Source organism: Sorex araneus, chromosome 1 (assembly GCF_027595985.1).
Source record: "Sorex araneus isolate mSorAra2 chromosome 1, mSorAra2.pri, whole genome shotgun sequence".
Taxonomy (NCBI): domain Eukaryota; kingdom Metazoa; phylum Chordata; class Mammalia; order Eulipotyphla; family Soricidae; genus Sorex; species Sorex araneus.
Window position 1 is genome coordinate 98,272,280 of NC_073302.1, and position 288,358 is coordinate 98,560,637.

At 38.9% G+C, this 288,358-nt stretch overlaps 3 protein-coding genes and 1 pseudogene across 4 annotated transcripts; 1 reads left to right on the forward strand and 3 right to left on the reverse strand.

The window, feature by feature from the left end:
- Nucleotides 1-35,606: 35,606 nt before the first annotated feature.
- NOX4 (NADPH oxidase 4) lies at nucleotides 35,607-238,983 on the reverse strand. Of its 2 annotated transcripts, none has more exons than XM_055143267.1 (18): nucleotides 238,927-238,983; nucleotides 238,152-238,247; nucleotides 213,630-213,740; nucleotides 211,253-211,337; nucleotides 201,166-201,263; nucleotides 198,788-198,815; nucleotides 187,804-187,876; nucleotides 183,243-183,323; nucleotides 170,188-170,401; nucleotides 167,932-168,096; nucleotides 167,759-167,821; nucleotides 128,720-128,780; nucleotides 94,794-94,875; nucleotides 66,713-66,832; nucleotides 63,788-63,896; nucleotides 45,674-45,742; nucleotides 42,638-42,738; nucleotides 35,607-36,041 (listed from the first exon to the last, which is right to left on the reverse strand). In XM_055143267.1, the coding sequence occupies exons 1-18, from the start codon at nucleotides 238,981-238,983 to the stop codon at nucleotides 35,921-35,923; spliced, it is 1,734 nt and encodes a 577-aa protein (XP_054999242.1). In that variant the 3' UTR covers nucleotides 35,607-35,920. The 2 variants fall into 2 exon arrangements, with proteins under 2 accessions (XP_054999242.1, XP_054999248.1); XM_055143273.1 differs by lacking the exon at nucleotides 238,927-238,983 and adding an exon at nucleotides 238,749-238,823.
- A 15,404-nt stretch (nucleotides 238,984-254,387) lies between these two features.
- On the reverse strand, nucleotides 254,388-254,834 carry LOC129402021 (endogenous retrovirus group K member 7 Pro protein-like). The gene has a single exon (XM_055126164.1). The coding sequence runs from the start codon at nucleotides 254,832-254,834 to the stop codon at nucleotides 254,388-254,390; it is 447 nt and encodes a 148-aa protein (XP_054982139.1).
- A 302-nt stretch (nucleotides 254,835-255,136) lies between these two features.
- Nucleotides 255,137-256,345, reverse strand: LOC129402022 (igE-binding protein-like). The gene has a single exon (XM_055126173.1). It carries the CDS (start codon nucleotides 256,343-256,345, stop codon nucleotides 255,137-255,139), a length of 1,209 nt encoding a protein of 402 aa, XP_054982148.1.
- An 8,595-nt stretch (nucleotides 256,346-264,940) lies between these two features.
- On the forward strand, nucleotides 264,941-265,139 carry LOC129401183 (small nucleolar RNA U3; annotated as a pseudogene).
- The last annotated feature ends 23,219 nt before the right edge of the window (nucleotides 265,140-288,358 follow it).

Here is a 288,358-nt window from a genome sequence, read left to right on the forward strand (position 1 = left end):
AGTCTTTGGATTCATTTACTGTTGGTCCTCCAGACATTGAAGGTGTGCATTTAGTTTGTTTATTTTATCCTTTTCTTCTTTCTTCATGTAGACCTGTATTCTTAATGATTCCACACCCCCAATAATTGCTTTTGTTGCACCCATAGACTTTGGTAACTTGTTTCTTCATTATCATTAGTCATAATGAACCTTTATAATTCTTCCTCTTTAATACATTTGTCATAAAGCAGGAATTTTTCAGTCTCCAGCTCTCACAGTTTCTCCACATCTTTCTTTATGGTTAATATTAACCTTTGTGGTTAAGTTCTATCTTGTGGTCTTATAGAATCCTTGGTATGATTCTTACATTTGTGAACTTATGTAAATTAAACTTAAGTCCTAAAATGTAAACTATCCTGAAGAATGTTCAAGGTGCATTAGAGAAGAATGTGTATTCAGCTCTTTTAGGATGGAAAAATCCATTAGTCCCAGATCTTCTAGTTTCTCACTTAGAAATCTTGTGTCTTTACTGATATCCTATCCAGTGGTGACAGTTGGGTGCTGAAGTCTCCTACTATTATGGAAACTACTATCATGTTTCCACCCATGTGTTTCTCTAGGTTTGTGAGCAAAAGGCTTAAAAGCTTTGCTGACCCAACATTTGGTGCAAATATATTGATTAGAGTTAGCTTTTCTTGGTCGATTTTCCCCTTGAGTCAGTAGTAATGTCTATCTCTGTCTCCTATACTTTCTTTAGATTGAATGCAGTTTGGTCTGTTATAAATATGACTGTCAAGCTTTTTAATTCTCCCATTGACTGGTATAATTGTTTTCCATCCTTTCACTGTGAACCTGTATCTACCTGTGATTTTTAGATATGTTTCCTGTAAGCAGCAAATGGATATATTTTGTTTCCCAATCCATCCTGCATTTCTATGCACTTTGATGGCAGAATTTAGTTCTTGACATCCAGGGATATTATGGATACATAGGTCTGTGTTGCCATTTTACAGTACAGAGTTGTGGCTTCTAAAATTGGTAATTTGGTTTATATAAGTAGCCTTTCAGTAGTTCATACAGGGTAGGTATGTTTATCACAAATGTCAGCTCTTCTCTGTCTGACAATGTTTTTAATCTTATCTAAATAAGAACATTTTGGATAGTAGACTCTAGGTTGATAGTTTCATTCAGCAAATTAGTATGTCACTTTTTATTCTACTGTACCATTTCTTTTTGTTTGTTTGTTTGTTTTGTTTTTGGGTCACACCCGACGATGCACAGGGGTTACTCCTGGCTCTGCACTCAGGAAGTACTCCTGGCCATGCTCAGGAGACCATATGGGATGCTGGGAATCAAACCCTGGTCAGTGCAAGGCAAACGCCCTACCCACTGTGCTATTGCTCCAGCCCCCTCTACTGTACCATTTCTTATGGGAGATCTGTTTTAGTTATGTAGTTACGCATGATAGTGCAGAGTTTGTGAAATAGGAATGCACCTCCCCAGCTTATACCCTCAATACAAGATATACATGAAATAATAGTGAGTGTGTGCAATTTTGGGTTTGAGGTTAGATTGAAGCCATAGGAAGCCAGCACCTGGTGAGGGCCAGGGTCCAACAACCTACAGGTTCATTTTTGTCTTATTTCCAATGTCGCATTATGTCACATTTTGTTACATAGAAACAGCTGCCAATCCTCTTGTTCCTCTTACTGTGTTTATTTTGTTAAAAGAATATTTTTAGTATCCAACCTTTCTAGCTAGCCAAATGTATAATTTTCCATCTGCAGGAATAAATATATGATGGGTACAAGTCATTTCAACCAGTGCCTCTGGTAAGCTGACAACTGGTATTGAAGTTTTTAAATAGCCTTTTCATTGTTCATAGGGACTTTTGATTTATAGAAACAGTTTTCTTTGTAATTTTTTCAAGGGCTTCACTGGGGCCTCCTATTGTGAGCCTGTGCTATTTTGGAGGGAATGTCATAGAACAGACTTCCACTCACTCTTTGATTAGACTCCTGAAAGATGCTGAAATGGAAGTAAAAATAATTATTTTACTTTATCAAACTTTGTATGCTTATTATCAAAAGCTTTTTTTCCAGTTTGAGAAACTAATGGCTATAAAATTGTATGTGGGAAGCACTAAAGAATTGAAACATTTAAATCATTTGGCTTTTAGACCTATATAGAAAAGAATACATTTTCTTTAAAATAAAAATCAGCCTCCTCGACCCGCCCTTCCGGACCCAGCCTGCTCTGTGGCCCTGAGCACCCTGGGCTTCCCTCCCCGCGGGACTGACGGCTGAGTGGCCGGCACACCACCCCCAGCCCCTTGACCACTGTCGAGTTGTGGGAAAGGGGCGTGGCCTAATAGTCAGGGGCGTGGTCTAAGCAAAGTGGGCGTGGCCTCTTTACTGGCCAGCCAATGCTAACATGGCGGCAGATAGTTTCCTCAAAATCATATCCAAGACTAACATCCTAGCTATTCGCAAGCAGTAGGACAATAAAACACAAGACTTCACATAAAGATTGAAGGAATATCTCAGTGGGAGACCAGGTTCTACAAGTGGGAAATAAAAAGGCAACCACTATTGACTGAGCCTATACACAATCCTTTTTCGAAACAAGAGGAAACAGGGATACTCATCTTCAAGGTCCCTCTTTCATACCACCACAACAACATGAATAAACACCGCAAATCCCCATTGCAAGCAGAGGATGATCAAAGGAGTCCAGAAACCTCAACTGGCGTTTCCTACAAACTAGACCTCTCTGATAAAGAATTCAGAGTTGAAATCCTCAACATGTTCAATGAACTCAATGCAAAGATGGACAACTTCAAGGAGGACCTGGCAGAAACAATACAACAGACAGCCGACAAAATACGGGAAGAAATGAGAGCAGAAATAAACCTTCAAAAAGAAATGAAGGATTCCATACATGAAATCAAAAACTCTCTGGCTGCCCTCAACAATAGGATAGCTACAGCCGAAGACAGAATCAGTATGCTTGAAGATGAGCTGCAAGAAGCCTACAGGCAACAACAAACCATGGCAAGAGACCTCAAAATAGGTCTAGCCAGAATCACAGTCCTAGGGGATGATTTCAAGAGGAACAACAATAGAATCATTGGACTACCAGAACCACAGTGAACCAACCCTAACGAAAAAGACAGTCAAACAAATCATTGCGGAAAACTTCCAGAGCTGGACAATGCGGGCATCCAGATTCAAGGTGCCCGAAGGGTGTCAGCTAAAAGAGATCTTAACAGAAAAACCCCAAGACATATCATAGTTACAATGATGGACGTCATCCAGAGAGACACAATACTGCAAGCAGCAAGGTCCAAGAAGGAAATTGCATACAAAGGAGCACCCCTTAGATTCACAGCAGATCTATCAGAGGAAACCCTCCAAGCCCAAAGGCAATGGGATATAGTGAAAAAACTCAATGAAATCAATGCTTCACCAAGAATACTTTATCCGGACAAACTCTCCTTCAAACTTGAAGGAATCATACACGACTTTGGGGATAAACAACAGCTCAGGAACTTCAATAGACTCAAAACCAAACCTAAAAGAAGCAGTAAAGGGGCTATTGTAAGACAAGCACAACCCCTACAAGCACAACAAACCCTTACACAAAGATGGCACAAAATCCCATAACAATAATCTCCCTTAATGTCAATGGTCTAAATTCACCAATTAAGAGACACAGACTGGCAAAATGGATTCAAAGACTGAACCCAACACTCTGCTGCCTGCAAGAAACACATCTGAATAGCCAGTACAAACACAGACTCAAAGTCAAAGGATGGAAAACAATCCTGCAAGCAAACAACTCTCTCAAGAAAGCTGGGGTGGCTTTACTAGTATCAGACAACATAGAATTCAGGTTGAAAAAGATTAGAAGGGATAGTGAAGGCCACTTTTTATTAATCACCAGATATGTACAGCAGGAAGAAATCACACTCCTAAATATCTACGCACCCAATGAGGGACCAGCTAAATACCTACAACAGCTGCTAAGAGATCTTAAGGAGGACATTGTGAGCAACATAATAGTAGTTGGAGATTTCTAGACAGCACTGTTTCCTCTGGACAGATCAAGAAGATTAAAACTCACCAAGGAAATACTGGCTTGAAGGAAGAAATAGAAGGGAGAGGACTAATAGATCTATACAGGGCTTTATATCCCCCAAATTCTTTTCAAGTGCACATGGAACATTTTCCAGAATAGACCATGCGCTGGGCCACACAACATACCTCAACAGAATCAACAAGATAGACATTTTACCACCTATCTTTTCAGACCATGATGCACTGAAGATAAAAGTTAATCATGGACAGATGCAGAAAACCAAATCAAACACCTGGAAATTAAATAGCTGGATATTGAACAATGAGTGGGTCAGGAAGGAAATGAAGGAAGAATTCAAATGAGAATGAAGACACGAGCTACCAGAACCTGTGGGACGCAGCTAAAGCCATATTAAGGGGAAAATTTATAGCTCTGCAAGCATATCTCAGGAAGGAAGAAAGGGCCCACATAAATAACTTGACTTCACAGCTCAAGACCTTAGAAAAGGACTAACAAAAGAAACCCAAACCAGGCAGAAGGAAAGAGATAATAAAACTTAGAGCAGAAATTAACGACATGGAAACCCAAAAGACAATTCAAAAGATCAATGAAACCAAGAGCTGGTTCTTCAAGAAAATAAACAAGATGGGGCTGGAGAGATAGCACAGTGGGTAGGGCATTTGCCTTGCACTCGGTCGACCTGGGTTCAAATCCCAGCATCCCATATGGTCCCCTGAGCACGGCCAGGGGTAATTCCTGAGTGCAGAGCCAGGAGTAATCCCTGTGCATCGCCAGGTGTGACCCAAAAAGCCAAAAAAATAAATAAATAAAAAATAAAATAAAATAAAAATAAAGTAATCACAGCAACATACTGTAATAAAAATTATTTAAAAATAAAAATAAATAAATAAGATTGATAAACCACTAGCCAGACTCACAAAGAAAGAAAGAGAGAGAGAGAGAGAACCCTTTAAGCCGAATCAGAAATGAAAACGGGGACATCACAACAGAAACCAATAGAATTCAAAAGATTATCAGAGACTACTTTGAAAATCTGTATGCCACAAAACAAGAGAACCTAGAAGAAATGGATAAATTCCTCGACTCCTATAATCTCCCAAGGCTGAACCAAGAAGACCTGGAGTACCTGAAATAGTCCAATTAACATCAAGGAAATTGAAATGGTAATCAAAAGTCTTCCCAAAAACAAAAGCCCATGTCCAGACGGATTCACTAGCGAGTTCTTCCAAACATTTAAAGAGGACCTTTTGCCAGTCCTTCTCAAACTTTTCCAGGAAATTGAAGAAACAGAAACCTTCCCAAACAGTTTCTATGAGGCTCTTATCTCCCTAATACCAAATGTAAACAAAGACACCACAAAAAAAGAAAACTACAGGCCAATATCCCTGACAAACACAGATGCGAAGATTCTCAACAAAATATTAGCAAATAGAATTCAACAACTCATCCAAAAGATCATACACCACGACCAAGTGGGATTCATCCCGGGGATGCAAGGGTGGTTTAACACCAAAAATCAATCAACATAAACCATCATATCAACAAAAGAAAAAATAAAGATCATATAATCATATCAATAGATGCAGAGAAAGCATTTGACAAGATCCAGCATCCATTTATGATGAAAACACTCACCAAAATGGGTATAGAAGGGACCTTCCTCAATATAGTCAAAGCCATTTATCACAAGCCTATGGCAAGCATTGTCCTCAATGGGGAAAAACTAACAGCCTTCCCTCTGAGAACAGGGACGAGACAAGGATGCCCACTCTCTCCACTTCTGTTCAATATAGTTCTGGAAGTACTTGCAATAGCGATTAGGCAAGAAAAAGATATTAAGGGCATTCAGGTAGGAAAGGAAGAAATCAAGCTCTCACTATTCACAGATGATATGATACTATACCTAGAGAACCCTAAAACCTCTACCAAGAAACAATAGACTCATATAGTAAAGTTGCAGGCTATAGAATCAATACCCAACAGTCCATGGCTTTCGTATATGAAAATAAGAGAGAGAAAAAAGTGACATGGGAAAAGCAATCCCGTTCACAATTAAGCCTCAAAAAATCAAGTACCTCGGAATCATCTTAACAAAGGAGGTAAAGGACTTGTATAATGAAAACTACAAAATGCTACTTCAGGAAATAAAAGAGGACACGAGGAAATGAAAAGACATCCACTGCTCATGGATTGGAAGAATTAATATTGTCAAAATGGCAATTCTCCCCAAAGCATTGTACAAATTCAATGTGATCCCTATAGGGATACCCTTGACATTCTTCAAAGAAATGGAGCAAGAACTCATGAAATTCATATGGAACAATAAGCCCCCACGAATAGCTAAAGAAATTCTTAGGAAAAAGTAAATAGGAGGAATCAACTTCCCCAACTTCCAACTCTACTACAAAGCGGTAGTCATTAAAACAGCATGGTACTGGAACAAAGGCAGACCTGCAGACCAATGGAACAGGGTTGAATACTATGAAACACACCCCCAAATATATGATCATCTAATCTTTGATAAGGGAGCAAGAAATGTTAATTGGAACAAGGAAAGCATGTTTAACAAATTGTGGTGGCAAAACTGGATGGCTACATGCAAAAAAATGGGCTTAGACCTCCATCTATCACCATGTACAAAAATCAGATCAAGATGGATTAAAGACCTCAACATCAGACCAGAATCCCTAAGGTACATTGAAGACAAGGTCGGCAAAACCCTCCACGACATTGAAGCCAAAGTTATCTTCAAAGCTGACACGCCACTGGCCAAGCAAGTGAAAACAAAGATAAATAAATGGGACTATCTCAAACTAAGAAGCTTCTGCACCTCAAAAGAAACAGTGACCAAAACACAAAGACAATCTACAGAATGGGAAAGGATATTTACACAGTACCCATCCGATTAAGGGTTGATAACAAGGATATACAATGCACTGGTTGAACTCCACAAGAAGAAAACTGCCAACCCAATCAAAAAATGGGGTGATGAAATGAACAGAAACTTTCCCAAAGAAGAAATCCGAATGGCTCAGAGGCACATTAGAAAATGTTCAACATCACTAATCATCAGGGAGATGTAGATCAAAACAACCATGAGATATCCTCTCACACCACAGAGACTGGCCCAGATCCCCAAAAACAAAAGCAACCGGTGTTGGCGTGGATGTGGGGAGAAAGGGACTCTCCTTCACTGCTGGTGGGAATGCCGACTGTTTCAGCCCTTTTGGAAAACAATATGGACATTCTCAAAAAGTTAGAAATTGAGCTCCCTTTTGACCCAGCAATACCACTCCTGGGAATATATCCCGGAGAGGCAAAAAGGTATAGTAGAGATGACAATCTGCATTTCTATGTTCATTGCCGCTCTGTTTACAATAGCTACAATATGGAAAAAACCAGAGTGCCCGAAATCAGATGATTGGCTAAAGAAACTCTGGTATATCTACACAATGGAATACTACATAGCTGTCAGAAAACATGAAGTCATGAAATTTGCATATATGTGGATCAACATGGAAAGTATCATGCTGCGTGAAATGAGTCAGAAAGTAAGAGACAGACATAGAAAGATTGCACTCATATGTGCAATATAAAGTAGCTGAGAGGTACAAGCTTACAATGTTGCGATTTCTGGCAGATATTTCTCTGGACTTAGTTACTAGAATACTAAAATACAGAAATCCAAAACTGTGCGGCTGCTAGTGCGGCCTCCTGACCTCATATCTCTTCATTCTGAGCAATGGAAAACAAATTACCAAATGCTTTCTTTTCAGCAGGGCGACTTTAGGGGGGAGAAACTACAAATCAATAATAGTGAATTTTTTGTTGAAATATTGAATGTAATCAAAGTAAAGTGAAATTTACCAGTTACACATGTGGTGTGGGGTGCTGGGGAGGTGGGGGGAAGTGGGGAGGTATACCGTGATTCTTGGTGGTGGAATATTTTGCACTGGTGAAAGGATGGGTGTTCGAGCATTGTATAACTGAGACTTAAACCTGAAAGCTTTGTAACTTTCCACATGGTGATTCAATAAAAAAATAAAATAAAAAAATAATAAAAAAGAAAAAAATGCACTGAGCCTTTGCCCAGCACAGTCCAGAGTCCTGACAGCCCCTTGAGATGGCCATCAAGCCTCACCTGAAGTCCTCTTTTTCTTCTTGACAGAGTTGATCCCTGCTACTTGATTTCTTAGGAAGCCAGAGACTCAGGTTAGAGTGAGGATTTGCTCTTTGCAGGAAAGGAAAGTCAGTCCTAGGCCTTACTCAGCGTCACTGGGTTCTTGTCTTGCCTCACAGAAAAGAATTTTAGGAGTAGACGAGCAGGGAAGTAAAAGAGATTTTATTTGGAGGCTTTTAGAAAGGGGAAGAAGGGAAGGAAAATGAGGGACAGAGAATAACATGTTCAAGAGACAAACTGGTTTCTCCAAAGGAGGAGAGAGCTCCTACACACATCCCAGCATTAGATATAAAATCATGTAGAGGATGTTGGGAGGACCCACTCAGGTTGGAAGATGCGAACTAAAAGTAGACTACAGACCGAATATGAAGGCCACTCAATACCTCTATTGCAAACTGCAGCACCCAAAAGGAGAGAGAGAAAAGGAATGCCCTGCCGCGGAGGCAGGGTGGAGTGGTGGGGGATGGGGTGGGGGTGGTAAGAGGGATACTGGGATCATTGGTGGAGGAGAATGGGCACTGGTGGAGGGATGGGTAAATGATCACTGTATGAGTGAAATGCAAACACAAAAGTTCATACGTTTGTAACTGTACATCACAGTGATTCTCTAATAAAATTTTTTAAAAAATAAAATAAAAATCATGAAAAACCTAGTTTTTGTTTGACTAATTCTACTAGTATTTTTCTTAATAGTAATATATTTTTTCTTATAACTCAATGTTCATCAACGTGTATTTTATGTTCCTGATGATAGTTACTTCTGCCTTACTTTGAAATCAAGTTTCATTACTTATCATTGGCTTACAATTTTATATGATTTCAGGAGAATGTTTCACTCCTCTATTGTCCATCAGCTTTGCTGCTCTTGACATGAGAGTGTCTCTGGCACCTCAGTTTCCAAATGACCTCCTCTCTCTGCTCCTGCTATCTGGCCTCTCTCTATTCTGGAAACTATCATCATTTGCAGCAAAGATAAAGAGTTGTTTTTTATTGTGTTTTCTCAGTCCATTTGCTTTACTTAAATCATCCACATGTGAGTAAACCATCTAATAATTATATTTCACCTCATCACTTGTTTCTCTCAGTGTAATCATCTCAAGATTCATCCTTTCTCTGAAGGGGCATGGCTTTGAGAGTGGAAGGTACTCCCAGCTGGAGCATTCCTGCTACACATGTGAAAGAACGGTGTGTCTGAGTGAACTTCCAAAGTTTGTTGTTGATTTTTATTTTAACTTCTCCACATCAATATACTTATGTGTCTAAAAAGTGGACCAAGAGTCATGTTTCTAAAAATACTGGCTTTTGTATCTTCCTAGCTTGGAAGTCTAAACTTAGAAGTTATAGGATTTAAGTCTATAACTGTGGACTAATAATTTGAAGGACTCATGCCTGCTGCCTGTCCTGTGCGGTAAGAGAGGGGAGGCAGTAGTAGTTGCTAAAATCCAAGTCACTGTTCAGTTTTCTTCCGTGAATGGGGCTGAGTCAAGTTCTGGAAAGTTTCCCATTTAATTTTCCATGTTTCTGACATTTGTGGGTGACAGAAGCCACAATTTCAATCTGAAAGGGCCTAAGCACTGACTTTTAAGAAGAGATCTGGGATAATGCACTAACAATGACAACAAAATAGAATAGGTATAGTACTCATGGGTTTATCTTTTTATAGGCAATGTAGAATTATATTAATTGAGCAGCTCCAAACATATATGCCTCTCAAAAACGCAGGCTGGTGGTGAGAGGAAAATGGGGGAAGTTGATAAGCGGTGATCGGATTGATGTTGAAATACTATATGTCTGAAACTCTGAATAACTTTGTGAATCATGGTGCCTTAATAGCAAATTTAAATGAGAAAAAATAAAATTAGACAAACATTTAGTTTGCGTGTACATTAACTGGAGTTCTCCTTGTGGAAAATTCTTCTAGTAATTTATTTTTGTGTGCTTTTTTCATAAATTGCTATTTTTCAGGAACTGGTCGCTGTCATTTGATTTTTCAAATGTATTAGCATAAAGTTGTCAATAAATGTCACGTAAAAACTGTGTAGCTCTTGATTTCTTTATCTAGCCATCTGATTTTTAAATTGATTTCAAGTCTTGTGTATTATGATTAACTATTAACATAAGTATGCAAAAACTTTTGAATTGGTGTTTGTATATTCATCAGATAAATAATGAGGAGTGGTAATTTTTATAAAATTGTACCTTCATTTTAAATTTTTAATGAATATTCATACTGTTTTAAGTAGACGTTACGCCAATCTATATTCCCAATACACAGTACTCAAGCTTTCCTTTTCGTTACACCCTCCCAAATACCTGTTTTTATAATACAGTATGCCATATGTCTCGTCACACTGTTTGCCAGAATAATTGTAGAGAAGACATGTGTTTTAAAACATCAGGGTGGAGAGGAATAAAGAAAAACTAAAATTTTTTCCTTTGTCCAATATCTTTGAAAATTTTGTCAGTGATTATGTCAGCTATTTATTGATGCTACAAAAAGTGACCATAAGGAGGCTTAAATAATATAAATTTATTATCTGAAGTTCAATAGACCAGAAGTCTAACATGCATTCCATTGGAGCTAAAATCATTGTGGTAGTGAATTTGCATTATTCTAGGGGTTCCAGAAAAATTTTATTTCTTTGCTTTTACCAGATTCTAGAAGCTCACTGTATTTCTTGATTCCTTTTTCAATTTCAAAGCAAATCATGTTATATAACAATGATTATTCTTTTTTTTTTTAATTTTATTTATTTTTAATTAGAGAATCACCGTGAGGGTACAGTTACAGATTTATACACTTTTGTGCTTATACTTCCCTCATACAAAGTTCGGGAACCCATCCCTTCACCAGTGCCCATTCTCCACCACCGTAAACCCAGCGTCCCTCCCACCCTCCCCAATCCCATCTCCCCCCCACCCCACCCTGCCACTGTGGCAGGGCATTCCCTTCTGTTCTCTCTCTCTAATTAGCTGTTGTGGTTTGCAATAAAGGTGTTGAGTGGCCGCTGTGCTCAGTCTCTAGCCCTCATTCAGCCCGCAACTCCCTTCCCCCACATGGCCTTCGACTACAATGTAGTTGGTGATCGCTTCTCTGAGTTGACCTTTCCCCGGAACGTGAGGCCAGCCTCGAAGCCATGGAGTCAACCTCCTGGTACTTATTTCTACAGTTCTTGGGTGATAGTCTCCCACTCTGTTATTCTATATACCATAGATGAGTGCAATCTTTCTATGTCTGTCTCTCTCTTCCTGACTCATTTCACTCAGCATGAAACTTTTCATGCCCATCCACTTAACTACAAAATACTTGACCTCCTTTTTTCTAACAGCTGCATAGTATTCCATTGTATAGATGTACCAAAGTTTCCTCAACCAGTCATCCGTTCTGGGGCATTCGGGTTTTTTCCAGATTCTGGCTATTGTAAACAGTGCTGCGATAAACATACATGTGCAGATGTTGTTTCGATTGTACTTTTTTGCCTCTCTGGGATATATTCCCAGCAGTGGTATTGCTGGGTCAAATGGGAATTCAATATCTAATTTTTTGAGAATCGTCCAAATTGTTTTCCAGAAGGGCTGAACCAGTCGGCATTCCCACCAGCAGTGAAGGGTCCCTTTCTCCCCACATCCTCTCCAACAGCGGTTGCTTTTGTTCTTTTGGATGTGTGCTAGTCTCTGTGGTGTGAGGTGGTATCTCATGGTTGTTTTGATCTGCATCTCTCTGATGATTAGTGATGCAGAGCACTTTTTCATGTGCCTTTTGGCCATTCGTATTTCTTCCTTGGTAAAGTTTCTGTTCATTTCTTCGCCCCATTTTTTGATGGGGTTGGATGTTTTCTTCTTGTAGAGTTCAACCAGTGCTTTATATACCATTGATATCAACCCCTTATCTGATGGGTATTGTGTAAATATCCTTTCCCATTCTGTGGATAGTCTTTGGATTCTGGTCAATGTATCTCTTGCGGTGCAGAAGCTTTTTAGTTTAATGTAGTCCCATTTGTTGATCTCTGTTTTTACTAGATTGCTTAGTTCCGTGTCACCTTTGAAGATACCTTTATCTTCAATATCGTGGAGGGTTTCGCCGACCTTGTCTTCAATGTACCTTATGGTTTGTGGTCTAATGTTGAGGTCTTTAATCCATTTTGATCTGACTTTTGTGCATGGTGTCAGGTCAAGGTCTAAACCCATTTTTTTGCATGTGGTTGTCCAGTTGTGCCAGCACCATTTGTTAAAGAGGCTTTCCTTGCTCCACTTCACATCTCTTGCTCCCTTATCAAAGATTAGATGGTCATACATTTGGGGTTGTGTGTAGGGATATTCCACCCTGTTCCATTGGTCTACGGCTCTGCCTTTGTTCCAGTACCATGCTGTTTTAATTGTTACTGCTTTGTAGTAAAGTTTGAGGTTGGGGATGGTGATGCCTCCCATCATCTTTTTCCCAAGAATTGTTTTAGCTATCCTTGGACGTTTGTTATTCCATATGAATTTTAGGATTGCTTGATCCATTTCTTTGAAGAGTGTCATGGGTATATTTATAGGGATCGCATTGAATCTGTATAATGCTTTAGGGAGTATTGCCATTTTGACAACATTGATTCTCCCTATCCACGAGCAGGGTATATGTTTCCATTTCCTCATGTCCTCTTTGATTTCATGGAGTAGCGTTATGTAGTTTTCTTTGTAAAGGTCTTTTACTTCCTTGGTTAAGCTGATTCCGAGGTACTTGATTTTCTGGGGCACGATTGTGAATGGGATTGCTTTTTTCATGTCCCTTTCCTCTGCCTCATTGTTTGCATATATGAAGGCCATGGATTTTTGGGTATTGATTTTGTAGCCTGCAACTTTACTGTATAAGTCTATTGTTTCTAAGAGTTTCTTAGTAGAGGTTTTAGGCTTCTCTAGATATAGTATCATGTCGTCTGCAAATAGTGAGAGTTTGATTTCTTCCCTTCCTATCTGGATGCCCTTAATCTCTTTTTCTTGTCTAATAGCTATCGCAAGTACTTCCAGTACTATATTGAAGAGGAGTGGTGAGAGTGGGCATCCTTGTCTTGTGCCTGATCTCAGAGGAAAGGCCCTTAGTTTTTCCCCGTTGAGGATAATGCTTGCCGTAGGCTTGTGATAAATGGCTTCGACTATCTTGAGGAAAGTTCCTCCAAACCCCATTTTGGCGAGGGTTTTCATCATGAAAGGATGTTGGATCTTGTCAAATGCTTTCTCTGCATCTATTGATATGATCATATGGTTTTTATCTTTACTTTTGTTGATATGCTGGATTATGTTGATTGATTTCCGAATGTTAAACCATCCTTGCATCCCTGGGATGAATCCCACTTGGTCGTGGTGTATAATCTTTTTGATGAGTTGTTGGATCCTATTTGCCAGTATTTTGTTGAGGATCTTCGCATCGGTGTTCATCAGGGATATTGGTCTGTAATTTTCTTTCTTAGTGATGTCTTTGTTTGCTTTTGGTATTAGGGAGATGTGTGCTTCATAGAAACTGTTTGGGAGATTTCCTGTTTTTTCAATTTCCTGGAAAAGTTTGAGGAAAACAGGCAGCAGGTCTTCTTTAAATGTTTGGAAGAATTCGCCAGTGAAGCCATCTGGGCCTGGGCTTTTGTTTTTGGGGAGGTTTTTGATCACAGCTTCAATTTCCTTAACATTGATGGGTCTATTCAGGTATTCCAAGTCTTCTTTGTTCAGTCTTGGGAGATTGTAAGAATCGAGGAATCCATCCATTTCTTTTAGGTTCTCCTGTTTTGTGGCATATAGACTTTCGAAGTAGTCTCTAATGATCTTTTGAATCTCACTGGTTTCTGTTATGATGTCCCCCTTTTCATTTCTGATTCGATTTATTAGGGTTCTTTCTCTTTCTTTCTTTGTAAGTCTTGCTAGCGGTTTATCAAAATGATTATTCTTTGTAGTCCAATTTCTCTGACTTCAACAAGAACTGTTATTTGCTTTTAAATATTTATTGGAGTATTTTGGGACTATTTAGCAATTCTGGAGGCTATAACTCAAAGTTATTATATTTAATTATATTTGCAAATTACTTCTTCCATGTAAGGAAACAGAGTAATTCAGAGATCCTAAAGAGTTGAACAAGACATTGTTGAGGGAGGAGAAAAGTCATTAGTTTTTAGGTTATCCAACACTGACCTAGAAACTATTACATTACTTCACCCCAATTTTTTTATAGAATCACTGTGAGATAGTCACAAATTTGTTCATGATTAGGTTTCAGTCCCAACATCCAACTTTCCTCAGAGTGCATTTCCTACCCCTAATGCCCCCTATTTTCCTCCTTCCATCCCCAAAGCCCCCAGCCTGCCCCTATGACAGACAATTTTCTTCTTTACCTCTTCTTTTAGGCATTGTAGTTTGCAATACAGGTACTTAAAGTTTATCACACATATTACTTAACCTACGCCTAGCACCCAAATAGCTATCATTGTCATAGTGGTACCTTCTCTGTCTAACTGCACCAATCCTCAACTTGTGGCAAGATTCCAACTATGAAACATTTGGCCCTTGTTTCTACCATCTTTGACTATTAGTCTTTAACTATGGTTTTTATATCCTGAACATCCATTTCCATTTCTTCTCTGAAGAAGTTTCTGTTCATCTTTTCTACCCTTTTTTGGGGGGAGGGGGATGGGATTGGAAGGGTTTTCTGGTCAAATTCTACCAGTTTCTTATATATTCTTGATATTAAGTCCTTATTAGATGATTCTTGGGAAAAACAATTTTTTTTCCCAATTTGTAGGCTGTCTTTATATTCTGATCATTGTTCCCTGAATATTGCTTACATTTTCCTCTGTGTGCCTTAAGGAATCAGATTTGATATCAAGGTCTTTAAACCTCTAAGATTTTACTTTGAGTATAGTGTTGGATGGGCTGGAGCGATAGTCCAGCAGGTAGGGTGTTTGCCTTGCACGTGGCTGACCAGGGTTCGATTCCTCCGTCCCTCTTGGAGAGCCTGGCAAGCTACCACGAGTATCTCGCCCGCATGGAAGAGTCTGGCAAGCTACCTGTGGCATATTTGATATGCCAAAAACAGTAACAACAAGTCTCCCAATGGAGATGCTACTGGTGCCCGCTCCAGCAAATCGATGAACAAAGGGACAACAGTGCTACAGTGCATGGTGTTGGATATTTTTTACTGCATGTAGCTTAACAGTTTTCCCAACATTACTTGGTTAAGAGTTTTCCTGTGCTAGTTCAGTTTTTTCCTCTTTAATCAAAGATTCACTGTGTCACTGTCATCCCATTATTCATTGATTTGCTCAAGCAGGCCCCAGTAATGTCTTCGTTCACCCCTGTTGCATGCTAGTGTAGCCCGATGGTGTATTAGGGGATCTTTCAGGATCAGGGGAATGAGGACTGTCCTTGTTACTGTTTTTGGCATATCAAGTACGCCATGAGTAGCTCGCCAGGCTCTGCCGTGTAATCAAAGATTAACTTATCATATATCTATTGGCTTTGTCTCAGGATATTCAACTCTAGTCTTCTCATCTGGGGGTCTGTCTTTATTTAAATATCATGCTATTTTAATTACTACCACTTTGTAATACAGTTTGAAAGCGATGCCTCCTATAGTCTTTTCTCTCAAGGACGGCTTTAGCTATTTGGGCGGGCTCACTGTTTCATGAGCATACTGTAGGTATTAGGGTATGCTCATGGGTATCCTGCTAGGGACTGCATGAAATATGTATAGTGCTATATATGTTTAATGTATAGTATATCAAGAACTATATGTGTAGTTCTTGAAGTATTGTTTTGTAGTTTTCTTTGTATAGTCCTATCACCTCTTTACTTAAGTTGACTCTGAGGTATTTGACTTTCTGAGGCACAATTGTGAACATAATTGTATTTTTAATATTTCTTATTTTTCATTACTTGCATATTGCAAAGTCATGGACTTTTGTATATAATTTTTCTATTTTCTGTTATGTTTACATTAACTTTTGCTAGTTTTTGCATCCCCCTTTTATTAAGAAGTATTTTAAATTTGTGATCTCTACTTCTTTGTCTCTTCCCCAGAATCCTCTCACTAGTGGGCTTTCCTCCCATCTTTCCCACAGTGAACGGTGATGCGAGACAGAGAAAGGAAGGGTGCCTCTTTGCAGAGACCATTCGGGTGCTTGCCTGGCCAGTGGAGAACTTAGCCATAGTGGTTCAGTGTTGTGACTTACAAACGGCATCTATGCCAGTGCCACCCTTGACTGTAAGTCCTCCGTGGAATCGCAGGCAGCCCACTTGAGCTCTGTGACTTAGAAGGACTTTAAGAGTGCAAGGTCATGGAGCCACAAATTCACACCCGATAGGAGGACCTATTGCGGTGCTCATGCACACACACATTCACACAGAGGTTATCACATTCCTCCCTCAGCCCCCCTAGAGATTTCTAAGGGATCGCACCTCCACAGGTTACCTCCTTCCTTGTGGATTTCTTCACTGCATGTCCCTCGTGGTCACCATCTGATGTCGGTAGGCCCCATGGATGAATTACGTGAAGCAGGGAGGAGAAAAACGGTCCTGATCCACCTTTGCCACTCAGGACCCAGGGTTACTGGGTTCTTGTCTTGCCTTGCAGAAAGGAATTTCAGGAGTAGACAAGCTGTGAAGTAAATAGATTTTATTTGGAGAATTTTTAAGGTGTGTGTGTGTGTGTGGGGAGAGACAGAGAGACAGAGAGAGAGAGAGTAACACACTCAAGAGAGAACACGAGCTTCTCCAAGGGCAGAGAGAGCCCCTACACAAATCCTAGCATTAGATACAAAAGCATGAAAGTACACATCTCAAGAGGAGAGATACGGGTGACACATGTGCTCAGGAACCACATGTGATGTGCTCGGCTGTAAAAAACTAAGGCTCGACGAGGGGCATGTGCACTCGCAGGCTCTCCGGGCGGCTGTCTCACCGCCCATGTTCGGTGCTCTGGAGCTGTTGTTTATGGGCTGGATCAGGACAGCCATTGGCCAAGGACAGGCAAAGGAAGAACGAGGACCGAGCTAGTTACTGATTAGTTACCGTTTATTCAATCTTCCATCTTTCTCATCTCCCGCACTCTCAGCTCCGTCCTCTCTCTGGATCTGCTGCAGCCTCTCTCTGGCTTCTCTAGTCTCTCCTCCTACTTGTCTCTCCCACCTTGCCCTCTAGGCTATACCCAGCCAGGTAGCGAAATCAACATACAAAAGCCCTTCCTGAGGGCAGGGCATTCCAAAGCCCTTCCTGACTCTTAAGTTTTTTTTTCCTTTCCTTAGTCCAAACACTTATTAACATCTTAATACTAGTTATTTTTGTATGGACATAGCAAGAGATACATTGAGGCTTGCAAGGCAGCTCTCCTGGCAACATCTTGCCACAGGCTCAGACTACAACGCTCAGGCCAGATTAATCATTCCTAACCCTAGCAGGGTCCGAATCTAGTTATCACTGTTTGGATCATGACAGCATTTGTCCATGATCAAGCTCTTAACTTATAGTTAAGCATTAGGCACTTTGGCCAGGCCCATCTCAATGCCAGGGTAGCACATAACTCACCTCTTGCCCTGGGTCCATCTCGTCCCTCGTTGGGACCCTGCTTTTGGGGGTGCTAGGAAGTAAGGGCAGCTGAGGCTTAGGTCGAGAGAAAGATGCCCAGGAGGAAAATATCATGTAGAGTCAAATGACTCCCAGGTTACAAAAGCATGGCATTTGCTAAGTCTTCCTGTGTCCATACAAAAAAGGACATGGCTCTGAATAAACTATGCAAAGGACTCAAGGAGAAGAGAAAAACAATATTTATAAGACAATAGAACACTAAGAAAGAAGCTACAAATAAGCAAAGAGGAATGGGAGCACTGTAACAGGAGTAACCCAATAAACCTAAGTACCTGAGGCTATGTTATCCTACACTCGGCCATGTGGGCGCAAACAGACAAGTGGGGAACTAAGGCAGATCAACTTCCAGGCTGAAATCCTTTGCCCACTCAGTCTCCATCTAATCAGAGGATGGCTAGAAGTCAATTGAAAGGCTAATGAAGCAGCCTCAGGTTTTGCTCTAGGCAAAGTGAGGCAGAAAGAAAAAGTGTACCTGGGATACTGGTGGTGGGCAATGTGCACTGGTGGAGGGATGGGTGTTTGATCATTGTGAGATTGTAACCCAAACATGAAAGCTTGTAACTATCTCACGGTGATTCAATAAAATTTTTAAAAAATTAAAAAAAAAGAAAAAAATTAATAGGAAAGTAAGAGGAAGAGAGCAAGCCAGCAAGAGGCAAAGGAATATGTGGCAAGCTAAGAAAGGCAGAACCTTTCTCTTTTCCCTTCAATAGCAAGCAAGGTTTCGCTATTGAGCAAGGTTTCTCGGAAACCCACGGCACTCAGTTCTGGCTCCACACGCAAGCGATGGTCTTGGTGGATGTCTGGGAAGGCCCCAGGGACGCCTGGAGTAGCTCAAAAATCCCTGAAGGAGACATCCTCCCTTGTGATTTTCTGATAGGCCGGCATGCAGTTGTGGTCATGTTCGAGCCAGAAACCTCTAGAACAACAGCAGTTCAGGCAGAAGGGGGCAAAGCTCCTTGGGAGAAATTACTGGAAGAAGAGCTTGCCAAGGTACTACTATCCTTTTTCATACGTTAGTGCTGGCACTCAGGAAATATGAGAAATTCGATATTGGTACCAAACATTCTCCTTTGGGTTACTTACTGAAACATTGGAAGAGACTCCAGCTAGATAGTTTAAATAAGGAACATCTTGTTAACCTCTGTAACACCATGTGGCCTGAGTATAAGCTAGAGCACAGGGAAAGACAGCCAGTGAATGGCAGTTTGCACCAAAGAAATAGGATTATCAAAGCAGAGGAGGCAGGAAAATGCAAGATCATATGATTATCTGTCTGATTTCAGAAACAAAGAAGTGTGTCACTGAGGCAGCCTTTCCCATGCCTGATAAGAAGGTACTAGCTCCCTGCTTCAGAACTAGTCTTGACCTTAAAATGGTAACATCTGACCACCCTAGGTTTCAACAACTTTGCCATGGTTTGTTTTGCCGGCTCATGTCAACAGAAGGGCTTTCTTGACCCATTTTCAACAAGCTGGAAACTGGCTGGTCAGGCTGGAAATGGGTCCGAGGTTTCCAATCGGCGGACAGAGCAGAGTTTGCCCTGGAGACTGCTCCTTCCTTTCTCAGTCTATCAGTTTTCTTCCTGCCATTTTTGAAGGGTCAGATCGATCGATCGACCAACTGCAGACGTGTGACATGTACATGTGGTGTTTTCAGTCAATTCATTGTCTGTCTGCCTGTCTGCCTGTCTGCACTCGAGTGTTAGAGCCAGGTTGACAAAGATTTCTCATCAGAATATTAAGCCTACAGAGAAATTTAAATTCTCAATCTAAATTTCTTATTAGAAGAATATTCATGGTTATTAACAGTTGAAATTCTTTTGAACTAAAGAATCTGTACTATCTAGGAAGAGCTGCGGAACTAGAGTCTGAAACTAAAGTGAAATAAAGTTCAGAGAATGCAAGGCTTTATCCTACAAGCCTCAGCCAATTTTAATGAAAAAATTAGGCCAGTTGACAAACAACAGAGGTACAGAAGCCATTAAGATACAGTTTTCTCATGTTTTCATAAACATTGGCAGTTTGTGTGTTTTTTTCTATGCTAATATCAAAGTTTGGTAAAAAACCAAAGGGATTTTTCTGTGTTTGTATTCTTGTGGAATTGTTAAAATATCTGGTGGTAGAAAGCTCATGATTTTAAATAGCTAAGGTACAAGAATGATTGGGTTGGAGCGATAGCACAGAGGGTAAGACATTTGCCTTGTACGCGCCGGGTTTGATTCCTCTGTCCCTCTCAGAGAGCCTGGCAAGCCACTGTAAGTAACTTGCCCTCGTGGCAGAGCCTGATAAGCTACCTGTGGCGTATTCCATATGCCAAAAACAGAAACAACAAGTCTCACAATAAAGACATTACTGGTGCCCACTAGAGCAAATCGATGAACAGTGATACAGTGTTACTTAGGGATGACAGTGACACAGTGACTTCTTTGTCTCTTACTTATTACTTAACCCACTCCAAACTCTCTTCCCTATTTATATTTCTAATGAAACTTCTATCACAAGGGTCATGGATATCTGCCACATAATTTTAAGTCTAATATTAATCATCAGATCTTTTTGTTGACTATTTTCAGGATTCTAGAGTTTCTTTAGCTGTCAAGGCAAATATCTGGTTTTCACACGTCATCTCATCATTTTACCCTTTCCCATTTTATTTAGAGTCAGTGAACCCTTGGAAACTTGATAGGCTATAACAGATTTAACTATGTAATAGCAAAAATAATTTTTTGTTAAGGCATGAATTCTGCTTACAAGCATTTAGATAGACTGTATCAACAGGAGGGAGGATAGAGAATGGAAAAATGAACAAGACTTTCAACCTCTACCTTTTGCCCAACTTTGTGAAAGGACAACGAGACTAGAAAATCATTTCAATGTCTCTCTTTATCCTACCAGTTTTCTCATTTCTCTGCAGGCCAGATAGGCCTGTCCTTATCTAGACTTGCTATATGACTTACCTCACTTGAACAGGCAAAAGTATATCCTATTAATGGGCAAGAGCTCACTGGTCACAGGCATACTTGGCAATTTTAGTGCCCAATTTGCTTCCCCATATTGGACTGCTGTTTTTTGTGGCAACCAATTACCACCTCCTTTGATTATTTCCATAGGAAAAGAAGTGGGGATATCCCTTGTTATGTCACTAGAGTCAAACAAGCAATATTAGATGGGTGGGTATCCCAAGGAATACCCACCCATCTAAGTTGAGAAACTGTTGTTGTCTAAAGGAAGCAGTATGGGGAGAATCAACCAATATCAAGCACCTCTTTCATGGTCTCTCTTCATGACTTGTCTTCCCAGATACTTGAAATTCAGATTAGAAAAGTAGTCCAACTATTACTATTTGCAGATGACATGGTTTCACACATAGAAAATTCTTAAGAACCTAAAAAAGATTTTATTTATTTATTTGTGTATGTTGTTGTTGTTGTTGTTGTTGTTGGGCTTTTTTTCTCACACCCAATGATGTTCAGGGCTGACTCCTGGCTCTGCACTCAGGAATTACTACTCCTGGCAGTTCTTGGGGAATCACATGGGATGCCCGAATCAAACCAAGGTTGGCCACATAGGTGCAAGGCAAAAGCCCTACCATCTGTACTATCAGTTCAACCCCTATAGAAGATTTTAAAAGCAATAATCTTGTACGGTAAAGTGGCAGGCTGTTGTACGACAATTCCAAGCATTTTAAATTTAACAATAGTTTGTCCTTGCTCCTCCTGCAGGGAGCTTAGGTTTATTGAGTTACTTCTACCCTAGTGCTACTGAGGCGCACCCATGTTGATAAGCACTCCCAATCCTCTGTGTTTATCTTTAACCTCTCCTTTGTGCTCTTCTTCCCCTATCTGTTAATCACAAATATCTCCAAATCAGACCCTACAACCTGTAGACCATATTTTCTGAGGGCTCTGGATTTCTTTTTATGTAAGTGAAATACTGCTTTTCCTTTATATCCTTTGCATAGTTTATTTTAGAGCAATGTTCTTTTTGCATAGGAACAGGAAGACAGTTAATGCTATGCTTTTGTAACTTGGGAGATTATTGACTCTGAATAATATTTACTCCCAGACATCTATCATGTTTTCTTGAATTAAGCCTCAGTTGCCCTTAGTTCACTACTGAAAGAAATAGAAGACTATTGAAGGAAATTGAAACACATCCCTTTCTTGGATCTGATAATTTAGTGTTGTGAAATAACATTATCCAAACCACTCTATAGATTCAATGCAGTTCCTATAAAAATATCCATGACAATTTTTAGACATATAGACCAAGTGCTATTAAAATTTATATAGAGTTAAAGCCAGATAGATTGTTAGTGGGCAAGGGTACTTCTCTTACACTCAGCTAACACAAATCATGGGTAAGATTCCCCTATTCCACATATGGTCCCTCAACAACCTCCAGCAATAATTCCAAAGCCATTAATAAGACATAAACATAGACTTGTGTGGGTCAAATATAAAAATAAGAAATTTATATAGAGTACTAAAACATGCTAAATAGCAAAAAGTCAAGGAAAAAAGTTGGGAGGCTTGTTTTTCCTCAACTTTAACTATGAAGATGTAGTCAAGACCATGTGGTACTGTGTAAAGAACTACCCCCACATGTGAGGGATGTGGATTTGAGGGCCCTCCAGGAGGCTCTCTCTCACCACCCACGTTTGGTACTCTCGAGCCGCTGTATATGGACAGGATTGGGTTGGCTGTAGGCAATGTGCAGGTGAAGGAAGAATGAGGACCAGGCTGGTTGCTGATTAGTTACTGTTTATTCAATTTCTCGTCTCTCTCTCTCTCACCTCACACACTCTTCTTTTCAGGCTCCTCATTCCTCAATACCTGCTCTCCAGATGCTGCCCTTTGAATTCAGACTCTCTGGATTCAGACTCTCACTGCTTCTCTTGGATTCTGACCTGACCCCCACTGCTTCTCTTGGATTCTGCCTCCACCAACTTCTCTCTCTCCACCCCTATTTATATCTTTCCACCTTGCCCTCTGGGCTCAAGCTCCACCTGATCTGGAAGCAAAAACAACATAAGGAAGCCCTTCCTGACGACTCACAGGCAAATACCACTTAAGGTGTTTTTCTCCTTTAGTTATTTTTGTATGGACACAGTAAGAGATAGATTGAAACTTGTAGGGCAGCTCTCCTGAGAACATCTTGCCATAGACTCAGACTACAAAGCTCAGGCCAGATTAATCATTCCTAACCCTAGCAGGGTCCGAATCTAGTTTTTACTTTTTGGATCATGACAGCATCTGTCCATGACCAAGCTGGTATAGTTAAGCATTAGGCACTTTGGCCAGGCCCATCTGGATGCCAGGGTAGCAAATAGTTCACTGCTTGCCCTGGGTCCATCCAGTCCCTCGTCAGGACCCTGCTTTTGGGGTGCTAGGAAGTAAGGGCAGCTGAGACTTAGGTCGAGAGAACAGATGCCCAGGAGAAAAACTATCATTTAGAGTCAAATGACTCCCACATAACAAAAGCATAGCATTTACAGCATTTACTACTGTCTTCCTGTGCCCATACAAAAAGGACATTGCTCTGAATATACTATACAAAGAACTTAAGGAAAAGAGAAAAACAATATTTACAAGTCAACTGAGTACAAAGAAAGCAGAGGAAAGGGAGCAGCATAATGGGAGTAACCCAATAAACCAAAACTACCTGCGGCTACGTTATCCTACAGTACTGAAATTAGGACTGACTCAGACCAATGGAATAGAATTGAGATCCCAGACACAGATTTTTTCAGGATTAGGTACAGGTAATTTTCAACAAAGGAATAAAAAAAATGACATAAATGAGGGAAAGACAATAGAGATGTTGGAAACTGGTTAGTCACCTGTAAAAAATAAACTCAGACCTCTACCACACACAATTCAGAACAATCAGTTCAAAATGGATTAAATACTTTGATAATGGACTTGAATACATGTATTGAACTGAAGAAAACACAGGCAGAACCCTTCATGACACTAAATCTGGAGGCATCTTCACTGTCACTGTCATCCATTGCTCATCAATTTGCTCGAGCGGACACCAGTAACTCCTCCATTGTGAGACTTGTTTGTTACTGTTTTTGGCATGTTGAAAACACCACAGGTAGCTTGCCAGGCTCTGCTGTGTGGGGAAGATACACTCGGTAGCTTGCCGGGCATCTAAGCAGCATCTTAAGCAGCTCAATGCCATTGGCCAAGAAAACAGAAACAAAGATACACAAATGGCACTGCATTAAATTAAGAAGCTTCTGCACTGGAAAAGTAGTCATGATTATATTGAGAAGACATAGGACATCTCCACAGTGGTGGAGAAAATATTTTCCACCACTCATCTGATGAAGGGTTACAACTTAGGATATATATACCCCCTCTAAATCTTAACAACAAAAACTAAACTGCTGAGAAATATAGTTCTTGTAAGAGAGCAAGATAGTACTACATGCCTCAGAGATACCCCCAGACTGCGTCTCAGGCTGTCTCACCCAGAGCAAGCCAGAGGTGGCAGGTGAGTTCCCCTCCCCACACCAATAGAGCCTCAGCAAACAAAAACCTCCAGAACTCAATTGCTGCCATGCTCACACCCAAATGTATTAGGGCTTACTCCTGGCTCTCTGCAAGGAATCACTCCTGGTGGTGCTCAGATGACCATATGTGGTGTTGGGGATCAAACCTGGACCAGCTACATGGAGGGTATGCACGCTGCTCACTGTATTATCTAGCCCTGAACAGTTTCGTATAAGATATTCAGACGACCAATAGATGTGAAAACATGTGCACATCTTATATGAAAAACTTACTGTGATGGAAATGAAAGGTCAGTGAAATAAAATTTCTCCAATCTCTAAGTCAACAGGTCTGTCTGTCTGTGTCTCTCTCTTTCCATTCCCTTTCCCTACTCATTCCCTTGATAATTTTTGAGGTTTTAATTTCTCTTCTCCCAGTTCAGGGCATTTGGGGGACCATTATATTGTGAGAGTGAAGGGTACTTCTCAGTTCATCTCATTATCTTAGTCATTTTAAGTTCACTAGACAGAAATGCATCTAGACAAAGTAGATAATAAAACTTTTGTTCCACTCTGGATAAATCTGTTTTTCTCTCTTTTTTGCTTTCCCCTCACATCTCTCTAAGTAAGTTTTATTCATGTAACGCTATCTGGATTCACTTCAAAAAATAAAAGATATGACTAGGGGTGGGAGTTGGGGATAAAAATGAAGCCCTCAGCTAAGTAACTCCCTCTCTGATTTCACACTCCTGGAAAGAGGGCATCCTGTCTCTGCCTCTTCACGTATAACCAAACATACTGCAGAGTAACAGGGTTCTTACCCTTGGCTAGAGAACCTAGGCAAGCCACAGGGACAGGGAGAAACAGGCGACAGCCTTAAGCGTGTCCCAAGGACTATGGGGCACGGGCAACAGGCCCGATAAAGAGCGGGGTGGACTCCGACAGATGGCATACTCCAGGACAAAGTGAAATTTGTAACCAGCTGAGGGAAGAATGTAGAGCAGTAAGGGATCTAAAAGCACCTTCCTAAAACTACTGAATAAATACAACTTCAGAAATATCTGGAGCTTTGCATGCAAATCTGTCATATGTTACATAAGGATCCACTCAGGAATAAATCTATTTCTTCAGTAACAGTACCAAGGCTTGGTTAATCTCACTGATGAAGTAAAGTGCTGATATTTTTGGTCAAAATACTACTTCTCTTCTCTGAATAAATGGCAGGAAACTTATGGGGAGGGGTTGTGGGAGGATTCCATAGCACCTGAAAATGTGTCAGGAAATTTCACAGGGGTCCAGTTTCTCATTAGGTAATTCAGTTTCCCTAAGAGATAGATAAGGGAACTTGTTCTCCTCTTCCTTCTTCACAATTCTCTTTCTTCCAGGAGCCCTGAAGTGGTCCTGGTCTAGTGCTTCTCTACCTATGCAACATCAATGAAAAGTGCAGGGCACTTCTTTGCCTTTATTATTTTTTAAATTTTATTGAATCACCATGAGATAGTTACAAGCTTTCATGTTTGGGTTACAATCACAGAATGATCAAACACCCATCCCTCCACCAGTGCACATTCCCCACCACCAATATCCCCATTACATGCCCCCTTTCCCACCCTCCCCCTGCCTCCATGGCAGACAATATTCCCCATACTCTCTCTCTACTTTTGGGCATTATGGCTTGCAATACATACACTGAAAGATCATCATGTTTGGTCCGTTATCTACTTTCGGCACACATCTCACATACCGACTGATTACTCCAGCCATCATTTTCTTAGTGATCCCTTCTCTATTCCATCTGCCTTCTCCCCTCCGCTCATGAAGCAGTCTTCTATGGGGCAATCCTCCTGGCCCTTGTATCCACTGTCCTTGGGTATCAGCCTCATGTGATGTTATTCTATACTCCACAAATGAATGCAGTCCTTCTATGTCTGTCCCTCTCTTTCTGACTCATTTCATTTAGCATGAAACTCTCCATGTCGATCCATTTATAAGCAAATTTCATGACTTCATCTCTCCTAACAGCTGCATAGTATTCCATTGTGTAGATGTACCAAAGTTTCTTTAACCCGTCATCTGTTCTAGGGCACTTAGGTTGTTTCAGATTTGGGCTATTGTGAACAGTGCTGCAATGAACATATAGGTACAGATGTCATTTCTACTGTGCTTTTTTGCATCCTCGGGATATATTCCCAGAAGTGGTATTGCGGGGTCATATGGAAGCTCAATTTCTAGTTTTTGAAGGACTGTCCATATTGTTTTCCAGAAAGGCTGGACCAGTCAGCATTCCCACCAACAGTGAAAGAACATCCCTTTTTCCCCAAATCCATGCCAGCACTGGTTGCTTTCATTCTTTTGAATGTGTGCCAGTCTCTGTGGTGTGAGATGATATCTCATTGTTGTTTTGATTTGCATCTCCCTGATGACTAGCAATGTGGAGCATTTTTTCATGTGCCTTTTGGCCATTTGTATTTCCTTTTTGAGGACACTTCTGTTCATTTCTTCTCCCCATTTTCTGATAGGGTTGGAGTTTTTTTCTTGTACATCCTGGATATTAATTCCTTATCAGATGTGTATTGGATAAATATTCTTTCCCATTCTGTGGGGCTCTTTCTGTATTTTGGTCACTGTTTCTTTAGAAGTGCAGAAGCTTCTAAGTTTGATGTCGTTCCGTTTATATATGTTTGCTTCCACTTGCATGGTCAGTGCTGTTTCATCCTTAAAGATGCTTTTAGCTTCAATGTCATGGAGAGTTCTGTCCACATTTTCCGCTATGTATCTTATAGATTCATGTCTGATATTGAGGTCTTTAATCCACTTTGGTCTGACTTTTGTCCCTGGCATTAGACAGAGGTCAGAGTTCATTTTTTGCAGGTAGCTATCCAGTTTTCTCAGCACCTCTTGTTGAAGAAGCTTTCTTTGTTCCACTTCATATTTTTTGTTCCTTTGTCAAAGATTAAGTGGCCATATATTTGGGGATGTGTGACAGGATATTCAACTCTGTTCCATTGGTCTGCAGGTCTGTTTTAATCCCAATACCATGCTGTTTTAATCAGTAGTTTGAATTTGGGGAAGGTGATGCCACCCATCTTCTCTTTTACAGGGCACTTCTTTGCCTTTGGCAAAGCATAATGGCTCCTAATCCCACCTGTGAGTTGCTTCTAAGTGCTTTGTGCCTAATACCTACTGAGGAAACTCTGTGGTGTGAGGAGTGAGAGCAGTGTCACTCTCATCCGTGGGAGACTATCTGGGAGAGAAGTCTCTTCTGGTTTGCTTATGCTCAGCTGCATTCTCCCCAACACACAGTATTGACCATATTTGCTAACAATATCTGGGACAGAGAGCAATGCCACAGATATTGTGATCCCAATTAGAGGGTCCTACCACAGCACAGGACCAGTGCTAGTGGTTCACCAGTCCCACCCCATCCACCATTCCCAAGGTGAGTATGCTATTATCAAATTCCAGCCCTGATGATCAGGGCCCCCTGATGAACCCTGTGTGCCTTCACATGTCCTCAAGGTCATCAGGTCCCCAGAACCCTGAATAATCTTCAGAGTTCCTTTCAGACAGATTTAGAAAATTCCTCTAAGATTAAGATTGGATTTGAGAAGCCACCCTAACTTGGACGGATGTACGACCTTTCAAACAAGGTACTGTAGCAAAGAGAGAAAGTGTTGTGTATTGAGTCAGGTCCAGCTGACAGTTTATTTAGACTGTGAACCAGACAGCTCCCTTTTCTTAGCCTACAAGGTGCCACAGAAATAGGTGGGATTGGAAAACAATCCACTAATGTCCTCTTGAGAGGATCACAGCTGTAAAAAAATGCAATTAATTATAACAAAACTAAGGAAGCCCAGGTGATGATACAAAAAGGAACAGCTCTGTTCCTAGGGAAATTGACAAAGCTTCCAAGAAAGATGTACTCAATACTTGGAAAGTGTGAAGAAAAGTGATTCCAGCTCATTCTTTTTTTTCCCAAAAGTTGCCTCTGGTATTTGAAGGGAACTTCAAATGTTGGAGAGGAGGCCAATGATTCTGAGATCAAACCTGGTAGAGTCTGAAAAGAAAGTTACTTATTTTATTTACCTTTTTGGAGAGATAGCACAGCGGGTAGGTCATTTGCCTTGCATGTGGCCAACCTGGGTTCGATTCATCTATCCCTCTCGAAGAGCCCGGAAAGCTACCAAGAGCATCCCTTGCAGAGCCTGGCAAGCTACCCAAGGTGCATTTGATATGCCAAAAACAGAAACAAGTCTCACAATGGAGACATTACTGGTGCCCACTCAAGCAAATTGGTGAACAACGGGATGACAGTGCTATAGTACAGTGTAGTTTTTTAATTGAACCGTTGTGAGATACGCAGTTACAAAGCTGTTTATGATCAGGTTTCAGTCATACAATGATCCAACATTCATCTCTCCATCAGTATCCATTTCCCACCACCAATGACCCCCATTTCCTTACCACCACTCTCCTCCCCAGCCATCTCTATGGCAGGCACTTTCCTTCTTTCTCTCTCTCTTTCCTTTTGGGCATTACGGTTTACAATACAGGAACTGAGAACTTATCATGTTTGTCCTTTTGCCTACTTTCAGCAAGCAGTTCTTATACAGACTGATCATTTCCAACTATACTATTTTTGTCATAGTGGTCAAAAAAGAAGGAATTTTAAAATATGCTCAGGGAAGAAAAGATCAGAAGAGAGAAATTGAATATACAACCAAAAAAATAAAATGAACAAACAAACAAAACCAGGCTAATGGAGAGGAATATTGATGTCTTTGTCAACAAAAAGGCAAGAATTCTGACTGTGCGGCCTCTTTCCCTAGGTTCTTGGGGAACAGAAGGGAAGGTCAAACATCCTGAAAAATCTGGAAGACAGTAAGGAGGAAGGGCAAGTGTGAAGAGAGGAGCATCCATCCTTGCTAATACAAAGAGGCAGGTAGAGTTGGAGCGACAGTACAGTGGGGAGGGCTCTTGCTCTGTATTCTGCCAACTGAGGTATGATCTCTGGCATCCTATATCGTTCCTCTAAGCACTCCTGAGCCCAGAGCCAGGAGTAACCACTGAGCACTGTCAGGTGTGGACACACCTCCGGAAAGAGAAGAGGAAGGGAGACTTATACCCACTTCATGGCCATGAATTACTAAAACTCATGGTTTTAGTAATGATACTCAGAGGTCACAGGCCCGCAAACATTGTCTCATATCCTGTAGTCCTAGCAGTGCTAGAAGGTAAGGAGGCAAATGCCCTGTGGGATATAGGTGTTGTCTTTTCTGAACAGTCCCTGGTATTCCTGATACTTTGTTATCCCAGATCTCCAGTCTTCTCCATCCTAAAACTTAAAAGAAATTTCTCTGAGACTATTTCACTATGAATCTTATTTTTTCCTTTCAATAACAAGATACAGATGTCCAAGTAATGCAACAACCCCCTTGAACTACACAACTCCACTGGTATGAGGTTAGTCCCAATAGTTTGTGTAATGCCCTCAGGAAAGATCCTCTGGATCCAATGCTCACCCAGAAGCACAGCATTGTGGGGCCAGAGTGATAGTACTGTACCAACCCAGGTTTGATCCCTGGCACTTCTGAGTACCTCCAGGAATAACCCCTGAGCAGAGAGGCAGGATTGAGCCCTGAGCATCACCTTATGTGCCTCAAATGAGAAGAAAGAAAAACTCATAGTCCAGAGCCCCGTGATCTTCTTTGGCATGAGAAATGTTCAAGCTGATTTGGACTAAGCAGTTCTTTGGGGGTTGGGGGCATCTGAGTATCCTCAAGAAAGGATCAAATTTCTATAATCCATGTCAGTACCCAAGACTCACTATTAGTGCAAGAAAAATATGCTTGGTCCCCCTAAGAAAGGCCCTTTTTGGAAGTTTCCCCATTTGCCAAACTTGACAGCAACTCAGGTAATTTTGAGGTATGACCAAAGTACTTTCAAATATAGATTGCTTCCTTTGGTAAAATTGCCAAGTCCTTTCAACAAGAAATGAACCCAGAGGGAATTCTATTGGAGTAGAACTCCCACTGCACAAAAGCCTTCTGCCATCTGGAAACATCCACAGACTGTGGCTCTTGCCCTGATTTAGTCAAGTCTGTCTGAATCTATGCAGCAGAGATGGGGGTGGATTTTGTGGTGCTGGGGCAGTGTGTGGGCCTCTTGGTGACACTGAGTAAGGGCTGGAGATGGCCGAGATGCCTCCAGGTGTTAGTTGCCACTTCTCTGCTGGTATCCAAAGCTTCTGTAATCACCTCATTGTAGTCCACTCACCCCGTCAAGTCTGAGCAGTTCTTAACCATCAAGAGAGATGGCAATTGAATTATCTGATAGCTGGTCCTACTCTCGGACTCCTCTGACGTCTCCCTGGTGGCCTGCCAGTCCATTAATCCTACTGCTGTTCTCCCAGATCTCTGCTGTCAGATTTCTAACCCACGCAGTAAAATCTATCAATGTTCTCCACCCACGAAGAACTGTTAAGTCAGCCTCTCCCTGAGGCCACTCACTCGGTCTATTTCTAAAAGCTGTTTTGTGGACAGTAGCTTCTATGCTGGCCATTGTCAGTGGCAGCAGGGAGACCGGGAGTGTCAGGAGACTACTGCAGCTTTATACAGAACATGGGGCTTATTAGGGGACCCAGTGGTGAACATGGCCACGTGCTCTGGACCATCATGACTCACACTGTCCAGCATAAAATTTCAAGTTCGCAAAAAGCAGAAGAGTGAAACAGAATGAATCTCTTCATGAGAAAATTCTGGTCTGCATGATTCTGATGGGTGCAGGGATCACACCCAGCTTCTTATGGCGCTGGAACACAGGTCATTGAGACAGCAGTTCACCACGACTTTCACATGCCACTTATAATAACATAAGTCACACTTATGAGTTACTCTATGAGTTACTCTATCACTCTTTTCTGATGCTTTATTTTGTGTAATTCAAATATTATGCAAGGAATAGATGATATATGTTGATAAAATCCTCTAATCAGCAGTGAAATATGGGCAATATTGACAGTATACTCCATGTTCAGGTAAAATTCAAATCTTAATCAAATAAAAATTCAAACATTTTCACTTCATACTAAACATATATTTTATTATTTTTTGTGCATAAAAATATAATTTTACATATAAAGATATATAAATATTTCATTATTCAAACAGGCACAATAATGAGATGTGAGAAAAATAGCAAAAAAAATGTCAATAATAAAACTAAAATCCAAACCCAGATTTAATTTAGAAGTTAAGATTCTTTAATTCTGCTTAGAAAATTTTAATCTTAGTTATGCTGAAATTGAAATTTTAAAAATATGGAGAATTCTTGCCTCACCAGAAGGGATCAGTGTAATTGATTATAATGTAATTAAAGGTGTTATTCCTATAATTATTATGAAAAGCTAGTGCTTTTCATGAATACAGGCTACAAGTCCTCTGCCCTCTAGGCTGGGATCCTATGACGCCACCTCTGGAGGCGGGTGATCAAGTGCCGAGCCTCCAGGGGAGTAGGTGGCATCACCCCACTCTTACAGAGGAGGGCTGCAGTCACTCATTCCCACATTTTTAAGTGATTTCTATTTCTATAAACATTTAATTGAAATCAAGTTGTAATGAAAAGAGAACAGAATAAATTCATTTAAATGTTATTTGGTGAGCAAATAACAGCCACTTTAAAATGAGAAAGTAGTTAAACCTGGTGAAAACCCAGGCACGTTGTTAAATAAGCAAACTAACTCAGTAGCTGGTACTTTTCCAAGCCGGATAGTCTCTGGGGGTCAGAACAAGCTATGCAACACACCTAATCACAGAAAGCAGAGTGCAACTCAGTCATACTGTAACATATATGAAAAAGGCATTTTACATTCCTTGAAGTCTTGGCTCGGGAAGGAAACCTAGAAATCTAAAAAATTTAATTGCCTTCTACTGAGAAAACATGTTGACTGACATATATATGTGAACCACAAGAAAAGTTCCAATTTTATGTTCTGTGATTTTTTCCCCACTAACATCAGTTATATATTTCTCTCAAAAACGGGATACAAGTACATGTGCTGCTAACAGTTAACAAATAAATTGCTACAGTAGAGTAGAAAAATGGCTGTTGGTTCCTGTGTGTGCATTTGAGAATATTTCATCACCTAGGTAGAAGACTACCAGCCTATGACTATGCCAAAATGCTTATGTGTGATGCATGGACATAAATCCATGCATGATAGTTTCCCCTTTTTATTGCTATTTGTATTAGAACATTCATGCCACTAGTTCTCAGCTTAACATTGATTGAGGTCAACAAGCACCTTTTCTGTCTGATTCATAGAGATGTCAGGTAAAATTCCGGTCAAATGTGAAACTTCCATTGAAATTTTAATAGCAATAACAGTGTAAAAAGATTTCCTACAGAAACTAACACAGTCTTTATGTTATTGAAAATAATAGTTTTGCCACACCTTATACACCTTAAGTTATGAAATGAATAATGTTCTAAAGTGTTAAATGAGTCTTCTTCCTTGCCCCCCATCTTTTTCTTCTAGTTTTCTGGAAAAAAAGGGCAATTTTTGCCCTTACCAATTCTTAAATCGTGGCTTCATGCTCTGCATTAAGATTATCAGTAACTTTTACAATGTAAAGTTAAATAAAGATGTGCATTTTCAAATTCTATTTTAGAGTACATATAAAATGTCTTCTATTTTAGAGAACATTAAAATATACATCATATAATATATATGAAATATAAAAATATGTCTATACATTCAGTTAAAATATTATTGGTCTCTCTTCAGAAGCAAAATTGTGTTTCAGCTAAATTTAAATGTTTCATATAAACATTTTTCATTTTCTTTTAATGAATTTTTCTTAGCCAAGTACTGGACTTCTGTACTTTTTCTTTAGCCAGCTAGCTTTTCTCATGCTATTCTTTTGAAAACGTTACAGACCAGAACAAGAAGCAGAAAAAATATATATGGAAAGTGACAGCATTCTCATTGTTCTGTGGTGATTGAAGCGATAGACAATCTTACTATGCTTGCTTTCGTGTATTTGTAGCTTTATTCATTTGAGAAAATCAGTCTCTTCTGAACAACAAAACTGCTTGTTAGAATGCTCAATATGCAGTTTTCTAAACTGAGGTCTGTATTTATGGAGATGTGCGCCATTCAAAATTATATGCAAAATTTTGTATAACTGTCATTAATTTATCCTTAAAGATAAATGAAAATATCAAGCTAGTCCAAATAAGAAATATCAATCTCAAGTGAGAAGCTATGTGTCCTGCTTATTCACACACCAGCTGGCAACGCTACTCACTCCGGGCTGAGATTCTTCAGGCCTTGCATGTCAGTGCATACTCAGAGAAATCATGAGTTTTAAACTTTCATGATCTGTGAAGAAACTGTCCCACGTGCTCTAAAGCTTAAAAGCTTATAGACATTTCAAGGGTACTATTCAAATTTTAAAACACATTGCTACTGAAACTACTGTTTTAAGACCTGTTTGACAAGAATTCACGATCTCAAAGAATTTTTCAAAAGTAAACCAAGCTCTGACACACACGTGACAAAGCCCTTCTAACATATGAAACATTGCCTCTTTTATATGTGATGTTTGAATGCCAACTGAAATTTAAAATGGGGAAGACTGTTTATCTAGAACAGAACTACTTGTAAAGATTATCCTTTTGAAAATAATTACACTTGTTTTACTGAACAAAATATGTCATATAACCATATAATCAGGATCAGGAGAGTCAGTATTGCACATCAAGCCAGAGAAATGAAACTGTATCTTTGTATGAGTCCTTTCTAAGATGTGTGTTCTGAAATTCCTTTTTAATTTAGAAAGGTATCCCAAGGTGTGCTGGTTATTAAATATGCCTTCAGAGCTAAATCTGCAGGAATATTGCACAGTTCCCATGTATTCTTGTGACTCACTTTTTTCTTTCCACAAAAGGAAAAAAATCCAGGGGCAAGAGGAAATATATACATGTGTAATGTGCTTATGAACATTTGATGTTAGATAGTTTCACATGCTTGCATGCTCTTGGAGAATCAGAACAAAAAATGACTGTAGGGGCTGGAGCAATAGTACAGCAGGTAGGGCAACCCGGGTTCAATTCCCAGCATCCCATATGGTCCTCTGAGCATCGCCAGGGGTGATTCCTGAATGCAGAGCTAGGAGTAACCCCTGTGCATTGCCAGGTGTGGCCCAAAAAAGCAAAAAAAAAAGATATCACTACATAATGTTAAATTTTAATAAAGGTAGGATAAGTTATGCTACTGATTACAGCAATATGAAATATTTAATGATTGATAGGCATCTATAAAACAAAAACCATAAAGTGTAAGAATGTCTGAACTCATAAAGTAGTGAAATGAATTTTCCCTCTGGGTTAAGAATATAATGACCACGGAACAGAATCTGTTAGAAGCGCAAGCACAGATTCAGCAGTGATTTTCCACTCAATATTCTCTATTGGAACTACAAATATCAAGAGTGCAACAATATATTCTTGAATACAAAATTAATTTTGAATAATCAGTGAATGATTTACTCTCGTGGTGATAGCAAAATACATGTTTCCAACTGAAAATGTGACTGTATTTCCAATCCCTCCAGCACGAGCCAATCAACACATGATAGACAGGAGAGATCAGGTATCTCTGACCCTGACAGATACAATGTCTTTGGTCTAAATATGTAAATGAAACAAAATACCAAGAAGCTAAAATTGGAAACTACTATGCCATTGGTAAAAATGTATAAGTAAACAAACATGTAAAAGTCTATTGACTATAAATTTCTTTATAAATCATAATAACATTTTGCTCTATATTATGCAATAATAGGTTAAAATCATGTGTGAACAGGTTAAATTAAATCATTGTGTCTAATGCATGCCAAAGGAGGGCAAATTTTCCTAGACAGATAGAAAAGAATAAAAATATAAAAATAGATACTATATAACATTTGCAAAATAATATCCATTAAGCTTAAGACCTATAGATGTCAAATAAAGGTGCCTGCATCAGTAGTGAGGAAGATTAGATATTGACACAAACTACCCGTATCAATTCAGAGTCCTGTGCTCTACTTTCCAACATTTAATACATTAGCTTGGAATTTATCCAAATCAAGCCTACTCTATCGGCATGTAGAAAATGCAATTTGGAGTTTCAATTTTTAATTTTGATCAGCCTTCCATTTGTGCAGCCAAAAACAATTTCAAGAGGAAGAAGGCTCACATTCCCACAGGGGCAAGGGTGCTCTCACTTCTTTCTTGCATCTGAAATAAAAATCAACAATGTGCATCTATAGTTCTCTCTCAATCTGAACATTGGAATCATCATATGAAATATTCTTCAGGGTTCTTTGGCTTTCAGATTAAAGATGCAATGGGACCTGTCCTGTGACACATTCTCAGTTTAAATAATCATATTTCAGAAAAGTTTGCTATTCTTTGGCATGACACAGCTGTTAGATTTGGCTGAGCTTTAAGTCTTAGCAATTGCACTCATTTCCTCTGTAGAGTTATGGTTCATCTCAACTGTGTTCAGCTGAAAGATTCTTTATTGTATTCAAATTTTGTCCCATATGAGTTGCTACGGTTACTCAGTTTATGAAGAATCTTGGAAATGGAACTGGGTCCACAGCAAAAAACACCAATTGTTTTCCTAAGAAAAGAGAGAAAGAAAATGGATATTTAGGTAGATAATTATCTAGCATTTTAACAAGGTATACCAAATGTACATGTAAAAGTATTAAAGAAGTAAATTTCTTGCAACCTTACATATTAAAATATTTCCAATTATTTAATATAAAACTATCAGAAAAGCTTTGGTATACCCCATACTTCTATACCATAATTCAAATGATGTAAGTAGAAGCTCATATATACTCTCTATAGAACAGCAGTTAGCTGGAGTCTTTCTACCACATGCGGTGGTGTGTTTATTAACCTAATCAACAGCAGCTACTGATCTCGGGCATCTCTCTGGATCAGGCTAACTCTTCTCTACTAGAAGTTTCACACACAGTTTTTCTTAATATTTCATTGACTTACATGTCAGCAATTAATGAGAAGAGAAACAGAAGCTTTTACCAAAATTGAAGAACAATTTTGACTAACTTAACTCTATGTGGAAATTCAGAGTCCAAACCTGAATGCATTTTCTTTTTTAATAAATCACTAAACACCTGCAACAAATGCTAAGAAGGTTTTATTATTTCCTCACATAAAATTTTGATAAATTTTACATATCCTGAACAAATAGGCTAAATGAATCTTGGATAATGACTAATATTTCACATTATATCACTCCTGACACACACCAAAGTTTGCTGGTTTTCATCAATTATTCCTAGAAAGTAATGATTTGCAATTTACATCATAAGTACACTCTGCTCTTATAAGTGACAATAATTGGTGCTGAAAATGGAATAATCAGTCCACCAAGTGGGCACCAAAGTTTTATGACAAATACTAGAAAATGATTTTATATAAGCCTTTGTAAGCCTTTAACATTTAAACAGAATTTAATTTTAATAGAATAGTAAATTTTGACAGAGTATAAAGGTTAAGAAGATTCAGAGAGAGAGGAGAGAGTGTAAAGAGTACATGTCTTGCATTAAATTGCCAACCCAGTTTGATTTTTGGCACCACATAAACACTGGGTGAGACACTCGAAGACCATGGGTCTCAGCAGTACTACATCCAAAATTGAGCACGGAGGTGCTGGCCTTGTTGGCCCACATCATGGAGAATAGCCCTTTCACCTCTAGACACCCTGACCCCCTGCACCACTCCAGGAGGGATGGAGATCAGGAGGACTAAAGAATAAATAAATGAAACAGAACTACAAAATGGAACTTTCATTTGCACCCATTCATAGTTATGTGGGACTTTCTGCATTAAAAATCTATGGGAAAATATATGCAAACCAGTATTTTGAGATACTGGATAGTAAGCAGCACAGATCTTTGTGTGACCCCTGAGAGGAGTCGGAAGAAGGTACCACAGCGGGTACGGGCAATCAGCCGATTCCTGAAAGGTGGCCTGGGCTGCTGAGAGAAGCAAATGTTTATGAGGGTTAGCAGTCTTATGGGGCTGAAGCAAAAAAGAATGGAGCTCATGAGAATTAAAGTTCTTGGAATTTGTGGTGCAAACAATGCAGAAGAAGGGGAATACAAAGAGGTGTGCAGGTTGTAGACGAAGATCTTCAAGCTGGTGGCAGAGTAAGATCTAGTTACATGTGAGAGCAAACCACACACACTTGGACAAATAACTATGAAGATTAACAATCCCAGCATTTAAGACAAGTTGTAAATAGTTCATATTCCCAAAAGTCAAAATGAGAAAAGACACAGCAGCCTAACTAAACAATGGGGACAAGATTTGAATAACGTTTGTTCTTCAGAAGGGTCTGGGGAGACGGCACTTGGGGAGGGGCTTGTTCTGCATGCTACGCCAGGTTTCTCTCGAGCAGCACACGGAGTGCTCATCCAGGAGTGAGTCCAGGGGCAGAGTCAGGCGCAAACCCAGAGCACCTCTGGGGTGGCCCAGGAGCACACACACACACATACATGCATACACACATACACTATTTTTTCCATAGAAGAAATACAGACGGATATCAGGTGTTCAGCATCAGAATCATCAAAAAGCATATTTAAACTTAGTAATATTAATCACTGATAACCAGGATAGCACACCACATCAAATAGGATTTAAAGTAAAAGGCCACCAATCTCGATTAGAAAATATTAACACAAAAGGCTTAAGCTGTCTTAACACATGCTAGTAATCTCTTATATAAGGACTTAATGGCTCCAGGGTGAGATACAACAATCTTCACACACTTTCATCTAAGGAAATATTTTTTGATCATTTGTACCAAATATGGTAGTTCCTAAAAATTAAATTAAACATAGGACTAAGGGTTGGAAAAAGGGCGCAGAGGTAAGGCACTGGGTTCAATTTCCAGCACCACATATGGTTCTCTGAGTACCACTGGACTGATCCTTGAACACGAAGCCAGGAGCAAACCCAGAGCACTGCTCAATGTTGCCCCAAAACAACAACAAAATAGGACTAGCCTAAGATCCAGAAAGCCTATTGGTTACAATCAGTCAGAGATGACATCATTACCTTGTTCGTCATACTAATTATAGTAGGCAAGCCAAAGAAGTAATGTAAGCTATCATCAACAAATAATGAATTAACAAAGATAATATGTGAGATATTACATAGTTACATGTGGACTTATAGAACCATGACTTACCACAATGCTGATATATATATAATAATGTGGAGTATCACTCTCCAGTTACAATAAGGACTTTATCCTGCTCTCAACAACATCAATGACACGAGGGCATTACTCTGAATGAAGATACAGAGTATCTTCATTACAGATAAACACTTTATGATCTAACTTGTGGAAACAAAAAATTACAAAATCATGGGAAGAGGCACAGACAGGCAGTTTGAAAGGGACTTAGTGCATGGCTGGTGACAAGTTCAAACTCTCTGTTAAAATATTAGTGAGTTCAGAGAATGTAATAGGCAGTGTTATAGTACATGGCAAATATAATTAACAAGACTGTATATTTTAAAACTGTTAACAGATCTTAAATATGCTTACAACATACACATGATATATGTTATGTGTTAACTAACTTTATTGGGATGATCATTCTGTGATATATATACATACATACACACATACACACATATATATATATTGCCATTGTATCATATACCTTAAATGTGTACAATATGTTATCAGTTGTATCTCAGAGATGAAAAATATTTTTATTCTAGGCTTTATAAATGAATTAAATAATAATAAAATGAATCATTAAATACTAAACACTGCAACAAAGAGCTACAAAAGAACTATAGTATGTACTAAACCAAAAATTATAATCTGAAAATGCAGATAAAATAAGAATCATAATTAAAGAATTCAACATTATTCTCCAGTTTTTACTAGAACATGTAATAGAAACTCCATAATATGTTGAATTCTATCAGTTGAAACTGACATGAAAATTGCTTTTAACTTTTTGCAAAGTCTCCAAATCATTTTCCAAAAATGCTTAACCAAATACTACCATAACTCAGCATTTCTTCCTCATTTTTTTTACTTTTTGTCACATTTCCACCAACACTTATTTTTTCTGAACTTTTTGGGATGAGTGTTGTGACATAATACCTTATTGCCATTTTGAACTGCATTTAAACAATTGCAAATAAGTGAAGAGAAAAATCAGTGAAGATAATATTTTTATATATATATATTTGATTTATTTACTTTTGAGGAAATGTCTATCATTACATTTGAGGAAGTGTCTGTCTTTGATAAAATGTATCATCTCTCATCATCATAGGCTTGTTTGTTGTCTTGTGAGCATGGGAACACTTTATATATTCTGAATATATATACCCTGAAAATATATACCCTTGCTGCAGTCTGATGTATTGTCTTTCCCCAGCCAGTGTGGTATTTCTTCATTTGTATCTCTCTCTCTTTTTTTTTTTTTTTTGCTTTTTGGGTCACACCCAGTGATGCACAGGGGTTACTCCTAACTCATGCATTCAGGAATTACTCCTGGTGGTGCTTGGGTGACCATATGGGATGCTGGGAATCGAACCCAGGTCTGCTGCGTGCAAGGCAAACGTCCTACCAGCTGTGCTATCTTTCCAGCCCCCATTTGTATCTCTTTACTTTCACAGTGAATAAAGGTTTTTGCTTGATGTAGTACCTTTTATTTATGTCTGCTCTTGTTTTGTTTGCCAAAACTGAAAAAAACCCTAAAAACTCCTCTGGTTAAAATCTGGCAGCATCTTTCCTATGTTATTATCAGTATAATTTGTAGAAAGATTTAATACAAAGTCTTGATTCTCTTTTAAATTAACATTTCTGTTCAACATGAGAAATGGTGTAGTTTTATTGTTCTGCATATGGGTCTCCAGTTAACCCAGCACCTCAGGGAGAAGAGGCTCTCCTTGGTTCATCTCATGCACTAGCCCTATTTGTCATGCACTGACCGCACATACATGTATGGGTTTACCTCTGAACTCTTAGTTATTCTTTATTGATCTAAGGATTTATCTTGGGTTCAATACCATGTATTTTTCATTCTTAGAACTTTGCAACAAATTATAAAGTCTGGGAATACAATGTATTCCATCTTTTTAAAATAAGGATGGCTTTGACTATTCTGAGAGTTTCTGAAATATTTTAGAAGTACTTTGAAATATTATATTCATACCATCAAAGTTTACAGTACAGGTTTTATTAAAATTAGAGGGAAATAAATCATTTCACTTATTTATATATACTTTCTGTCAATAATGTATTTTGGCAGTCGGACATCATTATTTTCTTATTTTTCATTAGATGGATATGCTTCAGTTTCTCAACTGTTGATGATTTCTTAAAGCTTATTCTTAAAATAATTTTTAAAAATAATTATTTTAAAATCAACCACACATAATTATTTTTCATTTTACATTTTTACAATTTTATCTGTTTTTCAGTTGTTAATCAGTATACATCTAAGACATATTTGTGTAACTTCAGAAATTCCTCATTGTTACTTTTACTACCTTAATTAGAGCCTCCTCATTTTTGAGGTGATGGATGATGAGTTAGGGAGACACTGGTGGTGCTCATGATATAGTCTTGGCTCTTATCACTCCCTCTCATACAAAGGGAACCTTATATATGGTGCTGCAAATTGAACTGGAATGGCTGCATACAAGGCAGATGACTTGAACTATTCCTGTATTATCCCTCTGGCCCCATCATACTAATTTTTACGCTGCATAATTAATCTTTTCAGTCCATGTGCAATACTAATATGTAGAAGGTTATCACATTTCAATAATCTTCCTGAGATTTACTTATAAAATTTGATTTAGATGCCAGAAGTTGGGAACTAATTCCATAAATATTCAATAATACATGAAAATTTCCCCATTATGCCATATACTCATTTTTCCAGAAAGATTTGCAAGGGTGGAATAATACTTAATGATAATTTATGCACTCCTGGTACATTATTTCTTCTTGACCATGTCCTAGAAGATCTGAGTGACCTTACTAAAGGCCGCAGGAGCAAATGTGAGAAACCAGATCTGGAGCTCTGAATTTGTACTGTGTTTAAAGCACCACGAGAAAGTGAAATACAAAAATGATATCAAACATTTTTCACCCTGATCCCAGAGTAGGGGATTCAAAGGGCACATAAAGGTAGAGCTAGCATTTCCCGTTATATAATATGTACATTCAGTTAATTTAAAATATTAGTTGATTAGTTGTAAAATAATTTCCTGACAGATTATTAAATATTGGATAACTTACAAAGTAATATTTAGAATATATCTAAATTTTTGCTAACAAGTTACTTATATTTTAATATACAAATAACAACCTCCCAGCATGTATAGTAAGCATGGTATTTCTCCAATAAGAATATAATAAATAAGATTCCCAGTCTTTCTACTTAGAATAATGCTCTTCTGGAAATCATATTTAACTTTAAAAGAAAATGAACAATGTATATAATATAATTTAGAAAAATACAAACATAAAAAATCCCTCTAAATCATGAACAGAACATTATGGTTCTTGAGAACTAATCAAAGAAATTAATGATTCTTATTAATACTTTTCTAATTGAACTTCTCTTTTCAGATTTGCTTCCAAACTGAGCAAAAACAAAAGAAAAACTAAAAAATGTTCAACACTAAGCCATGAGAATTGATCAAAGTTATTCAGTGGTCAGTTAAATATCATTAAAAAAGAATAAGTTTGTGGGGCAAAACGAAATCCAAATGTGGCAATATTATCACAACTAAAATAAGATGAATGACTGCAGCAAAAGATGTAACATTATTTGTAGAGCTCATTCCTTTGCACACATAATTTCAATTTCCTCTCAATTATCACATAGTATACATTGTGAATCTAAATACCAATGAAAATATAAGTCTATAAAAATTTAAATGCAGGTAGAACATATAAATGCAGGTAGGATTATCTTGTTCATCTTTTATGCATCATTTGTAGGCCAAATTTTGTTTCAACTACAGAGAAGTAGAAATTACACCTTTGTTGCTTCCTCCTGTGACAGTGACGTGCTTCTGATTTTATAATTTGAAAAAACATTTTAAATTATTTTAAAGATTTATTAAATGACTGAGGAATACTTTATTTTGATCAATATCCACATGCCAAATTTTTAGAGGCAAAGTACTTACCCTCTATTACATTTTGCTACTTCATCAAATAGAAGTTTCCATTGAGGACGTCCGATAAAAAGTCTTGAATTCAGTGCTTGATATTTATCTCCAATTATCTTCTTTTAAAAAGAAAATACTACATTTTATATGACAGCAAGTTAGGCAAACAAGATTTTTTATCTGACATAATTTCTGCCTGCAGAGAGTCTCTGCCCGCAGAGTCTCTTGCCCACATGCCTGGCTGTCTTCCCCAGGGCCCCTCGGAGGGGATGGGCTCAGGCTTCCCACCCCGCCCTGAGCAGAGCTCCTGGCGGCCAAAGACCACCGGAACCTAGCCACAGCCATGCTCAAGGCCCCTCTCCACACGTTCGGAAAAGCCTGATGCATAAAGGTACTGGCAGAGGAACCCAGGTGTGTTTAATCCCATCAACGGCCAACATCCAGAGACTTAAAAGCAAGCTTCCAGAAGCTTGAGGCTGCTTTGCAGCCGTGCAATATCTTATAACCTATCTTTCCCTCTGGGAGAAACTAGCAAGCTACTGAGAGCTTCCTGCACACATGGGACAGCCTCGCAAGCTTCCCATGGTGTATCCATATGCCAAAGCCAGTAACCAGCTTAATCTCATTCCGCTGACCCTGAAAGAGCCTCCAATGTGGCACCGCTGGGAAGACCGAGAAGAGAGAGGCTTCTAAAATCTCAGGGATAGGACGAATGGAGAGGTTACTAAGACCACTCAAGCAACTCGATGATCAATGGGATTTCGTGATTGTGATTTCTGCCCGGACCTAATTCCTTACCAAAAAGCTAAAAAATACACATGTGAAGTGGTAACCTATAGTGTACAGTCACTTAGAAGCATTATTTCCTTCTTTCCTTCTAAAATCCATCTTCTTGAATGGAATTCTAGTCATAAACAAATGACAGGCACTCTAATTTTTAGTCAGTTGCTTAATTCATTTACTTGTGAAGCAAGACTGCTTTTTTAAAAAACTTATTTAGCAAGGATGTGAGGGGAGATAAAGAAAGAAGTATGTGTTCCAGAGAGAAGGCTCGCTTCTCTAGAGTGGAAATGAGCAAGCAAGGACACTGCAGAAGCCAGCCAGATATGTGTTCAAGAGAGATCATGGGCTTAAAGCACAATCCAAGTTGCTTTACTTTATAACAAACGAATAGTAAGACAAGGAATGCACTCTAAGTGGCAAACCGAAAAGCAGGTGCATTATCACGATCACGATCACGAAATCCTGTTAATCACCGATTTCTTGGGTGGGCTCAGTAACATCTCATTTCGTCCTTCCCCTGAGATCTTAGTAGTCTATCTCGACTCGGCCCTCCCTATGATGTTGCACTGGGGGCTCTTTCAGAGTTAGGGGAATGAGATCCAGCTTGTCACTGGATTTAGCATATGAATACACCATGGGAAGCTTGCAAGGCTGTCCCATGTGGGCAGGAAACTCTCAGAAGATTGCCAGTTTCTCCCAGAGGGAGAAGTAGACTACAAGATATTGCAAAGTCACCTTGAAGCAGCCGCGTGCTTCTGGGAGCTTGCTTTTAAGTCTCTGGATGTTGGCCGTTGATGGGATTACACACACCTGGGTTCCTTTGCTGGTAACTTCATGCATCAGGCCTGCCCGAACGTGTAGAGAGGGGCCTCCAGCATGGATGTAGCTAGGTTCCGGTGGTCTTCGGTTGCCGGGAGCTCTGCTCGGGGTGGGGAGGGAAGCTGGAGCCCATCCCCTCCGAGGGGCCCCGGGGAAGACAGCTAGGCGTGTGGGCAAGAGATCGCATTATACAAATATAATTTAGTTTTTGAAATGTAATTTATTTTTTATTCTTTATTGAAGAATAGACTTTGTTTTTATTTGGAGAAATGACTTGCAGTGCTCAGGGGTCACTCCTGACTGAGCATTGGTGGGTGTGAGCCTCTGGGAGTACTTAAGGGAATGGATTTGTAGCCAAGGATCAAATGTGGTTTGGCCTCATGCAGCATGAGCACCTTACTCACTGGACTACCTTCTCCAACCCCTTCGTTAATTTTTTTTACCATATTTGCTCATTATATTAGTAAAATACTACAAAGTTTTATTATAAATCCAAGGAGATGAACCTACTTCAGACAACCTAAGGGAGAAGAGCCCAAAATGTGCATTTGGGCAACAAATAGTTTGTTATGCGTTGGTGTTTGAGATTACTCTATTTGAATCATAATACAGAGTCAGAATGAAAAAATTCTTTTTACTCAGGCAGGGGAAAATGTCTGAAATCCCAAGCATAAAAAATTACAATGAATTGTAATCAATGTCCTTTGCCTCAATTACAATGAAGACTTATGATATTGACTTATATCATGGAAACAGTATGAGATACATGTAAAATAGGTAGAAGTCTGAGTGAAATTGGGTTTAATTACTTCTTAGGAAGCTAAAAGTTACTCTTCTTTGTAGCCGAAGTATTGTAGGACATATATAGTAGAAAATACTACAATAAAATATATGAGAGCATTCATGCCCAGATTTAGATATTTTTTCCAGTTTTCAAATGCTATTTGGAAGTATCAGTTTTCATCTGTGATATGAAGATAACAATAACCAGTAGTTATAGCTAACATTTGAATCTGTTGAATTACATGAACTCATGCAGGTGAAATGCTTTGCATACAATCTAGAAAATTGTGGAAAAATGCATTTTAGTTTGTTTAGAATGAAAATAAACATAATTCTATATGATCTTTCCTTAATCAACAATTATAAGACTGTTGCTTGATTGTGTGTTGATAACACACATATAGAAGTAAAGAGCTTGAGGCAATCAATAGCCAAGAAGAGCAAGAGATGAACTGAGAAAGGTCTGCTCCAGTCCCCTATGAGAACAAACAAAAAGCATACCTTCCTGGCTTCAGAAACAAGCCAGGAGCTTTCTGAATACTCTCTGTATGACTTTTCTGCAACAAACTTTCCTTCAAGCCACCAGAGGAACTAACAGTGGCTTAGCCCTCACTGTAGACCTTCTATTATCAAGTGGCATATTACTTCACAGTGACATCTAACACATACCTGAAGTCCATCTGTTCGACTGAGATACAGCTGGATGTTCATAAAATCAGGTCTGTTCTCTTCCCAAAACTGAGGGCATGAAAATTAATAGATTTATTATTTTTTCCTGTATATGCAGTTTGAAATTTTCTAAGATATGTGAATCTAGAATTTTTAAGGTGTATCTTATATTATCAGAATCAACTCACAAGCATATATATAAAATCAACTCACAAGTTTACATATATGCTTGTGTATATAATACACAGACACAGACACATATATGTATATATGTAATATATGTCTATCAGAAGCATGTTAGACTTTGATATTAATAACCTACCAATAAAATTAGATATGATATTGGTAGAGGTATTAGAGGGAACAACTCTAAATGCAAAACTCTAACATTCTAAAAACTACACAAATATTACCTTCCTTTTCCCATATTTTAATCTCTGAATACCTAAAAGTTTACTCATAATTTTTAAAATATTTAGACGTAATTTTTAAATTTAATTTGGTTCCACAATCCGTTTAGCCACACCCATATACTATGTTGAAAATTTTAAAACATTTATTCTTCTATGTATTAATTTTTTTATTAAATCACTGTAAAATACAGTTACAGACTTACAAACCTTCATGATTACATTTTAGTCATACAATGATCGAGCACCCATCCCTCCACTAGTGCCTGTTCTCCACCACCAATGTTCCCAGTATCCCTCTTGCCACCTCCACCCCTTCCCACCCTCTGCCTCTGTGGAAGACACATTCTCTCTTACTCTCTCTCTCCTTTTGGATGTTATAGTTTGCAATACAGGTATTAAGAGGCCATCATGTTTGGTCCTTTATCTACTTTCAGCACACATCTCTCATCCCCAGTGAGTCCTCCAACCATCATTTACTTAGTGGTCCCTTCTCTTTCCCGGCTGCCTTTTCCCCCAGCATGTGAGTCCAGCTTCCAAGTCATGGTGGCCCTAATCTCTACTGTCCTTAGGTGTTAGTCTCCTATTATGTTACTTTATATTCCACAAATGAGTACAAGTCATTCTATGTCTGTCCCTCTCCCTCTCTCTCTCTCTTTTTTTTTTTTCTTTATTGGGTCACACTCGGCAATGCACAGGGGTCATTCTTGGCTCATGCACTCAGGAATTACCCCTGGCAGTGCTCCAGAGACCATATGGGATGCGGAGAATTGAATCTGGGTCGGTCTCCAGCAAGGCAAACGCCCTGCCTGCTGTGCTATCACTCTAGTCCCATATCTGTCCCTCTCTTTCTAACTAATTTCACTTAGCACTATACTTTCCAAGGACATATATTTTTTAAGCTAAATATTAACAGTGAATTTAATATGTATGCTTTTAATCACATACACACAGTCACAAAAAAATGGCCACACAAAAATACATAAAAAGATATTTGTTCCTATTCTTGCCCTCCCCCTATTTGTCAATGATTTTCATGTATTAAAAAATGTCCAAAGCAGGAAATTGAACTGTCAACTATCCAAATGAAGGACAGAGTTAAAATTAGATGAATTAAGACAGTATCACAAATAGAATAATCATATCTAGAAAATATGCTTTCCATTTTTATTTCTCTTGCCTTTCACTTGGAATGGAGTGATAGCACAGCAGGTAGGGCATTTGTCTTGCATGCGTCCAACTGTGGTTCGATTCCTCCTTCCCTCTCAGAGAGCCCGGCAAGCTGAGAGTATCCCGCCTGCACGGCAGAGCCTGGCAAGCTACCCATGGCATATTTGTAATGCCAAAAGCAGTAAAAACAAGTCTCACAATGGAATGTTACTGGTGCCTGCTTGAGCAAATCGATGAGCAAGGAAACAATAGTGTGACAGTGCTACAGTGTCTTTTACTTTATCTTTTCCACAAGTAAAATAACAGGATAAGAGACATGGACTGTACAAACCTCTAATAAAATAACAGTACGATTTTAAGAAAGTCTTTGGTGTAATGGATAATTGGATATGTGACAGCTAAATCTCATATGATGTTTTATTACCATTTACAATTCTGCATGGAAATCTTTAGTTCCCATTTATAATTCTGAATGAGTAAGATTAGTGAGGACAGAGTGCTCTACTCAAGGTCTCATGAAAGTAAGAGGTAGAATGTTCCATTCTGAAATACTCCAAATGCCTATGTTCCCTTGTATATGTATTTGAAATGCTGCTGCTGCACCATACCCAGCATCAACGTTCCAGTCTACTGTTTTGTTTTGCTTCACAATTGTTTTAATGTTTACGATTTTGATGTACACAGTTATCTCACCCAGCCAAGGAACCTGCACCCTCTAGCACGGCCCACACTACTTGCAGTTCATACCATCATCCCCCCTCACTGACTTCCAGATTTCTTTGTATTTTTAGTTTTGTAATCCAGGTCTATGGGTTTGGTACCATTTGAGATGATATATTTGCTTGTTTTATTTATCTACATGCCATAGATAACTGATATTATCTGGTTGCTCATCTTCCATTTCTGACTTATTTAACTTAACATGATTACTTTCCAGGTTCACCTATGCTAAGATGAACTGCTTGCTTCGACTTCTCTTATGAATGCATGGTATTCCATAGTAATCCAAAAACCCTTTATCCATTTAACTGCTGTGGAAAATTTTCCATATCCTGGTTATTGTGCTAAACTGTAATGAGCATGGATGTGCTTATATAATTTTGAATTAATTATTCTTCCTTCCTTTTTTTTTTCTTTTTGGGTCACACCGGTTATGCACAGGGGTTACTCCTGGCTCTGCACTCGGGAATTACCCCTGGCAGTGCTCAGGGGACCCTATGGGATGCTGGGAATCGAACCCGGGTCGGCTGCGTGCAAGGCAAATGCCCTACTCGCTGTGCTATTGCTCCAGCCCCCTTCCTTATCTTTTCTTAAATCACCATGCCTGACAGTCTGGCCTATCGAGTTACACCTCGATTCTACTTCATAATTACTTGAGAAAGACTGATGTCCTGACAAAAGGGTGGGGAATCCTGGATAGCTTTACCTATTCTGAGCATTCTAGAATTATGTGAATGAGCTCACAGTTGGAGCTATATTGGAAAATATATCTTGGTTTGTTTAAAATATTTTTTGTTGGCTTTGGGGCCACAAGAGCTTTGCTCAGGGGTTACTCCTGGCTCTATATTTAGAATTCATCTTGGTGGTGCTCAGGTGACAATATGGGATTCCTGACAATCTAATTGATTGGTCTCATGCAAGACAAGTGTATCCAGCCCCTAAGAGAGCTATTTCACCTAAAAAGTAAGAATATTTTCTATGCATTAAAGCCTTTCAGTAATAGTACTGCAAAAGGAAAATGAGAGACAGAGACAAAAATGTGTCAGGGCTGGAGTGATAGCACAACAGGTAGGGCATTGGTCTTGCACAAGGCTGACCCTGGTTCAATTCCCAGCATGCCATATGCTCCCCCGAGCACTGCCAGGAGTAATACTCCTGAGTGCATGAGCCAGGAATAACCCCTGTGCATTGCCAGGTATCACACACACACACACACACACACACACACACACACACACACACGTCTGCCAAAGAGGCAGGCTATGGAGGGAAACTGGGGACATTGGTGGCAGGAAATGTGCACTGGTGAAGATTTGGGTGTTGGAACACTGTATGACTGAAACTCAATCAAGAACAAGTTTGTAACTATATATATCACAGTTATTCAATAACAAAAAAAGTTTTTGTATCTTCTTAATTAATGTTACACTCAGAGACACAATTGTGGGAGCAGTTTTGATCCTGTTTATGTGAAAGAGTCAAGCAAATATGTCCAGGTGCTACAGAAGATAACCCTTACCAACTGTTTACACTCATTGCTAGTCTGATATTTCTAAAAACCCCTAAAGATATAATACATTACCACAACCACATGCAAAAGAATGGGCTTAGACCTTGACCTGACACCATGCACAAAAATCAGATCAAAATGGATTAAAGACCTCAACATCACACCATAATCCTTAAGGTACATTGAAAACAAGGTCGGCAAAACCCTTCATGATATTAAAGCTAAAGGTATCTTCAAAAATGACACGGAATGAAGCAATCAAGTAGAAACAGAGATAAACAAATGGGACTATATTAAACTAAGAAGCTTCTGCACCGAAAAAGACACAGTGACCCGAATACAAAGGCAATCTACAGAATGGGAAAGGTTATTCACCCAATACCCATCTGATAAGGGATTAATATCAAGGGTATATAAAGCACTGGTTGAACTCTACAAGACGAAAACATTCAACCCCATCAGAAAATGGGCGGAAGAAATAAACAGAAACTTTTCCAAGGAAGAGATACAAATGGCTAAAAGGTACATGAAAAAATGCTCTGCATCATTAATCATCAGAGAGATGCAGATCAAAACAACCATGAGATACCACCTCGCACCACAGAGAATGGCACACATCCAAAAGAACAAAAGCAACCACTGTTGGAGAGGATGTGAGGAGAAAGGGACCCTTCTACACTGCTGGTGGGAATGCTGACTGGTACAGCCCCTTTGGAAAACAATGTGGATGACTCTCAAAAAATTAGAAATTGAGCTTACATTTGATCCAGCAATACCACTTCTGGGAATATATCCTGGAGAAACAAAAAAGTATAGTCGAAATGACATCTGCACTTATATGTTCATGTGGCACATTTTATAATAGCCAGAATCTGGAAAAAACCTGAATGCCCTAGAATAGAGGGCAGGTTAAAGAAACTTTGGTACATCTATACAATGAAATACTATGCAGCTGTTCGAAAAGATAAAGTCATGAACTTTGCATATAAGTGGATCAACATGGAAAGTATCATGCTAAGTGAAATGAGCCAGAAAGAGAGGGACAGACATAGAAAGATTGCACTCATCTATGGAATATAAAACAACAGAGTAGGAGACTAATACCCAAGAATAGTAGTATATAATACCAAAAGGTTGGCTCCATAGCTTGGAAGCCGGCCTCACATGCTGGGGGAAAGTCATCCCACATAGAGAAGGGAACACCAAGTAAAATCTGACTGGAGATCCCTCGAGGGAAGGGAGATGCATGCTGAAAGTAGACTAGGGACTGAACAGGATGGCCACTCAATACCTCTATTGCAAACCACAACACCCAAAAGGAGAGAGAGAACAAATAGGAATGCTCTGCCACAGAGGCGGGGTGGGCTGGGGGGTGGGAGGGATACTGGGTTCATTGGTGGTGGAGAATGGACACTGGTGGAGGGATGGGCTCTCAAACATTGCATGAGTGAAAAACAAGCACAAAAATGTATGAATCTGTAACGGTACCCTCACTGTGACTCACTAATTAAAAAATAAATAAATTTAAAAAAAGATATAATACATTAACTAAAAATTTTTAAAGTAACAGAAAACATAAATCATAAGATTTTACTACTTTGAAGTTTTGGTCACTCTTTTCATCTGTCCTTTCTATCTGTCCTTTGCTAATATTTGCCATCTAAGGCATAACATGCTTCTTTCCACGTCTTAGAGCCAAGAACAAGCTTTGCATTTAAAGAATATTGAGATATTTTCAAAATAAGTAGAGGATATAAGTAGAACAATATTCCATGGTCATGAATTAGACAAAGTCTATTGCAAAAATGTCCATAATAACTAAAGTAGTTTGTATATTCACCTGCAATCCCTTTCAAAATCAACTGGCATTCTTCAAGAAAAAATTTAGTTTTCTTGGGAAAAAAGAAAGAAAATTTTAATTATATGAGTAATGAAAAATGGAGCCATCACACTTCTTCACTTCAATGCTATGCTATAACACAGCAGTGATTGACGCAGTGTGGTGCTAGAACAGACTTAAAGTCCAATGGAATAAAAATAGAATGTAAGGCCAGGAGTAAACTTACACATATGTAGACATTAACAACAAGGAAGTCTAGACTATATAGTGGAGAAATAAAGGCCTCCTCAAAAAATCATACTGATATAACTTCAGTCACACAAAAACTTAATAAAATTAAATTCTAAAGTAGCTAACTATTTGGTAGAACACACACAAAAAATTGTGGCAGTTCTGTATATAACAAACTAGAACAGAAAGAAATACGAAAGACAACCCTTTCAAATTAGTGTTCCAAATACCTAAGGACCAGTTTGACAAAGTATGTGAAAACTATAGATCACTGCTAAGGGATTTAGAAGATACCACACAATGGAAAAAAAAAATCCCCATTCATGAACGGGAAGAACCAATGCTGGAATAAAGCACTGTTTTAATGCAATTCTCATCAACATTCCGATAACATTCTTCAAGGACTTGGAAAAAACTCTAATAAAATTTATATGGACAATAAAACTCCCTGAAGAGCCAAAAGAGTTTTAATGAATAAGAGGGGGTGGGACCTTCTGTTTGCAGCTCAGACATCCCAAGTGGTGACATCACTGAGACGCATCTGGAATTGGACACAGTAACTCTGCCTCCAGCTAGCTCCAGCAGCCACCACATGTGAACCACCCCACAGCTCCTGAAGGGTACAGCAACCTAAGATGCTATACTCAACAAGTAATGTGTGGATTACAATTATTTTTCATGCCATTTGGTGAAAACAGGGAGAGAAGAAAGAGACTGCCTACACCTAATCCCCTCGCACCTTCCAGGGAATCAAACTACAACAACTCACCCCCAGCACAGTGAGAAACACTAGAAAACCAATGGTGAAAACACATATGAGTGCACCAGGTCCAATGAGATGAAACAATATCACCGAAGACATTAAAGAGCAGCAGTAAATCCTCAATATTTTTAGCAACACCATGATGCTCAGTGAGTTCGAAGAAATTACAGCACAGGTTACCAGCAAAGCACATGAGTGTACAGAGTTAAAATAGAAAAAGAACTCCATAACAATAAAACCAGCTCTACTGCAATCAGAAATGAAAGAATTAAAGAATGTCTTAGGTGATATTAAAAAATCTCAGTAGAAGCTCTGAAATCAGAATAACAGAAGCTGAGCAAAAGATCAAGGAGCTTCAAGATGAGGAGCAACCCGGTAGGGATAGCAAAAGGTGGAAATAGTCTGAAAAGAATGGAGCAGAATGCTAGAGAACTATGAGAGGAATTCAAGAGGAAGAATGTAGGAATTATTGGAGTCCCTGAAGAACAGGAAGGCAAGTTTGGTGAAGAAACAATAGTTCAAATTAATCATAAATAAGAATTTGTCATGGTTAAGGATTATAGGCACTGAGATCCAGGAGCACATAAGGGTCTCAGTTAAAATAGACTTACAGGGGTATGGTGCCGCCAGCAGGTCAATCTGTACATCAGGTGAGTGCATCAGCAGCCTGATGGTGCCTTCCAGGTTCCTGATACCACAAAATTGCCGCTGTGCCTATGGCCAGACCCCAAGAACTTGGGACCAAGTTTACTAATAAATTAAATGGCCAAAAGTTAGGTAGGTGGGAGCCACACTCGCAAACCACCTCTGGCTCATTTATTAGCCTTGTTTCAGAGACCCATAGATAAATCTCTAAAGAGATTAAAGCCATAGCTAATCTCGGATCCGCACATGGCTGAAAAGACCTGGGTAAATTGGAGGGGCGCAGACTGGCCTGTGCCTGCCCAAGCAGAGCCCCAGCAGCCACTTGTTTCCACAATCCAAAATCACGACCATATCCCCGGCCCAACTCCACCATCTCAGAAGGGATGTTACCAAGATATAATCTGCTGAAAATTCTGGTATGTGGGTTCTGTGACTGAAATCCCCAGGCTTTCATGGAGTTAGGGTGGATTACCTCCCCCCACTTCCCAATATACATGGAAGCACTGGCAGTCACCGCCATGAACCAATTCCAGTGTCACCCAGTCAGCTCTACTGCCGGCCGTGCTTCAGAGACTCCTAAATAACTCTAAAAAGAGATCAAAAGCCACAGAAAAGCTCAGACCTGTGCATGGCTGAACATAACAGGGTAAATTGGAGGGGGGAAGGTTGGCCTGTTTCTGCCCAAACAGAGCCCCCAGTAGTCACTTGCTTCCATAAACCAAAATTGCAACTACACTCCCAGCCTGACTCCACCGTCTCCGGATGGACCTCACCAAGATATAATCTGCTGAAAATTTTGTAATGTGGATCTTAGTGCACCGACAGGCCTGGCCTAGAGACACAGCAGCAAGTCCCGTAAGATAACACAGTGCCGGAGATCTCTCTTGGCCCCATACTGAACCAATTTCACCCGGACATCCCAGATGGAGCAGGTGCAGTCTCCCCACCTACACCAGATAGAATCCCAGTGACCAAGAGCTTCCATAAGCAAGGCCCAGGTATGCCGGTTCTATGACTGAATCTCCAGACCGCATAGCAGAAGAGGACCTGGGCTGTCCCTCCCTAGGTCCCTACCCTCCCGGCAGACTGGCTGTCAAACCCACAATGTGCCTCCAGGTGCTATCTTAGCTCACCAACAGCCCTGGCCCAGAAACTCCCAATTGAATCCCAAAATGAATTATTGCCATACAGAGATGTCTCTGGAACCCAATAATTTATAATCTAGAAATTTACATTTATAATTGCAGCCTTGTGAGCTCTCAGGATACTCAAAATGAGCAATGGAAAATAAATTATCTAGCGTCTGCCCCTGGCAGGTAGGCTTGAATGGTGGTAGGAAATTTTGAGCAAAACATAATGCCCAAAATGAGAGAGAGAGAGTATTGTAGAAATTGTCTGCCACAGAGGCAGGATGAGGACTGTGATGTGGGTGGTGGAAAAGGTGCACTGGTGAAGGGATGGGTGTTTCATTATTGTATGGCTGAATCTCAAACATGAAAGCTTTGTAACTCTATCTCATGGTGACACAATTAAAAAAAAAGTAATGTGGAGTTCATGCCCAATTCAATCAGCTTAACCAATGACTGAACAAAAAGCAGTACTCCTACGTTATTTAAAAAAATAAAAATAAAAATAAAAAAAAAGACGTAACTAGGAAAACTCCAAGGCACTTTAAACTGAAAATGAGAAAATTCACAGATAGAGACAGAATAATGAAAGCAGCAAACCTAAAAGGAACTTACATAGAAAGAAAATCTCATAGATATACAACAGATCAAACAAAAGTCAAGACAGAAGAGTACAGAGGGATATAATACAAAAACTCAATTGAATTAATACCTCACCAAGAATATTTTGTCCAGCTATATTATATTTAAAATTTGAAGGAGCTATTCAGAGTTAAATGGAAAGGTAATTTAGGGAATTCATGGCCTTGAAACCAATTTTGCAAGAAGCATGAAAAGAGTTTTAAAGAAAAGACAAACTCTCAGCATGTGGCACTGAGTATTATGCTCACAAAGGTGCATACACTTGCCTTCTACTAGATTAAGAAAGGTATTTTTAAATCTAGCTTGCTAAGGGCTTTCAAATATTTTTAATCATGAATGCTTTTTATTTGTATTGGTTAGAATCACTTTGCAATCATCACACATTGACTTTTATTGATTCATTTTCTGATAATTCTATTTGTCATTCCTTTAAATTTTGTTGAAGCAAGCAATATAAAACAAATATGCTGTATTTCTTCCAAATGGGCAGGCTGGAGGATGGGAGGAAATCTGGGGACATTGGTGGGTGGAGGGGAATACCGGTGGTATGACTGGAATTTTGTATGCCTAAACCAGCTCCATCACGAACAGCTTCGTGAAGCATTGTATCTTAGTAAAAATAAAAGAAAAAAAAATGTGACTGGTGCAGAAAAGTAAAGTACTTTTAAAAATTGTAGTCTCATTAATTTTTCTCATTTGTTTTATTTCTTTTGTTTTGGCCTCTGTGGTCAGCTCATTGATGAAATCATATTGTCTTTCTTTTTAATGATTAAGAGCTTCTTAAAAAGATAAAATACTTGATTCGTGGAAGCGACGTACATTTATATTAAAAAGGGGGTGCAAGGTATTGAGTTTCAATTAGATTTAGAATCTATTTAGATTTGTTCCAAACAATTTAGAATTGTTATAAAAAACTGTAAGATTCAGGACCAGAAAGATAATACAGTGGTTTGCAAGTTTGCTTTTCCTGTGGCTGACATGAGTTTGATCCCAGCAGTCTGGAGAAACCCAAGAGCCTGCCAGGACTGATCTCTGGGTACAGACCAGATGTTGCTCAGAACGAAACAAGACAGCATCCACGATAACCAAACTTCATGGTCTGGTAACAAAAAAGACTCACAGACCAATGTGTTTTGGAAAGTAACTGAGAACTGAGATTAACTTCAGATTTATGGATGATAATCTATGGAAAAAATGTCAAATATATGAATCGGAGAAAATAAGTTCTCCCCAATAAGTGGTACTAGGAAAACTGGATCACTATATGAAAAATAATGAAACTACAACCATATCTCATACATTCAAAAAAGTTAATTCAAAGATGATTAAGGGCCAGCATAGTCCATAAAATATAGTAAAGAAAAAAGAGGCCCAACTCTCCAGGAAACGAGCCTCAGAGGTTTCTTCAATGAGCTGAACACAGAGGCAACCATAAGAATAACAGAACAAAACAAATAAATAAAAAAAACAGACTATATTAAATAATAAAGGCTCTCATGGCAAAAGAATATCAAGCTAAAATAAACAGACACCTTACTGAATGAGAGAATATTTGCACATAATACATCAGAAGAAGGGTTTTGATTTTGGTTGTGGACCACATTCAGAGGCATCAGGGCTTACTCCTGGTTCTGTCTCAGGGATCGCTCCTGGCAGGGCTGGAGAGACTATAGAGAATGCTTGAATTGAAGCAGGGTCATCCACATAGAAGGCAAGCACCTTACCTGCTGTACTAGCACACTGGCCCCTAATTTCAATATTTATAAAGCACTCACAAGGTGCTCAGAACCACTCAACAAAAAAACCAATAACTCCACGGGAGAGACTTCCCCAAAGAAGACTTACTAGGCATATAAAAAGGTATTTGTCTTCTCAATATCAAGGAAATGCAAATCAATAAGGCAAAGAAAGAACCTCATACCAGTTAAAATAGAATATAACTGAAAGTCTGGAAATAACTAGTGTTGTGGGGGATGAGGTTAGAAAGGAACTCTTATTCTCTGCTAACGGGGAATGTAGGCTCTACGAAAAGCAACGTGGAGATTTTTTTTAACAAATTCCTATACAATCCCGTGATATTACTTCTTGTCATTTATCCCCCCTGCCCCCACAAACACAAAGCCATTAATTTGAAAGGCTTTATGTACCTCTGTACACTGTAGCATTTAGTGCAATAGACAAATATGAAAAGAACCCAAATGTGTGACCAGTGATGAATGGATCAGAAAGTTCTGGTGTATCGCCAGGAATGATCCCTGAGCACAGAGCCAGGAGTAAGCCCCAAGTAACACTGAGAGTGCCCCCTCTAAAAACAAGAAATATTCTGGGATATGTACAAACTAGCAGTTATAAGAAAGAATATCATCAATTTCTACTATGTTGACAAAAATAGTATTATGCAGATTAAAAATCAGAAAGAATGACAGTGAGGGAGCAACTAATAGCCACAGGTGTTGAGGCGCCTGTTGGTGCAGAAGATCGAGCTTATGAGGAAAGGGTGGAGAGGGTGGGCAGAGGGGCCATGGGTTTATCAGTGGCTAAGTAGGCACTCTGGTGGTGGGATACAGTGTTGGAATAATCTATGTATAAATACATAACTAACAGCATTGTAAACCACAGTGCCTCAATCGTAATGTGATAAAATTAAATCAATTAAAATTGATCAAGGCCTTTGATATAATACTGCCAACTTTAAATGCCCAGAGGAAACTCACAGAAGGCCAACTCAGACCTTAGGGACACTCAGAGACAGCTCTGCAGCAAGCGGAACGAAAGCAACACTGGGCTCCTGGAGGTGTAGCAGTTACACATGTTGAAATGTGGTTAAAAAAACCAAAAACCTAGAACCGAAACAAAGGTACGGGGAGGGCGGGCGCTGTGGCCGGCCCTCAGCGGGGGCTGCGGACCTGGCCCCCGGCGCAACGGCCCCCTGCGCCCTGTGGCCCTTCCTGACCCCCCTGTCATTGAATGATTGAGACCCCGTCTTCGGACTGACGGGAAGCGTCCAGGACAAGGCCACCGCAATCCCGCGAGGACGCGCCCGTGTCCATAGGCCGCCTGGCCCGGCCACCGCCCCTGTCCGGCAGAGCCGCCGCCTGGCGGCTGTCGCTGGCCCCGCCACCTCTGCGGGCCCCGAAGCTGCCCCCAGCCCCTCCTCCAAATGGCTGCTGTGGTCAGGGCTCTGTCACTCATCCTCACCACTCAGCCCTGGGTCCCCAAGGGTGGGAAACAGTGGCCGACTGAGTAACTGACCAGTATTTTAAACTCAGGAGTCGCTAATCAGTTCCCACGTGGCACATTTCACAAGGTGCTTCCCTTTCTCTGCTGCTTATTTTTAATAAACGCTGATAACTTTTCCCTCACATGCACCCCGCCAGAAAAACAAACAAAACCCCCAAAAGGTATCTTATTTGTTGGAACCAGTTTTCACATCATGCATCTAACAAGGGCTGATATGCAAAATATACAAAACCCAATAATAATAAAGAATAATAAAGATTTTTGGTTTTGTATATTTACAATACAATCCAATTCAAAATATGCGAAATACTTGAATAGACACTTCTCCAAAGAAGACATGCAGCTGGCCTACAAGCATAAAAAATAGTGTTCAACATTAGCTTATTAAGGAAATGGGAAACAGCTGTTTGTGACAACGTGAAGATAAAGGAACTCCAGTACACTATTAATTGTTGGTAAAAATATAAATTTATATAGATGCGTGGAAAATAGTATATATAGATTCTTAAAATAATTAGCAATAAGTGGCTGCTTGACCATAGTACCCTATCAAGAGGTCCCAATTAAAAAAAAAATAGTTCACAAGAGACGGAAATATGATATGATCTAGTAAGTGTCATGTCTAGGCATTTTTCCAAAGGAAATTAGGCACTATTTCCAAAGTATATTTGAATCTCCATATTCATATCATCTGTACTAAAGCAGTCAATATTTAGATCAAACTAAATGTGCAACAACAGATAACTGGATTTTATATACTCCGTGAAATACTCAAGACACTGAAAAATATGAAGTCTTTCCCTTCAGAGCAATATCATTGGGAACTTGATGAAATCGTGTTAGGTGAAAAAGGAAGTAAAAGCCCAAATGCTTTCACTCGTGTGACAGAATAATCAAAGCAAACAAAATACAAGACACAAAAAAATTCTTTGAATATAAAAATTATGAGGACCAGCACGCCAGTCCAGCTGGTAGGTAGAGCACTGGCTTTGCATGTAGCCTACCTGCCCTCAATCCCTGACACCACAGATAGGCTCCCAAGCCCAACAGAGGTGATCTCCAAGAACAGAACCAAGAGTAAGCGCTGAACACAGCCTGGGGTACTTCCCCCCAAAAAGAATAAAGAATATGAAAACCATGGTGGTTTCCAGAGAGAAGGAGGTTTAATAATATATAAAGACAGTTTTGAAGCAAAATGCTATGACAAAGAAATATAGGAGGGTAATGCTATACTAAAATTTTAGAGATAGTAAAAACAGAAGTAAATTAATTTTTTAAAAAAATTGTAAAGTCTCTTGACATAAGTTCAAGAATGTCACTGTCACTGTCACTGTCATCCCGTTGTTCATCAATTTGTTCGAGTGGGCACGGTAACGTCTCTCAATGTGAGACTTATTGTTACTGTTTCTGGCATATCCAATATGCTATGGGTAGCTTGCCAGGCTCTGCCGTGCGGGCTCGATACTCTCGGTAGCTTCCAGGGCTCTCCCGAGAGGGGCGTCGGAATCGAACACGGGTTGGCTGCGTGAAAGGCTAACACCCTACCATTGTGCTATCACTCCAGCCCAAGTTCAAGAATGAAGTTTTGAAATATTATTAACATTGACAAGAGTGGAATTACAAACTTCAGAAGTAATGCAAATTGTCTATAATTTTGATAGTTTCAATATCACTAGGATTCAGCGAAAACCATACTGTAATTCAACTGTTCTATAGACTGGTAATATCTTAATATCTTAAACTATTGGTTAGGTACTGTTTTATTAGAATAAATTCATATCCCTTGATAAAATGTAATTTGTTACTGTTTCCTTTGAAGAAATTTTGTCAGGTTACATTCATTCAAATTCATTCACAACTCCCTTATAAGCTCTAACTCAGTACAATCTGAAGAATCAACCTGGAAAAAAAATACAAATTTCAGGAAGTGAATTTGTTCTGTTTGAAAAATTTTCCTGTCTTATTCTCAAAGGCACTAACTCCCTTCTTATTTTCCTATAATCACTCTAGTCAACTCTTTGTTGGCTCTTCCTCATCTGCTCTTGTAGAAACTAAAGGATAGTGTATAGTGAAATTTTCACACAAAATATCAAAACAATCTATGGTCAGATCACTCAGACCACTGGGCTCAGATCTTTCAAAGGCTTCATTTTTACTGAGAGTGAGGAGGGGGGGAGCACCCAATGTTTTGAAGACCTGTTTTTACTCCGACTGATACTCAATCAACAGGGGAAGATGACTGGAATAAGGACCAAAGGAAAGTGTTGGCCCTACAAGTTCTGGGGACAATGAGGGCAACCTTGGAGGTCTCAGGATTACCAGGCACTTAATGATGCTCAGCGGACCATCTGGCACAGGGGAGCAGTAGACAACTGTCTGACTGATTTTCCCTGACTCCTATGCTAACTCCCCAACCTTCAAAAGTTTGTGTCTTTTTTGAGGGGGCAGGTAGGAGGGTCTAGGAAAATATATACTGTAAAACTTGTCCCTTTGTTAAAAAGTTGTGTTGTTCATGGTTAGGTTTCAGTCATGCAATGCTCCAACATGTCCCTCCCCAGTGACATTTACCATGACCAACATCCCCAGTGTCCCTCCCACCACCCTCACTCTCACTCCCTGCTCAGCCTGCCTCAATGTCTCTCTTTGGGGCACTGTGGTTTGTAATATAGGCACTGAAAGGGAATCCTCCTTCCAGCAGAGTTCCTGCCCAAGAGTGATCATTTCCAACTATCTTTATCATCATGGTCCTTCCTCTGTCCTAACTGCCCTCAGGAGTGAGACAGACACAGAATGATTGCACTCACTTGTGGAATATTAAAAAACAAAACATAGTATGAGATTAACACTGGAGGAGAGCAGAAAGAAGAACTAGGAGGACTGGTCTATGGTGGAAGCTTGTTTTAAGTGTGTGGGAAGGGAGGGGTGGGGTGGGGAGGCAGCTAGAAAGGTTGCCATCTATGCATGCAAAGTGGTTTTAAGCACATTCACATGTTGTGAAGTACAACCACCGTCTAGATCCAGAATATTTTCATCCTCATGAATAGTTTCTGCCTACAAATTAATAACTTTCCATTCACCACCTGCCACTCTCTGGTAGTGACCATCCAATGTCGTGCCTTTATGAAGTCGTCTCCACATTTCTATTTCTCTGTGTCTACCTCAAAGTCATATATTCAAAATATAGTTGTTTAGTTGCCTAATTTTCCACTGAGAGTGGCAATCACATGATACAAGAAAGCTGGCTTTATTATTTCTCCCATTTACCTATAGCTCTACTTCATTTAAATATAAGTTAGTATTTTCCTTTGATGCCTAGCCTTATTCACACAGAATATTATTTTAAAGCTTTGTCCGTATTAAAAATATGCCAGAATTTTGTAAAGGACTGGTATTTAATAATACTTCACAATGTTTATATCTATTGTATTACCTACTCATTTATCTATCAATATTTATTATGCTTCTATATTTTGGCTACTGGAAAGAGTACTTTTATGAACATTGACGTACATATTAAGTTCCTATTTATAATTATTTTGTGTATACCACTAACACTGAAATATTATTGCATAAAGTTTAAAGATCATATATAATTATCCTTTCTTCATCCACCATCAAGCACACATACTCATATGTGGATAGCCTTGTATTCCACTTCTTTTCCACAAACAGACAGATTGCATATTTTTTCTAATATAACAAGCACATTAACACACCAGTTCTTGCCAGTAAAGTTGGGTCTTTTTGTCTGTTTCCACCCAATGATATTTAACTAGTTTACTTGTTTCCTCCAGACTGGAGCTATAGCACGGCGGGTAGGACATTTGCTTTGCATGTGGCCGACCCAGGTTCGATTCCTCTGTCCTTCTTGGAAAGCCCAGCAAGCTACCGAGAGTATCGCACCCGCACGGCAGAGCCTGGCAAGCTACCCATGGTGTTTTCAATATGCTAAAAACAGTAAGGACAAGTCTCACAATAGAGACATTACTGGTGCCCCCTCGAGCAAATCGGTGAACAATGGGAGGACAATGCAAGGAGGAGCTACCTTGCTACTTATTCCCACCACTCAGTTTTCAAGCATGTCTTGTTCCTAAACAATACGAATCACACTGTTTACTCTCTGTTGCTCTCCTCATGTTCCTTTGCTTCTTGGTCCTAGTAAGAGTCACTCATCTTATTTGCTTATCACCTATTTTACCCACTTAGAATGTAAATCGGGGCTGGAGCGATAGCACAGTGGTAGAGTGTTCGCCTTTCACAAGGCTGACCCGTGTTTGATTCCTCCGCCCCTCTCGGAGAACCCGGCAAGCTACCGAGAGTATCGTGCCCGCATGGCAGAGCCTGGCAAGCTGCCTGTGGTATATTGGATATGCCAAAACCAGTAACAGTAAGTCTCACAATGTGAGACGTTACTGGTGCCCGCTCGAACAAATGGATGAGCAAAGGGATGACAGTGACAGTGACAGAATGTAAATCATTGGTGACCAGAAACTTTGTTTTATTTGTTCTTTCTATAGCACCAAATCCTAAACAATTTCTAACTCCTACTGGTTCATGAACTTGAACTATAAATTCATATTTACAGTTGGTGAATATTTGATGAATGGTAGAATTGCTGATTAAGAGACCTCAGATATAGGGGGAAGGTGCTTGCCTACACAGGGGGGAAGGCGCTCACCTACACAGGGGGAAGGCTCTTGCCTAGCCAGGGGAAGGCACTCAGGGACACAGGGCAAGGCGCTTCCCTTGCAAGCAGCTGATGCCAGTTCTGTCACCAGCACTGCATATAGTCTTCTAAGCACTGCCAGGTGTGGCCCAACTACCCTCCTCACTACTGAATGAATGAATGATTACCTGAGAAAAAAAGATGTATCTAATATATATTGTGCAAATAAACACCAATCTAAATTATTAAAGAATAGTTCTATTAACAGGGTACATTCATAGTACCAAAACTTTTAGCAATAAAAATGAAGCAAGTCTACATACAACAAAAAAAATCAAGACATAGTATATTTAAAACAGAAATTTATAGAAAACAATTGGTAGAATTTTTAGAACACTTGTAATTTATCTATGTTTATGTATCTTGGGTGGGGAAAGCAGTGAGGGTTTTCTTTTCCTAAATACTTTGAAAAGTATACATTAAAGATAAGAAGTAATACACAGAGGCTGGAGCTCATTGCTCTTTTATATATATATAAAAACCAAGGATGTGGGATATTTGAAATTCTACATTTCTGACATAAGTCTAGTAACAGCTCATCTGAACTATTAAGATATTAATAAAGATAAGGGAGTAAGGAGTATTAGGGGAAAACTGATGGAAGGATGGAACAATTAACTGCTGATATTTCCCTCTATCTGGCTTCCATCCCTTAAAACTCCAAAAGCATATATTGTCACACACATAAGCCTACTCATTCACCATTTATGTGTGTGTGTGTGTGTGTGTGTATACCACTCAACATGGTATTTGTTTAATCATACATTTGTTTAACATTCAATTTTAAAGCATATAAATTAGGAAACTGATGTCAGAAAACTTTCTTGATATCACAAATATTCATATAGATATTAATATCTGAATGATGTGCATCAAATTATTAAGGATTATTATGTCTTTTGAAGTTTAAAGATATTTTTCATTATTCACTTGTATATTCTCCAGTTTGTTTTACAGAAAACTTTTATTATTTTTGCAATTTGGGGTAACATATTTAAAACATTTTAAAACATTTTTTAATAGACAAAGTAAAAATTTAAAACATTTAAAACATTTTTTAAATAGACAAAGTAAAAATTCTTAACTTTACCTTGTTGTGCAATACACATATTAAGTCTGCAAACCAATGGAAGGAATGGATGTCTCTGCATACCCAAATAAAGTACAATCTTCTAAGCTTGTATAGTTTCCAGTCATCCCTTTAAAATTAAAACAAAATAATCATTATAAGAAAAAAATAAAAGAATAGATTAAGAATATCATTTTTTCTATTTTCTTAGTAAACTAATTGAGAAAAATGTAGTTTACAACCTAGGATTTGATGTGACTCTTACTAAATTTTTATGAATTTAAAATGCAATCTACTGATTTAAAGATATGATAAAATCATTAATTTAAGTATACATATATGTGAGTATTATATACAGTTCACTCATTCCTATTTGAAATTAGAAACTTAATTTCAAAAAAAATTCAAATCCTCTATAAATCTCAGAAAAATACTTGTTTGTTTTCATTAAATTCTGTTACTTAGTAGTTCTCCTATGATAATCAGTCTTACCCTGACCACTCGGCAAAAATGATTCAACTTCATTCCAGAAAGTTAGTTGTTTATACTCTTCTTATTCCTTATTAAGGAATGAGATTTCACAACCAACAAGTACGTAATGCATTCCAGCAACTGAGAATTCTAAGTCTGAATTCCCATTAGTAATTATGAAGGTAAACTTCAGGCTACAAAAATATTCTTCAATTTTGGTAGAAATCACTTAGAAAATTTTGTTTATATCACTTGTAAGGCAGAGTGCCCAAATTACTTATAATGTCTTAGAAAACATTCTATGCATGGGAATTTGTATGTTTTTCTATGAACTTCAGAATTTTTAACGAAAATTGATAAACAAAGTATCTTTCAAACATATTTGCTTTAATTTTATTTACTACATTAAAAGTTTATTCTTTTTTTTTTTTTTTTGCTTTTTGGGTCACACCCAGCGATGTACAGGGGTTACTCCTGGCTCCACACTCAGGAATCACCCCTGGTGATTCTCAGGGGACCATATGGGATGCTGGGAATAAAACCCGGGTTGGCCGCGTGCAAGGCAAACGCCCTACCCGCTGTGCTACCGCTCCAGCCCCTAGAAGTTTATTCTTAGTGCAGTTAAATAGAGAGCCACAGAGATAGCATAGAGGTTTCCGGCACAAGCTTTGCATGCATGAGACCTCAGTTTGATCCCTGCACTCATGGCCCTTGTGTACACGGAGTGTGAACAGATGCTGAACACCACTGGGTAGATCCTGGTGGTCCCAGCTCTTCGGGACCAAGCAACACTGAACTGGCCTAGCAGTTGAGTATCATCATATGTCTAGGGCTCAGGAGCACTGTGTGGGAAGTCCTTATCCCACCAGAAAAGCATACGGAATAGAGTTAAGAATAATTTTTGGAGTAGAGAGAGTATGGGGAATACTGTCTGCCATAGAAGCAGGGAGAGGGTGGGAAAGAGGGCGTATACCCAGGATATTGGTAGTGGGGAATGTGCACTGTTGGAGGGATGGGTGTTTGGTCATTGTGTGATTGTAACCCAAACATGAAAGGTTGTAACTATCAGACGGTGATTCAATAAAATTTTAAAAACTTAAAAAAAATAATTCTTGGTTTTAATTATAATACTAATTAATTGTGCTCCTCATACTATAGCTGAAATTTTTTTTTTAAATTTATTTATTTTTAATTAGAGAATCACCGTGAGGGTACAGTTACAGATTTATACACTTTTGTGCTTATACTTCCCTCATACAAAGTTTGGGAACCCATCCCTTCACCAGTGCCCATTCTCCACCACCCGTAAACCCAGTGTCCTTCCCACCCTCCCCAATCCCATCTCCCCCCCACCCCACCCTGCCACTGTGGCAAGGCATTCCCTTCTGTTTTCTCTCTCTAATTAGCTGTTGTGGTTTGCAATAAAGGTGTTGAGTGGCCGCTGTGCTCAGTCTCTAGCCCTCATTCAGCCCGCAACTCCCTTCCCCCACATGGCCTTCGACTACAATGTAGTTGGTGATCGCTTCTCTGAGTTGACCTTTCCCCGGAACGTGAGGCCAGCCTCGAAGCCATGGAGTCAACCTCCTGGTACTTATTTCTACAGTTCTTGGGTGTTAGTCTCCCACTCTGTTATTCTATATACCATAGATGAGTGCAATCTTTCTATGTCTGTCTCTCTCTTTCTGACTCATTTCACTCAGCATGAAACTTTTCATGCCCATCCACTTAACTACAAAATTCTTGACCTCCTTTTTTCTAACAGCTGCATAGTATTCCATTGTATAGATGTACCAAAGTTTCCTCAACCAGTCATCCGTTCTGGGGCATTCGGGTTTTTTCCAGATTCTGGCTATTGTAAACAGTGCAAGCAGCATCACTTTTGAAATTTAGCTTCTTTTATTAATTTCTAAGAAAGAGACCAAAGAAAGAAGTACTTACTTGGTTTTGACCGAGAAAAGCATTCCATGACCATGATTCTACAATAACAATGGCCGTTGACTTCCAGATACTATTAATAATTTTTGTCTTTATTACATTAATAATACTTTCTGAAATAATGTTACTCATGACCATTTCACTAGTGTATTTTCACCTGCCCCACTTCAATGTCTTAAGTGCATGAGCAGTTTCAATCTTAGTTGTAGTATCTATAGAGGGTTGGTATATAGGTGTTAACAAGTATTGATTTAATAAATTTAGTAATGTTCCTACTGATGAGGATGTAGAAAACGGATGTTTGTAAAATGACTTTACTGGGGTAAATGGACAAGCTTTTATATCGACATACTTTATGAGAGCACACTAGAAGCCATAAAACAAATATTAAAAATCATTCAATTATTTGTCTTAATAACTAGTAAGTGGAGTTACTTGATGCATAAGTATAAGAATTCTGTAAGGAATTTCTTCACACTAAGAGGCTACAATATTGACATGTCTCTCCTTCCATGAATGAAATAGATGAAAATGACATACCGCAGGGTGTTGAGTATTGATGCAAATGGAGTTACCCCAATGCCTCCAGCCACACAGAGGCTGACCTCATAGTTCAGTGATTCCTCAAATGGACTTCCAAAGGGGCCATCGACATAGAGCCTGTGCAGAGGGCAGGCAAAGGAGACAGATTTAAAATAATACGTAACAACTGTCCAGTTTTCTCTCTCTCTCTTTCTCTCTCTCTCTTTCTTCTTTCTTTCTTTCTCTCTTTCTTCTTTCTTTCTTTCTTTCTTTCTTTCTTTCTTTCTTTCTTTCTTTCTTTCTTTCTTTCTTTCTTTCTTTCTTTCTTTCTTTCCTTCTTTTCTTTCTTTCCTTTCTTCTTTCTCCCTCCCTCCCTCCCTCCCTCCCTCCCTCCCTCCCTCCCTCCCTCCCTTCCTTCCTTCCTTCCTTCCTTCCTTCCTTCCTTCCTTCCTTCTTCCCTTCCCTTCCTTCCTTCCTTCCTTCCTTCCTTCCTTCCTTCCTTCCTTCCTTCCTTCCTTCCTTCCTTCCTTCCTTCCTTCCTTCCCTCCCTCCCTCCCTCCCTCCCTCCCTTCCTTCCTTCCTCCTTGTTTCTTTCTTTCTCTCTCTTAAGCTACAGTTACAAATCTTTCATGTTTGAGTTTCACGCATACAATGATCAAACACTAATCCCTCCACCAGTGTACATTTTCCACCACCAATGTTCCCAGTATCCCTCCCTCTCCCTGGCATACCCCTCCCCCTACCTCTATATCAGACAATTCCCTTCTTAACTCTCTCTCTACTTCTAGGCATTATGGTTTGCAATACAGATACTGAAAGGTCATCATGTTTCGTCCTTTATCTACTTTCAGCACACATCTCCCATCCCGAAAAATCTCTCCAACCATCATTGACTTATATTATTGTTTCTTATAATGATCAGACTAAAAACATAAGTGTTTGTGAGATATTAATTTAAAACAAGTACATTTGTTTTAAATCATTCATTTTTAAGGAAGCACTGAGGAACGCAGACAAGAGTAAAAAGATAAACTAAAGATATGATCATATTATATTAATACATGAAAAAAGTCAACTGTCTCATGAATTTTTTTTAGGTCTTATGGTAGTTTTATTTCAATTTTTTGGATGGATCTCTATAGTGTTTTTCATGAAGTATGAACCAGATCAACTTCCCACTTACAGCACATGAGGGTACTTTTACCACCACAACTCCACCAACATTGATTGTTTCCAGACTTTTGGATATGTGCATTTCTTACAAGTGTGAGATGATATTTAATTGTTTTGATTTGCATTTCCCTAATCAGGAGTAATGATGAGAAATTTTCCATATGCCTGTTGTCCATATCTTCACATGATTTTTTTGACTAAAATAAATACAAATTTATTTACTATGGAAATATTTACTATAAAAACAAAATAGGAAGAAAAAAGCAACAAATATCAAAAAATCTCACATTTGTCTATTTGTGATTTCATATTTAAAAATATGTACGTGAGATTCTTCACTATGGAAAAATTTGCTATTAATTAAAAATCCATTCTCTGATCATTTCTTTAAAAAATAACAAAAAGCTGATAAAATGTTAATTTTACTGAGGGAAGGAAGTGAGTTGCAAGTAAATATTACATTTCCCAGACCATATTTCATCCAAGGGCAGGAGTGATAGCACAGCAGTAGAGCGTTCACCTTTCATGTGGGCGACCCATGTTTGATTCCTCCGCCCCTCTCAGAGAGCCCGGCAAGCTACCAAGAGTATCGCGCCTGCCCAGCAGAGCCTGGCAAGCTACCCAGGTGTATTGAATATGCCAAAAGCAGTAACAATAAGTCTCACAAAGAGAGACGTTACTGGTGCCCGCTCGAACCAATCGATGAGCAACGGGATGACAGTGACAGTGATTTCGTCCAATTTGGTTATGTGACTATGGCTGATATGAAAGTTCATATTTTTAATATAAATAAACACAGTGAATAACAATTGGACAAAAGTAACAGATCCTAATAATCAGATTTTACAAAACAGAATCTACCAAGATAGAAAGGGATGGTGAAACTTTGATGAAGGGATGCCAGTAGGTATTGGTGTTGGAGGATAATATGCCTAATGCCTATTTTTAACAGTATTGTAAATCATGGTACACAGATAAAAATAAAATTAAATAAGAAAAAATATGTCTTTAAATAAAGCATTCTCAGAACAAAGTTGTATCTAATGATATGCACCTTAGGAGGTTCTTATCTTACTTCCATTATGGCGCTTAGAATGTAGAATCTATGTTCTAGCTGAGTACAATTAATGGCCGTACAGCTGCCATGCCCTATTTATTCTGTTTAGGTTCAATTACCTTTATTTTCCCTATTCTATTTCTGGTACAAAAAGTGTGAAGGGGTCAAATAAAGCCACCGTAACAACTGATTTTTTGGAAAACTGTTTGATCATATACCAAAAAACAACAACAAGCAAACCTCAGATCCTATTCTAACACCATGCACAAAATTCAATTCAAATCAAATTTAAATCAAATGAATTAAGGGCCTCAATATTACACCTGAATGCATAAATAACACTGGTTAAAAAAATATAGGTAGAGATGAGATCTGGAGCAGCCGCACACGCACATGAAACGGCTCCTTTGCTCCTTAAAGACTATGATCCTGGAGGGCTACTAACCACGTTTGCACCCAGCGGCTTCTTATAGAAATGCATCTAGACTGTGAACTGACCTACAACCCCATGCCACCCCAGGAGGGGAAAGGTTTTTCTCTCTCGACCATTTCTTTCGGCAGGGGTGGCGGCAGCGGCAGCGGAGGCACCCATGTGGCGGCTGCCATCTTCTAGAACTCACTACCCAGAGGTACGAGATTGTAGTGATGTGGCGTGTAGGAGATCTTGGGATGGGGGTGTTACCAGCATGTTCTCTGCCCAGACAAGATCCGGAGCAGCCGCACACGAACCGCATGGCCACGCAAGCTCATATATTCTTCATTCTCAACAATGGAAAACAAATTATCAAATGATAACTTTTCAGCAGGCTTCATTGTTGGGGGAAAATTCTAAATAATAATAGTATTCTGTTGAAATATTGAATGTATTCAAAGTATAGAGAGAATAAAGTGAAGTTCATTAGCCACAGAGGTGAGGGGATGGGAGGGGAGGTATACTGGGGTTCTTGGTTGTGGAACATGTGCACTGGTGAAGAGATGGGGGTCTGATCATTGAGTGACTGAGACTTGAACCTGAAAGCTTTGTAACTTTTTTCGCAGTGATTCAATAAAAAAAATTAAAAAAATAGGTAGAGCACTCATGACACTGGATCTAGAGGTATCTTCAATCATTCAATGCCATTGACTAAGCAAATGGAAACAGAAAATCAGCAAACGGGACTACATCAAGTTGAGAAGCTTCTGCATCATGAAAGAAATGATGACCAGAATAAAATGAGATCCCTCAGACTGGAAGAAAATATTTGCCCATAATTCATTTGACAAAAGGTATATCCAAGATGTACAAAGTGTATATCCAAGATATACAAAGCACTGGAACTTTATGGGATCGAAAAAAAAAACATCAGAAAATGGGAGATTACCAGAACCTTCACCTGAAAGACATAAAGATGGCCATAAAGGTGTATGAAAAATGATCTTCATCACTCATCACCAAGAAAATCAAAACAACAATGAATATCATCTCAGAAGAGTCTATCACAAAGAACAACAAACAATGTAGGAGGGGTGGAGTAAAGGGGACCTTCATTCAATGCTGGTGGGAATGGGAAGTGGGAAAATCACGTGGACACCCCATCAAAACTTAGGCAGTAAAGTTCCACATGCCCAGCAATGCCACTAACCCATGGGCCAAAAAAATCTACTCAGAAAATAAATTTGCATTCCTTTATTCATCGCAGCACTATTCATACCAGCCAAAATCTGGAAACAACTCAAGTGTTCAGAACAGATGATACAGAAACTGGATACAGAAACTATGGCACATACGTACAATGCAATACTTAAAGAGGAAATCATGCAATTTATTGCTATGTGGATGTTCCCAGAGAGCATCACATGAGAGAATTTAGATGGAAAGAGACAGATACAAAGTAACCTCCCTTACATGTGGGATAGGGCTGGAGCGACAGCACAGTGGGCAGGGCGTTTGCCTTGCACGTGGCAAACCCGGATTTTATTCCTCCATCCCTTTTGGAGAGCCTGGCAAGCTACCAAGAGTATCCCGCCAGCACAGCAGAGCCTGGCAAGCTACCTGCGGCATATTCGCTATGCCAAAAATAGTAACAACAAGTCTCAAAATGCAGATGTTACTGGTGCCCGCTCCAGCAAATCAATGAACAAAGAGATGACAGTGCAACAGTGCAACATGTCGGATATAAAAATAGGGGGATAACAAATAATTAAAGGCAAAGAAACACAACTGGTCTTCAGTAGGAATTTTACTTTGGAGGGACCGGAATCCAGGGCAGAGGATTAAAGGGCGTCACTGAGACAGTTATGAGAGAAGTTGACACTTTGGTAGAGGCTGTGGTGCTAGAATATTCTATGAATGAAATGCTACCATTGATAATATTGCACTTATATTCTAAGACTTTTGAGTTTTACAGTAATTAGGTTTTAATTATTTTTAGGTCTGCAGGATAATTACTGTGACTTTTTAAAAATTTTTTTAAAATTTTTATTGAATCACCGTAAGAAAATAGTTATGAGCTTTCATGTTTGGGTTACAATCTCACAATGATCAAACACCTATCCCTCCACCAGTGCACATTTTCTACCACCAATATCCCGTGTATCCCCCCACCTTTCCCACCCTGCCCCTGCCTCGATGGCAGATAATATTCCCCATACGCTCTCTCTAATTTTGGGCATTATAGCTTGCAAGGAAAGCCTCTTCAACAAGTGGTGCTGGGAAAACTGGCTAGCTACCTACAAAAAAATGAACTCCGACCTCTGCTATTGCCAGGCACAAAAGTCAGATCAAAGTGGATTAAAGACCTTAATATCAGACATGAATCTATAAGATTCACAGAATAAAATGTAGGCAGAACTCTCCATGACATTGAAGCTAAAAACATCTTTCAGGATGAAACAGCACTGACCATGCAAGTGGAAGGAAAGATAAACAAATGGGACAACATCAAACTAAGAAGCTTCTGCACTTCAAAAGAAACAGTGACCAAAGTACAGAAAGAGCCCACAGAATGGGAAAGAATATTTACCCAATACCCATCTGATAAGAGATTAATATCCAGGATATACAAGACACTAGTAGAATTGTGCAAGAAAAAAAACCTCCAACCCCATCAAAAAATGGGGAGAAAAAATGAACAGAAGTGTCCTAAAAAAGAAATACAAATGGCCAAAAGGCACATGAAAAAATGTTCCACATTGCTAGTCATCAGGGAGATGCAAATCAAAACAACAATGAGATATCATCTTACACCACAGAGACTGGCATACATTCAAAAGAACAAAAGCTATTGTAAACAGTGCCGTGATGAACATATAAGTGCAGATGTCATTTTGACTATACCTTATGGGATTCTGGGATATATACCAGAAGTGGTATTTCTGGATCAAATGGAAGCTCAATTTCTAATTTTTTGTGAAGGGTCCATATTGTTTTCCAAAAGGGCTTAACCAGTGGTGCCCAAGAACAGATGACTGGTTAAAGAAACTTTGGTACATCTATACAATGCAATACTATGCAGCTGTTAGAAAAGAAGAAGTCATGAACTTTGCATATAAGTGGATAAACATGAAAAGTATCATGCTAAGTGAAATGAGTCAGGAGAGGGACAGACATAGAAAGATTGCACTCATCTGTGGAATATAAAATAACAGAGTAGGGGACTAACACCCAAGAATAGCAGTATATAATACAAGGAGGTTGGCTCCATGGCTTGGAAGCTGGCCTCACATGCTGGGGGAAAGGCAGCCTGGACAGAGAAGGGAACACCAAGTAAAATGTGTTTGGGGACCTGGCACGAGAAGAGAAAAGATTGCTGAAAATAGACTAGAGACTGAACACGATGGCCACTCAATACCCCTATTGCAAACCACAACACCCCAAAAAAGAGAGAACAAAATGGAATACCCTGCCACTGAGGCAGGGTGGGGTGGGGTGGGACGGGATTGAAGGGTGGGAGGGATACTGGGTTCATTGCTGGTGGAGAATGGACACTGGTGGAGGGATGGGTTCTCAAACATTGTATGAGGGAAACACAAGCACAAAGTTGGGTAAATTTGTAACTGTACCCTCATGGTGACTCACTTATTAAAAAATAAAGAAAGAAAAAACCAAAACAACAACAACAACAAAAAGAACAAAAGCAACCAGTGGTGGTGTGGATGTGGGGTAAAAGGGACGCTCCTTCACTGTTGGTGGGAATGCTGACTGGTCCAGCCTTTCTGGAAAGCAATATGCACAGTCCTTCAAAAACTAGAAATTTAGCTTCCATATGATCCCACAATACCACTTCTGGGAATATATGCCCAGGATGCAAAAAAGCACAGTAGAAATGACATCTGTACCTACATATTCATTGCAGCACTGTTCACAATCACCAAAATCTGGAAGAAAACCCGAGTGCCCTAAAACAAATGACTGATTAAAGAAACTTTGGTACATCTACACAATGGAATACTATGCAGCTGTTAGGGGAGATGAAGTCATGAAATTTGCTTATAAATGGATCGACATGGAGAATTTCATGCTAAGTGAAATGAGTCAGAAAGAGAGGGACAGACATAGAGGGCCTGCACTCATTTGTGGAATATAAAATAACATCACATGAGGATGACACCCATGGACAGTAGATACAAGGGCCAGAGGGATTGCCCCATAGCTGGCAGACTGCTTCATGAGCGGAGGGGAGAAGGAAGATAGAATAGAGAAGGGATCACTAAGAAAATGATGGCTGGAGGAACCAGTTGGGATGGGAGATGCATGCCAAAAGTAGATAATGGACTAATTTCTGTGACTTGAATGTGAATTTAACCCAAAATTGTACAGCCAAAAAAAGAATATAATAAAATCATCCTTAATCCAACACTCTAGTACTGCTAAGAGACAAGGAATAACTAATGTAGAAAAATAAATCAAATACCAAAAGTAAAATATGGTAGAAATAAAGGAAACAATGTCCCAAACTTGTAATACTGTGTTTATGAAAACAAAGTAACACCCAAATACTGATTTAGAATACTATGTATTAATTCAAGAATATAATATTTCAATAATACTTAGTTTTGGACAATGAGGTATATTATTATATTTTGTGAACATGCATATTTTAATATTATGCTTCTCTTTTCCTGTCCATCAATTTTCTCTTTTTTTTGTTTTGCTTTTTGGGTCACACCTGGAAATGCACAGGGGTTACTCCTGGCTCTGGACTCAGGAATCACCCTTGGCAGTGCTCAGAGGACCATATGGGATGCTGGAAATTGAACCTGGGTAGGCCGTGTGCAAGACAAATGCCCTACCTTCTGTACTATTGCTCCAGCTCCCAATGTTCTCCTCTTTAGGTTATTCTGAACAAAAGTATTACACAATATTGGATTTTGGTGTCACAAAAATTTGTAAATTGTAAATTATTAATTTAATGTGAATTTTGTGACTTTTATGGATAGAATATAGAGCCTTGTACATGAAAAATATGTGTTCTAGACCCTCTGCTCGTAAAGACTATGATCCAAGAGGTCTTCTAACCCATTTTGGCACCCAGAGCGGCTTCTTACAGACATTCATCTGGACTGTGAACTGAACTAAAATATCAGAAATCCAAAACCACGCAGCCGCAACAGCTCATAGAATCTTCATTCCCAGCAATGAAAAGAAATTATTAAATGATGCCTTTTCAGCAGGCCTGATTGTTGGGGAAAAATTCCAAACAATAATAGTGAGTGCTCTATTGAAATACTGAATGTATTCAAAGTATAGAGAATAAAATGAAGATCATTAGCTACTTAGCTGGGGGCTGGGTGGGAGGGGGGTATATTGGGGTTCTTGGTGGTGGAACATGTGCACTGGTGAAGGGATGAGGGTTCAATCATTGTATGACTGAGACTTAAACCTGAAAGCTTTGGGTTTTTTTTTCTTTTTCTCACGGTGATTCAATAAAATAAAATAAAATAAATAATCAAAAAAAAAGAAAAATATGTGTTCTACAATGAATCGACATTTGCAGTGATTATATTTTCAGATATAATCACTCCATTATAAATTTCTTTAATCTTAGCTTCTATTGTATTAATAAATTTATCAAAATCCCAGTAAATATATAACAATAAGTAAATCTAAAAGAAAAAAAGAACACTTCTGAGAAAATTTATGACTAAAAACATTGTATGCATGAAAAACTCAATCATGATTAACTCTGTAATTTCATGGTGACTAATTTTTTTAAAAAAGAAAAGAAAACAGTGAAACACTACAAGAATGAGACTAACCCCAGTACTAAGTCATGCATATACAACTAAAGCAGACAGGCAGGAAAACTAGGGAGGGCCCCATGGCAATCAATTCCTGGGCAGTAATAAAAACAGCCAAGGCGGTGAAAACCGAAACCCCCTTTGAGTACAGGAATGAAGGTCTGTGCTCCTCAGGCTCAGAGAAGGCTGAACCCCTCCACTGGGAGAAGCCCCAGCAGGAACACAGGGAGGGAACATCAGAGACCATCAACTGCTCTCAACTCTCCCTTGGCAATGACTGGACAACAGACTCTCTCAGGTAGAAAGCCCCAAGCCCTGCTGCTTGGGAGGAATCTACAAACGCCAGCTTGGACACAGGCAGAACTGGGACAGCTGCCATAGCCCGTGTGCTGCTGCGGAATGCACAGGTTGGGGGGGGGCACAGGAGCATGTGTGTCCCTCAGCCCACATCTCCCCTCCTACGATGTGCACTTTCATACTCTCATATTTAATGCCGGGATAGTACTGGGGCACTATAACTTTGGAAAGGCCAATGTTATCTCTGGAGTTATTCTCTCCCCCTCAATCTCCCCTTCCTCTAAACATATTTTTTTTTATATTTTATTGAACTATTGTGAGATAGTTACAAGCTCTCATGTTTGGGTTATACTTCACTGCTTGTCTCCTCTTGGAATTCTTTTCTGTGAGGGAAAGGCAAGAACCCCAAAGGCCCTGATAAATTCTAGGATTGACTTTCTTTCCTGCAAGGAGCAAGGCTTACAGTCCTAGAATTTCCCAGTCTCTCCTTGGGTAGCAGAGGTGGATGGAGAGAAAACAGCAGATTCCCTTCTTGAGGCTGCCACCTCTCTCTTCCCTAATTCACACATGTCACCTGGGGATGATGTAGACAGGCAGGTAGATAGGAAAGGGCCTCTTCCAAGGCAATGGCAGAAAATTTCCAGGGAAGTAACAGCCCTGAAGTTGTAAAGACCAACCTTGTAGAAAGCAGGAACAAAGGCCTGATAAGACCCTCACCTGGTGGCTGCAACAGACCCAGAGAAGCTCCAGCAGAAACGAAAAGGACAGGAAAGGAATTTCAAAGATCATCACCACTCTCAACCCTACACCCCTTGGCAACCTCCTTAGCAATGGACTTTTACTTAGGTAAAAACCCCAGGTGTGGGCAGGTTGGGAAAAACTGTCTACAAGCCACCTTGAACAAAGGAAGGGCACGCATAACGCTGCTCGAGCCCATGTGCTGCCTGTGCCCACACGGCCGAGCACATATGTCACCCACATCTCACATCTTGAGATGTGTACTTTCATCCTTTCATGTTTAATGCTGGGATGAGTGCAGGGGTTCTCTCCACTCTTGGAAAAGCTGGGGTTCTCTCTTGAGCAAATTACCCTCTCCCACTTTCTCTCCCTCCTCTTCTCAAAAACCCTCCAAATAAAAACTGTTTTACTTCACTGCTTGCCTACTCCTGACTGGGTGACAAGAACCCAGTAGCCCTGGGTCCGGGGGGGGGGGGCAGAGGCAGATGGGGAGAAAGTGACTGTCTTTCTCCTCCCTGCTTCACTTAAGTCACCAGGGGGACCCACCAACATCAGGGACACCACCTCCATCACTACTAACTCAAAAATCTAATAAAGACCCAGAGAGCAGTATGGGGTAAAGCAACTGCTGTTCCTCGGAGAGCCTACTTAGTACTGACCCCAGCATGCTAAGCTCTGCAGTAGTGATCACTGAGCACAGAATCAGGAAGAAACTCAGAGCACAGCTAAGTGTGACCCAAACCCAGAACCAAGCAAACAAAAATCCAAGAAAACCTCTCATGATGTCAACATACATTAGTTCTATTGTTTTTGCCAGTTGCAGGCAAATAACAAGTGCTAAACATAGGCTGAAAGAAGGCATGGACCTTGAGTGCAGATCCAGGAGTAAGACTTGAACACAGCAGAACGCCACCATCCCCCCGCCAAAAAAAAAGAATGAAAGGGAACTAAGAAGGAAAAAAGGGATTAGCAGCAAAAAGTATCCTTTCAATCTCAAGTAGGAGAAAGAATTATATTGAAAGCCTGGCAAGCTACCCGTGGCATATTTGATATGCCAAAAACAGTAAAAAGTCTCACAATGGAGACGTTACTGGTGCCCGCTCGAGCAAATTGATGAACAACAGGACAACAGTGCTAGAGTGCTACAGTTGTTAAAGAAAATTTAAGGAATAAAAATAGAACTCTATTCTTAATAAATAGTAGCATTGTTTAATTTTGGGACACTTGTTAAATCACAGAAGGCTGTTCCCACTCAGATTACCTACTCTGCGAACTGCTGTCTAAGCACCATCCCAAATGATATGATGTTTCAGTAGAAAGGTGAAGCATACAGACTGTTTCCCAAATGGTAATGTTAAACATGGTATCAGGCACACATTAGGGCACATACCAGGGCTGTAGCCAAGACCTGGAAACAATACTCCCAAAATAGCTGAATACATAGAGAAGTTGATATAGATATTTACAGAATTAATCACTATGTACTTTGTAGATACATGCATATATTTATAAAATTAATCACCACTCAGCTATAAAGAAGGTTAATATTTTTCTACAACATGAATTGAGCAAATGGGAGACATGTTAAATGAGCCAGAAGAAAATTAATAAGAACTGGTTGATGTCACTCATAAGGGTGCACTTAAAAACTATGTAAAGGAGTAGATAATGTTGGAAAATAAAAGCATAGCTTAGATTCTTACAAAAGAAATGTTTAACAAGTGGGTATTGAGAAGAAGGGATGGAGAGACAAGAAGAAAACACGAGGTAGTGTCAGAGAATGTTTGATGGTGGATATGGCACCCAATGCACTAATAGTAATTTTGTTGAAAGCCATGTTACCTAAATAGCAAGAAATATGTAGGTTTTCACATAAAGAATTTGCATGCATAGATTAAGAAAATTATTTTGCTTGAAATATGTTTGAAAAGTGTGGTAGAGAAAGATGAACAGCTCTGAGATGACTGCCACAGCAGCTGTCCCAATAATGCATAAAAATGGACTGATGGAACATTCTAGAAGTGGTCTTAGTAAGAACATCCATTGGAGAAAACAGATATCAGAGAGTCAATTGTGCAGAAGAAAAATTCTGTGCCAGTTAAGAGATAAGGGGCATTTCTCTTGCATGCAGGTAGGGAAGAAACAGACACGGAAAGGAAAGACTACCAAGGTGATGCTAGGCCTGAAACAGGGTGGTTGTTTGCTAGACCCGCTGCAAACACCTGACAAAAAACTCAGCACTATATCTGCACAGCTGAGATTCAAAGTGTCTCAGTGGTTGAAAAGATAGTACAACAAATAAAGCCCTTTCCACGGCTGATCTGGATTTGATCCCTGGCACCACAGACAGTCTCTCCTGTGCCCTCCCCCCGAGTCACCTGAGTACAAACAAAGGAAAACCCAAACCCTGCTATGAGTTACCCATGATCCATGAGCACAGAGCCAGAAGCACGCCCTCAGCACCGCCACATGCAAAGCAAAATCCCAAACCAAATAAAAATAAAAGAAGGTTTAAAATAGGGGGAGGCAAGAAGTATGGAGGGGACTAAAGAAACAATACAGCATTAAAGGCACGTGCCTGCGCACAGTCAACTTGAGCCCTTTCCCCGGAAGCGCATATAGTTCCCAAGTCCCCTAGGAGTGATTTCTAAGCACAGAGCCAGTAGTAAGCCCTGAGCACAGTCAGACACAGCAAAAACAAAAACAACAAAACAAAACAAAAACCAGAACAACAACAAAACCAAATATCTTAGAGCCTGACAGATCCATAGGTCCAGTGAAGGGCACAGTCAAACTTGGGGTAGACCAAGCAGTCACGCCTGCAAATAGGGCTGAGGTTTCAGCTCCATTTAGCAGTGTCCTATCTTGGCCCCACATAACTAGTGTCTAGCCAGCTCAAAACCAAAGGGATCTTTTCCAAAACTGTTGCACCAGACTTAATCTCCAACTAAGGCAGAGAACATTGAGTTCAAAGGATCACAGAGATTCAGTCTTGTTTGTTTTTGCAGGCTCCCAAGTGGTTCTCAGAAGTCCTGGGGCACCCCACACTAGCAGCTCAGTGCAAATGCCTGCATGTGTGATGCTATACTGGTGCCAAGGAGTACCAGATCAACCCACCCGTGCTCAGGGGTACTTTTGCGACGTCTAGGAGACCATGTGGTACAAGGAACTGAAGTAGGGTCGGCTACATACGTGGAATTCATTTTATCCTTGTACTACCTCTGTGACTCCAAAAGTTTAGCTTTGTGCCTATACCTGTTGGATTAGAAAGAACCTGGGAATTGGCATAGCCAGCATGGGCAGGGAACAGTCATTACTGGGCCACAGCCAGGAATAGTCATCCCTGAGGCCACAACTGAGAATAGCTATCCCAAAGATAGGCACAGGATGAGACAGCATGGAGATAAACAGCACATTCAGGCTGTGATTCAGAGCAGCCATCACCAGACCAGGATGGGTTAATACTAAACTCTCCTGTTAGCTCTGAGGTTTAGTTTGCTGAAGATGTTACTGGATATGCCTGACGACAGCCTCCAGCCACTGCACATGTGGGTCAGCTTTCAGAGCATATGACTGCAATCACCAATCACTGCTCAAGCACTGGGCCAGGGGACGAGCCAACTAGACCTTGGCGTTCTATCAGCTACAGGGCACTGGTTAACAAAATCACCTGCTGCAGTCTAGGTGCACACATTTCAGAATCATGGACACCAGCCTGATCTTTCGAATATCTAAGAAATCTCAAGCTACCCATGTCAGTCATTAATTAATATAGTCACAGGCACCAGCCCGATCTTGCAAAAGAGAATTGGATTCTCCTTTGGGTAGTGAAATCTCTAAGTTCGACCCTCACCCCCATGAAGCACCAGACATAATGAAGAAACAAAGAAAATCAGTTGCATCAGTGGATAAAGACAACCATTCAGGAAAGTACTCAATGCCATGGGAATTTTCTTTCCTTTTGATCATTGAGTTTTAGGCATATAGTATTTCAAGATCAATCCCACAGCCAGTGTCAACTTGCCTCCACCATATTCCCATATTCCATCTCCATCTTCAACCCCACACAATGCTCCACCTATCAAGTTGACAAGCACATTACAAAGTTCCAGGGGTCGGTTGCCACTTACATCTCATGTATTCAGCATTAGTAGAGTCTGTGTTTTGGATTCATGGGTATGCCACATATCACCAATACAACTGAAGCTTGGATGCCTGTTTACCCATTACCTCATGTTCTCTTCTTCACCTGCACTTGATTTCTTTCCTTTTCCTCTCTCCACACTGGGGTCGATGGTGATCTATGCATCCCCCATTTGCTACAATGCATTTGAACATCAGGCATTCTACAGACCACAGATAAGTAAGATCATTAGTTTGTCTTTGTTCTTCTGGCTTATTTCACTGAACATATCTTCAATTTCAACCAAGTTGCAGCATACTGCAGGATTTCATCAATCCCTGCAGCTGCATAGTGTTCCATTGTGTACACATGACACATTTTCATAATCCATTTTTCTGTTATTGAGGGTTTTCATCATGAATGGATATTGGATCTTGCCAAAGGCTTTCTGTACATCAACTGATATGATCATATGATTTTTACTTTTTCTTTTATAAATGTGATGTATTATGTTAGTTGCTTGGTATATATTAAGTCATCTTTGAATCTGTGCATGAATCCCACTTGATTTGGTATATGACTTTTTGAATATGATATTGAATTTGATTAGCTAAGATTTGGTTAAGGATTTCTGCCTTCATATTCATTAGGAAGATTGGTGTGAAATTTTCTTTTCTAGAAGTGTCTCTGTCTACTCTAATTATTAGTGTAATGTTAGCTTCATAGAAGGAGGATGTCTGTGTCTTCAATATTTGGAAAGAGTACTAAATAAAACAGACACAAACACCCACTGCAATCAAAGTGGAGAGAGTGACTGAGAGGGGGAACAAGTCAGGGAGAGAGAGGGCAGAGAGAGTGGAACAGAGAGGGATGAGAGTGAGAGAGAGAGAGAGAGAAAGAGAGAGAGAGAAAAGAGGGACATCTTTCAATAAGAGAGAAGAAAAGATTCATGTATTTGAGAGTAGCCACAAGACCCATATATGCTATCTTAAATGAAACTCTATAAGCAAGAATGAATAAATAAAATATCCAAAGTGCTGAATGAAAAAAAAAACCCTTCAACTAAGAATCTTGCATGACTATCACACAGATTTGGTAGAGTAATGAAGATGAAATTAGACAAAATCAGGCTAAAGGTATTTTTGCATCTTAATCAGTTTTGCAAAGAAAACTGAATGCTATTCTATTAAAAATAAGGAAAGAACAGTTAGATGCAGAAATTTTAAAGAATTCTTAAAATAGAAAAAAGGACAGATTATAGGGGAATAAAAGACTGAACTCTAGAATTAAGTGATGTAACTTGAAAGAAAAAAAACACATATCTCAAGATGTAAAATATAGAGTGATGTGACATTTTTAAAAACATACTTAAAAGAAAGAAACAAGAAACAGCAAATGGAAAATAATTATACAATAGGGCACAATAGAAATCACAAATTTAAAGCTTAAGAAAAATGCCAAATGGCAACAACAACAAAAACACCCTCCAAAATTTCAATAGAAAAATGGTCACAATGTATAATAAAGTCGCAGGCTATAAAATCAATACCCAAAAATGCATGGCCTTCCTATACGGAAACAATGAGACAGAGGAAAGGGACATGAAAAAAGCAATCCCATTCACAATCGTGCCCCATAAAATCAAATACCTTGGAATCAGCTTAACTAAAGAAGTAAAGGACCTCTACAAAGAAAACTATAAAACGCTACTCCATGAAATAAAAGAGGACATGAGAAATGGAAACATATCCCCTGCTCATGGTTAGGGAGAATAAATATTGTCAAAATGGCAATACTCCCCAAAGCATTATACAGATTTAACGCGATCCCTATAAGGATACCCATGTCATTCTTCAAAGAAATGGATCAAGCAATCCTGAAATTTATATGGAACAATAAACACACACAGATAGCTAAAACAATTCTTGGGAAAAAGATGATGGGAGGCATCACCCTCCCAAACCTTAAACTCTACTACAAAGCAGTAACAATTAAAACAGCATGGTACTGGAACAAAGGCAGAGCCTCAGACCAATGGAACAGGGTGGAATATCCCCACACACAACCCCAAATGTATGATCATCTAATCTTTCATAAGGGAGCAAGAGATGTGAAGTGGAGCAAGGAAACCCTCTTTAACAATGGTGCTGGCACAACTGGACAACCACATGCAAAAAAATGGGCTTAGACCTTGACCTAACACCATGCATAAAAGTCAGATCGAAATGGATTAAAGACCTCAACATCAGACCAAAAACCATAAGGTACATTGAAGACAAGGTCGGCAAAGCCCTCCACGATATTGAAGATAAAGGTATCTTCAAAGATGACACGGAACTAAGCAATCTAGTAGAAACAGAGATCAACAAATGGGACTACATTAAACTAAAAAGCTTCTGCACCGCAAAAGATACAGTGACCAGAATACAAAGACTATCTACAGAATGGGAAAGAATATTTACACAATACCCATCAAATAAGGGGTTGATATCAAGGGTATATAAAGCACTGGTTGAACTCTACAAGAAGAAAACATCCAACCCCATCAAAAAATGGGGCGAAGAAATGAACAGAAACTTTACCAAGGAAGAGATACGAATGGCCAAAAGGCACATGAAAAAGTGCTCTGCATCACTAATCATCAGAGAGATGCAGATCAAAACAACCATGATATACCACTTCACACCACAGAGACTAGCACACATCCAAAATAACAAAAGCAACCACTGTTGGAGAGGATGTGGGGAGAAAGGGACCCTTCTACACTGCTGGTGGGAATGCCGACTGGTTCAGCCCTTCTGGAAAACAATGTGGACGATTCTCAAAAAATTAGAAATTGAGCTCCCATTTGACCCAGCAATACCACTGCTGGGAATATATCCCAGAAAAGCCAAAAAGTATAGTTGAAATGACATCTGCACTTATATGTTCATCACAGCACTGTTTACAATAGCCAGAATCTGGAAAAAACCTGAGTGCCCTAGAACAGATGACTGGTTGAAGAAACTCTGGTACATCTATACAATGGAATACTATGCAGCTGTTAGAAAAAAGGAGGTCATGAAGTTTGCATATAAGTGGATCAGCATGGAAAGTATTATGCTAAGTGAAATGAGTCAGAAAGAGAGAGACAGACATAGAAAGACTGCACTCATCTGTGGAATATAGAATAATAGACTATAAGACTAACACCCAAGAATAGTAGAAATAAGTACCAGGAGGCTGTCTCCATGGCTTGGAGGCTGGTCTCTCATTCTGGGCAACTCAGAGAAGGGAACACCAAGTAAAATGTGGTCTGAGATCATGTGGGGGAAGGGTGACGCATGCCGAATATAGACTAGAGACTGAACACAATGGCCACTCAACACCTTTATTGCAAACCACAACACCTAATCAGAGAGAGAGATCAAAAGGGAATACCCTGCCACAGTGGCAGTGTGGGGTGGGGGGAGATGGGACTGGGGAGGGTGGGAGAGATGCTTGGTTTACTGGTGGTAGAGAATGGGCACTGGTGAAATGATGGGTTCTCGAGCTCTGTATGGGGGAAACATGAGCACAAAAATGTATAAATCTGTTACTGTACCCTCACGTTGATTCACTAATTAAAAAGAAATAAATTATTTAAAAAAATGGTCACAAATCCCTTCTTGTCAGTAACTTATTTCTATGTGAGTGAATTAAATGACCCTGTCAAAAGGCACAGAGTAGTCAGACGGATCAGGCAGCAAAGCACAACCAGCACCTCACAACTCTCACACTAAACAGGTTTGCAGAGGAAGCAGATGCCAATCATATGGGCTGAAGTCGAGAAAGAAAAAGATAGCCATGGCTGTTTCATTCCAGAGATCATTCAAACAAAGCAATGAGTAAGAGATGGCAATTGGGCATGACATACTGGGACAGGCAGATCCCATTGTTCAATGAGTCTTGACTAATCTGTGCAATCGTATGGGCTCTGGGTAGCGTTGGAACCAAACTGAATTCCATGACATCCAGCTAGTACTAAAGAGCTTACAGCTGTGGGAGAGAACCCTACGTGTTAGCGTGTTTATGTGTGGGTACAGGACTATCTATTTGAAAAAGAATAAAAAAAAAACATGCTCAGAAAAAAGGCTTGCCCCATAGAAAATCCATTTGCTCAATCACAGTCAGGGGGCCAGTAGATCAGAATGTGGCACAGTAAACATCTGAGTTTACTTCCCTGGCCCGATTCAGCTAGCTTTTTATCATTTTCTCTCTCCCTCAGTCTCCTGTCTAGTAGAAAAGAGTCTGAATAAGTCTGCTGATTGCTCCCTATGTCTATTAGCACCTACTTGCTCTTCCCTGCTATTATTGCTTGAGATTTTAGGCTTTATCACCTTTCTCCTGCATGCAAAACTGTCAGCAGCTAGCTAGTGAACTAGCCCCATGAGACCTTATGCCCTTTTCTGACTACACCACAGACAAATAAAATTCCAAATAGAATTGTTTTCCTTCCCTGTTTAAGTCTAGTGCTTGCCATTACCTTCATAATGAAATCCAATATATATAAATTGTAATGCAGGTTCTTCATACTTGACACCAACTCCCCTTCTTCCCTCTATTCCTATCCGTTGACTGTGTGTTATGTGAACTAATACAAATATATAATGTGTATGTATTTACACACATACATGCACACATTTTCTAGGCTAGATCGCCTAAGTTAAGGTGCCAAAGACCTGCCCACTTCCAATATTGCATGTTCCATTATGGTTCTTATTCTTTCTAAAAACCTCTTTTAGGGGGTCTATCACACCATGCCAAGTCTTTACTAAAAGGAAAAAAATGAATTGTATTCAGATTACCAAGACAGAAAGGCAATATTTTGTCTTCTCTCTCAAAAATATTTATTAGATTGATCTGGAATATTAAGGTATTACCCATTACTATAATTAATTTAGCCTAAAAGACTCTCATTTTTCTTTTTACCATTAGTCTGTAGGTCCCTTAAGTCCTTATACTATGTCTTCATATTTTCTTTACATATCCATCAATCGTGACTGGCTTTAGTTCATGGAATTATTCAATAAATTCTAAACAATAGTTGAATGGAAGAATGGAAAGATTATTAAATGAGCACATAGATAATTTAACACACAGGGAGAAAACAGGAAGACCACATTACTAGAATAAGGTATGTTAATTTGATGCACTATCTTCTACCCATAATCTATAAAAGTGGGAAAATACAATTCAACTCATAGAATAAGGTTTTAATAAAAATGATAAAAATAAGACATACACCCAAATCACAATATTTGTATTTTATTAATCTAAATGGGAATTGCATAGTTTAGAGAACAAATATATTAAAAATATGCAGACTCTGCTATTCTTGAGATCCTCCCTCTCTTCTTTTATGAAGAAAAAAGGGGGGGTGAGGGAGGATCTCTCGGATAATAGCTTATATTGCATTGAGAGGACAGAGGAAAGAAGCTAGACAGTAAATGGAATCTGAAAAGGTCATCTGAGGCCTTGAAGTTTAAGAAAATTACCCAATAATACTGTTTGCAATCCTTTTATGTACCGCATTGGCAATGACATTGAGTGGCACATTGTTTTTATTATCCCAACAAACATGATTCTTTGTTGTTGAAGTCAAAAGTGACAGTCAGATTTCTGTCGTAAGTAATATTCCTGTCTATGAACTCTTCTTACAGTAAACAGCACAAAACGCTTGATTTTATAAGGAGAGATAACTTTATTCAATTTTTGTTTCTGTATTTCAAAATTGTTTATAGATACTATGATTAAACTTTCAAGAAACATTGGAACATGTTTTGCTATCTAAACTGATGAAGTAGTTTGCAGGATAACATAGGTTTGTCCTTTCTCCTTTGCCACAGGGAGTTTAGGTTTATTGGGTTAGACCCATCACAGTGCTTCTGAAGCACTCCATTTTCTCTGTATTCATCTTTTTGTTTTTGGGTCACACCTGGTGATGCACAGGGGTTACTCCTGGTTCCTCACTCTGAAGGAATTACTTCTGGTGGTTCTCGGGGGACCATAAGGGATGCTGGGAATCGAACTCAGGTTGGCTGCATGCAAGGCAAATGCCCTACCCGTTGTGCTATCGTTCCAACCCCCATATTCATCTTTAACTTCTCTGTGCTCTGCTTTCTCTGTTAATCATTCATTTCCCTAACCAGAACCTGTGACTTGTAAGGTCAGATCTATCTAAGGACTTTGTATTTGGTATATGTAAGTGAAATTTTGCTTTTCTCTTTTCCTTATGTCCTCTGCATAGTTTACTTTAGAGCAATGTCCTTTTTGTATAGACACAGAAAGATAGTTAATGCTATGCTTTTGTAACTTGGAGTAAACTGACTTCAAATAATATTTACTCCTGGGTATCTGTCATATTTACTCGATTTAAGCCTCAGTTGCCTTTAATTCCTAGCACCCCAAAAGCCGGTCCCAATGAAGGGACTGGATGGACCCAGGGAAAGCTGCAAGCTACCCTGGAATTGAAGCAGGACAGGCTAAGTGCCATAAAACTTATAATAAGCTAAGAGCAAGGTTGTGGACGAATTCTGTCATGACCCAAGAGAAGTGACTGGACAAGGACACTGCTAGGGTTAGGAAGGACTAATCTGGCCTGAGGTGTCCCCAGGAGAGCCACCCTAGTTTAATATATCTCTTACTGTGTCCATATAAATGACTAGAAAGATTATTAAGAAGTAAATCTAAGAAGATTGTCTATGGACTAGGAAAGGAGAAGTATGTCCTTAGATGAAATTCTGTCCTTGAGCAGATCTCCAAGCAGGAGGAGATCTTTGTCTTAGAAAACCTTCCTGGAAAGGAAGGGAAGGGCTTGCCATATGTTGACTGTGCTATCTGACCTAGGATAGTGGCTACCTCAACCTTGGAGGTTGGGCTCTTGACTAGCACTGTGAGACTGGGCATAGGGAGAGTAGCATGGAGGAAAGCAGGAGACAGGAAGGAGGGGCAGTGGGAGACTGCAATGAGGCGTGCAGTGAGACTGGAACAGGTGCAAGCAGAGAATGGAGTAAACCACGGGACCTAGATTGGAATAAATGGCGACTGATCACCAACCATCCTGGCCCTGTTCCCTCCTTCATGCATCTGTTGGCAGTTGCAGGCGGGGCGGGGAAGTGGCTCATGCCACAACACATGTGGCGAGAGAGTACTGCATTTATTTTGTGAACCCACCGCAGTTGCAAGTCATTTGTGAATAAAAATATGCCAATATTCTCAACCATTTTCCATCTCTTAGGTGCATTTATAAGGATTAGAATTTTTAGATCTATCCTCTAGTCCACATAAGTTAAACACAAATTATTCCAATGACACCTCATAAGAAATAAACAACAAAATTTGAGTTTCCCTGTCTTCAATTCTTGTCTCCTACTTATGAATTAAACTTTACATGTATTAAATATGTATTTGTTTTGTTTTTTAAACTTATATTTCTCTGACAGTAATCAAAATTGTTCAGTTTCCAAGAACTTCATAGTGCAATATGTTCAGTTATACCCTGCATGTGCTCCTGACTGGAATGAATGTGCTCCTGATGTGTCATTTGTGAACTTAATATGGAAAGTATCATGTTGAGTGAAATGAGTCAGAAAGACAGAGACAGACAAGATTGCACTGATCTGTGGAATATAAAGTAACAGAGTGGGAGACTAACACCCAAGAGTAGCAGAGATAAGGACCAGGAGGTCTGCCCCACAGCTTGGAAACTGGCCTCACATGCTGGGGGAAAAGGCAGCTGAGATAGAGAAGGCAACACCAAATAGAGGATGTTGGGAGGGCCTGCTCGGGTTGAAAGATTCGAACTAAAAGTAGACTATACACCAAACATGAAGGCCACTCAATACCTCTATTGCAAACTACAACACCCCAAAGGAGAGAACAAAAGGGAATGCCCTGCTGCAGAGGCAGGGTGGGGGGTGGGGCATGGGGGATGGTGGTGGAGGGATACCAGGATCATTGGTGGAGGAGAATGGGCACTGGTGGAGGGATGGTAAAAGATCCTTGTATGGCTGAAATTCAAACACAAAAGTTCATAAATTTGTAACTGTACCTCATGGCAATTGACTAATAAATTTTTTTTAAAAAGCATTATTGTATTTAAAGTGAATTTTCCTGTGAGTGAAGGTGACATTTGTTTAGAAATATTTTCCCAAAACACATAGACAGACAGAAACACACACACACACTCCAAAAAATAACCAGTTACATTCTTTATGAATATTTTCTCCCTAAATATATAAAGAACATCATATTCCAAGGTCTGTTTTCCAGACTACAGGAGCTAGAGTACAAGCAGTTTTCTTAATGTAGGTAGGTTGTATTAAGTTCTGTACATTTTATTCTGTGACAGTATAAAGTAAAGGGCAAAGAAGTTGATATTTAATTCATAGTTTAGATCTTAAAACATCTCTCACAGATACTTAATATTTATGAGTCATGAAAACAACTGAGAAACAAAGAAACAATCTCAATGTGTGGTATATATATACATATCCTATTTGTGAATAAAATCAATAAGTACTAGTTGAAAACTGAATTTTCAGCTTTCTATAATTTTTGTATCAGTAATTACAGTCATAGTTATTTACAAATATACAATAATGAATAAATGAGAGCATACTTGAGAAAAATACAAATGAAAATAAGATAGAGTTTTAAAACTCCGCTGATTAATCTCAGTTGGGACTGAACATAAGTAAATCTTTTGCCCACTCAAGTTCATTGATTGATTTTTTTTTAATTAAAACTCTCTGCTTTTCTAGCTTAACATTATTTTATGAGCATTTTTTTTACATATTCAGAGTTTTGCTCTGTGATTTTCCTGAACCAGTTCAATACTTTGTAAGTAGAGCATAAATTTAATTTTATTGTTTCTCCTCTGCCCCATAGTATCTTCTAAGTTTCTACTGGCAAACTTGAAATTAAATGAGCCATGAGAAAATACTACTACTTAATCCTCTATAATGTAAGTAAATTAATTTTACATAATATAGAATTTTTAAAGAAATGTTATTCAGACTCCGAAACCATTTACAAGCATGTTTTCACTTGATGCTTTTGAAAATAAAGCTTATAAAAATGATGAGTGATCACCACAGCAGAGCAATTCTTTATATCAGCATTTATCAAGTTTGCAAATTTCAGTTAAGTAGTGCCAGTTAATATTGGATAAGTACAAATAAGAACATCTTGGTAAAAGATATCTTGATATAATACCTGCATTCTTATCTCCCTCTTTCACACAGGTGGAAGTGAAGCACAAATAGATTTCCCCAAGATACAAAGTCAGGTGGTAGGGGAACCTGCTCATAGTCCAGACTCTTATTCTTATAATATGGGATGCATTGGGTTAGTAGTAAATCTTAATCCAAGTATGTCAAAAAGCACAGAAAGCACAAGAGCTAATTATTATCAAAGAAATTTCACATGATGTCTCCTCTGTCATATACGAGAACAGATCTTATCACTATTGAAAGTATTCCCTGCTAATGAATTGAAAGAACTAATTGTTAGAATGACTATGCTGCCCAAAGCATTATGCAGCACTATACAGTAAAACCCACATCAGATTTGGAATGGCCTTGCTCAAGAACACAGAGCAAGCACGGCTGCAGTGTGTACTGAACCTGGAGCTCCCTGACAGCCAGGCGACTCTGAGCAAAAGGAACACTGTGGCACTGGAACCAAAAGAGCTGCTCAGACTAACAGAACAGAATTCAGAGAGCATTAGTAAATCCTCAGAGGAATAGAACATTAGTTTATGACAAAGATAGGTACAACAAAAGGAGAAATTAAAGTCTTTCACAAATTGAAATTAAAATATTAAAAAATATTTAAAAATATGCAAAAATTTGGAACATTAAAATAGCCATATGGAAATAACAAAAAAATGGAGTTTATAACACACTATAGACAATAGTTAAATATTCATTAAGGCTTGAATATTAGGCTCAACTCCACAAAATACATCAAATAAAATATAGAATGAACTCCCATGATACTGCCAGCAGAGGTGACTTCTATAATTCCACTGGAAATTAAGCGTCCAATATATTAGACGACATAGACAAAAATATAAATATATATAACAGAATAAGAAAAACGTAACTTTGTCTTTTGCTAAATGTTAGATGTGTCTAGAGGTTATCATGGGAAGTGAAGTAATTCATGGGGAAAGGAAAAATGCCTGCCAACAGATATAGGGACAGTGTCCACTGAGAGGAAAATAAGCCTCTCAACTCTGAAAACAAACTGAGGTGACGAGTTGCAGGCTGGGATGGAGAGAGACGAAACTTACTACAGTGACATTGTAAGTGGTTGTGTGGGGGGCGGTGGGGTGCGACTGGCACTCTATCAGTGGCAGAAGTGTAGTAGTTCTGTAAATCTCAAAGAAGAACTACAAATGGCCAAAAATCACATAAAAGATGATCTACATCACTAATCACCAGAGAGAATGCAAATCAGAACAATGAGATATCATCTCATGCCACAGAGACTAGCCTCCAAAAGAATCACTGTCACTATCACCCCATTGTTCATCAATCTGCTCAAGCGGGCACATCTCCATTGTGAGACTTGTTGTTACTGTTTTTGACATATCGAATATGCCATGGGTAGCTTATCAGGCTCTGCCATACAGGCGGGATACTCTCGGTAGCTTGCCGGGCTCTCTGAGAGAGACAGAGGAATTGAATCCGGTTGGCCATGTGCAAGGCAAACGTCCTGCCCACTGTGCTATTGCTCCAGCCAAGAACCAAGAAGCAGACCCAAGAATTTCAGTGCGTGCTAACAGTCCGTCAGTGGTCTTATTAACTGAGCCAGTGGCTGAAAAGTCTTCTCACGGGGACTTGGATCGGGGTGCTCTGCCTTGCAATGCTCCATGCAAATGTCTTGCAGGGATGAGACCCCGACCTGCACCGTCAGAGGGCTCCCAACCTGAGACACTGACTCCAGGGCCCGTGTGCAGGCCTTTCTCCCCTAAAGCAGCTTCGAAGGACACTGGTGTCTGCAGTTCTAATTACCAATGGGGGTCGAGATTTCAATTCCAGAAATTGGCTGTCGGAGGGGAGGGAGGAAAAATGGTTTCATGCTGTACCTTCAATCTCAAGGATCTGTGCTTGGGGGCGATCAAGGCAGGTGGCAATCCCGGCCAAACCCAGGGTTGACGGGGGTGGCGGCTTAGGAGGAAAGTAAGGCAAACGGCTCTAGAGCTCTTTTCCAGCCCGCGAGAGGCTCGAGTCCAGGGTGCCTCTGGGCCATATTGCAGAAGCGCAGGTCTGGGGCGAGACATTTGCATGCTTTTGCATGCCTGGGCTCATCTCACAATTGCTGCCTGCCAGGCACAGGCCTGCACAATTGTCACAGCATGTTCGTCAGCATCAGAATTTGCAAAACGAATGTCAGCTGCCTGGTGAGATCCCAGGGACGACAGAGTGGAGGAATCACTTAGGGAATGCAGCGCTGTTGAGGAACGGGTGGCATGGGGAAGGGTATTGTGGAGAGAAATGAGGACAGAATTAAGGACAGCAAGACAGATCAAATAGCCGACGGGAAGAAGACCTAAGTGGTACAGGCTCAAGGCTACCTTGACCCATGGAGGTTTCTGGCTCTCAAAGGATCTGGCTCCGAAAGAATAAGAACAACAAATGCTGCATGGATGTGAGGAGAAAGGAACTCTCATTCACTGCTGTCTGCATGTCAACTGGTCCATCATTTTTTAAAAACAAAATAGACATTCAAGAAACTAGAAATTGAGCATATGACTCAGCAATACCAATCCTGGAATTATACCCAGGGGCCCCAAAACACAATGCAGAAAAATCATCTGCACTCCTATGTTCCTTGCAGAAGTATTAAAAATAGCCAGAATCTGATAACAACTCAAGCTCCCGAGAAAAAAATGGATGAAGAAACTATGGAAGATATGATAAATGAAGTAAGGCAGAAGAAGCATGATCACTATTATGTGACATTTATAATAACTTGATGAGGAAATGCATTTGGTTTAAAGGGGGGAAGGTCCAGATCACCATAAACCCCACAATACAGAGAGAAGAAAGACAATGAGTGAGGGTGTGGGGAGAAGAAGCAGATGAGAAGCAATGGGAAGCAAAGGTACATAGGGCAGTGCTAAGAAATGTAGGAGCTAAATATCCAAAGCAGAGTCAACAACACTGAAATCATAGGACTGAAGTTTAAATAGACAAACTCTCAAAGGTGTCTGCTAAGATGGAAAGCTGGGGCAAAGCTCTGGATGGGAGAGAGAACCTGCGGACACTGGTGGGGGAAGATGGACCTGGTGGTGGCATGGGTGATGGGACACTGAATGTCTAAAACCCAACTATGATGCCCAAAAGGAGAGGTGGAGAGGGAGGAGAGAGAGGGGAGAGAGGTGGGGGAAGAGAGAGAAAGAAGAAAAGGGCCTGCCTATATGGAGAGAGGGAGTGGGATGGCAGGAGTGAAACTGGGGTCATTGGTGTTGGGAATTATACACTGGTGGAGGGATAGGTGTCGAAACACTGTATGAATGAAATCTGATCAGGAGCAGCTTTGTAACTGCGTATCTCATGGTGACTCAATAAAAAATAAATTAAGAAACAGAACAAAAAACCCAGCTATGAACAACAGTGTAATTCATGGTACTTTCACAAAATAAAAAGGGGGAAAACCTATGGTACATATATAGAGTGGAATACAATATAGCCACTAAGTAAAATTAAGTCATGAAATTGGCTTATACATGGATGGGCATGGAGAGTATAATCTAAGTGAAATGAGTGAGAGGGACAGACACAGAATTATCACACTCTTTTGGAATTAAAAAAATAGAATGAAAATGGTTCTCAAAGACAACAGAAATGAGTCAGGGTGAGGAAGACTGGCCCGTGGTAGGAAACTTGCCATAGGGGATGGGGGGCAAGGAGTGCTGTTAGGACAGGGCAGTGACAGTTGGAAATGACTACTCTGGATGAGAACCGGGCGTGAAGGGAGCTAAGTGATATAGGCATGCAGCCCCTTCAGCAACAGAATCATACATCACAATCCTAAAAGGAAAAAAGAAAGAGAAAACAGAAAAGCGTCTGCCATAGGCTGGGGGATGGGGCTAAGAAGAAAACTGGGGTCATTGGTGACAGGAAATGTACACTGGTGAGGGATCACTGTATCACTGTCATCCCATTGCTCATTGATTTGCTGGAGCAGGCACCAGTAATGTCTCCATTGTGAGACTTGTTGTTACTGTTTTTGGCATATCGAATAAGCCACAGGTAGCTTGCCAGGCTCTGTTGTGTGAGCGGGATACTCTCGGTAGGTTGCCGGGCTCTCCGAGAGGGGTGGAGAAATCGAACCCGGGTCAGCCGCATGCAAGGCAAATGCCCTACCTGCTGTGTTATCACTCCAGCCTAGTGAGGGATTAATTGTGGAAAATTATATGACTGACACTCAATCATGAACACCTTTGTAACTGTATCTCCTGGTGTATCTCCTGACTGTCACTGTCACTGTCACTGTCACTATCATCCCGTTGTTCATGGATTTGCTCCAGCGGGCACCAGTAACGTCTCCACTGTGAGACTTGTTACTGCTTTTGGCATATTGAATAGGCCATGGGTAGCTTTCTGGGCTCTCCGAGAGGGACGGAGGAATCGAACCCGGGTCGGCCATGTTCAAGGCAAATGTCCAACTTGCTATGCTATCACTCCAGCCCGGTGAGGGATGAATTATGGAAAATTATATGACTGGCACTCAATTATGAACATCTTTGTAACTGTGTATCTCCTGGTGATATACAATAAAAAATAGCAAAAGAAACAAAACTAAAACACGTCATTAGTTTATTCACCAAAGCAGGCTAGTTTACCCTTTTTCTTGCTAACTAGTATGACAATTTTGTAAGGGCCTCATTAACGTAGTCTCCAATAGAAGAGTCAAGTATTATTATCCAGGGTAATGAAGTCAGGTTGCCTCAACAATAATTTCACTCGTTGCATCTCAAAGGAGAAAATGTCTAAATCTTTTGAGCAATTGTCAGATTTTATTTCCAATACTTATCAGGATGAGAAAGATAAATACACACATAGCTAAATCCATATCCATCACGTGGTTATTTTGAAAACCACTTATTCTATTAAGTTGTTAAATGCAAGTGGATCTTTATGTTTGTAGGATAGAAAAAGGGTGGGGGTAAGATGAGAGCTAACCCATATAAAGTTATTCCTGTTGAGAGTGACATCAAGCATAAAGAAGCCCAAGCCAGCAGCTCTCTGGCTACAGCTGGGTGTCAGGGGCGGCTTCCCTGCGTATCGCTGCAAAGCTGTAGAGAGACATGTGCAGCAGACACCCTTGCTGACTAGGTGAGCTTGTCCGAATGTCTGCAGAAATTTTAAGCAAGAAAGCACCTGGCCTTTGCCTTTAAATCACTTTGATACTGATGTCTTTCTCTTTTCAATACAAACTGAATATGTATCGCTTACTTGGGATAATGTGTAGATTGAATGAAGGGCAGGATCTCAGAGTCTTGACTAGGTGGAGGCAGGAGTAAATCTCGAAAACGTTCTGTCAAAAAAAAATGAACATAGTGCTGTTAAAATGTTATTAATATTTTAAAATTAAAATTATTTTATAGTATTTTATTAACTATTTTGACTTCATCTTTTTACTAGAAATTGTAGTCACTATTTAATAATGATTTTATTTCAATGGATTGACTATATGTGTAGGTGTGATTAATGCAATAGCAAACAGAAATATTATTTAGTGTAAACTCATAAAATAATAAAAGCTTATAGTTGAAAATGGAAACACACATGGCCAATATATAAGCCCAAAGTGTCACAACTTCATCAGTAATGTGGGAAAATGCAAATGAAAAAGACCACCAGACAGTATTCCCCTGTGGCACTCACCTGACAGAACTAGTCTCACAAGACTGAGTTTTAAGGAGAATTCAGAACGACACCCACCAGCTCTTAAATATTTATGATGAACAAAGTTCCCATAGTAAATTAGGGAAAAAATTGTATCATTCCTTAAGCTTAACCTTTGTTCATACAATGAGCTAGTATCTTTGTTTGCAGGTATTTGCTTTTCTAAACTTTTATCAATGTCTCAGATAGCAAGTAAAACAATGCCCTACCAGCATTGTTTATAGTCAGATACTAAAAACAACTTAACTTTTCACCAGAATAGTAGAATAAACTATTTATTATATATCCACACAATGGACTATTAATTCAAGTGAAATTTAATTAATTCTCTCACAATTGAAATTTTGGTAAAAAGCATTAGTATAATGTTGAGCAGATAAAAATATCTGCAGATTACATATACTAAATTATTATTTATTATTATTATTTATTATTGAATGAAACAATTGATGAATAACATTTTACATATATTATGCTTGATACAAAGCAAACCACAAAATAAGAAATAGTTTACATAACTCAAGTTATGTATGTGGTTATATTGAAAGAAAGGTAAGGAAAACAGTAAAAATGAAAAAAATATAATTGCAGAACTTTATATGCATCAATTATAAAGATCAAATTAGTAAATGCATGAATAAAAATCAAGAATTATCAAAATAAGACATTAGACTATTCAGTATTGATTTATTAAAACTATGCATATGAAGTTCATAATGAAGAAATATGATAAGCAGGGAGGAGAAAGCAGGGTGATAATCTAAAGGGCGGTCTGTACACAGTCACTTGCCATCCTAAGACTGATTCCATATGTCCAAGGCTACATTACCAATTTATCATTGATTTACAGTTTAGTGAAATTTCAGATTAGTTCCTTGAAGCTATATGTGTAGAGGTGTTACCATCTCCACAATGAGAATAAAAGAGATCTCTCTCCGATATGTGGGAATAAAAAGAAAAACAACAGGTGGTCAAAATAACTAAAATTTACTATTTTGTCTAAAGAATTGTGCTTAAGAAGGTGAGGCTGTGTGGAGCACGGGCCACGGTGAGTGATGAGTGCCGTGGTGCTGAGTAGGCTGGAATGACACATGCGTGAAAGGGTGAGCGGCAGCATTGGGAATCCCAGTCTCTCAACACTAATACAATAGTGAGTGTCTTATAGAGAATAGCTCACACCCAGTGATTAGACAAGACAGGATGTTTCTGTTTTGTTTCTGAGTGACACCTGGAGGTGCTCAGGGCCCTCTCCTAGCTCTGCACTCAGATCACTTCTGTGGGTTCAGGGGACCAGACGTGCTGTCAGAGATTAAATCCCAGTTAAACATGTGCAAGACAAGTTTCTTACCCACTTACTGTCTCTCCAGCCCCAAGAACGGATTTTTAAACTTTAGATAGCCAGTTATATGCACAAAACTTCTCAGAATATATTAACTAAGTCAGTAAGTCAATAAAATATCTCTATTGGCAAGACATTCTGACGCTCGCTCACTTATACTTACCTTAAAGGCAACCATGCATATCTTTATTTTATCGCAAAAGTGATGTATCTTTTGGCTTTAAATTTTTATTTCTTAAGATTTTATTTATTTCTTGAAGTAGCATTTTGTAGTTTTCTTTGTACAAGTCCTTTACCTCTACCTCCTTAGTTAAGCTTAGTTAAGGTACTTGATTTTCTGAGGCACTGTGAACGGGATTGCTTTTTTCATGTCACTTTCTTTTCTATCATTATTTGTGTATAGGAAAGCCATGGACATTTTGGTATCGATTTTATAGCCTGCAACTTTACTACATAAATCTATTGTTTCTAAGAGTTTCTTGGTAGAGGTTTTAGGATTCTCTAAATATAATTTCCTATCATCTACGAATAGTGTGAGCTTGATTTCTTCCTTTGCTACCTAAATGCTTTTTCTTGCCTAACCACTATTGCAAGTACTTCCAGTACTATATTCAACAGAAGTGGAGAGAGTGGGCATTGTTGTCTCATCCCTGATCTTAGAGGAAGGCTCTTAGTTTTTCCCTATTGAGGATGATACTTGCTATATGCTTGTGGTAGATGGCTTTGACTATATTGAGAAAAGTCCCTTCGATATCCATTTTGGTGAGAGTTTCCATCACAAACAGGAAACAGGTGCTGGATCTTGTCAAATGTTTTCTCTGCATCTACTGATATGATCACATGGTTGTTATCTTTTGGAAATGGAAAGATATCCACTGCTCATGGATTGGGAGAATTAACATTGTTAATTGTTAATTGTCCCAATTAACATTGCACAAATTCAATGCAATCCCTATCAGGATACCCATGACATTCTTTAAAGAAATATAGCAAACAGCACTGAAATTCATATGGAACAATAAGCCCCCAAAAACAGCTAAAGCAATTCTTGGGTAAAGAAGATAAGAGGAATCACCCCCCCCCACCAACCTCAATCTCCACTACAAAGCAGTAATAATTAAAACAGCATGGTACCAGAACAAAGGCAGAGCCACAGACCAATGGAACAGGGTTGAATATCCTGACACACACCCTCAAATATATGATCACCTAATCTTTGATAAGGGAGCAAGAAATGTGAAGTGGAACAAGGAAAGCCTCATCAACAAATGGTGCTGGCAAAACTGGACAGCTACACGCAAAAAAAAAATGGGCTCAGATTTCTACTTATTAACACCATGTACAAAAGTCAGGTCATAGTGGATTAAAGATATCAACATCAGACCAGACTCCATAAGGTACACTGAAGACAAGGTTGGCAAAACCCTCCATGACATTGAAGCTAAAGGTATTTTCAAAGATGACATGCCACTGACCAAGCAAGTGAAAACAGAGATAAACAAATGCGACTATCTTAAACTAAGAAGCTTCTGCACCTCAAAAGAAACAGTGACCAAAATGCAAAGATAGTCTACAGAATGGGAAAGAATATTCACCCAATACCCATCTGATAAGGGGTTGATATCAAGGATATACAAGGCACTGAATGAACTCTACAATAAGGAAACATCCAACCCCCTCAGAAAATGGGGGGTTGGAAATGAACAGAAATTTTCTCAAGGAAGAAATCTGAATGGCTAAAACACACATGAGAAAATGCTCTACATCACTAATCATCAGGGAGATGTAGATTAAAACAACAATGAGATATAATTTCACACCACAGAGACTGGCCCACATCCAAAAGAAGAAAAGCAACCGATGTTGGTGCGGATGTGGGGAGTTTCTCCCAGTGAAGGGACTCTCCTTCACTGGTGGTGGGAATGCCGACTGGTTCAGCCCTTTTGGGAAACAGTATGGATGATTCTCAAAAAATTAGAAATGGAGCTCCCATTTGACCCAGCAATACCACTCCTGGGAATACATCCTAGAGAGGCAAAAAAGTAATAAAAGTATAGTAGGAATGACATCTACATTTTTATGTTCATTGAAGCACTGTTTACAAAAGCCAAAATCTGGAAAAAAACGGAGTGCCCAAAAACGGATGACTGGTTAAAGAAACTTTGGTACATCTACACAATAAAATGCCATGCAGCTGTTAGAAAAGATGCAGTCATAAAATTTTTATATAAGTGGAACAACATGTAAAGTATGTTAAGTGAAATGAGTCAGAAAGAGACAGACATAGAAAGATTGCACTGATCGGTGGAATATAAAGTAACAGAGTTGGAGACTAATACCCAAGAGCAGTAGAGATAAGGACCAGGAGATCTGCTCCACAGCTTGGAAACTGGCCTCAAATGCTGGGGGAAAAAGCAGCTGATATAGAGGAGGAAACACCAAGTAGAGGATGTTGGGAGGACCCATTCGGGTTGAAAGAAGCATGCTGAAAGTAGACGATAGACTAAACATGATGGTCACTCAATACCTCTACTGCAAACTACAACACCCAAAAGGGGAGAGAACAAAAGGGAATTTCCTGCCATAGAAGCAGGGTGGGGTGGTGGGGGATGGAATGGGAATGGTGGGAGGGATACTGGGAACACTGGTGGAGGAAAATGGGCACTGGTGGAGGGATGGGTAAACAATCACTGTATGACTGAAATGCAAACATTAAAGTTCATAAGTTTATAACTGTACCTCATGGTGATTCACTAATAAATAAAAAAATTAAAAAGAAAAAAATATTTTATTTATTTGCCTACTCCAGACGGAATCCCGATGACCAACAGCATCCACAAGCAATCCCAGGTATGTGGGTTCCAGGACTGAATCTGCAGGGCACATGGCGGCAGTGGATTTGGCTTTTCCCCCCTCCCTGGGTCCCTGCCCACTCAGCAGACTGGCTGTCATGCTCACAATTTCCCTCCAGGTGCCATCTTAGCACACCAGCAGCCCTGGCCCAGAGACACAGCAGCAAGTCCCAGAAGACACCACAGCACCGGAGATCTTTCTGGTCCCCATTCTGAGCCAATTTCACTGGGGTACCCCAGATGGAGCAGGTACACTCTCCCCGCCTACTCTGGATGGAATCCTGGTGACCAAAGGGTTCCACAAGCAAGCTTCCCCCCACCCCAATATGCGGGTTCCAGGACTTAATCTGCCACATACTGGCAGAGCACCTGGGCTATCCCTTCCCTGTCTCCACCCACCCAACAGACTGACTACCATAGCCACAATTTGCCTCCCGAGTGCCATCTTAGTGCACTAATAGCCCTGGCCCAGAGACTCCAATTGAATCCCAATATGGAATATTGCCATACAGAGATGTCTCTAAAACCCAACCAATTACAATCTAGAAATTTACATGTACAATCGTGGCCATGCAAGTTCTCATGATATTCAAAATGAGCAATTAAAATAAATTATCTAGTGTCTGCCCCTGGCAGGTAGGCTTGAATGGTGGTGGGAAAAATTGAACAAAACATAATGCCCCAAATGAGAGAGAGAGTATAGGGGAAATTCTCTGCCATAGAGGCAGAATGAGGACTGGGATGCAGGTGGTAGAAAATGTGCACTGGTAAAGGGATGGGTGTTCCATCATTGCATGGCTGAATCTCAAACATGAAAGCCTGGTACCTGCATCTCATGATGATACAATTAAAAAAAAAAGTAATGTGGAGTTCATGCCCAATTCAATCAGCTTAATCAATGACTGGACAAATAGCAGCACTCCTACATTATTTTTAAAAAGGATTTTATTTATTTATTTTTAGCTTAAAATACTATCATGAACGATTTCTCATAGTCATAATTCTTACACAACATCTATCACCAGTGTTCCTGTGTACAGTTTCCCTTCCCTTCATCTCATTTGCTCTGCCTTACTCCCACGCCCACCCTTCCAGCTCAACTGTATGTGCCAGGTTACCCATGATGCTGCCTTTGAATCTTTATTGCTGCCTCACTGTGAATCTTTAAGCCCCACATATGAGGGAGACATTATGCATCTCTCCCTTTCAGTCTGACTGACTTTCCTCCCATATGTAGAAAATTGAAGTTAGAACTGTACCTCACACCCTTCACAAAAGTAAACTCAAAGTGGATCAAAACTCTTGAGATCAGAAAAGAATCCATAAAATACATAGAAGGAAATAATGGCAAAACTCTGAAGGATATTGAAGGCAGAGGAATCTTCAATGAGAGGACAAGAGTAAAAAAAAGACAAGAAAAATAAGAGTTATATCAAATTAAAAAGTTTCTGCGCAAAAGAAATTCAAGATCTAATATTTAAAAAGGCACTCCAGAGAATGGGAGAAGATATTGGCATGTAATGCTTCTGGTGCAGGCATGTTATCCAAGTGCTCAAATTACCAATTTAAATGCTACCTCTTCACTCCCACCTCTCAGGGATCACATAACCTCCCTTGAGTGGATTCTCTAAGCATCATTGCTTGTCTGTTAAGAATCACAAATCACAAGTTTAGATTTACTCAAATTGAAAAAAAAACACATGTTGAAGACATACAAAGGAAAGTAAAATCACACTAAAATATTTAAAAGGAGAATATAAGGAAATGGAAACAAATCCTCCTTCAATGGATTTGAAGCATTAACCTTGTCAAAATGACAATCTTGGCCAAAGTTTTAAGCATATTTAATGCAGCCCCTATAAAAATATCCAAGAGATAAAAAAAAACATAGATTAAATGGTGTTTTGAAAATGGGAGGCTTTTCTGTTAGAAAAGATGAAGTCATGAATTTTGCATATAAGTGGATCAACATGGAAAGTATCATGCTAAGTGAAATGAACCAGAAAGAGAGGGACAGACATAGAAAGATTGCACTCATTTGTGGAATATAAAATAACAGAGTAGGAGACTAATACCCAAGAATAGTAGTATATAATACCAGGAGGTTGACTCCATAGCTTGGAACTTGGTCTCACATGCTGGGGAATGTCATACCGAATGGAGAAGGGAACACCAAATAAAAAGTGATTGGAGATCCCTCGTGGTAAGGGAAATGTGTGCTGAAAGTGGACTAGTGACCGAACATGATGATCACTCAATGCCCCTATTTCAGACCACAACACACAAAAGGAGAGAGAGAGAACATATTGGAATGCCCTGTCACAGAGGCGGGGTGGGGTTGGGGGGATGGACTGGGGGGTGGGAGGGATACTGGGTTCATTGGTGGTGGAGAATGGACACTGGTGGAGGGATGGGCTCCTGAACACTGCATGAGGGAAAAACAAGCACGAAATATATGGATCTGTAACTGTACCCTTATTGTGACTCACTAAATAAATAAATAAATAAATAAATAAATAAAAAAGATAAAAAAAAAAGAAAATGGGAGGCTTTTCTTGACCAAACTTAAAAATGTTGTTGACCAAAGTTTAAAATTATAAAGCTGTAGTAAATGAAATGGTGTGGACTTTTAGGATTCTCAGGCCAGAGAAATAGAATTGAGAGTCCAGAGATATGGATCTTTATATATATATGCCTCTTAGAGAGCCTGGCAATCTATGGAGAATATCCTCCCACCTGCACAGCAGAGCCTGGCAAGCTCCCCGAGTCATATTCAATATCCCAAAAACAGTAACAATAACAGCTCTCATTCCCCTGAAAGAAGCCTCCAATCATTGGGAAAGACAAGTAAGGAGAGGCTGCTAAAATCTCAGGGCTGGGACGAATGGAGATGTACTGGTGCCCACTTGAGTAAATCGATGAACAGGATGACAGTGATACAGTGACAGCGGTATACATACACACACGGATATATATATATATATATATATATATATATATATATATATATATATCAATGGAGCAATAGCATAGCAGGTAGGACGTTTGCCTTGCACGCAGCGTACTTGCGTTCGATTCCTCCACCCCTTTCAGAGAGCCCCGCAAGCTACCGAGAGTGTCCTGCCCACACGGCAGAACTTGGCAAGCTACCCGTGGCATATTCGATTTGCCAAAAGCAGTAACAACAAGTCTCACAATGGAGACATTACTGGTGCCTGCTTGAGCAAATCGATGAACAACAGGATGACAGTGCTATATATGTATATGATTATATATATGATATATGCTATGACATGTGACATATAATATATGAATATAGGATATATATATGATTATGTTATATATACATATATAATACTTGATATAAAGGAGCAAGACATATGAATGTAGCAAGTAAAGTTTTTCAACAAATACTGTTGTGAAAATTGGTCGATCATATGTAAAAAATAATAAAGACCCCTTTCTAGCATGATGCTTAAAAGTAAAATAAATATAGATTAAAAACCTCACTATCACACTGAATTCATAGATTCTATGGAAAGAAAGGTAAAACATGCCAAGACATGTTGCCTGGGTATCTTCATTGATTCAATGCTATTGACCAAGCAAACCAGGACTACAGCAAACTAAGAAGCTTCTACAAAAAAGAGACCAGAATTAAAAGGTACCCCAAAGACTTAAAAACCATTTTCCCACCATTAATCTGGCAGATACTTAATATCCAAGAAATTTCTAGCACAAGTAAATCTTTACCAGAAAAAAGAAAATAATGACCTCATCAAATTAGGGGGAAGAAATGAACAGAAATACCTTCAAAGAAGACATACATATGTATGGATAAAAGGTAAATGAAAAAATACTCTCTATCACAAATAATCAAGGAAATGAAAATTAATACAACAAAATATTATCTCACACCAGTGAGCTAACAATCATCTCAAAGAACACACAAAACCAGTACTTGAATATGGTGCAAAATGGACCCTTCTTCCCAGCTGGTGGGAATTTCAACTGATTTAACCCTTTTGGAAAACAGTATCAACATATCTCAATAAACTAAGAATTGAACTTCCATTTGAGCCAGCAGTACTACTTTTTTGCATATACCCAAAGGGCCCTAAAACTCTATTCAGAATCAATGTTTGCACTACTATGCTCATTGCAGCATTAGTCACAGTATGAGATCTGGATATTGTCCAGTGTCTAAGATCTTGGGTATAGTTAAAAAATTAAACCATATAATATAAGCTAGTCAGGAGAAGGACAGATACTGAATGATTTTTCTCAATATGTGGGATGTAAGGAAACACAGTTGAGATATCAAATGCCTATAGATACCAGCAGTTGAAAACTGGTCTTCAGTAGGACTTTTACACAGGGGAGCCTGGTGACAGAATAGGGCCCTGGGACAGTGATGGAGGGAGGCCAGCACTCGGGAAAGGTGCTGTGCTGATTCTATTATGCATTACATACTATCATTTCAATATTTTAAGCTACAGTGTCTAAAGTAAAATAGATTCTTTAAAATCCAAGTAAAAGAATCTTTTACAGAAATTAAACTCAGAAGTTGAAATATTTTTTTTTTGCTTTTTGGGGTCACACCTGGCTATGCACAAGGATCACTCCTGGCTTTGCACTCAGGAATTACCCCTGGCGGTGCTCAGGGGACCATATGGGATGCTGGGAATTGAACCCGGGTTGGCCATGTGCAAGGCAAACGCCCTACCCGCTGTGCTATCGCTCCAGCCCCAGAAGTTGAAATATTTTTATAAGTAATTACTTATACACTAAATTCTTTCTGAGGTGTTGATCACTTTGTACACAGTATATCTATAAAATCTATAAGCTTAAACATAATGTAAAACAATATAGCCTCCTGGGTCATGGAGAGAGAGGAAAGGGGTGCTCCATGAGGCTCAAGTTTGATCCCCAGGACCCCAGCAGTTGTGATTCTGGGGTCTCCAAGAACCTAGTCGAGGGAAGAAACACATATTCTGGACTTAGGATTGACCATCAGGTCCACATTTCCAGGCCATATGTAGCTAGAAGTGGCCAAGCACCTGGGCAGTGCCCTGGAGTGACATATCCAAGAAAGAGTGAGAGAAAACTTTTACACCCTTCATATCTAAGCAACAGAAAGCATTCACAATGCTTAATGTATTATTATGGGAAACATTTTATTATAAAAGGAACTACATTTTTCTTTTTCCTGTTACTAGTAACTCTGAATATTAATTTTATTTTCTTTCACAGAGGCAAAGATAACTAAGTATATAACTGTAGTGGAATAAAGGGACATAAATCAGGTATGGAAAGTTTTTACAGTTTACTCTATGTGTGAATTTCTAATATAAGTATGGGTACATTAAAATCACCACTGAATTTCAGAATGTCTCAGACAACATATTTCAGCAGTTCAACTTGATATCAAGTGTAGAAAAACCTGCTAAATTTTTGTGGACAAGCATTTTTTTATTGCACTCAAGAGAAGCCATTGTTCTCTCTCTCACACTCTCTCTCTCCTTTCTTTCTCTCCCTCTCTATCTCCCCCTCTCTCCATTTCTCTCCCTCCCTCTCTAAACTCATTTCAAAAAACCATTGTAGAGATGACGAGATAGTACCCTTATATTTAGCTGCCTGGTTCAAATCCCGGTACCCTATAGAGCATCTATTCATTGCCAGGAGTGGTCCCTGAGTGAAAATGCTAGGAGCAAACACGGATGACCTCCGAGTGTGGACCCCAAACCAATAAATAAATGAAAATATTTTACAAAAGCAATCATAACAAATGATGCTGGCAAAACTGGACAGCTACATGCAAATACATGGGCTCAGACCTCTACCTAGCAGCATGCACAAAAGTCAGTTCAAAATGAATTAAAGACCTCAATATCAGACCAGAATCCATGAGGTACACTGAAGACAAGGTCAGCAAAACCCTCCACAACACTGAAGCTAAAGGTATCTTTAAAAGTGACACATCATTGGCCAAGCAAGTGGGACAGAGATAAACAAATGGTACTACCTTAAACCGAGAAGCTTCTGCACCTCAAAAGACACAGCAACCAGAATACAAAGAGGGTCTACAGAGAGAGAAAGGATATTCACTCAATACCCATCTGATAAGGGGTTGATATCAAGGATTTACAAGGCACTAGTTGAACTTCACAAGAAGAAAACAGTCAACTGCATTAGAAAATGTGGTGATAAAATGAACAGAAACTTTCTCAAGTAAGAAATCCGAATGGCCAAGAGACACATGAAACAATGCTCCTCATCACTAGTCATCAAGGAGATGCAGATCAAACAACAATGAGATACCACCTCACACCACAGAGACTGACCCACATCCAAAAGAACAAAAGCAACCAGTGTTGGCAAGGATGTGGGGAGAAAGGGACTCTATCACTGCTGGTGGGAATGCTGACTGGTTCAGCCCTTTTAGAAAACATATGGACGCTTCTCAAAAAATTGGAAATTGAGCTCCCATTTGACCCAGCAATACCACTCCTGGAGATACAAAAAAGTATAGTAGAAATGACATCTGCACTTTGATGTTCATTGCAGCACTGTTTACAATAGCCAGAATCTGAAAAAAACCTGAGTGCCCAAGAACAAATGACTGGTTAAAGAAACGTCGGCTCATCTATGCAATGGAATACTATGCAGCTGTTAGAAAAGATAAAGTCATGAAATTTGCATATAAGTGAATAAACATGGAAAGTATCACTTAAGTGAAATGAGTCAGAAAGAGGGACAGTCAGAAAATTTACACTCATTTGTGGAATATAAAGTAACAGAATGGGAGACTAACACCCAAGAATAGTAGAGATAAGTACCGGGAGGATTATTCAAAGCTTAGAAGCTGGCCTCACATACTGGGGGAGAAGGTAGCTCACATAGAGAAGGGAACACCAAGTAAAGGGTGCTAGGAGAGCCTGCTTGGGATGGGAGATGCAGACTGAAAGTAGACTATAGACTGAACATGATGGTCACTTAATACCTTTATTAAACCACAACACCCAAAAGGAGAGAGAGCAATGCGGATTGCCCTGCCACAGAGGTGAGGTGGGTTAGAGGGGCCAGGGTGGGGGTTTTGAGAGGGATGTTGGGACCACTGGTGATGGAAAGTGGGCACTAGTGGAGGGATGGATCACTGTATTGCAAGCACGAAATTTTGTAAGTTTGTAACTGTACCTTATGGTGATTCACTAATAAAAAAATAATGCAAAAAATGCAAATCAATACATTTTCTTGGGTAATTCCAATATTTGAATTATTTAAAAACAAATAAATGTTTATTGATGTCAACTGAATGTTTGTAGCATTTTATCATACAGTATATTCTATCCACTCACTATACATTTCTAACTACTTACAGTTTTTGTGACATCTATTTTTAAAAAGCTTTTATTCAAGAGCAGTGATTTACAATGTTACTGATAGCTGAGTTTTAGGCATACAATATAACTCAAAACCAATCCCTCTACCAGTGCCAACTGCCCTTCACACTTCACACCACCCTGCCTATCAACCTGACAAGCACATTACAAAGTTTTAGTGGTTGCTGATTAGATTTCGTATTTTCAGTCCTGTGTATGGACTGGAACGATAGCACAGCAGGTATGGCATTTGCCTTGCACACGGCCGACCAGGGTTTGATACCTCAGTCCCTCTCGGAGAGCCTGTCAATCTACTGAGAGTATCCTGCCTGCAAGGCAGAGCCTGGCAAGCTACCTGTGGCATATACGATATGCCAAAAATAGTAACAAGTCTCACAATGGAGACATTACTGGTGCCCGCTCAAGCAAATCGATGAACTCAAAATGACAGTGATACAGTGCTACAGTTTTGGGTATATGGCTACGTCAGTTACTCAATACAATTACTAAGATATGGAATAACTCTAGGTGTCCAGTGACAGATGAATGGATTATGAAGATGTGGTAAGTATACACAATGGAATACGATGCAGCTGCAAGGAATGATAAAATCATGCAATTTCCTGCAACATGGAAGATATCGTTTTGAGTGAAGTAAATCAGAAGAAAAAAGACAAACACAAGATGATCTTACTTAATTAACTAACTTACATTTATTTAAATTTTGTTTTCCTGTGTTGTTTCTGTACATTGTCTATCAAAATACATTAAACTATTTAATAAATGGAGAGAAAAACAGAACAGTGATTTCCTCCAAAAAGGCATAAAAATAGTCAACAGGCGTATAAAAAATTACTCTTCATCTGTAATAGGAAAATTCAAACCAAAATAACAATGAGATATCACACCATGAGAATGGCATATATAAGATAGGCTGATAAGAATATAAAAAATGAATTCTCAGTCACAGTTAATATGATTATAAACTGGTTCAAGCTCCATAGAAGACAGTAAGGAGACTTCCAGTATTTAAAATAGAATTACAGTATTTACATTCGTTATCATCTATCTTAAGAATATATAACAACTAAAAAATTTATAAAAATACTAATTTTAAGTTATATTCACACCTTTGCTAATTTCTGTATTATTTTTAATAGCCCAGGTCTGGAAACACCCAACACAGACATTAGTGGGTAAGTAAACTATTTTATCTATACACAGTAGAATACTACTAAGATATGAGAAGATAAAATACTGCTTTTTGCTAAAACATGAAAAAAGTAGAGGCATGTGACTTGCTAACTGGAATAAAGACAAAGTAGAAAGTAGAAAGACAAAAATAGAATGATCCTACTTATATGTGAGTACAAGTAAATAAAGCAAGGGGATTAGACAATTTCCAATAAAATTAAACTCTTAGACTGACAACATAACTGAAGGTACTTGTGGGGAGAGAAGAAAAATAAGAAGTGACCCAGAAACTGTGGTGGGTGGTTTTTGGTATTTTCAGAGAATGTATAATGTAGTTGATGTAGCCTACATATATATAAACATTGACCCTAACTTAAGCATTCTTACCTTAAACATAACAATAAAGTGAAGGATTTAAGACTAAAGAAAATAAACTTACTCAATTTGCATTTTGTTTATATTTTAATAACAACATTCTAAGAGAGCAATATTTTGGAGGAGAACCATAGCTGGCCAAGAGCTCAGGGCTTACTCAGGGATTACTCCTGATTCTCTGTTCAAGGATCACCCTTGATAGGGCTTGGAGTGCCATAAGGCATACCAGGGATAAAACCCCGATTGGCAGCATGTGAGACAAGTGCCCTGTTCACTGTACTATCACTCTGGTCCTGAGGGTAGTAATTTCTAAAAGACCAATGTGTATACTATAACACATATGAGCATGCCTTCAAAATTATTTCTTAGATTTCTTACAATTCATATTCTGCTATTCACCTCACCACCTTCTGTGGAACAAAAGAGAGCAATGAAGACATATACGTGTCTCTGAACATATGCACTGTATACAAAAATATATATGCAAGCACACGTATACCCTTAAAAGGTAAATTTTTTTCCGATAGTGTTCTGGAAATGCTACTCTCTATGAATACACAGATAGGTAATGTATAGACATATAGAATTATTTTCTAAAAAGTTATTAATAATTTATCTATAGAAAAGGACCCACGCTAATGCCTCAAAAATGTTGACTCTAATAAGGAAGACGTTTGTATGAAAAGATTAGTGTGTGACAAATAATTCCAAACTGTAATAGTTGAGAATAATAATCAGCTGTGCGTAAACAATGTAGGGACATATAAAAAATGTGAAATCACCCAAAAAAGCTTATCTGTAATGCTAGAGGAAGTAAAAAATTTAAGTAAAAATACTATTATTTTTCTACATCAAAAATCTCTGATGGAGAATTTTGAGTAGGGAGTAAGATTAACCTTTTGAGCAGAAGAAACTGATGGGCTAATTATTTTATTAATTTATTTATTCATTCCAGTATCTTTTACGAAGTAGCTGTTATTTGTTATACTATAAATAAGTTAAACTTCTTTTTCCTTGCCTGACCTTCTGTTTGCCGCCCCATTATGGCAGGTGAGGCGTGCTCTGACTGGACTCAGGGGCCAGTTCTGCCTCACTCCCCAGAGCGGATGGGAGGGGCCACTCCCTCCCATGCTTATGTAGCAAAGCAACAGATTTACTCAACAAAGGACATACTGTTCACACTTACTCTTCCTGTCATTCAGTGAGGAGGGTGAAGACAGAGAGCTACCTCTAGCTTAACCCCTGAATATCTACCAGGGGGATTAACTGCCAAGATTCATCCCCAGCACAGCAAAAACACTAGAAAAACAAAGAGGAAATTATGTACACACACACACACACACACACACACACACACACACACACACAAGAAATCAGCAAAGCACAAGTGAGTGTGAGAGTCTAAATAAAAAACATTCCTACAGTCCAAAACGACAGAAAGGAAGACCATGTTAGACCATATAAAAAGTCAGTGGGTGCTCTGAGCAGCACGGTAACAGAGGCAGAACAGAGGCTCCAGGGGTACCAGGAGAAGGAGGAACAGCTAGGGGGCAGCAGAAGCTGGAAGCAGCCAGGAAAGACAGAAGAGCAGACCAAAGCTCTAGGGAATGAGTTCAGCAGGAACTATAGGAGACCATCAGGGCCCCTGAGAACAGGAAGGCAAACAGGATTCAGAAACAATAGTTAAATCCTAAGAACTTCCCAGACTTGAGGATTACAGGTACAGAGATCCCAGAGGCCTCAAGGGTACCTGTGTTTGTCTTTTCTGCCTTGCTACAAGGATCTTAGGTTTACTGGGTTTCTCCCATCACAGTGCTCCCATTCCTCTGTGTTTATTTGTAACTTCTTTCTCTGTGCTCTGCTGACTTGTAAATATTGTTTTAATCTTCTCCTTAAGTTCCTTGCATAGTTAATTCAGAGCAATGTCCTTTTTGGATGGGCACAGGAAGACAGTAAATGCTAGCTTTTGTAACTTAAAACATGTAACAATCAATCACTACAGATTGACTTTCATTTCCTAATAATATTATTTAACATTTTTTCAATTTTGTTGCAGCAAGCAATATGACATATTTTTTAATATGTCTGCTAAGGGGGCCAGCTGTGGGGTAGCAGGGAATCTGGGGACACCAGTGCAAGAAGGGGGACTTTGAGGGTGGTACTGCTGTTCTATGTTTGAAACATAAGCCTGAAACTATATTATTATCAATAGCTTCAGAAACCATAATGTCTTTTTTTAAAATTTTATCGATTCACTGTGAGATATAATTACGAGCTCCCATGTGTGAATTATAATCACACAATGATCAAACACCCATCCCTCCACCAGTGCACATTCCCCACCACCAATATCCTCATTATATGTCTGTCCCCTTTCCCACCCTCCCACTGACTCCATGGCAGAAAATATTCCCCATATTCCCCTCTCTCTACTTTTGGGCATTATGGCTTGCAACACAGACACTGAGAGGTGTACATGTTTGGTCCATTATCTACTTTCGGCACACATCTCCCACCCCAACTGGTTCCTCCAGCCATCATTTTCCTAGCGATACTTCTCTATTCCATCTGCCTTCTCCCCTCTGCTCATGATGCAGGCTTCCAGCTATGGGGCAGTCCTCCTGGCTCTGTATCTATTGTCCTTAGGTGTCAACCTCATATGATGTTATTCTATACTCCACAAATGAGTGCAGTCCTTCTATGTCTGTCCCTCTCTTTCTGATTCATTTCATTTAGCATGATACTCTCCATTTCTATCCACTCATAAGCAAATTTCATTACTTCATCTCCCCTAACAGCTGCAGAGTATCCCAATGTGTAGATGTACCAAAGTTTATTTAACCAGTCATCTGTTTTAGGGCACTCAGGTTGTTTCCAGATTTGGGCTATTGTGAACAGTGCTGCAATGAGCATATAGGTACAGATGTCATTTCTACTGTGCTTTTTTACATCCTCCTGGTCTTCAGGGGACGGGAATTGAGCGACACCGTGCTGCATCCAAAGCTGAAACGTTCCGCACACTCTCTGCCACCCTATCCAGGTACCAGCCCAGGTCAGGGCTCCTGCTTGACGCTGCAGTTGCTAATGCTGCCAAAGTTTCTTTAACCAGTCATCTGTCCTAGGGCACATGGGTTGTTTCCAGATTTGGGCTATTGTGAACAGTGCTGCAATGAACATATAGGTACAGATGTAATTTCTACTGTGCTTTTTTGTTTGCATCCTCGGGATATATTCCCAGAAGTGGTACTGCGAGATCATATGGAAGCTCAGGGCTAGAGCGATAGCCCAGCAGGTAGGGCCTTTGCCTTGCACACAGAAGACCCAGGTTCGATTCCTCCATCCCTTTCAGAGAGCTTGGCAAGCTACAGAGAGTATCTCACCCGCAAGGCAGAGCCTGGCAAGCTACCCGTGGCGTATTTGATATGCCAAAAACAGTATGCCAAAAACAAGTCTCACAATGGAGACGTTACTGGTGCCCACTCAAGCAAATAGATGAGAAATGGGATGACAGTAACAGTGACAGATGGAAGCTCAATTTCTAGTTTTTGAAGGACTGTCCATATTGTTTTCCAGAAAGAAAACTGGACCAGTTGGCATTCCCACCAACAGTGAAAGAGCGTCCCTTTCCCCCACATACACACCACTACTGGTTGCTTTTGTTCTTTTGAATGTGTGCCAGTCTCTATGGTGTGAGATGATATCTCGTTGTTTTGATTTGCATCTCCCTGATGATTAGCCATGTGGAGCATTTTTTCATGTGCCTTTTGACCATTTCTATTTCTTTTTTGAGGAAGCTTCTATTCATTTACTCTCCCCATTTTTTGATGGGGTTGGAGGTTATTTTCTTATAAAACTGTACTATTGTCTTGTAAATCCTGGATATTAATCCCTAATCAGATGGGTATTGGGTAAATATTCTTTCCCATTTTGTGGGCTCTTTCTGTATTTTATTTTTGTTTTTGTTTTGCTTTTTGGGTCACAACCCAGCGATGCTCAGGGGTTACTCCTGGCTTTACATTCAGGAATTACTCCTGGCGGTGCTTGGGGGACCATATGGGATGCCGGGGATTGAACCAGGGTCGGCCTCATGCAAGGCAAACGCCCTACCCGCTGTGCTATGGCTCCGGCCCCTCTCTCTGTATTTTGGTCACTGTTTGTTTGATAAGAAAATAAACCATAGTGTCTTAATAACATTTTAAAATGTTGTTAAGGAAATACTAAAGCAACAAAGTAATTGTAAGCCTTCACAGCTTCATAAAAAATAATTTGATTCAATTATGAAATTACTTTTAAAAAGAATGAAGAGCTATTCTAGGGAATAAAAGAAATTTATAGTTTGTCAAATTTTGATGTTTTATTTTTCTTATAAATAGAGATATACACACTAATTTTAGAAAATAAAATTGCTTCAAAAAAAGAGAATTTGATGCATACTGGAATAGTACATCCCAACCAATAAGAAAGATAGAAAGCATAAATTTTACTTTACTGAAAAGTTTAAATCAAGTGAATGTTCCTTGTTACTATGGTAACACAATAGTGAATAACAATAGTAGCTATTTAAAATATTGCATTCAAAGTAATATCAAAGGCATTCAAATTATCACTATTTTAGATGAATCAGAAAATCTAGTCCCAAAGCAATGTTATTTTATTGAAGACAGACAAGTGTTGATAAAATTCAAATAGAAAATAATTGAAATTCTGAAAGAAAAAAATTTTTAGCTACAAGATTTAGCTGAATATAATAATCTTTTCCACACTGATAAAGATCAATGTCAATGTAGTATAAAAAAAGACAATATCATGTTTAGTTTACAAATGAAAACATCCTACACTTGTAATTCAGAAGATGAGAACATATCCAAAGCACAATGTATATATAAGTAGCTAATCCATGAATAAGAACCAAAAAAGAACACAGAAAAGAAATACTAAAATTCTGTCCTGTAACTCTTGTCTGATAAATCTCCACGTGGTGAAATTTTTTCAATTGTAGCCAAAAAACTGCAAAATAGTTCCTACTTTATATGGTTAAAATACTTATATACCAAAATTTATTTCTCTAAAATGAATTTCACAGTTTTACATCAGCTCAGCAATGAGTTAGTTAATAAAATTCCATCAATACAATGTGCTCAAAACCCAATGTTAAGGCTAAGTGACTGATTGAAGGTTAGGTGGATAACTAGTCACTGTCACTGTCATCCTGTTGCTCATCGATTTGCTTGAGGGGGCACCAGTAATGTCTCCATTGTGAGACTTGTTGTTACTGTTATTGGCATATTGAATATGCCATAGGTAGCTTGCCAGGCTCTGCCATGCGGGTGAGATACTCTCCGTAGCTTGCTGGGCTCTCAGAGAGGGGCGGAGGAATTGAACCTGGGTTGGCAGTGTGCAAGGCAAGCGTCCTACCTGCTGTGCTATCATTCCAGCCCCTAATTTATTTTTTTGGCTTTTGGGGCCACATCTGGTGATGCACAGGGGTTACTTCTGGCTCTGCACTCAGAAATTAATCCTAGCAGTGCTGGGGGACCATATGTTATGCTGGGAATCAAACCTGAGTTGGCTGCGTGCAAGGCAAACGGCCTACCCACTGTGCTATCACTCCAGCCCCATGGATAACAAGTGTAAGAGATATTTTTTTTAAAAAAAAAGGCAGAAGATTTCAGGCCAAAGAGGTCTCACAATGCAGTGGGTAAGGTGCTTCCTGTGCATGCAGGGGACATGGCTTCATTGCCAGCTGCCATCTAGAGTTCTATGAGCACAGAGCAGAAGTATGCCTTGAGCACTGCTGGGAGTGTCTCCAAATACGTTAACTAAAAAAGAATTCCTCTCAACTCTAAATACATATTCCAATGTTCTTTCCACTACACAACAATGCCTTATATTCTGAAGAGAAAATAAAGAAAATTCTGACCACTTTTTCTCTCCTTATTTCCTACCTTACTTTCTTCCTAAAAGTTACATCATTTAAAAAAATATGCAATTTTTTATATGTAAAAAATATTACAGGTTATACATAATATATATTGCTTTGTGCCTTAACCATTATAAACTCTGAAGGTGAGTGTAGGATATTATTGGTTTATCCTTTCTCCTTTGCCACAGAGTTTGGGCTTATCTGGTAATAATCTCTAAACAATTCTAGACTACATTGGTATGTCCTGCTCCCCTAGCCACTAGGAGCTTAGGTATATCAGTCATGCCCATCAAGGTGCTTCCTGAGTCACTCCCATTCCTTTGTTTATCATTAATCACTTCTATGCTCCCTTCCCCAACCAGTTAATCAGCTCTTCCCCTAATCAGACTCTTAATTTGTAAGGTCAGACCTTGCTAGGACAGTGAACATGTATTGTAAGTTAATATTGCCTTTTTTCTCTCCTTATGTCTCTGGAATAGTTTACTTTAAAACAATGTCCTTTTTGTATGGACAAAGAAAGACAGTTGTTAATATGCTTTGGTAACATGGGATTTAATTGGTTTTGAATATTATTCACTCCCAGGCATCTGCTTTCTCGACTTAAGCCTCACCTGCCCTTACGTCCTAGCACCCCCAAAAACAGGGTCCTGATGAGGGATGGCACGGACCCAGAGCACGCGGTGAGTTATGCGCTACCCTGGCATCGAGATGGGCCTGGCCAAAATGCCTAATGCTTAACTATATGTTAAGAGTTTGGTCATGGATGTGTCATGTCATGATCCAAAAGCAATGATGAGACTAGGACCCTGCTAGGGATAGGAAAGACTAATCTGGCATGAGCACTGTAGTCTGAGATCGAGATAACCCCAGGAGAGCAATTCTATAAGCTTAATGCATCTCTTGCTATGTCCATACAAAATGATTAATATTAAGAATACTTATATGTTAATTGGACAAGGAGAGGAGAAACACACCCATGGGATTCCGCTCTTGGGTGGGTGTCCTGCTGAAAGAGAATCTGTCCTAGAAGAAGCATCCCCTGAGGAAAAGAACTTTACCCCTATTGATTGTGACCACACCTATGTGTAAGCCCTGACCCCTCATGCTGGGGGATTTAACTAGGCTGTAAGAGTGGGCTGGACCAGTTCCAGTGCTAGAACTGGAGAAGCCAGATCCAGATCCAGATCCAGAGGAGAAGGAGAATGAAGTAGCATGGGGGAGGAAGAAGCAGGAGGAGAATCAGAGGAGAATGGAGATGGGAATGGAATAAACTGCAACTGAGACCAACCAGCCTGGCCCTCGTTCCTTCCTTAGCCTGCCTCATCATCGCCATCAGCCTCCCCGGTGTGGGGGAAGCAGCTGGAGACTACCAAACTCGGGCACGGGAGAGATAGAGCGCCACTGCCCTGTGCCCGGTGTGCCCCTTTACCTTTTTTGTGTGTCTACACAGGTAAGCAACTGTGTATTCAGCAATGGAATATTATTAAAATTGGATTCTTTCCAATTTAAAGCGTAGTGATGAAAGTCTACCTTAAAAAAGACTCATTATATTGATTCTTACTTGTAATATGCCAGTTAAAAGCAAAAAGAAGCTTTAAAAAGAACTAGAAATAGTTCTTAATTTTTAAATGCATATATAATCAATGTCTATAAGTGTTTTTTTATATAAAATTTAAATAGATTCTATTGCCACAGAGATTAAACTACAACAAAAATAGATAGGAACTAAAGGGCACACACTCATGGAAAATGAAAGGAAATAATAGAGGCATTTTTTGATAAACATATTATTGCTAGTAAGCTTTCCACAATACACCTTTTTAAAAAACTTTTTAAAAAACTGCTCTATTCCCTTTTGTGCCATCAAATGCACATTTCTAGTAATGTTGGTATTCAATAAAAGAAATTTAAATTCAAAGTTATCAAGGCATAGTTTGATACTAATTCATTTCCAGCTTTCCGCTCAAAATTTTAATACACCCTGGGTGCATATTCAAGAAAGAAGAACCCAGGAACTTTTATCCAAAGAAAGTCAAGGTTTTCTGTTATTTTTTTATGAACTCTAACATAAAATCCTGTGCAAAACAAAATTATTGGTATGCAAAATCAGATCCTTTGAAGCTAATCAACCATGTGGTGAGCCTTTTCTCTGTTCTTAAATAAAGGACATTCTGGTCAAAGACCAAACCAATGAAACAGGAATTTGGGAAGAGCAAAGAAAGATATAAATTCTTTTTCTTTGCTAGGTTGTCACCATGGACAGAATTAATTTGGTTTCCTTAACCCCTGGATTTCTTCTCCATGTTCACTGCTAACATGACACTTATTCTACCTTAAAGAGGAATGTCCAAGATGGTCCCTATTTATTGAGGAGTCCTTCACAGACAATGCTTATAAATAATAATTTTTGCTTCTGTTTTTATTTTAAGCATAATAAAATAATAATGGAGTATAGATTCCTATTTCTGTGCAATATATTAAAGAGCCCAATTTATTGGATTTAGTGTTCAACATTCCTTGAAAAAAAAGTTCCTTTACATCTTTCCAGTCTTCTCTACTAATGTCCGCATAAAATCTAAGTTCAACTGCATCAACATTATGTTGTTTTCTAATGAAAGTTATCTTTGATTTCAATAAGAATTATTTTCCCTTCACTGCCATTTTCTGTCCATATGTCTCCTAATTTTAATCCATGTATTAGTTCAAAGGTACCCTGCCACAACTACCTAACTCTTCTGACTTATGATAGATTAAATTATATACTCTAACAAACCCTAACTACATCTCTTTGGGAATAATATTGTAACCTCATAGCAGTTGGTTATATCCCAAAAGAAACATTTTTAACATAAAATCCTAAAACCATCTTGAAAAATAGAGGCTACTAATATTTTGAGTAGTGCCAGGGATCAAACCCAGAACCCCATGCAGAATGTATATTCTAACTCTGTGTTATATCCCAGGCCAAGGACACTAAATTATATAGATATAAATGCAGGTCTTTCTTTTTTTTCATTTTCTTTCCTAAGTGTTTTGGTTAAGAATTATATTACTCAATATTATTTTGAATAATTCAAATTAGAGTGAATGTCACTGTTTTCACCTGCTCTTAAATGAAAAGGTTTCTTTAAAAAAAAAACCCATTGAGTCTGATGCTAGGAGTAGGTATATCACAGTAGAATTTAGTATGTTGAGGTATTTTTCTTTCTCTTCCCTTTTTGAAAATACTCATAAATGATACTGAATCTTGACAAAATAAAAAGCATCACATCTATACTTCACTATACAATTTTTATAATTTTTTTAAATATATTTTAATGTTATTCTTGTGAGGTATGAGTTAAAACCAGGGCCTTATGCACTTTTTGTATTAATTATTATGTTGAATTGTACATGCAGCCTTGTAATAAATCACATTTTGTAATGCTATTTAATCTTTGTAAAATATTGTTGAGTTAGGTTCACAAAATTTCATTAGTATCTTTGATTCTAAGTTCATTATAGATATTAACTCATAGTTTTGTTGTTATGTCTTAAGTAAAATATGTATTCCTATTACTTTTATTTAATGTTTATGGGCCACTCTCAAGACCAAAATGTTTGTTCTGGCACCGACAAGGCATGTTTACGGGGCGTGGGGCATTCCCAGCCAGACACAGTCCTCCACTCTGCAGAGTCCAGTGCTTGGACCTGGACACAGCACAGCTAGCACCCAGCAGTGCCACAGGCAGCCAGGGCCACAAGACAGAGCTCGGGGAACAGCAGGGCTCCACTTGGCATCATGTGGAGCTGGATACTGAAGTTGGGGTCATAGTAACATGTGCAGCTGGTTCCTGAATTGTCTCCCTGGTCGTACACATTTCTGTTTTCAATCTCTTTGCTGCAGAGCAGCAGACTATTGTAGCATCTCTTCACTTGCTCTACAATCTTCTTTATTCAACTTGAGTCAGTTAGTTGATTTATTCAAGAAGTCAGTGGTGGGGCTGGAAAAAGAGTAGTGACTAGGGTATTTGTCTTGTATGTAGTAGGACTGATCTTGTTTCCCACAACCCGCACAGTCCCTTGAGTCCTACCAGGAATCATCTCTGAGCACAGAGCCAGGAGCAAGCCCTGGGAACAGCCAGGTGTGGCCCAAACAAAAAGAAATCACTAGTGTGATGAAGTATGCATGATGTATTTATGAAACTATTATTGACAGTTTTGTAAATCACACTACCTAAGTAAAAACAGAAAGAAACATCATTTACATATATACATTTAGGATACTGTAGCATTCCATATTCATTATTACTCATATTCTATATTCATTATTATTCATATTGGTAGCTACTAAAAGTTCTTAACACTTAATTCCACAGAAAATTCTAAATTTTTATCATTCCACTTACATTCTTTTATGAAATCCTACTTCTCTCCTTGGTTAAAATTCAGATACAGTGACCAAAATATAAAGACAATCAATAGAATGTGAAAGGATATTCACCCAATATCTATCTGATAAGGGGTTGATATCAAAGATATATGAGGCACTGGTTGAACTCTACAAGAAGAAAACATCCAACCCCATCAGAAAATGTGGCGATGAAATGAACAGAAACTTTTTCAAGGAAGAGATATGAATGGCCAAAAGATATATGAAAAAAAATGCTCTGCATTACTAATCATCAGGGAGATGCAGATCAAAATAACTATGAGATACCACCTCACACCACAGAAACTGGCCCACATCCAAAAGAACAAAAGCAACAGGTGTTGGTGTGGATGTGGGGCAAAAGGGACCCTCCTTCACTGCTGATGGGAAGGTCAACTGGTTCAGCCCTGTTGGAAAACAGTATGGCTGCTGCTCAAAAAATTAGAAATTGAGCTCCCATTTGATCCAGCAATACCACTTCTGGAAATATATCCCGGAGAGGCAATCAAGTATAGTCGAAATGACATCTGCACTTATATGTTCATTCCAGTGCTGTTTACAATAGCCAGAATCTGGAAAAATCTGAGTGGCGAAGAACAGATGAGTGGTTAAAAAAATCTCTAGTACATCTACACAATGGAATACTATGCAGCAGTTAGAAAAGCTGAAGTCATAAAATTTGCATACAAGTAGGTCAACATGGAAAATATGCTAAGTGAGATGAGTCAGAAAAAGAGGGAGAGACATAGAAAGATTGCACTCATCTATGGAATATAAAGTAACAGACTGGGGGACTAACACCCAAGAGCAGTTGAGATAAGCACCAGGAGGTCTGTTCCATGGCTGGGAAGCCGGCCGCACATGCTGGGGGAAAGGGCAGCCCAAATAGAGAAGGAACACCAAGTAAAGGGGGTTTGGAGGTCCGCTCAGGATGGAGATGCATGCTGAAAGTAGACTATAGACCGAACATGAAGGCCACTCAATAACTCTATTGAAAACCACAACACCCAAAAGGCGAGAGAGAGCAAAAGGGAATGCCCTGCCACAGAGGTGGGGTGGGGGGTGGATGGGCTGGGGTGGTGAGAGCAATACTTGGGATCATTGGTGGTGGAGAACGGGCACGAGTGGAGGGATGGGTACTCAACCATTGCACAACTGAAATGCAAGCACAAAAGTTTGTATGTCTACAGCTATACCATATGGTGTTTCACTAATATTTTTTAAACTTTTAAATAAAAATAAAATAAAATTCAAAAATTATAAGATCATAGGTAAGATCACTATCATTGGAAATTATTCCTAAAGTTTTAGTTTTGTTCATTTGATGACTTGGAAAAAACCTTGATTTATATCATTAAGATTCATTAAGTTATAGTTTTGCTCTAAAATTACAATAGGCACATAGAACAGGAAGTATATTCGGTCAGTTTCTTTTAAAACTGTTCAGTCAATCCAGCAGATCAATAGCACTTAGAGAAGACTGTGAGAATGGTATGAACAAAAAATAAGTCAGTCCATTTAAGCAGACTGACTTGGTAAAATGACATATGCTTTCTTGGTCGCCCAATATACATTGTCCATATTTTTGTTAATGCTTAAGGTCTTAGCAAGAAGATTCCTCATTTTTCTACACAGTAAAATAAGACAAAAAAGTAAATGAATATGCATATTCCATTTTCAAGATAAAAAATCTTTTATCGGGTATAACAAAAACTGCAGTTTACCCTATCTCTAGGCCTTAAAGATGACTTACTAGAAGAATAGCAGTGAATTTTGATAACTTATTAAGTAGACTTTATATTATCCATCGTATTGTAAGTGATCTGTCATGTACTAAAAATGACAGTTTCACTTTCATGTTCATAAACTGAGAAACCCAGGGGAAAACAAATTATTCCTTGCTGGAGAACAGATGGGATTATAAAAGACTATAAATTTATTACTTCCCTTAATTTATGAGCCTGTGAAATAATAAATTACTCCCAGATCATATTTAATGAATGATATATTATACTATGATGGGCTGGAGTGATAGCACAGCGGGTAGGGTGTTTGCCTTGCACACAGCTGGCCCGAGTTCGATTCCTCCGTCCCCCTCAGAGAGCCTGGCAAGGTACTGAGAGTATCTCGCACGAGCGGCAGAGCCTGGCAAGCTAACCGTGGTGTATTCCATATGCCAAAAACAGTAACAATAAGTCTCACAATGCAGATGTTACTGGTGCCTGCTCGAGTAAATCAATGAGCAACAGGATGACAGTGCTACAGTGATATTATACTATGATAACAAATAACCTATATTAAATTTCATCAAGTTAACCAGTTGTCCTGAATTATTTCCACATAGAGTTACATGAGATCAGAATTATAGGGCCCCACCCATGTGACAGTACAGCAGAAAGGGTGATAGGCTTGCACACGGCTAGCCTCGGTTCTATTCCCGGCATCCCAAATGGTTCCTTGAGCACAGCCAGGAGTAATTCCTGAGTGCAGAGCCAGGAATTGTTCTTGAGCGTAGCCAGGTTTGGCTCCAAACAAAACAAAACAAAATAATTATAAAGCTTCATTATCTAAAAAATACACACTTTATTACATATACATACATTAATCCTTATTTGTCCAGATATTACAAATGAGGAAACATAGGCAATCACATCTGTATTTGATATTCATGTACTGCTAAACATAGGTGAGATTAGTATAAATTCTGTCAAAGAGTTTTTGAAATGAGTTTAGGATAGGCCCAATTGCTATTTGCTTCCTCTCTTCATTAAATCTTCTTACCATTCTTCAGTTTACGTAGCAATTCAAAGTTATCTCACTGTCTTCAAACTTTTCCCTTATATTTTTCCAATAATAAGACTCTTAAAAGGTAACAGGAATTCTAAATTGTATCATTTTCCATTAGATATCAGATGACTCCCTCATCAGTACCTTCCATTTTTCTCAGCTTCCTGGGTGCTATGACAATCTTTAATGTTGGATTCTGTCTTTAGTCTAGTCTTGTCTTTTCCAGTGTGTGTGACACCATCAGGGTGCTGCAAGTAAAGACTAGCTTGAAGATGGGAAATACTATAGGGGTAATATCTTGCCTTGATTATTTTATTCCGAGGTTCTCTCCCCATCACTTCATATGACATCCTGAGCAAAGCCAGGAGTGATTCCTGAGAAGAGGCAAGAGTAAGCCCTGAGAGCTGCTAATTGTGTGCCTCCACATTTCTAGGTATGGGCCTCGCCCAGCCCCTGCACACACACACACACAAACACCACACATATACACACACACACACATACACACGCAGCCACACACATACACACGCAGCCACACATACATACACACACATACACACACATAGACACACCCACACACGTTGGATTTCAGTTGCAATTCAAAATACTTCCATTTATCTGTCACCAACATTTTCCAGAAAACAAAAGACAATGATTGAAAGGTGGGTATCTGCGTGATGAGCAGAGGAGAGTGTGATGGATCAGGATACATCTGCAATTTTTCCTGAAAATTAGAAAAATTGGAAAAAATCCAACATACTAATACATTTGTCTAACTGATCATCTCTTCACTTGATATTACTGTGTTTCCAATTTATTTTAGAATTTTTGTTTGTGGCCCGAGGGAAACTGAGGACATTGGCAGTGGGAAATGTTCACTGGTGAAGGGATGGGTATTGGAACGCTGTGTTACTGAAACCAAATCATGAACAACTTTGTTACTATGTCTCTCCTATAGTTCAATACAAAAGTAAAACAAAAATGTATAAAATAAAATACAGATAAAAAGATGTCAAGACTATCCAAATCAAACTAAAGAGTAAATTTTGCTACCAAAACCCCAATAAATTTTTGCAAAAATTTAAAAAAATAAATAAATAAAATAAAAATACTTAGTTCTTAAGGTCATTATTTAAACATTCATTTTACCCAATTTCTCAGCAACAACTGATTCCTCCTTTTGTAAATCCTTTTATATGTTGCTCAGAACTACTGGAACCTTCCTGGCTCTCCTCTTATCTCGGTGCTCAACAGTTTTTTTTAGGAGTCATTTCTTAATTATGTTTGCTGAATTCTCTGTGTTGAAATGTTTCAGAACTAAGCATTATATCATGCTTCTTCTCTATCTATACATAATTCTTAAATCATTTTTTTAAATTTTTTTATGGAGTAATGCTACCTTTTAAAAGCAGTTTTTAAGGGCTTGTGGAAATAATTTGGTTCTCACATGAGAAACTGCATTTTGTAAGCACAATAAAATTGCTTTACACTTCCTGCATATAGTTTAAGACAACACAGTGCAATATATTCTCCTTTTCACATTTAGAATGACAATAACTCCAGTAGTAAATCTGTTATTATAATTCAAAATAAAAAAATATGACTGGAACATGGAAAACAATAAAAATACTAGTTCAATTCAAAGAGAAAACTTAAGTAATCATTCCACTTCCCTTTAAATCCATGGTTTAAAGGACTAACCTTAGTAATATTAAGAAGTTTGAAAAGTCTTAAATTAATGAGCCATTCATATTCCTAGGAGCTACAACTAATGCCTACTTAAAACACTGAAACTCTAGACACTGATAGTCAACTTCTTAAAATATCCGATAGTGTTCCTTACACCTACAATCATAATGCTGAATTTAAATGAACTCTTTCAGAAGTAAAAGAGTTTCTTGGGTTTAAAAGTAATGTTTCCACTTTTCTTTCTAAAGTTTCTTTTAAAAGTTAATTTTTTTATTTTTTAATTTATTTATTTTTTAGTTAGTGAGTCACAGTGAGGGTACAGTTACAGATTCACACATTTTCATGCTTGTTTTTCCCTCACGCAATGCTTGAGAGCCCATCCCTCCACCAGTGTCCATTTTCCACCACCAATGAACCCAGTATCCCTCCCACCCCCCCCAATCCCATCCCCCCACCCCACCCCGCCTCTGTGGCAGGGCTTTCATGCTAGATACTATCTCTTACCACAAAAGAGTCACCATTGCATAATTGTAGCATCTTGTGTTTTTAGTTCAAAATTGGTTTATAAACTTTCATAGCATAACCTTCCCATGGTACAATTCTGTTTATCATGTCATTGTACAAGTGGCAAGTGATGGTCATTTGCCTTCTTAAGTACTGAGAACTGGTAAGCCCAGAATTCTAAGTAAACTTAAAACACATATAAACAAACTTTACACATGTAAACTTAAGACACATATAAACAAATCCTTTAATGGACTCATGCCATTTCTGCATCGGATGGCCGATGACTAGTGTTTTCCAATTGAAGTCTGCTTAATATACAATGTTGGTATTTAAGAATTGAAATCTTAGGACAACAAGACTATCATCAAAAACTTCAAAAAATTCAGATTGTGGATGTTCTGATGAATCTGCAGATGACACACTGTGGGCAATCTGCAAAGTGAACGAGTCTTTGATGCCAGATACTGCAGCTGACACCTCAGAGAATGACCAATGAGGGTGGCAGAGAGCCCTGGGCATGGAGGTTAGATTTTTCAAATCAATATTTCATATACTGTAGTAAATTTTCTCTACAAATTTTCTCTATAATATTTTCTCTACTTTCTTGTAGACTATAGACTGAACATGATGGCCACTCAATACCTCTATTGTAAACCACAATACCCCAAAGGAGAGAGAACAAAAGGGAATGCCCTGCCCTAGAGGTGAGGTGGGGGGAGGATGGGGTGAGGGTGGTGGGAGGGATACTGGGATCATTGGTGGTGGAGGATGGGCACTGGTGGAGCAATGGGTTCTCCATCATTGTGTGAATGAAATGCAAGCACAAAAGTTTGTAAACCTGTAACTGTACCTCACAGTGATTCACTAATAAAAATTTTTTTTTAAGAAGAAATTTTCCTACTTTTTCTACTACTATTAGGGTAGTATCTTGATTATAATGCATAGATCAATAACAACTAAATTTACCTTTTCTACAGACTTAAAATAAATGCTAAATGGTGACAAAGTTATGATTATTAAATTATTCAACTTTAATATTCATACATAAAGCAGTTAGTAATAAATGAATTTTAAGTACACTGAAACAATACAGAACGCTTCATGTAATGATTGTGCCCCACTTCTTTTCAAAAGAGGTTTGGTATAAAATCTTAATGATATTTTGGTAAAAACCAGTAATGTCAGAGTTATATCTTAAAAGACGCTTGAGTATTTTCCTCCAAACCAAAAAATATTTATTTTTTAAAATTTTATTTTCCCCTTACACCTTATATAGACACCACGGTTTACAGAGGTGTTCATGATCTGTTACAGGCATTCAGTAAATACACTGACAGATCCACCAGCACCGCACCTTCCCGCCAACACCATCTCCATTGGTCCCAACCGACAAATATTTAAATTCAATAGCAAAGGTCTACTAACTGTAAAATATCTGACTGAAACTAAAATTATTCCATAAAACAATCTGATTTCTACCTCAGTGACAGAGTATATAAAAAGGGAGAGGGGATGTTAAAAATTAACACTACTATGTGTTCCTAATAGAGACTAAACTGATGATCTAATCTAACCCCTCTATATGAGGTGCTGACAATAGAAAATAACTTTGTAAAGAAGCTCACAATACAGTGTAATGAAATTTCTGAAACACAGATCAATTAAATTAGATGATCATTGAGATTGTTTTACTCCAGATATAAAATTATATCAATTTCCATTAATGACTGATGTTAACTTCTGCTATACTGAAATTCTTACCAGAAAATAACTTCATGCTTACTTTTTTTAATATACAGCACTACACAATTCGGATTACATCAACTAATTTTAATTTTATCAAGAGTATTACTACCACTTTCCATATTAGAACATCCTGTCTTTTCTCTAATAATTGACTAACATAATCACTTTTACATGTCATCACATAAATAATACACATTTAAGTCTGATTTATTTTTTGCTTTTTTATAAAAGATGTTCTCCAAAATGTTCAGGAGTTTGTTGGTAACTTCAAATCTTGGGGGCTCATTACTGGGGTGTCACACTAAGGACTTCATGCACTTCAGAACTTGACCACCGTGAAGTCATGAAATTTGCTTATAAATGGATAAACATGGAGAGTATCATGCTAAATGAAATGAGTCTGAAAGAGAGGGACAGACACAGAGGGACTGCACTCATTTGTGGAGTGTAGGGTAGCATCACATGAGGCCGACACCCAAGGGCCAGGGGGATTTCCCCATAGCTGAAAGACTGCTTCATGAGTAGAGGAGAGAAGGCAGATAGAATAGAGAAGGGATCACTAAGAAAATGATGGCTGGAGGAACCAGTTGGTATGGGAGATGCATGCTGAAAGTAGATAATGGACCAAACAAGATGACCTCTCAGTGTCTGTGTTGCTATAATGCCCCAAAGTAGAGAGAGAGTATGGGGAATATTGTCTGCCATAGAGGCAGGGGGAGGGTGGGAAAGGGGGGGTATACCCGGGATATTGGCGGTGGGGAACGTGCACTGGTGGAGGGATAGGTGTTTGATCATTGTGAGATTAAAACTCAAACATGAAAGCTTGTAACTATCTCACAGTGATTCAGTAAAATTAAAAAAACAACAACAAAAAACTTGACCCATCATTACAACTTGACCCATCTACCCATCCCTAAGCCTCATTTTATTATGATTGCAAAAAAGTCATTACTCTAAGCTATCTTGATTCATTTCATTAGTTAGCCATTAAGTGTTATTTTGCATACCTTCTTTATTTATCTAAGTTTTCAATTGCAAGCTGGCAGGTCTATAGACAAAAAAGTTTTATGCACACTATTATGTCAAATGGTTCTCTCTAAATGCCCTACTGTTACATAGTCAACTATTTTTTACTGATTTCCACACAAACTAGTTCCTTTGTTTCTATCAATCTACTCAGCAAATTCTCCCCTTAAGAAACACCTTAAGGTGACTTCTACTTCTCTGCCTCTAGCATCAGTAGATGCTTCCTTGATTCTAATCCATTCAACTAGCAAGTTATTAATACCATTTCTATCATGATGCTCCAAATTCTCTAGAGACTTACTTAAATCTTTTAGGTTTTTTCATATATTATAGCAAAGGCATTCAAAAGATTCACCAAACTAACTCTAAATGACACCCTCCAAAACAAAATATTTGCTTTTGAAAGACTGATTAACTCACCCTTCTCAAATACGGTTTAATCATTACTGTCCCTAACTTTTTGACAATGCTGTGCATTTCATTTAAATAATTCATTTATTTTGTCATTTGATTAATTTCCAAGAATCAGCTCAAATTTTATATCTTTCACAATTTAGCTTTTATTAAGTGCTACATTGGACATACTGTGCATATATCTTAATCTTTTCATATTACTGTTTTATATTTCAAGATATACTCCAAGAAATGCAATCTTTAGGCCATATTTTTTCATGGAGAAATTTCCATACTGTTTTCCAGGCAATAATCCTAACTGTAGTGAACAAGAGTTGCTTTGTACCACATACCCGCCAATACCAGTTGTTTTGTTTTCAGTATTTTTGACATATGCCATCATAACTAGTGTGTGATGATATTTCATTGTTTTGATTTATACTTCCTTAATGATAATATCCAAATATCCAACTATATAGTGAATAAAGAAAAGGTTCCATTCCACAAATCAGAATACTACACAGTCACAAGAAAAACAAAACCATGTAGTTTGCTGCAAATTGGAAGTAAGTGAAGATTTTCATGATGAGACAAACAAGCCAGAGGGAAAATGATGACATGTACCAAATAATCTTACTCAAGTAACATATGGTATATAGGGAAGCAAAACGGGATAGAAAATATCAACTGGTAGCAAACCCTGGGCACTGGAGTATATAACTAAGAACACAGATCACAGAGAAGTAGAAAGGGGGCAAATTAGGTGCTAGAGGCGACACATAGGAATGAGTAGGGCAGATCTGTGAGCCCTTTGAGTACACCAAAGCATAAATTTATGTGTACACACATAACCTACACTATAGTAAACGGAAATTAAAAAGTATCTCTTCTGTGATGCTTCACTTACAACTCTACATATTAAATCCAATATTTGTTCTGATTCCCTATAGTCTTTACAAACTAATTTAGTACTTAATTAAGAATTATTTTGTTAACAGGGGCTGGAGAGACAATGCAGGTATGGCTCTTGACTTGTATGCAGTTCATCCGGTTGCCTGTCAACCCATATGGCTGCAGATCCCTGAGTGAAGAGCCAGTATAATATCTGAGTACAGACAAGTATGAGCCAAAAACTAAAAATAAATTTTTATAATTGTTTTATGTTTACACTTACAACTTTTGCTTTAATAACTAACTTAAACAATCAGCCAATGAGCTAACATTCCCTGATCATTCATTTGTCAGTCACCCTTTGGGGTAAAATAAATGGAAGAATAAATAATGTTCATTTTATTTACACAAAACTCTTAATTCAATATATGACTCAGGTAGTTTGATGTACTCATTAAACAAATAAGCAAAACATTATCAACAGAACTGATATTGAAAAATGATTGCTAATTCAAAGAGATGTGAATTTTCTATACAGATAGATAAAACCACATGAAATATAGCCTAATAAGTAGAACATCTGTAGGATCTTAATCCCAGGTGTCAATAATACTAAGATTAAAAACAACTGTCTCACTTTCAAATCACTTCTTATAAAAAATGAAAAAATAACACGTTAGTATTCCCACTATTGCTACTACATCTGAAAAACAGGTAGAAATCTCTGAATTACAAGCAGAAAAAATATTACACTATTAACAACAACTTAAACCCAAATATATTTCAAATCAAAAGCATGATGAAAATATGTCAACATTATACAAAGAGAAAAAGCAAAATATTTGAGAATTATGTGACATTTTGTGTAGATTCTGGCAGTTTCTCCACTTAATACATTTAAATTATACTACAATCCATTAGTCTTAAAGCATACATCTTAATACTATTTACTACATACCTGTCCAATCTCCTACTATTTTGAAGTGGACCCCAAAGGTTGCTTTGGTTTCAGTAGGGCACTAAAAAATAAATACTAAAATCAATTCTGAATAATATTTTTTATTTCCAAACTATGATTCCAATATGATTCCCAATCAATATACAGAGGAACTGAGGGCTAGAGAGATGGTACAGTGGGTGGGGCATTTGCCTGCACACAGCCTCTCTAGGTTCAGTGTCAAACATCCCAAATGGTCCACCAAGTACCGCCAGGGAAAATTCCTGAGTGCAGAACCATGAATAACCCCTGAGCATTGCTGGGTGTGGTCCCAAAACCAAATCTAATATAGAGAGATAGATAATTGATAGATGTTTACACACACACTCACAAACACATACATATCTACAAACATACATAAAGAAAACAATTTACTAAAAATCTATAAAAATCCTTATTACTGGAAAAATGATAATAAACACCAAAACAGGCAATAAAAACAGCACATATTTCTCTAAAAACCCATGTGTATATATAAGCAATAAAATATACAGTCTAAAACCTCAAACATATTGTACCTATCTCCGAATCTTGTTGAACTTTTTTAAAAGCTGTAAGGACCATAATTTATAATGCTGCTCACATATGCAACATTTCAACACTGCACCTACCATATGCATGTCATTACTCTGCCCCACTCTCTTAGAGTGCCCGTCCAAGCATACTTGCACACCTGACTCCTGCTATACCAGTTGTGTAAGTTATTTCTCAGACTCTGCACTTGACTATTTGTTATTTCTATGCTGTTTCCTTATATCCCATGTGTTTGGAAAAGAACTCAGCTTTAAGTACAGGTGACTGGATAAATAAACTGTACACATTGAATATGTATTAATATTTGGTTATATAAACTATATGTTAATTGACATTTTAGAACACACCTTTATATCAATAAAGAAGAAATGTAGAGTGAGCCAGAGAGGGCTAGAACAAGGGTCCAGCTCTTTCCCTTCCATGGACCTGGCACAAGCTTGATACCCATTACCATGGAGAGTCTCCCAAGCACTGCCAGAAAGGTTCAGGGTACATGGCCAGGTGTAAACCCTAAACACTGCAGCAGGGGCCCCACGGTGACCTCCAAAATCAGAGAGTAATGATCTTAGTGTCTATTTCATTCCTATTGTTATTATACACTTTACACAGTATAAGGGGATGTCTAAATCACCCTTGACCCCCATGTTTAGAGAGGAGATATAGAAGGAAAGAAACCAATGGTGGAAGAAAAGGACCAAAAGAAATAGGTGAAGTCTTCAGGGCTTCAGGTATACCAGTGATATGAGTGAGGGGTACAGCCATATATCCAGAACACAAACTCAACAGGACTGAAAACATGAGACTTAAGGAGAAATTACTGGAACTCTGTAATGTGACTGTCAAGTTGACAGACAGGGTGGAGTGTGGTGTGTGGTTTGTGTTTGGGAGGGAATCTGGGAACACCAATGGAGAAAAGTTGACACTGGTGGAGGAATTGGCATTGATTTATTTTATGCCTAAAACTCAACTGTCAGTAACTTTGAAAAGCATGGCTCTATAATAAAAGAATATTTGAAGAAAATAGTATAAAAACAAAAAAAATCTTTCACACATATATCCTATATCGGATGTACTTGGGGAAGGGCATATTTCACATACTTGACACTGACTTCAATATCAGCCAACTCAAGAAAGTAACAAGGTGACAATGTTGGGGAGGTTGTACTCAAACAACATTTCCAATTACAAAAATAACCTGACCAGCAGATGTGGTTTTGATAGTCACCTGGTAGTAACCACTTAACAGATGTGTTATCAAGTTACTGGAAATGTAAACCATCACCATTAACACTCACACAACTTGAAAAACAATGTCAAAACTAAGAAACGCAGCTGCATTCACAGATGGGGCTAGAAACCCAGGAAAGTCCCCAGCCCATCAAAATGTTTAAGCCTGGTTAATGAAGACCTAACATCAATAAGCTTTGCCCTGGCAACAGAGATTAAGCAAGCACTTGTCAGTGAAATTAAGCAATAACTCGATGAGGAATTCAACCAAACTCAAAGAAGAACATTGTCAAAAGATGAGAGATTCCATGCAAGTGGAGATGAAGGAGCTGAAGGTAACACTAGCAAGTCAGAGTAACATAAGGCCATAAGGAGAGAAGCATTTAGGTGAACTTGAAAATGAAGTACACATTTTATTTTTGGTCTGCATTTTGAAAATAAAATAAAGTTTTATTTGTTGACTTCTCTGACCAACAAGAAGTCAGAAAGGAAATGAGAAACCAAAGAATGGAAGAAAATGTAAGGCACTTAATGAACCAAGAGAGAAAAAAAATAATCTCCAAATTACAGGAATACCCAAAGGTGAAGAAAAGGGAAAGGAGAAGAAAGAGTGGTGGAAGAGATAATAGCTAAGAACTCCCCCTACTGTCTGCAAAAAGGCATCTGTGTGATTCAGGAGGCAAAAACAATATCAAGCAAAATAGACCCAAAAAGAACTACACCAAGACACAGTACCCATCCGATAAGGGGTTGATATCAAGGGTGTATAAAGCACTGGTTGAACTCCACAAGAAGAAAACATCCAACCCCATCAGAAAATGGAGCAAAGAAATGAACAGAAACTTTACCAAGGAAGAGATACGAATGGCCAAAAGGCACATGAAAAAATGCTCTGCATCACTAATCATCAGGGAGATGCAGATCAAAACAATTATGGGATACCACCTCACACCACAGAGAATGGCACACATCCAAAAGAACAAAAGCAACCACTGTTGTCGAGTTTGTGGGGAGAAAGGGACCCTTCTACACTGCTGGTGGGAAGGCCAACTGGTTCAGCCCCTTTGGAAAACAATATGGACGCTTCTCAAAAAATTAGAAATTGAGCTCCCATTTGATCCAGCAATACCACTTCTGGGAATATATCCCGGAAAAGCAAAAAAGTATAGTCGAAATGACATCTGCATTTATATGTTTATTGCAGCACTGCTTACAACAGCAAGAATCTGGAAAAAACCCAAGTACCCGAGAACAGATGAGTGGTTAAAGAAACTTTGGTACATCTATACAATGGAATACTATGCAGCTGTTAGGAAAGATGAAGTCATAAAATTTGCATATTAGTAGATCAATACGGAAAGTATCATGCTAAGTGAAATGAGTCAGAAAGAGAAGGACAGACATAGAAAGATTGCACTCATCTGTGGAATATAAAATAACAGAGTAGGAGACTAACACCCAAGAATAGTAGTATATAATACCAGATTGGCTCCATGGCTTGGAAGCTGACCTCACATGCTGGGGGAAAGGCAGCCCGGATAGAGAAGGGAACACCAAGTAAAATGTGGTTGGAGATCCCGAGCGGAAGGGAGCTGCGTGCTGAAAGTAGACTAGAGACTGAACACGATGCCCACTCAATACTCCTATCGCAAACCATAACACCCAAAAGGAGAGAGAGAGAACAAAATGGAATACCCTGCCACAGAGGTGGGGGGCGGGATTGGAGGGTGGGAGGGATACTGGGTTCATTGGTGGTGGAGAATGGACACTGGTAGAGGGATGGGTTCTTGAACATTGTATGAGGGAAACACAAGCACGAAAATGGGTAAATTTGTAACTGTACCCTCAGGATGACTCACTAATTAAAAAAAATAAATTTTAAAAAATTCAATCTATAGTCTACTACCCAGCAAAACTCTCATTTAGAGGGGAAAGGATGGATTAAAACATTCTCAGACAAACAAGAGCTAGTGAAATTTGTGATAATCAAACTGGCCCTAAATGAACTACTGAAAAGTCACTTATAGAAACCAAATAACCAATTACACAGAGACTTCCATCCTCAGAAAGTCATGCATACAGAACAATCTCCAGGATCCATCATATTTTAAGACATAAGTCCAATTTACACAAATTCAAAAACATAAGAATCATACCAAGAATCCTATTGGACCACAATGCCATGGAGATAGAACCTAACCACAAATAGAAGACGAGGATAAATGCTAACACTTCCAGAGTGAACAACACACTGCAACATAACAGATGGATCAAAGAGGAAATCCAGGAACATGTAAAAAGATTCCATGAGACTAATGGTAATGAATAAACAAGTTGCCAAGATCTATGGGACATAATAAAAGCAGTGCTTAGAGGAAATCTCAAAGCAATAGAGGTCTACATAAGGAAAGAAAAAAACGATAAAATCAACAACATAATTGCACACCTTAAATTCCTAGAGAACCAATAACAAATGAATCCAAATACTAGCAGAAAAATGAAATAAGAAAATCCAGAGCAAAAATCAACAATATAGAAAGAAGAAAGTAAAACAAAGAATTAATGAAACCAGATGGTTCTTCACAAGAATAAAAAAAATAGACAAAAGATTTGCTATACTCATAAAGAAAAATAAAAGAAAATGATTAAACAAATTGGGTCAGAAATGAAAGGAGAAAAATTACAATAAAGCCCCACAATCCTCAGAAATCCAGGATGTCATGAGAACTTATTATGAACAACCTTACTCTATAAAGCTGGAGAGCCTAGAAGAAACAGACAGATTCTTAGAAAGATGAAATCACCCAAAACTGAATGAGAAAGTAGAAATCCAGCACAGGCCAATATCAAGTAAGAAAATTAAAACACTAATTAAAAATTTCCCCAAGAAATAAAAGTCCTTCCCCTGATGGAGATAAGGGTGAGTTCTATTAAACCTTCAGAGAAGACTTACTGCCACTGATCCTCAAGCTTTTCCAAAATACCAAAGAAACAGGAGTCCTTCCTAACACCTTCTATGAAGTTAATATTACAGTGATATGCAAAGCTGACAGAGATATTACAAAAAAATCAGACCTATTTCCTTGATTAACAACAAAGCAAAATTCCTCAACAAACTCTTAGCAAACCAAATTGAACAGCACTTCAAAAAAATCATATACAATGCTCAAATAGGATTCATCTCAGGGATAGAAGAATGGTTCAATATATGCAAATCAACTAACATAATACTCCACATCAGTAAAAGAAAAGATAAAAATCATATGATCCTATCAATAGATGCAGAGAAAACTTTAAATAAGATCAAACACCTATTTGTGATAAAAGTCCTCAATAAAATAGTGTTGGAAGAAACCTTCCTCAACTAGTAACAGCTGTCTATAGAAAGTCCATAGCCAATATTATTCTTTTATTTAGAAGTTAATTATTTTATTTTATTTTATTATTATTTTTATTATTATTATTTTTTTATTGAACAACCATGTGGAAAGTTACAAAGCTTTCAGGCTTAATCTCAGTTATACACCCATCCCTTCACCAGGGCACATATTCCACCACCAAAAACCCCAGTATACCTCCCCCCTCCACCTGTGTAGCTGATAAATTTCACTTTATTTTCTCTTTACTTTGATTACATTCAATATTTAAACACAAAACTCACTATTATTGTTGGTGGAGTTTCCCCCCCACCCCCAAAATCAGACCTGTTGAAAAGGAAGCATTTGATTATTTGTTTTCCATTGCTGAGAATGAAGAGATATGAAGTCTTGAGGCTGCTACTGTGGTTTTGGATTTCTATATTTAAGTATTTTAGCAACAAATCCAGGGCAATTTCTGCCAGAAATTGCATCACTGCAAGCACTGCAATCATTGACAATCTAGAGACATTTCTGCAAGAAGCTGCTGGCCCCATTGGTGCAAACTTGTACCTCTCATTAGTGGTCCTTATGAATGGCAGTCGCTGCACCGTTCCCCCCAGTAAGAAAAAAAAGCCGAGAGAGGAAAACCTTTCCCCTCCTGGGGTGGCATGGGGCCGTGACTTAGTTCACAGTCTAGAGACATTTCTGCAAGAAGCTGCTGGTACCAAAAGTAGGTTAGCTGGCCTCCGTAATCATGCTTGATCAGCAGCGGAGAAGCTGCACACATGTGGCCACCGGGGCTACATCTCGGCCGCCAACATTATTCTTTTTTTAAAAAATTATTTATTTTTTAATTAGTGAGTCACAGTGCGGGTACAGTTACAGATCCACACATTTTCATGCTTGTTTTCCCTCATGTAATGTTCGAGAGCCCATCCCTCCACCAGTGTCCATTCTCTACCACCAATGAACCCAGTATCCCTCCCACCCCCTAATCCGATCCCCCCCCACCCCGCCTCTGTGGCAGGGCATTCCAATTTGTTTTCTCTCTCTCCTTTTGGGTGTTGTGGTTTGCAATAGGGGTATTGAGTGGCCATCATATTCAGTGTATCATGCTAAGTGAAATGAGCCAGAAAGGGAGGGACAGACATAGAAAGATCGGCCGCCAATATTATTCTTAATGGTGAAATCTAAAAGCATTCCCGCTAAAGTCAGGCACAAGACAAGATTTCCACTGTCCCTACTTTTATTCAACATAGTATTAGTATTAGCAATCAGCAAAACAACAATAAAAAAGGAAATAAAAGGGATCCAAATTGTAAAAGAAGTCAAATTTTCTCTATTTGCAGATGACATAATAATATACATTGAAGACCCTAGAGTCCACTCAAAAGCTCCTAGAAATAACAAACAAATAGAGCAAAGTGGCTGGCTATGTACAAAGCCAATACACAAAAATAGGTTGTATTCCCATATGCAAATAATGAATCAGAAGAGAACTAGAACAAAGAGTCTATCCCATGTAATGGAGTCCAAAAACACCAACTTCCTAGGAAACAACTAACACAAGAGTTGAGAAATGTATATATACCATGAAAAAATTAATTGTAAAGATAGTTAATTATAAAGTTTGTATGGAATCATTAAAAAAAATAAACCTCTTAGCCAAAATCATACTGAAACCAAGAAACTGGGTGGCATCTCACTACCTAACTTGACTCTACATTATACAGCCACAAGTAATCAAAACAGTGTGGTTTTGGAATAAAGACTCTCTTGAAAAATGGGTGAAAGTACAATATTCAAAGATAAATCCCCATATATATGGCCAGCTAATTTTTGACAAAGAAAGGACCTAAAAGCATGAAATGAAATAAAAAGTCTTTTCAACAAATGGTGCTGAGAGAATTGGACTACCACATGAAAGAAATTAAAACTAGCTCCATATCTCACACCTGAATCAAAAGTCAACTCTAGATGGACCAAATACCTTGAGATCAGTCCTGAATCTATAAATTACATGAAAGGAAATATAGGTAGAATTTTCCAAGACCTACATCCCAAAGAGTCCTCAACAATAAGATGCTATTAGTAAAGGCTACACAATGAAACTCAACAAATGGGACTACATTAAACTAAAAAGTGTCTGTATGGCAAAAGAAACATGGGCAAAAACTAAATGACAGCTGAGTGCGAGAAAATATTTGCACTCAACATATCAGATAAAGGGTTGATATCCAGGATCTATGAAGTACTCACAGAGATCAAACAAAAAAATATAAAAGCCCATCAAAAAATGGGACAATAAAAGGAACAAATTCAATCTCTGAGGCAGATCAGCACAGGGCTAACAGGTACGTGGAAAGTGTCATCATCACATATGATTAGGGAAATCCACATCAAGATGACAATAAAAGTACTGTCCAACAATCTCTATTGGTGGGGAAATGCTGAAAAAGGAACCTCATTGCTTGTGGGAATGCTGTCTGGTCCAAACCCTATGAAAAACAGTATATAGGGTACTCACCAAATTCATAATTGTGCTCCCATATGATCCAGCAATTCCATTTTTGGGTATTTATCATCAGGACGGAAAAACATCCATTCAAAAGAATGTATGCACACCATTATTTATTGCAACACTCAGTATAATAACTAAGATTTGGAATCAACCTAGATGTCCAATGATATATAGGTGAATCAAGGAGATGTGGCATATATAGACAATGGAATACTACAGATTTGTAAGAAATGATGAAATCATATAATTTGCTGCAACATGGATGGAATTTGAAGACATCATGTTAAATGAAGTAAGCCATAAGAAGCAAAAGCACAAGAAGATATCACTTATATGTGGTATTTAGAATTACTGGATTAGGAAATGCAATGTTTTATAGTAGGGATGCCCTGATCAACCTAGGCCCCAGAGCACAGGGAGGAGGAGAGAAAGAGTGGCAGGAGGAGGAGAAGAGACAGATGAGAAGTAACGGGGGCAGGTCAGGGGAGTCAGGCACAAAGGTGATGTTAGGGAATGTTAGCGCCAAATAGCCAAACCACAGAGTCAACAACACTGAAATCAAGATATCCAAACTTGAACAATGGAGCTTAGAGAGGTGCCTGGGAGGAGGGCAGGTGATGGTGGTGGGGGCAGGGGTTATCAGAAGGAAACGGGACACTAATGGAGAGACCTTGGCACTGGCAGTGGGATCAGTGCTGCAATTTTGAATGTCTAAACCCCAACTATAAATAACTTTGTGAATCACAGTAATTAAAAAATGTGGGGAAAAAGAATAAACAAGCATAAAAAAATGAAATGTAGCACTGTAGCACTGTCATCCCATTGTTCATCAATTTCCTCGAGCACGCACCAATATCGCCTCCATTGTGAGACTTGTGACTGTTTTTGGCATAAAAATACGCCACAGGTAGCTTGCCAGGCTCTGCCATGTGGGTGGGATACTCTCAGTAGCTTCCAGGGCTCTCTGAGAGGGATGGAAGAATGGAACCCGGGTCGGCCGCATGCCCTACCCACTGTGCTATCGCTCCAGTCCTACATAAAAAAATGTAAAACGTAAAAAATGAATGTCTTTTTAAAACAATGCTACAGAATAAAATGCCAATTATAATTTATTAACGTTGACAGGCATGTTGAAATATCAACATATAATAAAGAATAGAGATCCCATGTGACCCAGGGATCCCACGTCATGGTATTTCCCCCAAACAGAAACAAAAGCACACATTAGAAAATATATGTGCACACCTATGCTCATAGTTTCTCTGAGTGCATGGTATGGAAACAACCCATATATCTAACAACATGAATTAATAAAGAAGTTATGATACAATGGTGCACGACACAGTCACAAGGAGAAATGAACCCATGTACTTGACTGTAATCTGGATGGAAACCTAGGGCATCATGGGAAGTGAAATACTGCAAAAGGAGAATGCCAGGAGTTCTCATTTTTATGTGGCATATTAAAAAATTGAGGAAACAGACCATGTCAAAGAAGAACCAACCATGATTACAAAACCAATACTGTCAAGTTGTGAACAGAATGGGAGAAAAGTTAAATGAGATGTGACACACGGACAGGGATGAGGGTATTGGGCACTGAGGTGTCAAAGCACAGCAACTTTGTATCTCAAAAGCATGAACATAAGTGCCAGTTTAGTATGCTACCAAAGCTACACTCGTAGCAATAGTAAAACTATCCAAGGAGAGGTACTAGCCACTAAGCTGACTACATTCCCCTGTCACTTGATATTTCCTCATTGTAAACTAACCAATAGCTTATGAAAATATATATGACAAAATAAAGACCACACACCCTAGTTTTCAAGTGTAAGAGAATATGGCTTGATTATATCCTATAATATATTCTAAGGAAGATATAACATCTTGCAAATTTTAATAACATTGTATCTTTTCAGTGCAGGTAATGTTGAAAACATAATTAGACGTAGTTATATTTGATGTGTAATATCCATTTGGGTAGGGAAGCCACCTAACCCCCCTATTCTTAGTGCCAGATAAAGACTGATAATTTTGAATAGAGAAAATACAATATTATTGCTGTGATATATTTCAAGAAATTAACCAATTTTAATTGTACAGGACAGTAAATGTAACATATGCATTTACTTTTTTTACTAGAACTCCAAATCAGACATTTTAACATTTCATAATGTTCCTTTACTATTTTGTAATAAATCAGCTCGAGACTACCACTAATTACTTTGTGCTACTGATTATTTTGTACTAACAAAACAAAATAGTTTTGCTTTTTCTAGTTTGATAAAAAAAATATGTAATATGCAAGCCAACTCTTGAGACGAATGTCTTTAAAAGTAAGTGAAAATCCTTTACTAGCTAATAATTAAGATAACATGTTTTAGCACAGAATTTCTCCATAAACACAACCTTAAATTTGAAAGAATACTATATAAAACAACAAATAACATGTCTTCAGTATAAGTTGTCTCAATTGTTGAAGAACTCAGAATCACATTCTATGGTCTTCCAAGTAACACTCTAACTGACTTCTATTAAAGCACTATGAAGTCGCTAAGTATTGTCTCACTTTCAGCTCTTAGAAAACTCAGAGGGAGGGCCTGGAGCTCTAGTAAGTACACTAGCCGGGCACTTGTTCAGTATCTGACCAACTGTCTAATCCCCAGCACCACGTAAGGTCCTCAGGCACCACCAGGGGTGAACCCCGAGGACAAGGCCAGAAAGAAGCCCTGCACACAGCTGGAGTGACACAAAAATTAAACCAGTAATAGTAATAAAATAATAAGGAATCATGGCATTTATATGTAGATCTTGCTTCTCTTTCTAATATCAATACACATATATGACATCTCCTCAAGTAAATTGTTTTTATGTAATATGAAGTCTTTTATTTTTATTTTTTGGTGGGGGAAGAGGGGTTGGGCTTCCAAGCAGAGCTCAGGAGTCTGGCTGTTACTCGCCTGGTGACTGTGACTGGACAACTCATGCTGGGCCTGAGAACAGGGGCCTTCAGGTCACAATGTACGCGCTGAGGGATTAGTATTAGGGGAAAATGCAGGTGGCATAAAACTCAGTATTGTATACGTAGGAACACACCATGACCCCTGGTCTATCTCCTTAAACCAAACAATGTACAGTTAAATTCTATCAGAATAAGAACAGAGAGGTGCTTTTCTTTCAATAGAAAGAATATATGCATACAGAAATATGTATATATATATATATATATTTATGTCACACACACTGTCACACTGTCATCCCGTTGCTCATTGATTTGTTCGAGCGGGCACCAGTAGCGTCTCTAATTATGAGACTTATTGTTACTGTTTTTGGCATATCCAATACGCCACGGGCCACGGGTAGCTTGCCAGGCTCTGCCATGTGGGCTTGATACTCTCGGTAGCTTGCCGGGCTCTCTGAGAGGGGTGGAGGAATTGAAAATGGGTCGGCCACGTGAAAGGCGAACGCCCTACCACTGTGCTATCGCTCCAGCCCATATATTTATGTACTTCATGAAAACACTTAAGAAAATAATTTTATTTCATTTTAAGGAAAAAATTGAAGACAAAAAGATAACTTGTTTATACTCTACTAATTTTAAAATTATTATCTTTAGTAATATATAGATATATTTTATGTATTTATATGCAATATTATATCATATATTTATATATAATATAGATGTATAAAATATTTTGAATATTAAATACACGGAATATTGAATATAGTTAATATCAATGCATATTTAAATACCATTAAATATTTAAACATATTTAAATATATGAATAATAATTTCAAAGAATTTAAATATATGGACATTGTTGTGTGTTACTTCAGTATCACTTAAGCTTTCAAGATAAAAGCAAAACAAAAATTTTGGCTCATTCTAACCTTAGAGTAACTCAGAACTCCATATCACCTAGTATAAGGGTGAGAAAATAAAGCATCATCCTTTACAACAAATCTGAAAGAATGTGTATTTTAAAAAAAAACTTCTTCCATAAAATTTTTGCTTACAGATAAACCCTCTATGTGACAGAGTGTTTTAGTAAAATGAAATGACCAACACTTTTACAAAAATACAGGCATTTTACAAACTAAATGGAAAAATTTTGTCACTATGCAAGGATTTATTCAACATGGAAAAGAAACTTAAAAGCTTTGGTGTACATGTTTTTAAGGCAAGAGCTCTGCAATGGTAATAAAAATATTCTAAGATATTACTATATAAAACACTAAATTTTCAAAGTAACAATTTGTTAAACCAAATAAATAGATCATGGAATATAATGATCTTTCATTATTATTGTCAGGGCTTTCATTTTAGTCCTTACTTCAAGAGATCTGATTTTAGATTTTATATACCTATCGGATATTTCCATTTAATCGTAAATCTTCTGTAACATATCCAAAATAGCTCTGAATTATTTTACTAGCCAAGTAATCTTTTTTGCTTCTATATGTAATCTACGTCCTTTACTGAAGTGAAGCTCAAGTCTCAAAATGAAAGGAGATATATTTCTTCCTGCAGCACTCACTCAGTTTTCAAGTTTTTTTTGCTAACTAAAGAAAATGTTGGTTCAAAACAGTTTTCAATTGATTAAATTCTGGTGACTCCCTAGAGTAAAAAGTGCTACATTCACTTTTTTCCATGGGTAGCTTTTTTAGATATTTTCCAGTGCTATATCCCAGGTGTCTCCATGCCTTCAATCCAATTAAACCATCATGGGTCAACTAACATTTCCTGTACGTTCATGGTGTCATCTAGTGGTATACTCCCTCAGGAAAAAAAAAAAATTGTCTTATTCACATTCTTCATATTAAAACTTAGATTTTTTTTTCTTTTTGAGTCACACCTGGTGACTTACTCCTGGATCTGCACTCAGGAATCACCCCTGGCGGTGCTCAGGGGACCATATGGGATGCTGGGAATCGAACCCAGGTCAGCCGCATGCAAGGCAAATGCCCTACCCGCTGTGCTGTCGCTCCAGCCCCAAAGCTTAGAATTTTTAAAAAAAAATATTCTATTTTTTTAGGAAAGCAAGTTGAATCATACCACAAAAATGTCTTGTACCCTCTAAATCCACTCTTCTCGATTTCCTGGTAATTTCAATTCTATGGTCAGAGTGTTTGTTTTTGTTGAAAATGGTCTGTTTGCTGGCTTCATTTCATTACAAATTCTGTGAGTGAGATCATCTGGCATTTATCTCTCTCATTTGGACTTATTTTGGTTAACATGACCCCTCCAGTCCTGCCAAGCTGTTCCAAAAGGTAAGATTCTAACTTTTTAATATCTGAGTAGTATTTCACTGTGTGTGTATATGATATCTTTTTTATCCACACAGGATTGAGCACTTTAGTTGTTTCCATAGGAGAGATACTGTAAAGCGGGCTACAATTAAGATGGAACTAGAGGGGCTGGAGCGATAGCACAGCGGGTAGGGCATTTGCCTTGCATGCAGCCTACCTGGGTTCGATTCCCAGCATCCCATATGGTCTCCTGAGCACTGCCAGAAGTAATTCCTGAGTGCAGAGCCAGGAATAACCCTTATGCATCGCCAGGTGTGACCCAAAAAGCAAAAAAAAAAAAAAAAGATAGTACTAGAAATATATTTCAAATTAGTGGTTTTGCTTGTGTGCATTCTTTTGACAGATATCTAGAAATGGGATACTGGATCAAATGGAAGTTATGTCTAATTTTTAAGAAATCGCCAAGACTGCTTTCCATAGAACTGAATCAATCTTTATTTATAACAAGAGTAAAAGGGGTTGATTTTAATCCACATCATCAGTACTTGTTTGTAGTCATTTTAATATAGGCCTTTCTGACTAATGTTATGGAATATCCCATTATTATTTTATATAAATTTCCCTAAAATAAGTGACAATAAGCAATTATTCCATTGCTAATTGCATACACCTTTGGAGATATGTGAGTTTATTCTTTTGCCCCCATTTTTGACAAGATTGTTATTTTGTTGTTGTTTGTAAGGTCTTTGTATACATTCAAACTTAGTCCTCTGGTAGATGTACAGTGTGAAAATATTTTTTGTCCTTAAACATAATTCTTTTCTTTCAAATGATATTTTATTTTGTAATGAAGAAGCTTTTCAATTTGATGTTATTCATTTGTTTACTTTGGCTTTGTTTTTCTTGTGAATAGAACAAATCACCAAAGAGCACTGAAGCCAATGTCATGGATAGTTTTTCCTATTTTCTTCAATGCATTTAATGAATACATTATTTAATACCTAAGCATTCACTCCATTTGTTAGTCACAATCATGCATGGTGTGAAGTTATCAAATTTAATTATTTTACATGTTCTTTCTAGATTTTCTAAGACAGTGTTTATGATGTTTTTCTTTATTTGATGTTTTTGGGTCCTTTGTAATAAGTTAACTGACTATATTCCAAAGTTTATTTCTGGATTTTCTAATTCAATTTGTCTGCTTTTATTATAAAACTGGTTTAGAAACAAGGAACTTGATGCTGGTCAGCATTTTTCTTGAAACTGCTTTTAATATACTGGGAGTTTTATAGTTATACCCAAATTTGAATATTTTTTCATTTTCTTATAATTTTATAGATATTGCATTAAATATAATAATGTTTTTTGTAGGATGGTTTCTAATGTTAATTCTTCTAACACGTGGGAATGAGCTAATTTTTCATTTCCTTGAGTTACCTATGTTTCTAAATAATGGTTTTCAATCTATAAATATATTACCTTCTTGTTGAGTTGATGTCAAGGTATGTAATCTTTATGTAATTTTAATGAGGTTCCTTTCTTGAATTTTTGTTCTATTTCGTTATTTGCATATATTAATATAGCACACTATATACATTGATTTTGTAGTCATTCACTTGTTGGCTTGCAATGTCAATTACTTTTAGTGTGGACTTTAAAACTTTCTATATGTAGTATTCTTTCTTCTGTAAGTCATGATAAAAATACTGAAATAACTGGATAGCGAAATGACAGTGGTGAGTCTAAATGTTCTTTTCTTTTGCCTGATCTTACAGGAAAGGTTTTCAGTTTTTCAGTACTGAGTATGATGTATTCAGAGGACATGTTAAGGTAAGTTATTTATATTCACATTTTATTAACAATTTTTATCATATCAAAAGATCTACACCCTTTGATACAGATTATTTTATATTTATCCTTTTTAAAATCAAGGTTTACAAATTTATTTTTTCATAATTAAGCTTCAGGAATATAGTATTCCAACACCAATGCAAACTACCATTGTCACTCTCACTCAACCAGTGCCCACGACTCCCTGTCACCGCCCCCCACACACACATACACACTGGGGCTCCTTATGGAGTGTATCATTAAGCTTGGCTACTACACTTCTTGTCTCAGGACAGCAGTGCCACGGGGTCAGTGCCTTAGATACAGATCTAAGTCCCACCTCTGTATCGCCCATGCACCTGAAGCCTGACCACTGTCTCCGGCACTTCCCTTCGGTCCCTTCTTACTTTGATTTCTTTCCTTCCCTGTCCTCATTCCTATTCAGCTGCAATGATAATACAATGCAACTTGCTGCATCTTGGATGGAACTGGACAATACAAGTCAAGCGAAATAAATCAGAAGAAAAAGTACAAATACCATATGATCACACTTATCTATTCCATAAAGAATAACAAGAAAAGGGGGCAAGATATTAAAGAAGAAATATTATTTGTTCAGGACCATATTTTGAGCACACAGGACTTACTTCTGGCTCTATATTCAGACATCACTTCTGTTGGTGCTTGAGCAGACCATATGTATGGGGATTGAACTGGGGTCAGCTGCAATCCAGGCAAGAACCCAAACCTTTAAACGAGTTCTCTGGGTCCACTCATATATCTGTACACTATTTAATTTTACTGATACAGTGAATTACATTCATCAATTTGTACTGGTTGAATCAACCATGAATCTCTGACATAAATCCCATCTGTTCATGATATCTGATCCTTTCAGTGCGCTGCTGGATTCGGGTTGCCAAGAGCCTCCCATGCCTCACCCTGCCTTCCCTTGCACTGCCTTCCCTTCCCTCAGCACCTCTCCCTCCCCTCCTCCCTTCTCTTCCTTCCTTTTCCCTCTTTTCTTTCCTTTTCAGTTGGAGGTGTGGAGAGCAATATCTGCCAGGAGTCCCTCCTAGCTCCGTACCCCAAAGCACTCCTGGAGACTCAGAGGACTCCGCGCAGCCACAGGTAAGGACTGCACCAGGGTCCACCAAACTCAAGGCTGGCACAGTCTCTAGCCCTTGTGCTACTGACTTGGCCTTTGCTAGAGACTGTCTTGATGGTTTTTCCATCTCTGATCATTAGAGGTAGCAGGTATTTTTATTTTGGTATTCAAAATAATGTTGGCCTTACAAAATATGTTTGAAAAAATTCCTTTATTTTTTGGAAGTTTGAGAAAGATGAATAAAAAATTATTAAGATAAAGGTAGAATTTGAACCTGGTCATTTATTTCTGGAGGCACTTTTGTTACTGTAACAATTTCCTTATTTACTTGCCCTAAATCTATTTTCCATATCCTAGAATTCAACTTTGAGAAATTTCTCCCATCCTTTATAATTCTCTCTCTCTCTCTCTCTCTCTCTCTCTCTCTCTCTCTCTCTCTCTCTCCTCCTTCTCCCTACCTCTCTGTCTCTTTCTCTCCCTCCCCCATCCATCTCTCTCTGCATCTGGGTGCGCGTGTGCTTGTGTGTGTGTGTGTGCGTGTGTATGTGTGTGTGTGCATGTTGTGTGTGTGTTGTGTGTGCATGTGTGCATGTGTGTATGTGTGTGTGGGCACGTGTGTGCATGTGTGTACATGTGCACATGTGTGCGTGTGTGTGAGTGTGAACTGTCTATGTGGTTTGGGCCTACACGCGGCTATTTCCTTGCTTACTCCAGATTCCCTGCTCAACGGTCACTCCTCAAGAAATTGAACCTGTGTGGGCTATGTGCAAGGCAAGGCCTTTATCCTGAACCACCTTTCAAACCCATGCTTTTCTTTCATCTGTGTCAGCACAGCAAAAAATTTGCTAATATTGTTTAACTTTTTAAGAAACCAGCTATTAGTTTCATTATATTTTGCATTGCCTTTATTATTTTTATTTTATTTTTACTCTAGTTTTATTACTCCTCTTCTATTGATTTTGTAGTTAATTTGTCCTTGTTTTTTCTTTTGGGTGGGTTCTCCCCAGCAGTGCTCAAGAGACTGGAGGGGAGGGTGTCTCACCAGCAATTTACCCAAGATCATGGTGATCGGTGGTGATTCAATTAAAATGTCTTTTAAAGATAAGAAGGGGAAAAAAGCAGAATTTTCTGGTTTTATTTTTTTGGGGGGGTATAATTGATGTGTTACAGATTTAAGTGTCAACAATACTGTTAAGGACAGGATCTACTAATGATGGCTGGAGGAACCAGTTGGGATGAGAGATGAGTGCCGAAAGTAGATAATGGACCAAACATGGTGACCTCTCAGTGTCTGTGTTGCAAGCCGTAATGCCCAAAAATAGAGAGAGAGTATGGGGAATATTGTCTGCCATGGAGGCAGGGGGAGGGTGGGAAAGGGGGGTATACCCGGGATATTGGTGGTGGGGAATGTGCACTGGTGGAGGGATGGGTGTTTGATCATTGTGAGATTGTACCCAAACATGAAAGCCTGTAACTATATCACAGTGATTCAATAAAATTTTTAATTTTTTTTTTTAAAAAAGGATAGGATCTGCTGTAAAATGCAAGTGAGGGGCAGAGGATGCAAAGTGGAGATACGGAGGACCCAGTGTGGTGCTGGAGCACTCAGGGCTGTGCTGAGTGGGGCTCAGAGGCCGAGTGGTGCCAGGCCCTTGGTCCCGCATACTGCACCCTAACTGCTGTGCGGTCTTTTGGCCAACATTCTTGATTTTTCTAGTTCGTTATGATGTGAAATTAGACTGTTTCTTGTTTCCTGATGTGTGCCTTTATTTCTTATGAAGACCTCTTGTTCTCAGTTTTTCCTTATTTCTTGATGTATGGCTCTGTTTTCCCCTTTCACAGTTTTATACTAAATCTATCAGGAACCCCTATATTTTCATCATCTTTAATTTTTTAATTGAATCACCATGAATTAGATACAAAGTAATTCATGACTGAGTTTCATGTTCTAATAGAAATCCTTTCACCAGTGTCAACCAGCCCATTGCTAACCCCAGTTTCTCTTCTATCCCCCAGCCTGCCTCTAGAACAGGCACTTTTTTCTTTTGCCCTCATTTTAAGCACCAAGCTTTACAACTTAGGCACTGTGGTTACTGGAAGTGTGCCATGCATGTCACTGCCTCCATATGTCATCCACCCTGGCTCTGCGTGCCACTTAGAATACTGATCATTGCTATAGTGATCCTTTCCCTGATCAACCCCAGCTCCCCACCACCCAGAGTGGTGAGCTTCCTAGTAAGGAAGAGTTCTCCTGCTCTTCATCTCTATTGCTTCCTGGCTTTAGTTTTCCCCTTATTATGTTTTTGAAATCCCATATATGAGTGAGATAATTCTATGTCTGTTCCTTACATGAGTGTGATCAGGCTGTGTCTCTCCCTGTGACACATTCTGCTCACAGCATGATCCTCTTCAAAGCTACCCATGTATTAGCAAATTATACAGTTTTACCTTTTCTCATGACCAGGTAGTATATATGGTATTTAGAGTAATGATGAGGTAATGCAATGGCTTAAGGGGAGTAATTCTAGATCAGTGTGGCCCCAGAGAACAGGAGGGATAAGGAAAGGAACAAAGAGAAGAGAAAAGGGAGAATAAATGGGTGAGAAGCAACAGGTGCAGGGGCTAGAGGCATTCAGGTCCATCAGTGATGATAAGGAATGATGGAGCTGAATATCCAAATCATGGAGTCAAGGACACTGAAATCACAAGACCCAAATTTAATAACCAAAGTTAAAAGTTACCTGTAAGATGGCATTCTGGGGCTGGGGCGAGGTTGGAGGGTAGGTGAGAACCTGAGAACACTGGTGGGGGTAGTTAACACTGATGGAAGGATGAGTTAGATAGAGTATTGCCTGTCAACAACACAACTAAGAATAACTTTGTAACTGTAGCACTGTAGCACTGTCATCCCATTGTTCACCATTTTGCTCAAGCGGGCACCAGTAACATTTCCATTGCAAAATTTGGAAAATTTTTTTAAATTACCAAAACATTTATTGAAGACAAAAAAAATACTTTAAGAAACAAATGAAAATCAACACTGAATGCTTGTTAAGAAAAATAATCCATACACTTTTGTCACTTACACTAAAACTAGGCTTTGAGCTTACCTTCTGCTTGCTCTTCTACCACACCTGGTGAAAGGACTTCTGGCTGATATCACTGGTCCCATCATGGATAGGGAGGCAGTGAACACTCCATTCCATCAAGGCCCATCAGGCTCCACACCCAGATCAAAGGTCCACACCACAGTTGTGCATGCCACCATGCAACAGATACTCAACAAATTGCATGCTACTCACAGCTATGTTTCCTGTTATTCAGTTAAGACTGGCAGAGAAGAAAAAAAAAACAACTTCTAGCCTAATCCCTAAGCATATTCCAGAAGGTTTAACTGTAAAAAAAGTCAGCACCAGCACAGAAAAAACAATAGGAAACCAACTGGGAAAACACACAGATGTCCATCAAATTTGATGATCCCAAACAATACCAATCAGCTCAGTAAATCTTGATGATGCCTTTAGTGATACCATAAAGAGGAAGTTTAGAAAACTCAAAGAATGATGGCACACACCATTAGCAAAGCAAATTTGTACAAGAGTGGAAATGAAAATACCAGTACAATCAGAAATAACAGAAATGAAGAACATGCTAGGTGAAATTAAAAAAAATAAAGGCACTTCTACAGAAGCCCTTAATAGCAGAATAACAGCAGCTGGGCAAAAGATTGAAGAGTTCCAATGAGAAAAAGAAACCAATATAAAACAACAGGAAATGGAAGACAGTATGAAAGACATGAACAGCATACCAGAGAAAAATAGCATGATCTCAAGAGGAACACTAAGAACTATTATCAGCGTCCCAAAGGGACAGGAACGCAAGTGTAATTAAGAAGCAACAATTATATAAGTCATCAATAAGAATTTCCCAGAGTTGAGGATTACAAGCAAAAAAGATCCAAAGGCTCAAAGTGCCCCTATGAATACAGACTCAACTCCAAGAATATAGAAAACTCCAAGATACATTTTACTCAAAATGACAAAATCCAAAGATAGAGACAGAATATTTAGGTGCATATGTTTCCCAGTCCCTGTCCTGTTTGTGCCCATGTGGCTGAGCACATGTGGCCCCTGAGCACATGTGGCACCCACACAAATGTGCCCCATTTCTCCTCTTGAGATGTGTACTTTATTATCTAATGTTGGGTGGCTCTTTCCACCTTCGGAGAAGCCTGTGTTCTCTCTTGAGCATGTTACTCTCTTACCCTCTCTCACTCACTCTCCCTCCTCCCCTTCAAATAAAATTTGTTTTACTTGAAAAATAAACATTAAAAGCAGCAAGATAAAAAATAAAATAAAATAACATATACAAAGAAAAGTCCAGTAGATCTATCAAACAAGACTCTGAAGCCCGAGAGAGACTGGAGGGATATAGAACAAAAAACAATAAAGATTTGAAGGAACAATAGAGGTTCAATGGACGGGCAACAGGTTAGGGGATGCATAGCCTCAAAACCAGTTTTACAAGAAGCATTAAACGTTTGGGTTTTTTTTGGGGGGGGGCGGTGTTTGGGTCACACCCGGCAATGCACAGGAGTCACTCCTGGCTCATGCACCCAGGAATTACTCCTGGTTGTGCTCGGGGGACCATATGGGATGCTGGAAATTGAACCCGAGTCGGCCTCATGCAAGACAAACGCCCTACCCGCTGTGCTATTGCTCCAGCCCCGCATTGCATTACACGTTTGTTATATGCCTGCCAATGTAGCAGGCTGTGGGGTGGGAGGGAACTTGGGGACACTGCTGGAAGGAAGGGGACACAGGTGGTGGGACTGGTATTGGAACACTGTATGGTATACAACTCTATTATGAGCAATTTTGTAAATTATAGTATCTTAAAAGAATGCCTAGGTTTTTAAGCTCAAAAAATTGTACACCAGAGCTGGCATTAATTACAGTGAGCAGAAAACTCCAGAAAGTGAAGAGTAGGAGTCTACTTTAGACATCTGAACTTAAATTGCCCCTTAGGTATGCAGATGTGACTTTGTGGTAAACAAAGGAGGTATGAGACTAAAATTTAGACTTTGGGCTATGCTGGACACAAACAGCAGTTGGGGGATGTTGAGATATAGATACATCTATTAATCAGGATGAGATCAGTAAAAGTGGCCTTAAAGTGAAAAGGGGTTGAGAAAAATAGAAACTTCAGTGATCTGATATGCAGAGCTACAAAAAAGATGGGAAGAAGTAGCCATAAAATTAGGAGGAAGGCTAGGTATGTAGTTGTATGGAAGTAAAATGAAATTTCTAGCAAACGACCAGCTGTACTCAAGGCTACTGAGAGGTCAGGAGAGTGAGATCTGAGAAAGGCCATGATATTCAGCAGACACTGTCATCATCAACATAGGACTGTTTTAGTAGACTGCTGCTTGTTAAAAGAGAAAAAGTGATGTGTTTAGGGAACAACAGGACAAGAGGATTGAATAACTAAGAAATGTGGCAACTGTCAGCAGTCAAGCAATAAAGTGGAGTATATTTTGTCATTTTTACAAGCTAAATGAAATATCCAGAAACATCAATTAAATATGTATCAATTAGATAAATGTATCAAAATTAATATATACTGCAGCTATGTTCTTAAGTTATTGACCAGTGTAAGTGTATGTTTATGCAGGTTCTCATTACACACTGAGGAGAACAGTTAGAATTGAAATTTTCAGAAACGTCAAATGTTCTATTGTTTCATAAGCATTAGTAATATCGGGGGGAGGGGGGCACAGAATTACCACCACTGTGACTTGTATATTAAGATACACTGTTACATTAATAATTTATCATGTATCCAGATAAGTTTCTAAGTTATCCAAGCAGAATGTTTTGAAACCCTAGAGAAAAGCAATTTTAAGAATTAAATAGATGGGCCTAAAACCCAAGATTGAAGCAGTTACGCAGACTTCCCAGTGAATTAAATAAATGAAAATCTCCCCCAATACATGCTGCATCCTTCAGATCCACAACTGTCCTAGCCTTGTTTTCATTGAAAACTGGAAAGATTTACCAAAGTGACTAGTTGAGATGTTTCGAAAAGACTGAAAAATGATGGCAAACACAGGCATGTTTTGTAAAGATACAGACAAAAACAAACCGACAGCTAGACTTGTCTCTGACTTAGAAAAATATGTGAATTCAAATTATGCAAGTTTTAAAATAATGTATCACAATTTAGGATACAGATGTTTGGAAAGTACATGAGTGCTTTTAAATAAAAAAATAATAATAGAAAGATAAAATAATCATGAAGTGTCAATTGATTCTATTTTAAAAGGCAAATTATGCATAGTTTCTTAATGAGTCACAGGATGTCACACAGTGTAAATCTACCTAGAACATACTTTGCATTATAGGATGGGGCAACAATAAATAAAACTCACCTGCTTAATCCTGTCTTGAGTTTTATCATTATATTAAGCAACAACCATATTAAGAACTTTTATATCCAGACCTCTGTTCCTAGCATCTGATTATATCTTTCCAATTTAGAGTAACTCATTGAAGTTACTATCATTATTAAGATTTTACAAAAATAATACAGCAAGGGCAAATATGTTAAGTAAAGGATTCAATTAGCTTCCAATTACATTATATGATTCCAATTACATTATATGAATATCTGAAATATGTAAAATAAAACAAAAACACACAAAAACAACAAATCTGATAAAATAAATGGGCAAAATAATAGGCACTTTTAATAAATAAGTGTTCAATATCATTTACTATCAGAAAAATGAAACTCAAAGCACAATGATGTATTAACTCACTTAATTGAGAACTATCAATATAAAATAATTGAAAACAACAGATGTTAACAAGAATGAAAGAACTGTAAGGAAGCCTAGAAGAAATGTAAATTGAAAATAGAACAGAAAGTTAATTCAATGAAAATGTAAAGACTGTGCTGTTCCAATGAAAATTGCATGGAGATTCCTTTCAAAAACAAAAAAACAAATTTATAGGATCAGAGATAACTCTCCTAGGCATTGATCCAGAGGATATGAAGAAACCAACTTGAAAATATGTTTAACTTCCCCATATTGATAGTACCATTTTTTTTATAAAGGCTCAAATATGGAAGCAATGTAAATACCAAGTGTCAGATGACTAAAGACTCTGCAGTATAGATGCACATATAAAATAAAACTGTGTCATTTTGAAAGATGAAATGTTGCCATATGAGAGAAAATGTGTAAATCTTATATTGATCATCCTGTGTGAAATGAGTTATAAGGTAAAAGAGAATTAACAAATAGTTACAATCGTATATGTGATAGATCAAAGTAGCTGATATATCATATTACCAATCAAATTGGAAAGAAAACAACTAACTTCTAGGTTACATTTTTAACTATTTAAGTCCCAGAGGGAATGGAGAAAATTGGAGAGAGTGAATAGGGGTTCTTTCTGATTGTTAGTGCAGTGATGGAAATTCGGTGGTGGGAATAGGTAGAATCATACACATGCTCAGGTGTGAAGCTAAATCTAACTAAATTTCATAATGCTGAGAAGCCATGAACTGATATAGCAATTTTGAAAGAGATCTAGTTTAGAAAGAAAAGTAATACTATCACTACTGGCAGATGACATGATAACATACTATCCTTAATAAATCCTAAGGATGCCACTAAAAGATTAGAAAGAAGGACTCAATATAGTAAACTGTTTGGCTACAAATGCAAAAGATAATGCTTGGTTTCATTTGCTTATGTAAAGAATAAACCAGAAGAAAGTAAATCAGAAATACTATTTTATTTACATCATCAAAAATAATTATCTACAGCGGGTAGGGCGTTTGCCTTGCACGCGGCCGACCCGGGTTCGATCCCCGGCATCCCATATGGTCCCCCAAGCACCGCCAGGAGTAATTCCTGAGTGCAGAGCCAGGAGTAACCCCTGAGCATCGCTGGGTGTGACCCAAAAAGCAAAAAAAAAAAATTATCTAGGTTCCAGAGAGATAATACAGGTGATAGGGTGTTTGCCTCCTAGGCAGCTTAACCCAGGTTCCACCCCCAGCATCCCATATAGTTCCTGAGCATTGCAAGGAGTGATTCCTGAGTGCAGAGCCAGGAGTAAACCCCTAGCAATCACAGATTAACACCTGATTAACACCTGAGCATTGATGAGTAGCACTGTAGGACTGTAGTCCATTGTTCATCTATTTGCTCTAGCTGGCACCAGAAAAGTCTCCATTGTGAGAACTGTTACATTTTTTGGCATATCTATGCCATGCTTGCATAGGCTTGCCAGGCTCTGCCATGCGGGTGGGATACTCTCCATAGCTTTCCGGACTCTCTGAGAGGGACAGAGGAATCAAACCCGGGATGGCCACTTGCAAGGCAAATGCCCTACCCACTGTATGGCTCAAAAAACAAAACAAAACAAACCCTCCCACCGCCCCCCCAAAAAAAAACAAAGCATAAAAATTTTAAAAAATGATGATTGAATGGGATCAAGAAGTTGTGGCATAAATATACATAATGGAACCCTATGCAGCTATGAAAAAAAATATGAAATCATGCCGTTTGTTGCAAAGTAGATGGAACTTGAGTCAGAAAGAGAGGAGCAAATGAAGAATGGTATTTCGGATATGTGGGATAAAGACACAGTAAGGTAGCAACAAATGGCCAATGGCAACACAATTAGAGAGCTGGCTACAGCCAGCAGCGCAGGGTGGAAAGAAAAGGCTTTTGTGACCCTGTGGGAGGGGAGCAGGAAGGCTCTGCCGGTGGGTGCTCTGCTATGGCAATAGGTATAAGGGAATGTAAGGAGCAGTAGTGTAAACCACAGCACGGCCAGTGCTCACAGCAGAGGAGCAAGGGAGTTAGAAGAGCAACACACCCAGATTCCAGTGAAGTTTCCTGTACCTGCAAATGCAAAAGCCACCCCACTTCCCACTATTTCATTTCAGGGAATGCCAAAGTCAAAAAGAATATTCTCTTCAAAGACAAAGAGAAGTAGATTTTGTTGTGTACCCCTGCCCCTTTAGCGGACTGCAACAAAAGTGATGGAGAGGTACCAACAACCTTGAAACCAGTAAAGCTGAACTGCCTGTCCATCCTGAGGAGCACAGCTGGGGCACCATGCCCTGTCCATCCTGAGGAGCGCAGCTGGTGCACCATGCCCTGTCCATCCCGAGGAGCACAGCTGGGGCACCATGCCCTGTCCATCCCGAGGAGCACAGCTGGGGCACCATGCCCTGTCCATCCCGAGGAGCACAGCTGGGGCACCATGCCCTGTCCATCCCGAGGAGCACAGCTGGGGCACCATGCCCTGTCCATCCCGAGGAGCACAGCTGGGGCACCATGCCCTGTCCATCCCGAGGAGCACAGCTGGGGCACCATGCCCTGTCCATCCCGAGGAGCACAGCTGGGGCACCATGCCCTGTCCATCCCGAGGAGCACAGCTGGGGCACCATGCCCTGTCCATTCTGAGGAATGCAGGTGATTTACTAGGCTTGTGATCAATTTCTAACAGAAGTCTAGAGCAACAATATCTCTGCACCAGTCTGTGAAACTGGAGAGTGTGAGCTCTAGATTACCACGCAGGCCCTCACAAATGAAACCTTCACCCCCAGCCTTCACAGTGTACTCAGACACAGTAAAGAACCCTAGGAACTACCCTGCAGAAATGCAGAGGGAAAACAGGACTAAGTTAACCCTCACGCGAGTGAGCTCTACTACCTCCCTGAGAGGATTCCAAAGGGACAATGGCAAGAAACTTTTCTGGATTAAAAAAGGCAGTAAAGGAATATTCCAAAAGGAAAGAAAGTATGAAAAAAAATTCAACCAAGAATCACTGAAGAACACAGATTACAAACACAACAGTTGCGTTTAACAGCCGAAGGATAAGCAAATGAATGGGTTACTGTACTTTACACTAAATCACCAGCAAGAAATAGAAGGGTAAAATAATTAAGAAAAATAAGTAAATCTAAAGCATCCCCTGTCAGCTTTTATCTAAAAGGAATAACATTTCCATCATTAAAAAAATTAAAGGAAAGGAAAGAGAAAATGGGGGACAATTAGTGTAAAATTCACAAAGCTGCTGCTGTGATGTGCCTGTGCCTGTGTGGCCCTGAGCTGCCTCCCTGCCTCCCCACTTCCCCAGGGTGCCCCAACAGAGACACAGAGATATGGGGAGACAGGGAGGCTGGGGACCACAGTCTGATGGTGAAAATGGCCCATTTAGTGCAGAGCTGCAAACATACTTATAGAACATCTGAAGGGGGGTTGAGGTAAGGCCAGGTGTCATCTACATAGATAAGCATTTGGCAGAGGAAATTCTCTTGGGGAGATCAAGCAAGAGGACACTCTGTTTCCTGGGGACATCTACATTGCTTTTATCTTTTTCTTTAGTTGTATAAGTTATCAATACTTGCAGTTGCTTGGATAAACACAGTAAGAGACAAAGACCCCAACACTTAGTTCTCTGGACTGAGAGCAAGCAAGGCTTTTAACACTTGGTTGTCTGAGCTCTGAGAGCAAGCAAGACTTTTACCATAAATTCCAGACTAAGTCCTCAGCTAATTAAGCTAGTCCTTCCCCATGGGGATCCTGTCTCTTACGTTGTAACAGTTTGCATCAAGACCATGCATTTATGCTTTCTAGAATGTCCCATTTTGATGCCGGGTAGCTTTGCCACTCACCCCAGGTCCATCCTAGTCCCACGGTGGAACTTCCCTTTTGGGGTGTTAGGAACTACAGCAACTGGAGCCTGAGTCAAGTAATTATGACCAAGTAATTATGTCCAGGAGCAGATATATTTCAGAGTCAATCAACTCCCAAATATTAAGAGCATAGCATTAATGGTCCTTCTGTAAACACCAAAAAACATTCTGTAAACCAAAGAACATTCCTCTATGGAATATTATGCAGCTGTTATTAAAGATGAAGTCATGAAATTTGCATATAAGTGGATCAACATGGAAAGTATCATGTTGATTGAAATGAGTCAGAAAGAAAGAGACAGACATAGACAGACATAGAAAGACATTGCACTCATATGTGGACTATAAAGTAGCAGAGAGGTACAAGCTTGCAATGATGTAACTTCTGGTAGAAATTTCTCTGGACTTAGTTACTAAAATACTAATATGCAGAAATCCAAAACCATGCAGCTGCTATTGTGGCCACATGACCTCATATCTCTTCATTCTCAGCAATGGAAAACAAATTATCAAATGCTTCTTTTCCAGTAGGTCAGACTTTTTGGGGGAGGGAAACTCCAAACAATAATAATGAGCTTTTTGTTGAAATATTGAATTTAATCAAAGTAAAATGAAAGTAAAGTGAAATTTATCAGCTATACTTGCAGTTGGGAGGCTGGGTGGGAGGCTGGGGTGCTGGGGGGTGGGACTTCTATAACTTGCATAACTGAGACTTAAGCCTGAAAGCTTTGTAACTTTCCACATGGTGAGTCAATTAAGTAAATAAATAAATAAGTAAATAAATAAATAAATAAAAAGAAAAAAATCCTTACAAAAATAAATAAATAAATAAAACCAGTAAAAAAAATCTTATAGGGGGGATAGAAAAGCAGGTACAAATATACAGCACTTCAAATACAAAGCACTTCAAATACAAGTTCAGAATTAGCAGAAAGTTTTGGCTTACAAGCAATCAAGACTGACATGGGGAACTGTGACAATGAGAGGTAAAATACAAGGGAAAGGCTAAGGATAAACTGTAACTAAGTCAGGGATGCTAGCAAAGGCATGGTAAGCTTCTCTGGGAGGAAGAAAGGGGGCAATTCACTGATGAAGCCTAAAGCACTTAGGGTCAGTATCCAACACAAAGGAAAGGTTGAAGATAGGCTTTAACCAAGTCAGGGATGTTAGCAAGGCATGGGAAGTTTCTCTGGGAGGAGGAAAGGGTCAATTTATTGGTGAAGCCTAAAGCACTTAGGGTTGACACCCAACAATTAGGTTATAGCTAAGAACTTTTCCAATCTGAGATTTGAATCATGTGTCTTAATCCAGAAAACTCTGTGAATTCCAAACAAAATAAACCCAAGTAGAAGTCCACCAAGAAATATGTAATTAAAATGGCAAAACTAATGCATCCATTAGTAACAAACTCTTTCAGGGAAAAGAGGTGCATTCAGCAAGGCAAGAGGATGGTTCTATACTGCCTTTGTTACTTGTGTCTGATCCTATTATGGTTATAATATAAAGAACGTTCCTCTAACAAGTTTGAATGATGGATGGAAACATCCAGAACCATGGCATTTGATAAAACTTGTCTGCAGTAGAGCCACAATATTGGAAAGAGATACTATTCAAAGCATCTGTCCTGTTACTTGGTAAGGCATAAAGAGGAAAATAAAAATAATAACCCTATTCCAGAGTTCTAGAACCTGGCAAGCTACCGAGAGTATCCTGCCCACACAGGGGAGAGCCTGGCAAGCTCCCTGTGGCATACTCATATGCCAAATACAGTAACAATGATGGGTCTCATTCCCCTGACCCTGAAGACCCTCTAATGTGGCACCATTGGGAAGGACGAGTAAAGAGAGGATGCTAAAATCTCAGGGCTAGGACGAATGGAGACGTTACTGGGCCCACTCAAGCAAATCAATGATCAATGGGATGATGGCGATACAGTGATTCTAGAATAAAATAGAAATGGTATCTTGAGATAGCAAGACCTAAGCAATAAGTTATAATTAAAGGCAGCCCTCCAAAACTCAGAGAAAATATACTCAGGAAGACACTTCTGAAGTCAGTCATGTAAAGTTCAGCCTATGTTTCCTTTATACTTATGGATTCAGTTCTTAGATCCATTATAAATTAGCCTTTGTGTGAGATGTGAGACAGGGTCCAGCTTCATTTTTGAGAGGGGCACATGAAAAAGAATGATGGTCAGTGATTCCCAGAGAAAGGAAAATCAAGTCACAGAGACATAGCACATCACACCCGAGAGAAGGAAGTACTTAGAAATGTCCAGAAACATGGCATATTATTATTTATTCCAACACTTAGTACAATAGCAAAGAAGCAGAATCAACCTAGGGATTGAATGACAGATGAATAGATTATGAAGATATGGAATATATATATAATATATATACACAATGTAATACTATGCAATTGCAACGAACAATGACATAATTTTCTGCAACCAGAATGGAACCGGAAGATAGCATATTGAGCAAAGTGTGCTAGTAAAACACAGGATGATCTCATTTATTTGTGTCTACAGAATAACTGTATGAGGGAAGGTGAAGTAGAGAGGGGAGGGATCCTAGATTACTCTTGACTCTAGCATATAAGAATGGAAAGGATAGAGAAGGGAAGAGGGAAGGAAGAAGATGAGCAAAGGAAGTAACTACTGGGTGAGCAATACCAGGGCCTCAAGCATATCGATAATGTGGGGGAGTGGTATAGTCAAATTCACAAACCACAGATTCAATAACACTGAAAACACAAGATTCAAACTACAACCACCAAATTTTAAAATGTGCCTATCAAGGGGGCAGGCTAGCAAGGGCCGGGACCGGGGGTGTGGGTAGTAGGGTAGGTAAATTGGGAAAACTAATAGGGGGAGATTGACACTCGTGGTGGGATTGGTGCTAGAACATACCATGTCTAAAATTAAACTACCCATAAATTGGTTCTTTAGTGAAATTTTAAAAATGTTAAAGTTAAAAAAATGTGCACTGGGACTGGAACAATAGTACAGCGAGTAGGGCGCTTGCCTTGCGCTCGGCCAAGTAGGTTCAACCCCTGGCACCCCATATGGTCTCCCAAGCACCACCAGGAGTAACTCCAGAGTGCAGAGCCGGGAGTATCCCCTGAACATCACTGGTGTGACCCAAAAAGCAAAAAAAAAAAAAAAAGTTCAGAAACATCCAGTGCATCCAGTGCTGGTTATTTCACAGCGAAAAGAAGGAGCCATCAGTCATCATTAGGGAGGTTATCACCTGGCTCAGACTCTGCAGAAAATAGTATGCAGCATTCTCAAAAAGTTAAAAGTATGTCAGAGTTCAAAGGGCTGGGTGCATGCTTTGCACTCTGGCAGTCAGTGTTTGACACTCAGCATTCCACAATTCCCTGAGCAATATGCTGTGAGTAGCCCCTGAATATCCTTTGGCCTGGCCCAAAAATTAAAACAAAAATATTCTGCATGGGACACAAAATTCTACTCTTTGGCATCTGTTCCAAGAACAACAACAACAAAATGTCTTTTACACTCTTATATTTATTACAGTGTTACTTACAATAGCCAAGATATGGAAACAATCCAAGTTTCCAACTATAGATGAGTGGATATAAAAATTGAAGTGTATATGAACAGTATATACTTAGCTATAAGAATAGATGAAATCTTGAAGTCTACTGCAACTTGAGTAGAACTCGAAGATACCATGTTAAGTGAAATCAACCAACAGGAGAAGGGAGAGAAAACAAGATGATCTCACTAGTCTGCGGTTTATTGTGACAAGGGAATAGACAAGATTAAATGATGACAAACCTTGCCTTGGAAAACAAAACTGAAATTACTGAGCAGAGGAGGAATGATGAGGGAAAGAAAACATAACAGTGATAGATAGGATTTGGGGCACTTTGTAGACTTTAATTACAATACCATGAGTCTTAATATATTATTATTACCTATGCTATAATGTAATTAAATAATGCACAAATCTATAAAAACAAGTGCTGATAAGTATACAAATAGAAACTTCATATAATTGTTATGAGAATATAAATTGATTGAACTCCTATGGACAGTATCCTTAAACATTTAAATAAGTTATTTATCATATTACCTGGAATATCACTCCATAGTATATATCCAAAGAACTCAAAAGTACTAATACCGAAAGTATATTTGCACACCAAAAATACATGTAGGCACCATAGAACTATTTATAATATTTAATATCTGTAAACATAAATGGCCAACAAAAATGATAAGAGAGAATCTGTTATATATACAAATTGATGCTACAGAAGAAAACCAAAAATGTTGTGTTTTGTGACAACTTGGGTGAAACTGGATCTGGTCATATTTGGTAAAATAAATTAAAAGGAGAAAGGCAAATACCAACCTATCTCACTATTTATTGAAACAAAGGAGCAGAGTAAGAGAAGAGATTACCCATAAACTAAGGTTCCTAAAGTGATGGCAGAATGTGTTGAAAGGTGAAGGAAGTCCACTAACCTGTGGTTTAGAAATATGGGCACTTTGGTTATGGGTGTGATGTGCAAACACTGTCCCCTTACAACCTAGAAACATGGACATCTATAATTCATACTGCTCAACAGCAATCAATACATAAAACATGAAAAAAACTAATTTAAATTATACTAAGCTCAAAATAGTCAAATCACTAATGCTGTTTTATAGATTTTGTTTCTCACTTACAGAGGCATTTTGTAGATAAAAATGAATAGTGAGTATCTAAGTATACTGTTTTTATATATGTTGTCAACTTTTTCTCCTACAAATATGTCTAAATTTTGTTATCTTATGAAGTACAGAAGAACCCGAAGGGGTGGGGGAAATTTCCTCTCCTCTACAAGGTATTTAATTTCTTTTTAAGTCACATTTGCTTTATTATACAAAGTTAATAATTCACATCTCATAGTACAATAGTAGGAACTCAATGTTTTCAAAAGTTGTGTAAGAACCTCTTAGACACATAATTAGTAGGAACTACTATCCTTAAAAAGACCAAAAAAGTGCACATATGTTTTGTGGAACTCAACATAGAAGAAATTGCTTTGTTTTGCTTTGTTTTAGTTTAAATATGGCCTTAAGGGAATTACCCAGTAAAAAACATTTAAGAACAATGTATTTTGCAAAAAAAAAATGCCAAATAGAAGTAATTAGACAAAAAAGAAATAAATGAGAGTGAAATTTTTTATTTACAAAAAGGTAAAATATAAAATTTATCTAGGAATGTTTGCTTTACTAAATTTCATTTCTTGGGGCTTGAGCGATAGTACAGCGGGTAGGGTCTTTGCCTTGTACTCGGACGACCCGGGTTCAATTCCCAGCATCCCACATGGCCTCCCAAGCACCACCAGGAGTAATTCCTAAGTGTGAAGCCAGGAGTAACCTCTGTGCATGACCATATGACCCAAAAAGCAAAAATGAAAGCAATAAAATTAATTTCTAAGAAGCACCTTCATTTGTTTCTTTTACTTTCTATCTAAATAGAACTCCCCTGGATATTAGTAGAGTAAATAAACTAGAAAGCTCCTGAAATATGGCCAGAAGATAAGTAATTCCCTAGGCCTATGGGTGATGCATGGTACAGGAAAATCTGTTAAAAATAATTTTCTTTCCTATATCCCAGAGAGGCAAAAAAGTATAATCGAAATGGCATCTGCACATGTATGTTCATCGCAGCACTGTTTACAATAGCCAGAATCTGGAAAAAACCCGAATGCCCTAGAACGGATGACTGGTTGAGGAAACTTTGGTACATCTATACAATGGAATACTATGCAGCTGTTAGAAAAAAGGAGGTCACAAATTTTTTATTTAAGTGGATCGGCATGAAAAGTTTCATGCTAAGTGAAATGAGTCAGAAAGAGAGAGACAGACATAGAAAGATTGCACTCATCTATGGCATATAGAATAACAGAGTGGGAGACTAACACCCAAGAATTGTAGAAACAACTACCAGGAGGTTGACTCCATGGCTTGGAGGCTGGCCTCACATTCTGGGGAAAGGGCAACTCAGAGAAGGGATCACCAACTATAATGTAGTCGAAGGCCATGTGGGAGAAGGGAGTTGCGGGCTGAATGAGGGCTAGAGACTGAGCACAGTGGCCACTCAACACCTTTATTGCAAACCACAACAGCTAATTAGAGGGAGAGAACAGAAGGGAATGCCCTGCCACAGTGACAGGGTGGGGTGGGGGGAGATGGGATTGGGGAGGATGGGAGGGATGCTGGGTTTACTGGTGGTGGAGTATGGGCACTGGTGAAGGGATGGGTTCCCGAACTTTGTATGAGGGAAGCATAAGCACAAATGTGTATAAATCCGTAACTGTACCCTCATGGCGATTCATTAATTAAAAATAAATAAATTTATTATATATAAAAAAATAATAATAATTTTCTTTCCTTAAAATTTTACTTGGAAGCAACCTATTCATTTTTGTTGTTGCTGTTCATTTGCTGTTTTGGCTTTGAAGAGATACCTAGAGATGCTCAGCCTGTATCCCTAACTTGTTACTCGGGTCTTACTAGAGACCGTATAGTGCTGAAGATCCAACCTAGGTCTCCACACGCAAAGCATGTACTCAGGCATCCAGCCCTCTCTCCAGAACACAGAAAGACACTTTTGTTATAATTAAAATATCTGAGACGCAGTTTTTCTGAAACAATTAAACCTTCAATTGAAATGTAGTAAGTCATAATCAAAAGCTTTAGAACACGGCCGAGGGAGGAGCTCGCTGCGGGTGGAGTTGGGGGTCGAGCACTAACTGCAGGGAACAACTGCATTATGAATGGCTTTGTAAACTATAATGCTTAAATTTTTGGAAAAAAATTAATATTTATGGATAGATATGACACAGAGTTTAATTTACCAAGTCATGAACTTCAACCTAAAGGCTGCTAGGCATATCTATGAAATCTTTAGATCATTTTCAGTTAAGCATGGAGAGGCACAAGTTAATTTGGTTTATAAACCTGCAATTGGGAGAAAGGGGATAAAAATGACCTGTCTCTCACCAGATGTTTCCCTTCTACAGGAGAGTCCCCAACATTTTTGCTGTGAGTACACGTCCCACTCTCCTCTCTGCTGCAGAGAAGCAGTCACCATGACCTTCACTCTCAGCCATTAGCTGACCGCAATGTCCTCCGCACCCCAGCTCAAGCTCATCACCAATACTCTAATGCCCTGTTCGGGAGCCTCACCTTTCAATTAAGAGTAACTGGGGGAAAAGAGAGTCTAAGAAATTGTCTCAACCTAGATGCACACCCCAATAATTTATAATTGATGTTCTTTTTCATTGGGGCAGGAAGGAAGCTGGACCACCCAATGATGCTCTGAAACACTCAAAGCTGGCTCTGTGCTCAGGAATACCCCGCTCCTCGGGGCTGGCTCATATGCAAGGCGAGCAACTGGACCCCTAATATACCTCTCCAGCCTCCACTCTTTTGGCAGCTGTAGAGGACAACAACACAAAAGTTCTCAGTGAAAGAATACATAATAAAAACTAATCTGTAGCACTGTCATCCCATTGTTCATAAATTTGCTCGAGTGGGCACCAGTATAATCTCCATTGTGAGACTTTTTGTTACTGTTTTTGGCATATCGAATACTCCACAGGTAGCTTGCCAGGCTCTAATGTGCGGGAGGGATATTCTCGGTAGCTTTCCAGGCTCTCTGAGAGGGATGGAGGAATTGAACCCAGGTTGGCCGCATGCAAGGCAAACGCGCTACCCACTGTGCTATCACTCCAGCATTAACTCAGTGAGCATTAACTCAGTGGGGAAAAACTAAAAGCTTTCCCTCAAGATCTGAGACAAGACAAGGATGCCCACTCTCACCACTTCTGTTCAATACAGTACTTGAATGTACTTGCTATCACAATTAGACAAGAAAAAAGATATTAAGAACACCCAGATAGGAAAGGAAGAAATTAAGCTCTCACTATTTTCAGAAGACATTATACTATATTATACTTAGAGACCTCTAAAGCCTCTACCAAGAAGCTCCTAGAAACAACAGACTTGTATAGTAAAGTCGCAGGCTATAAAATCAATACCCAACAGGCCATGGCTTTCCTATACACAAATAATGAGAAAGAATAAAGTGATCTGAAAAAAATCAATCCCATTCACAATCATGCCTCTAAAAAAAAACATGTACCTTGGAATCAGCTTAACTAAGAAGGTAAAGGACCTGTATCACTCTATGACTGTCATCCCAATTTGCTCGAGTGGGCACTAGTAACATCTCCATTGTGAGACTTCTTGTTACTGTTTTTGGCATATCGAATACTCCACGGGTAGCTTGCCAGGCTCTAATGTGCGAGAGGGATACTCTCGGTAGCTTTCCAGGCTCTCTGAGAGGGATGAGAGGAATTGAACCTGGGTCAGCCACATGCAAGGCAAACCCCCTACCCACTGTGCGATATATTGCTCCAGCCCAAAGGACCTGTACAAAAAAAAAATCTACAAAATGCTACTTCAAGAAATAAAAGAGAACACGAGGAAATGGAAACATATCCTTTGCTCATGGATTGGGAGAATTAACATTGTCAAAATGGCAATACTCCCCAAAGCATTATATAGATTCAATGGGATCCCTATAAGATACCCATGATATCCTTCAAAGAAATTGATAAAACACTTCTGAAATTCATATGGAACAATAAGCTCCCATGAATAACTAAAGCAATTCTTGGGGGGGAAAGATGGGAGGCATCACCTTCCCCAACCTCAAACTGCACTACAAAGAAGTAATGATTAAAACAGCATGGTATTGGAATAAAGATCCACAGAACTATGGAACAGGATTGAATATCCTTACACACACCCTCAAATGCATGATCATCTAATCTTTGATAAGGGAGCAAGAAATATAAAGTAGAGTAAGAAAAGCCTCTTTAGCAAATGGTGCTGGCAAATTGGACAGCTACATGCATATATATATATATATATATATATATATATATATATATATATATAGACTCAGATCTCTGCACAAAAGTCAGATCAAAATGGATTAAAGACCTCAACATCAGACCAGAATCCATCGGGTACACTGAAGAAAAGGTTGGCAAAATCTTCCATAGCATTGAAGCTAAAGATATCTTCAAAGACAAAATGCCATGACCAAACAAGTGGAAATTGAGATAAACAAATGGGACTATCTTGAACTAAGAAGCTTCTGCACCTCAAAAGAAACATGACCAGAATACAAAGGCAGTTACAGAATGGGAAGCATATTCACCCAACACCCTTCTGATAAGGGGTTGATATTAAAGATATACAAAGCATTGGTTGAACTCTATAAGAAGAAAACATCCAATCCCATCAGAAAACGGGGCAATGTAATAAACAGCAACTTTCTCAAAGAAGAAATCCAAATGCCCAGAAGGCATATGAAAAAATGCTCTTCATCACTAATCATTGGGGAGATGCATATCAAAACAACAATGAGATATCATCTCACATCACAGAGACTGGCCCACATCCAAAACAACAAAAGCAACTGGTGTTGGCGCAGATGTGGAGAGAAAGGGACTCTCCTTCAGTGCTGGTGGGAATGCCGACTGGTTCAGCCCTTTTGGCAAACAGGGCAATTATTAAAAAATTAGATATTGAGCTCCCATTTGACCTAGCAATATACCACTTCTGGAATATATCTCAGAGAGGCAAAAAAGTACAGTAGAAATGACATCTGCACTTGTATGTTTATTGCAGTACTATTTTCAATTGCCAGAATCTGGAATAAACCCAAGTGCCTGAGTACAGATGACTGGTTTAAGAAACTTTGGTACATTTATACAATGGAATACTATGCAGCTGTTAGAAGCGATGAAATCATGAAATTTGCATATAACTTGATCAACATGGAGAGTATCATGCTAAGTGAAATAAGTCACAGAGAGAGAAAGGGACAGATATAGAATGACTGCACTCATTTGTGGAATATAAAGTAACATAATAGGAGACTAACGCCTAAGGATAGTAGAGATAAGGGCCTGGATGATCGCTCCACAGCTTGGCAGCTGACCTCACAAGGTGGAGGAAAATGCAGCTGGGACAGAGAAGGGACCACTAAGTAAATGATGCTTCGAGGGGTTGCTCGGGATGGGAGATGTGTGCTGAAAGTAGACTATGACCAAACATTATGGCTGCTTATCACCTGTATTGCAAATCATAATACCCAAAGGAGAAAGAAAGAGGGAATGTGCCTGCCACAGAGCTGGGAGTGGGTGGGAGGGGGATTATGAGGTGGGTGTGGCGGGAAGGATACTAGGAACATAGGTGATGGAGAATGGGCACTGGTAGAGGGATGGGTACCCAATCATTGTATGACTGTAATGTAATCGCAAAAGTTTTTAAGTCTGTAAATGTATCTCATGGTGATTCATTTAAAAAAAATGGGCAAGCATATTATCTCCTTTTTTATTTCCCTTTTACTTTTATATTGCCATGTTATTTTTAAGGAATGTATAAGCACAGAGACTCAGAAATACGTCCTGTAATTATCAGAACTGGTATATATTTCTTCTAGTAGTAGTGGATTCAGTCATATAAAAATTGTTTCATAATTCAAAAAGCATCCATATCCAAGAACTTATTAATCAAACTTATCCTTGAAACATGCTGTTATTTCTTCCAAGGGCAAACCTACAGGATGCCATGCAGTCTCTACATGCCCTACTCCTCTACTCCTAGAGGAAAGGCCGTTATTGCATGGCTCCACAGCTCCTGAAAACAGCTTTGTTCTCAGGACCCCATTCCATTCCTGATACAAAATAAGTCTCCTTCACTCGAATAAGCCATCCACACAGCACCAGATGAAAAACATAGAATAACTATGTATCATCCTCATTGGAGAAGCAGCTGTAAATTAATTTTGTCTTCTAAAAACTATGTGTTATCTTTCTCAGTAATTTAGTATGCCATTAATTATTCCACTGGGTGTGAAACTACAGTGCCTTAATCTTAATAAATGTACTATATATAAACAGAAAGAAAAAACTTTATAAAGAAAGCAAAATGGAACAAATGAAAGAAAAATATTTTAAAATAATACTAATAAATTAAATGCATATTTTCCCAATTCTCTGATGTTTATTTTTTGTGTTTTTTTTTATCCAAAGCTTGGATCTTTCTTCCCTCATTGCCTTCACAAACACATAATCTCAACGAGTAAGCTTACATTAAAAATAAAGATCCTAGTAATCACTAAAATGCGTTTGCATATATCCTATCTCCAGGCTCTGTTCTACCTGTCTTACATTTATTAGTTCACATGAACTCAAATTACATATATGTAGATTTTTATTGCAATATATACATTGGGAAATAAATACACAAAAAGATAAAGTAACTTTGCCAAAATTTCTACCTCTAACGATTAAAATATCATATCTGAAAGTGGTTCTCATTCTAAATATAACTTCAATGTTACATCTCAACAAAAATAGAAGTTTTTTTCTGTACCAACTCACATAATTTTGTCAATTTTATGTGTTTATACTAGGCATTTAGTAAGTCATCTGGACACTGTTATTGGTTTACCTTTGTTAGAAAATAAAATTTTAATCTCCACCAATAATAGGAACTATAAAAATGAATCACAGAATACTTTTATACTGTGAAATACTGAATATCCACTGAAAAGAATGAGACAATACAAATACAATAAAGTCAAAAGTTAGCAATGGTGAACTATTGGCTGATATAAACATAGTATAAAATAAGAATTCATCAAATACCAATATTTATAGATACCAAAGTGCATAAAGAATATCTGGGTGAATGTATGTCAAACTTTAGAGAATATAAAAAGGGGATAAATGAGGAAAACATTCTATTTTATGCATCTATAAATTATTTACACTTACATTATAGCCTTATACTACTTTCACAATGAAAACGTAATGTAAAAGTGTGCTGCTAAGAAAAAAAGTCATTATATATGCCATTCTACACCTGCTCCTCATTTTTTTTTCTCCATTATATTCAGTCTCAGAGCCAATTACATGGAACTTTTTCTTTTCTCAACATTGTTGGCACTCTCTTTGATTCCATATCAACCCAGAATAAACATTTTTCTTAATTTTTTTACTTTAATTTGACTTTCTAAAATTAAAGTTAGATATGATTATCACTGATACATACTTTTTATGTTTTTATATCTAATAAAAGGAAATGTGCTAATATCTAAGAAATTTACTACATTCTGAATTAACACACTCATTCTAAATATACAACTTTTAAAGTTCAAAAGTAAAATCTAACACAGCAATGAATTTTCTAGACAGATATTTTTTATTTCTTTATAAAAGTTGGCTTAGTTAAGCACTGAGGATAGTTTTGCAGACTTGAGTTACTTTTAGAATGAGATGAAGTACACAAAAGAAATAAAGAGGTACATTGAAGTGTAAAACAGTAAACAGTTGCTTACCATTGTGAGGGTGAATGGGTGATTTTCCAATGCAGATACACTGGGGCAATGTAGAATAATATACTAAAAAGCAATAAACAATGTTTAGTTAATGAAAAAAGGAGTTCAAATATTCCAATTATAAAATGTATAAAGTATTTTGAAATGACACTTCTTGCTAAATGTGGGCTCACCTGGCCAGGCCTTGCTTTAAAGTTTTCTTTGACCATTTGAATTTCCATGACATTTGCTGGGTGGCTGATGACGGAGAGAATGGTGACAGGCGTATTGCTCCGGATGCACCTGTAAAGTCTTTCAGCACAATACAGGCACAAAGGGCCAGAAATCCAGATCCAAGTCTATTGGAGAATTTTGAAATGTACTTTAAGAAATACTTGTACTGCAGGAATCCTTAAATTTTTATTATAATACAGTAATAACATTTGCATCTATATTCTAAATAATAAATCATAGAAAATTAAGCAAAGATGTTTACTGAGAAGTATTTAAATAAGATTAAAATATAAATAAGAGGTACCAGAGAGATAGTACAGTAGGAAAGGCATCTTGCCTTGCACACAGCTAATGGAGTTTGATCCATGACAGGTGGCACCCCCTGGGTCCCCCAAGCACTGCCCCAGAGAGCCCTGAGCACAGAGTCAGGACTAAGCCCTAAGCATCGTGAGCCACGTCCCAAAAGAAAAAAAGAAAGAAGAAAGAGGAGGAGGGGTTGGAGGAGGAGTAGAAAGAGAAGAAGAGGAGGAGGGGGAGGGGGAGGAGAAGGAGGAAGGAGATGACCTATGTCAATATCTACCCTCAAAACACTGTTTAGTGTAACAATCTTTAATAAGGATACATTGTTTTGATCTTGCAGTCTCTTTATGTGGACACAGAAAATACATTCAGTACATACAGAATATTTTTCTCTGAAAAGTGAAGCTCAAATAAAACTGAAGTTAATTTAGAAGAGGAATGTACCAAATGTTTGTTTCAAAAACAAACTAGGGAGCAAGACTGTGGGTCAGAGATAGAGCACATGCATCTGCACGTGAGTACTCAGATCTCTGTCCTGGACGCCAGGACTGTATGGTTCTCTCCACCACTTTCCAGGTGTGGCACTAGTGACCCCTGAGCACCAGAGGGAGCAGTGCCTATGATGAAACATGCCACACACACACAAAAAAATAATAATAAAATAAAATAAAATAGAGGAAGGAATCTTAGCTATTTTAATTCATTTCATGTACAAACATACTGTATATACAATGTAAAATACATACATGTAACATATCTTTAAATAGAGGCTATACTATGCGTGTTATTTACAATTTCTGCTCCACAGTACATAACAGGAACAGAAGAAAATATTTAGAATTTAAAATGTGGCAGTTTCACACATGCATGGGATGAGCAGATTGTTCCATCTCAGGCTTGCATCCCATTCTGCTAAGAGAGCAGACCTCTGGGTTGCAGCAATAGGACAGCAGGGAAGGCACTAGCCTTGCACATGCCCAACCTGGGTTCTGTTCCCGACATCCCATATGTTCCCCTGAGCACAATCAGGAGTAATTCCTGAGTGCAGAGTCAGGAGTAAACCCTGAGCATCACTTGGTGTGACCCCAAAAGGAAAAAAAATACCAGAGTAAACTCCTAAGGCCAACCCTCTGACATACTATACTATCTCACCCTCGTGGCCTGCCGGCTCTAAATAAGACTAAACCAAACAAAATGTGATGGTCATTTTCTAATACTTATTTACATAAGGTATTCCAGATCCTCCATCTTTCATGCAGACTAATAATACCTAGTGTTCATTACATTATTGACTTTATCAACAATTGTTATTGTAGAAAAAGATCTATAAATGAATGAACTTGCAACTTTGGAGTCAGTTATTTACCTCTTGACCATCAAGGTTACAATTAAACAAAATGAGTCACAATACTGTACTACTGTCAAACATACAGCATTATATGAAGTCAGAAATTTTCTTAAAATTATATTCTAATGAATATTTGGATAGAAATGAGTTAATTCATAAAACTAATACATGCAATCCAACTCATCTAAAATTTATTCCTCTGAGGAATCTCCTTTTTTCCTTCATAAAACAAATGTCCAATGTCATTACTATGCACTTCCATTACTTATAAACAAAGACTTTAGGTTATAATTCTCACAAGAGCAGCTCCTAGTTATTTTGGAAAGAAATTTACAAAATTAAAGCTGCAATTTTGATTTTACGAAGTATTAGCTTTCACGTATTTTATTTGTTTTTTATTTTATTTTATGCACTTGAGTCAGATAATATTTTCTACAAAAACATTCTTAATCATTCTATTCTTCAGTAATTGCTAACATACTTCCAAACTACACTTAAAAGTAATATTGATCAATTGTTTGGGGAATGAAGATTTTGCAGAAACTCTTTAAGATAGAAAGAATCTGACCTGTGGAAAGTTTGCTTGAAATCTGGGTTCTTCCTTACAAATCTTAAATGTTTGCTGGGTAAGTTCATCTGGTCTTGAAAATCCTTGAGGGAAAGATTCATGGAAGTATTCTGAGAGATAATCCAGTGAGTGAATATTCTGGTAATGGGTTCCATTAAGTTTGATGCAGCCAGGTGGGTGGGTATCTAAATTAGTCTGGTATTTCAGCAGTCCTCTAAGATTAAATTAAGGACAAAAATTCAGGTAAATAAAAAAGAAACTGAAATCAGTGATGCAATTTAAGAAAATAACCTTTCAATTTTATATAGCAATTACTCAAACTAAGGTTTAGAATCATAGTATAATATATGATTTTCAACCAATTTCTTTCTATAACTGCAAAGCTAAAAATATAAACCATTTCCAAAAATTAAAGCTACAAATGCATGGTAAGGAAGAACATGTACAGTTATTAATCATTGACAGTCTTTACCTCAAGTCTATTCAGCAATCATACAAATTTTAAGTCAATAAATAATGCTAAGATGAGTGATTTTACAGTATTTTAGCATAAATGAAAAATCACAATAATTATATTTTATTTGGCTAACACTAGATGAATTTGCTGATGAATATATATCTGTTGATGAATATATAAATGCAAAACAAACACAATGACAAGAACTGAAAAACACACATCCTGCAGTCCCAACACAAGTAGCACATACAGTAAAAACACTAAACTAGTTCACTTTTTCAATTTCTTCCCCAAAAGCCTACATACAAGGTTCAAGACAATGAATAAGCCAGCAGACCTAAAGCTCTAAAATAATATAACAGGGTTCTGACTTTCACAGTAACGAAGCGTTTAAAATGTACCACATGAGAAAAGGCATCACGTCTACAGAATGGAGACTACAGGAGATCAAGTCTTTTATATATATATGTATATACATACATATATATATATAAAAACACTGCTACAAAACCAAATCTTAAAAAGTTTCAAAAGGCTGAAAAATATTTCAGATTTAATTTTATTTTTGATATTAAAATTCAATTTATCAAAATTATTTTCTGGCTTGCTAATAGGCGATTTTTAAATTATCTTTCATGTTCCCCAAATTAATTTTGTTTTTTGAAAATTTATATTTTGACCTTTTCTCCTCAACCAGCCCAGAGCATCGCCCTCTCAGGTGACGCCAATGTCCCTTCACCTGCTGGACAGCCCAGGGCACCGGAGCTGGAGTCCTCTCTGAATCCACAGGTGTGTCAGGCGGGCCCGATGCAGCTGACACCCCGGGCTTCAGAGACACCCTCCTCCTCTCATACCGCATGCTCTAATGACTTGTGGGAAGCTGCACATGCTCAGTTCTCTGTCCCAACATATACCCATTATAAACCTGGCATATAAATGGGAGAAACCAAACCTACACCTGCCTATCACACTGAAGTATCACACCACTTCCTTGGGTCCTGGAAATCTTTAGAAGAACAGAAAAAAGCAAGTAGCTTCTTAGTGTAAAAAAAATAAAATTAAATTATTAATTAAAGAGAAATCTAAAGCTCAACTGTCAGTACCAAACCACTAAGAGGGTAAGGACAATGGGGCAACAAAGGAATTCAACTGCAAAGTGAGACAGGGACAGAAGTCCAGGCTCCTTTTCAAGCTCAGCAGAATTCTCAAGCCTTGAGGAAAAATTCAAATCAACACTATGGGCAATGGCAATAAAAATTAAGCAATCACCAGAAAAGCAATTCAAAGAATTCAAAGAATAATTGACTCAAAATATGAAAGACTCCACATAAATGTAATTGAAAGAGCTAAAGAATATAACAGTTCACAAGAGCAACAGAATTCTGAATGAGAAGAATTATCAGCAAACATAATGACAAAATATAACCCAACAGCAATAATGAAGTTAAAAAATATAAGTACAAGAATAGAAGAAAATGTAAGATTCTTAATGTGTAACAGCAAGAGAAGTATTCTCTGAATTATAGAAATATCACAAAGAGAAGAAAAATAGAGTGAGAAAGAATGGCTGACAGAAAAAAATGAAAGTGGTATTTCCCCAGTCTCTGTAGAGGCTTTTGCATAAATCTAGTAAGTCCAGAGTCCCAAACAAAACAGACTCAAACAGAGCAACACTGAAATTCACGGTAATCAAAATGGAAAGAACCGAGATAGAGACAGACTATTTAAAGCATCATCAGAGAAGAAAAGCCTCAAGCACAAGAGAAATAATATAAGAATCACAGCAGATCTCTCATTTGATATCATAAAACCAAGAAAAGACATATTCATACTGAATAATAATAATAATAAACCCTTTAAGCTTGGAGCCCATTACCCTGCAAAGCTATTATTTTTATTTATAATTGAGGGAGGAATTAAAAACCTGATATAGAAGAACTGGTGACATTTGCTACAACTAAAACAACCCTGCAAGAATTGCTGAAAGGCCACCTATAATAACAAAAGACCAATCGCAAGTTACTGAAACACACACAGACATACACACACACACACACACACAGAGAGCAACAGCAACACAGCTATTGATTATATCAATAAAATACCTGTGTTGATATATTGATTATATCAACATTATATTATATTGATAATATAATTATCATATCAACACAGATACTTATTAAACCAATTCTCTTTCTGGATGTAAATGGACCAAACTCTCCTATCAAAAGGCATGGAATGCTGGGTAGACTAGGAAACAAAATCCATCTACTTGCTTATACACACCTAATTCACAGGCTTAATAATTCTTGACCTACTATTCCCTTATCAATATACATGCATCAATAGTAGGGACAGAAAAGTTTAGAAAGCTTCTGCTTACAAACCTAAATATGTATACTGGCAGAGACACAACAGTAGTGGGAGAACACGGTACTTCATTTTCACAACTAGACAGAATAGCACTGTAACACTGTCATCCCATTGGTCATCGATTTGCTCAAGTGGGCACCAGTAACGTCTCCATTGTGAGACTTGTTACTGTTATTGGCATATCGAATACACCACAGGTAGCTTGCCAGGCTCTGCAGTGCGAGCGGGAAACTCTCGGTAGCTTGCCGGGCTCTTCGAGAGGGACAGAGGAATCAAACCCGGGTCGACTGCATGCGAGGCAAATGCCCTACGCATTGTGCTATGGCTCCACTAGACAAAATACCAGACAAATTATCAGCCAAGATACAAGAACTCTAAATAAGGAGTAAGACAGATGCAGGGCACTCAGTTCCACAAATCCAACTACACATTCTGCTCTAATGAACCTGGAATATCTTATAGTATATATCACATATTAGGGCATCATTTAAACATATATAAATTTATAAACATAGAAATCATAGCAAGCATTCAATGTCATGAAAGTAAAATTGGCCACAAAAAGAAAAAAATATATGTCAAAATTGAACAAAGCCTTGCTAAAAAACAACTTTAGAGAATCAAGGAATAAGGAAAATGACCCCTTGAAACAAATTAGAATGTAGAAACAAGCTATCATATTGATGGGATACAGTGAAATCTGTGCTGAGGGGGAAATTCATAACAATACAGATCTACATTAATAAAGAAGAGAATGCTCAAACCAACAATCTGAACACATATCTTAAAAATCTGGAGAAGAAACAACAAATGAATCCAAAAAATAGGAAAAGGACAGAAATTATAAAAACGAGCAGAAATCAATAACATATAAAGCAACAAAGCAAGACAAAGAATCAATGAAACCATGAGTTGGTTTTTCAAAGGAATAAACAGGATAGACAAAGCTTTAGCTAGATTCACAAGGAAAAAGGAAAAAAAATTACCAGAGAAATCCAATCAGGGCAAACAGAGAGAAATTATATGAAATCTCTCAGAAACAAGTTATTATGATAGTTTACTATTTTTGCTATTTAACTGAAAAACCTGGAGGAAACGGACAGAATTTTAGAATTAGGTGATCTAAAACTGAATGAAGATGAGCTAGAAAAACCTAAACAGGCCAATCACAAAAAAAATACACTATTACTACCATATAACACTTTTTTAAAAATTATTTTAAGCCAACTACTATTATTTTAGGGCTAGAGCAATAGCACAATGGGTAGGGCATTGACCTTGCATGTGGCCGAACCGGGTCTGATTCCTTCGTCCCTCTCGGAGAGCCTGGCAAGCTACCGAGAGTATCCCGCCCGTATGGCAGAGCCTAGCAAGCTACCCATGGCATATTCGATATGCCAAAAACAGTAACAACAATTCTCACAATGGAGACATTACTGGTGCTGGCTCGAACAAATCAATGAATGAGAGGACAGTGCTACAGACTATTATTTTATTCTAAAGAATTCTGAATTGATTTGCTATCCATTCTGAATTGAATGGATAAACATGGAGAGTATCATGCTAAGTGAAATGAGTCAGAAAGAGAGGGACAGACATAGAAGGACTGCACTCATTTGTGGAGTATAGAATAGCATCACATGAGGCTGACACCCAAGGACAGTAGATACAAGGGCCCGGGGGATTTCCCCATAGCTGGAAGCCTGCTTCATGAGCAGAGGGGAGAAGGCAGATGGAATAGAGAAGGGATCACTAAGAAAATGATGGCTGGAGGAACCAGGTGGGATGGGAGATGCATGCCGAAAGTAGATAATGGACCAAACATGATGACCTCTCAGTGTCTGTGTTGCAAGCTATAATGCCCAAAAGTAAAGAGAGAGTATGGGGAATATTGTCTGCCATCGAGGCAGGGGCAGGATGGGAAAGGGGGGTTATACCCGGGATATTGGTGGTGGGGAATGTGCACTGGTGGAGGGATGGGTGTTTGATCATTGTGAGATTATAACCCAAACATGAAAGCTTGTAACCATCTCACGGTGATTCAATAACATTTTAAAAATAAAAAAAAAAATCTGAATTGTAAGATAGGCCAGCTAGATATTATATTTGAACTGATACAAATTAGATACAATCTCTTTGACCTATTTTCTTCCCCTATAACTACATTTGTTAAGATCTATCATGCAGTTTGAGGAATTATTTTTAATCCCCATACCTACAGTTCAGTATACAATATACTTTTACTCTAGAGCGTTTGATACAGTAAAAACTTCTTCCAAAGCTTCCTTTCAAACCTTCTTCCAAAATAGCATGTAACCTTATGTTTATCTGACAAATTATCGTGGTCTAGCTTCTGTTTTCCACTTGTTGGTTTTTCGATGTTTGGGGGATCACACTCAGTGAGGTTAAGAGCTTACTCCAGGATCACTCTTGGCAGTGCTCGGTGAACCTATCTGGCATCAGAAATTGAGCCTGGATGAGCTATTTGCAAGGCAACCTTCTACCTATTATACTATCTCTCCAGCACTGCCAAAAACCAACGTGAGGGAATCTATTTTCCCATGATCACTGACATTAAGCTATTTCATATGTATCATTCCACTACATTTGGAACCTTACTAATTATATCTCATGGACCCTATTTCATTTTTCTGCACTGATAGCCAATAGAAATTTCTGTGATAATGAAAAGAATCCACTTATGTAGAATCTGACACAGAAAATGTGAGTTACAGTTAACAACTGAGCATTATTTTAAGTAACAAAATAAAAGTGATTGGTGGAGGAAAAAAACATGGTTTTCTTATTATTTCAACTTAATTTACATTGAATGGTCAGAGAAAAGTTATAATGTGTGTAATTAGACATGAAAGCAGCAGAAGAGTAAAGTGTGGATTTTTGTATTGAAGTAGAATGATTCTCAGTAGAGATGACGAAGAAGGGAAATGCATTTATTTCCCTTTCAGAGGATCACAGTTACTGCCGAACCTCCAGCAGTGATCCCATATATCGTAGATCTTCAACGAATATATAGCCGACTGATTTTAAAGCACATGACAATCACATAATTTGTAGTGCAGGGATAGTAGTGAATGATCTAGGCAACTATGGTAGTAAAAGATGCAGTGATTTGGGGTGTCAAAACTATAAATTTTAACACTACCATAACACTATATAAATTCTAATTAAAACAATAACAACTTTATAATAGATACTAAAAAGATAAAATAAAGATCCTTATATGTATTGTTACATTTTAATAATTAAATGTAATATGAAATTAAGTTTAAGGAGAAAATATTTGGGGAGTGAAAAAGAGTGCTGCCATAATAAGATAGTGATATGTAAGAGATTTGGAGAAGAAAGTACAAACATTTTGAGAGAACAGGAAAGCCTATTACTAGAGTTTTCAGTTTTATTTTATTTTGTTTTAAAGAGTAAAATTTGAAATATAAAACATATAATGTTTTACGATGACAAATGAAGTATTTTGTAGTGCATCGAAAATACACAGTTGTGGATATTATTGTTCTTGTACTCCTAAAGAATTCAAGATGTACTTTCTTTTTTTTATTTTATTGAATCACTGTGAGAAGTAGTAACAACCTTTCAAGTTTGAGTTACACTCACACAATGATCAAACACCCATCCCTCCACCAGTGCACATTCCCCAATACAATCCTCAGTATGCCCCCTTTCCCACCCTCCCCCTGCCTCCATGGCAGACAATATTCCCCATACTCTCTACTTTTGGGCATTATGGTTTGCAATACAGACACTGAGAGGTATCATGTTTGGTCCTTTATCTACTTTCAGCAGACATCTCACATCCCGACCAATTCCTCCAGCCATCATTTTCTCAATGATCCCTTCTCTATTCCATCTGCCTTCTCCCCCAGCTCATGAGACGGGCTTCCAGCTATGGAGTAATCTTCCTGGCCCATGTATCTACTGTCCTTGGGTGTCAGCCTCATGTGATGTTATTCTATACTCCAGAAATGAGTGCAGTCCTTCTATGTCTGTCCCTCTCTTTCTGACTCATTTACGCCCTCTCTTACTCATGATATAAGACTTTCAAAACTTTTTTGTGCTTCAGAAACCTTCACAGGCTTCTCTCTTCTTTCAGGGACACAGCAATTCCACTATAAATTTTGTTTAAAGTATGGCTACGAAAATGTCACAGAAAATAATATAGTATAGAATAAATTCTATTCTAAATAAATAAATTATATGTAAATAATATAGTATAGAAAAAATTCTACTAGTTATAATATAGGGTTGGAGCAATAGCAGAGTGGGTAGGGTGTTTGTCTTGCATGCGGCCGGCCCGGGTTCAATTCTCCATCCCTCTTGGAGAGCCTGGCAAGAAACTGAGAGTATTCCGCTTGCATGGCAGAGCCTCATAAGCTACTCATGGCGTATTCGATATGCCAAAAACAGTAACAACAAGTCTCACAATGGAGACATTACTGGTGCCCCCCTTGAGCAAATCAATGAACAATGGGACAATAGTGCTACAGTTATAATATAGAACTCATAAAATATTTTATGTCAGTTAGATATTACAGGTCTCTGAAAGAAGAAAAAAAGGAACAAAATAATATCATCTAAGTGATCATTATGCTTGTGATGATCCTAACTATCTTTCAAAGTAGGGGAGGAAATCTTTGTCTTACTAGGAATCTACTATTTCCCTTAAGTTATAAATTATAATTTACAAGCACAAAAAAGTTTTGAACGTACATCTTGTATCATGCTAATGTATAAGATACAATGCATTTATTTTCTTTACTAAAAAAAATTGGTTTTGATAGGTATTTTCTTGGGTGTCATACACACAAAATACCTAAGGAACTATATTTAAATTCTATATTTCAAAACCCAATGGATTTAGCTGCCTTTCAAAAACTAAGTCAACTGTACACAAAAGCATTTATCCTCTACCATTATTATTTTTCTGGTGCCAACAAAAGTGTTTCTAATTACTAACTGATATTCATTACTGACAGGTATTCACTAAACAAATTAGTGAGTGACTAATAAGTATGTAAATATTTTATTCCATTAGTTGTTGTTGAAACACAAGACCGAAGGCCATCTGAGAGGTAAATCTGACCTCATCATAGACTACCTGGTAAAATGACACCAAGAATGAGGCTCATCCCGAACCTGTGGAGACTGGTCGTGAGCATGGCAGCAATTATGTTCTGGAGGTTTTAGGCTGCCAGGGCTCTGTTGGGTGGGTGGGTGGAGGTACTCACCTGTCCCCTCCCCACACACACAACTGGATGCCCTGGATGAGACTCAGCCTGGCATGGGGTCTGGAGGCATCTCTGCAGTTTGTAGTTCTCATCTGAGATTTGTGAGTCTCTGGATCATGGCTGTCACATAATGAACTTATAAGGCAGTTAGTGCGTGTGGCTGCCAGGGTCCCTGAAGAACAGGGAGATGGGGGGAAGTCACTCATCTCTGACTCTGAGGGAACCTGGAGATTTTGGTCACAAAATCCACTACCTGAGTTTTTAATGGATGAGAATTTTCCAGGCTCTCACAAAATAAGAGATTCCATTCCATTAATGACTTAATGGCTCCAAGGTGAGATACAACAACTTTCACATGGTTTCCTCTAAGAAAACATTTTGGGTCATTTTTAGCGGGTTATTCATAACAAGCAGTACAAAATAAATTATTTAGCACCTGCTTTGGGGGCAGGAGGTGGTGGAAAAATTCACAATAATGACGTTGGGAAGGCGTAAGGCCATCATTATTCACAATAATGACGGTGGGACTGGTGTTGGAATATTGACTGCAATAAATCATTGTGAACGTTAAAAAATAAAATTAAAAAAGATACTAAGAGTTTTAGAGAAAATCATATTTACTAGAACTATAAAGTACCTTCAACTTTGATGCCACATAAATCTTCCCTTTTTACCTTCACAAATGTTAAGTCCACTTGAGAAATTGTCCCTACACTGACCATGAACCAGTACAAAAGCAGACAATTACCAAGATACAAATAGTTAATCAAGTACCATAAACAGTTAATCAAGTCCTCCTAGAAGCAGTATAGAAATATAGACTACATTCCTAAAATAGAGATCCAGTATGCCTCAGGGAATCTTTAAAAATTTTCTTGGTTCCCATGAAACCAAAGTTTTACTTGATTACCCTAAAACTAGAGACCCCTCTTTGTATAGCTGAGAAAGGTTATTCTCTGTGTTCTAATCTGACTTGAGTTCTAGCCTTTGAACTAGGTGAGTCTCAAAGGGACCACCATATGTTCATCATCAGGCCTGAGCATCTAACAGTAAGACCTGCACTGCCAACTGCTGTCCAGGATAGCCATTAGGTTCAAGTATTTCTGGATAAGCCACTTAATAGAAAATATTTTTTAAAAAATATGTGGACAATCTATCCCCTAAATGAAGAGATACAGGAGGCCCAAGGAGACACAAGAGCAATTATAACACGGAAAAGAATATATTTTTCATCATGCTATTTTAATTTTACTCTAGTTATTTTCATTATTTTTAGCTATGTATAAGTAGTTTAGAGGTTAAAGTATCATATAAATATAATTTTATTATTAGATTTATTATACCTATTTTATAATTATATGTATAACAAACTGGTATATATAAAGTATTTATAAAAGCATAAAGATGTATTTTTTACTTTGTTCTAAGAAAATACTATATTCTGCCTTCAAAAATTTTGAGCCTGTGCAAACCATAAAAAAAGAATCTCTGACTGAAACATGCAAAATAAATATACATATAATTATGTCAATATGGTTAGTAAAATAGCCAAGATAATTTTAGGATTAGCATACTCATTCCATTCATAGTAAGAGTACTCTTGATTTAAAAAATACTTTACTCTTGATTTATTCCATTGAATAATTTAATAAATAAAAATAAATATAGAAATTAAATACATAAACTCTGTGTTCATATTTGGAAGTTTAATTTCCTGTCCCGTTAAATACTACCTTTGTGGCTTTAAATACTCACCTAATTTTAGCTCTTTGTCTCACTCCCATTAATAAAAGGAGGAAATCATATTAATTACACCATTGTTCTGTATTAAAAAATGTTATATAAATTTAAATGTGCCTGTGTGCATATATATTATAATGTGTGCATGCCTATATACATGTTCATAAAACACATGCTTATATATTAATATGTGCACATTATAAATATGCTTACAGTCATGTGTAACAATGTATTTATAGGAAATTACCTGATTATTACCCAAACCTTATAAATTATTTTTATAGTAACATTAATATCCTCTATTTCAATGATGCAATAATCTACAATTAGATTTCTCAAGCAAACTCTCTTTACATGTGAGAAGCTTGGATTCATGAGACGGTGTAATGGTACTGCTCATTTTCCTAATTACCAGTTATTTTTAACTAGATAAAACCTAGATTCATCTATATAAAATCCCCAAATGTAATCTCATGAAATCTTATGGTCTAAATGTAATCTTCTGGTCAAAATTATAGGATTTTTTTGAAAGCCAGAAGTTTGCTCTCTGGCTTTCTTTCTCAGTCCATAAATAACTCTCATATACTATACTTCAGGAGTTATTCATGGATCCCTTTTATTGATTCAGTGACCCTAAAGTATATGAGTCAAGATAAGAGACCCTACTCTATTGAAGAAGAAACAGAATTATATAGTACAAGTAATGGTAAATAAAGTAACAATTATTATGATTATGCCCAGGACCAAGGTTAATTATCAATATAGAATTCAGAATAGGTCAGCAGAAAATAGTAAATGATCACATACAAGAGATTAAATCATGATTATGAACATGCAAATCCTGATATTCTACCTCCATGGTAGAAAACATCCAAATGGAACAAGAGTGGAAACTCTACTGTGCCCATTACTTTATATTTCTGGGTCCAATATTTGCAAATAAGACCCCTTTTATATTATTGAGGGGGTGGCTATCATTTGGTAGGGTTCTATGGTGGCACACTTAGAGTGTTGAGGTATTACTCCTGGCTTTGTGCTCAGGCTTGGGGACCATCTGTGGGTCCAGGCATTGAACCAGTGTCAGCTGTGAGCAGGGCAAGTGTCTTGACTGCTGTACTCTTGCTGGTGTGAGAGGCACATTGAATCAAATTCAATATAAAATGGAAAAACTTGGAAGTATCTTCAGTTTTCCAGATAAAGGAATAAACTGAACACAAAATCACAGCATACAATCAAGTGAAAGATTTAGGGGAAATGAAGAAAATTTATGAATGAAAAATGTCACATTCCATTATAAAGGTAAACATCAAAATATTTCTTTCTTCATAATTTTTGCATGATAACGTTTCATGACTAAATGTTCTTTACTGGGACTTTTGATCTTTTAGTTGTATGAATATGTCATTCTTCTTTTCCTAGCTATATGTTCTCTACTAGGAAAGGTTGATAGAATTTTATGTGCATATATTTTATCATTGACTTGTAGGCTTGGTGTAGGCAATTTGGCTAAAAAATATGTTTTCTCTCTGCTTCTTGACTATTTAAATGTGCTAGGGTTACTCCTAGCTCAGAGGACCATATGTGATGACAGGGATCAAACCAGCCTCAGCCCACATGCAATACAAGAGCTTTATCTCTCATACTCCTATACTACCTTTTGTTATTGTACTCTGAATCTGCTTCCTTCTGTTCCCAATATTTTAATGTTTACCTTCACAATGGAATCTGACAATTTTTACTCATAATTTTTTTTCATTTTCCCTAAACCTTTCACTTGATTGTATGCTGTGATTTTATTTTCAGTTTATTTCTTTTTCTTAAAAATTAAAAATACTATTTTTTTCACTTTACACTGAATTTAATTCAATATGAGAGACGTTACTGGTGCCCTCGAACAAATCGATAAGCAACAGGGTGACAGTGACAGTGACAGATTTAGGCATATACACCTTGCACACTGCAAAACCGGGTTCAATCCCTGGAACCCCTATGGGACCCACTTCACCACCAGGAGTAACCTCTGAGCATCACTGGCTGTGGCCAAAAAATCAAAAAGAAAACAAACAAACAACAACAACAACAACAAAGGTTAATCATTTTATAATAAGAAGATATATGCAAAACTAGCTTCTGAAAAATTATAAAGACTCTCATTGAAGAACTTGCAATCTGTTAACTCTCTGCTTTCTGCCAAATATCCATTTGTTAAGCCAAAGAGAATCTAATGACAGACCTATTGTTGCATATTAAGTCAGCCAGACAATGTAAGTCCACTGTAGTCCATCATGTAGAAATACACATAGATGGAAATATATTGTTTTCTTCTAACAAAATAAATCATTTTAATAACCATACTTTTAATTTTAGTGAATACTGTGAATTAAAATTATTCTCAATTGAATTTCAGGCACAGCATATTCCCAAACCAATTCCTTCACCAGTCTCACCTTAATTGTGAGTATCCTACTTGGGCCCACATGCTTCTCAAGTTACTCAAGGTGATTCTTTATAAAAAGATTAGGATATTTCCTTTTATTCCTTTGTGATTATCTCATATTTCTGACACAATTTTCCGTTAGTTACTTTATTACATCAGTGATTTTTCTCTGTAACTATTAATGTCATTTGACCTTTAAACCTAATAACTGATAGTTCATTCTTAAATATTCTGCAGTAGCAAGGCATAAGGAGTTCTTTTAAATATAAACACCAAAATATCTTAAGCACATTTTCACTTCTTTATCTCTGAGGATATCACAGTAGAACTAAAGAAAGATTTTTAAAGCTACAACACTTTGTGAGCTAAAGAGAGCATACAGCATGTAGGACTGCAGCAGCCTCACCCCCACCACATATGGACCTGAGCACTGCCAAGGGTCGTCCATGAATATAGAGGCAGGAGTAAGCCCTGACTACTCAAGTGCCACCCCCTAAAATTAAAAACTAAACAAACCTACAAAAAATTAAAACTGCAAAAAATTCTAAATAAAAATACAGCACCTGGTGAGAAATAACTGCTGGTTCATTGTATATACTTCATAATTGTTTCACTAAAACATGCTAAAATTAGAACTATTTCTTCTATTCTTGAAACTACTCAGTTTTTAGCATTTTCTACAGAATTCCTATACATTTCTTTAATAACTCTACATAAGCACATACAACTTTAACATCTAGTATTATAATTTCTGTCATTTAATTATTTAGCTTATATTTTAACTTACCCTGAAACATGCAATATCAGCAGCATGTAGAAGACAAAGAAGAGATTATGAGTATACCAGAAGATGTTATAGTTAGAAACTCTGAAAAAACAAATAACTTAATTTCAATGCCACTTTATTTTCTTCTCACTAAAATGACTGCATCATTTCAAACATTAACTTAACTTATTATTATATCAAAATACTGACATTCTATGCAGAAAGAAATGCAAAAATATGCAACTAGCACATTATCATTTTTGAGGGATTTTTATGTTTTAAATAAAGGTCTGAGGGCTGGAGAAAAAGAACAGTCGGTAGGGCGCTTGCCTTGCATACAGCGGACCTGGATTCCATCCCTGATAGCTCCTATGGTCTCATGAGCGCCACCTGCAGTGTCTCCCCGAGTGCAGAGCCAGGAGTAACCCTTGAGTACCACCAGGGAAGGTCCCCAAAAAATAAAAATATCAAACAATGGTGTATGCAACAAATGAAATGCAGTGCTTCGTTATGATGTAGGCTAAAAGGCAAGCAACTAAAATTGCATTGCAATTTTATAAAAATCATTGAAGCTCCAAATGATTCCTGAGAGTAGCTCCAATAAAGGGAAATTAAATAAATATATGTTTTATATTATCTGACTGGACAAATATGATATAAGAATGACATCTTAGTGTTACTGTGCTAGGATATCAGAAAATCTGAGGAAAAGATAGGAAAAGCACAATCAAAAGGCTGTTTCAGGGAAGTGTCCTCTTCCTCTACAGCTTAGCAACATTTTAAGGTGTGTGTTTATTCCACTTCCATAGCCATCCACTTGCTGTTGGGCCCTGGGTTACCTCCCTCTCTGGGCTACGATTGTTAGTACACTCATTGCAGTACTGTGGACAGTAGCCCAGACATGGATAGAGCCTGTGTACCAAGAATGGATAGAGGGATAAAGGAATTGTGGGATCATATATGCAATTTAATACTGTGGAGAGTTAAGCAGAGATGAAACCATGTAACTCTGGGCTGCCTGCACAGTGTTTGTGTACCAGCGGTCTATCTCAATAAATTGAACATATGCTTTGCATGCAGAAAATCTGGGTTGATTCCTGGAACTGCAGAGTAGCCCCTGAGCACAACCTGGTATAGCCAAGATCAAAGGTGAAATTAAAGAACTATTACTTTATTTCAGATATCTAAGTGAATAGTCATGTATAAGAATCTTAGAAGTAGAAGGCAGTTAACTGTAAAGTTACCAACCTATTTCTGACAGACCCCTCAGAACCTTAGAGAGCCCCAATTTAAGGACTAACCAATTAGTTTGTTTCATATTTTCCTTATTCAGTTTCTGCTAAAGTTCATTAGTGCCCTAGTGTCTAGTAAAAGGTTGTTTGCACATGTCTAATTATATTTAAATCTAGATTCCTATAAGAATTTCTACATTCAATGGCATACATTTTTAGTTTTTGGAAGCACTATTTATTTATCCTGAGGACATGCTTAACATTTACAAACCTAACAGAAAGGATGTCCCAAGATAATGACCCTACAAGTATTTTTTTCTATTGTAAAACTGGAAATTAATTCATTTGTGTCTTTACTCACTTTAGTTATACTATGACTAACCTGTTGACAGTAAATATTCATTCTATAGTTCATTATTTCATAATTTTTCCTTGCAAACTATTCAAATTCCAAGAATGTACTACTACCACATAACTATAACTTGTCCAAAACACATTTTAAATATGTCTAAGGCAAATTGACATAAAGAAATTTTGATTTTCATAGTATTTGTTTTTCCTTTCTTCTGGGGAAAAGAGAGAGGCCTACACTCAACAATGCTCTGGATTTACTCCTGGCTCTGTGCTCAGTATTCATTCCTGGCGGGCTCAGTGGACCACATTGCAGTACTAGAGATCAACCCCAGGTGAGCTGAATGAAAGGCAAGGCCCTACTCACCGTAGTTTATTGTGTTTTATTGGCAGTAGGTCCCATTGTTTCTTTGAACTCATTTTGCACCCTTAACAATTCCTCTCTAAATTCCTTATCAGAGACCTTACACAGCTCACTATTACTGGTTGAGTCATCGGGATAGCATCTTCACTCACTAAGCCTGGTGGTTTTCTGCACTGCTTTGTTGTAACCTTTGCAGCTTGTTTCTGCCTATTGCTGTGTGGTTACGTTCCTACCATTCAGATGTCTTCAAATGGTCATGGTGAATTATGGAGAGGTAAGAAAACGCAGGCACAGGCAAAGTGGCTAAGTGGCCCTGCCCTTCTTTATCCATTCCACAGGTGGTGTGCAATCCTGATCTGCTCGGTGTAATATCTCTCTGGTCTGGTTTTCATAGTTTTAAACCGTAAAATATTTTCCCGTTCACTTACCTGATACCCTATAATTCCATCCATACTTTAGCAAATGTCAAGGCTTCACCTTTCCTTACTGTTTTAGTACTATTTTAAGATGTATATGTATGCTACTTCTAAACTCACTTGTCGGGCACTTGGGTTATTTCTCTATCTTGACTGTTATTGACAGTATGTTCATTCACTCACAATCTTTAGATATGGAAATAGCGGACATGCCAAGAACAGATAAGTGAACAAAGAAATTGTGATATATATATATATATATATATATACACAACTGAAGACTTTGGAGCTTTAAGAAAAGATGAAACCATGAAACTCACTTTTACCTGGGTGAAACTAGAGGATATTATATTGAGTGAAATTAGTCATTCCAAAAGGGAGCAAATACAAAATGCTCTCTCTCTTATGTGAAATATAAAAAAACATACTAAGGGAGTAGTAAAACTACTATCATATTAGGCCATGAAAATCATCCTACATAACTGAGTGTGGGGTCAGAGAAATAGTACAGGAGTAAGGCTTGCATGAAGCTGACTTCACTTCAATCCCCAACATGGCAAATAGCCCCATGAGCTTCACTAGGAGTGACCCCTGAACCCAGATTCAGGACTATCTCTAGAACAGCTGGGTGTGGTACCCAAAGAGGAAAATACCAGGAGGGTTAGGTTGGTGTTGGAAGAGATCCTGAGGAACTGATGAAGGGATAATGATATGTTGCAGGTATGGTTTGTAATACTGTATACCTAGAACCCTATCATGGTGATGTAACAACTTATTTTTCATTGTAGATAATTAAGATAAAATCAAGTCTCACAATACTATTGTGTGAAATATTTAGATGGTTTAAATACAATTACTACATAGGACACACACTCAAAATATTGCCACAATAAACATAGCTGTGCATATGTTTTAAAATTAGTGAGGTTTGGGGGAGACAGGGTACACTTGGCGGTGATCCTGTTACATTCCTGGCTCTGCATTCAGGGATCACTCCCAGGAGACTCAGGGAAACTGATCCCTGCCTTGCTCACCTGAGAGCGAGCACTGCATTACCTCTCCAGCCCGTTCACTTTGTGTTCTTGTGTTAATAGAAATAATACTTATGAGTGTAATTTTATTTTTAACTTTTTAGACATTTGCAAACTCTTTTCCATAAGGGAAAAACAAATCTGCATTTCAGCAACAGTTCCTGAGGGCTCATTCCTTTCCTTACCACCTCCAGGCGCTTGCTCTTTCTGGACGTTTTTTCATATGTGATACTCTCAGTAGTGAAATTTTTATCATTGTTTTTACCTTTCCCTGATAATCAGTAGTGAACATGTTTTCCTATGCATTTTTCTATTTTTCATTACTTTTTTCTTTTGTGTGGGGAAGGTGTCTGGACCAACCTTCTGGAGCCACTTATCGCTGTGCTCAGGGGCTGCTCTCAGCAGTCAGTGCTCAGAAGACCATTAAATAATAGAGGCTAACCTGCACCATGGCATGCAAGGATAGGCACCTTTGAGTATTATGCTGGAAAACTACTTCGAATGCACATGTTTTCAAGACATTCAGAGTTCAGTAAGGTGAATGAGTGAAGATTAAAATATTAATCTTCTTTGTCTCCTTTGCTTTCTCAACCAGAAACTTTCCCCAGAAAAAGTACACCACCAGGAAAGATATAAAAATTCTCATAAAATATATATTTACAATATATATATTGATAAAAATCTACTAGGTAGGATAAGGTTAAAGCAAACATTTCAAATCACTTTAGCAGATGCCATTTAAATATGTATACAAAGTTTTTTTATGGGTATAGATTAAATTGTAGCAGAATAACCACATCTAGAAATTGGTTATAAAAATGTTAAGTTATATATTCCTAGAAATACACAAGGCCCTTCTGCATGTACATGGAACCCAATGCCTCAGAGAGATATGTGTTCTGGAGAGATCTGCTACCCTAAAGAACTCAAATTTTCTCAATTATAAAATTCAATATATGTTATGCCTGCCTAATCCAAACAATTTGACTAACACAAATAGAATTTTCAAAAACAGGAAAGGAAATTTACAATTGTTTCCAATTCACTTTTTATTACTCAGAACATCATTAACCAGAACACTACATTATCAAAGCTTTCAATTATTTAAATATTTTTCTCCACATGAAAATTCAGATAATCTGAAAAAAAAGTTCTGATTACTAACATCCAATAATGACTGCTGCTTACCGCATGGAATATGTAGAAGCTGTAACCATCAAGAAGAGCGTCAATACCATGCAGACTCCTGTCAGGCCAGGAACTATAGACAGAGACAGAGGTAGGATCGAACTTAAACCACACTGAAAACGTTTTTTAAATAAAAAACACATTACCTCAGAATCTGAACTGCTAAGCTTCTCTGAGAGAAATGCATTCAAATTGTGTGTGATTCTCTGCACATTTTTCATCTCATAAAAGATGGTTTAAAATTAGTATAATATCAAAGAACTTAAGACAAGCTCCAGAAGTAAAAAGAACACTGGTGGAAGGTTTTGGACATGGTGGTGGAGGTAAGATATACAGCAAAACCATAGCTATATTGGTTTGGGAGCCATGCCTGTTGGTGCTGGGGGCTTATTTATGGCTCTGAGCTCAGGGATCACTCCTGGTGGGCCTCAGAGGACCTGCTCCAAGGACTGAACCCAGATTGACCATGTGCAGGGCAAGCATCCTACCATCATATTATCACTCTGGCCTCCAAGCCAGAAATGTCAACGCTATTAACATATTAACATGTCAACACTATCAACATATTAGCTAAACTCTATTCATTTTAATTTTAAAATATGTATATTAGGGGCTGGAGCAATAGCATAGTGGATAGGGCATTTGCCTTGCACGTGGCCGTCCCGGGTTCGATTCCCAGCATCCCATATGGTCCCCTGAGCACGGCCAAAAGTAATTCCTGAGTGCATGAACCAGAAATAACCCCTGTGCATTGCCGGGTGTGACCCAAAAATTAATTAATTAGTTGATTAAAATATGTATATTAGATACTTGAATACATTTAAAATAATTTTGTTTACAAATTACCTACACAGAATGGTGAATATAAAATCTATGGATATATGCTATTCCAAGTGTAAATAACCCAGTAGCAACACTTTTACCCATCTAATTTTTTTCACAATAAAACTGTAATTTCCAAAAATCTGAAGGGACTTCATCTTTATTATGTGGAATAATTTTAAAAACAAAATATGGATAATCTAAATCTTTCTAAAAACTGTAACTTTTAAGTAACTTTTAACAAAATGGTGGATTCTCAGGAAAATGTACAGAGATAATTTTAAAAAACACTCGCAGATATTTATTTTTAAAACATAAAATAATGCTGAGATCAGTACTTCTAGCATGGCATTATAATATTTGTTTTTAAAATGAATAACATACCATCTTACACCAGTGAAGAGTGGTACATAGCAAAAAAACAATTTGTGTTGGCAAGTATGTGGTAAGAGGAACCCTCATCCACTGCTGGTGGGAATGTCATCTGGCCCACCCCTGCGGAAAGTTCTAAGTAAAATCAGAATTGAGCTGTCATCTGACCCAGCAATTCCACTTTGGGACATCTATATCCAGGACACAACAACACTCTCTCAAAAGAACATATTCACTCCATTATTTATCACTGTACTCAGTAAAATAGCTAACATATGGAATCAACCTAGGTGTCTAAATACAGAGGAATGGATTATTAACATGTGATATATATATATATATATATATATGCAATGGAATACTATGAAGCATCAAGGAATGATGAAATCATGCAATGCCACCACTGGTTGTAACCGGAAGATCTCATGTTGAATGAAGTAAGCCAGAAGAAAGACAAACACAGGATGCTCTCACACATCTGTGGAATAGAGAATACTGGACAAGGAAATGTGTTGTAGTTAAGGGGGATGCTTCGATTACCCTCCACCCCAGTGTTAGAGGGAACAGAGAAGGAAAGACATCAAAGAGGAAGAAGAGAACATGAAGTAATGGGTGAACAGGGGTCAGGGCTTCAGTTATACCAGTGACATGAGTGAGGGGTATAGCCATAGACCCAAAACACAGACTCAACAGGACTGAATACTTGAGAGCTAAGGGCCAACTACGGAAACTTTCTAATGTGCCTGTCAATTTGTCAGGCAGGGCAGGGGTGGGGGCTGATGGGGGGAATCTGGGAACACTGGTGGAGGGAAGTTAATGTTTGTGGAGGGGCTGGTGTTGAATTATTGTAAGCCTAAAACTCAACTATCAGTAACTTTGTAAATCATGACTCTTAAATAAATTTTTAATAAATAAAACTTTAAAATGTATATTTTTGAAATTAATTATATGATATATAATTGCCCAAAATTAACAGCTGATAAACTTTTTAAATCACAGTTTTTTTATATTTTTAATGAATAACCATGAGATACAGATTTACAAACTTCCGTGATTACATTTCAGTCATACAATTATCGAGTACCCATCCCTCCACCAGTGCCCATTCTCCACCACCAATGTTCCCAGTATCCCTCCCGCCTCCTCCCCCATTCCTCCTCCGCCTTTGCGGCAGGCACATTCCCTTTTACTTCCTCTCTCCTTTTGGGTGTTATGGTTTGCAATACAGAGACTAAGTGGCCATCATGTTTGGTCCATAGTCTACTTTCAACACACATCAAATCACATAGTTTTAAAATCACATAAAGTCACAGAGTTAAAATTTTTTAAGTTTTTATAAAAGTTTTAAAGTCACATAAAATCACAGTTGAAATCACAGCAGCCTCTTTTCTTAAAACAAAAAAAATATGTCTACAATTTTCCCTTATTTACTCTTAAAAGGAATAGGACATTTTAACTGTTATATGAAATACTCCATCATAAATCAAGAAAAGCTAGTAAGAGAATTATCTCTGAAAGCAGAGACATTCCACCACTTCTCCAAGAAACCATCTATGAAGTAGAACTTTATAAACTGTAAGCTACAGTAGAGGCAGACAACCTGGGCACAATATCAATTCCACAAAGAAGAAAGAGAATCTGTGGAAGCATCAAAAATGTCAGTACCTTAGAAACATCTTGGCATTTATAAAGAGCACAAGAGAAATAAGCGAACTAGTGTTTATGTAATTTACACTGAGTATCTTCCCCACTTCACTTTCATCAATACATATATTTCAAAGTCAGAGAAAACTCACGTTTTCCTGATATGACTAGTCCAAACTATATGCTCCATTTTTTTTTCACATGCTGTTCTTTTCCATCTCTTTCTAATTATCACAGACAAGTAGTGTAATGGCTAGATATGTAGCTCAAAGGGTTCTGGCACAGGCTTGGCATACAGGAGGCCCAGGTTCCATCTGTGGTACCACATGGCACCTAGCTGGAAGGAGCCCTTCGGACTGACAGTGTGACCCCAAACAAAACTGTTCCAGGGCAGAAGATTAAGCTCTTACTAGTCATTCATACTAAAAAACTAACAGCACAGGAAAATTACTATTTTAAAATAACCATAGTGTCAGGAATGTAGGTCTGTAATGGAGCACATGCTTATCAGTGCCAGGTATTGGGTTCATAAACAAAACACACCTGGCACCACAAAACAAAGCAGACAACATGCAGCTAAGCAATAATACAGGGGGCAAGCGTCTGTTTCCCAGCGGCTGGTGTGGGTTCATGCACAGCGATGCACGTGGCCCCTGCACACAGCTAGGAAGGACTGCAGAGCACACAGCCAGTTGTGAACACTGAGCACTGCTGGTTACGACCCAGAAACACACAAAACAACAACAAAGGGAAAATCATACTCCACTCACCCCTCGTTCTTTCTCCATGACTTGCTACTGCCCCCGCCCAAGGATGCCTTGCCTACAGAATCAAGTAGACCTCGCCTACTTAAGAATTTACCCAAAAGAAGCAAAAATATGTAGCCACAGAAAAACTTGTTTTAAAATGTTCATAGTAGATTTACTCTAAGCACTTATACCTTATAAATAAATCCATAAATAGATGAGTGAGTAAATAATTATGCCATTATCTGTGCTTGAAATTAATCACTAAAATTAAAGAACTCGATGTATGGACAACAACATAGATAATTTTCAAAATTAAAGGACTGAGTAAAAGTCAAACATTTCTCTAAAAACACTCCAAAATGCTGACCTGGGTTCAAAATCAAAATTATAGAACTAAAAGTCAGACATTTCTCTAAAAATGCTTCAAAATGTATAAGTTATACAATATCTATTATAGAATATTCTAGAAAATTCAAACATTGTTAGTGAGAGAAATTAGACCAAAAAAAAAAAGAAGAAGAAGAAAGAGCAGGCCATCTTTTAATGGGCAAAATAGTTGGGGAAATTTTTTTTCATCTTGATATATATTTGCCATCTTGAGTTTAGTTATAAAATCATATGTGTACATGCAGAGGAAGATTATGAAATATGCTTTAGAAATGTATAATATGGTATGCTACAATTACATTTCAATAAATGTGAAGAAAAAAATAGAAAAATTGCTGCTCTGACTTCAATGATTGTTTAAAAACTAGTTCACCAAAAGTAAAAACTACAAATTCCCAGGTGGATCTATAATGTAAAATTTATCACTGGAGAGAACTTTTTCAGTAATCCTGCTGAGGCTTGATTAATGTCTACTGTGTAAACATATAGGCTTCCCATCTGGGTCATAACAGGCACAAACTTAGCGAGATTGAAAGATCATTTCATCACAACAACCTGGAAAATATAATTAGCATATTTACTAGAGATCCAAAAATTAAAAAGAATACTATTTGACTAATTTATTTAAATATTACGTTATTCATGAATGTTTTAACCATTTATTGAATGGTAAGAAATATTAGTGTATATGCACATGGAACATTTTCTAAAATAGACCATATGCTCAGTCACAAAGCATACCTCAATAAAATCAAGAAGATAGAAATTGTATCAACTATTTTTTTAGACCACGATACACTGAAGACAGAAGCTAATCACACACAGATGCAGAGAACCAAATCAAACACCTGGAAATTAAACAACTCAATATTGAACAATGAGTGGGTCAGGAAGGAACTCAAGGAAGAAATAAAAATAAAACAACCTGGAAACAAATGAGAATGAAGACACTAGCTACCAAAACCTATGGGACACAGCTAAGCTGTGTTAAAAGGAAAAGTTACAGCTTTGCAAGCATTCCTCAGGAAGGAAGAAAGGGCCTTCACAGATAAGTTGACTTCACAGCTCAAGACCTTAGAAAAATATCAACAAAAGGAACCTCAACCCAGCTGAAGGAAAGAAATAATAAAACTTACAGCAGAAATTAACTACATGGAAACCCAAAAATTAATCTGAAAGGTCAATGAAACCAAGAGCTGGTTGTTTGAGAAAATAAAGAACATTGATAAGCCACTAGCAAGACTGACAAAGAGAGAGAGAGAGAACCCTAATAAACTGAATAGAAATGAAAAAGGGGACATCACAACAGAACCTAATGAAATTCAAAAGATCATCAGAACCTACTCTGAGAGTCTATATACCATAAAACAAGAGAACCTAGAATAAATGAATAAATTCCTGGATTCCTATCATCTTCCAAGAATGAATCAAGAAGACCTGGAATACCTGAATAGACCCATCAATGTCAAGGAAATTGAAACTGTAATCAAAAGTCTCCCCAAAGACAAAAGCCCAGGCCCAGATGGATTCACTAGTGAATTCTTCCAAATATTTAAAGAGGACCTGTTGTCAGTTCTCCTCAAGCTTTCCCAGGAAACTGAAGAAACAGGAACCCTCCCCAAAAGTTTCTATGAGGCACATATCTCCCTAATACCAAAAGCAAACAAAGATACCACTAACAAAAAAAAAAACAAAACTACAGACCAATATCCTTGATGAGCACAGATGCGAAGATCCTCAACAAAATATTAGCAAATAGAATCCAACAACTCATCATAAAGATCATACACCACACCCAAGTGGGATTCATCCTGGGAATGCAAGGATGGCTTATCATTTGGAAATAAATCTACATAATCCATCATATCAACATAAGTAAAGACAGAAACCATATCATCATTTCAATGAATGCAGAGAAAACATTTGACAAGATCCAACACCCATTTATAATGAAAACTCTCACCAAAATGGGTTTAGAAGAAACTTGCCTCAAGATAGCCAAAACCATCTACCACAAACCCATGGCAAGAATTATCCTCAATGGAGAAAAACTAGGGCCTTCCCTGTAAGATCAGGGACAAGATAAGGATGCCCACTCTCACCACTTCTGTTCAACATAGTACTGGAAGTACTTGCAATTGCAATGAGGCAAGAAAAAGACATTAAGGGTATCCAGATAGGAAAAGAAGAAATCAAGCTCTCACTATTCGCAGATGATATGATACTATACCTAGAGAATCCTAAAACTTCTACCAAGAAACTCCTAGAAACAATAGACTTGTACAGTAAAGTAACAGGCTATAAAATCAATACCCAAAAATCCTTGGCTTTCCTATACATGAATAACAAGACAGAGGAAAGTGACATAAAAAAAAAATAAATCGCATTCACAATTGTGCCCCAGAAAATCAAGTACATCAGAATCAGCTGAACTAAGGAGGTAATTAAAGGATCTCTACAAAGAAAACTACAAAATGCTACTTCAGGAAATAAAAGAGGACACAAGGAAATGGAAACATATTCCCTGTTCATGGATAGGAAGAATTAATATTGTCAAAATGGCAATACTCCCCAAAACACTATACAGATTCAATGCTATCCTTATAAGGATACCCATGAAAATCTTCAAAGAAATGGACCAAAAACTCCTGAAATTCATATGAAACAATAAATGCCTACGAATAGCTAAAGCAATTCTTGGGAAAAAGATGATGGGAGGCATCACCTTCCCCAACCTCAAACTCTACTACAAAGTGGTAATATCAAAACAGCATGGTACTGGAACAAAGGCAGAGCCGCAGAATATCCCTACACACAACTCCAAATGTATGATTATCTAATATTTGATAAGGGAGCAAGAAATGTGAAGTAGAGTAAGGAAAGCCTATTTAACAAATGGTGCTGGAATAACTGGACAACCACGTGCAAAAACCTAACACCATGCACAAAAATCAGATCAAAATGGAATAAAGACCTCACCATCAGACCAGAATCCATAAGGTACATTAAAGACTAGGTTGGCAAAACCTTCCATGACATTGAAGCTAACAGTATATTCAAAGATGACATGCCACTTGACCAACCAAATGGAAACAGAGATAAACAAATGGGACTGTATTAAACTAAGAAGCTTCTGCACCGCAAAAGATACAGTAACCAAAATACAATCTATGGAATGGGAAAGAATATTCACTCAATACCCATCAGATAAGGGATTGATATCAAGGATATACAAGGCACTGGTTGGAATCTACAAGAAGAAAACATCCAACCCCATCAAAAATGGGGCAATGAAATGAACAGAAACTTTCTCAAGGAAGAAATGAGTGGCAAAAAGGCATATTAAAAATGCTCTTTTTCACTAATCATCAGAGAGATGCAGATTAAAACAACTATGAGATACCACCTCACAGGACAGAGACTGGCACATATCCAAAAGAAGAAAAAGCAACTGCTGGTGGCATGGATGTGGGGAGAAAGGGACACTTCTACACTGGTGGGAATGCCGACTGGTTCAGTCCTTTTGGAAAACAGTATGGACGCTTCACAAAAAATTAGAAATTGAGCTCCCATTTGACCCAAAAATACCACTCCTGAGAATATATCCAGGAGAGGCAAAAAAGTATAGTCGGAATGACATCTGCACTTGAATGTTCATTGCAGCACTGTTCACAATTGCCAGAATCTGGAACAAACCCAAGTGCCCGAGAACAGATGACTGGTTAAAGAAACTTTGGTACATGTACACAATGGACTACTATGCAGCTGCTAGAAATGATGAAGTCATGACCTTTGCATATAAGTGGATCAACATGGAAAGTATCATACTAAGTGAAATGAGTCAAAAAGAGAGACAGACATAGAAAGATTGTACTCATCTGTGGAATACAAAGTAACAGGATGGGAGTCTAGCACCCAAGAATAGTAGAGATAAGTACCAGGAGGTTGGCTCCACAGCCTGGAAGCTGGCCTCATGCACTGGAGGTAAAGGCAGCTCAGATAGAGAAGGGAACACCAGGTAAAGTGTGTTCGAGGACCCATTGGGGATGGGAGATGCACGCTGAAAGTAGACTGTAGATCAAACACGATGGCCACTCAATACCTTATTGCAAATCACAACATCCAAAAGAAGAGAGAGAACAAAAGGGAATACCCTGACACAGAGGTGGGATGGGGTGGGGGATGGGGTGGGGAGTGGGATGTATACTGGGATCATCAGTTGTGGAGAACAGGCACTGGTGGAGGGATGGGTACCCAAGCATTGTATGACTGAAACACAAGCATGGAAACAAAAAAGAAATATGAGTGTATAAAGACTGAGAAGTACTAAAGTATGTCATCAGGTTTTAGCTTTCAACACTACTTACTTTCTAATTCAGCAGAAATAAAAACATATTGGAAAGAATCAGGGGAAAGAGAGTAGCTGACCTCCTTTGAAGATGAACTGACTAATGGAATATATGTGTATATACAATTATTTGAGATTGTGGTCCTGCTACTCTCTTTTTTTGTTTTGGGGGAAACCATGGCTTGGTCCTGGTTCTGCACTTGGGGATCACTCTTGGTCCTTAGGAGGCTACCAACATGGGAAGCAGGTAATTTTTTGACAGAATATTAATTATTTCATGTAATTATTGGAGACTAGAATATGAAAATTATACTGATAGCTATTTTTAGATCATTCAAATTGTTTAAATCAACAAATCTGATCCAAAGTTTTTGCAGGATGCCTGGCATTCGCTTTAAATAGCCCTGCTCTCCTGCAACAATTTGGCCTTCCAGTGGCTAAGACAGCGTGCTTAAAGAAATTCATTATTCCAGAGCATGCCTTTACTATGTATTATTCGGAGCCCAGGGAAAGAAGCACTCAGCTCTTTCTATAAAAACTGGGATAAAGTTGTATATGACACGGCATGTCAGCTAACACTAAAGTGTGGGAAGAAGTTGACTAGGTGGGAAGAACAACAGCGGAAGCTCGGAGGCTATCCCACGGGTAGGCTGCGATGAGAAGTCAAGGCGAGTGTGATGAGATCACCAGCAAGGCGTGGGAAGACCAATAAAACATTGCTTGGTACCCTACAGGCGACTCTCCATGGTAAACCTGATACTGAAACTTTTATCTGTTGTCTCTGTTTAATATCACAAGACTTTGAAAAAGTACATTGGGTGATTTAGATTCACTATAATGAGAAATTGCCAGCAAACTTGGAAGTATTAAAAATCATGCTAAATTCTAAATGCAACACCTTTATTATAGAAGAGATAGCTTTATGCCTTTTCAAACATAGGCACTTTTAAGCATTTCAATTCATGGCTTCAATTATACTTTGTGTTGTAAAAATAGTACTAAAGTTCTTGTTTATTTCTTTTAAATTAATTCACCTAAACAAAAAAATTATAATTATTCTTATGTAAGGTGTTGTTTTTCTGCTTTTCTCTCCTACTTAGCCTCTAATCCTTAAAGCTTCCAGAAAAAACATAATAGCCTTGGGAATAAGAAAAACTAAATTGTGTTCCTGAAGGGAAAATTGTTTACTGATTTATGAGCAGGAAGGAAAAACACCTGACTTGTCATAAAATTGATTCAAAAGAAAAGAGATGCACTTTAAAGGTTCCAATCTCAGTCCATAAGCAATTCTAATTTCTAGCATTAAAGTCCACTCTTTAGAGAGACATCTCAATTACATAATCATCCTTGTCTTTGAAATAAATGCTAAAATTACCCAAAATAGTTTAGTTCTTTTATCATCATAAACAGAAGGTTGAAAAAGAAAAGAAATTCAGAAATGTCTTTTAATAAATTAATAGTCATGGTTGATCTTTTTATAAACAATATGCTTATGAAAGAAAAAGTGACTTACAAATAAAAAAGGAGACAGATTGAGAAACAAATGATTTTTGAGGAATTCCTTTCTTTTTTTTTTCATAAAAAAAACTTTGGGGGACTAACCCAGTATTACTGAGTTTATACCTGTCTCTGGCTTAAGGACCCCTCCTAGTGGGCTCCCGGAATCATACGGAGTGGCAGGAATTGAACCCAGGTCGACACAGTGTAAGAAAAGTGCCCTACTCACTGGACTATTTCTCTAGCCCCTATTTGTAGGGGTTTTTTTGTTGTTGTTTTTTTTGTTGTTGTTTTTTTAATAGTCTACCAAATGACCAAATTAAGACTTTGTACACAGAGAGCTTGGTGATTCGTTTTTGTGCTCTTCGGACAGGAAACTCTTGCCTGAATCTCTCTTCCTGTCCAAGCCAAAGCACTCGGCCACAGGCCACATACTGTTTCACCAGAGCCTGCAGGAAAACTAGACACATGTTTAGTTCATTTCATGTCTCTTTCATTTGAATTCCATCTGCTTAGCCAGGACTTTTGTTTGTTTGTTTGTTTTTAATAGTTTTTATCACAAGAGTTTTTTTTTGTTTGTTTTTTTGTTTTGTTTTGTTTTTATTGAATCACTGTGAGATTTCAGGTTTGGGTTACAATCACACAATGATCAAAACCCATCCCTCCACCAGTGCACATTCCCTACTACCAATATCCCTGGTACATCCCCTTTTCCCATCCTCCCCCTGCCTCCATGGCAGACAATATTCCCAATACTCTCTACTTTGGGACATTATGGCTTGCAACACAGACACTGAGAGGTCATTATGTTTGGGCATTTTCTACTTTCGGCATGTATCTCCCATCCCGACTGATTCCTCCAGCCATCATTTTTTTAGTGATCCCTTCTCTATTCCAGCTGCCTTCTCCCCTCCACTCATGAGGCAGGCTTCCAGTTATGGAGCAGTCTTTCTGGCCCTTAACCAGGACTTCTGATTTCACTGCAATTTTACAATTGTTTTCCTAGTATTTTTCTGATATGTAAATTTTCTATATGCAACATTTTAAAACTAATTTTAATTAATTTTATTAACTAAATTTTATTCAATTTGGTGCTTAATTTCTAATATTTTCCTAAATCTTCACAGATATTCAAAATTGAATCTTAAAAATATTAGTATCTTACCAGTTGTAAAGAGAAGTTTTCTTGGATCCTGAGGAAAAGGGAGAAAAAAATTAGCTTAAAAGAAAAAATACTGATAACATAAAATTCTACAGAACACTGAATGAGTCAGAAAGATAAGACTTTCATCTTACTAGCAAATTACAAACTTTACAAGCTGGTAGTAGTGGTGTGGGTACCCTTTGATCATTCTGAGACTCAATATGTTTGAAGTGACTAATGTGAATATAATATATATCTTGTATATCACACTAGCCAATTTATACCTATAAACTCTCTAGAAAATGAGCATCAAAATTATTTTTTATTGTAGATGGGGCTGTAGATTATAAATTCTTACTAAAAATACTAAGAACTTAAAATGTTTCAAGTACTATTAAAATTAGCTATGGTTTATAAGATGACGGTTCCTATTACTCAGAAATAAAATTAATAGCAAAAAGCTATAACAAAAATAATTTTCATTAAATTTGTAATAAAAATTGTCACTGCAATATTTCCTTTAAATATTTCATCATATGATAGACAGACTACACTAACCCTTCTGTCTCCTGGAAAACTTAGATCAGTTTATAGGAAATGTTTAGTTTTATTTCATATCATAATGGTGCTTAATAATACAACAATTTAATTTCTTTCCTTATTGCCATCATTAAATCTTGGGTAAAGGTAAGCTATATGCAAAGTAGGAGGCCACATAAATGATGTAATTTCAGGGTCTTTCAATAAGCACCACTTGCCTAAGAATAAGTATATTCTTATCTTGCATAAGTCAAATGACTCCTATCCCTGGAACTGTGTAAAGGGTAAAAATACAAGACAGACTGAACAATGAGGTAATAACTGAAATGAACAACTATGGCAACTCAAAAAAATGGAAGAGTTAACATTGACCAGGAATGAAGAACCAATGGTTAGAATAAGCTATAGTTTCACAGACACTGAGGCAGCTAGCCAGGTTATGGAAGAAGCTCACACAGTCACTTGCCAGAGGCTGTGTTACCAGGGATCTAGGGGAGGCAAAGTGAAAGCAAATGCAAGAATAAAAGGCAAAGGGGAAAGATGGCTAGAGAAATGGGGGAAAGTGGAGCCGACAGGAGAGGAAGCTCTAGTACAGAAGCATTAGACTTGTGGAGCATCCTCTGAACAGCAACAGGGCTAAATGTATCTATAACTCTGACAAATAATAAAAATAAACAAAATAGGATGAACCACTGAAACACCATCATATCTTTATGGTGTTTTTTTTTAAATGAGAGAGTAAGATACTCATAAGAGAATAAGGGGTAAGTGAGGTGAGTGAGTTACAGAAAACACTTATTATATAGTGAAAAATAAAACTGGACTCTCAATAGTAAACTTAATGGAGTACATATGTATGCATTTTTATTTTAATGGATATCTAAAATATGATGTTATTAAGCAATGACACCTTAAAATATCTGCATACTCATGAATTTTATCAGAGACATTACTTACATCTTTTGGTTTCTTTCTATATTTTTCATCAGTTTTTCCTTTGGGGAACAGGGGACAGATAAAGTATCTGATCACAGGAGTTATAAATACATGCAGAGGAGAAAGTAAGGTAAGAAAAGACAGAAAACAGTCTTGTTATTTACTATCAACTTGTTCAATAGCACGGGGAAGCTATGTGATCAAACAGAACCAAAGCAGGGCCTTGTGATGTAGTCTCGGCCTTGATGAAACAAACTTGAGGAACAGGAAGAAGGACCTGAACTCGGCTACCCAGCTCCCCGAGTGTGCTGCGCCCCAGGATCTGACCGGGCACATGCACAGATGGTTTATCTAATGGGTAGCATCATGGAGGGCCAAGTCAGATGTTGCTTGCTATAGAATCTAACCTATTTCCAGGATCCTCTTTCAAGGATTAACAAATAATAAAAATAATTTTAAAATAATAATTAAAAATAATTTTAAAATACATAAAAGAGAATGAACCACTAAAACACCATCATATCTTTTAAGAACAAGTAAACTTATTATCCAGGATCCTCAAATAATAAAATTTTTCTGCTGCCTTCCCCCATGGCATTCCCTGAGCTCATTAGGGATAGTTGGTAGTCTCCACAGCATGACAGAAGTCAGGCCAGAGCTGTCAGAAGGCTGTGACAGGCAACAACTGCACATAGAAAAGTTAAAAGGAGCATTCCCCTAACTCCCATTTTCAGCAGGAGAGACTATGAAATACTAATTATCTATATTTTCTAATGAAAAAGGAATAAAACTCAAACTTGACAACTGCATTTTTAAAAGCATGTAAAGGAGCAATAAGGTACAGGTTTTCTGTGAAAACCACAGACATTCATTAGTCATTTCTTGACAAGTGAAAGGAAAATGAGAGGATAAAGACCACCTACCTCATCTTGGTGCCGTGCTGCATTTAGTTCAATGAACTCTTTGTTGTAGTTCACGGAGAAGTTCAGGGCATTTACGAGATGGGCAGCCACGTGCACACCTGCAGAACAGTAACAGTTCAAATCAGCGTGACTTTCTGTGAAGCCATTTTGTAAAGAGGAGTTATTTCCCCTTTCTAGGTAAATACAAGGCCAACCTTGGACAGGTAAGCCAGCTACTAAATATTAGAGTGAAAGACAGAAAATCTTGATTGCAGGCAATTTTAGTATTAGAATTCATATAAAGAAAATGAAATTTCAAAGGTTGAAATAAAGTAACACTAGTAGCTCAGGATTAGAAACACATTCATCTAAATGCATGTATACAAAATTTTATGAACACTTATTTGTTAATTTAAGCAGTTCCTGAATACTCCGCTATTCTGCATTCACTGCATTCACTGGGAGAGGCTTGGGTGTATGGCAGCATAGATGTGCTGGATACGGGCACACTGAAAGGTTTAATCAGTAAAACTCTTCCACAGTGCACCAATTCTAAGCATCATGATTAAATCTAATAGCAAAAGGACTGATAACTTTGTGACATTAAAAGCACAGGAAAATAACCATTATCATTTCACAGTCAACTTCCAGAGAGGCACAGGAAACAGTGTGTGATGAACTCAGAACTCAATTGCAAGATAAAAGTTTTAGATGACTAGAGATTTTAAGATACATACATTTTGACATAGACAGAGACTAGGAACGTTATATTGAGAAGGATGGGCAAGGAAGGATCAAATGGCCTTTGGCTAATGAACAGTGTAATACTCTCCTCCCTCATTATGTAAGCGAAACAGGATTTTTAATTGATAGCATATTATAATATACTGGCAGTAATAACTGTTAATTGGCCGGAAACCTGGTTTTCTTGCCCAGACTGCTTTATTCAGTTTATTTCTCTGAAGAATAATGATGATAGGAATAAGAAACGTAGTAAGATGTGATCCAAAATAATATAATCATACAAATATATAGAATGTGGACATTTGAAATAAGGTCTGACCTAAAAAACAGATAATTATATAAACCCCTTTAACTTTAATTATGTGTAGTCTAAGATTTCTCACAAAGACCATTAAAGTGAGGAATGAATAAAATGTTAAATAATCTAAAAGTTACTTACTTACTTTTCTAGACAGAAATCCAATTAGATAGGTAGCTGGATCAAGATTATTAAAAAATAAGCAAGAAGTTGGACATAGTTACAAAAAATTAAGATAAAGGATATCTAGATGAAACTCATTATATATAAATATAAAAATAATCAAAAGTTTGCATCTTATATGCTAAATTATATTTTAAGTCCCTCAAACTGAAATTTAAAATTCTGAGTTCCCTTTAAAACTCAAAAGTGAAATTAAGTTATCAATCTTTCTGAATTTTGACAAAAAAGTACCAGTAACAAATGTATCTGAGACACAACCTTGAGGAATACATTAACTTTTTTTTTCACAATTTCTTGTGAGGCAGCAGTGATTTACAATGCTGCTAACAGCATAGTTTCATGCACACAATATTTCAACACACTATCCATCACCAGAGTATCCATCTTACCCCATCAGTGTCCCAAATGGCCCTCCATCCCACCCCTTGTAAGCTCAGTTCTCTAAACATACTCTCAGGTTCTGCTGCCTTTGGCCAGTTGGTACTCCCTTATTCTTTTTTTTTTAATTTCTTATTAGTGAATTAGTGATTAGTGAATCACCATGGGCTACAGTTACAGATTTACAAACTTTTGTGCTTGTGTTTCAGTCATACAATGATCGAGTACCCGTCCCTCCACCAGTACCCATTCTCCACCACCAACGATCCTAGTATCCCTCCCACAACCCACAACCACCCCCCTACCCCGCCTCTGTAGCAGGGCATGCCCTTTTGTTTTCTCTTCCCTTTTGGGTGTTGAGTGCATTGTGTTCAATCTATAGTCTACATTCGGTTCGCATCTCCCAACCTGAGCTGGTCCTCCAAATACCCTTTACTTGGTGTTCCCTTCTCTAACTGAGCTGCCTTTTGGCTAAGCAAGTGGAAACAGAGATAAACAAATGGGATTACCTTAAACTAAGAAGCTTCTGCACCTCAAGAAAACAGTGACCAAAATACAAAGACTGTCAACAGAATGGGAAAGGATATTTACCCAAGACCCATCTGATAAGCAGTTGATATCAAGGATATATAAGGTACTAGTTGAACTATACAAAAAGAAGACTTTCAACCCCATCAGAAAATGGGGCAATAAAATGAACAGAAACTTTCTCAAAGAAGATATCCGAATGGCCAAAAAGACATGAAAAAATGCTCTTCATCACTCCCTTACTCTTGATGCTGTGATTCCACAATATAGAGAATGGATTCTGTATCTCTCCTTCTGACTGACTTACTGTTTCTCTCCTTCTGACTGACTTAGTCAGTTCACTCACTTAAAGTGATCATATGTCAAAAATGGCAGGATTTTAGATTTGAGGCATCAGGGTGGAATCTAGCTATGCTGGATATTTCACTTGAATTTTCTCACCACAAAACAATGAGGCATATAAAAAATTATCCTAAATGTTGCAAGAAAACAAAGAGTAATAAAGGTGAGCCAGCAATATATCTGGACCCTCGTGAATTCGAGAGGGTAGCACTAAGAAAACATGCCCATGTGTGTGATGCTAGCCTCCTGTTCAGTCTGGACTGAACACAACTGCAGTAGATAGAACAGTGATATGAATTCCATGCTCCTCCTTCCATTCTGACCACTCACTGCCTTCTCTCTCATCACTCTAACTCTTAAAACACTCCTCTCATCCTAGAATTTTTCTCCATCTACAACCATGAGCTGTAGCGAATCCTTACTCTGTTCATCTCTCAACTCCATGGATAAGAATCAATAAGTAGTTCACAGACAAAAAAGAGAAAATGCCTTTTAGCAATATATGGAAACTTTTTTCAAGTTGAGAATTTAATTATTTTTTATCATTGCCTGGCAACTACCCGTGGTGTATTTGATATGCCAAAAGCAGTAACAACAACTCTCACAATGGAGATGCAACGGAGATGTTACTGGTGCCCGCTCAAGCAAATTGATGAACAACAGGACAACAGTGCTACAGTGCTGCAGTATCAAAATACCTTAAAATGTTAATATTCCAGAGACCCAGATCACACACTCCTAGCATCCAAGAGCCAGGCCATAGCAAACCAGAGGAACTGTCAGGATTGGGCACTGAGATAATTTTTTACATCTGCTCTTATAAATTATAAATAATTCTGCTGTAAGAACTTCACATACACACTCTTATTTCAGTCTTAAAACTATGAATAATTCCTGTAAACTCATTTTATAGTTAAAACAACAAGATCTGGCAGTTATGTCTCAGAGTGAGCACCAGTGTATTTGGGGACAGAGTCCACACAACCATCTCCACTCTTCAATACCTTAAACACTATGTTTAGTACTCTCATTTTGAAAAAAATTAATAAACATTATATAAAATTTTCAACATAAAATTAATTTTATAATTATTTTTGTTTGTTTGGGGGGCCGGTATACCCAGTGATGCTTAGAGCTTTCTCCTGACTCTGCACTCGGGGATCCATCACTCCTGCTGGCCTCAGGGGACCATATGAGGTGCAAGGGATCAAATCCAGGTTGGCAACATGCAAGGCAAACTTTCTACCCACTCTAGCAGAACTCCGACCTCATGTTTTAAAGTAATTCTTAAAGTGTGTCAGAACCTCCACTAAAGACTCATCTCAATTTCTTATGTAGTCACTATGAAAACTCAACTCCAATACAATCTCCCCCAAAACAAAGAAACTAGAACTACTGAAAGAGCACAGAAGACAGAAGCCAGGGATAGTAAGGATTACTCTAGGTGTTTTGGCAAGAACAATTGGAAGAGTCAGGGAACAGAGACTGCAATTTGACCAAAGGGCTATTACCTCATTGAGTCCCTGTCCTAATGACTAAAAAGAAGTATATGCTATACATATCACCAAAGATAACATATACTTGTATCACTTGTATCTCCTGTCATCCCACTGATCTTTGATTTGCTTGAGCGGGCGCCAGTAATATCTCCATTTGTCCCTGTCATATGGTAGTGTAGCCCAATGACATCTGCTAACTCCAAAAATAGGAAAAGCCTCAGACCGTTCATTCAGAGTTTTGATGCAGAAGTCTGATCATCTCGTCGGTGGGTGGCCACACGGTCTTTTGATGTCCCGTGGAATCTAGTCGGTAACAGCTCTTGTCCATTGGTCATCTCTGAATCACATGTCCACCCCATCTGATTTTTGATGCCTTGGCAAAGAGCGATAGCACAGAGGTTGGGCGTTTGCCTTTCATGCGGCCGACCCGAGTTGGATTCCTCCACCCCTCTCGGAGAGCCCGGCAAGCTACTGAGAGTATCGAGCCCAAGAGGCAGAGCCTTGCAAGCTACCCGTGTGAACTGGATATGCCAAAAACAGTGACAATAAGTCTCTCAATGAGAGACGTTACTGGTGCCCACTAGAACAAATCGATGAGCAACGAGATGACAATGTAAGTGACAGTGGCAAAAGAGACAGTGTCCCTGATTCTTGACCGTCGAAGAGGTTGGAACTCCAGATTTCTTCTCTCACTTGAGTGAGACATGATACTCCTACCATACCTCTTTTGATTCCTCTTTGGGAGACCCTAATAGCATTCTCATTCTGTTTGCATAGGGCCCAGGTCTCTGAGGCATATGTTAGTGCAGGAAGAACAGTGGAATCGAAAAGATGTGCCTGCAGTCGGAGGTTCTTCATCCTCTTAACCACTTCTTTGATGCTCTTGAAGGCATTCCATGCTGCTCTCTTCCTCCTGCACAGTTCTGGCAACAAGTTGTTCCTCATGTTGAGTTCTCGACCCAGGTACACATAACTGGTGCATTCAGCGATATTTGTTCCATTGAGAGCAAATGGAACGTCAGGGACTACTTCATTTTTAATGAGCATCGTCTTGTTGAGGTTCAGCTGCAGTCTGACTTTTCCACACTTGCGGTCGAAGTCAGCCAGCATTTGTGCTGCTTGGCTAATGTTTGGTGTTATGAGAACGATGTCATCAGTTCAGCGGAGGTGGTGTCGTTGCCAACCCTCTATCTTCACTCCCATTTCTTCCCATTCCAGGTGTCACATGACATTCTGGAGGGTGGCACTGAAGAGTTTCGGTGAAATGGTATCACCCTCCCGAACCCCTCTCTTTATGTCAATGATCACTTCCTTGTAGAATGGTGAGATCCTGGTGGTGAATCCATAATACAGCTCAAGGGAGATCTTGATGTACTGAGTTTGAATGCCCTGATTGACTAGGGCTTCGATGAGCGCTTCAGTCTCAACAGAATTGAAGGCCTTCTTTAAGTCGATCATTTAGAGCAACATCTTGGACTCTCGCAAAACTTCAATGAGTTAGGTCCCTGTGTGGATACAGTTTGGTCACTGTGGATATGGTCGATCATGCTGAATCCTTCTCAGATCCCGGCTTGCTCACTTAGTTTAGTCCTTCTTTTAGTGTTCTGCCTATTCCATTCAGGACGACACAAGTGGACAACTTGTAGACGACAGACAGAAGACAGATTGGGCAATAGTTGCCGATGTCGTGGATGTCTCCCTTCTTGTACAACAGAACGGTCCTGCTGGTTTTCCACTGGGATGGAACCTTGTATTCAGGCAAGTAGCATGTGAAGAGCTGAGCCACCATAAGACACTTAATACCTATTTTCCATAATTCCTGCACCATCTCTGATGGGGTTCAAATATGGTGTGAACCATGGGAACACCTCTAAGGACAATTGTAGGCTGTTCTAAAAGCCTCCATCCCTCTCAAAGAGCCTGGCAAGCTACCGAGAGTACTCCATCCACACGGCAGAGCCTGGCAAGCTACCAATGGCATATTCGATATGCCAAAAACAGTAACAACAATGAGCCTCATTCACCTAACCCCGAAAGAGCCTCCAATATGGCAGTATTAAGAACAATGAGTAAAGTAGAGGCTGAAAAAATCTCAGGGATGAGTTTAACTGCCAAAACGATGAAAGATTAAAATGACTGTCTGTACTTTCAATACATGTATGCTGGCATTGGAAGCATCCATCGAGGACCTGATGGTACAAGCACAGAAGAGCAAGTACGTCATCATTGGTCTGACCGAAAAGAGAAGACATCTCATTCATGCAAAATTCTACTTCACAGATCGGGGAGAAAGGTCTGCAAAGTTTAACTTTAAGAAGGGAAATCCCAGAATGACCACCAACTGAGAGCTCTTTGGCACTATTGTAGCAATGTGGGAAGATGCCGTCCTTGACAACATCGACAAGGAATACGATCAACTCATTCAGCACCGCCATGACTGCGCAAATAATGCCGAGAGCGAGAAAGCCACAGATGCCTGTGTTTGGAAACTCTCAAGCTCATTCGTCAACATGGTTTGGCGTGAGCATCAGGCAACCACAAGATAATGTCCGAGCTCGCAAACCTGTGCAGAGAAGCGATAAAGGAAGACCTCAAAGAAAGAAGAGCAGCAGTGTTGGCGAATGTGGCAGAAGCCGGGAAAAGTCTTAGCAATGCTCTCCTGTCCTTCACCAACTACAAGATCAAGATGACTGCCCTCTGACGTCATGATGGATCTATCACATCCTCCAGAAAGGCAATGGAGAGGATTATTCATGACTTCTACTGGCATCTCTTTGACAGCCACGTCCACCTGCCCACACACCAAATTCGGCAGGATGGATATGTCGTTCCCAACGTACTCCCTTCCCAAATCCGACAAAAATATACTTATATATTAATATATCTACATACATAAATAATCAACATATATTTAAGCCAGGAAGGAAATAGGAAAATGAAGATCATCAATTCATTTTGGATACTGAAATTGTGAGCAGTAGATTCCAAATATTCATCTTTATCATTTATTATATTATCATATATTATCAATTAAAATTTTGTTCCTTTGATTTGCTTTTATTTAATTGACTTACCATGAGAAACAATTAAAAGGTTGTACATGATTGAGTTTCAGTCACACAATGTTGCAACACCCAACCCTTCACTAGTCTATATTTAATGCCACCAATGTACCCAGCTTCCTTCTTGCCCAACCCCCTCACCCTGCCTCTGTGGCAAACACTTTTCTTCTCCTTTTTTTAAAATTTGATTCAAGGCTTACTCCTGGTTGTGCTCAGTGCTTACTCCTGGCTGTAGGATTACATAGCCTCAGGTAGTTTAGGTTTATTGGGTTACTCCCATTACAGTGCTCCCATTCCTCTGTGTTTATTTGTAGCTTCTTTCTTAGTGTTCTGTTGACTTGTAAATATTGTTTTTCTCTTCTCCTTGAGTCCTTTGCATAGTTTATTCAGAGCCATGTCCTTTTTGTATGGACACAGGAAGACTTAGCAAATGCTATGCTTTTGTAACCTGGGAGTCATTTGACTCTATGTGATATTTTCCTCCTGGGCATCTGCCCTTACTTTCCTAGCACCCCCAAAAGCAGGGTCCCGACGAGGGACGAGACGGACCCAGGGCAAGCGGTGAGTTGTGTGCTACCCTGGCATCGAGATGGGCCTGGCCAAAGTGCCTAATGCTTAACCATAAGTTAAGAGCTTGATCATGGACAAATGTTGTCGTGATCCAAACAATGATGACTAGATTTGGACCCTGCTAGGGTGAGGAATGATTAATCTGGCCTGAGTGCTGTAGTCTGAGTCTGTGGCAAGATGTTGCCAGGAGAGCTGCCTTGCAAGCCTCAATGTATCTCTTGCTATGTCCATACAAAAATAACTAGTGTTAAGATGTTAATGAGTGTTTGGAATAAGGAGAGGAGAGAAAAACCCTTAAGAGGTATCTTGCCTACTGGCAGTCAGGAAGGGCTTTGGAATGCCCCTAGGTTGTGTTCCCTTTGAACCTGACAGCCCTCAGGAAGGGCTTTCTTGTGTTGATTTTTCTACCTGGCAGTGTGTAGCCTAGGGGCAAGGGCAAGAGAGGAGAAAGGGAGGAGAAAGACTAGAATGGAGGCTGCAGTAGATCCAGAGAGAGGACATGGAGCTGGGAGTGCGGGAGAGGAGAAAGATGGAAGACCACCAGCTTGGTCCTCGTTCTTCCTTTGCCTGTCCTTGGCCAATAGCCATCTGGATCCAGCCCATACACAGCGGTTCCAGAGCACGGAACGTGGGCAGTGAGACAGAGCCGCCTAAAGAGCCTGCGAGTGTACACGCCCTTCAGCAAGCTTTAGTTTTTTACAGCTGGCGTCCCTGGAGCGGGCCCAAACTACCAACTAAAGGTAAGAATAGCGTTCGGTGCTCTGAAACTGCTGTGTATGGGCTGGATCTGGATGGCTGTTGGCCAAGGACAGGCGAAGGAAGAACGAGGACCAAGCTGGTTGCTGATTAGTTACCGTTTATTCAATCTTCCATCTTTCTCATCTCCCACACTCCTAGCTCCATTCTCTCTCTGGGTTTACACACTGCCAGGTAGCAAAATCAACATAAGAAAGCCCTTCCTGAGGGCTGTCAGGTTCAAAGGGAACACAACCTAGGGGTATTCCAAAGCCCTTCCTGACTGCCAGCAGGCAAGATACCTCTTGAGGGTTTTTTTTCTCCTTTCCTTATTCCAAACACTCATTAACATCTTAATACTAGTTATTTTTGTATGGACATAGCAAGAGATACATTGAGGCTTGCAAGGCAGCTCTCCTGGCAACATCTTGCCACAGACTCAGACTACAGCACTCAGGCCAGATTAATCATTCCTCACCCTAGCAGGGTCCAAATCTAGTCATCATTGTTTGGATCACGACAACATTTGTCCATGATCAAGCTCTTAACTTATGGTTAAGCATTAGGCACTTTGGCCAGGCCCATCTCGATGCCAGGGTAGCACACAACTCACCGCTTGCCCTGGGTCCGTCTCGTCCCTCGTCGGGACCCTGCTTTTGGGGGTGCTAGGAAAGTAAGGGCAGATGCCCAGGAGGAAAATATCACATAGAGTCAAATGACTCCCAGGTTACAAAAGCATAGCATTTGCTAAATCTTCCTGTGTCCATACAAAAAGGACATGGCTCTGAATAAACTATGCAAAGGACTCAAGGAGAAGAGAAAAACAATATTTACAAGTCAACAGAACACTAAGAAAGAAGCTACAAATAAACACAGAGGAATGGGAGCACTGTAATGGGAGTAACCCAATAAACCTAAACTACCTGAGGCTATGTAATCCTACATATAAATCCTGGCTATGTTCGGGGACTAGTCCTGGTGGTGGTCAGGGGCCATAATAGTACTGGGAGTTGGACTGGGGATAGCTGCATGCAAGACAAGTGCCTATACAAGTGTTCTATCTCTCCAGCCACTCACATTTAGTTTTAATGTAAAATTAAGTAGAATAACTTATCACAAGGTTTTTAAATTTACTGTTTAGCTATTTATTAAAATGAAGTTAATGCTTAAAGATATAATTGTAGCCTCTGAATAGCACAGGGGGTAGGGTTTTTGCCTTGCATGTGGCCAACCCAGATTCAATTTCTCCACCTCTCTTGCAGAGCCCAGCAAGCTACCAAGAATATCCTGCCCGCACGGCAGAGCCTGGCAAGCTACCCATGGCATATTCGAAATGCCAAAAACAGTAACAACAAGTCTCACAATGGAGACTTTACTGGTGCCTGCTCAAGCAAATCAATGAGCAATGGTATGACAGTGATACAGTGACAGTGATATAATTTTGGCAGAATAATATATTTGTTTTCTAATGCTCAAATATTTTAAACTCAAATAATTACTCTTAGAGCACAAAGAACTTTTAGTATGCTTCTTTCAACATTTCTGAATTAAATTATTTACTTTTAACCTTTAGGTATTGGTATACAAATACATATAAAATGCATTTAGCTACACACATTTTATCTAGTTTTCACTAGCAGCTGATATGAAATGAAAGCGAAGAGAAATTCACTCAATAGAAGTCACGAATGAATTATATGAAACAATAAAACCTCACAGAAAAAGTGTAACATTTGAACATAAGATTTTCAACCCTTCAGCTTTCTCACCTGAGAAAATACAGATGGTGATCCCACAGGTTATATGGAATGTCCTGCTTTTATCTAACAATCTTCTGGTTCTTCTGCTTGGAACCTAAATAACATAATTCACCATAGTAAAAGTGTTGCATAAACAAGATATATGTAAACAAATTTATTATAGCATTTCTGAGAACATCAAAATTTTGAAAATATACCTATTTTTAGATTCTTAAATATAGAAAGGTTAATCATGATTTATAGTGAATATATTCAATAGAAGATGAGCTATTAAGAAAACACTTAAGAAGGATTATTATTGGGGCTGGAGCAATAGCACAGCGGGTAGGGCGTTTGCCTTGCACGCGGCCGACCCGGGTTCGATTCCCAGCATCCCATATGGTCCCCTGAGCACCGCCAGGGGTAACTCCTGAGTGCAGAGCCAGGAGTAACCCCTGTGCATTGCCAGGTGTGACCCAAAAACCAAAAAAAAAAAGAAGGATTATTATTTATATCACAGTTATTGTTGTTCATTGGCTTTGGGGCCCACCCAACAGTTCTCAGTGGCTATTCTTGGCTTTGTGTTTCAAAGTTTGAGGGTGGGGGTGGTGGGAGGGATACTGGGAACATTGGTAGAGGAGAATGGGCACTGGTGGAGGGATGGGTAAACAATCACTGTATGACTGAAATGCAAACACAAAAGTTCATAAGCTTGTAACTGTACCTCACAGTGATTCACTAATAAAAATTTTTTTTAAAAAAAGTGCTAGAGAACATATACAGAGCCAGAAAATCGAACCTAGGGCAGCCTTGTGCAAGGCAAGCAACTTCCCCACTTCGTGACATTTCTGATTCAGAGGAATATTTGTTACTTTATTAAATAAGTATATGTTGTTTTATTAAAAATGTGTGAATATATTTTTATGTAAAAAGTCATAAAACAAATTACAATGATACAACATTGTTTAAATTTAATGATATACCTTCAGACATATACATCAAACAGTAATAATAGTAGTTGTTCCAGCAAAAAAATATTTAAAAAAACATTCAGAATTTTCTGTACGTTTCCGGAATTTTTTAATTTTACTATTTATATATTATCTTCTTTTGTAATAAAAAATAAGATTATTTTTAAACAAAGCCTTTTCATCTATTGGTTTTAATGCCTCCTTGATCTTATGGAAAAGTTAAATGTCAAGCATCTTTAATACCTGTTTCACACTAAGGGAAAATGCTTTCATACTTATTAAATGCTGAGATACTTAGGTGGGCACTTTTTATTTCCTGGCAATTGTGTTCTCTTTCTTCACACCACACCACTGACAAGCCATAGCGATCAAAACCTAGCAATTAACAAAGGTGGGCAACCTAGAGGGTTACTTCTACAAAGTACAGTATTAAAAGTAAAAGAGTTTCCAAATATAATTATGTGAAAAGGTTGAGAAGATTTACTAAATGAATCAACTCATATAAACTTCACAGAACATCAGAATAACTTTACGTTAACAATGCCTCCAAAAGATCAGTCTCTATCCTGCTAACATCCTGCTAACATGGAGGGAGAAGGAGGCATATGCCACATAGCATGACAATAACTGCAGACAAAAAAGAATTCCAATTGAGTTTTAACTGTCAAAGTACATTGTAATTTTTTAAACCCTTCATTATATAACATTCGACATCAAAAGTAACATTGCTATTTAATCAAGACACCCTTTTCACAGCTCAAAATAGACATGTGTTTTGAGAAGAAAGAAACTGCCCCCCAAAGCCGTATTACTCAATGTATTATATAAAGATCAGGGGGCTCTAGTTTGCTTTCAAGCTCTAACTAAATAAAAGAACAGGACTGCAGTGAAACATGGAACTGATATGGAATAAATCTTCACTTAGCCACTCACTCTGCCTCATGATCATTAGAAAAATATTTAAATTCTAAGTTTCAGGTTCCTCAAGTAGAATTCCTAACTACAGCATCATGGTGCGACTTGTGTTTCCCATGCAGTGCTTAGCGCCAGCCAGAGGATATAACACTTTCTCTATCCTCTCTCCTGATCAGATTAGTGTGTCAGATTAGTGTGTCAGATCAGAGGTGATCATCTTCACGGGAGGCATGTCCTACTATTATTTCTGAGACAATCGTCCTAGCATAAAGTCAAGCCATGACTTTATAGATTCAGTGCCTACGTGGGTCTAACATGCCACTGTCACATTATGGGGAGGACAGTGAGCCACAGCTGACCACATTCAGGGATTACTCCTAGGTCTAGTCTCGGGGATCACTCCAGGCAGTTCTCAGGGACCCTGGATCGTACCAGGGATCAAACCCTGGTGAGTCACATGCAAGGCAAGCCCCTACATGCTGTACCATCTTTTCAGTCCCATGTTTCGTTTTTGTTCTTACCTTCTGGGATCCTCGGAGGTAAGCCAGGAGAGTCCGACACATAGGTAAGAGGATAAGGCTGCAGTTGAGATTAAGGACGGACGCAGAGGCTCTGCTCAGACACAATCCTAGCTGAACAAATAAGGCAATGATCAAAACACTGTCAAAGACAAATGTGAACCTTGCTTAGAGCAGACCTCAACTTACTTTGCCTTTTAGGATCATGGCAAAAATAATCTCCTTCAAGAGCACAAAATAATCCTCCACTTTCATCAAAGCCCACAAAAATAGCCCATTTTCTTTTCTCTGTGCTTATAAAACTTGCTCTCCTTTTATCTTAAATTCTATTATAATCAGTCAATTACATTCTTGTTCATAAAGTTGGTTTAATGTACTTGCTCATTGTACTGGGTTGGGTATATGCAGCCTCTGAGACCCTCAGTACACTGAGTCTGGTGAAAACTTTGCTCATTAACAGAAACAACCAATATATCAAGTGAAATATTTGACCTGTGTTCTCTTTCTGAGGCACATTGAACTCTGCAGAGCCCCCATTCCACACCCAACCAGCCTCTGGAGTCCTGGGAACCTCTCTACCTCAAATCATGCCTAACGTCTCACCTGAATCACTATTCCTTGGAGGTTCTTCCCTAACTGAAACCTGAGGCTCCTGCCCTGTGGTGGCTTATACAAAAGTAAAAATTCAGAACCGTATTTAATAAGCATATTTTTCAAAGACTCGATCTTCTTCAGTATTTATATGATGCACTTTTAGAAATTAATTTCAAATCAAGCGTTTGCTAGACTACTACCAACTATTATCTGATAATCTAGCCACATTCTGCGTATGAATAGTGCCTCATCTGAAAACAAAAAACAGGACTGGTCCTGAAATAAACATTCTACTACTTTGAGGACATTGACTAAGAAATATGTGCAAGTCATTTTCCTTTCTTCCTTAAAATCATCCATGCCCCAGAGATTTTCACATAACCCTTGGCAAAAAAACAACTCTGCTTCATACTGTTTTTTGTCATCATATGAAATACTGCTTCTGAATGAAGGACAAAGTAGTAAGCAATATCAGGGAAGCAATTATTTTTACTGACATATAAAATTCATAATTAATATTTTCAGAGTAATTCTACACAACGAATTAGAGCCCTTCAGGATGCTGTTTACTAAATATAACAAAAAGATGACATAGGCTTCAAGCAGTAACACACTAAAATATTAAATTCTGTATTCTACCTGAATAATCAAAATTGTTGCATTTGAGTGTGACTAATTCTTGTTATTTAGGCTTCCAGAGAAATAAAATAAGTGTTAGTTCTTTCAATCTGGCATCTACATATAAGAAAACTTTAGCTCAAGTCACTGTCACTGTCATCCCATTGCTCATCAATTTGCTCAAGCAGGCACCAGTGACATCTCCATTGTGAGACTTGTTGCTAGTAGTTTTTGGCATATCGAATATGCCATGGATAGCTTGCCAGGCTCTGCCGTGAGGGCAAGATACTCTTGGTATCTTGCCGGGCTCTCCAAGAGGGGCAGAAGAATCAACCCAGGTCGGCTGTATGCAAGGCAAATGCCCTACCCGCTGTGCTATCACTCCAGCCCTAGCTCAATGTATTTTAGATAATTTTATCTGCAATTCCGATGGACAATGATAATAGTTTATTCCAAATAATTCTGTTAATATCTATCATATAAATTTGGGTATTAGTAGTTATAAATAAATTACCCAAATTCCCACTGTATTTTAATAGTTTCTTTTTTACTCTGTTGTAGTTGTTGGGGCCACACCCTGCGGTGCTTAAGCCTCACTCCTGGCTCTGCGCTCAGGATAAATTTCTAGAGGAGATCCAGGGACCATATGGGTCACTGGGATGGAAAATGGGTTGGCCACATGCAAGGGAAACACCCTACCCACTGTACCGGTGTACCACTAACCGGTCCCATGTGTTTTAATAGCTTAAAGAAAATGTCTATATTGTACTTTTTCATTTTCTATCCATTTATTGTAAATTTGCATATTTTACTGTTTTTTACAGTAAGTCATAGAATAACTGCATTTAAAGTCAGTTTAGTGTCCCCTTGAAATACATAGAATGACATTTCAACATTTCACTTGCTCTTTACTATTCTGCAAAATCTAACCTGAAAATTTACTAGGTACTCCATTTTCTCATATATGCTTGTCCCTGAATATATTAATTCTTTCAATTAGGACACTATTTTCTTTGCATTAGATCATCATAGTTTAAAGCTCCCTCATATATATGCACATGCAATAAATTAGGTGGATCCTAGTCCATTTAAAGTATCTTAAACAATCATTTTATCTGCTGACCACATGACTGATATTTATAGTTAAGAACATATATTTTATTTATTCATTGTTAAATAATGACTTCCATAAAAAATGTCACTTTGAATGTCTACTACAAAGAAATGATTACCTGACTTTTGTACCTGACCTGCTGCACATTTGTAGTTCATTTTATTATTCCTAGTGAATTTAAATTACTACTTTGTTTTTTGGGTTTCAATTTTTAATTTTATTCAGGTTAGTTCTTCATACAGAGTGGCATGTCACTTTCACAATTAAATCTTACCTACCAGGATCTTTAAAACTAAGATTCTACCTAGCAATATTTATTTATATATTCATTTATTTCTATTTTGGGTTTTGGGCCACACCTGTCTGTGATCAGTTATTACTCTTGGAGGTGCTCAGAGGCCATGTGTGATGCCACCCAGGTGAATATAGGTCAGCAGTATGAAGTCCCTTACCTGCTGTACTGTCTCTGGCCCCTGCACAGTCATTCTGAAAATCATAAATACATTTTGATGGGCTGGAGCAATAGCACAGGGGGTAAGGCATTTGCCTTGCATATAGCCAACCCGGGTTCGATTCCTCCATCCCTCTCAGAGAGCCCAGCAAGCTACCGAGAGTATATCGCCCACACAGCACAGCCTGGCAAGCTACCCATAGCATATTCTATATGCCAAAAACAGTAACAACAAGTCTCACAATGGAGAGGTTACTGATGCACGCTTGAACAAACTGATGAGCAACAGGATGACAGTGATAAATATATTTTAGATGAGTAGAACTAGATAAAATATACCTTGACTTTACTGTACACTGAATGTGTGATTCCTCAAATTCATTAGCTCACAATGACAATACCAAATGTGATGGTATATGTCAGGGGAGGATTCTAGAACGCAACCAGCTGTAGGGAAGTTCATGAGTAGAGAGCCTCCATGATAAGAGCAGCGCCTGATAGAGACAGAAATGACAGGGGCTGATGCTCTCCTTCATGGAGATAGCTGGCAAGGAGGCAGTGGCCACACAGGCAGAGGGCCCTCCCCAGGGCCAAGCCTCTGAGTACCTGACCTTGGTCTTCACATCTTCCAGTACAGGGAGAAGTAACTGTGTGTGGCATATCCACCCATTCTATGTCAGGTTTTACATTCTGAATTTAGTAATTTCATAAAGTTACTAAAACATATACAAAGCAAATTTTAAAAGAATGTTACATCTAGGTGTTAATAAGTTATTTTCTTAAAATCTCAAATACATGATTTTTATCTCTGATCTTCTATTTCTTCTTCATCATCACTATCACCATCATTTACAGCTACTTAACTGTCCTACCATTAAAGTTGCCCTAGACTGCTGTGATCTGGGATGCCATCATCAAAGTGACCCTCCTCAATTTACCAAATTAGCACATCTCCCACAGACAGGCTAAAGCAAAGCAGAATTGTCAGCCATGATCTCCCTCACGATGGGCATCACTGGCTGGTTAGGAGACAATGTTATGTGGAAGAGCAACTACACTACATAAAGGTTCATTTTGAGTTCACAACATATATAATGTCTTCACCTAGACTGCTATTAAGTAATAACCTCCTTGTGCTAAACTACGAAAAAATTAAGTGGAAGCATGAGAGAGCAAGTGTGTAAGTGTAAGAATGTATTGACATTAGCCCAATTCTGATTTTTCCTTCTCAACTGCACAAACTGAAAATTATATACTCGTGTTTTCCACACTAATTAAAATTATTTTAAAGTTATTGAAATGTGATAAAATTATCTTTAGAAAAAAATTCATATTCTTTCTTATTTGTGACAGCATCCCATTTCTTCCAACCTTGCACCACCCATGGAACACCGCCAGCTGAACTTTCTTCGTTGTTTGCTTTTTGTTTGGGGGCCACACCTAGTGGTGCTGAGGGGCCACTCTTGGCACTGTGCTCAGGGTGGCTCCTGGACATGTTCCAGGGATCACTCCTGGTCATTCTGAAGGGGTGCCAGAGACTGAACATGTAAGGCCTTATACATTGTACTGTCACTCTGGCCCAGATGAATTCTTAATTATTTTTCAGTTTTCAGCCAAGGATCATTTTCAGTTAGGGTGTGCTAATGTCCTTCTCCCTAGTCATAACCTCATTTTCCTTTTTTTGGGGGGGACATTTTTGTTGTTTTTATTTATTTTTTTTTAATTGAATCACCATGAGATACAGTTACAAAGCTTTCATGTTTGAGTTTCCATCATACAACAATTGAACACCCATCCTTCCACCAGTGCATTTTCCACTCCTAATGTCCCTGGTATCCGCCCCACTCCCCATCCCACTCCTTCCCCTGCCTCTATGGCAGACAATTTTCCCCATACTCTCTCTTTCTACTTTTGGGCATTATAGTTTGCAATACAGATATTGAGAGGCTATTACGTTTGGTCCTTTATCTACTTTCAGCACACGATCCCTCCAACCCAGCATCATTGACTTAGTGATCCCTTCTTTATCCAGCTGCCTTCTCCCCCAGCTCATGAGACACATAACCTCATTTTCAACTCTAGATTTTTCTATTCTTTAAAGATTCTGGAAATAGGCGAACATCTTTCTCAGTGCTTATTGTTGCCTCCATTCATACCTGAGCAACCTATGAACTCTCTTTGATGCCACAAAACTATTAAGTGGCAGTACCAATGAGTGACTAAGACCAAAGTGCCTCTTGTAAAGCCCAAGTTGTCTCATCTTTGGGGACCTCAAAAATGCAAGGTCATTAAAAAGAAAAATTTTGCATAAAACTTTCATAGAAAAAATAGGTTTTTAACCAATGAAAACCAAAGAAAAGTAGTCATGAGGCAGGTACATGAACATAAAAATACTACTTTTATAGCAAGAGACTCTCTGCCCGCAAGCCTGGCTGTCTCCCCTGGAGCCCCTCGGAGGGAATTTGCTCCAGCTTCCCTCCCCACCCCGAGCAGAGCTCCCAGCAGCCGAAGACCACTGGAACCTAGCTACAGCCATGATCGAGGCCCCTCTCCACATGTTCAAACAAGCCTCATGCATGAAGGTACCGGTACCGGCAGAGGAACCCAGGTGTGTTTAATTCCATCAACGGCCAACATCCAGAGACTTAAAAGCAAGCTCCCAGAAGCAATGTCTTATAGCCTACTTCTCCCTCTAGGAGAAACTGGCAAGCTTCTGGGAGTTTCCTGCCCCCATGGGACAGCCTTGCAAGCTTCCCATGGTGTATTCATATGCTAAATCCAGTAACAAGCTGGATCCCATTCCCCTGACCCTGAAAGAGCCTTCAGTGCGACATCATTGGGAGGGCTGAGTCGAGAAAGACTTCTAAGATCCTAGGGAAAGGACGAATGAGAAGTTACTGAGCCCACTCAAGAAATCGACGATTAACGGGATTTCGTGATTGTGATTTTTATAGCAACGGTAGACATATTTTATCATTTTTGTTGTAGCTTACAGGATCCATAACAAGAAACTAGATTAATATATATTTTCCTATCCCTATAAATGAAAGTTATTGTGCTTTAATTTAAATATCTTATTTGTACCAGTGAAATGATAGTAACAGGAATATATGATAGTTTTCCATGGAAGCAAGATTCATTTAAGATAGAAATAAATAGCTAAAATCAACAGAACATGTGAACTGGTCAACTACAGTAAGCTTGCCATGTACGAGAACGAAAAATTTAGGGTGAGGGAGACTAAGAAAATAGCACAGGACAGTAGACACTATGGCATAGGGTCTGGTATTAGAGTACTGTATGCATGGAGCCTTTTCATTAACACTATCGTAAATAAAAGTACTTCAAATAAAATTTTAAGAAGAAAAGAAACAAAGAACTTGACATTTTTCAATGAAGGGCTTCAAATTGCATAACCTAGTCAACTTTTTGATATGATTTCACATGGAAATAAACAATGACCAACAGAAAGCAGTTAATAAAAACTGAAGTAATTATTTCTCTAAAAATTCCAAAATAAACTACCAACTCAGTGTTCCTGGGGCATAGCCAAAGCTTAGGAATGTCCCCTTATGCCATAATAAATTGCAATTCATTCCAAATGATCCTAGCTGGTTTCTGTCAACTAAATGTCCTGAAGACTTTTAGCTATGAAGTCATTTTTGACTCAAATTGAGCTCTGTTCCTGCCTATGAACTATTTTTAAGAAGTCCCTAAAGGAAGCTATCAATTCTAGAGGAACTAGGGATTTTTTTTTTCTAAAGAAGTAAAGGGACTACCAAAATTTTTGAGACCATCGTGGTTTGATATCTAGGATTTCTTATTTTTAACTCATTTTTTTATGTTACCATTCATTCTACCCTGTCAAAAGAATAAACCCCTTTTTAGTGGTATTTTCTGAGAAGTCTATTATGAGTCTGGAGGAAGGATAGCTATTACAAAGAATGAAAAAAAATCAAGACTGTTAAAATTTTCATAATATTCCTGGCAAATTTTATCCACCTTCAGTCATCCTGTGCCAAAAGTCAAGAGAAATGAAAGGATTTACTTCTAGACTATGGATTTGTCTGAAAAAGTTAAAGTTCAACATAAATTGTACCCAGAATTGCATATAAAACATTCACTAAAGGCAGCATTGCCTAATGAACAAGCCACCAGATTAAAGAGATATGAAATCAACAAACTAACATCTGTCTTCTTTTCATGGTCACTTACCTCTGAAACCTAGAACTAAGGAATTGAACAAAACAGTAATAAAAACCTCCTCCATTTTCCTTCATAAAGCTATTATAAAACATAGGAGGATATCAAGTAAAATGGTCTGACCTCTTATCTGATACAACAAAAGTGGTTTATTACTTAATTGACATATGAAATTCTTGTGAAAATTCAATACCCATCTTTCAACGTTTTTCTTTTATAAGGCCAAACAAAAAGGCCCTTAAGTGCTACAGAGTATTTGACTTTCTGCCATTCCTGAATTTTCCTCCTACTACAGAAATGATACATGCACCAGTAAAAGTACCAAGGAATGGAATATAATTCTCAGAGCATGGTTGGCTGGAAAACTGAGACTGGCCTTGATTTGTCTACTCATGGGTCCAGCACATCTGATCATAATTATGGAGCATTTAGTCACCTCTCAGCTACTCTTCATCAGAAACAATCATTCCAAAACATTGCATCATTCCATCCCATCTTTAAACCATTTATAATTCCTCAGTTTTCCAAAACTTTAGAAGGGAAAACAGATATACTAATGATGTGAGAATATGGAAAAATTATTTAAGGTATGGAATATTTGTAACAGTGGTATCTTCTCTCCTGATAAGAATTATAAAGATATTACTCAAAATAGCATATTATGCTTATTATGGAATAATAAATATTAAAAATGTCCTCTTATGTCTGCCAAACATGCAATTTTTAAACATATATTTTTATCCTACTAAACTCAATTTATTAATTATTCTAATGGAATTATAAAGGGCTGGAGTGATAGCACAGAGGGTAGGGCATTTGCCTTTCATGCGGCCGACCCAGGTTCGATTCCTCTGCCCCTCTCGGAGAGCCCAGTAAGCTACCAAGAGTATCTCACCCACATGGCAGAGCCTCGCAAGCTAAGCTACCCGTTGTACATTCGATAGGCCAAAAATAGTAACAAGTCACACACTGGAGACGTTACTTGTGCCCGAGCAAGCAAATAGATGAGCAACAGGATGACAGTGATACAGTGACAGTGGAATTATAAAACTGTCCCTTATACTCAAAACACAACAATATGGGAAACTAAGTATGTCTTTTAAAATTAACTTTCAAGTTTGAGTCATTAACTCCCTTTGCTATTCTTCAAAAAAAAGATAATACTGCTGTCAGTAAGCTATCATTTCTGGAAGAGAGAGACAGACAGAGAGAGAGGTAGAGAGAGAGAGAGAGAGAGAGAGCTCTAGATTCAGCAAAATGCTTAAAATCATAAGAACTTCAAAATATGGACTGCCTGAATGGATTATATCTTACAAACTATTTTTTCTAAACTTCCTGATACACACATATTTAAGGATTAAACTTTTCTGCGTTTACATAGTAACATACAAGAACTCAAATTGGTTTATTTGCTAGTAAGACAACAAATAAAATATTGGGCTGGAGAGAGAGTGCAATGGGTAGGCAGTTACCTTGCATGCAGTCAACCCAGGTTCATTCCCTTGTACCCAGGAGGTCTCTCAGCCCTACAGGGAGTGACCCTTGAGCACAGCTCTGAGCACTGCAGGGTATAGGCCAAAAACTAAGTGGAAAACGTTAGATAACATACTGGTATGAGAGGATATATAAATAAAATTTAATCCTGTTCCCTTAAAATAACATTAAATAAAATCAAATATCACATTTTTAACTTTCTAAAAATATATAGTAGATAGAAATATTTAAGCATACATATAAAATTCTACAAGCATACTCATTGCACAATTTATGATGCAAAACTAAAAACTAATAGAAATGCTCGAAGTAGAGAAATGTAAAGCAAATTATGAACCATTATTTAACTATCAAAAATTCAATGATTAACAATAAGATCTCAATAAAGTGACTATTATTGTAATAAAGTGACTACTTTATTGTTATACAATAAAGTGACTACTAAAATTATGTAGCTAATGGACCTTAAATTTTTAATAATATATTTAAGAGATGCAACTATAGAATCTGAGGAGGCCGGCCCTCAATAATGACTTTCACAGACTTCTATAAGTGAAGCAACAGGAGGCAATCTGATGTCCCAAAGCTAAAAAAATTTAAGTGGGGTGTCTCTATGCATCATTAAGACAGTGCAAGTTAATATATGTTAAAATTTATCTGTAAACATTAGAGATGTCTAATATGGTATTTAATGCCATTTTTAAATTATTTTTAATAGAGATAACACTGTTTCACATCACATTTCTTCAGGTGATAGTAGCCCAGGCTCATACTTTCACAAATGTATATTGTCATAGTGTACCCATCCCTAAGGGACCAATAAACCATCATCCAATCTGCCCTCCCTTTTCTTCCTACCTCTCTCTCCCCATATGATAACCACAATTCTTCAATCAGAACTCAAAGTTTGGTTTGGTTTGGCTATACTATTCTTTCAACTTGCTTCTCTAATTAAACCATCCTAGATTTGTTTTTATTCTAATTTCACTTAACATAATCTTGCCAAATAATTTTTTTTTTTTGCTTAGGGGGTATACACCTAGAAGTAGAATCACTGGGACATATGACAGTTCCCTTCTTATTTTTCAAAGAATCGTCATAGTGTTTGACATAGTCTAATCCGGATGACATTCCCACCAATAGTGAATTAAAGTTCATTTTCACCCGATCCCTACAAACATAGATTGTTTCTAGTCTTCTTGATATGTCATTCACACTGGCATGAGATGATATATCAATGTTGTTTTGACTTGCATTTCCCTGACAAAAATTTTTTAATTAGTTATTTTGCTGTTGCTAGTTTCTGCTTTTGAGCTGCATGAATTGTTTATATGTTTTGGATATTAACATTTCATCAAAAAATTATAGCAAATATTTTCTCCAATTCAGAAGGATATCTTTTCAGTAGATGCAAGATTCTTTTCTTGTGCAAGAAAAGCTTAATTTTGGGCCGGAGCGATAGCACAGCGGGTAGGGCGTTTCCCTTGCACACAGCCGACCTGTGTTCGATCCCCGGCATCCCACATGGTCCCCCGAGCACTGTCAGGAGTAATTCCTGAGTGCAAAGCCAGGAGTAACCCCTGAGCATCGCTGGGTGTGACCCAAAAAGCAAAAAAAAAAAAAAAGAAAAGCTTAATTTTATGTAGTTCCATTTGTTTATTTTTGCTTTGCTTCACTTATACTGTATGTGAATCTTCAAAGGTATGTCTAAGACAAATGCCAAGTGTTCCTCAATGGTTTACTTTTTAGAAGAAGAAAATATTAAACAAAATATTTAATCCATTTTAGATTACTTTTGTATATGTTGTGAAAGAGTGACTCAATTTCATGCTTTCACATTTCGATGTTTAGGTTTCCCTAGACATCCCCAAGAATGATGAGTCTTCTTCTTTTCTCCATTCTATGCTCATATCTTTTGTCAGAAAGTAACATTCTCCCCTCTCTTCTCTCCCTTCTCCCCGTCCCTCTCCTCTCCCCCATCTTTTTCCCCTCCTCCCTCTCTCTTTTCTCTCCCTCCCTCTCCCTGTATATAATATATAGAGATATATCACTTCACTTGTAATCACTTGTCATCCTGATATTCATCAATTTGTTCGAGCAGGTGCCAATAACATCTCCATTCATCCCTGTCGCATGCTGGTGTAGCCCAATGGTGTCTGCTTGCTAGAGGAACACGAAGAGGACCAAACCCTTCATTCAGGGTCTTAATGAAGAAGTCTGACCATTTCACAGGTGGGTGACGAGGTGTTCTTTTGACATCCCATGGAACCCATCGGTAATGGATATACAGATATACAAATACATAAACACACACGTCCTTCTCATATTTCTATAGGTACTTCTAATTTTTTGCTCAATAAAAAGATCCATTTAAAGACGGGATTTAAAAGGATAGGACACATATACTCCCGGGCACCATCAGAAGGGGTCCTGAGATCCCTGAGCACAGAGTTCAAACGCTGGCTGTGGCCCCTCCACTTCCATCCTTCCCTACCCCACTGCCCCATACACAAAAGACAGGACAGGAAGCAATGGAATAGGAAGGATAGGAGATTATCAGGGAAGAAAAGGCTATTAGGGAAATAGGGGGGAATGGTAGTGCATAGAGATGAACTTAATGATTCTGTGGTGCGACTATAATAAGTTGAAGATACAAACATTAAGTATCATAAAACCCATGACCTCTGCTCCCTGGCACAGGTGCTGTAGTTTATGCCTTACACCTTATTCAACTTCATTTGCTTTTAAAGCACACATGTGCCAGGTGATAGACTCAAGGCTGGAGTACATGCCTTGTGCTCAGAGGTTCCATCCTGAGTGCTTACATGCCCCTGATACAATGTGCCGCTGGGAGAGCCCAGAGTCTGCTGAGTGACTCCACATCCACACTCCAGGGCAGAGCACTGAATCTCGAGCTGCCACGGCAGACTCAGCATCACCCAAGTATCTTGTGGCTCCCCTAATGCTGCTGGCAAGGGCCAGAGTAAAGAAATTAAACATTCAGCAACAGTTTCTAGAGAAAAATATTTCAGTATATATTTAAAAAGTTAATAAAGAAAACCCTAACATACTATGTATGAAAATAAAAATCAGACAACAGTTCTGCTCATTTCATCTCACAACCTTCCAAACTTGAAATAGTTTTTTGGTGTGATGCAATTAAATCATTACTAATTAATAACTACTGTTAAATTACTAAGCAGTTTTTAAATATTACATGGATCACTGCTATCTTTGCGTATCTACCCTCTCTACAATCCACTTAACCCTATTTATCTAACCTTTAAACAGTTTCTCCTATGCTCTCAATGTCCTAGTTTTTCCACATTCGATGCTTTTTATTATTGTTGCTACTTTTACTATAACTATTTGTATGGCTTTTGTTTGTTTAAATAGATAACTTTTAGGGAAATACATAAGAAAGAAACCACAGAAGTATAAAAGTTAGTAAAATATTTTACAATCGTTGGCAACATTTACAAATAGATTTCAAGATCAGAACATTCCAATTTCCAAATGTTCTCTGAAAAAAATTAAACTAGCATTATCATGAATTTGTCTACTACAGATTTCTATGAGAAAGAAGAAAATACTACTTTAAAAAATTTTGATGGCTGGAGATAGTACAGTAGGTAAGACATTTGTCTTGCATGCATCTGATATGGGTTTGATTCCCAGTACCCCATATGTTCCTATGTTTCCCTGAGCAATGCCAGGAATAATTCCTGGTGAAGTACCAGGAGGTAACCCCTGAGTATCACTGGGTATAAAAAACTCATTTTGATTTGTCTTATTCAAGACCCTCCTCAAAAACAAAGGAAAAAAATGTAAGCAAGTTTTATGAGAGATACTAGTTTAAACTATGTCACTGTCACTGTCATCCCGTTGCTCATCGATTTGCTTGAGTGGGCACCAGTAAGGTCTCCATTGTGAAACTTGTTGTGACTGTTTTTGGCATATCGAATACGACATGGGTAGCTTGCCAGGCTCTGCCGTACGAGCGAGATACTCTCGGTAGCTTGCTGGGCTCTCCAAGAGGGACAGAGAAATCAAACCTGGGTAGGCCGCTGCAAGGCAAACACCTTACCCACTGTGCTATCGCTCCAGCCCTAAACTATGTAATTAAAAATATTTTTTTATTTAAGACACCATGATTTATAATGATTTAAAAAAAAACAATAATAAATGAAAGCAGGACAAGTCTAAGTCTAGAATTTTTTTCAGGCAAACCAAAATTAACTAAACCTTAAAATTCCATTATGATTCAGAAAATAAAAGTGTTCCAAAAATTTCCTTCATTTAATTAACTAATTAATGTCTGACTTGCTCACATTTGAAAACAAAGGTATACTATAAAATAATTAAACACTTCCATGTTAGGTTCTACATGGACTAGACCAAGTCCCAATATAACAGAAAATTTCCATGAAAAGTAACAAATTTAATAGACAATGCCCAACATCAAATGCCATTATGCAAGTGGAAGAATATTCAGACTGAAGAACTGACATTTTTGTGGTTTAGTATGAGTCATTATTTTCCAGTTGGTATCCATTAGTATAGACCACTGATGATATTTTCTTAGGTTTCCCTTCAGATAATCTGAGAAGTTGAGAAAAAGAAAAGAAAAACATATTCTTCACCTTGATATGCTTAATCCCCTGTGCACTTTAAAATGTGCTCTTGTTCCCATGTTTTCAAAGAAGAAGAATTAAAGTTCATGGGCCCAAAGGAACTGTAAGAGAATGGGAAACCGGATTGCAAATTAGGGTCAATTAAAGGCCAATGGATAGCATTAGACTGACAGTGATAAACCACATAAAGATAAAGTTTTAAATGCTGCAGTCTGAGAATCTAAACTTTTTAATGCAATGCGACTTAAAAAATTGAAATCAAAAAGTAACATGGAAATTCAGTGAGATAAATGCACTCCTCACATTATCTGATCAGTATTACCAACAAGCGAATCTTATTTTCTTGCATATTTCTCTTCTCTGCAACCACACCCAGCCTGAAATCCATGTTTTGTAGAATGTGAGGGGACAGGTGGATCACAGGAATAGGGGCCGATGGGAAGCACACAGGGAGATGCTGTGGAGCCAGGGAAAGGAAGCCAACAAGAGAACAGACACAGAGCATGGAGAAAAAAGAAACTTGTTGATCATTGTGTGATTGTAACCCAAACATGAAAGCTTGTAACTATCTCACAGTGATTCAATAAAATTTTTAGAAAAAGAATAAGAAACTTGTTTAAAATTACTATTTTATCATAATCTTCTAATGAAACTAAGCTTCTAATGTAATCTAAGATTACATTAGAAGAAGTTACTTACAATTTACAGTAAGTTTTTCCATAGAGAAAATGAATACAGGCAGAGAGAAAATTCCTGTAGACCATTTCTCAAATCTATCTTGGCAATAAATGGCCCACTAGTAAAAATGTTAGATATATAAATGCTTTTATTTTGAATATATGATCAACATCTTTTTTACACATTATTAGACATTGTATATCTTGGAATATGACTGGTGATTTTTAACAATTTCCAAATTCATAAAATCCATTAAATTTTACAGTTTTACCATGTAGAGCATGCCCTAGGTTTACTCATCAATAGACAGGAGTCATTGTCAAATTCAACTTTCCAATTTCTGAAAATATAAAAATTCTACTAATTGTGCAAATTCATCATTTCCTTAATCTACTACTTCTTCAGCCCTGTTAGAAGAACGCAAAGGAAAATAATTTTCAAAGATACTTTTTAATCATTTAAAATTTGTTGCACTTTTATCATCTCACAAAGAAGAATTAAGATGTGGACACTTACAGTTTCCTATGCATTGCATGGTGTGACCCCAAATCCCCAAAAAAATTACAACCAGAGACAGAAAGATAGTACATGGGTTAAGGCACTTGTCTTGCACACATCCAACTCCCTTTCGATTGCCAGGACTGTACATGGTCCTCAAGACTTTGTGAGGAATGATCCTCAGAAGACAGCCAGATATAATCCCGAAGCACCACCAAGTGTGGCCCCCACAAAGTAAAACAGAATGTGGACACTAAGAGAGAGGCAGGATCAGTTCTTACCCATGAAAATTGTTCTTGTACTATGATTTTGCTCCTAGTTGATGCATTAGCAAAAACTTTTATGACACTATGTTACAGATCTTCATGATTTCACTTCAATAGTGAGATCAACACTGAAAAAAAAAAACTTCAACAATAAAAAAAAGAAGCATACTGTGTAGTATGAGTCTATCACTTTTCTACTATATTAACACTATATTAACAAAATCTTTCACTCTTTTCTGTACTCTACCCTTTATGTGTCTAAGAAAATGTGTCGTGTCAAGGCTGACTAAAAGGATGGAGATTAGGGAGACACAGAGTATGTGATAATAAATTAGTTTTCACCTAAATAGGGCTTTCAGTTCTTCAGAGTATAATCTTATCTATTGAATCAGCTAATCCTCAATACAACAGTCTCCTCAGATAGTAAGTTATATTGGATGCTTTATGGCTAGGAAAGATAAGGAGAGAAAAGAGATGATTTTTTTGGCATTTTGGGATCTCCTATTATGTAACTGAGCCTACACTATATATTGTAATACATGAGTTATTTACCATTTAAATGATTTAGCTTTATCTTTTTTTTGCAGGCATAATTTTATAGACTTGCCAAGACATAAAACATATAAAAAACTTAACATAGTTCTTGGCCCATGAGAGCAACTGATTAGTTCTGGCTATTATTGATACTTATTCTAAATTTCTGTTTCATATATATAGGCATTATATAATTTATTGATCTGTTGAAGTTGCCAAGGTTCGATGAAGATCAATAAATGCTTTTTTAATGAAATACTTTCTACCTCAGACTTTAATTGCATTCAGCTATAATAATCAAGTTGTAAAACATTTTCTGCCCATTCCATATAGTAGGAGACAGATTTCCTTGGTCCAGAAGGATCAGCAGGCATCAAACGTTAACCAAAAGAAAGGATCTGTTGCTCTGAAATATCAGCTATATGTTCAGCAATTTCCTTCCATAATCCATTTTTCTGAATTCCTTCTAATAATTTTAACATTAACCTGCATTTCTTTACTTTTATAGGTACCATTCTGGGAGCACCTGGGCCACTTTAAAAGTGTTCTTTCTCTCAGTGTGACTTGACAGTTTCTTGGCCGGTGAAACACTGTGCTTGAATCCAGAAGTATCCAGAGGCAACCGGCCTATCCTGGCAGAGTCCAGAAGGTCGGGCAGGGCTGGGAATCAAATGTAAGACCTCACATATACTGGGCATGTGTTCTACCTCCTGAGCTATCACTTTTAATGCTAATTAAAAGCTAAATTTTCTGTGTAGTGTGTCTCTAAATATGACACACTACATTTCCACAGGAAAGTTCCAATAAAGGCAAATTCTATTCATCAGTATGAGTACATACTATGAACAATCCAAAAGAAGTGATTTTGAGAATCTGTGCAGTATGAAACATAAGCAAATGTTCAAATAAATTACACATAGCACTCAACTCTTAACTCTGACACTAACCATTAAATAGGATGTAAGAAAATCATTTGGTTTCCTCATTTTATACTTCTTAATGTATAAAGAGGGAAGAAGAGTTTATTCTATTTTTAAAATATTTAATTTTGATATCTATTAAACTATTTAGGCATTAATTATTTACACCATTACTATTTGATAGCATTAATGTCATAGATACTAATAGTTTTTTTAATCTACATAGTAATAACTATCTTTTGTTTAGTGCATATTTATCAAGTACTAAGCATTCTATCTAGATTTTCTCTTGTAATCTTCATAAATAATAAAGCCCAACTTTATAGGTGAATTTTATATACTTAAGCTTAGAAAAGTAATTTTCTAAAATTAAATGCCTGTGTCACAATGTATAATCATACATGGATTTTGACCATTTATCTTTTTATAAGGGGTTGGGTTTTTTTATATTTTTTTCTCCCCAGAATTTCCCAGGAATTTAAAAAACAAACAGATTCATCAAAGAAATTCTTTCTATACTGAACATAATGAACTAGGGACACTGGCTAGAGTTAGAAAACCTACCATCCACATTCAATTTTACATCACGTTCATAAAGAAGACGCCTAACTGTGCTGTTTGTCTCCAGTGAGATAAATAAAATAGAACAAGTTTTAAGGGCCCTGTAACATTCTATAGCTCTAGAGACTCCTTTTAGTTTGTGTGTTCCCATGGAGAAATTGTATAGATTACAGCATCCAGAATTATAAAAAAATAGTTCTGGAAATTTTCTGGTGTTTTCAAGAACAATATTTTTAAGTCAAGTGAATTACAAATTTGTTCATGTCTGGGTTCACAGTACACAATGTTCCAAGCTCAGTCCCCTCACTACTGTCCACTCTCCTCCACCACACTGAGTTTGCTGCGTCGTCATACAAGCTCACTGCAGCGAGCTATGGACCAACAAGGGTTCACCCTGGACATCTCCTATTGCAACTTGTGTGAAAAGTGACTTATCCACTCCACTCAGAACCTTAATTTTCCTTTATTTTTTTTTTTTTGTAAAAAGTTATCATTCTTCCCTTTCAGGGTTGTTGTAAGATCTAACTTAACTCTAAGAATCAAATGAGAGGGGCCGAATGACAGTCCACAGTCCTCCCCTGGCACACAGCCAACCAGCTTTGGTCCCTAGGGTCCCATACAGCCCCACAGCCCACAGGTGTGATCCCTGAGAACAGAGCCAAGAGGAAATACTGAGCACCAGCAGGTGTGGCCCAAAGCCAGAAGATAATTCAAATCTCATCTTTGTTCTTATTATAAAAGCCTCCAGCTCCGGGCCCATCTTTTCAACCCCACCATTCTTCCTGCACTAACATATGCCTCAGAGACCTGGGCCCTATGAAAACAGGATGAGAACGTCATTTGGGTATCCCAAAGAGGAACAGAAAGAGCTATGCTTGGAGTATCACATTTCACTCAAATGAGAGAAGGAATCTGGAGTTCTGACCTCCGTTGATGACCAAGGACCAGGGATACTGTCGCATTTGCCAAGGTGTCAAAAATCAAATGGGCTGGACACGTAATGTGATTTAGAGATGACCGCTGGACTAGAGCTGTTACAGACTGGATTCCACAGGACGTCAAAAGAACACCTGGCCGCCCACCTACGAGATGGAAAGACTTCTTCTGAATGAACAGTTTGAGGCACTTTCTGTCCTGGAGCGAGCAGATGCCATTGGGCTACACTAGCACGAAGTAGGGACAAATGGAGACATTACTGGCGCCCCCTCTAGCAAATTGATGAGCCACGGGACAACAAGTGAAGTGATTATAAAAGGAACTATGCCTGGAATAGAAAATGTAATTAATAATTATTAGGTTGAGCCAAGTCAAATGGTATAAAATCGGTATTTTTAAAATAATATGGCAATTCCATACAGTTTAACATAGTACAAACGGAAGTGAAGAGAAAAAAGTTAAAAATATAACCTTTGGACCAGGATGTTTGAGTTAGATAGTTACAGCTATCATTCTATGTTAGAGAACTCTAATTTAGTTTCTTATATATAAAACGTATTTGATATGCCAAAAACAGTAACAGTAATAACAACAACGTGCTCTTCGTGTTCTTGGAGTGAGCAGGCGCCATTGGGCTACACTAGCACTCGACAGGAACGAATGAAGACATTAATGGTGCCTGCTCGAGTAATGAATGAACAACAGGATGACAGTGACATTGACAGATATAAAATAAAAAATTAAAAATATTTGCTTCATAGGATTAATAATAAGATTAATCTACAATAGTAATATATTAATATCAGGTATTCATTCCTCAATTCCTCAATGATTATAACCTGTTTTAATATCATTAATAATTATAGTTATTTATTAAATTTGTAAATTATTAATCATTAATAATTAAATGAAGCAACTGATTCTGAAATCTTTGATATGAATTCTACCTTTCACTTTGGTGCTATTTTAGATAAAACAAAACTGCCATCTGATTAAGCAGTTCCACTCCTACATATCTATACCAAGAGCACAGAAACAACATAACTGTGTATAGCCACTGAAGAAGACAGCTTGGCAATTTTATAAAATTTAACATATTCTTTCATTACAATTTATTCACTCTCTCCTTTGTATTCATTTAAGTTGAACACATTACAATTTTTTTTATTATTTTAAATATATTTTTCACAATCCTTTTTACATGTTTTTGTGTGCACAAGGAAATTTAATTTATTTATTTACTTGTTGGAGACCAGACCAGTGGTCAGCTCAGGAGACTGGGGGCAGACATTCCTAGGAAGCTCAGCCCTGCGGTTATGCCTGATGGTCTAGCACTTCACAGGGCTGACCTAGGGCCACCAAGGCCATACACGGCAGTACCTGGGAGCCCTGGGTGGTGCCAAGTGTTGAACTTAGTGTCTCATCAACCAGGCATGTATTCAACAAGCTGAGCTACCCCCATGATCCTGACAGAGAAATTTAATACAAATGACTCATACTTTCATTGGGAGTTGGAAAACATGTCAGAGAAAAACTAAATAAAATGTGTAGAGAAACTTTATAGAGAATTGTCCGAAATACTAGAAGCACGGTGTCCTTCAATAGGATCAATAAGTTGATCCACACGGACAGCAGACTAGTACTCACTCTAAATTAGAAATGAAGAAGGCAGGGGACTTGAGCAGGTGAGGACTTGCCTTGCATTTAGCCAACCTGGGTCTGGTCACAGTACTGCATTTGGTCCCCCTGAGCACCACTAGAACTGGTACCTGAGCAGAGAACCAGGTGTAAGCCCTGAGAATGGCTAGCTGAGGCCCCAAAACAAAACAAAATAGACAAAATTAAATGAAAAAGAATATAGTGGTTATATCTAACTCAGTCGCTAAACAGGAAGAACATTATTTAGAAACAGTATATTTGGAATTACAATATTTCCAAAATACACTTACTTAACAATATTATTTGAATAGAGACCACAGTGAATGCCTAGAAAATTCTATACATATATAGCTTTCTAAGTATTCAAGATGTGAAATTCTAAATATAATTTTAATATTCTGTGCAACAAAAGGAAAGAGTTTATAATGAAGCTTATTCTAAAACTTGTAAGAGGCTCAGATTCTTTCTCAGATGAAGTAAAAAGGCACAGATTCTTTCTCAACCAACATTAAAATCAATAATGACTTGGGTCCATTTTCCAGACACCAACTTAATCTCAAAAACTCACATGATGTCAGATTTGTCTCAAAAATTTTATTTATGACATAACTTCCAGGACTCCTTTGAGGATAAACTATCTCTAAATAACTTAAAGGATAATAATTGATCAAGAGAGATTACCATTTTAGATTAGAAAAGGAATTTTCTCAAGCCCCACAATTTTGTTCCAATTAACAAATTCATCTTAGTAAGAGATACTTTTAAAACAAAGAAAAATTTTTCATGACATATGATAGTAAAAAAACAATTTTAAGACAAACTGAAAATATAAATTGAGATCATTGCACCAAGACAATAACTAGATTCAAACAAGTAGATTTAAACATTCTACCACAACTATTAGTTTAGAGGCAATAATATATAGAGCTAATACTTTATACATAAGGATATTATGAAACATGTTCGCTCCTCAAATTAAAGTGTTTACATTAATGAAGTTATATACAACTCGTATTTATATGAGTATGATCATAAGGGTGTCCATAGATGATATCTGGAGTTAAAATGACCCATCTTTTAAAACTGGGAATAACAGAAACACATATTTAAGAGTTGGTCACAAAACATGTATCAGAAATTTCTATTAAAATGCAAATCACTGTAGTTTTCTTAAATAACCAATTTCAGCCTAAGAAATCAATGGGGTTCTTTATTTAAAAGCCAGATCTGAATCCTATTCTTCAGCACAAATTAAAAATATAAATATTTGTGACAATTCAATGATTAATATTTGATAGCATTCTTATAGCTGTAAAATATGCATTTATCATAAAACTTTTTACTACAGAAACTACTGCATAATCTAACTTGGAAAATTATTATATATCAATTTAAAGTGTTTTGTGCATGGACTATAGATTTGTTGTTTATTTGTTTGGGGCCACACCCAGCAGTGCTCAGGGCTTACTTCTGGCTCTGTGCTCAGGGATCACTTCTGGTGGGCTCAGGTGACAATACACAGAACCAGGAATCGAACCCAGGCCTGCCTCATGTAAGGCAAGCACCCTACTCGCTATACCAGAACCTGCTGCACTAAGATGTGTGAATAAATTACTTGTGTAATAACATCAGAAAAGACTAAAGTAAAAGGTTGCTATGGGAGGTAAAGAAAGATTTTGGCCTGTTGTTTTTTCTATTTATTTGCTTGTTTCTTGTTTTAGCTTTCCTTTAAAAACTCACTTTCCCTTGCTCCAAAGACCACAAGGGAAATTTCCCTCTGTTGCTCAGCCTGCAGTTTGGCCTCACGGCCCAGTGCTCTACCATAGCTACATGAGGCAGTACTTGGGAGTTGCAATGGTGCCAAGGGTGGAAGTCAATGCCTCACACCAGACGAACTAGCTCCACAATCCTTATAGAAAAAAAAAAATTACATGACTAGTTTATTTTTACTGGGCAGATCCAACAGACAAAAACTGCCCATCAGTAGCACACGAGCCTAAAACAGGATACCTAGGACCGGAGAGATATTTCGACCCAGATAGTGTGTAGGAAGTTCCGGGGTGGGGAGGGGTTCCTGGGCTCCTGTAATCAGCACTGTTGGGGGGACAAAGCCTTTAGCCAGCTGTTCCCAGGCACCCTCTTCTCTCCTCCCCCCACACACTGGGCAAATTCAAGCACAGGGGAGGGGTGTCATGTGATGCACAGGGGTTACTCCTGGCTTTGCACTCAGGAATTACTCCTGGCAGCCTCAGAGGAATATATAGGGGGGATGCTGGGAATCAAACCCGGGTTGGCTGCATGCAAGGCAAACACCCTACCTGTTGGGCGTTTGCCTTGCAGCGGCTGACCCAGATTCAATTCCTCCATCCCTCTCAGAGAGCCTGGCAAGCTACTGAGAGTATCCCGCCCGCACGGCAGAACCTGGCAAGCTACCCATGGCATATTAGATATGCCAAAAACATTAACAAGTCTCACAATGGAGATGTTACTGGGACCCACTCGAGCAAATCGATTAACAATGGGATGACAGTGCTATAGTGTGTAGGGCATTTGCTTTGCAAGCAACCAACCAGGGCTGGATCACCAGCATTGCAAACGGTCCCCACGCCTTGCCAGCCCTGGTCTCTGAGGTTAAATCGAGGAGTAAACCATGAGCGCTGCCGGAAGTAGGTGTGACTCAGAAATCAAATGATAAAAATAGTAAGATAAAATGGACCAATTAGAAAATCTGTGCAGTATGAGGGAAAAGCGAAATCCAGACAGGATAACACTCAAATCCTAGCTCAGACACTCATCTCCAAAGGAACTTAAAATCTTTTGGCTTCCTTTTACTATATTTCCTCAAGTGAAAAGTTTACTGCTTTAAACAAGATAGTCGTGATGTGTGTTTAATGTTTATATTAAACATCTATAAGTGACTAGTTAAATGAACTTCTAAGTAGTTGAGCAATTTTTCAATAGAGACCAATGATTTCAAACTATGACCAAGACTTAACTCCTCTTTCTGTCTCTGTAAGTCGGATAAATATAACTTGTGGACCCTCCTTACCCATAGTAGTCATATAAATATGTTCTACCTTGCACCTTATAGATGAGTGACAGCACCTTTATACACAGTGCTATTGCCAAAACAATGAGCAATGAAAATACCACTCTCTGTGTTTTAAGATGCTTCTGTGTTTTAAAATGGGACTACAGAAAATCAGCTTCAGAAAAACCATCATAATAGTTATGAACCAAATTCACATAAAAGCGACTTTTATGTGAGTATCAGAATACTTATAGATTTCTCAAGGTCTCTCAAGTTTCTCAAGTTTTCCTCGGGTGGGACCATGATCTTAGGAGTGAGGAAAAGAATGTAAGGTCTAAGTCACAAATTATTAATTATGTAATACACAATTATTAAATAAGCAAAACAATGAAATAAGCTGTAGTTATCTCACTTTTATATGTCATATCATTATAATTTAAAAGTTACCTGCAGATTTTAACTGTAAAACAATACTACAATTAATCATTACAAAAGATAAGCCTCAGAAAAATTAGATTAAATATTGCTTTACAAAGAAAGTATAAAGATTATAGTTTCTTTTCACTTAAAAAAGTAATTGAGGCCAAAAATAACACATTCCAAAAGGGCTTAGAAAAGTTAATCACTGTATCACTGTATCAATGTAATGCCGCTGCTCATCAATTTGCTTGAGCGGACACCAGAAACATCTCCATTATGAGACCTGTTGTTTCTGTTTTTGGCATATCGAATACACCACAGGTAGCTTGCCAGGCTCATCTCCGAGAAGGATGGAGGAATCGAACCCAGGTCGGCCACGTGCAAGGCAAATGCCCCACCAGCTGTGCTATCACTCCAGCCCGTTTGAAAAGCTAAAGTCTTAAAAATTCATAAGGAGTTGTTCCTGTTAAATGAGACATTTAGAAATCAGCTTACATCTCAAGAGACTGGCGTTGGGTTGTCAGTGAGTGGTGATAGGTGTTCTGTTAGAGAAGAGATGAATCCCTGACATACTACAATAGCATACATCCACTTACAATAATTCACTTAGTGAAAAAGCAGGTGTTGAGTGATTATAATGGGTCAGTTTTCATCAACAGTAACAAAAGTCCCATTCCTGTGGGAAGTGTTGAAAATGGCGGGGGGCGGGAAGATATGACATGTCACTGCCACTGTCATCCTGTTGCTCATCGATTTGCTCAAGCGGGCACCAGTAACGTCTCCATTTTTAGACTTGTTACTATTTTACTATTTTTGGCATACTGAATACGCTATGGGTAGCTTGCCAGGCTCTGCTTGGCGGGCAAGATACTCTCCATAGCTTGCTGGGCTCTCCGAGAGGGGCAGAGGAATCGAACCCAGGTCGGCTGCATGCAAGACAAACGCCCTACCGCTGTGCTATCACTCGAGCCCTGACAATCTCTATAAACTTTAAATAACTGAAAACTTAAGTCTTAAAATGCAGTATTTTCAAAATATCAGATATGTAATCACCAAACAATGGAAGTAGTAGTTCTTTAGTGAAATGCAATAGCAACTGATTAATCCAACTTCAGTTTACTTTACTAGCAATATGCCCAAGCACTGCTCTGGAAAATGAGGTTTAATGATAAATAAGTACTGGGGTAGGAGTGCTAGTACAACAGAAGACAGTTTGCCTTACATGCGGCCAACCCCAGTTCTGAGCTCTGACATCCTGTGTGGTCCCGAGTACTGCCAAGTGTAATCCTGAGTACAGAGCCAGGAGTAAACCCTGAACACTGAAGCCTGAACACACACACACACACACACACACACACACACACACACACACACAAAATTTAATTAAAAATAAATATAAGTAAAACAATTAATGGAAGAAAAGTATAGCAATGCATCTCCCATTTAAAATGCATTTTTTTTGTCAATGAGTGGAAGGAAAACAATGTGTTTTGTGGCCGTTCTAGGAATTTTTAATAGGTTTTATGCTTCTTTGGTTGCTGCTTAGAAAAAGCAATGTCCTCTACTTCTTGATAAATAAGTAAAAACTACAGTTTGTCATTTCTTTGTCCCTGTGGAGAGACGATCCTTCAGCTCATTTCCCAACTGGCAATATGTGCCAACGCTTCTCCCCACTGCTAACCTGGATCAGTAGTTGGATTCTTTAACTTTGGTAGAAAGTTAAGTTTGGTTTTTAAGACTCCATTTTAATTGAGCAGGTTGGAGATGACAATGCGAGAAAACTTGCCTATATTTGAGGGTGGTATGCTTCTAAAGTGATCAACCATTGTTTCTCCAATGAATGGAAGAACTAAATAACCTTCCAGCGTCCTGTCCAGGGAAGCCCACTCATGGGGTCACCCAGCTCCCACTTACCCCCAGCATCTGGTGGATGTAGTAATACTCCGGTCCTTGCTTATACAGCAGGAAGGTTTCCCAGAAAAGGAAGATATTCAAGGAGAGCCAGGTGAGCTAATCACAGAAAAGAAAGGGGGAAAGATTAGAAATAAATATTACCTGCTGAATGGAAACCTCAAGAACATTCCTTTCTACGGAAATCAGAAAGTCACAGCAAAGAGTGTTCCCAAATGAGTCGGCCAGCCGAGCAGCAGAGGCGCCCGAGTCTCTGCACCAGAAAGGAAACACTCGCGTGGCCAACAGGTCCCCGTCCTTAGGGTCCAAGGAATTCATCGGGTACAAAAGACTACAAAGGGGAGCTCTGTGCCTTATTATAAGCATCACCAGCACCGAAATGAAAAAGTCTGGCAAAACAAAAGCTACGGGAAGGGGGAAGGGGAGATGCGTAAAGACGTTCAAACTCCCAGTCTTAAAGGGGGTCCCCTCCCTTCCACCTGCCCCCGAGAGGGGCGTCTGCAAACTCCGCGAGGAGCAGCCCAAAGTTTGGCCACTAGAGGATTTCCAGGGAGAGGCGAAGCTCGCCCCGCGCCCCCGCGCCCCCGCGCGCCGCGGTACCCGAGGATGCAGGAGCGCCCCCGAGAGCGCCCGCGCCCCCAAGGATGCGGGAGCCCCCGCGCCCCCGAGGATGCAGGAGCGCGCCCGCGCCCCCGAGGGTGCAGGAGCGCGCCCGCGTCCCCGGGAGCGCCCGCGGCCCCGCGCCCCCAGGATGCAGGGGCGCCCGCGGCCGGCCTACCAGGCAGAGGTGCTTGAGGGCCTCGTTGGCCAGCCAGCTCCTGCAGGGCGCTGCCATGCCCGCCCGCCCGCCGCGCCGCCCCGTCCGCGCGCCCCGCTCCGGGCACGAGCCTGTTGTTGTGGCCGGGGACACGCACACGCGCCGGGCACAGGCGGGAGCCGGCAGGCCCCCGCCCAGCCCGACGCCCCCCGCCACGCCCCACCCGGCCGCCCCCCGCCACGCCCCCACCCGGCCGCCCCCGCAACGCAGCCTGACGTCACCCCGGGCGGGGGGCGCCGCCCACTCTGAGGCTGGCCGGGGCGGTGACTGGGCGGCCGCCCTCCAGGGCCAGCGCTCACGGAAGAGTGCTCGGGGGTGGACAGTGGCGGGACTGCTCGGTCACTCACTCTCATCACAGCGGGTCCGTTCCCGGGACGGTCCAGGTCTTCGTCAAGTTATCAGTAACTTCGGACCTCTCAGTCTCTCTGAGTGTGTTTCGTATTACTTGGATCATATACATGGCATGGCATTACTGGTGTTTGGTTCTGACTCTGTCTTTCTGTCTCTGTCTCTCTCTCTCTCTGTCTCTCTGTCTATCTGAAATTTGCTTCTAAATTCCTTTCTCTCCTTCGCGTTTTCCTTTCTTTTCTTTTCCTTTGTTCTGCCTTTGGGCTCCATCCAGCAGAGCCCAGGCCCTGCTCCCGGTGAGGCTCCAGGGATCTCCCATGGCACCATGGATTGAACAGCTGCACGAAAGGGAATCTGCTATCTCTCCGGTCCTAAAAACTTCTGTCCTTGTACTTAGTCGCCTAAGAGATTCCCAGGGTTTAGGTTTTTGTTTTGTTTTAGCTTGTTTCCAAAGAAATCTTAATGATCTCATTAAACTATGCCTATTGCCTATCAAACTAAGTCTCTATTGCTATTCTTTTAGAACTTTTAAATCCTTACCCCTATTCTTTTTCAACTTCAAGACTTTATGTCCAGACGCCAACTTCATTTTCTTTAGGTGGGTGATTAATAAAAGATCTCGAACCTCAAGACTGAACTCCTTTGCCCACTTGCTCCTGCAGTGATCCCCAGCAGCCTTCAATGTCCCTGGATTCTCTAAGACTCCGGACCTTACTCCCTTCCTGTCCATCTCTAAGGATGCGGTCAGAGAGGTCCACCCAAACCATACCAGGCAGGGCATTCATCCTCACCTGCGAGTCCTAGAGGAAAGAATATCTTCCAGAATCTCCATTTCCTTGGAACCCTAAAAATTTGAGTCCACTCTGTACAATTGTCCGTGTGCTTATCTTTCTACTTCTCTCTGGATCAGTTCTGATAGGGTACCTTGTCATCCATGAAGGGACATCATTCACTTAGGCGCCTGAGTGCCTGACCTCATTGCCCAGAGAAATCCGTGTAGATGTCTGTCTGTGTAGATGTCCCTTGCTTTATTTCTCTGCTGAAATGTCACTAGGCTTGGAGATCTGATTCTTTTAAAAGAATTGTAAGAAGGACTTTTAAAAACAACTTCCTTAGAACTCTCAGCTATGTTCTCCTGAAGATTTTATGAGTGCAAGGGTATTTCTGATAATTTTCAGTACATTACATATTTCACATCTCAGTTAAGTCTGTCTTTGCCTGACAGAACCCTTAGATACCAGCTTCTCATCTTCAGAGAAATTGTACAATTTACTCACCAATTAGTTCAAGTGCCTTGAATAAAGAGGATGCATTGAATAAAATAATTGAATTACATAAATGCATAAAATATTTAATTTTGAAAAATGTTTTTGTTTTATGTTTAATATTAGTAGAGGAATGAGCAAAATAGAAAGGTGTAGAGAAAAGTGACAGAAGATAAATGCAAATAAATAAATTGACAAGACATTGAGGCAATTAGAAAATGAGAAATAAGGGAGACACTAAAAATACTATTTTTGTATCTTTATAACAAAATAAAAATACATATTTATTATATTTATTTATAACTTTATAATAATATGGTATCATTAGAATCTATAAGTTTGGTTTCTCAAATTATACTCCTAAAGTTATCCTAAACCTGTTATTTCACCAGAAAGAAGGTGAACAGAGCCTGGAAAATTTGTTCTGGTCATGAGTTGAAAGGAAGAAAGCAACTGGAGAATAGTAAAATGGAAGACAAGTAAAATAGTGAGATAAAAGACAATGTTGATTAATTCCAGGTGTGGTAGGCAGCGGCCAGGTGGAATGCATCTAGCTCTTCCTGTGGTCGTTGTACTTGGTATTTTATGTACAAAACCTTGCCTAATTATCATAATCCACCTACATAAGGGTGTATTTGCCCCCACTTTAAATATGAGGAAATTAATGCTAAGAGAGATTAAGAAACTTTCTTGGGGGCCGAGATATAGAATGGCTTCTCTTGCATACATAGTACCCGGATCCCTGTACCTGAGCCCTGCCAGGAATGATTTCCTGAGCACAGGACAGCAGTAAGCCTTGAGCACTCCTGGGTGTGGCTCCAAAACAAAACAAAAGAGAAACTTTCTTGAGAGGGTTGGTTATTAAAGCTGCTGTTGTTCAAACTTTCCATTGCAAAATCGACACATTTTGGGACCTACCTTGCAATGTGGTGGCTATAGTGAACAATACTGTATTGTGACATAGATTCTGGGGCTTTTCTGAGTAGATTTTAAATGTTTTCACCACAAAAAGAAATGCTAACCATAAGGTGATGAAATCCTAGCTAAGGTTATGATGGTAATCATTTCAGGGTACCTAAGTGTCATAAATCAATGGCTAGCACTTAACGCTTTACCCTGTTGAGAACAGAGAGGTGGCCCAGGGTTAAAGCTTGACCTTGCATGCAGCTGACCCTGGATCCATCCCTAGAAACTCATCTAATTGCTGCCAGAAATGATCCCTGAACCTATGCTCAGGCGTAGGTCCTGAGCATCCCTGGGGATGTCCCAGAAACACTTTTTTTTCGAAAGGCTCACAAAACATGTACAATATTTTGTTAATTTGAAAATTCAAATATTCAGTTAAATATATGGGTGCAGGGAAATGGTCCAAATAGCTGGAGATAGGAGCATTTCAGATAGGAGCCTCGGGTGGGAGACTGGAGACGGCGAGCTGGAGATCACCCAGGGGAGCAGCTCTCAAGCTCGGCCAAATATGCCTCTCCAAGTTACTACTAATATTATTATTCCACTTAATACTGTAAACTGGAAGAACATCATCAACGGAATGAAAAACTTTTTTTTTATTTACCCAAGTTTGGGTAATAGGAGCTAATGGGTCAAACAGCCTAGGATGAGATTCTTTTGTGAACCCCTCTATAGAATGGTGAAATTGTATACAAATGTAGATTATTATACTTGTAAGTTATAGTTTTATAAAAAGTATGCTAATGGGGTCAACATCTTTTTATGCTTTACAGGAAAGTAATGTCTTTAAAATATAAAATCTTTGGTGGCCAAAAAGGCACATGAAAAAATGCTCTTCATCACTAATCATCAGGGAGATGCAGATCAAAACAACAATGAGATATTATCTTACACCACAAAGACTGGCCCACATCCAAAAGAACAAAAGCAACCAGTGTTGATGTGGATGTGAAGAGAAAAGGACTCTCCTTCACTGCTGGTGGAAATGCCGACTGGTTCAGCCTTTTTGGAAGACGATATGGACAATTCTCGAAAAATTAGAAATTGAGCTCCTGTTTGACCCAGTAATACCACTCCTGGGAATATATTCTGGAGAGGCAAAAGAGTATAGTAGAAATGACATCTGCACTTGTATGTTCAGTGCTACACTGTTTACAATAGCCAAAATCTGGAAAAAAATGGAGAGCCCAAGAACAGATGACTGGTTAAAGAAACTTTGGTACCTCTACACAATGAAATACTATGCAGCTATTAGAAAAGATGAAGTCATGAAATTTGCATATAAATGGATCAAAATGGAAAATATCATGTTACATGAAATCAGTCAGAAAGAGACGGAGAGACATAGAAAGATTGCATTCATCTGTGGAATATAAAGTAACAGAATGGAAGACTAACACTCAAGAATAGTAGAGGTAAAGACCAGGAGGTTTACTCCACTGCTTAGAAGCCTGCCTCACATGCTGGGGGAAAAGGCAGCTCAGATAGAGAAGGGAACACCAACTAAAGGGTATTTGGAGAACCAGCTTGGGTTAGGAGATGAGAACTGAATGTAGACTATAGATCAAACACAACGGCCACTCAATGCCTATAGTGCAAACTACAACACCCAAAAGAAAAGAGAGAATAAAAGGGAATACTCTGCTACAAAGGCAGGGTGGGGGGAGGAGGTAGTGGGGGTGCTGGGAGAGATACTGGGATCATTGGTGGTGGAGAATGGGCACTGGTGGAGGGATGGGTACTCAATTGTTGTATGACTGAAACACAAACACAAAAGTTTGTAAATCTGTAACTGTACCCCACAGTGATTCACTAATAAAAAAATTAAAACAAAAATATACTTCATAAAAAAACATCCTTAGGGGCCAATAGACAGAGGGAAACCAGGTAGAGTCTCCGCTCCGCGCTTTCTTCATCTCTAGCATCGGCCCACAAGCTGGCAGTCCACTGGCTCTGCCTTTTGTGCTATGCCCTGCCACAGGAGAAGTGTGCAGTCCCCCGGCAGCATGACTGGAGCGTGTGAGAGCTGGTTATCATGACAATAACAAAAGAGAAGGAAAGGGAAAAAAAAACAGTGAATGTTAAGCCCTTCCAGCTGGTTTTGTTTCCTTGCCCCCTGTGTGGAGACCCCTTGCAATCATGAGCCTTCTTTAGCACAGCCATTCGGAGAAGAGCAGCATTCACTGACCTCAGTGGAACCTGCAACACTATGCCAACCAGCAGTTGTACCAGACACCCATTTTGGGAATCAACTGAAAAGGCAGAACAAACCCTCACCCATTTATGGAAATCAACCAAAAAAGCAGAATTACCCCTGCATGAAGTCAGTGGAGATAACTACCGCGGGAACCGATTAAGGAAAAGGTCACTGGGAGTGGCATAAGGTGGTCAGGAAAGCCCCTGGCACTCTTAGAGTATAAAAAGGACCCTGGAAGCAAGGGGAGGCGTCACTGTCCTACTAAAGGAGATGGCCCTGACCGGTCAGCTTTCGGAACTCAACTCTTGCCTGACTTGTGCAGAGCAAAGCTCTAGACTACAGCGCTCATTGCTCTGTATGGTCTCAATCCCGAACCCCAACACCTGTCTGACGCCTCCGAGCAGCCCTGTCCCATGCATCCTCTCCTAACACAGCCGCCGTCCAGGTTCTCACAGATGCCGAGCTCTGTGCACGCCTTTTCAGAGCGTCCGGACCACGGGCATCGGCGTCAGGCATGCGTGAGCAGGAGGCAGGAGGCTTGCAAAGCCAGGGTGGTGCCCAGGGCCTCCCAGAAGCTGACGCTGATCGCTGCCCAACGAAAACCGCGGGGGTCTGGTGTAGGATAACATAGCCTCAGGTAGTTTAGGTTTATTGGGTTACTCCCGTCACAGTGCTTCTATTCCTTTGTTTATTTGTAGCTTCTTTCTTAGTGTTCTGTTGACTTGTAAATAATGTTTTTCTCTTCTCCTTGAGTCCTTTGCATAGTTTATTCACAGCAAGTCCTTTTTGTATGTACCAAGAAAGATATTTATTAATATGCCTTTGCAATTGGGATTTAATTGGCTTTGAATATTATTAATTCCCGGGCGTCTGCTTTCTTGACTGTAGCCTTGGTTGCCCTCAGTTCCTAGCCCTCTAAAAGGCAGGGTACCAACGGGGGCCGAGAAGGACCCAGGGCAAGCGGTAAGTTATGTGCTACCCTGGCATTGAGATAGGCCTGGCCAAAGTGCCTCATTCTTATCTATAAGTTAAGAGTTTGATCATGGACAAGTGCTGTCATGATCTTAAAGTGACAAGACTAGGACCCTCCTAGGGATAGGAAAGACTAATCTGGCCTGAGCACTGTAGTCTGAGATTGAGATGGCCCCAGGAGAGCAATTCTAAAAGCTTAATGCATCTCTTGCTATGCCCATACAAAACGATTAATATTATGAATGCTTATATGTTTGTTGGACAAAGAGAGGAGAAACACAACCTTGGGATTTCATCATTGGATGGGTCCTGCTGAAAGAGTATCTGTCCTAGAGAATAGGTGTTCTGCTATTGTTATTGAACTTTTTGTGCCTAGCATTTTATTTTAAGCTTGAATTGTTATGATAGTTAAATTCTGTCCTAAACAAAAAGGGGGGAGATATTGGAGAAACTGTACTGCAGACAGGAATATTTTCCCTTTTTCAGCTGCCTTCTGGAAATAATTTCAGAGGCAGTTTTCCTTTTCTCACAGAAGCCTGGCTGGTCTTTGACATGGTGCTAGCCAGGCCTGACTTGACATTGTAGATTCCAGGCTCTGGCCTAGCCTAGGCTTTGGGATGTAGATTTCAGGTGCTACCTAGTTTGTAATTGACATGTAGATTTCATGTGGCAGCCCAGCCCAGTCTTTGGGATCTAAAACCGAGTGCTTTCAGCCCAAGGAAGGCTTTGGTTTTGGTTTTGTGTCTTCTTTCCGGAGGCCTAGATTGCTGGCCTGCAGATACAAGGAAATAATGTTGCCTCAATGTTCTGCCTGTAAGATCTTTTGGTGCCTTTGGTGATGTCAATGTATTGCGCCCTGAGCAAAAAGGGGTTCCGAGAGAGAGAAAGAGAGAGAGAGAGAGAGAGAGAGAGAGAGAGAGAGAGAGAGAGAGAGAGGGAGGGAGGGAGGGAGAGAGGGAGAGAGGGAGAGAGAGGAAAGAGGGAGGAGAGACTAGAGAAGGCAGTAGTTGATCCAGAGAGAGGTTGGAGCTGGGAGTGCGGGAGATGAGAAAGATGGAAGATTGAATAAACAGTAACTAATCAGCAACCAGCTTCGTCCTCGTTCTTCCCTCACCAGTCCTTGGCCAATGGCCGTCCCGATCAGTCCACACACAATGGTTCCAGGGCACCGAACGCGGGCAGTGAGACAGAGCCACCCGGAGAGCCCGCGAGTGCACTCGCCCCTCGGCGAGCATTAGTTTTTTACAGTCTGGGACCACGGGTCCCAGCTCAGTGACAACAGAACACAGAGCGCTTACGTGCATCCTGCAGGCAAGGGGAGATAGCGGTGTGAGGATGTAAGACTACCCGCCTCTAGGCCTTACCCTCCTGGAAAGGAAGACAGCAGAGGGGGACTGACGGGGACGCCCCCTGAATTAAGAACACCACCACCAATGATAGCCAGGAAGCCCTCAGTCCACACTGGACGGGGTGGCCCATGGACAGCCCCCCTCTGCAGACATCTCTCCCACAGTGCTGCTTTCCTTTTCTTTCTCTGTCTCAGTCCAACCTGTCACCGTACTCCTTGGGTCTCCTGGGAGGCTGCCCGCAGGTGATAAGGATCCAAGACCACACACAGCCGGTGACATTGATACCCAGCGCTTAAGACTACTGTTGCATGCTCCACATGTTAATTTATGTGTATGAATGTGAGTTTGTACATTTCCTTCATTTAACTTCCCCTTTCCATAAAAAAGATAATCTCATATACACTTTTATTTCAGATTTTATAACTGAGATTGATACGCTGCTGAAATGTAGTATGTTCAGTAAATGAATGAATGATAAATAAGTATATTATCCTTCACATGCCTTTCTCAAAGTTCAATTTCACAGATGTAATCTCCCAATTACATATATAAAAATAATTCTACTTCTACCAGAAGACAAATCGGAAAAGGCTCTTTTAGTGTAGATATCACCCACACCACACATGGCAGCACCTCAAATCTGCATTTGAAACAGTTGGGGACCTGTATTAACTTCATTCAGCTCTGATAATGAATTGAAGAAAATTTTGTGACTTAAAATAACAGAAATTTATTATATCCTATTTCTGTAGGACAGAATTTGAACCAGGCTGTTGAGTCAAGAATATTATGTCTCCAGGCCGGAGCGATAGCACAGTGGGTAGGGCATTTGCCTGGTACGTGGCTGACCAGGGTTCGATTCCCAGCATCCCATATGATCCCCCAAGCACTGCCAGGAATAATCGCTGAGTGCAGAGCCAGAAGTAACCCCTGTGCATCGCCGAGTGTGACCCAAAAAGCCAAAAAAAAAAAAAAAGAAGAAAACTGTGTCTCACAATTTTTATAATGTGGTGCCTCACTCCCTCTCTGAGATGCTATACAGATTTTCTGTTCTGGGGCAGTTGATATACATTGACTTGTGTCTGTATCGCTAACATTTCTGCTTCATGGTCCAGTAGTACATTCCTTTTCTCTCTCTCTCTCTCTCTCTCTCTCTTAAATTTAAAAAAATTAGACACCATTAGTTTTTTAAGGTTGCTTATAATATAGTTGTTTCAGGCATTCAAACCAACCCTACCACAAATGTGACCTTTCCTAGACCAGTGGCAGCGACTTTCCACCCTCCTACCACATATGCCCCCTTAGCAGGCACAAACAGATTTATTTTATATTGAAAATTACAACAAAGTATCAAGTGGGATTATAAAAAGTAGATCAATAAAAGAAAATTTGTGATTATTGCTGTATCTCACAATGGTGTTGCAAAAGTCATTGAGGATTTACTGAGCTGATTGAGGCTACTTTAGTCTTCTGTGTTACTGTTTTCACTCAGTGAGTGTGGTGAGCTTCTATGCAACTTTCCCATCAAATACACGGTGTTTCTATTGGGGTGTCAGTACTATGAGTTTTGGAGGTGTTACACAGCCACATATGCAACTGCGTACCACAGAAGCTGTGGAGCTAGGACAGCTGGGCGTGGGAGATTGGTGAGGTTCCATGGTAGAGCTGGGTGTTTTCTATATCAGAGGATTCCTGGTGTGGTTGCAGATAGGAGGAGAACCTTCCAGCCTCCATTCTGAGAAGGCTCCAAAGTTTTCATCCCCCGAAACTGATTGAGCTAGGACTATTTGACAGCTTGGCATCTTTTCCTCTCTCTCTTCTTTCTCTCTCACACACACTCTCTCTAACTCTCAGTCTCAAATAACCATCCTTTCTCTTATAAGGACATGTCATTATATTTAGGACTCATTCCAAAACTCCAAGATCATCTCCCCTTGTCCAGACTTAATTGAGTCTGTGAAATTTTCTTTTTCTTAGAAACTAACATTTACTCACTCCTGAAATTAGAATCTGATTAATTTTATGGTCATTATTCAGCCAATTGCTATCCCTACATTAAGTTAAGAGATGTTATAACTCTTTCTATGATTTAGATCAAGATTTTTAAGGAAAATTAACTTCATAAAAATTGGTTCTCCTAGGAGACACTTTTGTCTAGAAATAAAAAATTATAGACTAAGTCCCATGCCTAATTAATCTCAGCAAAATTTTGTACTCTTGTATTTTGATTTAGTTTATTATTTTTCTCTCTTACATCTGATTATCAGAAATTATTACTGATAAAATAAAAGTGAAAAGGGACTTTGTTTATTTTCTTAAAAGCAGAAAATAGAAAAATACAAAAACCCCATCCCGGTATGAAGAGTAACAGATAAAATGAGAAAAAGATTCCAAGAGCTCTGAAAGGGCAAACAAAAAAAAGTCATGGTTCTCAGACAGATAGCTCAAGCAGAAGGCCTGTGCTTGATCCCCTTAGCACTATACAGAGATACCTTTGAGCACTAAGTAAGGAGTAGACATTGAGTGAGGAAGGAAGGAAGGCAGGAAGGAAGGAAGGAAGGAAGGAAGGAAGGAAGGAAGGAAGGAAGGAAGGAAGGAAGGAAGGAAGGAAGGAAGAAGGGAAGGGAGGGAGGAAGGGAGGGAGGGAAGGAGGGAGGGGGGAGGGTGGGAAAAGAAGTGGTAAACGGAAAGTGGGGATTAGTAGAGAGAGTAGGAGAAGGGGAGGGAAGGGTAGCTAGAGGGGACCCCAGAGAGAATCCATAAGCAATGCCCTGAATATCTAACTTTCAATTTCAGACAATGACTCTTTATCATTTCCAAACAAAAAGGGAAGGCCCTCGTCTGGCTGAGGCATTTGGAATGTTTACCATGAATTTATATGGCTCAGTCAGCAACTTGAGAAATACTGAACAAGGTAGAGAATCTGGTCTTCAAGGCTCAGATACTTTGTAGGAAATAAGAATCGAAGCCTTCTTTCAATTGAAGAATGTCAGATCAAAGATATTTAACTCTATTTTTAATAGAAAAATAATACTGAAATTTTGTTTAAAATTACTACACATAAACTGTCCAAACTTTCATTTCAAAGATCAATAACTCTCAATAACAAAAATAAATTGAAACTAACACAAGCTACACTATTTAAAACTTTGTGAAAGAAAGAGCTTTTTAAAAATGTTTTAACCAAAGATTTTTTCCAATTTCTATTGAAGCGTTCTGATTAATAATACTGTTAAACTGTGGCTTCATGCATCCAGTGTTCTGAGACTAATACTACACTGATCGTCAAAGTGACCGCTTCCCTCTGCCAGTGGCAAAGCCCTTCCCATCCCCCTGAACTTCCTTATTAAAATCAGTCCTACGGGCCAACTTTTGGATTCTGTTGCCCTTGACCATTTGTTATTTCCTTACTGTGTTTCTTTACATCTCAGGCGTGGAAGAAATCCTGCTGTGTCTGTGCCTTTGCCTCCAGCTGACTCCACCCAGCGTGATACTCTCCAGTTCTATCCATGTAGTGATCAATTGTGGGATTTCATTTAAGAAAAGTTTTTATTGTGATTCTGTAGTTGATAATACTATAATAATAATAGTAATATATAATAATAATACATATCATTTTTCTCATTCACATCATCCCCAATACCACAACCATCATCAGTGTACCCACCACTATTCCCCAAGGACCCTAGCACCCCTCCATCTTAACTTCCCCCTGACGTCCAACTTGGCTGTGTAGATCAGTTCTCCAATTACGTTGCCTTTGGACCTTGCTCCAAATCTTTAAGTACCACTTAGGTTAATCATCAAACTAGTACAGAAGCTAAGATATGGAAACAACTCAAATGCCCAAGGACAGTTGAATCGATCAAGAAGTTGTGATATATATTCATAATGTAATACTATGCATCTCTAAGAAATAACAAATCACACCATTAGCTGCAACATGGATGGAACTGAGAGAAGTCAGTCACAATAGGGATCATGTGAGTTTTCTCTCACATGATTCCATATTTTCCTTATATCCACTGTATATAATTTATGACATAGTGCTTAGACATCACATTATCTCATCACAATATCTTTTTTCTCGTGAAGGGAGCACACTGGCAGGGCACAGAGCTTGCTCCTGGCACCCCATTCGGGGTTTACTCTGGGCTCTTTATCCAGGGATCATGTCTAGCACTTATGCAGTGTTTCTGTGTTCGTCGCCCGCGTCGCGATTTCCCTTCGCCAGCAAAGAGTGAGACGACATGGGTTGAGGATCCTTCTGCAACCGTTTATTCAGTTAACTCACGAAGAGAAAAGAACCACAACCCGGGTAACGGCAGTCCTTATATAGCCTGGTTGCCCCGCCTCTGGCGTGGTGCTCATCTATTGGCTCTCGCCAATCACCCCATATGAGGTCATTCTGTCATGGCCGCCACGCATGCGCAATGTGCTATGGCCGCCACGCATGCGCAATGTGCTCTGGCTCCACGCATGCGCAATGTGCTCTGGCTCCACGCATGCGCAATGTGCTCTGGCTCCACGCATGCGCAATGTGCTCTGGCTCCCTACATCTCCCCCTTATGTCTTTATTTATGGAGCCATCCTGTTGGTAGAAGGGGGTGGCGGTCACCACTGCCTGTATTACAAGGGACTGAGGAGGCCTCCGCATGTCCCCATCAGGTCGCGCCAAGGCTCCACCTGTCCCACCGTCCTCACTTCCAGGCAGGGCAAAATCCGACGGCGGCCCTATGCAAGTGGCTCGCCACCCTGAGTCGGGGGCCAACTCAGTGCAGTGCTCTCCGGCCTGACACCCTTCTCAGGGAGAATACTCGGGAGCACCCGTACTCGTGCAATGAGCCCTTGTGGCTCCGAGCGTGCAAGGGCTGCTCCCAGAGCAGGAGCCATGAGCGCAAGATAGAGGGGGATAGCGGGAGCCCAATGAGTCCGAGCCCCCGTCAGAGGATTGGGGCACCAGGCAGCAGTCAGCTATAACACAGGTAAAAGCAAATAATCAAAACAACAATCAAAAATACAACCATCAAAACAAAATCAGAAATGCAATCAACCAACATAGCATCAAGCGGTTTCCACATCATGGTACACTCTCCGCATTGCGTATTAAATTTGGGGATAGAGAGCCAAAATCAGTTGCTGAATCTGCTGTCCCACCTCCCTTTCCTGAACCACATCGGAGGGACCCCCGTCAGTGACATGCAAGGGGGCACGCGTGGGCCAGCAGGCATCTTTGCCCACTGGGGCCGTGCATGAGGCAGCAGCATACTTAGGGTTCCCTCTGCTGGAGGGGACGACTGACCAGTCACCCCCAAACGTTCCCTCGTAGGACGTTCCTTCGTTATATAGCTGGTATAACACATGGCATTCATCTGGTCTACCACTTGACAGTTTTGAGGACAGGGATCCCCCTTATTTATAAAAGTAGGCTTGGGCACGCACTGCCAAAACTGGGTTAGCCCGCCCCGAGCACTGGGCCGCGTGGCGAGATATATAGTCAGAGTCCCACAGTCCACGGTTTGCGTGTAGCTCGTTGGGGTCACCGAAGATTGTCTTCCCTGACAGTTGCACGGGGTCCCATACAGCTGTTGTAGGAGGCGTGTAGGGTCAGCCGGCCGGCCCAATCCGGCCTCCGTCGATTGCACAGTCAGCAGCAGGATCATCATTGCAAACCCGCAGGGTCGGCACCGGACGACGAGCCGCATGTTCTCTGTAAGAAGAAAAGAGAGAATCCCTCTCAGGGGTTCACCCTGGAGCATTCTGCGGACTCGGTGTCAACCGCCTCCTCAGTCGGGGTAGCCTGTTTCAGGGCCCGCGTCAATCTTTCAGGGACCCAGAAAGGCTGCGCGGCTTCTTGTGGAAAGACGCACACCGCGCCTCTCGATTTGATCAGGGCAGGGTCAGGACCCTTCCAGGTATTATCAATAGTGTCCTTCCACTTAACCAGCAGAGGTGGAGTGTGGGGACGGGCCACATGGCGGTCTGCGGCCGAATTGCCTGAGTCATCCAAAATCAGATAATTGAGCACAAAAAGAGTAAGTGCGAGAGCACTTCTGGGGGACCCTACGTCCTCCCATCCCCCTCTCAATTTTTGTAAGTAAGACTTCAGGGTCCTATGTGCTCGTTCAACCATGGCTTGGCCCTGTGGGTTATAAGGAATGCCCGTAACGTGGGTTACCTGCATCTGAGCACAGAATAGCAGGAATTTTTGGGAGGAATAGGCCGGTCCATTATCAGTCTTCAAGACCTGAGGCTTGCCCCAGGCGCTCCAGGCCTCCAGGCAGTGCTGGATAACATGAGTGGCCTTCTCCTCACCCAGGGGCATGGCCATAAGAACACCTGAGCAGGTGTCAATAGAAACATACACAAACTGAGCCTTACCCAAGCTGGGGACGTGGGTGACATCCATCTGCCAGAGGTGGAGGGGTCGCAGGCCCCGCGGGTTAACCCCAACAGCCCGTGCAGGGAGATACTGGACACAGTCTTTACACCCAGTCACGATGTCCCGAGCCTGTTGGCGAGTAATCTGGAACCTGTGCTTCAGAGTTCCAGCTGTAACATGAAACTTCTCATGGAAGTCTTTCGCTTGTTGGATCGGCTCAGCTAGTAAGGCCAGTGGGCGCGTAGCCTCGTCTACAAGAGCGTTGCCCAACGCCATAGGGCCGGGGAGGTGACTGTGAGCGCGAATGTGTGTCACAAAAATTGGGTTGCAGCGCTGCAAAAGGCTGTGCTGGATTTCCTGAAAAATCTGGGACACGGGGCCTCTGCCCCTTATAACGCCAGCAGTCTCAAGGACTTCAAGGGCATTTACCACATAAATGGAGTCAGACACCAGATTCAAAGGCTCCGGGAAGCGTTTAAGGACTTCTGCTACAATCTTGCACTCGACCACCTGTGGTGAGCGCGGTCCGTAGTTCCTACGAACCACCTGTCCTTTGGCCAAGTACGCCCCAATGCCTGTTTTAGAGCCATCAGTATAGACAGTGGTGGCCCCAGGGACAGGGCGCTTTACTGTAACTTTGGGGAAAATCAAAGGATGTAAGGTGGCAAAGCGGGCCAGGGGATGTTGGGGGAAATGATTATCAATGTCCCCATTGAAGACCATGGACAATATGGCCCAAGAGTCATGTTCGGCCGCCAGAACCTGATGCTGTTGCAGAGTATAGGGAATAATTAACTTGGCCGGGTGGAGCCCAAAATGTTCCAAAGAGCGCTGAAGTCCCTTTAGAGCCAAATCAGCCACAGCAGCAGGGTAGGAAACAATACTTTTTGCAGGGGATGCATGTGGATGGATCCAAAGAAGGGGGCCATCCTGCCACAGAGCAGCTGTGGGAGTGCCTCGAGTAGGAAAAATACATAATTGCCAGGGATGATGATAGTCTATCCTGGACAGCTGGGCTTTACTAATCGCTTGCTCAATTTTCTGTAGTGCCACCCGCCCCTCGGGCGTTAGTTCCCTGGGGGAGTCCAGGGCGGGGTCCCCCTCCAATATTTTAAATAGAGGGGCCATATCCCCAGAAGGGACCCCCAAGGAGGGGCGCAGCCAGTTAATGTTCCCTAATAGCTTCTGAAAGTCATTGAGTGTGCGCAGATCTCGCGCCTGTAACTGAATCCTTTGAGGCATGATGTACTTTGGGTAGATAGTGGTTCCCAGAAAGGAGCCAGTATCAGAAAATTGCACCTTCTCCGGGGCCAATTGTAAGTTCCATTCGTCAAAGGCATCTCTGAGGACCTTGAAGGCCTCCTGCAGGGTATCCTTATTATGAAACGCTAACAAAATATCATCCATATAATGTATAACATAAAGTTGAGGGAACTGCTTTCTAAGTGGTCGCAGGGCTCGCTGGACATATAGCTGGCATATAGTGGGGCTATTAGCCATGCCCTGGGGTAAAACTCTCCATTGATATCGAGAGTCGGGACCCTTATGATTAAGTTCAGGAACAGTAAATGAAAAGCGGGGGCGATCTGCAGGGTGCAAAGGAATGGAGAAAAAGCAATCCTTAATATCAATAATATAGAGATACCAATTAGCGGGCAAGGTGGAAAGCAAGGGGAGGCCCCGCTGTACAGGGCCTAAGAGTTCCATTTGGGCATTAATTGCGCGAAGATCGTGCAAAAGTCTCCAGGTGCCTGATCGTTTTTTAATGACAAAAACTGGGGTATTCCACGGGGAAGTGGAGGGCTCAACGCATCCTTTTTTCACTTGTTCTGCCACAATAGTTGTTAATGCTTGGAGCTTATCTAGGGGCAGGGGCCACTGAGGCACCCAGACCGGGGATCTCGTGGTCCTGGGAATGGGTAGCTCCGCCCCAGTGGCCCTGATCAAAAACCCAGCCCCGTTTTGCCTTGATTTCCCTCTGCAGTGATAGGCTCTGTGATGCCACTGGAATTCTTTCCTAGTCCTTCTCCTGGTATGTACCCCATGCCCTGCATCATTTTACGTGCCTGAGGGGAGTACTGATCGGTTAAGACTATGCCTAAGGCTGTTAAGACATCCCTGCCCCAAAGGTTAACTGGGAGAGGCAGGACATATGGGGTGAAGGAACCCTTGCTCCCTTCATCAGTACGCCAGGTGAGGACCTGGGTGCTCATGGAAGGGCATTGGGTATAACCTAGACCCTGAAGCTCATGCTCAGACTCAGCCACCGGCCAGCCCTTAGGCCACCAGTGCGAGGAGATGATACTCCGGTCAGCGCCGGTGTCCATAATGCCCTCAAAACGCTTACCCTGAATGGAAAGGGTCAGGTTAGGTCTCTTGGCCAGGTCCATGACTAGGTAAGCTTGCACCGGGTTCGTGGCGGGGATTTCCAAGGGGCCTCTCCGTTTAGGGTCCTCAAAACCAGCCGGGAAGAGGAGCACCTGTGCGACACGGTCCCCTTCCTTAATTACAAAGGTGCCTGTCGGGCAGGAGCATAAAACCTGAATGCTCGGTTTTCTGACATCTAGTGTACCTGGGTAAACTATAAGACCCAGCTTTGCGAGGGTTGTCCTTCCCACTAAAAGGCCAATGCATCCAGGAGGGGCTTCTTGCACGGGTGCTACCGGAACAGGCTGGACTCCTGAATCAGGGGTTATGGTGAGGGAGGAGGTGGCACGGAGGTCCAGTTGGGTGACTCTGCACTGGGTTGCTGTTCCTGAGCCTCCCGAACGAACCTGGTCCCATACTTGTTCAGGCCCTGAGACCATGGGCCTCGTCTCCCGTTTTTTGGCTCCTTCGAGATTAGAGGTGGGAGGAGCCGCCCCGTATTGTCACGGACGGACCGACAACGGTCGGCGGGGTGATTGCCCTTCTTGCAGCGCTGACACAGAGAGGGGGTCGCCCGCGGCGCCCTGCAGTCACGCTTAACGTGTCCTCGCTTCCCACAATTAAAACAGGTGCGGTCCCAGGAGGGATCCGAGCTTCGTTGCCGCTGCGAGCAGAGAATGGCGGCTGCTAGGCCAGCATTGGAGAGGGGGCCCCCGAGCTCGCGGCAGACTTTGAGCCAATCCTGCAAGCCCTTAGCCTTCCTCGGGGCTATGGCATTCCTGCATTCCTGAGTCGCTTGTTCAAAAATGAGCTGCTCAATAAGGGGGGTCGCTGCGTCCGAGTCACCAAAAATGCGACTCGCCACCTCCGTCATGCGTGCAACAAAATCAGAGAAGGGTTCCTGAGGCCCCTGAATGACCTTTGTGAGTTGGTTACTTGTCTCACCTTTTACGGAAAGGCCTTTCCAGGCTTTTATGGCAAGCAAGGATATCTGGGGATATATCCCCCAGGGTAAGTTAATCTGATCCTCTGCATGGACGCCCTGGCCAGTAAGCATGTCACTGGTCCACGCATGCTGCGCGGCATCGCGGGCGTTGCGGTTAAGGCGAGCCTGATCCTGAGCTGCATCATACCAGAGGGCCTTCCACTCTAGAAATTTCCCGTTATTGGGTAGCGTGGCTTTGGCCACGTCCTGCCAATCCCTGGGGGTCATTCGATCCCGCGCTAGCCTGTCAAGCAGGGAAATGGTGTAGTTGGCATTTGTTCCGTACTTCCTGACCGCCTCCGCTAGCTCCTTAATCTGAGCAAACTCCACCTGGGCGTAAACGCGCTCGTCCCCATCCCCCTCAAAGACGGGGAAAGCTAATCGCATCTGCCTGCGCAGATTATCAGGAAACAGGGAAGTACGAGATGGATGTGCCTTGTCCAAGGGAGGATCATGATAGGGTGGAGGGGGAGGAGCGGAAGGCGAGGGGCGTGTCGAGCCCCTCTCACCGAGCCCGAGACTCCAGAGGATGGTACCTAGTTGCTTCATAACGGGCCGCTTTTCGCTGTAATAAATCCTCCTCTTCGGAACTAAGGGAGGAATCCTCCGAGGGGCTATGTCTAGGTCTATGTCTAAGGTCTAAGCTGATTGCAGCCACGTCACGCCTGGGGTACAAGTCCCCGGCCTCGTCCGAGGCGGATCGAGGTGCACAAGCAGCGGGAGGGTCATTTGTTTCATTTATTTCCCCTTTCCCTTCTAGCTTCTTGCCCCCACCGTGCAGTCCTTTTTCCTTATTTATTTCCCCTCTCCCTTCTAACTTCTTGCCCCCACCGGGCAGTCCTTTTTCCTTATTGCTGGGTATTTTCATACGCGCGCCCAGCCCTTCTGATTGCTCGGTTTCTGACAAACTGTCTTGGACCTTTTCCAACACCTGCCGGCCTTCCCTGACCACTATGGAGCATGCCTCATCCTCCAAACAATTTTGAACCATCTTCCAAGTCGCCTCAGTGCCCATAGTAAAGACACAAGAGCAAAAGAGAAGGCAAATCCAAATAAGGAGGACAAAGAGTGCTCCCCACCACCAGGAAACGGGCATTCTTTTCTTACCAACACTGGGCAGTGGTCCGCAGCACGCCTCTCCGAGCAGTCGTCCCTGCAGTTCTGAATCCTCCCTCCAAGAGGAGGGGTTCTTCCTCGCGGTGCAAGATGGATTTCCCGGGTTTCGGCACCAGTTGTTCGTCGCCCGCGTCGCGATTTCCCTTCGCCAGCAAAGAGTGAGACGACATGGGTTGAGGATCCTTCTGCAACCGTTTATTCAGTTAACTCACGAAGAGAAAAGAACCACAACCCAGGTAACGGCAGTCCTTATATAGCCTGGTTGCCCCACCTCTGGCGTGGTGCTCATCTATTGGCTCTCGCCAATCACCCCATATGAGGTCATTCTGTCATGGCCGCCACGCATGCGCAATGTGCTATGGCCGCCACGCATGCGCAATGTGCTATGGCTCCACGCATGCGCAATGTGCTCTGGCTCCCTACACTTCTGGAATCATTTGAGGTACTAGGAGTCAAACAAGGTGCAAGGCCAAACTTGCTCTACTCTCTCTTCAACCCCCTATTTGTCCACTCTGCTTGGACACTTGGGTTGTCTCCAGAAATTGGCTGTTATGAATACTGCTGCGGTTACCATAAGGCACTAATTTCATTTCAAAACACTGTTTGGGGGCCTTTGGGGTAGGCCAAGTAGTAGGTTGCTGAATTATATAGGAACAAATAAAGAACATTTAAAATAAAAATCAAAACAAAAAAACCCAAATGCTAGTATATTCATTAAAGAAAGTTAAAATTAAAATTAATTATAAGAAATAATGACATCTTCAACTTTCATAGAAACTCACCAAATTCTCTTGTTTCTCTCATTATTTGGTCATCAAATCTCTCCTATAAGATACACACATTCTTATACTTATTCTAATTTTATATTTATCTTCAAATACATAAATTAACTAGGAAACATAGGCATGTGTAGTAACTAGCTCATGCAGAATCACCATTTGAGACAAGAGAGATTGTTCAGAGGGCTGGACCTTATAAGCACTCGGCCTAAGCAGTATCCCATTGCCATACGCTACCACCAGAGGTACCCTGGGCCCCTGCGTAAGGGAATGGATTCTCAAAGGTCAGTATTCCCTCTCTGTATTCCTCTGTCTCTTGTACTCACTGATAAACTAGAGCTTCCATGTGTTCTGAGCTGCAAGATCAAGCTGTAGTTATCAGGAGCTGAATCATCCGAGGTATGTAGCAGCCTTTGTATGTCAAGGCAGTCCACATTTTCACAGACACTTTGCCTATTGATTATATTACTTGTCCTTTTAACTGGGCTTCAATTCCCAAATGAAGATATTTCTGGATGTTCTTACAAGCCTGGCAAGCTACCCATGGCGTATTTGATATGCCAAAAACAGTAACAACAAGTCTCACAATGGAGACGTTACTGGTGCCCCCTTGAGCAAATTGATGAGCAATGGGATGACAGTGATACAGTGAAAATTTTTCATAGAAATGAGATCCAAAAAATATTTTCAACACCTGCTTCCCATGTTTCTGGTTACAAATTTAAACAGGCTTGAAATACTGAAGTAATAAGATTGGAATTTTTTTTTTTTTTGGTTTTTGGGTCACACCCGGCGATGCACAGGGGTCACTCCTGACTCATGCACTCAGGAATTACTCCTAGCGGTGCTCGGGGGACCATATGGAATGCTGGGATTGAACCCAGGTTGCCGCGTGCAAGGCAAACGCCCTACCTGCTGTGCTATTGCTCCAGCCCCAAGATTGGAATTTTAACCTGGACTCACTTCATTTTTGTAATGTGAAGAAACATGTTGTCTTAGGGTATAGCAGCTATGACCTTGACTTCACACAGCTAATCCTGGTTTGGATTCTCAGTGTTGCCTCTGGTCCCCTGGGCATTGCCAGGCGTGATCCCTGATCTGAGCCTGGAGTAAGTCCTAAGCAAAGCTGGGTGTGGACCCAATACAAAAATGAAACAACCTGAAGGTATTATTGTCCAAGTCAAATGATATGACTTTCAATCATAAAAAAATATCAGAACAGGAAAAGACTTGGGAAGTGCCATAATTTCCCATTAATTAAAGAGAATACTGACATCCTTCCTCAGCTCTTTGAGTTTACCTTTCCCCCTTTCTACCCATGGACCTTTGCATAGCCTAATAAGTAATACTTACATATATAGCCATAAATTTATTGGTTAATAAATCTGTAATGAAATATGAATTCCCAAAGGTAAATATACATGTGTGTTCTTAATAATTTTTGTTTTCCTGAAATAATATATAGGGCATGGAATACAAGTAGATGCTACTATTTTGAATATTTAAACAAATATTAGAAAGAGCTTAGATTTATGAAGCTTTCAGTAGTTTCATGTAAACATATATGTCTACATTTCAATTATATTGCCTAATGTATTAGAAGCAAGCAATATTCCAGAAAAATATTCTGTGGGATAGGTTTCCAGATTTTTGTTCTATCATTGAAACTTTTAGGCAAGAGGAAAGAAGAAAAGAATAAACCTCCTTTCCATAATTTAATCTTAATTGCTCTTTTTCAGTGTTGAGTTCCCTGAATTTTAACCTGGAGCGTGTTCTGAATACAATTTCCACCAAGGAAAGCACTTGATCTCCTCTATCTTTCATCGCCCTCAGGAAAAATTCACATATTCTCAGTTTATTACACTTTAATTACATCCCATATAAGTGTTTCCATGTCAATGGATTTCACTGGAGTGACAAAGTCTGAACATTTTTTACTATTCAATACTTTTTATATCTTTCATAAATCATCTTGAGTTTTAGTTGAATTATAACTTTCTGGCTAGTGATTATATGCCTCAAACTCTTATGTTTCTAAAAATGTGATACAATCAAAAGTCACTGTCATCCCGTTGCTCATCAATTTGTTTGAGCGGGCAACAGTAACGTCTCTCATTGAGAGACTTACTGTTACTGTTTTTGGCATATCCAATACGCACGGGTAGCTTCCCAGGCTCTGCCGCGTGGTCTTGATACTCTTGGTAGCTTGCCAGGCTCTCTGAGAGGAGCAGAGGACTCGAACTCGGGTCGGCCGAGTAAAAGGCAAAAGCCCAACCGCTGTCTACTCCAGCCCATAATCAAAAGTATATCTCTAAAACATTAGAAGTATTCTGCATTTCTCTTCTTTCTTTTGTCTCATAGGTTTGAAATGTGTTTTATATGTAAAGGCAAGAAATGACAAAAAGAAATAAGATACTAAGAATTTGTATTATATACATGAGTTATAGAATTTCCTATGTGATTTCATTTCATACTTCCATTTCTATGAAATAATTTCATTCTATTTAATTTCATACTTTTATTTCTATGAAATTATTAAATAAAATTCTACTTCATTTGAGATATATTATTTTTGATTATATCTATGTAACTTTATTATTATAAACATGACTCCTAGAAGCTGGAGACCACCATCATAAAATGTAGTATACTTGATATTAATTTAGTAAATTATGGGTCAGATTAAAAGGATTACATTTAGACTCAAAAGAGTGGCTATTGTTATGCTACTTGAAAATACATGCTCATTTGGAAACAAAAATACAGTAGTACTAAATCAGTAACTTTAGGAGAACAGAATAAACAGGATTCTGGAGTCTGTTAACTGTTACCTGAAAAATTTAGCTAAGTGTTATAAGAGACATGTGATAAAGTTAGATAAGAAGTATGGTTTCACTATTTAATTGCACTTAAAGATGAAAAGGAATATAGATTTATTAGTAAAGATCTCTGTCTATGACGTGCAATTTGATTAATTAAAATGTCATTTAAGACCAGAAAGATAACTACAGGATTAGGGCACATACCCCGAAAGCTCATGACTCTGGATAGTTCCCCAGAATCACATGTCTACCCTAGGCATTGCAAGATAGAATCCTGAAGGTCCACAAATACTGATTTTTTTGTTTTGTTTTGTTTTGGGTGAGGGTGGTCTCCAGCCCAACTGACCCCTTAGGCTCTAGCATTCAACCAGTTAGCCTAACTGGCCAGTAACTGCAGGAAGGAAGCCCCCAGGTTTCCCTGAGGACTACTTGAAAGGCCAAATAAAATGAAATAATAAAATCAAAAGCCATTCATAGGAGCTGGTTGTGTGGCTCACAGGTAGACTGCATTCCTTGAATAGATGAGGTACTAGATCATATCCCCAGCACTTCCCATATCACTAACTGCAATTCCTGGCACCAATGACAGTCCCCAGTGCAGCCAGGAATGTGCAAATGAGTCAGAGATAGGTTGAAAGCACTTGCCTTGCACATTGCCAGCCCTGGGTCAATCACCACAATCCCCAAGTGTCACCGGAGCGATCCTCAGGGTGATGAGTAAGCCCCAGAGCAGTTCTGGGTGGATGTGCCCAACCCCCACCTCAAGTAGGCAACCCACCACCACCTTAACAGTGCTTCCTGCTTTCCCACATGACAACAATACATAAGTAAAGTTTAAATAAAGGAAACAAAATAAAAGTCAGGATCTTCAATGATTTTAAAAAGTCAGTCACTTCTATAACTCCAAAGAGCATGATAAAACCTGGTCCTCAAAGTTAGTCCAAGGACAACTATCACTGTAAAACTATTGATTTTCCACCAACTTTCCAAGACTTTAGTTTCTAATTCCATTAAGGTAGCTGATAGTGAGTTAAGGATAAAAAAAAATTGAGTGGAGAAGACAAAGACAATAAATTCAATAGGCAAGGTTTTTTATCATAGCTATTCCACAAGAAATAATAAAAAGCAAATAAACATGAAACCTATGACATTTTTGAGGGAATTTATTTACCAAAATATTCACAGGTCAGGCTGGAGAAATAGCACAGTGGGTAGGGCATTTGCATTGCACGCAGCCGACCCGGGTTCAATTCCCAGTATCCCATATAGTCCCTTGAGCAACTCCAGGGGTTAATTCCTGAGTGCAGAGCCAGGAGTAACCCCTGTGCATCACCAGGTGTGACCTCCCTCCAAAAAAAGAAGAAAAATAATCACAGGTCTACTATAAAAGGTTCTATGATTCTTAAATCTTTTAATCAAATTTTAATTAAAATATGAATTAAAATGTTATAGTTTTCATTATATTATAAAATTTCAACATCTTCACCATTAATTTTATGATTTAATGGAACTAAGTATATTCACATAGTTATGAAACCCTCACCATTTTCTATCTCCAGAACTATCTGATTTTTCCAAACTAATTCTCTCTTGCTCCTAACCACCATTCTCTATGCACCGATTATTCCAACACCTCGCTAAGTAGAATCACAATAATTGTCTTTGCACCAGAATTATTTCAGTTATCAAGATTAATTCATGTTATATGCATCTTATAGTTACATTATTTATTTTTTAATATCTAAAAGATACATCATTTCATATATATATTCTTGACTGGAATCTTAACTGTGTCTTTTTCAGGGTATCTAAAGAAGATGTTTTGATTCGGCTATTCTATTCCTTTTCTACCTTCATGAATAGAGTCCCAGAACACATTACAACCACTGTGTTTAAAGGATGAGTATCAAGTGATAAGGAAGCACTTCCAGACCTGATAGAGAAAATGTATTAGAGTCAGATTCTGAATTTTCAGCTTCGTATTATTGGTGGAAAAGATTTTAGATGGACCCCCTTATAGTAGGTTTGGGTAAGTTTGTAGGGCTAATTGAGATTGCATAGATTCCTGCATGACTAGAAGGGAATAAACTTTGAGAACAACTAATTGTCCATGTATATTCATTTTCCACTTCGTAATGGAACCACCAGAGTTCTATGCACAGAACAACCCATTAAGAGAACAGACTCCTTATCTTTAAGATAGGAAAGAGGAGACAAAATTGTGTATAACTTGTTAGCCTGTGTGTTAAGCTTCTGAGGTTTGGAAGAAGGCTTGTGCCAGAACCCAGATTTTTAAATGTTATATGCAGTTATCAGAGCCCAGATTTTTAAATCTCACTTCCAGTGTTGCTGTCCCAAGAAAAGCACAGCCCTTAAGTAGGAAAGGGTGTACATTTCTCTCCTTTTCACCACCTGCATTTTCCCTTCCATCATTTCCCCTTCTTGAATGAAGAGCAACTGATAACATCTGGAGAGGTAACCTTGGGCTGAGCACTTGATTTGCATAGAGAAAGCCTGGATTCAATTTCCAACACTGCATAGTCCCAGGCTACCCTGTGAATAGCTGGGAAATCCCTGAGCACTCCAAGTGTGACTCCCAAACAAAGGATACAACAAACAGAACATTTAACTAGGAAAACCTGGTCTCAAGGTAGCAGAAACCGGGTCTCAGAAACCAGGTCTCAGAATAAACACTGGGAGAAACAGCAAGATCCCTTTTAGGGGATGTTGAGAGAAAAAGAGAAAATGCCAACGCTTTGTGTAATTCCTTGTGTTTGGGAATTTTTAAAATCATATGATACCCTACTCTGTACCCTGTGTTATAATTGATACTAAAAGTAAAGAATGAAGACCAGGGCTAATCTTCGTGATTAACCCTTCGTGATTAACGGGTGAAGTCCTGGTTTGAACCCAGCAACCTCTGATGCAGACACAAAATAAAACAATAATGGAGAATTGCTTTGTTTCACTTGTTTTGATCACAACCCATGGTCCTCAGGACTTATTATTGACTGCACTCCTGGATGACTCCTGGCAATTCTCAGGGAACATTTGCAATGCTGGGAATACAATCCCATTGGCCATGTGAAAGGCACATTACCCGCTGTACTCTCTTCACACTGGAGAAATATTTTTATATTGAAAATAATGGTTAGATTAATCTTTAAATTTTTGATTTTATATTGAGTTATTAAAATTTATCTTAATCTTTATATTTTGAGTCTCTTGCAATGGGATGACAGTGATATTGAGATACTTGGCATAATATAAAGCAGTGGAAATCCTCAGCAACAACTGAGAAAAAACTCTGTGAGCTCCAAGATGAAATGCAGGAAACCTCCAGAAAACAACTTAGCACTGCACTGCACTGCACTGTCGTCCCATTGTTTACCAATTTGCTTGAGCTGTCACTAGTAACGTCTCCATTGTGAGACTTGTTACTGTTTTTGGCATATCGAACATGCCATGGGTAGCTTGCCAGGCTCTGCCATGCAGGTAGGATACTCTCGGTAGCTTGCCGGGCTCTCTGAGAGGGATAAAGAAATAGAACCCGGGTCAGCCTCGTGCTAGGTAAATGCCCTACCCACTGTGCAATTAAGATGGAAAAATTTGAAAACAAATGAAGAACACACCAGAGAATTATGGGATGAGTTCAAAAGAGCAACATAAGAACCATCAGATTCCCCAAGAAAAAAGAGAAATCTAAGGAGAGTTACTAGTCAATGAGATCATAACTGAGAATGTCCAACAACTGAGGAATGCATGCTCCCAGATTCAAGAAACTCAAAATGTCCCAGATTAAAAAAAAAAAAAGAAAAGCTCCAAGATACATTTTAATCAGAATGACAAAAGTCAAGGACAGAATATTTTGAAAGCAACCAGATCAAAGAAGGAACTTAGATATAAAGGATCTCTCATAAGAGTCACAGCTCATTTATCAAAGGAGAATGTGGGATATAGTAAAATAAATAAATAAATAAATGATCACCTCACCATGAATATTCTGTTAGGCTAGTTTTTCAGTCAGACGTGAAGGAACAAACCAACCTTCATGGACAAGAAACAGCTTCAGAAGTTCATAGCCTTGCAAGAAGGATAAGAAAAGGTTTTCTGGGCTGGAGCGATAGCACATCGGGTAGGGCATTTGCCTTGCACACGGCCGACCCGGGTTTGATTCTCAGCATCCCATATGGTCCCCCGAGCACCGCTAGGAGTAATTCCTGAGTGCAGAGCCAGGAGTAATCCCTGTGCATCACCGGGTGTTACCCAAAAACGAAAAAAAAAAAGGTCTTCTTTAAGATACAAATAAATGTTACAAATAAACCTAAAAATAAACCTAATTCATTTAAAAGAGTGCAATAAATTCCTTTGTATCAATAATCTCAGTGTCAATGGCCTGAACTCACCAGTCAAGAGACAAAGAGTGGAAGACTATACTTCCAGGGATTATTTCTATAGTTTGTTACTCTCTGATCCTATAGAGCACCTGAAAAATGAGGAGGAGCCAGAGCTTCCTCTCCTGAGTGTGAACCATTGCTAGGTGTTGTTTTTGTAACTGCCTTTTACCACTGATGACTGTTCTTCCCCCCCCGAAGACTGAGAGGGAGAGGATGCAGTCTGAGTGGTTATGTGAAAGGAAGAAAGAAAAGAAAGAAAGAAAGAAAGAAAGAAAGAAAGAAAGAAAGAAAGAAAGAAAGAAAGAAAGAAAGAAAGAAAGAAAGAAAGAAAGAAAGAAAGAAAGAAGAAAGAAAGGAAGAAAGGAAGGAAGAAAGAAAGAAAGAAAGAAAGAAAGAAAGAAAGAAAGAAAGAAAGAAAGAAAGAAAGAAAGAAAGAAAGAAAGAAAGAAAGAAAGAAAGAAGAAGGAAGGAAGGAAGAAAGAAAGAAAGAAAGAAAGAAAGAAAGAAAGAAAGAAAGAAAGAAAGAAAGAAAGAAAGAAAGAAAGAAAGAAAGAAAGAAAGAAAGAGAGGGATGGAGGGAGGGAGGGAAGGAAGGAAAGAAGGAAGGAAGGAAGGAAGGAAGGAAAGACGGAAGGAAGGAAGGAAGGAAGGAAGGAAGGAAGGAAGGAAGGAAGGAAGGAAGGAAGGAAGGAAGGAAGGAAGGAAGGAAGGAAGGAAGGAAGATACTATTCTAGGATGAATCAGAAAACCAGCCTAACCTCAGTCTCAGATTCTTATTTGTAACAGTCACAGTAAACAGAAGCTCAAAAGGCTAGAAAACAATTTTATAGGCAAAACATTTCCTTAATAGGCTGAAGTATTCATATGTAGCATTGTAGCACTCTCATCCCATTGTTTGAGCTGTTTGAGCGGCGTATTCAATATGCCAAAAACAGTAACAAGTCTCACATTGGAGAGGTTACTGGTGCCCACTCAAGCAAACTGATTGATTTATATGTATTCAGACAAAATATATTTCAAATGAGAAAAAAAAGCTTTAAAGAACAAGTGTGATAATTAGTGATAAAAGAATGTAGTACAATAAAAAGAATTCACTTTCCTAAAATACATGTTTCAAACAAGGAACCACAAAGATATTTAAAACAACAGATAGCAAGACCTGAAGAGAGACCTTGATAGGAGCAGGATAGTGGTGTGTACTCCTCTCTTTGAGATATCTGTCCATTTGGAAAACATCCAAAAACCCTTGGACTTACAGACAGAAATGTAAGAGATGGGTCTCACAGACACAGGCCTTTCATTCCTCAGAAGTCAAGAACTCATTGTTTTCTAGTACAAAAGATTCGCTTTTCAAAGTAAACAAAATAATGAATCGTAAAATATGCCTCCTTAAATAAAGAAGATATAAATACTATAATTTCTTTTTTGGCCCACAATACTTTGCAGATATAAATTAATCAAAAATAGAAACTGGGGAAAACACAAACATTTGGAAATTAAATAAATCACTACTGAGCAACCAGTAGGTAAAGAGGGAAAGTAAAGAAGAAACCAAGAGATATCTGGAAACAAATGACAATAAAAACACAAGTTATGAAACATATGGGACACAGAAAAATCTGTATTAAGAGGGAAATTCATAGTAACACAAGCATTTACCAGGAGACAAGAGGAGGACCAAATAAATAATCTAATGGATCTGCCTAAATACTAGAGAAAGACAAACAAAAGGAATCCAAAGTAAACAGAAGGAAGTAAAAAGAAAAACATTTTAAACAGAAATGAACAAAATATAAATTATATTAACAAAGAGATAGTTCCTTTTATAAAAGAATAATCAAGACTGACCAACTATTAGCTAGACTCACAAAGAAAGGCTGTAGACCTAAAAGAAATGAATGAAGCCATTTTTGGACTCTGACAAACTTTCAAGGCCTAATCAAGTGCAAACACAGCACTAAAATATGCCAATTGCCAGCAAGAAGACTGAAATGGTAGTCAAAAATCTCCTCTCTTACCCTCAAAAAAGCCCATGCCATATGTGTTTACTAGAGAGATCTTCCAAATCTAAAGGACTTACTTAGAATCTTCAAGTTCTTCCAGAAAGTTAAAGAAGCAAAATTTTCCCCCAATAAGTTTTATGATGCAAGCAATATTTTTGGTACTAAAAGCAAGCGGACATCACTGAAAACTAAGACCTATATCCCTGATAAACATAGACATAAAGATTCTTAAAAAATAATAAAATAAATTCAATAATACATGAAATATATCATACATCATGACCAAGTAGAATTTATCTCAGGAATGCCAGGATGGTTTAATATGCACAAACTAATCAACATAATATATAATATACATATCAAGAAAAATAAAACTATGCAATAATGCCATTAGACACAAAGAGTTGGACAGTACCAAAATTCAATTCCTGATAAAATTATAACAAAGTAGAATTAGAAAGAACTATTCTATTAGAAACTAGAACTAATTCCAATTTTATTAGAATTAGAAAGAACAATTTTAATTCCTGATAAAGCATCTTAATAAAATGCATTTAGAAAGAACACTCAATATAGTTAAAGCTATTTACTACAAACCCACAGTTAATATCAAGTGGTGGAAAACTGAAAGTCTTTTTTCTAATGTCAAGGACAAGTTTTTCCACTATTATGTTATTACTCATATAGTATTGGACATCTTTGTCATAGAAATTAGGCCAGAAAGCAATGTTAAAGGAATCCAGATTGTGAAAAAAGTTATATTGTCACTGTTTACAAATCATATACTACTACTATACTTAGAAAATCCTAAAGACTACATAAAAATTTCCCAGAAACAATAAACCTGTCATGTTATAGAATCAACATGTAGGCATTGGATGTCTCTTCTACATATAACATTGAAGTAGAAGAAAGAGAAATATTTTAGAATCCTATTCATGGTTGTGGTCTCCAAAAATAAATCAAGTACCTGGGAATCAGCTTAACAAAAGAAGTGAAAAGTTAACCAAAGAAAAATACAAATCACTACTAAAAAAAATCAGAAATAACAAAAAGAAATGGAGGCATGTTCCCTGTTCATGGGTGGGAAGGAATAATATTGTAAAAATGTCAGTCTTAACTGAGGCACTGTACAGAGTTAATAAAATGAGGTAAAATTTCTATGATAATTTTTAGATACTTGATGTTGAAATTTATATTGAGCAATAGCCCAATTCCCCACTAAATAGCCAAAAAAAAAACCCTAAGTAAAAATAGGATGGAAGTTTTCTACTTTACAAAATTTAAATTATACTACAAAGCTTTTGTGTAATTTATGACATTTCATAGTAATGATATTGAATTTGGAGGCATCTTTAATGATGCAGTGTCACTGACCAAGAAAACAGAAACAAATATAAATAAATGGGACAATATTAAATTAAGAAACATCTAACTGACGAAAAAATAATGACTAGATTCAAAAGACTCCACAGATTGGGAGAAGATATTTGCTCACAACTAACCTAATAAAGGATTATATATCCAAGATATTTAAAGACTTACAAAACTTAACAACAACAAAAACAACTCCATCAAAAAAGAAATAGGAAGAAGAAATGAAAAGACATTTCCTTTTAGAAGCCTTACAGCTAGCCAGGACATGTATGAGGAAAATATTCTTCATCAATTTTAATCAGGGAGAAGCAAATAAAAAAATTAAATATCACTTCACACCAGTAAGACTTGCATATATAAAAAAGCAAAAACAACAAGTGTGGATTCGGATATGGAATAAAAAAAAAACTCTCATTTACTGCTGGTGGTAATGTCGACCGGTTCAACCTCTCTGAAAACCTATGTAGAAACTTTGCAAACTATTAAAAATTGTGACCTTTCAAAAGGACCATAAATTTCAATCCCCAATATTTATCTCCAAACCCCAAAAACACTTTCAAAAAGATAATTTCATTGTGGTGTTACTCCCTAAAGCCAAATTGTGGAAACAACCTGTGTCCAAGAACAGATGTCTGAATTAGAAACCGGAAAATGTACAGAATAGAATTCTACTGGACTAGAAGAAAAATCAAAATCACACAATTCCACTTTGTGGGTGTGAATGCAGGGTATCACACTGAACGAAGTCAGTCAGAAGAAGAGAGACAGATACAGAATGTTCTTTCTTGTCCCTGTATATCAATAAACATTGGATGGGTGTAGCAAATGTCAAGGTGCTCAACCCTGGGGCTGGAGAGACGGCATGAAAGTTAGGTGTTTGCCTCACACGGATCAGACCTGGGTTCCAGCCCCTCTGTGCTACCAATAGTGATCCCTGAGCTCAGAGCCAGGAGCAAGCCCTGGGACGCAGCAGGGCCCCCAGCCCCACCTCCAAAAAAGACAATAGAAGGCAAAAACTGGTTTGCAGAACTGGGCTAACCAAGCAATGCATTGGCCACTTCTCACAACCTGACAGATTGTGTGTGCTGTAGATATCACTTGTATCTCAGAGTTTGTAGTAACAGACCCATGGGGTACATTTCTTAGGTACATATGAAATGAGAAAATTGGGCCTTTGCCTGGCATGCGGCCAATCCGATTTCAATTCCTCTGCCCCTCTCAGAGAGCCTGACAAGCTACCAAGAGTATCCCGCCCGCATGGCAGAGCCTGGCAAGCTCCCCGTGGCGTACTCAATATGCCTAAAACAGTAACAACAAGTCTCACAATGGAGACGTTACTGGTGCCTGCTCGAGCAAATCGATGAACTACAGTGCTACAGTTTACCCCTGGCAGACAAATAAACACTGCAGCCCAAGTTTAACAGCTAGCAAGCCACACCCTTGCAAACAGAAAACACCTTAAGGATTCCGAAAGCACAGGGACTTTGCAAGCACACTTCGCTCCCCACCCCCAACACTGTTTCCAGCTGGGACTGATGTTATAATCTGCTCACACCACTACTCCCCAGCTGCTACCCAGTGAGTTGGAAATCGAGTGACTATCGAGTGACTACAACTAGAAAACTCAAGTCATCATCCAGACATTTTAAAAAAATTATTTATTTTTATCGACTCACCGTGAGATACACAGTTACAAAGCTGTTCACAGATAGGTTTCAGTCAGGCAATGTTCCAACATCCCTCCCTCCATCAGTGTATACTTCCACCACCAATATCAAAGTTTTCCTCCCACCACCCCACAACCTTTGGTGTTGGCACACGGTAGCATTTGGGCACCTGTGAGTACACACTGCTTGTTGCTGCTCAGTTTTGCCCTGACTGGGCAAACAGGTGGCACCCGATAGGCATTGCCCAGACAACCTCTGCTCCATATCTATCGTCTGGTCACCAGACTGTTTCCCACTCTCTCAGAGCACGTGCTCGACTGACCGCTAGGGCTGACTAACCTTCTCTCAGTTGCACACTCTCTAAGAGTCCATGACTGTGGGATTGTAGCAGTTGCCAGACAGTAGTTGCTGCAATCCCCTTCTTGTCAATGGCAACAGAACAATGACATTAGAGAGCTAATACAGCAAATAAGGTGCTTCTGGTAAAAAACTTCTAATTTTGCTTATGCTACATTACTTAGAGTCAATGCAGCACAAACAAGTGAATTTCCTAGTCTCTCGGATTCCTTGAATTAAGCACATCAGCAGAGTTGGATACTAGGGACCAAAGTCTCTGGTCATTCTCAGATCCACTTGAGTTCATCACCACAGATACCAGAAATTGCAAAGTGCAGTCTATTGCTTGGGTTATCTGGAATGCAAACCCTAGCCTAAACAGAGAATGTGATTTATCGCCAGATATAATGGGGATACAAAGAAACTGATGGGCACTTAGGAAGGAGGAGAACAGCTCCAGAAGAATTATTTTTTTTTCCACCAGAAGCATTCTTTTTTTTTTTTAATTTTATTTATTTTTAATTAGAGAATCACCGTGAGGGTACAGTTACAGATTTATACACTTTTGTGCTTATACTTCCCTCATACAAAGTTCGGGAACCCATCCTTTCACCAGTGCCCATTCTCCACCACCCGTAAACCCAGCATCCCTCCCACCCTCCCCAATCCCATCTCCCCCCCACCCCACCCTGCCACTGTGGCAAGGCATTCCCTTCTGTTCTCTCTCTCTAATTAGCTGTTGTGGTTTGCAATAAAGGTGTTCAGTGGCCGCAGTGCTCAGTCTCTAGCCCTCATTCAGCCCGCAACTCCCTTCCCCCACATGGCCTTGGACTACAATGTAGTTGGTGATCGCTTCTCTGAGTTGACCTTTCCCCGGAACGTGAGGCCAGCCTCGAAGCCATGGAGTCAACCTCCTGGTACTTATTTCTACAGTTCTTGGGTGATAGTCTCCCACTCTGTTATTCTATATACCATAGATGAGTGCAATCTTCACCAGAAGCATTCTTAATAAGGTAACTCTCAGAAAAGAAATGGGACAATCCTACTGATCTCCATGAAACAAATATACCAAGAAAAGATTATTTCAACAAGACATAGGAAGTATAAAAAAAGTCCAAATTGAAAAATATATAATTAGACATATCTGTAGAAAAAAAGTAGTTATACTAAAAAATAATAAACAAAACTGAATGAAAGGCTTAAACCTAAAATTGAGGGGCTGGAGTGATAGCACCAAGGGTAGGGCATTTGCTTTGCACGTGGCTGACCCGGGTTCAATTCCTAGCATCCCATATGGTCCGCTGAGCACCTCCAGGGGTAATTCCTGAGTACAGAGCCAGAAGTGACCCCTGTGCATTGCCGGTGTGACCCCAAAAGCAAAATAATAATAATAATAAAATAAAATTGATTTAACAATAAAGCATAGCAAACCATAAAAAATGATAGTTAAAAGAAGCAATTTTAAAATATGAATTTAGCAAAAAATCTATAAACCATATTAAGAGAAATGTTTGCAGCAGAATTTTTCACAAAAGATAAAAAGAACAGGTTGTAATTCATATTTAAAGAAACAATAGGTGAGTATATCCTTTAACAAACAAGTAGTCAAATTACCCAGGAAGGTTAAAATTCTCAAATAAATAAACTCAAGGAGATGCATTTCAGTATAGCCAAAATAGGAAAAGAGAGAAATGGACAGAGAGAAACAGAGAATTATAAAAGCAGCAAGAGAAGGAAAAAACATCTTTTCTAAGGTAATTAGAAGATTTCTCAATAGAAATTCTCTAGGTAAGAAGAGGCCCCATACTATATATAATGTACTGAATATAAAATAACTCCAACAAAAATATTCTACCAAGTTATGTCAGTACTTATATTTCAAGAACTAGTTTTCAACAGAGATAAACAAATGGGAGTACCTTAAACTAAGAAGCTTCTGCACCTCAAAAGAAACAGTGACCAAAATACAAAGACAGTCTACAGAATGGGAAAGGATATTTACCCAAAACCCACTTGATAAGGGGTTGATATCAAGGATATACAAGGCACTGGTTGAACTCTACGAGAAGAAAACTCCCAACCCCATCAAAAAATGGGGGATGGAAATGAACAGAAATTTTCTCAAAGAAGAAATCCAAATGGCTAAAAGACACATGAGAAAATGCTCTATGTCACTATTTATCAGGAGATGCAGATTAAAACAATGAGATACCATCTCACACCACAGAGACTGGCCCATATCCAAAAGAACAAAAGCAACTGGTGTTGGTATGGATGTGAGGATAAAGGGACTCTCCACTGCTGGTGAGAATGCCGACTGGTTCAGCCTTTTTGGAAAACAATATGGACAATTCTCAAAAATTTAGAAATTGAGCTCCCATTTGACCCAGCAATACCACTCCTGGGAATATATCTTGGAGGCAAAAGAGTATAGTAGAAATGACATCTGCATTTGTATGTTCATTGCAGCACTGTTTACAATAGCCAAAATCTGGGGAAAAAAACAGTCATCTGAGAACAGATGACTGGTTAAAGAAACTTTGGTACATCTACACAATGGAATACTATGCAGCTGTTAGAAAAGATGAAGTCATAAAATTTGCATATAAGTGGATCAACATGGAAAGTATCATGTTAAGTGAAATGAGTCAGAAAGAAAGAGACAGACATAGAAAGATCGCACTCATCTGTGGAATATAAAATTACAGAGTGGGAGACTAACACCCAAGAGTAGTAGAGATAAGAACCAGGAGGCCTGCCCCACAGCTTGGAAAGTGGCCTCACATGCTTCTTTATCAGGCAGCTCAGAGAGAGAAGGGAACACATAGTAGAGGATGTTGGGATGACCCATTTAAATGGTTGGAAGATGCGAACTCAAAGTAGACTATAGACCGAACATGAAGGCCACTCAATACCTCTATTGCAAACTACAACACCCAGATGGAGAGAGAACAAAAGGGTTGGGTGGGGGGATGGGGTGGGGGCGGTGGGAGGGATACTGGGATCATTGGTAGAGGTGAATGGGCACTGGTAGAGGGATGGGTAAACAAGCACTGTATGAGTGAAATGCAAACACAAATGTTCATAAGTTTGTAACTGTACATCACAGTGATTCTCTAATAAAAATTAAAAAAAAGAACTAGAAGTTTTAAGACAAAACACACCTTAAGGAGCACACTTCCAGTAAACTGGTCCTTGAAAAATGCTAAATGTCATCTTTCAAAAAAAAACACTAATTGGAAATAGTAAAATACTTCAAACAAAAATAAAACTAAATAAACAAAAGTAACACATGGAAAACAGCAATTATAAGAACTTTCAATAAACTCAATATTTACTTATTTTCAATTTAAACTAGGCAATAAGTTTAGAACTTTAGTTGTAAACCTTGTGGTAATCTCAAGGCAAAAATATTTTGAAAGAAAAAACAAATGGGATATGATTATGATACGAAGTCATCTATCACAGAACAAGAGAAGAAAAGTAGAGAACAAAATAGAGGAATCCTGCAATAACACTCAGATAGATGATGAAACTACATTCAATTCTTTTATGTTGATACTATTTGCTAACTGCCAATGAACTGAATTAAGCTATCATAGAATTTGAATGATGGGGTAGATCAGAAAATCAAAGCCAACTCTCTGAAACTCACAAGAGGCACACTGAGCTCTAAAGATAAACAGGCTCAAAGTGAAAGGTTAAAATACCATCACATGTGAAAATTGAAGTCAAGAAAAGGCAAGGTTTCTCCAACATATAAAGTAGACATTTGTAGGGTACCACATCTCCATAACCATCCTCTGGCCAAAAATGGTTTTTTGAATACACCTTTTTCCTGAATACACATTCTTCATGATATTGTGTATCATGGTGCTATAAATCAGCATTCTAACATATGCAAAAAAATTCAAATATATGGAAACTAAACACCAAGCTAATAAATCACGATCATGATAGCCTATTGATCACCGATTTCTCGGGCTGGCCCAGTAACATCTCATTTCGTCCTTTCCCTGAGATCTTAGAAGTCCATCTGGACTTGGCCCTCCCAACGATGTTGCACTGGGGGCTCTTCAGGGTCACGGGAATGAGATCCAGCTTGTTACTGGATTTTGCATATAAATACACCATGGGAAGCTTGCAAGGCTGTCCCATGTGGGCAGGAAACTCTCAGAAGACTACCAGTTTCTCCCAAAGGGAGAAGCAGGCTAAAGATATCGCAGCGCTGGCCGCGCACTTCTGAGAGCTTGCTTTTAAGTCTCTCTCTGGATGTTGGCCATTGATGGGATTACACACACCTGGGTTCCTCTACCAGTACCTTCATGCATGAGGCCTGTCCGAACGTGTGGAGAGGGGCCTCCAGCAGGACCTAATAAATAGCTACTGAATCTATTTTTTAAAAATCTGTAAATAAAATTTTGGGAAAACAGATGAGAATGAAGACATCAGACATTTATAGTAATAAAGGTTTATGTCAGGAAAAAAGAAAATATCTGAAAACAAAGCAACAATGTAATGCACACCTAAGGAGGGAGGGAAGAAAGAATAGAAAAAGAGAGAGAAGAGGGAGAAGGAAGAAGGGAGGAAGGTAGTAAGAAGGGAGGGAGAACAGAAGGAGTGAATGAGGGAGGAAGGAAAGAAGCAAGGAAGGAAAGAAGGAAGGAGGCAGGAAGGGAGGGAGGGAGGAAGGAAGGGAGGAAGGGAGGAAGGGAGGAAGGAAGGAAGGAAGGAAGGAAGGAAGGAAGGAAGGAAGGGAGGGAGGAAGGGAGGGAGGGAGGGAGGAAGAGAGGAAGGGATTAAGGGAGGGAGGGAGGAAGGAAGGAAGGAAGGAAGGAAGGAAGGGAGGAAGGGAGGGAGGGAGGAAAGAAGGAAGGAATGAAGGAAGGAAGGAAGGAAGGGAGGGAGGGAGGAAGGGAGGGAGGGAGGAAAGAAGGAAGGAATGAAGGAAGGAAGGAAGGAAGGGAGGGAGGGAGGAAGGAAGGAAGGAAGGAAGGAAGGAAGGAAGGAAGGAAGGAAGGGAGGGAGGGAGGGAGGGAGGGAGGGAGGGAGGAAGGAAGGAAGGAAGGAAGGGAGGGAGGGAGGGAGGGAGGGAGGGAGGGAGGGAGGAAGGAAAGAAGGAAGGAAGGAAGGAAGGAAGGAAGGAAGGGAGGGAGGGAGGGAGGGAGGGAGGGAGGGAGGGAGGGAGGAAGGAAGGGAGGAAGGAAGGAAGGGAGGAAGGAAGGAAGGGAGGAAGGGAGGAAGGGAGGAAGGGAGGGAGGGAGGGAGGAAGGAAGGTAGGAAGGAAGGAAGGGAGGAAGGGAGGAAGAAGGGAAGAAGCGAAGGAAGGAAGGAAGGAAGGAAGGAAGGAAGGAAGGAAGGAAGGAAGGAAGGAAGGAAGGGAGGGTGGGAGAGAGGGAGGGAGGGAGGAAGGGAGGAAGGAAGGAGGAAGGAGGGGGGAGGGAGGGAATGAGGGAGGGAGTGAAGAAAGGAAGGAAGGAAGGAACGAACAAAAAAAGGGAGGGAAGGAAGGAAGAAACAAAGGATGGGAGGAAGAAAGGAAAGGAGGAAAAGATATCTGAGCTAGGAAAAGGGAATACCACAGATCAGAGCAATATATGATGTAGAACTCAAAATGATAATGCAAAAGATGAATAAAACTAATACATGATTCTCTATAAGGATAAATAAAAGTGAAAAACTCATAACACTCTAAAAATAAGAGATGGAATTCTAATAAGTAGTATCAAAAATAAAAAAGAAATAATACAGCCTGAAACTTTGTAAGTTTCCACATTGTGATTCAATAAAAAAATTAAAAAAGAAATAATACATTAATACAAAAAATATCAAGAGACTACTATAAACAATTGCATACCACTAAGTTGGGTACCTACAATAAACAGACAGAAAAATTATTGAAAGCTTACAACCTTCCAGCACTGAATCAGAAAAAGGGAAAATATGAACAAAATAGTTACAAGTGAGGGATTTTAAATAGAATCATTCCAAAAACAAAAGTTTAGGATTAGATGGTTTTACTAATCAATAAAACCTTCAATAATATTTCAGTAGTGACTTTCTTCCAAAAAATAAAAGAGAACGGAAATTCAGCCACATACATTTTAGGTAATGGAAGTGGCAGTGAGGTTAAAAGAAGACAGGACACCACCACAAATAATTTGTAGCTGGGTGTTGGGAGTTAATGAGGCAGTCAGAGCACATTCCTTTCATGCACCAGACCTGAGCTCTGCCCCGAGCACTGCATGAACTCATGTGCCCCGCACATCAGAAGTTGTGCATTAGTGCATGAGTCCCCATGCACTGCTTGGGCAATTCTAGTATCTGATGGCACTGAGGGCCTGCGCAGGACCCATTATTGGGTCCTAGCATTGATCCTGTAGCTTAGCTGGGTCAGTACTGCAGGATGTGGCCGTATGCCATCTGAGCACTGCTTGAGACCCCCTGGCCCCGTCAAAAAATTAAAAAAATCTACAGATCAATTTTAGTGATGAACGTAGATGTGAAGAAACGCAACAAAATTGTGAAACAAACCCAACAGTACATTCAAAGGACTATACACCTTAGTGAAGATGATTTTATTGATAACATCATACTCAGTGATGAAGAAAGATTTACCTTTAAGATTGAGCACAAAGGCTCAAATTTCCACTTAAATCCATTATTCAGCATGGTATTAGAAGTGCTAGCCATGGAAATTCATCAAGAAAAATATCTCAAATTGAAAATTCATTAAGTCTAGCACTAGTTGCAGATCACATCCTAAATAATTAAGTGTCCAAGAATTAACATAGCAAAAGAGGTGAAAGACTTGTACGTGGAGAATTAAGTCATTGTTAAAATAAAATAAGATAGATCAGATGAAATTATATTCTATGGCCCTGAATTGAAATGATTAACATTGTCCAAATGTACATCCTACTCAAAGTATTATACAAATTCAATGCAATCCCTATCTAAATCCCAATTACACTTAGAAGAAAGAAAAAAGAATGTACTGAAACTCTATGAAATCACAAATGAGCCCAAAGTTTCAAATTAGTTCTGTGATAAGAACGGAATGATCATAGGTCCCAACTTCAAACTATACTACAAAATTATATCAATCAAAATGATATGGTGTTGGAATGAAAGAAAGCACTTAGATTAATGGAATACAATTGACCCTAGATTGAAACCCTGAAATATATTGATAGTTGCCTTATGACAAAGAAGCCCAAGACATAGCCTGTGAGAGAAAAATTATCTTCAAAAAATGGTAGAAAAACTAGATGAACACATACCAAAAAACCCTCACTATTATATCTCATTATAAATAATCACTCAAGTTCAAAAATTAACTCAAAATGGATTAATTATAGTCATGCATGTTAAAAATTATAAAATGCAAAGAAGGTACAGGCAATTCATCTTCATTTCTGTGATTTTTTTCATGGATTTGACTGCAAAGTCACAGGGGAAAAAAGTAAAAATAAAAGGGATTACATCTAAGTAAATGGTTTTGACAGAAAGGGAATCTAAAATTAAAATTAAAAGGAGTAATAAGAACGGTATTCACACATTTTACATCTACAATGGATTTATATCCTAGGAACATAGAGTACTACAAACCTAAACAAAACAATCAAACAAACAAACATGATTCTCTCAGAATAGATAGGAGAGCTGAATAAACACCAAAGAAGAAACAGAGATAGACAACAGACACATGAAATATATTTTCACTTATTATCAAGAAATGTAAGTCAAAATGACAATAAAAGACTACATCACACCTATGATAGTTGCCTATCATAGGAAATAGAAGAAAATGTACTGAAATCAAAAGAATAGAAGAGTGTGGGAAAAAAGGAACTCTAATAAACTTATAATATAACAGAAACTGATCTTGCTGCTATGGAAAACTGCACAGAGATTTCTAAGTATTTAATAATTGATCTCCCACATAACCAGCAATTCAATTCCTAAGTTACTCTCTGAATAGGCAAAAACCCCAATTTAAACAGATATATGCACACCTGTGTTCATTTGTAGTAATATCTACAATAACAAAAATAAGGAAACCTCTATTTTCCAATAAGAAATAAGTGGTTAACAAGAGTGGTGACATAAATACAAATGGACTCTAAGTCAATCATAAAAGTATAATTCAGTCCTTTACGACAACATGGATGGAACTGGAGTAGGACCTATAAATGAGAAAATCAAAAAGAGAAGACAAATAGTAGATGATCTCACTCCTATGGTGCTAAACAGATAAATGCAGCAAGTACAACAACAACAAAAAAGTGAGGAGAGGAGATGAACAAACACTTCCTAAAACAAACAAACAAACAAACAAACAAATAAGCCCAAACCTAAGGCCAACCCACATAGCAGAGCCTAGCAAGCTACCCATGGCATATTCGACATGGCAAAAACAGTAACAACAAGTCTCACAATGGAGACATTACTGGTGGCTGCTCGAGCAAATCGATGAACAACAGTATGACAGTGCAACAGCGCAGTGCTCTTTATATACATATATATATATGGAGAGAGAGAGAGAGAGAGAGAGAGAGAGAGAGGAATACTACCATCACAGGAAGGCTGGAACTGCAGTTCGCTGCAACGTGGATTGAACTAGGGAGTGGCATGTTAAGTGAGGTAGATCAAAGGGTAAAGGACAAATACCAGATAGTCTCACTAGTATGTGGCAGATGTGTGGAAGGAGAAAAGTAGACTAAAGTTAATTTAGGAATATAAGCGGTATAGGAGAGCTGCTCAAGTTTATGATCTATCCCTTAACAAATAAAAAAGAGGACCAGAACAGAGGTAAGGGGAATATTTATTAAAGGATGGGCAACAGATGGAACCTCATGCAAGGCAAGTGGCAGGCAGTAGACTCCCCTGTGAGGGTATAGATTTAAATTATAATTTAAAAAGTATTTGATAATTTTAAAAGTATTTGATGGGCTGGAGCAATAACACAGTAGGGCATTTTCTTTGCATGTGGCTGACCCGGTTTTGATTCCTCTGCCCCTCTCGTGGAGCCCAGCAAGCTACCGAGAGTATCTCACCCGCACGGCAGAGCCTGGCAAGCTACCCGTAGTGTATTTGGTATGCCAAAAACAGTAACAATAAGTCTCACAATGGAGACATTACTGGTGCCCGCTCAAGCAAATCAATGAGCAATGGGATGACAGAGACAGTGAAAAGTATTTGATAGAAAATAATATCTATTTTTAGATATTATAAAATATCTAAAATTTTTTAGAGCAATAGCACAGCGGGTAGGGCGTTTGCCTTGCACGCGGCGGATCTGAGTTCGATCCCCGGCATCCCATATGGTCCCCCAAGCACCGCCAGGACTAATTCCTGAGTGAAAAGCCAGGAGTAACCCCTGTGCATCGCTGGGTGTGACCCAAAAAGAAAAAAAAAAAAGAAAAAAGAAAATAATATGAAACTAGTGGTTAAAAGAGTCAAGGAAATAAAGGTTTCATGTTAATCAAAGTAAATTAGAGGGAGAAGGGCAAATGCCAGATAATCTCACTCAGCATGCTAATAAAACAAAAAAATAGACAATAATGAATATAATAAACCCTGGGCCTAGATTACAGAACTAAATATACAAGAATGTTGGAGGGTAATAAGGCAGTGGATTTTAAGTAACATAAGTCCCTTGATAGAGAATGTTGGGTATTTCAGTGGTGGTGATGCACCCAAGAATTGAAAACCTAGTGTTTGGGGGAGTTTCCATTCTTCCCAAGTTGAATTGTAGATATAGTGCAATCTCAAGTTTTTCTTTTTAGTCTTTTAAAAAATTATTTATGTTTTTAATTAATGAATCACTGTGAGGGTACAGTTACAAATTTACCCATTTTTGTGCTTGTGTTTCCCTCATACAGTGTTCGAGAACCCATCCCTCCACCATTGTCCATTCTCCACCACCAAGGAACCCAGTATCCCTCCCACCCTCCAATCCTGTCCCCCCCACCCACCCCACCCCACCTCTGTGGCAGGGTATTACATTTTGTTCTCTCTCTCATTTTGGGTGTTGTGGTTTGCGATAGGGGTATTGAGTGGCCATCGTGTTCAGTCTCTAGTCTACTTTCAGAAACCTGTGTTTTTGCATAAATTTACTGCTTTAAAATTTACATGGACATAAATATGATCAGGAATGGTTGAAGCAGATCCAGAGAGATATCACAGTGAGGGAAGGTCTTGTCTTGCCCTTTACTGGGTAAAGTCCTCAGAACTGCACACGGTCTCCTGAGTTCCTCCAGTAATGACCCCCTGAGCACATAGCCAGGAGTAAACCCTGAGCGCTATTGGGTGTGGCCCCAATGCAAGCAACAATAATCAAACCAAATGTGCAAATATGGAATAAAAGTTAGACAAGTTGCAATATTTGATTTTGACAGTTAATATAAAGTTTTGATTAGTGAGGCAATGGCAATAGAATAGACTAATAGAGCAATAGGATAGAATAGCACTACTATAGTAAGTCCAGATCTCTATGGGAAACATTCATCAAAAGTAGTCAAAGTCAGTTAAATAAATAACTTCTTTAAACAAACTATGTTGAAACTTAGGAATAGTCATATGTTAAAAATGAAATATGGTCCTGAACGGCCATGATCCCAGAGGCACACAAACCAATCTTGGAACCCAGTGGCTTTTGGCAGAAATACATCTAGACTATGCATTAAACTATGTCGCCGTGCCACCCCAGGTGGGGAAAGGTGTTTTTCCTTCGGCCTTCCCCCCCATCAAGCGGCACAATGGCCACCATCTTTCAGAGCCTATTGGACAGCCAGGTATGAGACTGCAGTGCCAAGACACGCAGGGCCTCGCGGGATGGTGAGGATGGAATTGACCCTTCTCCCTGCCCTGACGAGACCCTGAATTGCCACCCATGAATGGCTCCTCCAGCACCTGAATGGCCATGATCCAAGAGGCACACAAACCAATCTCAGAACCCAGTGATTTTGGCAGAAATCCCTGTAGACTTATTACTAAAATATCAGAAATCCAAAATTGTGCAGCCACAACATCATATGCTCTTCATAATCAGCAATAGAAAACAAATTATCTAATGAGGCCTTTTCAGCAGGTCTGATTGTTGGGGAAAATTCCAAATAATAATGGTGGGTCTTTTGTCAAGATATTGAATGTGATCAAAGTAAAGAGAGAGTAAAGTGGAAATCATCTGCCACACAGGCAGTGTGGAGGTGGGCTGGGGTGTATACTGGGGTTCTTGGTGGTGGAATATGTGCACTGGTGAAGGGATGGGTGTCTGATCACTGTATGACTGAGACTTAAACTTGAAAGCTTTGTAACTGTTCTCATGGTGATTCAATAAATAAAAAAATAAAAAATAAAAATGAAATATGAAAGGGAAAGATATTTTCATGCCTATCTTGCATCATACCGATATTAATTTAAAACTTAATATCATAGACCTAAACCTTACAACTAAAAAACTAAACCAAGAAAAATTGAATGTCTGCCTTGAATTATGTAAAAAATTCCAAATATTACAGACAAACTACATTAAAAATATCAATTATACATCATTAAAATATAAAATTTTTGATTTTCAAAAGACACTCTTGAGAAATTACATCCAAATCAGAGATTTGGATAAAATATGTGCAAAAAGTATATCTGATTAGAATGTACATTTGAAATTAATTTACAATGTTAAAAAATTTAAGGAAGGCAATATTTAAAAGTCAATATTAACTATAAAGGAATCAAATAGTTCAATGACAAATAGTCAACCAAAGAAGTTACATGAATAGCAAATAAGCATCAGAAAAAATTAGAAATACCTTTAGTCATTTTTTTAAGTATACAAAAAAATAAATTCAAAAGTAACTGAAATTTACTACCCCTAAACACCTCACAAGGCAAGAAAACAAAACTCTGGTGTGTGTTGTGCTTCCAGCACTAAGTCTGCTTCTAACCACGAAAATGACAAATGTAACAAATGGTATAGATTTCCATATTTCCATATTTGGATACAAACAGTCCAAAATGGGACATATCTTTAGGAGGATTATGAGGATGAAAGCAAGGAGAAAGGACAAATGAGGAGGAAATTATTACAAACAACTCCAAGCTCCTGGCCAGACCAACTATATGTGGTCTATATACAGCTCACAACTTTCTGTGAAATTGCTGCTACTAATTTCATTTCACAGACAAAAAAAAATTATGCCAGGTTTCATTGCAACAAAGTGAGATAGTAGCTATTAAAACCTAAGTCTGTAAGATTTCATCCACTCTAGAACATAGTTTCCCATATAGGCACACCCAACACAGAAGGAAAAACGTTTTAAAAATTATAAGCATCATTCAAGTCCAAATTCGTACTGGTACCTTTTTTATCCCCTGCTCTTTGGGCCGTGCCCATCGGTGCTGGGTGCCTACTCTGCCTCTGCACACAGGGATACTTACTTCCTGGCAGGTTCCTGGCTCTACGTGAGGTGCCAGGGATTGAATCTGCATTGGCTATGTGCAGGGCAACAGCCCTACCATAGTATTATCATTCTAGGCCCCCCAGTTCCTAAATTTTAATTTTAATTTCTTAATTAAAAATTTAACTGCAATTTATAAAGCTGTTCCTACGTTTCAAGTGTGCAGTGTTCCAACTCCAACATCACCACCAATGGGAACTTCGTCCACCAATCTCTCAGGTCCCTGTAACCCCACCCTTTTCAGGCACACTTTTCCGTTGGTTATTGTAGTTTGGGGCTTCTGCATCTAGTGGTGGTGTGCCTGAGGTTTAATTATATGCATCATCTCATCTCTGTACCAGTGTTGTGCCTGAGGCCCTACCCCCGACCCCTCTTACTTCTCTTCTGCTACTCCTCTTACTTCCCCACTCAACCTTAAATGCCATGGTTTGGTTTCTCTATAAAGGAAATATTAGAATAAAAAAGTAAAAATATATTTGCAAATGATAAAATCATCCTGAACAAACTTACTTGCATTTTCCTTTCGGTAGAATTACATAGTCAAAAAATAATGTCTGTACAAAAGACATAATATATCCTGATTACTAAAATAGTAGATCGTGTCTTTCAACATTCACTTGCACAATTAATTTAAAATAACCTCACACTAGAGGAAAGAAGTGACTTCCCAGGAGCGAAAGGGCAGTGCTCTGTGCAGGCAGGGCCCATCTAGCTGCCTCTCTGCACGCCAGCACGCCATTTGGAATGCTTTTATTTATCATTTGTAAATGTGGGAACAGAAAATATCTAAAATAATTTCTGTCTGTTGCTGCTTCTACTTCCCTAGGTAACTGATTTACTTTTTTTTTAAATTTTATTGAATCACCATGTGAAAAGTTACAAAGTTCTCAGGCTTATGTCTCAGTTATACAATGTTCAAACACCCGTCCCTTCACCAGTGCCCATATTCCACCACCAAAAACCCCAGTATGCCTCCCCCCCACCCCCGCCTGGGTAACTGATAAATTTCACTCTTCTCTTTACCTTGATTACATTCCATATTTCAACACAAAACTCACTATTGTTGTTGGAGTTTCAACACAGACTCACTATTTTTGTTGAAATTTATCCCCCAAGAATACAGCCCTATTTTCAAGGAAATATTTGATATTGAGTTTTCCACTCATGAGAATGAAGAGATAAAAATTTACAATTTCTGTATTTTAGTAATTAAATCCAGGGAGATTAAAGTTGGAAATGGAATCATTTCCCTTCCTGGAGCAGCCTGGAGCAAAAGCTTAGTTCACAGTCTGGATACATAGTTGCAAGCACTCACCGGAACCCCAAGACTTATAGCTGCCTCTGGTTCCTGCTAGTTCGGCATTCATGCCGTAACTGATTTACTTTTGATGGGAATAAAAGAGGAGATGGGGCAGTGGGGAGACGTCACACAGTTGTCAAACAAGCAGTAATTGTAAAGCAAACGAGTAAGAACCCAGAGAGTGAACAAAACCAGCTGAAGGTGCTCTCAGAACATTTAAAAGCTCAAATTTATACTGAATTGTACAATATACCTGAAAAGAGACGATGATCAAGTCTTGAAAGCCTGGAAAAGTCAATGAGTGGGACAGAAGCTGAATTTCTTTAGTTCGAAGCTTTCCTGCTCTCGGGCAGTGAAGGGAGAGATGAACCGTGGGGATCCCCCAGAAATTTAGGGGTTTTTCCTGTACAGAATATTATTAGTTTGATAAAAATTTCTTTGATTTCACTGTGAATAACATCAACTCACACTTCTCTGCTAGTTATGCCAGTGTTCTAATTGCTTCTCAGGTCAGAGAGGTGACCTGGGTGCAGTGAGTGAAATGAATTCCACAGAGTTAGAACCTACAGGATGATGACTTGGAGAGGGAAGAGTTTCCTGCTCTCTTGCTCAGAAACTGTGTGCTCTGGTTTAACTAAAATGGCTTAAATAATGACAGTAAGAGGCCTGAGAGATAGTACAGTAGGTAAAGTGCTTGCCTTGCAAGCAGCCTACCTGGATTCAATCCTCTGTACCCTGAACACAGCCAGGATAAATCCCTGAACACAGGGCCAGAAGTCCTGCAAACCACTGGCATGGTCCCCCACCAGAACATATAATAATAATAATTACCACTTTTAATTATTCTAAGAATAATAGTAATTTAAACAGCTTATTTTTGGTATAAAAACAACCTGCAGATCAATGAAACAGAATTTTAAGACCTCTAGGAATTGAACCACCAAGTATGAATTTTTTCTCATTTTTATTTATTTCATAAACTTAATTTATGAAAACTGAACCAAGAACCTAGCTAGGAGAAAAGAGAATTACTTAATAATGGTACTGGGAGAACTGATCAACAAAGGAAAAATTATTGATCACTACCTAGCACAGCAGGTAGGGAGTATGCCTTGCACGCGGCCGACCCGGGTTCAATTCCTCCGTCCCTCTTGGAGAGTCCATCAAGCTACTGAGAAAATCCTGCCCACATGGCAGAGTCTGGCAAGCTACCCGTGGCATATTCAATATGCCAAAAACAGTAACAAGTCTCACAATGGAGATGTTACTGGTAACCGTTTTGAGCAAATCGATGAACAATGAGATGACAGTACTACAGTGCTACCTAATATCTTACGCAGAAATTAATTCAAAATGAAAGTCATGGAAATGGCTCAAAGACCTGGAGAACAGGCTTGGCTTGGGGAAGACTCAAATTTTGTCTCTGGTTCTGCAAGTTCCCTGAGCAGTAATGGTATTAAGTACTTCTATGTACGTAGAAGAAAACAAGGAGATATGTTTCTTGACATTATTCTTAAGTATATTTGGGAATTTGACTCTAGTAGCAAGTGAAAAAAAAGCAAAAGTGAAAAAATGGAGTTTATCAAACTAATAATATTCTGTACAGAAAAAGAAACTTGCATCAAAGTAAAAAATAGTCACTGAATTGGATATATTTGTACATCACATAAATAATTATGGGCTAATATTTAAAAATTATAAAATGTGCAAAGAACTCATAACACTTTAAAAAACACTTGATTGGTAAAGGTTCTGAAGTTGGTTAAGTATCTAAGTGGTTACTTCTCAAAAAAAATCCAGATGGTCAACAAGCACATGAAAATCTATTCATCATATTTTATTATTAGGAAAATCAAAATAAAAATGATATTGGGAATGCAGTGTCACCAGCAGGTCAGCCTGTACCTGTGGGGTGAATTTATCAGCAGTCTAATGGTGCCTTCAAGCTTCCTGACACCCCAAAATTGCTGCTGTGTCTCTGACAATAACCCAACAACTTGGAACCAAGTTTCTCGAGAAAATAAATGACCAAAATTAGGCATGTGGAAGCCACACCGACAATCCATCTCCAGTTGAACTAAACAAGCTCATTTATTCTCCTCATTTCAGAGACCCATAAATGAATCTTGAAAGAGATCAAAAGCCACAGTTATTCTCAGACCCGCACCAGGCTGAATAGACAGGGTAAATTGGAGGGGGGCAGGTTATCTTGGGCCATAGTTTCTTTATTCAGTCATCTGTTCTTGGAAATTTGAATTGTTTCCATATTTTGACTATTGTGAATAGTGCTGCAATGATCATTAGGAGTTCAGATATCTTTTCTGCATTATGGTTTTGAGCCCGAACTCCATGATAATAATCTAACTCAACATCAATGACTTAAATGCACCAATTATGAGACAGAGTGGCCCAATGGACTAGAAAATTGAATTTAGCCTTCTGTTGCCTACAAGAAACACATTAGTACAGTAAGAGTAAAACACAGACTCAAAGTCAAAAGTTGTAACTATTTGCTATATTAAAGAATTGTCTTATGTATTGCAGAATTCTTTTTCATCAAATCAATATATTCATCTTAATCTCAGAAAGACACCTTTGAACCAGTGAATTATTCTCTAATACAGTATACCTTTCTCAATTTTCTGTGGTTTTCCCCCACTCACCATAACTGGTCTATAAACTCTACAAATATGCAAGAACATGAGTATGTTTCTATCCTAACATGAGTGAGTTTCTATGCTAACTAGAACATCATTGTAAGGTGATAGTAGAAAGTTCATAACATATTCATCTCAAAAAACTTGTTGGATAAGTGTGTAATCTAATTTAAATACTTGGATGAATATTTGCAAAACCCTTTGAAACTCTGTCTTATGATATTGCTATGCTTGTGGAAAGAATTCCAACAGAGATTTTTCTTAATTTACTGAGATCCTTAGAAACAGTGACTTTAAATGTGCTTGAAAAGAAAAACAAAACAAAAATTCAAAACAATGAAAGTTTCCTAACTACGGAAATGTAATAATGCATACCACGGAAATAAGGGATTTGTGTAAAACATTTCAAACACAAGCAAGCAGTTTTGTAATGCACTCAGCTGAATCAAATAAATTACCTAACAGATGAGATACAGATTTTTAATTAAAAAATTGGGGCTGGAACAATAGCACAGCGGGTAGGGCGTTTGCCTTGCACGCGGCCAACCCGGGTTCGAATCCAGCATCCCATATGGTCCCCTGAGCACCGCCAGGTGTGATTCCTGAGTTCAGAGCCAGGAGTAACCCCTGGGCATTGCCAGGTATGACCCAAAAAGCAAAAAAAAAAATTTATTATAGTTTTGGCAACAGTGCACTTAAGAAAGTTTTGATAAATGTATCTATCCATGGTACCTCAGTGTAACCAAAATATTTACAGAATAATATTTTAAGGTTTTAAGTCTCTGGATATTGGCCGTTGATGGGATTACACACACCTGTGTTCCTCTGCCGGCACCTTCATGCATGAGGCCTGTCTGAACGTGTGGAGAGGGGCTTTGAGCATGGCTGTGGCTAGGTTCCAGAGGTCTTCGGCTGCCCGGAGCTCTGATCGGGGCGGGGAGGGAAGCTGGAGCCCATCCCCTCTGAGGGGCCCCCGGGAAGATATACATATACATATGTGTATCACATATATGTATCACATATGTATCATATAACAGAAAGATAGTACAGCAGATAAAGCACTTGTCTTGGTCCTCCAAGCAGGCCAGGAGTGATCCCTGAACACAGAGCTGGATAAAGGCCTAAGCATAGCCAGAAATGGTCAAAAATCATGTTTAAAATAAATAAGTAAAATTGCCAGGATCAGATAATCTTTTTGCTATCCTAAACTTAGAGCAAGAGTAACCAGTTTTTCTTAGGATGTTAGTAATATTTTGCCATTGATAGACAAGATCAGGTTAAGAAATTACCTTTATTTGTATAAAATTTATTTTTAATTTTTAATTTTTTTCTTGTTTGGGGTCACACCCGGCAATGCACAGGGGTTTCTCCCGGCTTTACGTGGAATCATTCCTGGCAGTGCTTGGGGGACCATATGGGATGCTGGGGATGGAACCCGGGTCGCTGGGTCAGCCACGTGCAAGGCAAACACCCTACCCACTGTGCTATTGCTCCAGCCCCATTTGTATAAACTTTTTAATCCAAATAAGATTAATCCATCTTATTTTAAATATATTTTTTTAATTTTTATTGAGTCACCATGTGGAAAATTACAAAGCTTTCAGGCATAAGTCTCAGTTTTACAATGCTCAAACAATCATCCCT

Bases quoted from the DNA above. Each gene is read 5' to 3' on its own strand.
- NOX4 (XM_055143267.1), bottom strand. From the start codon at position 238,983: ATGGCAGCGCCCTGCAGGAGCTGGCTGGCCAACGAGGCCCTCAAGCAC. The intron at 238,248-238,926 runs GTAGGCCGGCCG...TTCTGTGATTAG, and splicing joins CCCTCAAGCACCTCTGCCTG to CTCACCTGGCTCTCCTTGAA. The intron at 168,097-170,187 runs GTCAGATTCTTT...ATTCTCCAATAG, and splicing joins TTCAAGCAAACTTTCCACAG to ACTTGGATCTGGATTTCTGG.
- LOC129402021 (XM_055126164.1), bottom strand. From the start codon at position 254,834: ATGGACCTGGCCAAGAGACCTAACCTGACCCTTTCCATTCAGGGTAAG.
- LOC129402022 (XM_055126173.1), bottom strand. From the start codon at position 256,345: ATGAAGCAACTAGGTACCATCCTCTGGAGTCTCGGGCTCGGTGAGAGG.